The sequence below is a fragment of the Melitaea cinxia genome, chromosome 24, assembly GCF_905220565.1.
Source record: "Melitaea cinxia chromosome 24, ilMelCinx1.1, whole genome shotgun sequence".
Lineage (NCBI taxonomy): Eukaryota > Metazoa > Arthropoda > Insecta > Lepidoptera > Nymphalidae > Melitaea > Melitaea cinxia.
This window is the reverse complement of record NC_059417.1, coordinates 704,814-993,171: the sequence shown is the minus strand read 5'-3', so window position 1 is coordinate 993,171 and position 288,358 is coordinate 704,814. Positions and strand designations below refer to the sequence as shown.

Here is a 288,358-nt window from a genome sequence, read left to right as displayed (position 1 = left end):
GACCGCTCCGACAAGCTCATCCCGCAGGCGCTGCTGGTGCGCGGCCGGCGCCACAGCCCCAAGCACGCGCCCGAGCGCCGCGCGCCACAGCGACCGGACGCAGGTGAGACGCGACACGCGACACGCGACACGTGCACACATCGCGCGCCTGCCCTCCGGCGACCGCTCCGACAAGCTCATCCCGCAGGCGCTGCTGGTGCGCGGCCGGCGCCACAGCCCCAAGCACGCGCCCGAGCGCCGCGCGCCACAGCGACCGGACGCAGGTGAGACGCGACACGCGACACGCGACACGTGCACACATCGCGCGCCTGCCCTCCGGCGACCGCTCCGACAAGCTCATCCCGCAGGCGCTGCTGGTGCGCGGCCGGCGCCACAGCCCCAAGCACGCGCCCGAGCGCCGCGCGCCACAGCGACCGGACGCAGGTGAGACGCGACACGCGACACGCGACACGTGCACACATCGCGCGCCTGCCCTCCGGCGACCGCTCCGACAAGCTCATCCCGCAGGCGCTGCTGGTGCGCGGCCGGCGCCACAGCCCCAAGCACGCGCCCGAGCGCCGCGCGCCACAGCGACCGGACGCAGGTGAGACGCGACACGCGACACGCGACACGTGCACACATCGCGCGCCTGCCCTCCGGCGACCGCTCCGACAAGCTCATCCCGCAGGCGCTGCTGGTGCGCGGCCGGCGCCACAGCCCCAAGCACGCGCCCGAGCGCCGCGCGCCACAGCGACCGGACGCAGGTGAGACGCGACACGCGACACGCGACACGTGCACACATCGCGCGCCTGCCCTCCGGCGACCGCTCCGACAAGCTCATCCCGCAGGCGCTGCTGGTGCGCGGCCGGCGCCACAGCCCCAAGCACGCGCCCGAGCGCCGCGCGCCACAGCGACCGGACGCAGGTGAGACGCGACACGCGACACGCGACACGTGCACACATCGCGCGCCTGCCCTCCGGCGACCGCTCCGACAAGCTCATCCCGCAGGCGCTGCTGGTGCGCGGCCGGCGCCACAGCCCCAAGCACGCGCCCGAGCGCCGCGCGCCACAGCGACCGGACGCAGGTGAGACGCGACACGCGACACGCGACACGCGAAACGTGCGCGACATGTGCGCGACACGTGCGTGACATGTGCGCGACACGTGCTTACAAGGTGGATAGTCACGCCACCTAGCGACCATCGTGCGCTCTACGTTTACAAAATCGACACTTTAGTTCTAGGATATTGCTAAATCGTCTACTTTAAGGAAAGCATGACTATCTGTGTATGTTATACGTATTTTTTATAAATGCTTATTGAAACGTATACACGCGTCGCAGTACGGCCGGTACTGAACGCGCACGCTTACCCGCATTCTGAAGAGTGTACATTAGTACATATTTTTAGGCGTGCACATGTTATACTGCAATAACGTTAAGCCAAGCATATAGTTTAAAATAAGGAAATCTAAATATATTGCACCTTATTTTACCAGTTTCCAGTAAAATATAAAATATTAAAAATATTTCTAAAGAGCCATCTAGTGTCCAGGCGTGTCATAGCTTTTTACAATTTAGCGCCATCTATGATTTACAAGCACAACTGAGTTACCCGCAGTTGGGTTTCTATGGTAGACATTTAAGACACTCGACAAATAGCAGATAGCGCAAGGGTCAAAATTGCGTAAATATAAATTACATGCGATGGTATGTGGAGCTATTTGTTTATGAAAAAGCTACTGCCTGTGATCTTGTCTATGACCTTAGAACTAAGCTAAACAAGATTATTATTAAGAAGAAGGAATGGACCTCTTTTCTTGACATGCCTCTAATGCGGGATAGAAAATAACCATATCCAGTACTTTTATTCAATAATTGCTTTTCGTCCTTACATCCGCTACAGACGAGTAAAAGAATGAACGTATATTTGGAATTAGAAATTTCAGATCTGTCGATCCAAATTTAAACCTGAGACCGTGTAATACGTATCGCGCATCGTGCGTCTGAATTGACTAATTTTCTCTACTTTTATATATTAATTAATAAAACTTTTTATGTTTTCTAGTACAATATTTTTAAATATACATATACCGTATATATAATATATATTTGGTATGGAATATATACACAATTGAGTAATCCATATTACTAGGTACTCCAAACAAAACTTAATTGATATTAATTTTAAAAAGAATAAACAATGTCGTAAAAATAATGTTAACCCTCGCAAAACCCTTGTCAAGAGCATCGTAGCGATGTTTTTAACTTCCATCCATAAACGTACATGAAACTTCATGAATCCCATTACGGAATTCATTGTTTGATATTTAAAATTGTAAAACAACAAACGAACCTTATTTATTGAACAGTAGAGTACGATATTGTTTGTATGTACTGTTGTGTGGGTGTCTGTAAATAGTCTGAGTTATTTCGCGTTAGGTCGAGTCTCGTTCGAAGCGGCTCTTGTGATGTTTTGGTTCTGCGTCGGATATTACGAGAGGAAGTCGAGGATATCACAACATATTGGTGTTTCGTAGATTGGTCGCTTGTGGTCTAAAGTGTAAGCGGAGCGGGCGCCACTTTAATTTAAATTTAGAGCATAGTCTTGTCGTTGTTTTTCGCTTCGATTGTCCTGCCACATGGATCGGGAGTATAAATAGCTTACGACCAATTTCCGGACTTACTAAATATAGACAAAACATTTCACAAAAATTGTTCAAGTCGTTTCGGAGGAGTTCGATAACAAACACAAACACTGTGATATTAGTTTTGTCTATCTGTCGACTACGACACAGGTCTAAAGTTCTCTTAAAGATAAATTAGAAATAAAGATCATGTGTCTAGGATATCGAGTCTTTTCATTATACGAATATTTGTTTTATGTGACGTTCGTTTGTTGACAGTTAGGTCTTATCTAAATATTAATATTATAAAGTTGATGAGATTTTGGTGAAAAGCGTTAATTTTAGAATGTACTGGTTCGAATTGAAAGTCGATTTTGTATGTTTTAACAGTAAGTGACGAAAACGAATGGAGGAAACGAACATTAACGAAAATTATTAGAGTAATGCGACTTAAAAGTACACTCTTTATACAAGACCACGGATCAGTATTTGTTATTCGCTGTGGCAATAGCTAGTCGTCTATCGCGATTTCGCTCAATTTGAACCCCTTAATTCCCGTTATTAGCTCGTTCAAACAAATAAACTTTTCAACTTTATAATATTAGTAAAGATATTTATTTAAATGACAAAATATCCGCTATCAGGTTCTACCCTGTACCGTTCCCCAGCGGGACGCTGGCGTCACAGGCCTCCATATCAGAATTGATTCAGCTTACGATGAATTCCCATCCACTCTGTCAACGAACGTGATTTGGTTATCCAATTGTAACTATTTCAAATTTAGCCAATTTTCCTTGTCTAGTATATATTTCTGTTGTATTCTTTCGTAGTCATTTAATGTTGCTATTCTGCCGCTTCTTGGCACTTGGCAGTGATCCTACTTTTCTTTTCGGCGTTGTTGTTTCGATTTCCGCTCCGAATCTGGTTGTAATATTTATATTTGTATTGTGAATTGCCAGAATTGTATTTGTTTTTCACTTTTTGTCTTTATTCCTTTTGATCCTCGAATCACGCTGCAAGTATTAGCTAAATTTAAATGAACTTTGGTTAAGTTTAGTATGTATGTATACTACGAGGTAGGACACTGGACACTTTTCATTCCGAAATTCAGAATGGTTCTTCTGAGTGAAGGGGATAAAAGTTTTACGCTACAGCCTGTAATATCCCACTACTGGGCATAGGCCTCTTTCCCCATGTAGGAGAAGGATCCGAGCTTAATCCACCACGCTGCTCCAATGCGGGTTGGCGGATATATTCCTTACTATGGGTAACGATTGCTATCAGGTGTACATGATAACAACTGGGACCGACGGCTTAACGTGCTCTCCGAGGCACGGTGGGGATATGATGGGATAAAAGTTTAGCCAAATTAAAATCAAAATTTTCTTATATCAAGTAGACTGAACAAGTACATTTATTTAGTTAATAAGTTAAGTTATTATATATTTGAAGTGATTCTTAGTTTCACGTTCAAGATAATCTTTAAGGAACTCGCTGAATTTAATTAAGCCTTCCGCGGAACGGTCGGCGTTCGTAAGAGGGATATTTACATCGTACGACCTATCGTAGTAATTAGTTCATTATGTAACAATTATTTAACTGCAGTGATTGTTGTTTCACAAAATACAAATAAACATTTAAATTTATAACTAGAATTATAATTGTGTTTTTTATCAAATGTAATAAAATAAACTGACTTCAATTTACATTGATAAGTAATAGAATGAAAACATCATAAAACCTACGTTGTTCAAAAGAAAGTCAAATAAATACGCATTAATAGGGCAAACTCAAAAACTTGATCACAAAAAAAAAATAGTTGAATTGAGAACCACCTTCTCGAAGTCGGTTAAAAATAAGGGTGCAATTATCGTAAATAATAAGCAGTTTTCTCATATGACTTCGGATCCCTCGGTTACACGGCGACGTTAATCCAAACCGCAGGTTTCGTACATCTTCCTTAGAATATGTCGAGATCTTACTGATATGTTTCGTTATTGTGTCGAGAGCTTAAGCAATTTTGTCTTCAATTAAGAAAAATAATTTAAACTAAGTTTTTATTTGTTGGTGCGATTTCATCATCCTTCGTCGGATTTTTGAAAACCAGTTTTTGTTTATTTAATTTAGTAATATTGAGAATTTAATGCTGGTGTTTTTCTTCGGAGATAATCTTAGCATTAAGCTTACTAGGGGTGATGACCATTCTGGTGTGTAAGCGTGTGTGATCGCCTTAGCACCGGCAATTGCCGGCATTTTCTTCTCCTTTGATCGTATGGGCTTGTAGAGATATTAAATTTAATAAAATTGAAAATAATAATACGTGTCGTGTCGTATTTACAAATGGAACCGCTCTGGTTATTGCAAAGTTTGCAATAGCCGTATTTATATGTAGCCGTATTAAAAAAAAGTCAATCCTCGGACGCAGCTTGAAACCACAATATTCCATAGTAAAAAGAGAAATCTTCCGAGTAGCTCATTCAACGTTTTCAACCAAACAACTCGACTCTGTCGGGGTACTTTGTGTAAAGTTCGTAAGATAAAGTTGGGTTAATTCACGCGGTTCTGAGCGAGGCACGGTAGCGATAGGGAATCTAGAATATTATGTTCGTTGTTTTGGCGCCCGACGTGGGACTCGGGTGTTTGTCGTGAAACTTCGGGATTGTTCAAGTTTTTAATAAAAAAATCCTTATTCTAGAATGCTATTATTCAAACGTAATTATAAAATGGTAACTTTTCGCTCGCGGCTTCGGTCGCGTGTTTCAAGTGATTTTAGCTGTTCCTTTTTCAATCGTTAAAATATAGCTTATGTCACTCAGTGATAACGTAGCAGTCTCCTTGTTTAAATAATTAAAAAATCGACTCTAATTATACAAATCTGTTCTTTGTTATAATATTGGTGTGCTTAAAGCCAGTAATAGTTAAAAGATAAAATTATAAAATTTTGAGATACTATATGTCTACCGTGTAGAGCTATACGGATGTTTGTGTAAGGTTTAGACGTGAAACAAAGTACAAAATAGCCCTCTGAATGCAAAACGCTCTCACGTAGCCGGCGGGCGCGTTTGCTCAACCGTATCGCTAAAAGTCGGATTGTGACTGCCTCTAGTCGAGTACGCTGCGGCACAGTCTAGTGGTGTACTTAAATTTTATCGATATAGTAAGAAAAACCTGAAATCTTCTTTTTGCTTATAAATAAATAAAAAATAAATAAATAAATAAATAAATCTTAAACATTGTGAGGGATGCTCATTTTCGACTATTTTATTGATATATTGTTGTTGTAAAAGCATCGTTGTGTTCCTGAGGTGAGTAAAGTGACCAGAGTTCCTGGGAAGGGTCGGGAGTAGGGTCGGCAACACGCTTGTGATGTGTCTATAAGCTACGCTTATTGCTTACCATCAGGCGAGCCGTACGCTAGTTTACCAACCTAGTTGTATAAAAAAAACCGATATCGATAGTTCAGCTCAACAGCCGCCTCCCCAAAGCCACCCTTTGTTCCGACACGATAGGGCCCTAGTGCGATGTCGGCGATACCGCCTTATGCACCTTTTGTCTTTGTTTTGCTTTCACAGCGCTGCGTCCGATTTTATCCCTGCCAAGAGCCCCCAACAGACTTTTTGCTTTGCCTTTCATTCTGTGACATCGTTATTTTAACCCCTTGAAACTTGGATGTCGTCGGACAGGAGATGTTAGCGTGGTTGTAATTTGATATTATTTTTGTGAAATGTTTTTTGGTGGCAGTCAAGTTGTTTTGTTTATTGTTGTACTTATATTTATTCTGTTTAAATTTTTACATTCTGTTAATTTTTTTGATTTTGTCCTGACTAAACGTAAACCATTCTATAAATCTTATGAAATCAGCGTGAAGAAATATAGTCAATAAAGTTTTTTCAATTTGTTTATTGGAAACAATTACAAATCGCTTTTACACTATTTTGTCCATTATTTTTTCAAAACTATTAAACTTATTCATCAGCCTTGTTGTTGTTTGTTGTTGTTTTGCACGAGCTTTTTTCCGCAACTCGACGTTTTGGTGCGCCTTTTTGCGTGATTGGCTGGGGGGCACTATTCGTACCAGCCTAGCTCCTTGAGGAAGCCTAGCAAATCCTTCGCGTTGCCGACGACTTCCTGGAGCGACCTCGGTGTCCCGATTTGTAGTGCCCTGTAGTTCGCCACACTACCGCATTCCAGCAGGATACGTGAGGCAGTTTCTTCTACCTCCATGCACGTTCTGCATAGAGGGCTGTCTGTAACACCTAAATTGTTTAAGTGCTTGTTAAGCAAGGCATTCATCAGCCTTACTTTTTTCTAAAATTAGGTTTTTTATTTTATTTACCATTTTTTTCATATTTTATCGAACCCTTCGTGAACCGTAAACTAACTACGTCAACTATGCTTGTGTTTTGTGTATATATTTTTTGAGCCTTAGAATATAGATAAGAATTTTGTTGAATTTTCAACTAGTTTTGTTTGGTATCATCTGCAGCGCGGAATTGTTCTTTAAAATTGCACGCGAGCGCCGATCCAATCATTAGAATATTTGGTCAGCTTAACTGTTTACTAACTTTTTTTTCGTCAACTACAAATTTTATAACGTTTCCATATACGCTATGATGGAAAGTTGTTCTTGATTCTTGTAAGTTGTTACTATAGTCAAATCAATCAATCAAATCATTAGTATTCAATTCTTATAAAATTGTAATCGAAAGCTGTCCAGAAATGTCACTGTTTAACGTAGTCGTTGGATGAATCAAAATGAAAGTCCTCCTACTCAGTATGCTGATTTATGAATTTTATACTTAAACGAATCCAAGATATCCAAATCAGAAACTTGAGAGAAGGAGTAAACAGTTTTTCTGGTAATTTTTCCCTCCAGGAAGTCTACTGTTTTAAAGGGTAGTGTTAAATTGTCGTTCCTAATTTTGTTATTGTAAATAAGCAATCCAAACACATGACGGGACCTTTATTATCATAATCCTTGTGAAGGGATCCTGGGGTCAAGAGGATTAGACCGAATGGGTGAAAAGCGAATTGAATATTTGAAAAAGGGTAAAGGAGGTCCAAATATTCAAATTCATTTCATTCGTATATAGGTCGGTATCGACTAGCCCGTTGGCGCAGTTTGTACTGACCCTGCTTTCTACTCCGAGGATTGTGGGTTCGACTTCCACCCCGATTCTGGGTGTAAAATAAATGTATATTTATATATGTATAATTCATAAGTATGTTTATCGAAAAAAAAAGTAGCTATATACCAGTTGGCTGTTACCAAGTAACACAAGCATTAAGTTGCTTACTTTAGGAACAGACGACCGTGTGTGTAGATATTTATTTATTTATTTATAGTTATACGAAGATGTTATCGTGTATCATACAAGCTTTATTGTGTACATGTTTTTATTGGGTATTATTTTTTGGGATTATATGATTTTAGATATCTATTATTTATTGAGATATTTAAGCAAAAATAACACTATCGACGTTATTGAAAAATATCTATGATGTGCTTCTGTTTGACTGTTTTTTTTTTTTTTGTATATAGCTTTTAAAATTGGTATATTGTATATGTGATTTAATTTAATGTCTCTTAATTATATCCATCGATACGATGTTTTCTTTTTTCTACAAAAATAATAAATAGAATGTTTCCGTTAAACAATAAATAAGTTGTTCCAATTCAAAGCGCAGTCCGGAATTAAGCATATAAAATAGATATTGTAGGGCGTTCGATTCATAAATGAGTTCCTTAAAATGTGGACGTTTCTGTAGATGTTATAGAAAACGTTCCGCGTGAAAATAAAATCCAAACCTTTTTTTTTTAAATTTATCTTTGTCTTAATAATATACGAGCAAGTATAATATTCTGTAGTGTTCGAATTATCTATATAAATAAAAATCAATGTTGCTAAGCGGCTATTTTTCGCGGCTAGCGCCATTAGCGGCTAATTCGGCTATTTTTTTTTCTATATTCATTAAGGCCCACGGAAGGTTTTAATCCTAATAAAAAAAAAATACTATTAACTAAACGAACAACGTTTATTTTACCGACATTTATTTCAACATTCATTTATATTAACAGAACGAAGTCTGTCCGGGCAGCTAGTAACGAATAAAAATAGATTTAAACTGTTTAAAAGTTTTAATTATAATAAACTTGAAAATTATTCACTGTTTCCTTTTGTAATAATCACTGTCTGTGTAAATCGTTTGCTCCGACCGTTTACTCAGAGTTTGTTAGGTAGATGTGTTTATTCTGTAAGTTTGACCGTATAGACGCGTGTGTTGAAACTTATCTTTATTGGTGTACTAGCTGTGACCGGCGGCTTCACCCGCGTTGTTATAAACCTCATAGCGTACCTGGTGGAAATGGACTATTTAATACAAAAAGTGTTTTTCATTTCGAGCCAGTATTCTCTGAAATTATCACTTTAAAATAAACAAAAAAAAAAAAAATAGTGCGTGCGTACAAAGTACACATTTCAGAAGTGAAACTCTTTTGGCAAACTAATTTTTAAGTCTCCTTTATATTTATACAAATATAAAGCTTTAGATTTCCGTTCCAGCGCCATCGATAAAAACGTTGCCGTTTCATCAAAACGTTGCCGTTTCATTCGTAAAAATTTTAGCCTCATGCGCTTCAAGAAGTTTCACTTCAAAAACAAGCCTTTCCGTTTTCCGCTATTGACTGAACGGATACTTGTTGCGTCAACCATATGAGTTGCAGATTTGATAAATATAGCTTGTAGCGAATGCTTTAAAAAAAGTTCATGTAGATTATTTCGAAACGCCCAGAGTCGATAGCGAGTTGTGCTCCTGATGATACAGACACATAGACCAACATAACCGCTCACAAACGTTACATACATTTGCCATCGAAGTGGTATAAAAATAGAATGGTTATAGGCATTAAAACTTCGTGCAGTGACTCATCAGAACGGATTAAAAACTGAGTTATTTTTTTACTAATAATGATCTCGCTAATACTATTAATTTAGGTGTATTGAGCGTAAAATTCTGAAAAATACTGTTTTTCGCAAAACGAAACGAAATTTCGCACTTATTTGTTTCCGCTGTAGGTATACAGTGAATAACGTTTTTTGTAAATATCCAAACAAGATCCCATCTCGGCAATGTTGAGTTGAAATGCATTAGCCACTTGTTTACGACTCGACGTGTTCCGCTATCTGTACTAGAGCAAGTCATAAACTGAAGCGATTTGTGTAAAATTAGATGACCCGGCGAACTTCGTACTGCTATATAGATTTTTTTTTAATTTTCTCTAATTTAAACCTTATCTTGATAAATAACGACCATAAAAAAGAAAGAATTATCCAATGCAGCGCTGTCTTTAGGAATATAAACGCATATATATATATATATATATATATATATATATATATATATATATATATATATATATAGTATATTACCCGACAGCCGTTTTCCTGTCTTGTGAATTGTCAAACGCGTGTAATTCTAATACACACTTTGTTTACCTTTTTACCCGATTCTTAACCTTTGATTTTGTATTAACCGTCTACAAATGTATTAGAAAACTTAAAAATAAACACAAGTATGAAATCGCTCAATTCAGTTCTTCTCAAGTTATGTTTTAGGAATCCAAGGGTAACACAGATTCCTATATATATGTATATGGATTGTATTTTAATTTGAAGAGTTAAAGTCTCGTAGCAATCGAGTTTGTGTTCAATCGCTGTTATCGTCTGACTCGTTCCCTCGGTGATGGTTTCATTTTATGTCCCGGGTTGAATAATTCAGTCGGGTCGGGCTAATGGCGCCGGGTCTGTCTTTAACCCCACCGTTGCTTTTGCACCTTGTTTTGTGGACTAGCGAATGAAATTATGACGGTGTTCGGTCGGAGTTCTAAATTGGCGCCCGATGTGGAACAGATGGTGCCTGAAAGACGATTGATCGATGATTAAATTGTGACACGTTTTTACTGTTTGTAATTTTTTCTTTTCTATAACTATATATGTACTTGAGTTTATATAGGCTTAATAAATGGAAGAAGTTATATGTTAGATGCAAATATGAATCGCCAGTTCTATTATATATATATATATATATATATATATATACTAAATTATTCTCAAGCAAATCATCATAAAATACTTTATTCCATTACTCGACCGCACGTCTCTAAACAATGCTTAAAATAGCAGTCACGTCCGGAGTACTCGTGCCGGTACAGCGGCCATAAATTTTAACCACTACTTAAAAACACTCCCGAATACAGACCAAAGTCGCGTGATCTCACTGTGCAACGTCCCGTTGAACAAACACTATGAAGCCCCGAAGTCCTTACTAAATGGACACGTGTCATATAAAGTTGAAATATCACGCGGATCGCTACGAGGGATTAGCTCTCTAATTTATATGGGATTAGAGGTGATTATTGCATGTGTTTGAACGGCTTCAGTGGTATAAAGACATTATTGCCGCGGTACCCTCTTTTTACGAGCGTTTAATCTTCGGGTCGCAGAGGAAACGTTTTCGTTGTACGGAAAAATTGTCGGTACGATTATTTTGACGGGTCAGTGTAGATATATTGATAAGTAGGCATTAGTTTAACTGTCGACTAGTAATATCAAATTGAAGTAAAATATATTCAAAATCCTTCTACGTATAGTACTATAGACAACCTGCGTTAAAGATATTTGACTTTCTATCTAAAACGAAAATTTTAACTTAAGACAGAGTTTATAAAAGTAGGGCGGCAGTAATGTATGACGCTAATGCTTATAGTATGACGCTAATTGGAATTTGAAGTTAATTTTAGTTTAATTGGATTTTTTAATTTGTTTTTATCGATTCGTTAATTGATAAATTAGTAAGGAAGTACCTATCTACTTCATGATAATATCAATAATTATTCACTTCTGGGTGTAATATCCCACTGCTGGGAATAGACCTCTTTCCCCATGTAGGAGAAGGATTAGAGCTTAATCCACCACGCTGCTCCAATGCGGGTTGGCGGATATATTCCCTACTATGAGTAACGATCGCTATCAGAAAGAAAGGAAGAAAACTTTTTTATTGGCCTTTTTTTGGTTTATAATCTATCAGGTGTACATGATAAAAACCGGGACCGAAGGTTAAACGTGCTCTCCGAGGCACGGTGGGGAGACCCACAAGGACTGAACAAAGACCCAAACCATGGCGAACATCTGTATGGCCAATACAAATACTTGTCATGTGCGGTGATCGAACCCGTAACCACCAGCCTGAAACCAGTGCTGTGACCTTTGCGCCAACGCGTCGTTTAATAATCATTATTCACACCACAGTATATTTTTTAGTATATCGATTTCTGTTTTAATTTTCTTTTACGTACTCGATAAACCTCATCCGATAGAATGGACACAAAAAATAGTTATCGAATTTTGTACAGTTGTTCGAAAGTTATGCGCGTACCGACATTTCGGCGATTTATTGTTATTTATATCGTAAGTGGAAACGCGCGCTCTTACCGCGCATGCGCCGGTACACTGCGGGCAACAAGGGTTCCGTATCGGCGTCCTAATGACTTTGTACACTTCTCACCAGTATGGCGCGCCGGTTTGAAGCTACTGCATATATTGAAGGCATTATATTTATATTCTATATCTATAACAACCACTCTGGCTACTACAGACAGAGAAAAAGCTGTGTAGCTACGTTATTAAATAATATAGCCACCCCCTCTCTTTTCGTGGGTGTCGTAAGAGGTGACTAAGGGTACACAGTTCCACTACCACTTTGGAACTTAAAAAACCGACCGATGGCGGGATAACCATGCAACTACTGGCTTTGAAATACACAGGCCGAAGACGGGCATCAGCGTCTCTGGTGCGATAAAGCCAGCCCTGCGGTCACCAACCCGTCTGCCCAGCGTGATGACTATGGGCTACACACATGAGTTCACGCCATTTTTGGCGCGAACTTGAGGAGGTCTATGTCCAGCAGTGGACTCCAATAGGCTGAAATGATGATGAATTATACTACTATTAGGCTACTAGAGACCGGCGGTTTGCGGGTTAGATTCCCGTTCGGGATGAATATTTGTATTCACAAATATTTTTTTCCGGTTTGAACGCCTGTCCATGTGGTTCTCCCCACCGTACCTCGGAAAGCACGCTGAGATATCAGTCCCGGTTGTTATCATAAATACCTAATAGCGATTGTTACTCATAGTAGGGAATATATCCGCCATCCTGTAGTGGACCAGTGTGGTAGATTAAGCTCCATTCCTTATCCTACATGGAGAAAGAGGTCTGTGTCCAGCAGTAGGCTGAATCTCCGACATATTTATAAAGATGAAAATGTTGCTATATGCACGCCACTTTGTTCTCTTGAGTTTCAAAAGATCGTTAATTTTTTTTATATTTGCCAATTGTACAGGCATATATATGGGCCATATAATTATTATGTTAATTTAAGGCGTATCGTTGTAAATTTTAAGTGACGTTCTATATTTACATATTTCAATTTAATTATTATGTAATTTTCTGTTAGTAAAATATGTTTTACCGATACATTGAAAGCACATCACTAGTGGAGGGTGGTGGGGTCGCGAAGTTACCCCGTGATTAGAGACTAGAGTGCTTGCAACTCCATCGGTAGGTTGTCGACAAATTTGTACCCGATAGGGTTGGGTGCTATTGTTTATATCGATTAAAATTAATTTATTTTCGTGTTTTTTATGATGTCGAATATTTTTTTTGTTTATTTTATGGTGTATTTACTTTTTCTTTTTTAACGTCATATATACGTCATGCAAACACAAAAAAACAAGTGCTTGTTACATTTTGACAATAAAGACTTGTTATGATAGATATCTCAAACAACATACAAGCATACACAAATGTCATTCGATAATACGTCTATAAATCTATACATTTATACATCAATACATAAAATTGAACTGTCTGTTTGTCATATTAAAATAACCGCTTTTCACTAAATGCATATTAATGTGTACACGGTACATATACCAAACATTTTTTTACAATTTTTGTCTGTCTGTTTGTTTGTTCCGGCTAATCTCTGAAACGGCTGGACCTATTTTGACGGGACTTTCACTGGCAGATAGCTGATGAAATAAAAAGTAACTTGGCTACTTTTATTTTAGAAATTTATTTATTTTATAACTCTGAGAACTGAACAATATTTCTTTTTTAATTCCACGCGAACGAAGTCGCGGGTACAGCTAGTTAACACATAAAACATATCATTTAATAAATTATATAATAGTGATGTTTATCGATACCGATACGTAATATCGATAGTATAAAATACTATCGCATCAGTACACAGGGCGCGCGGTTAATTCTATGACACGCCGGCTGGGAGCAAGGTGAGGACTGAATACGAATAGAAATGCCTCTTATATTATATGTGTTTCAATAATGACTTTTTGTAATAAATATTTGTAACATACACACACGGTCGTCTGTCTCTAAGGTAAGTAACTTAACTACTTATTTTAATTTCTAAATAAACATATTTATAAAATTTTATATGTATACATAAATTATACCCAGACAATACAAGAATCGAAACCCCAACCAGCGAAGCAGAAGCACCGCCATCAAACCTTCGCCAACGGGCTATTATATAATTTCATCTGTGCTAATATTATAAAGTGCAAACATAATATTATTGGAGAATGTTTGTGATAGGTAGACTCAAAAAGTACTTAAACGATTTTAATATTCTTTTGACGGGAGAATATGATCTATGTCACAGATTAATATAGGCTATATTTTTCTAAGTAAAAAATAGACAGTGAATATCGTCTAATACTAATTACGAATTAAAACGATTTTGTTTCATGCATACAATTATTACATAATAAATAAATAATTATTACATACGATAATGAATAATAACTTAAAATATTTTTTTATTGTTACAGGTAAGCAGTCAATTAGTTGTATCAAAGTATTAGCGCAGGTAAGTACAGCTACGTTGTAGACGCCTCTATCCCGTAGCTAGGTCTACGGGCTGGCAGGACGCATGCGCTAACCGAAGTGTGTAAGTGTTAGTACGAATAACACGGCGTAGCTAACGACTACGAAGTGTGGACTAGTAATGTACTCGTGTCTGTCTGTAGATATTTTATCGATACTTATTTAAATTGAGACAATGTCAATCGATATTTGAGAAAAAAATATAGTATTGTTATATAGTTGGATTATAAAGTTGAAATTTACCATTTTTGTTGTCAGTTTCAATTGAAAAGTTACAAAATTTTAGGTTGTCAGACTATAAACATGTTCATAAATATTTTAAAATTAAAATTCGATTATACGTTAACCATTTCTTATGGTTTATGTCGTTTAATTTTTTTAATACCGGTATCAGTATGAAGTGAAATAAATTTAACAAAAAAAAAAAAAAAAAACAGTAATAGGCACTTAGGACAACAAAGTTTTTTAAATTTAAATTGATAATTATTATGTTTTTTTTTTGCATTATTTAATACTCGTTTCAACAAAATCGCCACTATCACTTTCAACACTACTTACCATCAACTCAATGTAATACGGTTAGCATCGTGACGCAATACTCTATGGACGCGTGTATTGTCTCTACAGCCACTCCGTCGTTCCATCTAGATTTAATATTAACTGTCTGTGATGTTAGTGATGTTGTCTTTTAGAGGTTTTATCGATACACATGATAATCAATGTTTTCATATTGAATCGAAAACTACAACTGAATTGTTTGTAATAATAGGGGGTAGTATCCTACTAATAAAATGAACGCGAAAGTTTGTGATTATGGAAGGATGGATGTTTGTTACTCTTTCACGTAAAACTACTGAACTGATTGTAATGCAACTTTGTACGTAGATAGCTAAGATCCAGAAAAAGTATATAATACTGTTAATCCCGATATTAAAAATCCCAGTATTCTCCAGTTGTCCGGAAACACTTACAATATACTAGCAGAAACGCCCAGACCATGGCAAAAGTTTGGCATATATGTACAAATGTATGCAATATTCGCACTTCATAGATATATACGTCAAAGATAGTTATTAAAATGATTTGTAAGAAAAGATCATTAAAAAAAAAAAAAAACATCAACTGATTGGAATATTGACATAAAACGCTTTTTTTTTAATTTAATAGTAAATCCGTATCTTTCATAGTAAATTAATATCTATAAAACAGTATCGATAACTCAGGCGCAGCACTAGCGCGCCCTCGACGCAACAGTCGGTGTCGTGTAAATAGCCTGCGTCGCGCCGACACTCAACCGTTCTGTTTAGCTCGCTGTCAATCTATTTACGTCACTTTGAAATTTTTACCTCGCGTCTTTTGAAACGTTTCAACGTTGTTTTGTTAAGATTGTATATATACAGATTGGACGCTTAGTTGTATATGTGATAAAAATTAATTTACTTTGTTGTCACAATCTTTAGGTTTATTGTGACAACCGGTTATAATCTAACCATTTCTTTATTTCTTATAATATTTAAATGTGTTATAAAGTGGCCGATGAGTTTTTGATGTACATATATCCAATAAGCTATCCTTTAACGGCCGAACCCAATATTCAGTCTATCTCTGGTTATGTCCTACTAGAGACAGAAAAATCTATCTATCATTCATTTTACTGACCCAATAAATTTGTCGACGATAGGCAATCTTATCCTTCAAACCTATCTATCGACGAGAGGGAGGATAGCTTACCAGGGATAACAGTTCGTATGAAAATGTCAGTTTAAGCGTCCCAATATTAATAGAGTTCTATCTGTCAGTAACGTTGGTTATCTTTAGTAACAACAACATCCGATCTATAGTTTTCGGGGGATAACTAAGATTTATTAATTGAAAAAGTATTTTCTTTGTTTAAAATAAAATTAATTTCGAGTGAAAAATAATGGCAGACTCAAGTTCAAGTAGCAGTTCAAGTGATATTGCTCTTTTGCAACAATTAATTGAATAAAAATAATAAGTTTCTTGTGAAATAATACTTACTTTACTCATCTTGTGAATAAAACAAACAATTTGGTGAATCATTGTATAATTTGCAACGACTTGTATAATTTGAATTTTGATTTGTAAAAAAATTATACAAATTCAAACGAAACGACGATTCAATAAAGCGTAATGGCCTCGTAGCGTCTTTTCGTGTCGTGTTAAAACGTTCCGTTACTAGATTTACCATGCACTCCATATTAAAATAATATCACTTATTATAAATTAAAAAGTCTGTGTAAAAATTAATTTGTCCATATTTTTATAAAACAAATTTACTTTAATATGAATAAAATTTGTATGACAAATTTAAATACTACAAAACATCTGTGTAACGTAACTGAGGCCGTCTGTGACGCTGCGTATACTGGAGTGTAAGGGAGAGCTCAGGTAGCCGGTCTATCTACAGCTAACTGGAGATAGTAGTCCCCTATGCGAATTATTGGGACAACTACAAAGGATAGATAGTTAGTTATTAGCAGTCGATGATAACTACCTATCTCTATCTTTAGATTGAATATTGGGTTCGGCCGTAAGTCGTAATTTTTCAAAAAAACTGACATTTTTAAGTTTTATTTTCAGTACATTCTCATGGAAAAACAAATACAGAAGAATCCGCTGAAAGGAAACTCAACAGTTAATATTTCAAAAATCATTGCGACCTACCTACCTACTCAACCATTATAAATAAACTCCGTCACATTTGCTGCATGAAATGTTATAAAGAGGTTATAACAATCAATCTTCTGAAAAAAATGTCTTTCATCGGTCTTGTCTAACTCAAAAAGTAGGGTTACTATTTTTAATAACATAAGTTAAAAAAAAAAAAATAATATAAAATTGATGGCTAAATAATTATCATATACAAAGCTTCAGCAGTCAATCTCAATCTAATTTGAATATATGATCCAATGTAATGTAAAATATGATTCATATATATACAAAATGTAAAATTACATTTCATACAATATGTATTAATCCGCTAATGTACAGATTAAAACTGAACAGCGGAAATTAATTTATTCATCGAATACGCCACGCACAAATGCACCCGAACATCGATATGGCGGGCTATTTATAAGCGACGCGGCGCGTGCCGACGTAATCTCCTCACCGGCGGGGCAAATCTCATTTTTATTAGGGAAGCAATGTGGGTAGAGTGGAAATGACACTGCACCGCGGACTTCCGACCCCTGCACACTTTTACAGGTGTCAGTTTTATTTTCATTGAAAAAAATACTCTGTTTTGAAAGCAGTAAGGTTCAATTTTGTGTGTAAGGTAATAAGTCGGGACGCGCAAGCGCGGGTCGCTCGACGCTCGTGTTTCAGTCGCAGACCGCGCGCCGTCGACTGCGGACGTGTGTGTCGCGTTCGCGTCTCGATAGTGATGTGATTTGTTATCGATAATTTAGATTTTTGAATTTGTGAATTTCTAGTGAATTTTTTTGGTGGTGAAAAATGTGATTCGTAAGCGAGCATGTGTTGTGTTTAGTATTCAGTTTATTTTTTGAAATTTTATTCGAATTGATCTGTAATCCTAATATGTGTAATATAGCCGTTATACATGTCAAAAAATTAATAGAACGAAAATAACACCACGAATGTACACATTCTATGATCAAATAGGTGTGTTTAAATGTTTGTTTAAAATCGCTCGTAGCGTTTGACTCGACACCTCGGCTCGGGTCGGCCGTGGAGTGCGGGAGTTTATGTTTTAATAATGGAGGTATTAGCCGCGTCGTCGCCGTCTGCGAGTGTCGAGGGCCGCGAACCGATCACCGCTACTTATAGTATCGATGATTTGTTTGCTTTTACTTATTTTATTAAACTTACATTATTAAATATACTTTTAAAATCGTTATAAGGGTAAAAGTACCTTAATGTGAAATTAATAATATATTCATTATTTCGGTTTACTTAATAAATAGAAAATTTAAAGTTTATAATTGATAATCATATTTGAAGTAGGAGTATAGCAAGATCCTAAACTTTTTTATATGTTTTCTAATATAGTCCTTAAGCAGAATCGAAATAAGACTATTTTCGTACATCCATTCAGTCCAATTAAATCAACTGAGCATCTTATTGTATCGACTATTATTTTTAATTCACTTATTCAACAAGAGATGGCGCCTTAAGTTACGATCTCCAACATTAAATCATAGTATGTTATCTGATATCATTCTCTCTGAAAATAAGACGACGTTAAGGTATTAAAAACCTCAGACCTCAAGTACCATGAACTTCGAGACAGATATTTAACATGAGAATCGAGTAAAAGTTAAAAGAGGGTACGAGTTGAATATAAAGTAACTGGGTTTACGAGATAAAATAGATGGATAGAACTCATTGGAACATGAGACATTATCTACAAAAGTTTTATGTATTTATTTCATGTATTTCTCTAAACAATCTTTTAAAAATGTAAAAATTTTATGTAATTTATTAACACACCGCGTAATATTTTTCTTAATATTTTCTCGGTTTTGTCATACGTATTCTGAGTCGAAAAATTATCTTCGATTGCTCTAAGACAACTGAATTTTATATTAAGTACATAAACATCTCACCTTGATAAAAAAATCTCGACAACACCGGCGTGGTTTTTTGCCTTATGTTAGCTCTACTGCGAGGTTTTTTTAACGTGTCCGTCTATTACGCTTTGGTAATCAGCTCATCGTAATTGTTCCACTTTAAAGTACCATTTTGATCGTCGTCAAAAACTTGTGTCGTTTCATTTATTTTAGTTTAAAATCGACACCACTGAGAAATACTACGTCAGTTCTATTTAACGTAGGTACGAAGGAGCATCAAATAAATAAGTGCTGGTAATTACTCATCATCATCATCTTTATTATCATCATCATCATTATCATCATTATCATCTTTTACACGTTTATTAAGCTTATCGTAGAAGTGTAACATTGAAACACGAGGGGATAGGAATACGTAAAAGTTTGTGTGGTTGAGTTTTAATTTTTTTTTGGATAGGCGTCTCTTGGGCAAAATAGTTTGGAAATGCCTGGTCTGAACATTGGCGACCCTATTTCTACTAACTCGAGCGGGATCGCTCGCAATGCTATATGAAGTCAAACACGTAGCCGGAAGACCGTAGTAATAACGAAATCAATAGCGTTCGACGTGTACCGCTTGTTATCCGATCACGTACAAGTTGAAGAGGGATGTGTAGTTGTCGCGTACAAGTTTCGAAGACGTTTGATTTTACACTTATACTTTTATATATATTATATTTTTTACAGTCAGTTTTCAAATGATTCACCGCTTATAATTCATACACATAATTATTTGTGACTCTTATGTTGATACTAATTAATTAGTTTTAAATTCCAGTGGCGTCAAAAGTACTCTTCAATCGTCATATTGCAAATTATAATTATATTAGCCTTTAAAACTTTCACTATGGTTAATGTGACGCTACCCTCGATTCGAAATACAGATTCTACAAAACGAATTGTCAAGAAACTCGGCAGTTCATTAATATATAAATTACTAGCTGACCCTGCAAACGTTGTTTTGCCATATATGTTATTAACTCCCCTAATCTCCCACCCCTTTTAAGTTAGGGATATGTAAAATAGATATTGGCTGATTCTCAGACCTACCCGATATGCACACAAAATTTCATAAAAATCGGTCCAGCCGTTTCGGAGGAGTATTGTAACGTAACATTGCGACACGAGAATTTTATATATAATATTAGTATCAAAATATGAGGAAATAAAACTTAAAATATAATACTAATAAAACTTGTAACAGTATAAATAATAAGTATAACTAGCTTAGTTATTTTCATGATCGTAAAATATTTATGAGGGCCATGCTGTATAATGATTCTTGCGAGAGTGAAGAATAATGCCTCGCGCCAGACGTCCGGGCTAAATCACGGGTGACAAAACAAAACGTCGATAAAACGCTGCACAAAGGAGCATCGATAATAATAAATAAATCGAAAAGTTTCACATCACTAGCGATCTAAATGAACAAGCGCCGTAGCTTTAATGTATTTGACAAATTTAAAAGAAATTAGCTTTGTAACAATCCTTTGGTACAAAAATTAATCGCCAAAATGTACCGCATGACTTGCAAACGACTGCATCATATTAGATTTTTAGACAGTGTTGTGATGAGAGTCTTGTATAAACAAAGTAAAATAAAAAAAGATATAATCACGAGAAAAACCATGGCGTTACTAATTTGGCCGGATCAGCCAGTACAGTTTAATATATAGCTAGGAAAGGCGTGTTAAAGTTAATATTTTGTGTAACATGAGCGTGGCTAAATAAAGGCTTGGTTTAGTATACGTTTTATATACGAGAAACACAATTTATACATAGTTCAATAAGCTCTACACATTTATCCCTAGCACTCGACGGACGGTGTACGCGATGTGTACAATAAAACAAAAAAATTCTCACAGGAAGTTGCTAGTGCTGTGAAAAAAAATGAACGTATCGACCTCGTCGGTCAGTAGTACAATAGTGATGTGTGTTGACGACAAGTGATGTGCGTATAAAAAGTGCGATATGGAATACCGGGCTCCCCACCCGATGATGAACGTCGGGGCCCCCTACTACCCGCACCCAGGTTAGTTTAAATAATAAATAAACTTCTCACACTCAATGCCTCCGGGAAACATTACAGCACACAAGCACAAACGCTTAGACCACGGAAAACTTCTTTATGGCCAATACAAAGGTATTATGTTATTGATTTGATGTATTATTAATAATTAAAAGACTCAATTACTTTATATATTATTCATTATTCAATCACGCAGTCCGGTTTTCATATTGTTTTAAAATATAAATTAAATCCAATTGGATTAAAACTAGGGCTAATTGATTTTTAATGAGATATGCATTGATGGGGGGAGTGGTTTTATTACACTAGGTTTTCCTTGTGGTTTCACTCGTTTTGAACGTAGGTTCCGGTCAGATTGGTGAATATTTTGCTTTGTAGTCCACTATTGAGGCCCAGATCATGTTTCATTGCCTTTGGTTTTAAAATAAGTAATTTATAAATTTTTGAAAGAGGATGTAATAACAGTGTCAGCAGTCTTTAGAGTTTGTTCGTCTCTTGGTTTTATCTGCGTCTTCATTGGCCTTAGTCCGTCTATCTCAGACGATTTAAACAGTGTCAGACAGACACTGTGTCGCCTAGGACACTCTTCAGGAAAACTCAGAGTTGCCTTAGCTCTGCGCCACCCTCTCGACCTCACTGGCTAGGCCCGCGTAACTGTTGATTTATTGCGAATGTTAGAATAAAAGTAGCTCAAGCCTAATTCTGGATTTCTCACTATATAATATGTATTTTTCCGAAGAGATCCTTGATATTGAAGTAGAAGAAATTATTGTGTCGCTCGAGCAGCTTAAAAATGGTAAGGCCCCGGTGGATGACGGAGTTACTACTGAATTTCGTCAGGCCGCAGGTTGACCTGCCCTAAAACCTCGAGGAGGCTCTTTAACGCCATCATCCACCGGGGTACCACGTCGGTTCAAAAGAGGTGATATTTCTCTATCGAAAAATTACACACCGATCTCGATTCTGAGCCACGTCTGTAAATTATTTTCGAGGGTCTATACGAATCGTTGCGCCACTAGACTTGACAAATTCCAACCACTGGAGCAGGCTGGATTTAGAAATAGTTACAACACCGTAGACCGCATCTATACTGTTCGGCGGATTATACAAAAGACTGAAGAGTATAATCAGCCGCTGTGTATGGCATTTGTGAACTACGAGAAAGTCTTTAACTGCCTGTTTTGACATACGGTCCCGAGACGTGGACACTGACGAAGGGACTAGTCCACATCTTCAAAATCGCTCAACGTTCTTAGAATGGGTTATGCTTGGGATCTCTCTTATAGACCTGATCAGAAATGAGATTATCCGCGAGAGAACAAAAGTAACCAACATAGCCTGTAGAATAAGCAAATTGAAGTGGCAGTGGGCTGGTCACCTCTGTCTCAAGACCGATTGGCCGTTGAAGTTTAATGTTTAATGTTCTTAAATACGCGTTATCAAAGATTACCCAAGAAGTTGTTATCAGATCTCGATGAAATTTAATTTCACCACATGATAAACATCAGCTTTGGATTTAATAAAAAATCATCAAAATCGGTTCACCCAGTCAAAAGTTCTGAAGTAACATACATAAAAAAATACAGTCGAATTGAGAACCTCACCCTTCTTTGGAAGTCGGTTAAAAATATAAAAAAATGTGAGTTATTTTTTAAATTTCTGTCATTAATTTCTTACATTCAAACAAGATATGAATCATTGTATTAAAGGAACTAACAAATATATACATGTAATTTCACCAAGAAAGTCCCACCGGATCGGAACCTTCGCGAGCCCAGAGTACACAGAAGTGTTTCATAAATTACTTGTAGCAAGTGTCTTCGAAGGGACCTGCGCGCATTCGATCGATCTCGCGTAAGTAGAGGCTGTCCTCGCAGTGTTATGTCTTGTATGCATATATGATGCATAACCAAGGTCGTAGTTGATGTCGAAATGAAAAAGACAGGATTTTTTGTATTTATTGGTCTTGCTGTTGTGTCAAGCGTCTTTTGTGATTCCTGTTTTTAATCTTAGTTGGGTATTATTTAATGTGATGTGAATTATTAATTAATATTATATATTTATAAATAAAAATTAATCGTCACAATGTACGTATGCGCATAGTTTTCCAATGTGGTCCGAAATAGATAATTATTTCTTTTTGTGTCCGTTATTTATTATAAGCTAATATATATTTATTATTTTTTTATAAAAAAAAAGATCGATATATTTACGAAATAAAATTAATATGATGCTATTGGCAGTACAAAGTTCGCAGGGTCCATCTAGTTATATATAGGAGTGTCTAGGGTTTTTCTTCATATGTCACTTTACCAACACAGTCAAGTCCTTAGGACCGTTTGAGAATTTAATTTAATCGTCACGTAAATAAAATTCAATGGACTTAAATTGTTTTAAATTATCGATAAGTAGTGGAACGTCGCTACGCGACCCGTGTGACGGGTTAATTGGCACGTCGTCGAGACGACAGAGCGGCCCGCGGTGATGGATGTCGCTCCACTAGCGTCCGGCGTCAGTACTACTTGTAAAGATGTGGCGCTTGCTTGTTATTATATTCGTCTATTAATTGTAAGAAAGAAAGGAAAGAAAGAAGGTTGTATTTGGGGCTATCACACAAGTCTTAGACATTAAAATTATCACACTAGTCAACAAAAATGCGACAAAAAAAAAAATACAAAAAGAATTACGAGAAAAGAAAAGAATGAAAAAAAGAAAGAAAAAAGCAGCGGTAATTATTATTTGATCGCAATTGGCCGGGTTGTTGAGTAAAATATGAGTAATAGGTGATCCTCGTGGTTTTTTGGTCGCGTTGAAGTTTGTAGTTACCCTTTTTCTGTGAGCAGTAACGTTTATAGCCTAAGTTATATTTGTTATATTTTGTTATGTAATGTTCAAAATAGTGTCTAAGTACTAGCTTGTGTGTCGCCTTAGGGGCTCTGGTTTTAATGCGGGATATACATACAGCTGACAATGAGTTTATAATGGTTGAGTAATGTGTTGACGGTTTTTAAAAGTAATTGTTGAGTTGGCTAATTTACGTATCACAGGAACACAACACTATTTCAAAACAGTACTATCTTTTGTAAGGTTGGGGTACTTCTCCAGTCGCGCTGCTCCAGGTTTTGAGCAAAATTTGTTATGCTGTGCCCGACCTAAATGAAATGTTACGACGTACCGATTCAATCTTTGCTCGCGGCAAACATTCTGGCTGATCTTAGTCTTTTTCATGAGTGGTTTCTTTTTTACTTGTGTTGTATTTCCGGATTTACTCCACGGGGTATTCAAGAGTGATTTGGTGTGTAGTGGTTATTATAGCAGCTCAACATGCATGAAAAAGCGAGGGTAGATGTGTGTATTAATAGAAATTTACTGACTACTTTATCACTAAGTGAAATAGGCTATATTTATAATGAGAAAAAATGGAATACATGGTCACAGCTAAATAACAATGTTCGCGAGTAAGTGAGGTAGAGAGTTCCTGGGGAGGGTAGGGGGTAGCTTCGGCAATGCGCTTGTGATGCTTCTGGTGTTGCAAAATTCCGTAGCTTACCCCCAGGTGGGCCGTTTACTACTTTTGGAGTATAAAACACAAAATCGTGTAATCCGAGCGAGTACAGCCGCGAGCGAAAACCTTGTATTGAAATAAAAATTTGTTATTTTTGCCACGAAATTCTGAATTTCATTATTCGTGAAGCTTAAGCCTGATGAAAGTATATTTAAACACGCAGACGATGAAATTGTTTCGCTTCATTATTTTCTTTATTTCTATTACAAGTTGTATTTCCTCCCGTTACAATGGAATAGGTTACAGGCCGTGTTGGAGTGGATTGATTCAATTTCCTGCGACGGTTTGTGAAACGATAAAAACTGCCATTGTTCTGTATAAATATGTACTGTCTGAAATTATCATTTGATTTTTTATAATAATATCATTTTTCACACTCTGTCCTCTGTTCCGGAGTAATGCTTGTGTTTTAGGTAAATAAAATTAATTTATAAATTTATGTATATATATAAAGAAATATATTAAAATATTTTTATGTGCTACAATCTATAAGTCACAGTTGTTCTCAATACTGAGTAAAGAAATCAAAATATAAATAAATAACAATTATGCAGTATATGGGGTAGGATAACAAAAATGGGGTAGGATAATAAATATATAATATATTACACCCAGTCTCTAGACGGGAATCTAAATTCATAATCCCTGAAGCAGAAGGCTCACTTCAAACTGCTCCAACGGGCTAATGAAAGGGTATTCAATTAAATTAAAACTAGCTTCTCAAAAATTTTCAGTATAAATAAAAAATTAATACGCCTTTAGTCGCCAGTCTGTAATCGTCCATGCGATATTTTAGCATCCACTCACCGGTACGTTTACTGTAAACAGACTGTCTACACGAGACCCCGGTAGTTGCTCACCCTAGCGTCCTGCGCGCGCACGCTTCTGTCCCGACGCCATATAGAGCGTGGTGTTTGTCATAAGCGAAGAGCGGATTGAACGTTTTAATTTATTGTTTGTTAAATCTTGTAAAAATAAGTGTTCATAGTGCCCGTGAAAGTTTAGAAATTTATATAATGATGATGATGTAGCTATCAAGACCCGGGAAGATGTTCGCTCCGCTCCGTTCCATTAGTTTGGGTTCGCACGTCGCCCTTTGTACTGGGGTCTGGGGGCCCTCATATATCGCGTCATGCCGGTCCCGGCCAATCGCGGGCGCGCTCTCGATTGGTCGAACGCCATACGTCGCGAGTTTGGACCTTAGTACAAAGGCCATTTTATACCATACCATTTTATAAGACTACTGATTAAGATAATAATAAATTGTACTGGTAATTTTCATGTCAAGTTTAAAAAAATGGCTGAGATTAACTATATGCACGTTGCCGGAACACTAGTAGATATATTTTGTTTAATTGTGTATCAAACGCATTAACGATTTTCTGAAAACGTCAAACAGCGTTACAGTTTATGTATTCCAGAAGTCCATAGACAACGGTAACCGCTTAGGTATTGTCAGGTTGGCCGTACGTTTACGTACCGCCTCAGTAGTAATTTAAAAAAAAAAACCGGAAAATACCTGATACGCTGAAACTCGATGAATCGTAAATTAAGGAAAAAATCGAAATTCATTAAAGAAATAATTGCTGTTAATATAAATCTGAACGCTCGTCGTCTGTTTTTTTTTTCGAGTACGCGCCGTGAATCAGAAGCCCGGGTGGGAATAAGGCGGGTGCGGGGTAGTAGGGGGCGTTGAGGGGGTAGGTTTGTAACACGATCCGGTCGGAAATGGCCGTCAGATTTGTCGCACTCGCCCCGCGCAGACAATTACCGAGTCGCGATTTATACCGCCCACCCGCAGGCGTTGTTTGTTCTCGATGATTATAACCGCCGTTATTCGATGGGATAATATGATGTATTAACTTTTAACGTTCGTATCGTTTTAACGAATTTAGCAGAAAATTTATTTCACGGCGTTTATTATAGCTCCTGGTAAAGCTTTAGATTAGGTAAAACCGAATTTCGGGACCGTGGGGGGATGGGGGGGAGAGGGTGGGGAACGCTACCCCTGGTACCACTGTCACACCTCGGAACCCCATGGTTATGGAGATATCCTAATTAAAGTTTTGAGGTTAGAAGAAGAATTTCGAAAGTTAGAGGAACGCTTGGCTCCGGCGCTGCGGGAAGTGCAGCCCTTCCGCCCTTGCGTGCGAAAGCACGCTCACTCATGCTCCGTTCCGCAGCGGAGGCTGGTCGCCGAAGGCGACCAGCCTCAGCCGCTCCTCTACGCATTCGTTCGCGCGCTTTCGCACGGCGGGCGAGGGCTGCCCTTCCTCCGCGCCTCCGCGGCACAAAAAAAACACTCTAGGGGTAGGACAGACCAAGACCACGTGGACAGTGGGGTGCTCCGATTCGGTTTTGGGTATTTTTCGAATTTCTAAACCTATATTCTAGCACGCAATGTTACTAATTTTATTAGAATATTATGTCTGACGCGTTATTTTGTTTAAAACTGTCGATTTGTCAGTCGTTAAGCGTCAGTTCGTATCGTTTGTTGATCTTGCAATCGAGATCGTTTTTACGTAAATTTGTTCGAAAATAAAATGTGAAAGTTGGTGAATGGAGCATATGAGTGCACTTCCCGCTGCACCGGAGTTAAGGTGGAGTCAGACACGGAGCTCTAAGGTATTGTAATATCTCTGAATCACGTAAAGTTAACCCCAAAACTTCAAACACGATATCTTCGAAACCACGGGGTTTACGCGAAACGCACACTACGGGGGGCTAAAAAACCCACCCTCCCCACCACCCTTTACCCTCCCACCCCCATTTCACCCCATAAATTGGAGGCCACTTAACTAACGTATGACCAATTCTTCTTCTAACCTCAAAACTTTAACCATCGATATCTCCATAACCATGGGGTTCCGAGGTGTGATAGTGGTACCAGGGGTAGTGTTCCCCACCTTCCCCTCCCCCATCCCCCCACGGTCCCGAAATTCGGTTTTACCTAATCTAGATCTTAGCCTAGCTCCTAAAGACATTTTCAGTCAAACATAAGTTTGTAATCATAGGTAAAATATGTAGTACGTAATCTTACAAATAGTTTAGTGATTTCACAAAAAAAAAAAAATATCATGGCTTATATTTTTTGACTATAGAGTTATGAAATTTTGAAATTTAATCAATTTTTGTTCTTAATATATATCATTTTATGGTGTAGCATATATTTTTATTAGCACGTAGTTTCGTTCCTGCTGATGTATAATAGCACAGTTATGCACTAGCGTTGCTATTTACTTTTTCTAGGCGACTGATTTAATTTTTTGGAATACCCTCGTATCGTATTACGTTGCGGTGCACCTTAGGGGGTAGTTGTGTCGCGACACACTGGGTTTGCTGTATATAAGGCTCAGGACGTGTGTTGCGGGCCTTTTTGCTCTTTTCTTTTTTGGGTTGGATTCTCTCGCCGTCTTAAGATCTGAGTGTGGGTGAGTCATTGTAGTTCTTATAGGTTTAAGCTTTGCTTTAGTGTAAGGTGATTTTGTGTGTTTTGAAAAAAAAATTAAGATTCTGTAGGATTTTTTTTTACTCTCTCTCTTGTGTCTCGTGTTAGGAGTTGTGGGTGACTCTCTAACCCAGCAAGCAATTTTTTAACACGTAGCACTGGCGCCCAACGTGGGGGTGAGTTTGTAAGTTAGTCTGAAAAAAAAATTGTAAAGTTACACGCTGTTTGAACTCCATAAGAATTAGTGTCATGAATATTTCTAGATAAGATTCTTTGGCTTTCTTATTTATAATATTTATAAGGATTTGTAGTATAAGATGGCAACGCCGAAGAGGGTAATAATAACGCTCGACATAATGGACCGGCTTAGGACGACACGGCCGAGAGTAAATTGAGCATCTCTACATAATGCGTGTCATCACTCACGCATTCGGATGACACCTGTGATCTTTCTCGAATCTTCCGAAAGATTTAAAATAGACTCAATCTCTGTTTATGATTAAATCTGTACTTAAATATAGAAAAGTTTGTTTGTTGTGCTATTACTTCTTTGTTTGGTCTGTATGTGGTCGTCCTTTCTTTGTTACACTGTAAACTGCTCGCACACAACATAACACAAGAAGGCGACGGGACACGACTCCGACTAATATGTGTACCTAGTTCGAGGTACTAATGTTTATTTGTATATTAATGTCATTTATTACTATAGTATTAAGGTTTTAAGTCCTTACGTCCCTAATTTTATGCATGAGCAAAATCCAAATTTGTTGGTATTGCGATATAATTACTATTCCTCACCTTCCGGTGACACCCCTGTTTCAGGGCTTTTGTTAAGCCCTCGTTCTCCGCTATTATCGCTTACACCTAATTATTTGCTAAGGTCAGCGTCCCTCCGTCTGAACATATCCGACTTAAACTTAATATTCATTTGTAACTTATACGAGTATGATAATCTCTCTCTATTACAATGTATCTATATTTAGATATATTTCTTACCCTAAATCTAAAACGCAACGTCACCCTATGCTCCGGATAAACGTATAAAATAGCACGGATGTCCTTATCCCGCGGATCGTCGGAGGCGATAAAAAAAAATATCACCCACACCCTTCCACCCCCTGACGGGTGCGTTGAACCGCTAAGCGGAGGATACGTCGTAAAGCGAAAGATTGTTATTTACATCGATAGTTGATGCTCTTTTAGGCTTCTTTATATTATATATCTTTACAGTACATAATATACTTTCTGATTTTATCTTTGTTCAATTCGAGGAAGCGATTTGTCTGATTATTGTGCGATTTATCTGATTTTGTTTATTTTTGTTCAGCGGTTATGTTACATCAATAACTGATTATTTTAGTTTTGATTATTCCTTTTCTACGCCAATTGTTTTGTTATAAATTTCTTAGTAACTATGTCATCTGGAAAATTAACAACGATAGAAAATTGCTTACAAATAATTTTTTGAAAGTACATCACTATCTTTCTATGTAGAGTCGAATCGAGTTTGTGACTTAAAAATAATATTAATATTAATGTTAAAGATTTTGCTCTTATTTTTATCGAAATGCGACAGTAACGAATGCCTCTAAATAAATCTACAAAGCGAAATCTCACCCTGTGAATGATGTCGTGAATCACGTATTAACCTAACAAGTCCGACGTAATATCTGAGTAAACAATTTCGAACAAAAACACTTCTTATTACGTCGCACTAAAGACCAATGAAAATGTACATCGAGGCTCCGGAATATAAATTGATTCGAAGCCAAGAATAACGTCGCTACACTAGCGACGACCAATTTCGTTCGATCTCTAAACATACGCGCCTACGTACAATTCGTTTAGGTGTTGTGTAATGGACGTGAGGTTGAGAGGTCTCGGTAAATTGGTACCGCCTTTATTATATAGATCGTGGTGGGTTCGAGAGGCTAGGGTAGCGATACTGACTGTAATCGACTTGATCCCGATGAAGTAGAACGGAGTACCTACAGACTAGTCGATGTGCAGATGTGGCTCATCTTTCTTTTATTGACAAGCCATTCGGAGCAGTACTCCGTGGCCCTGTTTCTTGCTCCAAGCGTTGTGGACTATTATACGTACGTTTATTGAGAAAAAATATATACTTATATCCGCCGTTTGTTTTTTAAAACACAAGTAGTCACCTAAATTAGGAACAGACAACCGTATTTGTGTGTAAATCATTTAATTATATTGAGTGTAGAATCTACACTCCGAGTCGATCGTAGGTACATTCCATATATTTATTTATTTAAATATTGTTGACTGAAATTTGATGATGATATACTGTGTGAAGTGTCGATTCAAAGCGTTTTTGAAACTTATTTTTATTTCATTTGGCGTGAGAAATAATTTAAGTGTTCCCCATGGTTTGGTAACCAACCATTTCTTTCAATATTTAAAAAAAAAATATCTATTTAATTTTATATGCGTTTTAAGTTTTGTTTCACTTTCAAAAAAAAAATTCGATAAAAAGTGCTTCAAATGTTTGGTTTCTTCTATGTTTTACAATTTTATAACGTTTTTTAGATTTTTTTTTACTCCAGTATAAATACGGATAGTGAAAAAAAAATAACGATAAAAAATAAATAAATCGTAGTTCTCAACGAATCGTCAAATCTAAAATTTATTATAATATTAACAGAAGCTATAAACACACTTCGAGCATTCAGGAAAATATCTTTCGATCACGCCCTCGATCAATCGTAGCTTCGATCGATTCTCTGAATTCAGTCGTTGAGAGGCACTCGCGGCGTAGGCAGCAAAGTGGTATATTTTTGTCGTTATTGTTTGACGAGGGGTGGCGCGGTGGCGCGGCGGTTTGTAATGGAAATACTTGGCGTGTGCCGTGAAATGAATGGATCGCTCGAGTGTTTGTTGTGCGGTTGAAACTGTACATAATCTTTCTATTAATAAAACACTGTGAAAGTTAAGTTTTTTTTACGTTTATAGGCGAATGGCCGTTGATCTCTGATATCAGAGTAATTGCAAACATATTATTATATTTATCTTAAAAGTATTTACATGTATCTGAGAGACGATATTTAATAACATGCCAAAATAGAAGACGTTGTGATTCTATTATGCAGGAAGATAGCCAGAGTAAATCAGATAAAGTAGTTAGCGAAGTGAAACGCAAGCAGAACCGTAAATGTCTATTTTAAAAATACACAGTTACATATTATTTATTTGGATAAATGAATACAAACTGTCGTAACACCTTGATGGTATCCATCTGAACGACCCTCTACTAATGCGAGGTCCACTTATATGTATGTCGCTAAAGTACGTGATCTACATGCTATTAAGCTATCAGGTATCAATCAACTTAATAATGACTTAAATAACATTTACAAATGGAGCAACTCGTTCGGGTTAAAAGTCAATCCTTCAAAGTCCCAGGTCATTATTGTGGGTAGTCCAAAGATGATTAGTTGTATAGACTGGTCACTTATACCACCTGTAGTATTTAACGATACAATTCTGAACTACAGCAAGAATGTCAAGAATTTGGGAGTAACTCTAGATCAGTTTCTCTCCTGGTCACCTCAACTAACTGAACTTAGTAGAAAGTTATTCGCAGCCGTCGGGTCACTTCGTCGTCTTCAGTTCTTTCTTCCTTTGCCTACTAAAATTGCACTAGCCCAATCACTCCTTTTACCGATTCTTGACTATGCAGATGCATGTTTCTTAGATCTTACAGAGGAGCAACTGAATAAGCTTGAGCGACTCCAGAATCTTTGTATAAGGTTCGTATTTGGGCTTCGCAAATACGACCACGTCTCCGATTTCCGCAAGAAACTCAAGTGGCTCCCGATTCGTTTTCGCAGGAATACTCATGTACTTTCCCTACTTTACTGTGTACTTTTCAATCCTGATGCCCCTCAATATCTTAAAGAACGGTTCACGTATCTTTGCAATTCCCATGAGCGATCCCTTAGATCTGATTCCAATTTACTTCTAAAAGTTCCTTCCCATAAATCCTCCTTCTACTCTAATTCCTTTACTGCTAAAGCTGTCCGCCTTTGGAATTCTCTTCCGCTTTCAATAAGACGTGCTTCTACTCCAGCCTGTTTTAAGCAACGTCTAAAGAAGTACTATATGTCCCTTAACATATAATAATATTCAGATTTTAACATGCATATTTTATATTATCAATATATATTTTACATTTATACACGTATATTAATACTATTTTGATTATTTATGTATGGATATTTGTACTTATATGTGTATTTGTATGAATTAATGAATCTATCATACACTATTTTTATTCATCCTTAAGAATATTGTACACTTCCTATCCGTCACTACTATATCATGTCCTGTGCCCAAAGGTTATCTGGAAGAAATCGCTCTTCAGCGATAAGATCGCCTTTGTACATCTTTTATTTTGTAATTACTACTGTTTGTTTATATTTTGGTGTACAATAAAGAATATATTATTATTATTATTATTATGCTATACAAAGGCTTAAAAAAAAAGAAACTAAAAAAAAACGCTGATCGCTTTTGACTTGTTCCGTAGCCGGTAGTTGTTCGCGGTGCGCATGCGCGTGAACATCTGTTATACATACACTTGTTGTGCTCGCACTCGAGTGGTAAATATGTGAGCACTTACCGCTACGGTTCGAGGGCAATGTATGGTGCGATTATGTTCGGGCGGCCCCGATGAGCGGTGGGAAATCCCTTTTGTGTTTTTGTAGTTATGAACTTTTTAAATTTGGAACCGTTTTTATTTTTTTTCTATTTTCTTACCGTTCATAAGAGGTTTATCACCTCTATTATATGGGTTGCAATTTTTTCTTTCAGTGGTCCTTCGAGCCGGATGTGTAACGTAATTTACTATTTTATTCTAACTTAGGAATGACTGCATCTAGATCTGTATATATATTTTAAATATATTAAAAAAATCTTTCAAATATATAGATCATCTGAAAATAAATAAATAAATAAATATTTAGAACATACACAGTCATTTGTTCCTAAAGTAAGCATTTTTTTTTTCGATAAACATACATATAAATAATACATATATAAATAAACATATATATATAACACCTAGACTCGGGGTGGGAATCGAACCCACGAACCCCGGAGCAGAAAGCAGAGTCACTATAAACTGAGCAACGGGCTAGCCATAGCAAAAAAATTGACGGTACGAAGCTCGTCATAACAGCTAATTTAAAAGTAAAAATTAAATTGAGATAGGTAAGCAAGTCTTATCTATGAATAGAGTAAAGCTGCGATTTTACGATAGACTAATAAACTCATTGTACTGTCATCCATCCGCGTCCCGACTGATCTTAATAAAAAACCGCGTTGGTCTATACTCTATTTATAATCAGCGACACATGTGACATAAACGTTTATTTCACTGCAAGTTTAAAACACGTGTAATTTACATAAAAGACACATCGTCGTACGTAGTGGAAATACACGTAGCTACAAATTAAGCTTATCAAAAATTTCGAGCTGCCAGATATGAATAGGACGGTAACAAGCAAGAGATTAAATTAAACCACACACTACGTAGAAATTCTGTGAACGTTGCACACACAATGACCCCTACTAAGATTCACTCCTGTGTCGGAGGTCCGGAAACACATACAAGACGCAAGCACAAACGTCGAGACCAAGGTAAACATCGTATGGGGCAATACAAATGTAGACCGCGTGTGGGGATCGAACCCGCAACCGCCAGCGCAACAGCTACAAGCCACTGCTGTGACCTTTGCGCTAGCTCGTTATCTAATAAGTTGTCTAACGTTGTCGTCGAATTCAATGCCACCACTACCCCTAGTTACCAGGTAGACGCCGCGTTGGCGCAACGATTACAGCCATGGATTGTACCTGTTGCGCTGGCGGTTGCGGGTTCGATCCCCGCACATGACAAACATTTGTATTGGCCATACAGGTGTTTGCCGTGATCTGGGTGATTGTGCAGTCCTTGTGGGTCTCCCCACCGTGCCTCGGAGAACACGTTAAGCAGTCGGTCCCGGTTGTTATCGTGTACACCTGATAGCGATCGCTACTCATAGTGGGGAATATATTCGCCAACCCGCATTGGAGCAGCGTGGTGGATTAAGCTCTGATCTTTCTCCTACATGGTGAAAGAGGTCTATGCCCAGTCACGGGATATTATAGGCTAAAGCGACTACCACTAGTTTTTCAAATAAATGTGTATTCCACCTGATGGTAAAAGGAAACCGTAGCCCGCAACGCTAATGCATTTTAGCGATGCCAGACTCTACCTTCGATCTCTCCACTTCGTATGCTTAAGCTTATGCGTTGGATCTCGACTTACTTCGTCAGATCGTATAAGCCTTAGTATCCACGTAAACGTTGCTCGTAGAGTTCCCATTTAAACATTACGACGTCAAAGTGGAAACGTTAGCAAGTCCCTTTATACACAGTCGTAATATTCACTCGCGTGCGGCAACCCTTTGGAGGGTCGTCAACGAAGCGGCGAGCGGTAATTAATTCAGTCTCGAGCGCTAATTTGAGAGGAGTCACCCGCCGCCCCCAGCGACTTAATCTATGTAGACGATTCGAACGGGTGGCACCCGTAACTTAGGATTTTGAGATGTTGAAGCCGTCGTGATATTCATCATCTCAGTTACTCTAGACGTTGATATTGATAATTATATTAACACTACGTTATACGTTGAACAAGCTGACAAAGTGAACTTTGTACCCTGTTTTTTTTTTTTTTTAATAACAGAATATAACAGTCTCTCAGTCAGTAATTGTTAGATCTCATTCAAATTTAAATGGGATCGCGTGATAAGCAATAGTTTTTGTATGCAAAAATAATCATTAAAATCGGTACACCGCGTATAAAGTTATAAGGTAACAGAAATGGATTAAAAAAAAAACCGTCAAATGAAATCTCCTCCTGTTTTGGAATTTGTTTATTAAGTTCTGGCCCTGTTTTTTTTAAAAAGGCTGTCAATAATATTTTTCCGGCGAGCGACACGGGGTACATCCCGTTGTTACTGTTGTCACCCCCCGGCCATATTCAATTTGCAATTGGGAGCCCTTGTCAAAGACCAAATATTGGAGATCCATCAACACAAGCGTACGAGTGATAAAGTAATTGTACACATACAATGTGCGTGTAACGTTAATGTATCTTCAATTAGTTAACATTGGCTTAAATTACTTTATAAAAAGGATTAATATTTTAATTTGTTAAATTACGATTCAGGAGTGCTTTTGAATCCTACTTGCATAAAATAATTTTTGATAATAATTTTGTTTGTTGGCATATGCGTGTGCGTGAGAGCTCATTTGTGTGTGCGTACGTGCGTGCGTATGTACGTGAGCAAAATCAAAATAAAAAACAACTTTATTCAAATAGGCTTAATTTTTTTTTAAGTAAGAATTCAGATTCAGAATGTAGATTCTGCAGAGAAAAATCGGCAAGAAACTCTTTTGAAAATAATATATAGATGCGTGTGTACGTGCGTGCGTGAGTCACAAAATTAAAAGTACGGGAAGAACTCACTCTTAATTTACATTTGAATTAAATTTTTCATACTTAGAACTTCTAAACTATATAAAATACACTACTATACTACTACTATACTATATACTATACTATAAAATACATATGCACCACTAGTAATTTTTTTCTCGCGTCAGTGATTGATAAAGTCGTTACATGCTTCTTATTGCTGTAAGCTACGTGATCTTTTAATAGCCTATATATGTAATAACTAAGTTATGCAGTTTTTCAGTATTATAATTTCTTATTGGTTTCATAATTTGAAGTTATTCATTCATACATCATCGCATTCTTATTTTATTTTTATTTAAATTTACACCTTTTGTAATGAGAAAATTCTTGTTGTTGCAGGTAAGGGCTGCTGCTCGTCTCGTGTGTGTGAGAGAGTGAGATATATAATTAAACAAAGTTTGATATAAAAGGCTACGTGATTTGGTACGTAACTGGTTAAAACTAAATAAACATCGCGAGTTTATTAGTGTAATTTCAATAAAATGTTAATCAGCTGTACGCTGCTTCGCTTTGAAATCAGCTGAAAGTTACATTATTTCGTATTCTCTATTGTTGTCATTGACAGACGATCTAGTTAGTGTATTGGTGACACTACTTCTTCTATTAATTTTTACTATGAAAATTAATCGCCAAAATTATACTTTATGAAGAAAAAAAAAAGATTGTTTCACAAAAATTTTGTCGTCCAATATTATTTAACACCTGAACCGCTTATCTTGAACGTAAAAGTGATTGGTATCCGAGAAGTATTGATTAAAATTATCAATTACCGTGCTCTATCTTGTTATCTTAAAGATTAAAAAAAAAGTCTTATAAAACAGTATTTTACCACCTGATCACGATCTTTATCCATAATTGGGAATGTATCCGCTAAACCGCAATGGAGTAGCTTCGATTTCTCCTCGAAAAGAGGCCTTTGTTCAACATTCGGACGCTTTCTGGCTGAATCAGTTCAATTAAATCTATCTTATCGATAAGATTACTTACTTATAAATAAGCTTAGTGGAAAGTCGTCCTTTGGTACATATCCATACACTTGTTTAACTGAAATATAATTAGCTTTCCCCGCCGGCTTATATAGGTCCATAGGCTATTATATATAACTAGGGCGATAAACAAGCCAACGGCCCACCTGATTGTAAGCGTTTACCGTAGCCTAGACGGCTAGCCTGTAACACCGAAGCATAGCTAGCGTTTTGCTGACCCTATCCCTGGCCCTCTTCAGGAGTTCTGGCCACCTTAGTCGCCAAAGGAAAATAACACTATTTAATTAGAATTTAACCGTGATCTTCTATAAGGTTGAGGTGTTTCCCTTCAGTCAAGCTGTTTCAGATTTTGACCAGGATAATTTCTACTTTGATGCACGTTAAGAACAAATAAAATATCAAATGTTCTCATAGCTAAATATAAAGATCTTCTGATTATGATGGTGATGATTCAGCTTCTAACCTTCCACTGCTGGGCATAGGTCTCTTTCTATATGTAGGAGAAGGTTCAGATCGTAATCTACTACGCTGCTTCACTGCGGGTTGGCGAAAATCGAACCCACAACCACCGGTGTTTAGGCGCATACACGGATATTATAAGACTACTGCATTGCTATTCTTTAAACAATATAAATAATTGGTCGTGGGAGGAATCACTCGATTCAATAGCGCGGGTCGGTTTAATACACGAACTCAATTGACGGGTTAACCGTTGTTAACCCTTATGCCTAGGGCTTGAGTATATAGTTTATTCCCGTTTATGAAAATAGTGACTAGTCACACTTCTTGACTAATTAAATAGTAGTAAATTAGAAAGCTGTGACCAAATTGACAAGTTGAAATAATCCATTCAAGAGGTTAAAATAAAGGTAATGCCGCTAAGTAATAAAGTAATATTATAACAATTTTAGTTTATTAGTCACAAACATTCAAAAATATAATTTTTTTCTTTATATATATAAATCTCGCGTCCCGATGTTTGTCCAGGCTAATCTTCGAAACGACTGCAACGATATTTAAATTATATTCTGCACAGATATGTAACGTTGTCTAATTTCAATATAGGCTATATTATATTTCGATTAATGACCTCGATATTTTTAAAATCTCGTCTCTCACAGGTTTCGTTATCTCACTCATCCGAAACGACTTGACCGATTTTCATAAAATAATACTTGTACGTTTTTTTTAGGTCTGAGAGTAGGTCGTGGGTTATTTATTATACCCCTAGGTGACAATGGTACTTTCCATATGACAGATTTAGTGGCAGATTTTTTTCTCAATTGCATTCACATTTAACAAAAAGCAAACTGCGCCAACGGGCTAGTCGTATTGTCATCATTTAGAGATGAACGGCTGTCGTAAATGTTAGTGAACGCGATGACGTAAACGAAAACAAACGAATGAGCGTGGTCGGACAATGAAGGGGGTCAATTGAGTGATTGACCAGCAGGCGACCCTTGCCCGCGCCCGTCCGCACTTTGCGTTTCTATCAATAGGCCTTGCCGCACATCTTTACGTGTGTTATTTTTGAAGTCAAACGTTATGATTTGAACTTTAACTGAGGTAGGGCACAGCAGGAATTTCCTGCTCAAAATATGAAGCAGCCCGACTGGGGTAGTACCTCGACCTTACAGAAGATCACAGCGAAATAATACTGCTTTCAAGCAGTATTGTGTTCCTGTTGATGAGTAAGGTGACCAGAGCTCCTGGGGGGGGATTGGAGATTGGGTCGGCAATGCGCTTGCGATGCTTCTGGTGTTCCAGGCGTCTATAAGCTACGGTAATCGCTTACCATCAGGTGAGCCGTACGCTTGTTTGCCGACCTAGTTATATAAAAAAAAAACTCGATGAAACGAAAATGACTTCGTCCGCGTGGAATTTAACAAAAAAGCTATTGTTCAGTTCGCAGAGGTTTAAAATAAATAAATTTCTAAAATAAAAGCAGCCTAAGTTACTCCTTATAACATCAGCTGTCTACCAGTAAAAATGCCATCAAAATCGGTCGAGCAGTTTCAGAGATTAACCGGAAAAAACAGATAGACTTGACGTCGGTTTACTGCTACAATATTATTTGAAATAATTACCCAACCAGCAACCAGTATCTTTATCCACATACTAAATATTATATACATGCTAACACATTATGTAATTAATAGTAATAGTAAAAATAGTAAATAAGATAACTAAATGAGACCATAAGAACATAAACTAAAAAACTTAGAAGTTGGTATTAACCCGATTTTAAAATTTTAAAGCTTACAATAAAAATATATTGATGTCGGTAAAATAGTCATTGTACGATTTCTTCAATATTCTCAGAGGACCCCGTTCGCCTGCATTTGTTCTATTACGTGTAATAACGAACAAAGTATATTTGTATGTGCTTCGAATTCGTAAGGAGCTATAATGGGTATAGGAACGTAAATATTGAAATAATTGTGACAAATCTTGTATAGAAATGATTGGTCGAGGAAGAGTCTACGAGATTTAAGTGCACTTAGAGAAAAAAAAAATCCAGTATTGATATATAAGCGTGTAAAGTACCTCAACATTAAAGATCACATCTATATAACACCGTTCTCAAGTATTATTATAAATAATATAAATATTTATGTATATATTTATATATGTATTATTTATATATGTATTATTTATAAGTATGTTTATCGAAAATAATTGTGTTTGCTCGCAAACGACGACTTCAATTACATCGACGAGTAATACAACGTAGATCGACGAAAAAATAGTCAAGTAACTACGCGTTATCAAAGATTACTCAAAAAGTAGTTATCAGATCTCAATAAAATTTATATGTGACCACATGACAGACATCAGCTTTCGATTAAATTAAAAATCATTATAATCGGTACACCCCGTACACTCGATTTCTCTGGGATCCCATCATCAGATCCTGGCTTCCTTATCATGGCACTAAACTAGGAATATCTTCTTTCCAACAAAAAAAGAATTATCAAAATCGGTACACCCAGTAAAAAGTTATTGCGGATTTTCAAGAGTTTCCCTCGATTTCTCTGGAATCCCATCATCAGATCCTGGTTTCCTTATCATGGTACTAAACTAGGGATATCTCCTTTCCAACAAAAAAAGAATTATGAAAATCGGTACATCCAGTAGAAAGATATGCGGTATAATACAACGTAGGTCGATGAAAAAAGCATCAAGTAAAAACGCATTATTAGATATAACTCGAAAAGTAGTTGTTAGATCTCAAATAAATTTAAATGGGACCAATTGACACACACCACCTTTCGATTAAAAAAAAATTGTCGAAATCGGTCCACACGGGCAAAAGTTCTGATGTAACATACATAAAAAAAATACAGTCGATTTGAGAACCTCCTCCTTTTTTGGAAGTCGGTTAAAAAAAAAAGTAGTTATATACCAGTCGGTTGTTACCTATAACACAAGCATTAAGTTGCTTACTTTAGGAACAGATGACCGTGTGTGTATTGTGTAAATATTAAAAAAGAAAAAAAAAATATTGTGATTAAGGTAGAGATCTCCTGTGGAAGTTCAGGGATAGGGTCGGCAACGCGCTTGCGATGCTTCTGGTGTTGTTACCGCTTACCATCAGGTGAGCCGCACGCTGGTTTGTTATATGTATGTATCACTACACTACAGACTTATATAAAAAAAACAGTATACGATACGATTCTGTCTGTACTCCCTTCCCACTTTTGGGCATACGCCTCTTTCTCCATGTAGGAGAAGGATTGGGCCTTAATGCACTACGCTGCTCTAGTTCAGATTGGTGGATATAGTCCCTACTATGATTAATGGTCGCTATCAGGTATTTATGGTGACAACTGGGACCGACGGCTTCATGACCGCTCCGGTTAAGAGGTGCGTGTAGTCGCCCAAAACACCTACGGTTTGTGGGTTCGAATGCCGCTCGGCGATTTAGATGTCTGTCCTTGTGGGTCTCCGCACTGTGCCTCGGGGGAAAAAAGTGCATATACATACATATTTATATAATATACTAGCGGACCCGGCAGGCGTTGTCCTGCCCGGAAAACAGCTACCAAATTTGATTGCTTACATACCGATAGCAGTGCCACCTTTCAGGTCCAATTGAGATAAAAACTACCCTATTTCCCAAGATGGACCAAATTACAGATGCTTACAAAATTTGATAAAAATTGGTTCAGTAGTTTCGGAGTTACATAGCGATAGCAGCGCCACCTACCGGTACATATTGACACGACATTTTTATAATAATAATATAATAATAATAATATTTATTTATTTCAAATATTTGGTACATAACAAAAACTATTTGTAACGATAATAACTACATTAGTATAAAACTGTGTCGCAGTCATTAACGCCCTCCTCGCAAAGCGTCGAATCACAAAGATGACCAAATGTTACAAAAAATAAACATAAACACAATGAAACCAGGAATAATAAAGATCAAACAACTATAAAATAACTATGATAAAACAAAGATAATAAAAAGGGATGCAATGATGTGGAATTTAGAAACGTGTGTAGTGTGTAAGTACGAAATGTTTGTGTGTGTGTGTGTGTTTGTGTGTGTATGTGTGTGCGTAGGTGTGTGCGTATGTGTTTGTTTGAATATGTGGATACGTTTCACCTCGTTCACCTATAAAACACCAAAAATGTCTAGCTAGGTTACAGTGACCAAAAGTTTTTCCGTCTGATTATAATTTAATTTCAGTAACCAGTTTGTCAATTTAGATTTACATACACGATAAGTTAGGGGGTAAATATTTAATTGCTTATTAATTTTATTGTACAGTATGGGACTCAAGTAATAATACTGACGAAATGAGGAGACTCTGTGACAAAATTGAACAGGACATACTCTATCACATCTCCGTTTTCCCGACAAAAATCGTTCATCAAATGGGGTGAATTTGTGTTTCCGGAGAACAGAGCAAAGGACAAATAACTGTCGAACTGTTAATACGCCACAAATCTCGTACAGTTCTGTTGTTGGGAAACGGATAGGTCTCGAAATCATAATCTTTAGGATACATCTCTGCACTCTTTCCAGTTGAAGCAAGGTTGTTTTGGTTGCACCACCCCAAACCGGTATGCAGTAAGCAAGTAACGATTGCACAAGGGCATAATAAACCATCTTCATAATTTGGAAACTAGCACTTGATCTTAATTGTCTAAAGATGTATGTAAGTTTACGCAACCGGGAGGCAATGGCTTGTATCTGATTCTTCCAAGTAAGATTTTCATCAACGAGTACACCTAGATATTTTACAACGGAAGAGCGAGTTATATTGCTACAGCTGCAAATACCATGTTCGGGATAGCATTTATGTGCGGTTATAGAGAAGGAATTGGAGGGTAAGGAGCGCTTGCAGCCAAATGTCATAAACACAGTCTTATCCAAATTTAAAGTCAGGATGTTGTTAGACAACCAACTCGTCACGACGGTAAGAGCCATTTCGCTATGCTTACGCGTCTCAGTCCAATTTTTACCATGGACGAGAAGAACAGTATCATCTGCATATGATACAATTTTGCAGTTTGGTATTTTAAGATTACAGAGGTCATTTACGTATATCAAGAAAAGAGTGGGACCCAATATACTACCCTGTGGTACTCCATACGTAAGATTCGCCTCATCACTGATGACACTGTTTATTTTAACTTTTTGCGTTCTTTCAGATAGGTAGCTTTTCAGGAGGTTTAGAGCAATTCCCCTGATGCCAATTTTTTCCAATTTAATAAGAAGAAAAGGAAGAGAAACTGTATCAAACGCTTTAGACAGGTCCAAGAATATACCCAGAGTCCTCCTTTTACCGTCAATATTTCCAATCACATCGTCCACCAAAGTCATAAGCGCATCCTCTGTAGATTTACCAGCTCTAAAACCATATTGGTTACAAGCAAGCAAGCTATATTTCTCTAAATAAGACACGATTCTTTTGTTAATAAGTTTTTCAAGAATCTTTGACAGAGAACTTAAAACAGAAATAGGTCTATAATTGGTAACAGATTCTTTACAACCTTTTTTAAATACTGGGTGAACAATGGCGGTTTTGAAGACCCTGGGGAATATTCCCTGAGACAAGCAGAGATTACAGACCCTAGTAATTGAAGGACAGAGAATGTCCACGGCGCTTTTAAGTAAAGATGTCGTTATACCGTCCCATCCAACAGCAGAATGGCTCTTAAGACCATTGATGATGGTTGTGACTTCTACGTCATCAGTCTCATTCAAAACCATCGAAGTTGACGCCAAATTTGAAGCAATGTAAGGTAGGTAAAGCTGAGGCTTATTCTCCAAGCTACCAGTGGCAGAAGCGAAATTTTTACCTATGCTTGCGAAGAATTCGTTAACCTTGTTAACTGACTCGATCGGGTCGCTAGATGATTTTATGAGAGGACTTGATGTGTTAGTATTTTCGTTGGATATATTGGTGACTTTTTTAATAACAGCCCAAGTTCTCTTAACATCTTTGCCAGCCTTCCGGAATTCGTTAGTTTCGAAGTCAGTCTTTATTTTCTTCAACAAATTATTGCAGAAGTTTCTGTAACGAGTATAGATTATTCTGGCAGTCATGTCATTTGGATTACTTTTAGTTTTTTTGTATAATTTATCGCGATGTCGTATGCAGCGTAGCAATCCAGGAGTAATCCAGGGTTTTATGATTCGCTTCCTGCCTGAGAGCGTTATAATACGGGTATGGTCCTGTATAGTTGAAGATATTGCCAGTACTAATCTCCTCGCCGCATCCTCTGGATCAGTGCTGTTTAAAATGTAGGAAAAATCTGTCTTTTTTAGTTTAGTCAGAGTTGCTGATTCATAAATATATAGATTTGCGTAAATATAGTCACTTAAGCCTAATACAGTCCACTGCCATGTCTATGTCCATATAGGACTCCACAAGTTCGCACCAAAAATGGCGTGAAGTAGTTGGATGTTTATCCCGCCATCGGTCGGCTTTTTAAGTTTCAAGGTGGTAGTGGAACTGTGTTATCCCTTAGTCGCCTCTTATGACACCAAAGGGAAGAGAGGAGGTGGCTATATTCTTACTGCTGTAACCACACAGCAGACGTAAACATAGTATTAAGTATTATTTAAAATGGTGACGTTGAAGATTTACAGTTTTATTAAAAATAAACGAGTACCGGTAACACTACCTCCCCGTCCTGATCGTATGACGCCCTAAAAGGTTTGGAGCGGAAACAATTTGTCGGTTCGTTGTTAGCGAGGGGCCCTTCGACTGTTGTATATTTTATTTACACGACGTACCCTGCAATCACATCCGCGTGATGTAACCTTTCACAGCCTAGTAACTGTACCGCGAAGTTTTATCCGGCTGACGATGCCGTTATATTTTCTACATAAAATTCAGCCTATTATTAATTTTGATCTCTATTTATCTACGTGTAAGTTTTATGGCTAACAATTACAGCGCAAACAATAGAATAGCCTGTTGGCACAATGTGCAGTGACTTTGCTTTCTGTCCTTGGGGTTGTGGGTTCTATTCCCGCTATAAACTCGGTGCTATACGAGTATATGGAGAATTTCATACCAAATCGAATTATTTAAAAATTAAAATATCTTGTTAAACGAATCAAATTATTGTTAAATTAAAATAATCTAATATATAAAATTCTCGTGTCGCGGTGTTTGTAGTTAAACTCCTCCGAAACGGCTTGACCGATTCTCATGAAATTTTGTGTGCATATTGGGTAGGTCTGAGAATCGAACAACATCTATTTTTCATCCCCCTAAGTTAGAGGGGAGGGTGGGGGTTAAGGCGGTTAATAACATATGTGGCAAAACACCGTTTGTGGGGTCAGCTAGTATAACTCTAAAATCAAAACATAAATTGTTGTTATCGTTACAGTAAATGCGGTTTTACTATTTAACCTATATCTTATATAAACAGCTTAAAGCGCTAAAGCAACGCTCTCAGCGTATAGTTTATCAATATATCGTATTTGAATATGATTTCCAAAAAAACAGGCTTAACAAAAAAAAAATCTGAGTTAAGCTCGGTCACCCTGGTACTATCGTTTATATGGAGTAAACTTCAAAATGCTGTGGGGCTACGGCATTAAAGAATATAGTCACACCCTCTCTTCCCTGGGTGTCGTAAGAGGCGACTAAGGGATAACACAGTTCCACCTTGGAACATAAAAAGCCGACCGATGACGGGATAACCATCCAACTGCTGGCTTTGAAATACACAGGCCGAAGACGAGCAGTAGCGTCTTCGGTGCGACAAAGCCAGCCCTGTGGTCACCCAGCGTGGTGATTATGGGCAAAACATATGAGTTCACGCCATTTTTGGCGTGAACTTGTGGAGGCCTATGTCCAGTAGTGGACTGCGAAAGGCTGATGTGTGTGCTGACATCAACGGGAAGAGATGGAGTGGCTATATTCTTACTGCTGCAACAACACCACATTTTGCACAATAATTTACATATACAATTAGGAATTTTTTTTTGAAATTTTTGTCAAATACCCGTGCGAAACCGGGGCGGGATGCTAGTAAAAAATTAAATAAGCTACCTCTTGCAGTTACTATTACGCTCGATTGTTTTCAACAAACGACGCAAACTCTCCCCAAACCGCGACCTGTCGATAGCAGACGGTCGCGCTCTGGTGCGTTTTTTAATGTTTAACAAAGTGAACACGATTTAACTAATTTTGTAAACGAGTCGATGGGATGCATCGATGTCGTACTAATGTATGTACATCTACGGATAGTTGTAATAAATAGTAATAAAACAAATTTTTTGAATTAACACACAACACACACTTAGTCAATTTTCCTCGACGTTTTTCCTTGATGGCCTCCTTCAATTTTTCTAATATCGTTGCGTAGTAGTCTCCGGTTATGGTCCTTCTCTTTTCTTTGTAATCAATCAGTAATATCCCATCACAATCCCAAAACACAAGAGCCATCAACTTTCCAGCCGACTCCGACACTTTGAATATCTTTGGCGGTGGTGTCCCCTTTTTATTTTTGCCATTGCATGGACTCTCGTTTGGACTCAGGCTCAAAGCGATGAACCCATCTGTCATCTCCGGTAACAATCCGCTCCAAAATCTGAGCAGGTTCGTCTCCACACAACTCCAAAAATTGTTTAGACGCATCGACGCGTTGCTGTTTCTGAAGCAGCGTAATCATTCTCGGTACCCATCTTGCACTGACTTTTGTCATACCCAGGTGGTCATGTAGGATTCGCAAAATGGTATTATCTGATACTCCAACTAATGCAGATAACTGTTTCTTCTTCGAACGGGTGTCCTCCAGTACAATTTTTCCACTTTTTCGATGATGTCTGATGTGGTGGCCTCAACGGGCCTTGTCGAGCGGGGATCGTCTTCAATCGACTCCCAACCATGTTTAAAAAGACCATGCCACATGTAAATCATTGATTTACTAGGGCACTGTTCCCCATAAACGGTTTCCATTTCATTCAAAATGGTCTGAGCGCTCTTTCTTTGCTTGGTAAGGAATTTTATCACAGCACGGTGTTCAATTTTCTCCATAATTTCAGTTTTCTTCCGGATTTACTTATTTAGCAGGCGAGTGTTCGTAAGCGAATGATGCAATAGGGCTGAAACTCATTTTGTATACTAATGATGAGTCCCCAATTAGTATGACACTAAGCGAGCTACCCTATCCCCACTCCATCCCTTCCATTCCACGAACTTTTGGACCTCCCCTCGTATAATTTAAAAAAATCATTGATCATGCCACGCGGACTCGATTGATGTCACAATTACATATCTGTTAATATTTTTCATTCTATTGGTCTCTATGTACATGTTACAAAGTGTAGTCAACATTTCATAAGTTATTATAAATTAGTACGGGACAAAAAGTCTACCCTATGTTGCTAGTATATGGTCAATACTCTGTTTTAGTGAATTTTGAAACGAAGAAGACAACATTGCTTACTAGATAGAGTTCTTTCCGATTTCGTCTTAAGCCGAGGATCTCGTAAGGAGAGAATTTAAGGATGGACCTCCGTTTTTGAGTCCTCCTAAAGAGCTTACTTATGGCTAGGCTTCTATGCCCGGTCTACCAAAGTGTTGAGGTGCGAGGACCGCCAGGTTTAACAGCAATGCCGAATAAAAATAAAGACAGAATTTTGGCACAAACTCCATACACATTTACATTCCGAATCGGTGGTAGCATCAATCAAAGTTAATCTTTGATCGATCGATTTCACACTTCAGCCTATCGCAGTCCATTGCTGGACATAGGTCTCCCCAAGTTCGCGCCTGACATTCCGGTCTTCCACAATCCTCATCAGCCTACACCGGCAATCTTACGTAGATCGATCAATTTAGCCTGTAACATCTATATGGACGGGACATTGCCTCTTTCTCAATGTAGGAGAAATCAACATTGACTATAAATAAATAGTTTATTAATAGCGAATGAAATTTTAATTTTTGAAACGACAATTTAGTGGTGCTTTTAAACACTAGAGAGTCAGAAAAGTACCGCTAGTAATCTAAATCATATTTACTGATACCAACACATGACGACATCTGAAGGAAACTCATAGACATTCTCTTCTTTTCAGGCGTGAGTGCGAACAAAATCGCCAAGCGGACGGACCTGGCCCCGAACAAGGGCGGGCCCTTTGCCGCGGCCCTTCGCACTCTGGCTAAGAACGCCGGCCCCGAGAAAGACGGTGAGTGACACGCTTACAACCCCTCCCCCCGCCCTCGGTAGCGATCGACTAATGAGATTTTAACGTCATAACTTCAAATGAAAATTAATTAAAATGTATTTCATATTATCGACTCTTCCAACCTATATGTGGTCAAATATCTCAATGTTATTAAATCAGATCAAAATTAATTTAATTCAAACATCATTCGTATAAAGTACTTGTATATTTGTTAAAATTTACATTACACAAACTATACAATCACATCATCATCATCATCTTCATCATCATCATCATCATCATCATCATCATCATCATCATCATCATCATCATCATCATCATCATCACCATCACCATCACCATCATCATCACCATCACCATCACCATCATCATCACCATCACCATCACCATCACCATCACCATCACCATCACCATCACCATCACCATCATCATCATCATCATCATCATCATCATCATCATCATCATCATCATCATCATCATCATCATCATCATCATCATCATCATCATCATCATCATCATCATCATCACCATCACTTCGCCTACCGCAGTCCACTGCTGGACATAGGCCTCCACAAGTTCGCGCCAAAAATAGCGTGAACTCATGTGTGGACAATTATACAATCACTGATACTTTTTCTTTGTTATTTATAGTTATTTTGAGGAAAAAAAAATCGGTAAAATCGTTCTCAAGCTACTACTACTCTGCTCTACAGTGATAAAGGGAAATAAATAATGATTCATAAATTTCCCACTTATAATAAGTGGAAAACTCGATAATATTTTAAGAGTATTAGAGAAAATTTAGATGAATAGAATGAACATATTTTATTTAATATTGATTATAATACTTGTATTGTTATCCGTTAGTCGAACGCTATTTATTATTATTATTTTTTTAAAATTTTAATTTAAATTTTCGAAATTAACGTGCGTCGCCAGCTTACCCTTGTTGGGTTGATGTGTCCATATTTATAAAAATACAAATTTAGATGTGAATGTAACTAAAGATGTAATTTAACTTAAAATTATCATATATAAGGCGTTGTTTAATGTTGTTATATTAGTTATTTACCGTAGAGAGTATGAGATGCGGCTAGTTAAGGCACTAACCGTTTCTTTCAGGTGATTCAAGTGTAAATTTTACTTTAAAAATTGTATAATATTTTGATGTGTTCGGATGTTTTGTACTGAGCGTGTTAATGGTTCATTGAAATAAACAGCCTCATTGAGATTTCGATCAGATAACATTAACTGTCTTCCGCTATGATCACTAGTAGCTTGAAATGTATTTTGATTTAAACTTTGCTTGTATGCGTGTTAAAAATTAAAAGCAATATATATATATATATATATATATATAAAGAAAACAAGCATTCATTTCAATGCGCTAATAAGAATGAAATAAACTTAACCTTAAAACTTTTACTATCAACACGTGACGTCAATACACAATTTATCTATAAATTTCGTGTCACGATGTATGTTCCAAATAAACTCCGAAACTACTGAACCAATTTTTATCAAATTTTGTAAGTATCTGTAATTTGGTCCAAGTTGGGAGATAGGGTAGAGTTTATCTCAATTGAACCCGGTAGGTGGCGCTGCTATCGGTATATAAGCAATCAAATTTGGTAGTTATTTTCCGGGCAGGACAACGTCTGGCGAGTCCGCTAGTATGATATAAAAGCTGGTTGCGAGATTTAAATATGAGTATTTAAAAAATAAAATTATTCCGATCAAAAAGAAAAAAACGAGTGTGCCTTAGACCACACGATTGAAGTAAAACTTACGTAACTCGCTCTTTCTATCTTCACTAACTTAAATATCTCTCTTAACTTCCGTTCGCTACGCCCGATCACACTTTTTGTAACGCTCTCTCTCGATAATGTTTTCTGATCGATTATACGACTAAGTATAAGTAACGGAGCTAGTCTCAGTACAAAACACCCGTGTTCCGCGTCGGCGCTGACATCGCGAGTGTACAGGCGCGGCGGGGAGTTCGGAGCGAGACGCGGCCAAGGACAAACCGCCGCCCGCGCCGGCCAAGCGGGCCTCCCCCCACCACCTGCCCGCGAGCGGCTTCCAACCCTACCGGCCCGATGACCGGTGAGTATAAATTATGATATATATTTTTTAATATATTGTTTTCTAATGTTTATGCGAATTTTCGGATTTCGGGAGATGACCGGATTATTATGTTTTTGACTCCTCTGAGTCCTCCCGTGACTCCGTGACATGGTTGCTGTAAAGTATCTGAAACATTAGGTATGTAAAAAAACTTAACAAACCGCGATAAAATCCGAAAAAGTTGTTTCATTACAATATTTATTTTAAATTTAAAATTTATAAATTTATTATGTTATTGATATCAGCTACGAAGGATTACTTCCTAGACAAATGAGCGACATTCCTTTTCGGGGACATTACACCGGCTTGTCGGGCAAGATAGCATTAAGACCCACTTCCATGCAGGCTAAATCTATTTCTAGATTTAATTTGACGTTAAAAGAAACTAGAGTTTGGTATGTGCCCCTTACCCCTAGAGCTCTGGCTACAATAGGAACGCAACTTGGAAGCATTATTATTTAGCTGTCATCTTTTGTAAGGTTGAGGTACTTCTCCAAACGTGCTGCACCAAATTTTGAATAAGATATTTCGTGCTATTTTTTACCTCAGTAAAACAAACGCATAATGTCCACTATTCTATACGGTTCTTTCCACAGTTGGGCAAATCTTGAATTTTTTGAAACATGACGTTTTGTCGGGGGGTATCTTGTATAAAAACCAATAGATTATAGATTTTTTTTTTTGAAAGTTTAGTCTATGTAAGCAAAATGTGCAGCGGAATTGGTCTTACAATTTTCCCGTGTTTTTAGCGTTTTGGGTCGATACTTAAGATTCAGTCGGCTCCCTCGTGTTATGTAGTCCAGGGCGAGTGACACCCCTTTAATCGGCGAGTGGTTTCCTCTTCATTATGATTCGAAGCATTTATTTTATCTTTCCTCCATAGTTTTTTCTTTTTGTCGATCACTCTTACGTATTTGTCCATGTCTCAATTCTTTATTTAGGGTTTAATTTTAGTAGTCAAGCATACGACTACTTTCATCTTATATGATGGCAGTCTCTTTTGTAAGACCAACGGCTTAAAATGTGCCCAAACGTTCTTTTCGTCAAGCAAAGTAGCTTGCAGTAAATTTACCAACATCATTACCATTTTTCTTGCAATGTTACAAAATAGTGTCGAATGTTAAGAAGTAGTCCTCGAGTGTTCGATGAATGTACATTTCTTTATATTTAATTACAGGAGAAATAAAAAAGTTTTTGGTCGAACAGAATTTCACTCGACTTAAGAGCGTTAGGAGTTCTAAAGTTCTAGCGAAAAAAAGATTTTTAATTCGATGAACATTACGTGCGTTTTAAGAAAACTGGTATAAAACGTAGACTTTAATAAATTGGGTCTTAAAATAGTTTCCGACTTAATGGTTTCTTCCTCGATTTTAATGATTTGTCTAAAAATATTCTTGAACAAAGACAAAATTTCTGAGGTTCATTAGTTTAGTTGACGGTAATATTATATAACCGGTATACACGTTACTAGCCACGTGCCATCTTCATCGGTCTTTTTCATATTTTATAAGATAAGTAGTTAAACAATATTTACGATTTGGTAGGTTATCACACCCCGCGGCCTCGTTCCCGCTGCTGGAACCGGCCGCGTATTCACCCTACGCACATCCGTCGCTATACTCCAGCGCCGCCCTGCAGTACAGGTAATTTAGTGTTACTATCAATGATGTAGAATTTAGGTGATATGCCATAAACTAGTTAACAGTACAACACAATACACAATAACAAACGCCCAGACTACGACAAACATCTATATGGCCAATATACAATAATACAAATGTTTGTCATGTGCGAGAATCGAACCCGCGACCGCAAGCGCAACGGTCAGTGCTGTGACGGCGACGCCAACTCGAAAGTCAGACAAAGAAGCATTACCAACCATGAAATTGATTTTTTTTTATATCACTAGGTCGGCAAACAAGCGTACGGCTCACCTGATGGTAAGAGATTACCGTAGCTTATAGACGCTTGCAACACCAGAAGCATCGCAAGCGCGTTGCCGACCCAATCTCCAATCCCCCCAGGAGCTCTGGTCACCTTACTCACCAACAGGAACATAATACTGCTTGAAAACAGTATTATTTAGCTGTGGTCTTCTGTAAGATCGAGGTACTACCCCAGTCGGGCTGCTCCATATTTTGAGCAGGAAATTCCTGCTGTGCCCTACCTCAGTTCAAACAAACATTCATTACAAAGCACCCATCTCTCAAAAGTATCTCGATTTTTAGCTTTACAGGCTCTGAATTTCGACACTTCAATAGAACTAGGATAAATCAATTGAATGACGATTACAAAATCTTCATAACCGCCGCTACTTTATCGTGTCCTATGCCGTAAGGATGACTGGAAGTAAATGCTTTTTTAGATAAGACCGCCCTTGCATATCTTCTATTGCATAGTCACTTGTTTGCAGACACTGAGGTGTACAATAAAGAATTGTATTATTATAGGCTAGCGGCTGAGGAACAAATGTACCTGGAGCGAGTGTTCCGAGGTGGAGTGGGCATGGGCGTAGGCGTGGGCTGGCTCCCGCCCTACGCGCTCTACCCACCGCTGGCACCGCCCTTGCCACTAGTGCCACACGCGCCACATGGGCCACACGGACCACATGGGCCACACGGGCCACACGGGCCACACGCGCCTCATGCGCCTCACCCGCCACACGCGCCGCATGCGCCACACCCCCCGCTGCACGAGGAGAGGGAGAAGGAGATCGCACTGCAGCGGGAGAGGGAAAGGGAGAGAGAGAGAGAAAGAGAAAGGGAGAGGTGAGTCCGAGAGGTCTGGTTATTTAAGCTGCCGTTGTAATCCGTAAACCTGATGTTGATGTAGTCAAAGGAGGAGATTATGATTTGTTTCTTCAGTTACGCGCTAGTCAGTGTAAATTACTTTTTTTTTGATCCCTTGGAATATTTTAGCTAATCCTTTAATACATAATTTAATGGTACCGATTTACAAAAATAACTGCACAATTTTTTTGACTTTTCAATTTGTTAAGGCGTCATCTGTTTAATATTGAATAAAAAAATAACTTAATTCAAATAGGCTTCTACACCTTCGAATTCAAGTTTTTTCAATTCAAATTCCAAATCGTCAATTCGATTCAGAATGTTAACTCAGCAGAGAAGGCAAAACCAGGCAAAAACTTCGAAGTTACTTTAAAAAAAACTGTTTTTTTTTTTTAAATATAAAATTGGATTTTGCATGAAATATAAACAAAAGTACACTAACCGAGTTCGTTGTTTTCGTTACAGAGAACGCGAACAACGCGAGAAGGAGCAGCGAGACCGCGCCGCGAGGGAGAAGGAGACGCGCGCGCGGGAGGCGCTGTCGGCCCTCCCGCACTCGACCCACCCGCACTCGGCGCACCCGCCGCACGCGACCCACCCGCCGCACGGGACCCACCCGCCGCACCACGCGCTGCCCTACGGCGTGCCGCGCGCGCTGCCGCCCCTACTGTACCGCCCCTACCGGCCCTACGCGTACGACGAGCCCGAAGACGGCGGTGAGCCCGCGCCCGCGGCCAACCCCCCCGCGCCGCTCGCCGCGCCCGCACCGTCCCCCGCCCCCGAGCCCGCCCCCGCGCCGCCCGCGCCCGTCTGACCCTCCGCGTACCCCTCGAGCTCTCCGCAGCCCTCTCGCAGCCCTCGACCGGTTAATGGCCAATGCTAGTCAATAAGTACGCATCGTCCGCGCCCGTCTGATCGCCCGCGTGACCACTCAAACCCTCCGCAGCTCCTCGCATCCCTCCATGGGCTAACGGCCAATACTAGTCAAAAAGTTTGCCGCGGCCCTCCCCGCTCCCCGTTAGATACGATTTCACACTAGTACAGTCTGTACTCATGTTGCAATGTCTTCATAATCCACGAATGCTTTATAATAAATCGTAATGGCCTAAGTGTATATAATGAGCTGCTTTTCCTCACCGCCGTTCGCTTCCATCGAAAGGCGACCTCGTGTGCAATAGACGAAAAGTTCCTACAGCGTTCTATGTGAACGCGTAGAATAAGCTAGACTCGAGCTTGACGCTCAGTAACTATATACTTCTATCCGTCGTCCTAGCGACGCCGTCCGCTCCTAATGATTATGTCGCTGGTATTTAAAAAAAAAAAAATCAGAAATCGAAATCTATTTATATGAGCGAACTAAAAACCTTTAGCAATCGCTATATACGTTCGCCTGCAAATCTCCTAGGGACCCGACAGACTGTCTGATAGAATGAGTTTTCTTACCAGGTTGGACTGGCGGGTATGCGAAAGGGTCGGGTGAAGGGGGATTGGGGGGTTGGTGTGGTGTCTGCGGGTCGCTGCACGGAGCGCCTTATTTTAATGTCGAAAGTTCAAAAATCGTTCGAAAATCGTCTCCGTATACGTACGGATGCCTTCCAGACTATTTTCGTTCGAAAAACTTTGACCGTAGAGATGATGTACGTCGGTCGCTCGGGAACGGTTTTATTGTTATTTTCGTTCGTAATAAGGTAGGCTTTAAATATCTGCTGCATTTCGTGATAAGACTTGACCGACCCCTCGCAGTATTCCCCGAGCGGCTGACGGAGCCCGAAATGTCGAATTTTATATAAATAAAATTATGAAAAAAAAAAAAAACTCTTTGTACGTCGTAACTTAGATAGTTATTATTAATTTTAGCTTTTAATAGGTGTTCAATATTTTTCACGGTTTACTTTGTAATGAGACAGAGCATTTAGGCGCCGAAGCGCGCCCTGTACATAATTTAGTTAGACATGGACAATACCTAACAAGTGAAAAAATATAATGACTTTATTGAAAAATACATTCAGTGAAATTAACATGTTGCATGCTGTTGCTTTTTATTTTTATTCCCTACCCTCGTCCCCGCTTTCAGGTAGAAGTAGTTGGCGTTTGTGATTTGTGCAGTTTCAGAGAAATGTTACTCATGTGAAGCAGACACACCTACACTGTTCGACATGGTGACATAACAGTGTACACTGTATACTGCGTGCGCTGTACATTATGCACTGCGTGCAGTGTACACTGAATACTGTGTGCGTTGTACATTATGCACTGCGTGCAATATACACTATATCCTGCGTGCGCTATACACCACTACGTGCGCTATACACCACTACGTGCGCTATACACCACTACGTGCGCTATACACCACTACGTGCGCTATACACTATAAACTGCCTGCGCTATACACAATACTGCGTGCGTCGTACATTGTGCACTGCGTGCAACGTAAACTTTATAGCGCGTGTGCTGTACACTGCGTGCGCTGTACAATGTTTACTGCGTGCGCTGTACACTGTACACCATACGTGCTGTATACCGTATACTACGTGCATTGTTTACTTTGTACATTGCAATGTTGAAATCTATTCGAGTCTACTGACTTCGTTCACAAAACACATTACATAAAAACTCAGTAAATTTAAAAAATTCTGTGTTAAGAAAATCTATTAAGAATCCATCATCATTACAGCTTATACAGTCCACTGCTGGACATAGGCCTCCACCAGTTTACGCCAAAAATAACGTGAACTCATGTATTTTGCCCATAGTCACCACGCTGGGCAGGCGGGTTGGTGACCGCAGTACTGGCTTTGTCGCACCAAAGACGCTGCCGCCCGTCTTCGGCCTGTGTATTTCAAAGCCAGCAGTTGGATGGTTATCCCGCCATCGGTCGGCTTCTTAAGTTCCAAGATGGTTGTGGAACCTTGTTATCCCTTAGTCGCCTCTTACGACACCCACGGGAAGAGAGGGGGTGGCTAAATTCTTTAGTGCCGTAGCCACACAGCACCATTAAGAATCCATGTTCAACGATAACGCTTACCAAAAGTTTTACTGATCTACTAATTACTGTAAAGTATTAAGCACATGACTGATATGTTGTAAAAGAAATAAGTTAAATAATAATTGATTGTTCGTTAGGTCTTCATTTTAACATTGAGTTCTTTTAAAATATTACCGCTTCAAGCTCTAGTACCAGAATGAGACCCGAGTCCTGTCAACGAATCATATCATGCCCAACTGGTGAGTCCCACATCGTACTAGATTCCGATTGGTTGTCGCCAACCAATATGCAAACGGGACTGCCGGAAATGAAATGAGTGACTAAATCCTGACAATATTTTGAAAAAAATGCTAAAATTAAAATCGATCATAAATTTAAGCGGAATGAATACAATATTTTTATCGTACATTACAATTATTGCTCCTGGGGGGATTGGGGATAGGGTCGGCAACGTGCTTGCGATGCTTCTGGTGTTGCAGGTGTCTATAAGCTACGGTAATCGCTTACCATCGGGTGAGCCGTACGCTTGTTTGCCGACCTAGTGACATTTAAAAAAATATTTGGATACCGTCATAGGTTAGATAGTTTTGAAAATTGTACTTTATCGTTTGATATTTGAGGTTTGATATTTCTGATTGCAACCTGCGAGTCCAACTTGTAGTTTATATGATTATGTTAAACAAGTTCTGAGGGTTTACTTATGTAGCTTAAGTAGCTTATGTGCTAAAAAACCACCAGCATTAAGAACAAAAAATGCTCCACCAGTAACCTATATTATATTGTACATTTTATCTAAAAAAATGGGTGGATTACTGTTCGTAATGGATGCATTGTAAACTAGTGATGTGAAAAATATTAAGCTGACATATACACGAAGGCACCTTTAAAGTGACACAGAAAATCATGTGTCAATTAAGTTTATAATTAGGTAAGATATTATTTGGATATTCTTAACTATGTTTCTAATAGGATTCTTTTTTGGTCTGGTCAGTTAAAAAACATTTCTAACTGCCTATATATCTACTGCAGAGCTGATTTTTCCAGTAAGGGACGAGAAATCCACTGAAAATTCATCTTCAGACCAAAAAGCACACATATTTTCATTTGGGTTAAGATTTACTTTTTAATTACCGACACCAACTTTTAAATCAAACGATTGTATTTACAACAATTTCTTTGGCATAAAATGCATGGACGTTTCTATGAGGACCTATGAGAACCCCTTTAGAACTATACCATTCACAAAACCATATTGAATTCTGTCGTGAATGGATAATACAAATTAAACTAATAATATCAGGCAATTTTTGTACCTTTTCATATGGAACCAACAGCGTTGAGTGTACACCTTTGACAGTTTAAACTAAATTAAAATTTGAGGGTCTCACATGTGACTTAATCAACGCCTAACATTATTACAAATACAAATATCCATCCCGAGCGGGAATTGAACCCGCAATCGCCTTTGTGTGAGCGTCTATACAGTGAGCGCACCACTGTCCCTTCCTAATAATGCTAATCGAATCGATAATCTATTCCTAGAATATCAACATCACTATCACTACACGAAAATAAGCCATGTTCTTTACTTATTGTATCGAAATACTTATTAAAGGTTTTGGTATCAAACAAGCGTGCGGTCCGTATGATGGTAAGCTATTACCGTGGCCTATAGACCTACTCACATTCCCCAGGATTATTTTTAAAATATAATTGGTGTGATCAACATAAGATTAAATAAACTTCTTTGCCTTTAGAAATAAGTTGTTGCTCTTAAACCAGACTTACACGTAATTAATAAATCAAACTAGTTTATTTCTGTAAGACTTAGGTACTATGTTCTCGCGAGTGCGTGGGTAACGAAAATACCTATCTGGATGAATTTTACATTCATTTCAGCCTGTAATATCCCACCACTGGGCTAGGCATCTTTGCCCCATGTAGGGGAAGGATCAGAGCTTAGTCCACCACGCTGCTCTACTGCGGATTTGCGGATATATTCCCTACTATGAGTAAAGATCGCTATCAGGTGTATAAGATAACAACCGGGGCCAACAGCTTAACGTGCTCTGCGAGGCACGGTTGGGAGACCCACAAGGACACACAACTAGACCCGAAATAAAAACTTGTATAAACATAAATATCTACTTCGAGCGAGAATCGAACCCGTGACCGTCGGTGTTTGGGCGTCGCTGATACAGCACGTCATCCATCTTAGCGCTCTGGTGTGATGGTGATTGTAAGATGGATAAATACAGTACGATTATATCGGTAAATTTTTGTCAGTTATCAATTTTCATATTTAATAATATAGTTTGCTCAAATTAACTTCAAAAAATATTCGTTACATCTCGATCAAATTTCAATGGGACCACATTAAATGCAGCATCTTTCAAATGAAAGAAGAATAATTAAAATCGATATACTCACTAAAAAGTTATGAGGTAAATTCATATAAAAAATACAGTCGAATTGAAAACACTCTTTGAAGTCTGATAAAACGTGTTTAACTTGGTATACGAACTATCAATAAAACAAAAAAAAAAGACGTGTTCTGAAATATTCTGTCACTAAAAAACTAATACGAGGCAATAAAAAGCTATGTTGTCATAATATCGATTAAAAATTGTTCTGTCAAATCTCACAAGTCCAATCTCAAATACATACATTATAAACAAGACGTTGCAATAATTTATAGAAAGGTATTGAATTAAAATGTTAATATATGGCTAAGCCGATACCGGACATCGATTTACGTAATATATCAAGACGAGACGAATTAAAAGAAAAAGAAGAAAAAACATTTTACGATGAAACAATTGAGAAATTATCTAAATTTAACAGTAAGGAGTTAATATTGGGAACGTTTGGGGGGTGGGTCGCCGGTTTGGGGGTCGCCAGGGTGGGTAAAGTGGCAGCATTTGGTCTCGGAGGGAGTGTAATACTGCTACATTTCGCAACAGAGCTAGGGTACATTAATGTAAACTGGGAACGAATCCGCGAAGGTTTGGGTAGGAGTCAGGACGTTATAGACAAGTTGCTTCGGTTCGTTAAGAAGAACAGTTCTTTCTCAGTTGGCTTCGTCGGCGGATTTTTCTTCGGAGTTGCGTCTGCGTGAAGATTGTGATTTATAAATATATGATAAATAAACGCTTATAAGTATAAATTATTATTTTTAATCCTAAGCTATCATAGAAAATGTTATCGTGAAAAATTACATTATTTATAAGTACCTACTAAGTAATTCATTCAACAAAGAATGCGTTGCTATTGAACTACTGCCCTATATTGACTTATTCTTTATTTTGTATTTAAAAATAAAACTATATGCATATCCACACAAAAAAAAATGGCAGTACAGTACAGAGTATAAGAAATACTATGACTTGTTTATATAACTATTAGATTATTATATTAACACTATAAATTTAACGATTGGCAACCTCAAAGATATCCTTTAAACTGTATGAGTAACAATTTCAAGAGTCGCTTATCGACTTGAACAGGATCCTTATTATCAAAGTATTTAAATGACTATTGTATTGTCTATGATCTGTTCTATGAGCTGATAATATTTTTGTATCGATACAAAGGATTTGTCGCTACATGAATGATTTATTAGCATAACTAGGTTTGTTCGCAAACGAAAAAATAGTGTGTGTGCCAGCTCCGATGCACGACTGGAGCTTACCCCTTCAGATCGATTGTCTAAAGGCACAAAAAGGCTTAACAGTCTAAGAAAAATATTAATGCCATATCAAACGAACAAAATAGCGCTATCTATCGTCGTTATTAGAAAATGTTACGCCATCTATCGGAACCCAATAGGGTAACGAGGGTATACGAGAAATATAACGAGGTCATTCGTTCATAAGATTTTACTCCTCATATTTTTTCATACCTGAGGCCCCTTATATGAAAATCGATTCTTAGGTAGTAGACTTAAAAAAAAAAAAAAAAAACTATTAACAAGAAATACGATCTAGGTAGTCAAAACAGTATTCAATGAAATACGCTTTATTAAACTCGTTAAAATTGAATTGAAACCACGAAAAATAAAAGCTTTCAAATGAAAAAAACAAGAAGTAATCAAAATCGGTGCACTTAGTACAAAGTTACCGGTAATAAACATAAAAATGCAATTGAATTGAGATCCTCTCCTAGATTGACTGGTAATATTCATTTTACAATATTTTGTTAAATAATATTTAAAAACGATTGTATCGAAGACATCAAAAATATTCTGCTCAAAAACTGAGATAAGGCACAATAGGAAATATGCTGCTCAAAATCTGGAGTAACATGATCGGGGAAACACCTCGATCTTAGAGAAAATAACAGCTAAGAAGTCTCTCAAGACGTATTGTGACCCTATGGTACGTAAGGTGACCAGTTACCTGGGGGGATAAGGGCTAGTGTAGGCAACATTTTTGCGATACTTCTGGTATTGCAGTTATCAACGCCTGAGTTTTTAACTAGCAAACAGGTCGACGCCGCGTTGGCGCAACGATAACAGCCATGGATTGTACCTGTTGCGCTGGCGGTTGTGGGTTCGATCCCCGCACATGACAAACATTGGTATTGGCTACACAGATGTTTTCCGTGGTCTGGGTGTTTGTGCAGTCCTTGTGAGTCTCTCCACCGTGCCTCGGAGAGCACGTTAAGAGGTCGGTCCTGGTTGTTATCATGTACACCTGATAGCGATCGTTACTCATAGCAGGGAATATATCTGCCAACCCGCATTTAAGCAGCGTGGTGGATTAAGTTCTGATCCTTCTCCTACATGGAGAAAGAGGTCTATGCCCAGTAGTGGGATATTAGAGGCTGAAGCGAAACAGGTCGATTGGGAAACTAGTCACTATTTAAAAATTGAACAACGTACCGTCATGAAGGTCCTCAAAATTTGAAAAATATGTTAGAGTTAAGAGTCATACTGAAAAATAAATGTAAAGGTTTTATTTATTTGAAGTTTTATTTTATACTTCGTTCCTGCCATTATAGACCAGTGCTTTTAGCTTTAGAAACCAAAAAAGTTATAGTGGGATGAAACCCATTGTAAAAGAAAGAGAATACAACGAAAATGAAAGAAAAAATAAATTACTTGCGACTTGAGGTCGGGAAGCGGTTGTTCTAGTAGTGGGTGTAAGGGTAAAAAACGGTTTATCTCGAGTTCCGGCTAAACTACAAATTCTGCGGAAAAAAGCTCAATGGCAAAGTTGTAGGCACTAAAAAGATCTAGGTACAGCTTTTGTATTTACACTTTTTCCACATAAACTCAAAATTCACGTGAAAAATTCAAAAAACCTAGTTTTTGGTTTTTTATTTTTGTCATTTACAAGAAAAAATTTTTTCGAAATTTTGTGAAAACTTATCTTTGTATGACCCATACACACTGTAATTTTTTTAATTTAAAATATTAATTTTTTTTTCACTTTATTTTGAGCTCAATATCGAAAAAGCACCTTAATTTTTAATTGAAAATTCTCACGTCAAAATATCAGCTTTTTCAAAAAAGTCGGTGGACTTTTTGTTCGTTGAAGTCTCTATTTTCTGATAGTAACAAAAATTACATTACTACGGTAAATAATTTAAGAAAATCTTTGATAAAAGAAGATATTACACAGAACAGCCCCTAAATATGATTCTTAACATTATTTTAAAGACATTTTATCTATAACCACCGGCAACAACATAAAGGTATTTATTAGATATATAGAAATCGAGCCATCTGTGAAAGGAAACTGGTAATAAATAAATCAAGTGAAAACTTTTCAAATGCCTTACTACTGTCGGTATAAATGGCATTTTTTTAAACAATTGACCCAATAATATTTTATAAAAAAATTACTAAGTTATTACAAGTCTACGTCGCAAAAATAAAAACATGCCATCAGATAAACATTTTTTAAATAATTTTGGTCTTTTGGACTCATTAAGACTTCAAAAACTTTACTTAGGGTGGGAGAATAGCTATGGGCCCTGTAGTTGTTTACAATGTATCTGGTATCTGATTTATGTATTAGACGTTAGCGGTTGCAGTTCGATCCCTGATATTTGTCGTCGTCTGGTTGTTTTTTCGGATCTGTATTTCTGAACCTCGTCACAGGAGACTGAGAGAAAGTTACTGGTTACCATCGAGTGTAACGTGTTAGTTTATTATTATCATCGAATAAAGTTCAAAACCTGATTTTATACATCTACGTCATAAAACAACCGTACAATTATTGTAATAGATTTTTATAATTTAAGTATAGGACTATTCACGAATAAAATGTTTAAATTTTGATGAGGATAAACGTGGATTAAACTGTGACCAGAACTTGATATAGGTAATTGACACAAAATCCAAGAAAGGAGGTACCTCTGCGTTATAGCTATAAGATTCTTTATAGAAACTACGATACATATTGTATTGTCTAAACTTTATATGTAATTATAATTGACCATGTTCCTTGATGTTACACTTTGCTAATTATGATCAGAACACGTCACTCCGCGAATAATTTCGAAAATGCCCCCTAAGTTCTGTTCTGTTTAGGAAATAACTAGCGGCCCGCTCCGGCTTCGCACGGGTATAAAATATATAGCCTATGTCATTCACTGAAAAAATGATTAAAATCGATTCAGTAGTTTTGATTTATTCATTACTGCCGCGGGCGCGCATATAATAAACGCCTCCGATCGCTGCTAAATTCAAAGTGCTACAGGGAGAACCGCGGAACCGCCGCAAATGCTACGTTCCGCAATTTTAAAATCTGTAATATCTTCGAAAATATTCATTTAAATCATATGCTGTAAGGGGCCATATAGATTTATATTAAATCAAAAATGTATTTAAGGTATTTAATTAGATAAGGATTAGGTAATGCTGTATTGGTCAAAATCGCTTCGAAAATTAGCCATTATTTGTCGTAAAAAGTAAATGACAAAAAAATGTTATTGTAGGATATCCATAAGAGTTAGACATATACCATAGGGGAGTTTTCTGTAGACCTTTTCAATGTGTACAATACTTAGTACATTATTTTGATAAATCTCGTAGGGTTCAGCCTGCGTTTGCAATGTAAGCGGAAAAAACGTAATTATTTACGACATCACATTAGAACCTTAAAGATAACAGTATTTCTCTACTATTTAATGGATGTTATTATACATATAAACCTTCGTCTTTAATCACTCTATCTATTAAAAAAAACCGCATCAAAATCCGTTGCGTAGTTTTAAAGATTTAAGCATACATAGGGACATAGGGACATAGAAAGCGACTTTGTTTTATACTATGTAGTGATATATTCAGTAAATTGCAATAAAATTTTTGCTTGTTTCTTAACGGATTACAGAAAAAGTTGTAAAGAAAAAGTGCACGTAAGCTTAAGAATGATTATCGTGATGTTAAAAAACTAAATTTTTTATTAACTAATTAAAATAACAAAATTATCCCTAAAATCAAATGCTTTTGGTATCGGAACAATATATACTGGTATACCACCAACAGCTAAAAACGTTGTAAATCGTCTTTCTCAGGGCATATCTCAGCGCCACTGCTGTTCAGTTGTTTCACACCATTTAAACCAATCCCATTTTTTTCCTACCGCGCCCCCTATATAGTTACTTAAGGAGTAAACTCGAAAAATAAGTGATTAAAAAGTAATTTTCGAACAAGTAAAATTATAGAAACGTAGTTTTTTATACAACAAGATCGGCAAACAAGCGTACAGCTCACCTGATGGTAAGTGATTACCGTAGCTTAAAGACGCTTGCAACACCAGAAGCATCGCAAGCGCGTTGCCGACCCTATCCCGAATTGGAGCTCTGGTAACCTTACTCACCAACAGCTGAATTAGATTACACTCAGCAGCTGGACAGAATACTGTTTGAAAACAGTATTATTTAGCTGTGACCTTCTGTAAGGCGAAGTAATACCCCAGTCGGGCTGTTTCATATTTTGAGCGGGAAATTTCCTACTACAACTTACTACAACGACGTAAAAAAGTATGGTTATTGATCACAGATTTGCAACGATTTCGATTTTTTTATAAATTAATATTTTTTTATAAATTTATAAAACCAATATGTATACTTTTTTTAACCGACTTCAAAAAAGGAGGGGGTTACTCAATTCGACCGTATATATATATATATATATATATACATATATATATATATATATATATACATATATATATATATATATACATATATATATATACTAGCTGTGCCCGCGGCTTCGCCCGCGTTGAAATCAGTGTGTCACAAAGTTTTCCCGGCAAACTTCCAGTGAAACTCTCATCAAAATCGTCTTAGCCGTTCCGTAAACCTTCCTCTTGAATCACATGAAAATCCGTTCAGTAGATTTTGGGGAAATCTATCAGATACACTTTTGGGGGCATTGTTTTATAATACACTAACTGTTGCCCGCGACTACATCCGCGTGGTTATGAAGATATGCATTACTATTAAGATATTTAACACATTTTTTTTATTTGAATCACTTGAAATGCTTATTACACTGAGTAACTTTTTTTACATCCATTCATACATTTTAAATTTCAAGTCTCTTACTTAAAAAACATAGGACTTTCATACAACCTTCCAATCCCCGTTTTACCCCTTCGAGGGTGGAGTTTCGTAAAATCAGTTCTTAGTAAATGTCCACGTCCTATAAAGAACCTACCTGCCAAATTTCAAGTTTGTAACTGTTATACTTTCGGAGATTTCATGATGGGTGAGTCAACCTACCATCCCCCGTTTTAACCCCAAAAGGGAGTTGATTTCTAAAGATACATTATTTGGACACCTCCTAACCATCTATAGAGCATACATTTTAAATTTCAAGTCTCTTACTTCAAAAATATAGGACTTTCATACAAACTTGCAACCCCCATTTCATCCCCTTAGGGGTCGAGTTTCGTAAAATCCGTTCTTAGCGGATGTTTACGCCCTATAAGAAACCTACCTGCCAAATTCCGAATTTGTAGTTGGTCTAGTTTCGGAGATTTCATGATGAGTGAGTTAACTTACCATCCCCCGTTTTAACCCCAAAAGGGAGTTTATTTCTAAAAATAGATTATCTGGACACCTTTTCACCATCTATAGAGTATACATTTTAAATTTCAAGTCTCTTACTTCAAAAACATAGGACTTTCCTACAAATTTGCAACCCCCGTTTTACCCCCTTAGGGGTAGAGTTTCGTAAAATCCGTTCTTAGCGGATGCCTACGTTCTATAAGGAGCCTACCTGCCAAATTTCAAGTTTGTAGGTGTTATAGTTTCGGAGATTTCGTGATGAGTGAGTGACCTTTCGCTTTTATATATATTATAGATTATAGATTATAGATATATATATTTATGTATGTTCGTGGATAACTCCGTCGTTTATGAACCGATTCTGACAATTCCTTTTTCGTTGGAAAGGAGATAAGGATGATAGGGAAACCAGGATCTGATGATAGGATCCCAGAGAAATGGAGGGAAACTCTCGAAAATCCGCATAACTTTTTACTGGGTGTACCGATTTTAATAATTTTTAATTTAATCGAAAGCCGATGTTTATCATGTCGTCTCATTGAAATTTCATCGATATCTGATAATAACTTTTGGAGTAATCTTTGATAATGCGTATTTTCTTGACTATTTTTTTGTCTACCTATGTTGTATTACTTATCCATATAATTGAAGTCGGTTTTTCTTCGTTTGCCTGCAAACACAATTATTTTATTTAAGTACAAACACAAAGAAATAATCACCTAAAGCTAAATATATATTTTTATAATTACTTCTTCTTTTATAATTATTTCTCCTATTTGTGGGAAAAGAATTGTATTTATCACCTTAGCTTTAGCCTGTAATATCCCACTGCTGGGCATAGGCCTCTTTCCCCATGTAAGAGAAGTATCTTAGTTTAATTTAAAACGCTACCCCAATGCGGGTTTGCGAATCGAATTTATCAAAACAATTTTAATTTATGAATTATTATTGGAAGATATATGTAATATATGTGACGTGGCTTCTTACAACGCTTTAATTCGCTACTGAAAATGAAAAAGAAATTAAAGACTTCATTAAAACCGCTTAAAAAGTACAATAGTTCCGCTTCATCCAGCTTTTAATTAATTAATTAATTTATCTATTTATTTATTCTCAGTGCAAACAAACAGTATATAATAAACATTTTTGAATATCATATCAATAATTGACCGCTCCAGTGGGGGTTCGAACCCGCGTCTCCGACTGACCGTGTCGGCGCTCTAGCCAATTAAGCTAAGGAACGATGTACCCGCTAGATCAAAATTTTTGATATGATGATTTTTATATTCGGTTTAAGCGAACTGTGGCGCCGTCTATAGTGAGCTCTTTACGGGTTTCTACCCGTAACTATTCAAAGTTTCATATTACAATGAAAATCTTTGACAGGAGACGACACCGTGCTATTTTTAATATCTACGTATATAATAATTTTTACAAATTAGCACATATTTGGAAAATCATCACCAGAACAGTTTCCAACGACTAATAACACATAACAAGTACGTGGCGTAGATGCGCCTCAAAACCAAGCAAACTTACACGAGTCAATGAGATTAAAGAGAGTGTGAAACTATCCAATTTACAGATTACATCAAAAACACCATAAATAAAACATTGTATCGATCAATAAGAATGTCAACAAATCTAAATTAAAAATGTTTAAAAGTGATAGTAAAAATTATATAATTATAATTTTAAATAATTTTAAATATTACCTTTAAACAAAATATCTAATATGAGAATAAAATATGGTCAATGAAAGATTAAATATATCACAGTCCAGAAACATGCACATAATAATAATAATATAATAATAATAATTTTATTTAATTAAGACTTACAGTCCACTTGTTAGTAACATTAGTAACTTACAACTACGTTAGTGTACTTAAATTAAAATTAACAATTTACCAATTCACTTGCTTAACCTTTCTTGCCTCACCACTACGCCAACAAAGTGCTGAAGCATAGGCTCAGCAAGCTTAGCACTGAAAATTTTCAGAATTTTGTTAGAACTGAGCCGCATTCTATTTAATAGAGAGGCGGTCCGTTTCGTCAAGATTGCGAAAAAGGAGTCAGTATTCGCTTCAGTAAACATTGCAGACGCACTACAGAAGCGTCTCAGTCTCAACAAGATCCTAAAACCATTGTTATATTGCACTCTAAGTGCGTCCAGCGATTTTTTTACTAAGCCTGGTCCACAGGGCACACGTATAAAAAGTTTGACAATATGCTTTAAACAAGGTTATTTTAGCATCGTTGCTACAGCGAGCAAACCTGTGGGCCAGCATATTACACCTGGCGGCAAGTGCCCTTCGTTCACGTTCTATGTCAGCATGATCCCTGAGATCCGCGGAAATGTAATGACCTAGATATTTAAAAAGTTTTACCCGTCTTAGTTGAACATCGTATCGTATAATGCTTTCACTTAAAACCATTTAAACTGAATTTTAAATACGCAGTGGAATAACATTGAGGTAGGACACAGCAGGAAGCATCCTGCTCAAAATCTGATGCAGTCCGACTGGGAAAATGTCTCAATTTTACAGAAGACCATATATATATATATATATTTTCATTCATTCATTACAGCCTATACAGTCCACTGCTGGACATAGGCCTCCACAAGTTGACGCCAAAAATAACGTGAACTCATGTGTTTTGCCCATAGTCACCACGCTGGGCAGGCGGGTTGGTGACCGCAGGGCTGACTTTGTCGCACCGAAGACGCTGCTGCCCGTCTTCGGCCTGTGTATTTCAAAGCCAGCAGTTGGATGGTTATCCCGCCATCGGTCGGCTTTTTAAGTTCCAAGGTGGTTGTGGAAACTTGTTATCCCTTAGTCGCCTCTTACGACACCCACAGAAAGAGAGGGGGTGGCTAAATTCTTTAGTGCCGTAGCCACACAGCACACACACACATATATATATATATATGAACAACTTAAGAACTAAGCCATAAATAAAATAAATATTTACAAATAGTTGTATGAGTCATGTTCGCGTTGAATGCTGTTAAGAATGCTGGCACCATTTTTCCGTTGAATCGCAATACCGATTCTCTGTGCCAGCCCTTTTGTCACCGGTGGAGGCAATAGGACAGAGAGTTAAATCTATTAAAAATATTGCACTACAAGGTACTAGTATTTCGACTGCAAGCACTTCGGTCACCGCTTACCGTCAGGCTGTACGCTTGTTTGCCAATCTAATCGTGTAAAAAGTAAATCCTAGCATAGGTAGTAAATATATCAATGTAACGGTTTTATACACAAACAGACACGCAATGAATTTTCGTATGGTATAAATCTTTGCAAATAATACTAACTATAATTACTGATCCTCAAATATACTTCAACTAACTAGTATGCATTTGTAAAATTTCTTTGAAACTGCACTTTTTTTCTGCTTTGTTTGCTTAATATTGTTTTTTTTTTCAAAAGGCGTAAAATGATTTTTAGCTCAGTTAAAAAAACCGAATTGTTTATTAGTGTTACGTTTTGCTTGTAATAAACAGTAAATGTTTTATTTTGTAATATTTAGCCTTTCTAACATCTTATTTTAAGATATATTTTATATTATATGGCATTTCCTTATAAAATCCAACAACTGTGACACTACATTGTAGCAGTAGCTATATAATTGAATTTTTTTGTGTCTACAGCTAGACCGGGGAAAATGAGTCAACTAGCAACGCCGATTGAAGAAGAGCATCCAAAAACGGCGACAGAACCGAATGCCGTACCGAGTGCAGCTGTAGTAATTAAACCTACTGAACCTTTAAAACCCGAAGATCAACAATTTCCCGAAAAGCAATGCCCTCCCACATTTATACCTCCAAAAATTATTTCGCATTCTCCTAAAATCTCACCTTCTTCAATACCTAATCCAAATCCGAGTGTGACAACTACAAAACAAGTCGAACCAGGGTATCCAAGTTATGGCGGTTATATGTACTCAGTCCCCGGATATTCCGCCTTTCAACCAGTATCGTATTCAGGACTTGTTCAACCTAGTTCAACAACTATACCTCCCGCTGTTAATACAGATAATAATAACACAGATTTCATCCCCTTTCCTGTCACATCGGCTAAAGATACTACTTTTGTTTCGAACGAAAATGAAAAAAAAGAAAACACAGTAGCGGAAACAACGCGGAACAGTTTACCTAAAATAGAGACAGATTTCGAAGAACAGTTTATGCCTGAAATTATTCCTGCCGTTTCTCTCAGTGAAGATAATAAAACTAAAACTTCGGAGGCAAAAATGAGTGTAACATCAATAACTCAAGGTTCTGGAGCTATCGTCACAATACCTCCACAGGTTGGGAGTAAAGACATTAAAAAGAAGGTTCCTGAAAGATTTAGTTTAAAAACCAGTATACCTATCAGTAAAATTGACATGAAATGTGTAAATAACCCGCCAGATTCATTATTTCAAAATAATTTACAAAAAAAAACTTTTAACCCAGCATTTCACACACCAAATGTAAAAGAAAGTGGACCGAAAATTGAAATACAAAGCAACATTATTATTAAAACTGCACCTAAAGAATCTGATATCAAAGACATATCAGCTATGGCACCTCCTAATAATAGCATTAGTACGTTAATTAATGCGGCAGAGGTGATTAATAAAACAGATAATCAATATAAAACATCCGAAGTAAAACCAGAAATATCCAATGACAGCAAAGAACCAATATTTAGTTCCTCATCTACAAATACGACAGCCTGTCCATTATTTAATCCGATTAATATAGAATCGAACAAATCTAATTTTCAAAGTAAATCACCCGATTCAGCATTTAATGAATCAAAAAATCAAATTGTCTTTATACCAAATAAAAATCCATCTAACGCTAAAATGCTCTTAGCGATCCAACAACAAAACCCACAAGTATTATTACAAAGAACAAATTTCGATTCAAAAAACCTGCAAGCTCCTTCACGACCATCAAGTCAGCTAAAAAAATGTAAAGATGAACTCGTCAATGAAAATAATACATCTTCAAAAGTTGTTTCATTAAAACGCATGCATCAAGATAACTGCGACGAGAATGACTTCGAAAATTTAATAACTGAAAATCAAATTTATGGTAATAAGATTGTCGTGAAGGAGAAATCACAAGGTACTTTACAAGAACAAGACTTAAAGATAAAACCTAAAATGGAAAAACCAAATCAAGCTGAAATGAAAAATGTTGCTTTGCAACCAAACTTTGTTTATCTTAGCAACGTACAATTTCCAGCAAATTTAATGATGATCAAAAATAATTCTAAAGTTAGTAACGAAAGTACTAAATTACGAGTAACAGCCAACGAAAACAAGCAAAATGACTCAATGGCGACTCCCAGTAATGATGTAAAAGTAGCAAATAAAAGTCAAAATATACCATCGGGAAAAGAAATACATGTTTTAAAATCAAATAATAACGTGTTGCAAACACTTCCCAGCAAAAATGGTAAGTCTGACTTACTTTTTCAAACTTTAAATCAAAAAGTTATAATGAATCCTCAAATTGTCTATCAAGTCCCCATGATAGTAGACACGGATAATAAATTGAACCAGACATTCATCAAAGGCGAATATCCGAAGATCGCAGGGCAAACTAAAAGGGATGTACAGAAAAATTTTGAACAAACAAAAACAAATGATAAGCTATACATTGCTTGTCCTTATCAAATGGACTCTAAGCTACAACCAAAGATAGTAATAACAAACATAAGGCCTAAGTTAACTAAATTAGATGAAATAAGTTCACTCGATATTTACGAACAGAGAAAAAGGTTACGCAGATTAAAGTATTTGTCAAATCGAGATCCAAAATTTAACCAAAATAATGAAAATCAAAAGACTGAAGCGAAAAAAAATCTGGACCATTTAAAAAATATAATAACACCAGAAAAAATGAAAGCTGAAATTTACAAGGAATTTTCAAGTACCAAAATTAATATAGAAGCAGATAGTACCGACAGCGATAGTGATTACGGAGAGGATGAATTAGAAACTTATAATTCTATAATAGAAGAGTACGGGGACGGTCCGGCGAAGAATGATACTAAGGCATATAATATCGGCAAACAAGCCGAATTTCTCTCTAATTTTAGGCTAGCGTCTAAAGATGAATTCAAAGGTATTTTTTTTGTTCTTAATAATGTATATTTAAAAGTATTATAGTAAGCTGTGTGGTTACGGCATTAAAGAATATAGTCACCCCATACATGTATCGTAAATGGCGACTAAGGTATAACACAGTTCCTCTACCAACTTGGAACTTAAAAAGCCGACCGGTGCGATGGCGGGATAACCATCTAACTACTGGCTTTGAAATACTAAGGTAAAGATGGACAACAGCGTCTTCGGTGCGACAAAGCCAGCCCTGAGGTCACCAACCCGCCTGCCCAGCGTGGTGACTATGGGCAACACACATGAGTTTACGTCATTTTTGGTGCGAGCTAGTGGAGCAACTATGTACAGCAGTGGACTGCGATAGGCTGAAGTGATGATGATGATGGAAAGTATTATTTCTAAATTTTAGTAGGTAAATATTTGAAGTAATTAATTTCTAAATAACTTTCAGAAAGAGAATTGGATCGTCAGGAAAGAACATTAAAACGCGATGCAGTGGCGTTGGCATACATAGCTGCCGGAAGAATAGATTGTCTAGTCAATGAAAAAACTGTTCCAGAACAGTCTAAAGGATGTAATTCGAGTTTTAAAAAATTAAATACAGTTTTAGTAGAAACAGAACAAGCTGTCGATCAAACAAGGAAACGGAAGTTTTTGTCAAATTTAAATTTGATTAAAGCATCTCCACAATACAAACAAGGTTATTTATACATTATATTATTTGGTTAAGGAAGAAGTTTACGGCTGTGTGGCTACGGTACTAAAGAATATAGCCAGCCCCTCTCTTTCCGTGGGTGTCGTAAGAGGCGACTAAGGGATAACACAGTTCCGCTACCACCTTGGAACTTAAAAACCCGACCGATGGCGGGATAACCATCCAACTGCTGGCTTTGAAATACACAGGCCGAAGACGGGCAGCAGCGTCTTCGGTGCGACAAGCCAGTACTGTGGTCACCAACCCGTCTGCCCAGCGTGGTGACTATGGGCAAAACACATGAGTTCGCGTTATTTTTGGCGTAACCTTGTGGAGGCCTATGTCCAGCAGTGGACTGTATAGGCTGTAATGATAATGATACGGCTGTGTAATAAGTCTTTTTTGTACTTAATTTTTTTTCAACATTTGTAAAGAAATTTGTACTAACGTATATTAAGAGTAGTAAAAAAAATCATGACTTTCTTAATTCGCGTAGACATTTAAAGTATTTAAACCATCATTATATACTAGATCGTTCAATAAGTCCCGAGACTAACCTGGAAATGGCGCATATATTAAAAACTCTTTTGATTTTTAAAAGTACTGGCTATCAATACAAGAATATGTGTCAAATTTTTAAAAATGGAATAATAAAATTATTGATTTTGAAACATTTAAGTGACGCTACGGTTGTAATTTCGATACAATGGAAAAAAACGAGTTTCGCGTGTTGATAAAACATTGTTTTTTAATGGGAAAAAATACCGTTGAAGCACAGCAATGGCTTATAAAATGTTATGCAGGATCAGCTTCCTCTAAAGCAACCATTTGTCGGTGGTATGCCGACTTCAAACGCGGTCGCATGGACACCAATGATGGGGAACGCTCAGGTCGTCCAAATGAAGCAGTGACTCAACAAAATATTAACCAAGTCCTCAAAATCGTATTGGAAGATCGGAAGGTAAAAGTGCGAGAGATAGCCGAGATAGTGAAGATTTCAGCTGGTAGTGTTTTCACTATTTTACATAAAAATTTGGCCATGAAAAAGCTTTTTTCTAAGTGGGTGCCGCGTTTGCTTACAACTAATCAAAAGGAACAACGTATCAATGATTCACAGCGATGTTTGGCGCTGATGAATCATAATAAAAAGGATTTTTTACGTCGGTATGTAACAATGGATGAAACCTGGATATACTATTTCACTCCGGAATCCAATCGGCAGGCAGCGGAGTGGAGAGCGGCTGGTAAAAGCCTCCCGAAGCGTCCAAAGACTCAGAAATCGGCCGGTAAGGTTATGGCGTCTATATTTTGGAATGCGCATGGAATACTTTTCATCGACTACCTTGAAAAGGGGCAAAATATAAATAGTGACTATTACATGTGCTTATTGGAGCGAGTGAAGTACGAAATTGCGGATAAACGGCCTCACATGAACAAAAAGAAAGTGGTGTTTCACCAGGACAACGCGCCTTGTCACAAGTCCGTGAGAACGATGGCCAAAATTAGCGAATTGGGCTTCGAATTGCTTCCTCATCCCCCTTATTCGCCAGACTTGGCCCCCAGCGATTACTGGCTGTTTGTAGACCTCAAAAAAATGCTTCAGGGTAAGAAATTTGACTCAAATAGTGAAGTTATCGCAGCAACGGAGGCTTATTTTGAAGCCAAAGACAAATCGTTCTACACACATGGGATAGAAAAGTTAGAAAAGCGTTGGAGGGACTGTATCGCTCTTGGAGGAGACTATGTTGATGAATAAAAATTAATTTTATAAAAAAGACCTTTTTTTAGTACTTAGTCTCGGGACTTATTAAGCTTTAACTAGTAGCCTTTAAGTGTTTATTATCAATATAATCTTGAGTCTAATACTCGTAATATGCTCTAGCTCTTTAAGTTAATTATTTTTAATAGCAGCATTAAATTTATTTTCTGGAAAATATAAAATTTAATTGTGTTTATGCAAATGTCTATCAAGGGATTTTAATTTCTTTGTATAAATATTTTAAACGACTTTTAAAAGGGAGGAGGTTACTCAATTCGACCGTATATATATGTTTTTTTTTAATGTATGTTCGGGGATAACTTCGTCGTTTATGAACCGATTTTGATAACTCTTTTTTTGTTGAAACGGAAATATTTCAAATGTGGTACCATGATAAGGAAACCAGGTTCTGATGATGGAATCCAATAGAAATCAAGGGAAACCCTCGAAAATCGTAGTGACGACTAGTGCGTTTGTTATTTTTTTTCGTCTACTAACGTTGTAGGTATTACTTGTCGATGGATTGAAGTCGGCTTTTTTCGTTTGCGAGCAAACACATATATTTATTAATAATTATGTACTTTTTCAGATTACGAAAAAGTTTGGCAAGAGATAATAAAAGAGAGAAAACGTAGAGATGGTTCTGATGGGTCGGGAATACTTAAACAACCCAGACTTCAAAAAGAAATTGTCGAGCTAGATACAAAGGGTCAGTTGCAAATTTTAACGGAAATAAAGAAACATGTTAACGAAAATAACAATCTAATCAAAAAAAGGTTGGATTCTTTCTGCGAAGATGGGGACAGTATAAAAGTGCTTGCAGAAAAGAACTTTTCAGAATTAAATAGACTATCGAAAATGGCGGACAGAAGCGTTAAACACTTTAGTGGTCAGGACACCCGGAAAAGAGATCTTAATCCCGGTTTCGACAGTGAAAACATCCAGAAACGAACGAACCTAGGAAAGTATTACCCCAATATAAATATTCCAAGTATTTCTAAGATAATTTCGTTAAAGACAACACAAACTGTCGCCATTGCAACTACAACTCCAGCGACCTCAATGGACGAACCACAAAACTCGGCGGCTGGTGTCAACGAAATGTTCGTTGATGATTCTGAAAAAGTTCACGATTTTAGCTGCCAAGTTGAAAGATCATTTTCTTGGACAGGGGTCGATGCTATTACGAAAGCGTATAAAGAATACGAAATAGGTACGTACTTTACTTAATGTAGAAAAAGAGGTTCACCTTTATTAATTGTATTGATTTCATACGACATTACACTTTAAATTTTATCGGCATAAATGTAAATGTAATGTGTTTCAGCTCGCAAAAAGGAAATAACTGATCTCCACAAGCTAAACACGTCGTTACGCGTGGAATCTGCTCACATAACCCGTGCCGCGTCGCGCGACTCAGACCAAGCTAGAGCCCTCCTGGCTGAGAGACGAAACCTGGCTAACGAAGAACGAATTGTTCGTAATTCCATACAGTGGCTATATTCAGTTGTTGACATTATCAGAAACTATGAAGAAAAAAATTGTTAAAATTTTTTTATTTCATAAAATGTTTACATTAATTACCTACATTCAATCACAAATATAGCTTTTCGAAATAAAATTGTGGAATATTTAGATCTAATAGCATCATCAGCTCTTCATTAGCCATGGGTCCAAATCGCTCACGCTTTTTGTCCAAAGAAGACGCATATCAGCGTGAACATGATTCGTTTAAGTTCTCGTATAGTGATAAAGTATTAATTTACTTATAATTATTGTATATTGTAATTATATTTTAAAATTTGTAAATTAAGCAATATCATGGTTGTTACAGTATTAAGTGAATTATGAAATATGTGTGAATTTATTTTGTTCAGGTTAAATTTGCGGACAATGAGTTCCATTTCGCTGCTGATACGTTCTATGGACTCTTCGTATATGATAATTTATGAAACTTTTATCAATATACTGATAATTGGTGACCCAAATGATTTTACAATAGTCGCACTCGACTGAAAAAGTTGCCCGAAAATTACAATACTTCAAATAGACATTGCAAAGGCTTCGAGTCCGCATTTTGTTAATCTGAACACTGAGTGTATTGCAAATTAATACATTAAAATAAATATAAAATTCTGTGTATATTACTCATTGATACGTGACCAAATCTATTGTAACTAAGCAACATATGGTTTTGTATATTTAAGAATTCGAATGCTCCAATATGAGGAACAGCTCAAAGGCAAAGTTGTATTCGGCTCGAACTAAAGTAACTAACTAGAGCTGCTATATAAAGATATATATATAGCTTATATACAGGTGTAGCCAGACTGTCGAGTGCGAGATCCGTAATATAATCTAAGGCAGAGGATTGTGACATTATCATTTTCTTCAGGTTTTTCGTTTCAAACTGTACAAAGATTAGACCTCGAAAATGGAAGTTTTTTCCTATTTATAAAATCATATTTCACTTAAAAAGTGAACGCTAGTATCTACGCTAATAGTATAAAAAGTGTTATTATATGTTGCGACGTGCTTGTCATTCTAGTGCCTATTATTTTTGTATGGACGTTAACTTTAGTGCAATATTTACAAGAAAAATTAAATTTATAGAAACGTAAGTAAAGTATTGACGAGAAAAACTGTTTTTTATTTATTGTTTCGATTCCTGACGTAAGCTAGTACGAAACTAAAATGACTTCAGATGGATAATTCCAAATAATAACAAGTCAACATGCTGTGATCTTCCGTAAGGTTGAGGTACTGTCCCAATTGGGCCGTATTAGATTTTGAGGAAAACATTGTACGCCTCTAGACTGTGCTTTACTCTCACAAAACGTAACCCCTGTATATTTTCTAACAATGCATTAATATGTTATAAAATACACACTTATACAGAATACATATCAGACTATAAATTAAATATCATCTGAAGTCTTTAGTCGTTAAAACGACTCGTTTAATCCACATTAAAACCAAAATCAAAATCAAAAACAGCTTTATTCAAATAGGCTCCAAGAGCACCTTCGAATCGTCATTTTACAAATTAAAACTTTTAAAATCAATTATTATATTTGTAGAAGTAAAGCTACCACCGATTCGGAATGTAGATTCTGTAGAGAAGAATCGGCAAGAAACTCCGCAGTTACTCTTTTGAAAAATAATATATAAACTGTGTTTTAGTACAAAAGTAGTAACATGTTGCATCAAATACAGCGTCACTAAGTCCATTTTTATCAACTATGTAATCCTGCACCGAGTAATATTATCTATTTTTTTTTTTTAAACTTTAAATTTATGTTGGGACAATTCCAAAATCGTTTGTGCCTTACACACCAATAGCAAATACTCTATCTACTACAACTTCCAAATTTCGACTGTTTCCAAAAATAACATATGCCTTTCTATATCTAAAGAGTTAAAACTCGACCTCAGCTATGTTTTATTACTTATTGATTAAAATGATCGATGTTTCCAGAACTGAGATGCTAGATGTCTGATAGTTTTAATCATATCAATAGTAATGAGCTAGCCCACAAGTCTATTTAGTTTTATCGCTGCCTTTAGGTTGTGTGTGTGTGTGAAATTACTAGAACTGAGACAGTTTGATGATAAAATCAAGCCCTTTTTCTTTTCCAGAGGATTTATAGCAAAAATATGTTTATATTTACAGTTGTATAAACAACTCAAGCAGGACAATACTTACATAACGAACTAGGAGCCATGTATGTGTTACTCGAAGAAAATACATTCCACATGCTGACGACATAATCTTAGGACTTGGCCAATGTGATAATAACACTGCTTTCAAGAAGCGTTGTGTTTCTGAGGTGATTAAGGTAGCCGGAGCTCCTAGGGAGGGTTGGAGAGAGGTTCGGCAACGCGCTGGCAATGCTCCTGGAGTTATTGACGTCTTACGGTATCCACTTACCATCAGGCGTACCGTACGCTTTGTAATAAAAAAGGTTGAACGCAAGTGGCGCAGCTGTCACAGCATTGGTTGTTACGCTATTGGTCGCAGTTTCGGTCTCCGCTCACGACAGACGTTTGTATTAGTCGTACGAGGTGATTGACGTTGTCCAGCGCTTTGATTGTGTGTGTTTCCGAACACGGAAGAAATCTTACTAGGGGTCTATGAGGGTGAAAAGTTTATTTGTTTAACATTTATAAGCTGTATAATAATACGTGTGTATAACGTCTGTCTTAAAAGAAACTTACATTTTTTTATTTATATAGTAGCAGCGGTTAGAAGTGTGCACACATTAAGGAGAAAAAAATCAATAATAAAAAACGCTAAATAAACGTGTTTAAAAGGGTAGGGCGGGGTAAATAAAACAATAGAATCGAACAATTTTTTATAAAACAACATTTCAACATAAAAACAATGTATCCACTGAGCATTTAAAAATACATATTTCATATGTAACTATATAATGAATTAATAATATTTATAATAATGGTATTTAACTTCACATTTATATTTAACATTAATATCATAAACAACATTAAGATTCTTTGCAATATAATGCAAATTATGAAGAGCCCTATATGTTAATATTTAGTATGATAGATAGTTTCATGCAAGATATTACTAATTTTGTATTTTTAAAACAGATTATCTGTGGATTTGCTAGTCGATTCTTCTCTGCAGAATCTACATTCCGATTCGGCGGTTGCTTCACTTATAACAATAATAAAAATTTAAATTTTTAAAATAATGATTCGAAGGTGCGTTGGAAGCCTATTTGAATAAAGCGATTTCAATTTTGATTTTATCGTTTATCGTTCAATATTAAATTCAGATGGCATATTTTCATTCGCATTATCTGAATAGTTATTTATGTCGATTTCGCTAACTTAATGTTGTATGAAAAAGACGAAAATTTGTGAAAAAGAAGAAGATGTTTAAACAAAAGTAAATAAATTCTATTAAATCTCATAATCTTCTAAGTCTTAGTCTATCAACCGATATTTAAGTCGACTTTTAGTTCAGAGTTACTAAGCAATAGGTTGCTAGTTGGCGGCTCTTAACTTAGTAACTAAAAAAGTCAATTAGTCACATTACTTGTAAGGGATTATGTGCTATAATAGTTAGGGCTGTTTGGTACAAAAAAATCCTGCGTTTTCTTCTATCGACGATGAATCACCGTCTTGTAAAAAGGCCATAAGCGCCATGTTAAACGCGTAGCTTACGCGTTTTGAGCATCCTTAGTTTCTTGTGATTACAAGGATTCTAAAGTTTCGCTTCAAAAATTAGAATAAAAGGTAATACATTTAAAGATCTGTTTGAGTGACTTTTTCGTTTCTAAAGTAGTCACCATTTTAATAAATTACTATAATAGGAATGGCTACAAATTAGTAATAGCCGTAGCCAAGGAGAAATAAATATTTGCAATGAGCAACTGGTTGCTATGTCCACGAGTAATAGTTAATATTACTTGGTTTTAGCAACTAGCGTAATCTGGAACGCTGACTTATCAAAGTTAGCCGATGCATTAGTCTGTAAAAAATTAACAGATGTAATTTGCTTCGGTTGTAACATAATTATAATATATTTACTTATTATAATATCATTTACAAAAAATACTAAATCTTGCGGTCGATAGTAAATTTAGAATAACATAATGATCTTTATTTATTAATTAAAAAGTCCCGTTTTTTGTGTGATTGAAATTATACTTAATGAAAAACTATATACAGTAAAGGTGGATTTATATTTGGCTGTCGTGTCGTGTCGTGTCATGACGTGATGGCTAGCGTTTACATTATTATGTCGTGTTCTGACGCATCAGAACGATATTTTGAATCAATACAGCCGCAGCTTTAGAAAAGGTCAAACGTTTAAAATGTTCTTCTATGAGCTATCGGATTCTGATTCTGATTTTTTAAGAACATATTCAATTTTTAACACTTGCAACTCTTTTAAAAAAAGAAAGTAAGAGAACGAGAGTTTGGATTAATCCAAACAATAGACAAATATATTATATTGTTTAAGTTTTATACTATAAATAACATTATAATTCCAATTAAGTCATACATTTTTAAGAGCCAAATAAACTATTATTTTACAAATTAAGTAAATAAACAAGTGATGCTGATGCGTCATAACACAACGCTGTTCACATTAATCTGACATGTCGTGATGGCGCCGTTTCAGCACCCCAGAAGCCATCACGACATGACACAACACATCAATGTAAACGTTGTCATATAAAATGTATGATACCGATTCTGTTCTGATGCGACACGACACAATACGTCAGACATATATAAATCCGCCTTTAATTATTTTATGGATGAGACTAGGCGCTTGGTTACATAATATCACTAAACAATAACGATTAGCAAAGAATGACGACAAGATAGAAGAAAAAAGGTTATATACACTTATCATTTAAGCTTTCTGTATTAACTTGTTTCTTTTTTATTTTATTAATATATTTTTTATCACTAGTAACATTGATATTTCAAAAATTAGTTTCTCTTATGATTTATTTACACTAGCAACATTTTTTTTATTGTTCTATGATTTATATTTGTATATATATATTCAGTTTCGAAAAAGTTTGTCAGAGAAAACTATTATTATATTGATACCATTTATAATTTCGATTTTAAGTTTTGTGTAAGAAAATAACTTAGAAAAAGAAGCTACAAGAAGTTAATTTTAAGAAAAAAATTAAAAAATACTAATTATAAAAAAAGTTATGAAGAGTCTTTGTATGAATTAGTCTCTATAATAGTTGCGCTTTCATTTAAATTTAAATTAATATAATTGTGTTGTTATTAAAAGTAACCTGGCAAAGGGTAAAAAAAATCGATAAAAGTGAAGATTAGATCATAAAGCTAACTAAACCAGAAACATATCAACTACTCTCAATGCCATGTTTTTTGCGCTTAAAACAAAACACATCTTCTCAAAACACCAATTTTATCACTGAGGATCATACTTGTACAGATGTAAAAAAAAATTAAAATTATATAATTAAATTGATACAGAGTAAAAATTATCGTAGGAGAAACTTACTAAACTTCAACTGTAAACAAAAAATAATGACTAATATATAAATATATATTATAATATTTTATTTTCTCTGACAAACTCGAGCGACACTGACTTCAGAAATACTCTGACTATTAACACATGCTTTTCTGACAACAACTTCTAAAATACACACATATTAAAGCTACATTTCAGAAGCACCCTGTAAACGATCAAACTAAATTGTACGATTGAAATACGTCATGTCAATGTTTGTCAACAATTTTAAGTTCCATGTCAACGTTTGCGAAACAGAAAAACGAATCTAAAGGAATTTACACATTTGTTTGATCATCGATTTGACAAATATTAACTATAATGTAAGTTTTGATTGAATATTTGTTGTTAAATTTGGATCGTTTACAAGATTCTTTACAGTGACATTGAAAGCGACATAGAAATATAGATGAAGTAACATTTACACTAAAATATAGATTTTTTCCATTCCTTATAATATAATCATAAGATAATTTCACTGGAGATCCTATTGACGGATTGTGAACAATTTTGCACAGCGGGACAGTTTTTAAAGTAGTTCGCGGACTCGGAACGAAACTAAATTAGTTTTTAATCTTTAAAATGCTGTGTAAAAATACATTTTTCTGTTTTAAATTTTTTTAACAATAATTACTAAACAACATGATGACTAAAACGTAGTAACGTAAACGAGTAACGTAATCTAGATAAATATACTTTCAATTACTAATTAAAGTAGAGAGATTAGGTATAAAAAAAGTTGCCAGTATAAAAAAAAGATTAGATGAAGTGTCATGTGTTCATTATAACACAATTGTAAGAAAAAATATTAGCGGCACTACTTTAATTCAATTGTTCACAACCTATCTAAAACACATTTATTATACACATCTATTAATACATCAAGTTTTAAGGGAGACGTATATTTTTTTATACATTTCTTCTAACTCCATCTACTTATAATAATACTTATTTTCGTATTTAGGCTAAAATAACGAATCACTTCAATGAATTCATTTTAATAATGCACCATACAATTTAAATAATCTACCTCATTGGTATTAATGGAATATACTGTGTATTTTTTTTTGGTGCAATGACATTTCTAGCTTTGTTTATTACTTTTTTAATAATGCAAAATGTGAAAAGAAACATGTGTTAGTGGCAGTCCTTTATCGATGTTATTATTATTTTTTTTAATAGTAGATATTTTAATTACACATAAAAGAGATTTTTTTTTAAATCAGTATTAATCAAAATGAGTTTATCATTATTTTTTTATTTTTCGTTTATTTAAGTTACCGAATATCATACTCAAATATTGAGTAATATAATTTAGAATTTAAGTTGTCATACATTTCATAATCACCTCTTATGTGACGCAATTGAAAAAGACTATCTTTCAAGTTACTGCAATGCTGTTTTTGCATTTCAATGTCATTTCGATTGCCTTCTTTATTTCAATTGTTAAAAAGGGCTTTTACATTGAACATTATTCTGAAATCATTTTCGAATGGTTTCAGCTTTAACTAGATATTCCCTATAGGAGTCTCCCTTCTCCTATTAGTCTCGAAAAGGGAAGAGTCCGCCCACTCCGCCCGTATCCCAGTCAGCTAGCTCGACCGGTCCAAAGCACTCGTCGAAGAATTGTTCCATTGTTTTGTGGACGTGAAGCGATGAACGCTCAAAGTCGTGACCTTCGTCGGGATATACCTTTAAGAAAACAATGTTATTACATTTTTTTTATTAAAAAACAATTACATCCACGGGCTAAAATGCCCATGCCTTTTGTTAAACATGCATTATAATTATATTAATACCACAGGCGATTTGTCATACAAACTACAGATCGACAGTCCTGTGACTGCCTAGTAAAACTAGGTCGTGGTCTGACGTTGACGGTTTTTTTTTTGCGGCGCGCCGCCACATCGCCAGCGCCAGCAGCAGTAGCGCTCCATCCAGTACGAGTCTGTGTAGTGTGCACTAGCAAGTGACCTGGTGCGCGTAGAGCGCCTGCGCGCGCACGAGCGCCCGCGCGAGCGCCAGCGCGTGCAGCGGCGGCGCGCGCAGGTCGGCGGTGGCGTGCGCCAGCAGCAGTAGCGCTCCGTCCAGTACGAGTCTGTGTAGTGTGCACTAGCAAGTGACCTGGTGCGCGTAGAGCGCCTGCGCGCGCACGAGCGCCCGCGCGAGCGCCAGCGCGTGCAGCGGCGGCGCGCGCAGGTCGGCGGTGGCGTGCGCCAGCAGCAGTAGCGCTCCGTCCAGTACGAGTCTGTGTAGTGTGCACTAGCAAGTGACCTGGTGCGCGTAGAGCGCCTGCGCGCGCACGAGCGCCCGCGCGAGCGCCAGCGCGTGCAGCGGCGGCGCGCGCAGGTCGGCGGTGGCGTGCGCCAGCAGCAGTAGCGCTCCGTCCAGTACGAGTCTGTGTAGTGTGCACTAGCAAGTGACCTGGTGCGCGTAGAGCGCCTGCGCGCGCACGAGCGCCCGCGCGAGCGCCAGCGCGTGCAGCGGCGGCGCGCGCAGGTCGGCGGTGGCGTGCGCCAGCAGCAGTAGCGCTCCGTCCAGTACGAGTCTGTGTAGTGTGCACTAGCAAGTGACCTGGTGCGCGTAGAGCGCCTGCGCGCGCACGAGCGCCCGCGCGAGCGCCAGCGCGTGCAGCGGCGGCGCGCGCAGGTCGGCGGTGGCGTGCGCCAGCAGCAGTAGCGCTCCGTCCAGTACGAGTCTGTGTAGTGTGCACTAGCAAGTGACCTGGTGCGCGTAGAGCGCCTGCGCGCGCACGAGCGCCCGCGCGAGCGCCAGCGCGTGCAGCGGCGGCGCGCGCAGGTCGGCGGTGGCGTGCGCCAGCAGCAGTAGCGCTCCGTCCAGTACGAGTCTGTGTAGTGTGCACTAGCAAGTGACCTGGTGCGCGTAGAGCGCCTGCGCGCGCACGAGCGCCCGCGCGAGCGCCAGCGCGTGCAGCGGCGGCGCGCGCAGGTCGGCGGTGGCGTGCGCCAGCAGCAGTAGCGCTCCGTCCAGTACGAGTCTGTGTAGTGTGCACTAGCAAGTGACCTGGTGCGCGTAGAGCGCCTGCGCGCGCACGAGCGCCCGCGCGAGCGCCAGCGCGTGCAGCGGCGGCGCGCGCAGGTCGGCGGTGGCGTGCGCCAGCAGCAGTAGCGCTCCGTCCAGTACGAGTCTGTGTAGTGTGCACTAGCAAGTGACCTGGTGCGCGTAGAGCGCCTGCGCGCGCACGAGCGCCCGCGCGAGCGCCAGCGCGTGCAGCGGCGGCGCGCGCAGGTCGGCGGTGGCGTGCGCCAGCAGCAGTAGCGCTCCGTCCAGTACGAGTCTGTGTAGTGTGCACTAGCAAGTGACCTGGTGCGCGTAGAGCGCCTGCGCGCGCACGAGCGCCCGCGCGAGCGCCAGCGCGTGCAGCGGCGGCGCGCGCATGTCGGCGGTGGCGTGCGCCAGCAGCAGTAGCGCTCCGTCCAGTACGAGTCTGTGTAGTGTGCACTAGCAAGTGACCTGGTGCGCGTAGAGCGCCTGCGCGCGCACGAGCGCCCGCGCGAGCGCCAGCGCGTGCAGCGGCGGCGCGCGCAGGTCGGCGGTGGCGTGCGCCAGCAGCAGTAGCGCTCCGTCCAGTACGAGTCTGTGTAGTGTGCACTAGCAAGTGACCTGGTGCGCGTAGAGCGCCTGCGCGCGCACGAGCGCCCGCGCGAGCGCCAGCGCGTGCAGCGGCGGCGCGCGCAGGTCGGCGGTGGCGTGCGCCAGCAGCAGTAGCGCTCCGTCCAGTACGAGTCTGTGTAGTGTGCACTAGCAAGTGACCTGGTGCGCGTAGAGCGCCTGCGCGCGCACGAGCGCCCGCGCGAGCGCCAGCGCGTGCAGCGGCGGCGCGCGCAGGTCGGCGGTGGCGTGCGCCAGCAGCAGTAGCGCTCCGTCCAGTACGAGTCTGTGTAGTGTGCACTAGCAAGTGACCTGGTGCGCGTAGAGCGCCTGCGCGCGCACGAGCGCCCGCGCGAGCGCCAGCGCGTGCAGCGGCGGCGCGCGCAGGTCGGCGGTGGCGTGCGCCAGCAGCAGTAGCGCTCCGTCCAGTACGAGTCTGTGTAGTGTGCACTAGCAAGTGACCTGGTGCGCGTAGAGCGCCTGCGCGCGCACGAGCGCCCGCGCGAGCGCCAGCGCGTGCAGCGGCGGCGCGCGCAGGTCGGCGGTGGCGTGCGCCAGCAGCAGTAGCGCTCCGTCCAGTACGAGTCTGTGTAGTGTGCACTAGCAAGTGACCTGGTGCGCGTAGAGCGCCTGCGCGCGCACGAGCGCCCGCGCGAGCGCCAGCGCGTGCAGCGGCGGCGCGCGCAGGTCGGCGGTGGCGTGCGCCAGCAGCAGTAGCGCTCCGTCCAGTACGAGTCTGTGTAGTGTGCACTAGCAAGTGACCTGGTGCGCGTAGAGCGCCTGCGCGCGCACGAGCGCCCGCGCGAGCGCCAGCGCGTGCAGCGGCGGCGCGCGCAGGTCGGCGGTGGCGTGCGCCAGCAGCAGTAGCGCTCCGTCCAGTACGAGTCTGTGTAGTGTGCACTAGCAAGTGACCTGGTGCGCGTAGAGCGCCTGCGCGCGCACGAGCGCCCGCGCGAGCGCCAGCGCGTGCAGCGGCGGCGCGCGCAGGTCGGCGGTGGCGTGCGCCAGCAGCAGTAGCGCTCCGTCCAGTACGAGTCTGTGTAGTGTGCACTAGCAAGTGACCTGGTGCGCGTAGAGCGCCTGCGCGCGCACGAACGCCCGCGCGAGCGCCAGCGCGTGCAGCGGCGGCGCGCGCAGGTCGGCGGTGGCGTGCGCCAGCAGCAGTAGCGCTCCGTCCAGTACGAGTCTGTGTAGTGTGCACTAGCAAGTGACCTGGTGCGCGTAGAGCGCCTGCGCGCGCACGAGCGCCCGCGCGAGCGCCAGCGCGTGCAGCGGCGGCGCGCGCAGGTCGGCGGTGGCGTGCGCCAGCAGCAGTAGCGCTCCGTCCAGTACGAGTCTGTGTAGTGTGCACTAGCAAGTGACCTGGTGCGCGTAGAGCGCCTGCGCGCGCACGAGCGCCCGCGCGAGCGCCAGCGCGTGCAGCGGCGGCGCGCGCAGGTCGGCGGTGGCGTGCGCCAGCAGCAGTAGCGCTCCGTCCAGTACGAGTCTGTGTAGTGTGCACTAGCAAGTGACCTGGTGCGCGTAGAGCGCCTGCGCGCGCACGAGCGCCCGCGCGAGCGCCAGCGCGTGCAGCGGCGGCGCGCGCAGGTCGGCGGTGGCGTGCGCCAGCAGCAGTAGCGCTCCGTCCAGTACGAGTCTGTGTAGTGTGCACTAGCAAGTGACCTGGTGCGCGTAGAGCGCCTGCGCGCGCACGAGCGCCCGCGCGAGCGCCAGCGCGTGCAGCGGCGGCGCGCGCAGGTCGGCGGTGGCGTGCGCCAGCAGCAGTAGCGCTCCGTCCAGTACGAGTCTGTGTAGTGTGCACTAGCAAGTGACCTGGTGCGCGTAGAGCGCCTGCGCGCGCACGAGCGCCCGCGCGAGCGCCAGCGCGTGCAGCGGCGGCGCGCGCAGGTCGGCGGTGGCGTGCGCCAGCAGCAGTAGCGCTCCGTCCAGTACGAGTCTGTGTAGTGTGCACTAGCAAGTGACCTGGTGCGCGTAGAGCGCCTGCGCGCGCACGAGCGCCCGCGCGAGCGCCAGCGCGTGCAGCGGCGGCGCGCGCAGGTCGGCGGTGGCGTGCGCCAGCAGCAGTAGCGCTCCGTCCAGTACGAGTCTGTGTAGTGTGCACTAGCAAGTGACCTGGTGCGCGTAGAGCGCCTGCGCGCGCACGAGCGCCCGCGCGAGCGCCAGCGCGTGCAGCGGCGGCGCGCGCAGGTCGGCGGTGGCGTGCGCCAGCAGCAGTAGCGCTCCGTCCAGTACGAGTCTGTGTAGTGTGCACTAGCAAGTGACCTGGTGCGCGTAGAGCGCCTGCGCGCGCACGAGCGCCCGCGCGAGCGCCAGCGCGTGCAGCGGCGGCGCGCGCAGGTCGGCGGTGGCGTGCGCCAGCAGCAGTAGCGCTCCGTCCAGTACGAGTCTGTGTAGTGTGCACTAGCAAGTGACCTGGTGCGCGTAGAGCGCCTGCGCGCGCACGAGCGCCCGCGCGAGCGCCAGCGCGTGCAGCGGCGGCGCGCGCAGGTCGGCGGTGGCGTGCGCCAGCAGCAGTAGCGCTCCGTCCAGTACGAGTCTGTGTAGTGTGCACTAGCAAGTGACCTGGTGCGCGTAGAGCGCCTGCGCGCGCACGAGCGCCCGCGCGAGCGCCAGCGCGTGCAGCGGCGGCGCGCGCAGGTCGGCGGTGGCGTGCGCCAGCAGCAGTAGCGCTCCGTCCAGTACGAGTCTGTGTAGTGTGCACTAGCAAGTGACCTGGTGCGCGTAGAGCGCCTGCGCGCGCACGAGCGCCCGCGCGAGCGCCAGCGCGTGCAGCGGCGGCGCGCGCAGGTCGGCGGTGGCGTGCGCCAGCAGCAGTAGCGCTCCGTCCAGTACGAGTCTGTGTAGTGTGCACTAGCAAGTGACCTGGTGCGCGTAGAGCGCCTGCGCGCGCACGAGCGCCCGCGCGAGCGCCAGCGCGTGCAGCGGCGGCGCGCGCAGGTCGGCGGTGGCGTGCGCCAGCAGCAGTAGCGCTCCGTCCAGTACGAGTCTGTGTAGTGTGCACTAGCAAGTGACCTGGTGCGCGTAGAGCGCCTGCGCGCGCACGAGCGCCCGCGCGAGCGCCAGCGCGTGCAGCGGCGGCGCGCGCAGGTCGGCGGTGGCGTGCGCCAGCAGCAGTAGCGCTCCGTCCAGTACGAGTCTGTGTAGTGTGCACTAGCAAGTGACCTGGTGCGCGTAGAGCGCCTGCGCGCGCACGAGCGCCCGCGCGAGCGCCAGCGCGTGCAGCGGCGGCGCGCGCAGGTCGGCGGTGGCGTGCGCCAGCAGCAGGCGGCGCGGCGGCAGGTTGCCGGCGCGCCGCCACAGCGCCGGCGCCGCGCCCCGCCCGCTGTAGCGCTCCGTCCAGTACGAGTCTGGAGAGGTACCGCTCTCAATTAATATAACTTCATTCAAGTAAGCTTCATCTTCATCTTTTTCAATCTACATTAATCTAGTCGAATCGACGTCCATAGCTAATCAAATAATGCGTATGAAAATATTCCATCTGAATTGATGATTGAATGACATAAAAATTAAATTAAAAATTAAAAAAAAACCCGACACAATAACCTGATTTGCCTTTAAAAAGTATAAAATAGTTACAGAAATTCAATCTTAAAGTATAAAAGTATGTACGAGTATTAATAATTCTAAAAAAAATACATCGCGTTGGGGGACCGCTCATACTATACATTTCCACTGAGGTAGGGCACAGCAGGAATTTCCTGCCCAAAATATGGAGCAGCCGACTGGGGTAGTACCTCGACCTTACAGAAGATCACAGCAAAATAATACTGTTTTCAAGCAGTATTGTGTTCCTGTTAGTGAGTAAGGTGACCAGAGCTCCTGGGAGGATTGGGGATTGGGTCGGCAACGCGCTTGCGATGCTTCTGGTGTTGCAGCCGTCTATAAGCTACGGTAATCGCTTACCATCAGGTGAGTCGTACGCTTGTTTGCCGACCTAGTGACATAAAAAAAAAAAATACTTTTATACTTTAAGATTGAGTTTCTTTCATTATTTTTTACTTTTTAAAGGCAACTTAGGTTATTGTGTCGGGGATCTTTTTTTAGTTTTATTTTTATTTTATATTTTTTTATAGGTATTTATAATATAGATTTTGTTGTTATCGATTAGATAGTTTTGTTAGAACCTGATGAGACTTTGCAAAACAATAGGTGATTCTGTATTTTGTGACGACATTCTGATGAATTCTGTTTTCCATTCCCACTTTTAGCCCCCATTAACTTCAAACGGCTCAACCGATTTTTTTTTATTTTTACAAAATGTGCATATGATGCTATTTCATTTGGTACTTGGGTAAATTTACTGACATTCGGATTTCCATCTTCATTTTCTCCTCACCACACATTATATACGCAATATATAATACCCAATATATTTGCAGATATTGGGTATTTTCCCCACTTTTACCCCCAGAGTTTTTTCAGGGTTCAACCGATTTTCATTGAACACATTATTTTGTAATGTGCACGTGATGCACTTTCATTTGAGATCCCAATAGATTATAGTTGCAGACATTCGGTTATTCTTCCTCACTTTCAATCCTTTCATCAAACATATCTAAAAGCACTCGCCCGTAACTCACCATTCATACAAAAAAAAAAAAAAACTAAATTGAAATCGCTTCATCCGTTCGCGAGCTACGGAGCCACAGACAGACAGACACGTCAAACTTATAACACCCCTCCTTTTCCGTCGGGGGTTAAAAATGAAAATCAAAATAGCTTGATTCAAATAGGCTTCAAAGCACGAACGTCAATTTACAAATTAAAATTTTAATTATTGTCAACATGAAGCTATCACCGATTCGGAATGTAGATTCTGCAGAAAAGACTCGGCAACAAAACTCCGCCGTCTTTGAAAAAGAGATGTGTTTTTGTACAAAATTGGTAACATCACGTATGAAAAACAGTCACTAAATCCAAACTTCTCTTCATTCATCATCATGATCATTAACTAGCTGACCCCGCAAACGTTGTTTTGCCATATATTATATTAATACATCTTAACCCCCCCCCCCCCCCATTATAACAGCTGTATAAAAAAAGTGATGTTGACTGATTTTCAGACCTACCTGATATGCGCACAAAATTTCATAAAATTCAGTTCAGCCGTTTCGGAGGAGTACTGTAACTGACTTTGTGAATCGAGAAATTTATATATTAGATTTTTGACTCAATTTTCTATAATATAGCCTATGTCAGTTCTAAATAGTGTAGCTTTCTATTAGTGAAAGAATTTTCGTGATCGCATCAGTATTTGCGAAGATTATCCCCTACAAACAAACAAAGTTAGAAACTTATTATAATATTTAGTATAGATTATACCTATTATTATATAAAGATATTACCTTTTTATAATATTAGTATAGATATAATCCTTTACCGCATAAACTTTATCTATTAATTTCGTTTAATACAAATTTGAAATTAATTTTCAGATTCATTTCAATAAATAACAAAGGGTTAGGGGATATAGTTAGCAACGCGTTTGCGATGCTTCTGATATTGCAGGCGTCTATAGGCTCTGGTAATCGCTTACCATCAGGTGAGCAATACCTTTGTTTACTTTGTTTGTATAAAAAAAAACAATGCATGCATGCATGACACGCGCGAAAAGTATAACCATTCTTGGCAATCGGTGAAAACAATGCTTTCATTCCAATTTTAATGTTTGGTACATAGAATTAGGTTTGAATTTTATTGTATTATTTTAATAAGCGCAAGCGCTCTTGTCGACCGCTCTGGTGTAATGCCGTGTCGGCGGCGCCTAAACACCGACAGTCGCGGGTTCGATTCCCGCTCGGAGTGGATAAATGTGTTTATACAAATATTTATTTCCGGTCTGTTAGTCCTTGTGGATCTCCCTTCCGTGCCCCGGGGAGCACGTAAAGCCATCTGTTCCGGTTGTTATCATAAAATATCTGATAGCGATCGTTGATCATAGTAAGGAACGTATCCACCAACCTGCAGAGTAGCGGCGTGGTGGATTAAGCTCATCAGAAACCTATGGCCAGCAGTGGGATGGGTTAATTTATAGATAATCGGTCTCTAATTTATAGAGTTTGGGAAGGGAGAGAGGGGGTGTGTTTTACCCTCTGGTACCACTATTATCGTGTGAACCCCGTAGTTAGGGAGCTATCGTAATTAAAGTTTTGAGGTTAGGTTTTTGTTATTTATAGTTATTACAATACCTTTGAGCTCGGCGTCTGATTCCACCTTAGCTTTGGTGCTGCGGGAAGTGCACTCATGCTCCGTTTCGTAACTTTCACACGTTATTTTCGAACAGGAGTACGTAAAAACGATCTCGACAGCAAGATTAACAAACGATACGGACTGACGTTTAACGACATAGACCACATAGACCGAGACAGACTTTTAAACAAAATGTTTATAGTGTATTTCATTTTATTTCATGTTGTGTTTTTTTCATGTTGTGTTTCGGGGTCCACATGATGATAGTGGTACCAGAGGATAACTCACTCCTCCCTCTTCTCCCCCACCTAGCCCCCAAATCCAAAACCCCATAAATTAGAGACCGACTGTATATAGTCTAGCCGTGGGTTTTCCAGGCGGAATGGCTCACTGTGGTGGCGCAGGTCGGCCAGCGGCGCCAGCAGCGCCAGGCAGCGCGTGAGGTTGCGCGCGTCGCCCGCCGCCAGCGCCAGCGCCGCGCCCGCGCCCAGCCCGCGCCCCCACGCGCCCACGCGCGCGCCGTCCACCATCTTGAGGTTGTCGCGCAGGTAGCTGCGGCGCGGGCGTCCGTGATAACAGTGTAGTAACAGGGACGTCTCGATAGACTAACGATCTATTGTCAGTCTTACACACTAGTTATGACAGATGGCGCTAGTAGTTACATATTTATGTTTTGTTATTCTATGATTAAATGTTATTTTATTTATTTTTGTTTTGTAGTATTAACAATACAGCGACGTATGCACAAAGTTAAAGAAAACTTAATATTGTATTTTAATTTAAAGGTTTCTCATTAAAAACAACATTAATTTAAATACAAAGGGTCCAGTAATCCACAGATACATTGAAATTGTTTTGTATATTATATTGTACTTATAATAATATTTTTAAAACCACACATTTTTCATACAAAATTAATGTATGTAAATGGTGATGAAACCACATATAAAAATTACTGTAAAGTGATGCAGTTTCTATTATATTAAACACTAGCGACCCGCCCCGGCTTTGCACGGGTGCAATGCTGATCCTAAATATACTACAGAATGTCTTTATTTATAGTGTAAAGCTAGCTTATGACATGGTTATTAACATAATAACAACATTCAAATATGCGTCGTTAGATTAAACGTTGTTACAGAATGCGTTGAATAAATAAGGGTTGGCTCGATCCCCGTAGGTGATAGCGTGATAATATGTAGCTTATATGTTGACCCGACTTTTCAATAATATTCGTGCTAAATTTGAAGTAAATCCATGCAGTAATTTTTGAGTTTATCCCGGACATACATACAGACAAACAGACAAAAATTCTAAAAACTATATTTTTGGCTTCGGTATCGATTGTAGATCGCACCTCAAGTATTCTTTTAAAAAAAATATTCAATGTACAATTTTGACTTTCCTACCATTTTATTATATGTATAAGATATAGATATCATTAGATGTCATGGTTATCCGTAACGTATTTACCTATTTTTAGGTGTACTGTAAAACACTGTTTTTTTTTTTAAATATATATTCAGTAGAGAATCAACTTTCGTTATATTTTTTCATCTCCCGATGCCAAATATCTGGAACTTTTGTTGGATGGCTTTACATAGTAGACGCAAGTAGAGTAGGTAGCTTAGAATTAATTTATAGCAAGAAATTAATTTTACCCATAATCTAGCTAATTTTGCTTATATCTAATATTTCTCGTCGATAGTTCGTAACCGATGTAACTAACCACTGGTGGTCCCTGGAAGTACCAAAAGTAGTGAAAGAATAAGAACCATCAAGCCAGATCCTTTGACGGACGGTATATAAATTTGAAGGAAGGTATATAGAAGCTATCCCAAATATCATAATTCTCGTATTTAAATAAATTCTATTACTGCCAGAAATATGCCTTATATACTCACGAAAGAACAGCTATTTGGTCTTCGACGTCGACTGACAGCAATCTTTGATATATTTCAGTTCTGAGCTCTTCGCCCTGAAATGGTTAGTTAGGTAATTTTATTTATAAATCCTTGTAAGATCAACTAGGTAAGGTATAACGTCTAAAATACATATGTTTTGTACAAAAAAAAAAATTAGCAAAGTCAAATATAAAGTTATAATATTAATTAAAACGTTTCGGCGTTTCAGACGTCATGCTCATGATTCTTGTCACCCGTATATCACCAATTTCATAATGGTATTCGCGATAAGTCACTTTAAAACTAATATTATCACCCAGCTCTTTAGCACAATCCTAGACGTTAAACATTCAGTCTCGTAATGCTTCTGGTGTTGTTGATGTCCATAAACTACGGTATTTGCTTACCATCAGGCACAACCGTATGCTTTTTTGCCACATTTTTAGTAATAACAGTAATTGTTTGAGTTACCTGTCCCCCAGATCCCCTCGCGTCAATCTCAGCGACTATGAAGTTCCTAGCCGTCGCCAGATACCAGCTCCAGTCTGGTCGCCATCTCTCAGTCACCAACTGTCCGCCCGGCTCTGCCGACCTGAATTAAAGGTAATAAAAATTTGATCTAGAAGACATAAAAATTAACTGCACAATAATTGAGAGATATAAAATCCACCACACCCACCACATTGGACTGAACTTCGAAAATTGTACTGAATGCTAACTCTTAGTCTATCAGAGTCAGATATACTCGTAGTATAGCCGAAGACTCGCTCTACAGATTATAGACGTCAGAACGCTTCAGATAAAAACACATTAAAAAAAACATTATGTTTATTGTATGTGTAATACAACCTCTACAGATTTGAGAACGAATAGCAAGAAGTCCGGGGGATAGGGTTGTGGCGACATCTATCGCGCGAAATACGAACGACTACAAACTACGTAATTAGAGAAAAACTGACGTATGCTACATCGCGCTATCAGAGTTTTCAAATTGATTAAGTATATATACAAGATCCCGACAACAACCGTCGGGGCGTTAGCCCGCCAGACATAACACCCGTCTGGTCGGAGGATCCTCCCTTTTCTTCACACTTCCAAACTGGTGACCCCGACGTGATCCTAAAGTGCAGTCTATAGGGTTTAGAAGTGCAAGGGGTTTTAAGGGTTAGAGTCGGCAACGCGTTTGTAATACTGCTGGTGTTGCACGCGTCCCTAGGCTACTGCAGCCTTTCCCAAAGTGGGCGATAACGCCCCCTTGTAGGCGCTGCAGGCATAAAGGGTAAGGTAAGAGACTCAGAAAAAAATGGCGGCGTTGTGTAGAGGCTTGGTGGGCGATTTAAATCATCCTTCACATTAGTTTTTATATTAGAATCGATTATGTTTGTTTTATTTTGAATAAAAGATACTCTGTCTAAATACTATAAAGTTGCGTTTCAATAATCATTCTCATTTGCAGGTGTAGCCCGTAAGAGTTAACTTGAGACCTGAGCGCCGCTGTGAACTAACTACCTACTGCGCTTAGGTCTCAATTTAACTCTTGCGGGTTATAGTAAAGTTTCGTTTAGAATTAATGTTTATTCTTCGTTAATATAGCTCGCAATAATTAATTTAATTTGAAGTTATAATGGTTTTTAAGTTGGCGAAATAATGGGGGACACTTAAAATAATTTATTCTCAAAGTGGGCAGTACATAAAATAAGTTTGGGAACCTCTGGGCTACTGTATCAGCTTACCATTAGCATGCGCTTGTTTGCCACCTTTTTGGTGTGAAAAAAACGCGTCTGATTAAAATCCATTAAACTAGGAAATGTGTTTATTTTTAAAGGACTTAAAAAAATGAGATGGTTCCTCATTTCGACTGAATTTTTTACGTGTTACTAATTTCGATGATCTTTTTTTAACAGAAAGCTAATGTTTGTATATGAAGAGTGTTCATTTGAGGAAGATCTGATGAGTACTTTTTTGATGCCTAATAATAGTACAAAAATATATAATAAGGCCACTTACACGTGTAAAACTAATGGCAGTGGAAGGTCATCTGTGTCCCGGAGGCCGGGCGGCAGTAGGAGACGAACGCGCGCCTCTCTGTGCGCTTGCACCTATAATTTGGTACATATTTAGAATTACTACGCTGTGTGGCTACGGCAGTAAAGAATATAGCTACCCTCTATTTGAATTCGATTTATCGGGATTTATACCATGTACCTTTTTATCTTTGAGCTTTCGATATTTCGGCGCAGTTGCATGCGCCATGGTCACGGAAGAACTTCCAGTTCTTCCGTGACCATGGCAAACTGGAAGTTCTTCCGTGACCATGGCGCATGCAACTGCGCCGAAATATCGGAGGCTCAAAGATAAAAAGGTACATGGTATAAATCCCGATAAATCGAATTCAAATAATGTTAACCATGGAAATTTAAAACAATATATAGCTACCCTCTATCCTGTGGGTGTTGGTGGTTAAGGGATAACACAGTTCCACTACCACCTAGGAACTTAAAGGCCGATCGATGGCGGGATAACCACCCAACTGCTGGCTTTGAAATACACAGGTCGAAGATGGACAGCAGCCCAGCGTGGTGACTATGGGCAAAGCACATGAGTTCACGCCGTTTTGGCGCGAAGTGTGAGTGTGATTTTAGAATAAATAAGAAGTTTTTAGTGTCTTTCATATTTATAATCTAGAGCAGAGTAACTGGGGTAAGTATTTCAACCTTAAAAATATCACAGGTAAATGTAAGTAAGTAATATTGCTTTACTCATAAAACTTTAATAATACTGCTTTCCGTAGTACAGCGTGAGAGTGTTATCTGTATATTGTTATGATTTTTTTATATATCACCTGTTGGCGATCCCTTAAATATATAATTGACTACTACTACGACTGACTGACTGACTGACTACTGACTGACTAGCCTGTTGGCGCAGTTTGCAGTGACCATGCTTTCTGCTTCGTTTGTGACTTTGATTCCCATCTCTAGTCTGGGTTTGATATATCTATTTATTTATATATGAAAATGTAATTACATCAGCCAGCTGTTACCTACAACACAAACGTTAAGTTGTTTACAGCAGGAACAGAGGCGTGTGTATGTTATGAAAAAGAAGCTAATCTCACGCTTGCCGGCTGTTTAATACAGATTTAAGTAGCTAGTTCTCACATTAAATTTTATCAATAAATTATTAAAATAGTGTTAAATTTTATAATTGAGGATCCCATCCTTGATGGGTGACAAATTGATTTAAATATTAAAGTTCCTAAATATGTCAATAGATGTCACTAAACATAATTAAGTTACAGTCATAAGCTAGTTTCATTTTGACGTCAATAGATGTCACTACAATGCAATTAGATCACGCAAACGTTTTCTTTAAAATGTAATATATAGTATGTACGATTTTATTTTTATGTTACCCACACATTAGGAATTCTAAACATTTTTGAATATCATATCAAAAATTGACCGCTCCAGCGGGATTCGAACCCGCGTCTCCGACTGACCGTGTCGGCGCTCTAGCCAATTAAGCTATGGAACGATGTACCCGCTCGAGCGAAATTTTTGATATGATGATTTTTATTTTTCAATTTTTGATATGATATTCAAAAATGTTTATGTAATATATATAGGTCGAATTTAATTTCAATAAAACAGTTCCAACAGCAGAGGTGTATTATTTAAAGTGAGTGAGTGAAGTGAAGTATTGAGTGGCGCGCGTACCTCGACCCGGAAGACTTTGGCCTGCGGCGCGGCGAGCGCGGCGAACTTGGCCCGCAGCGGCGCGCCGTCCCACAGCACGGCGCGCCGCCCGCCCGCCGCCGCGCGCACGAACGTGGCGGGCGGCGCGGGGCCCAGGCACTCCTGCGACCGCGCCGGCCATTGAGTACTTATCGATGGCTCCTAAGTATACTGAGTCAACTCTACATTTAATACCTTTATTTTTTTGTTACATAGGTAGATAGGAAATGAAGTAAATGTTATTAATATCTTAAAAAATGAAATTATCAAAAGTTGTTAGTTGACTCAGTATACTTAGGAGCCATCGTTATGTAACGAGCATTTGCATTGGCACCGAAATATCAGCGGATTCACGTTTCAGTTTTAACGTTTGAACACCTGATTCTATGGGATTTTCCGCAATAAAAGTGAAAATTCGAGAAAAAAATCTTTGATAAAAAATAATATAATTATGTTTGCTGGCACACGAAAAAAACCGACTTCAATTACATCGACAAGTAATACAACTTAGGTAGACGAATGAATAGTCAAGTAAATACGCGTTATCAAAGATTACTTCAAAAGTTGTAGTCAGATCTCGACGATTCATTAAATTTTTTTGATTCTTCGATTACATTTAAAAATCATCAAAATCGGTACACCCAGTAAAAAGTTACGCGGGTTTTCGAGTTTCCTTCGATTTCTCTGGGATCTCATCATTGGATCCTGGTTTTCGTATTATGGTACCACACTTAGGAAATTTCCTTTCCAACAAAAATGAATTTCCAAAATCAGCCCATAAACGACGAAGTTATCCCCGAGCATAAGAAAAAATTTTTTTTTCTGTTCTAAAGTCGGTTAAAAATTATTAATTTGTTTTATCAAATTTTAAATTTAGATTATTAAGTTTGAGATCTCTTCAATAGAGGAAGAGATATTAGAAAGTAACTACACATTCTAATTAAACAACTTTTTCGGATTTTATCGATATATATATATTTTACTTATACATTATTTTCTCGATGGCGACGTCCTCCCGTGACCAAGGCTGTTGTATCCGAAGCGTCTTGCATTTAAAAAACTTAATAAACCGCGATAAAATACAAAAAAGTTGTTTTATTATAGCGAGTGTAATTCGCGTAACCAATACATATTATTTAAATAGTACATAATAGTATTTAAATAATTTACCTGAACGAAATAGGAGAAGTTTTTACTAAACATAACGCGATTGTACAAACAGACGGTTGGTAGAGAGTCGTTTTCATCAGCAACATGTGGCAGGACCGTTGACGTCGGCCACGCGGGTAGTGAGGATGTCACATTGTCATATACCTTCAAAATAATAATAAAAATAATAATATAATACCTTACACTCAACTGCCCCTAGAGTTTACTCTTGTAGTAGAAACTTCCTTTTTTAAATTTGCTTTAAGTGACAAAAAACACAAATCTATAAATAAAACAATATATTAATTGGCTAGAGCACCGACTGGGTCAATCGGAGATGTAGGTTCGCTCCCCGCTGGAACGGTCGATTTTTGATATGATATTAAAAAATGTTTAAAACAAATAAAGTTTTTTTTAATATAAAAAAGATATATCAGTTATTTGGCAATATTTGAGAAACCCTATTAATGACGTATTAATTTAAAAATTAAGAAATAGAATAAATATTTCTAAGGCAACACTCCATAAAAATTGGAATAATAAAAGCAAGCGTATAATTTAAAAAGGAAAAAAAAATGTTAAAGTTGATTCAATAGCTTCTTGAAACTCACCGTTTCCTCAGTACTGGGTTCGACAGTGGTGTCGAGCTCGGCCCCCGGGCACGTGAGGCAGACCGGCGGCGGCGGCCAGCCGTCCGCTGGGACTGACACTCGGTACACGTGCCTCTCGCCAGCTTTGTCTGGTGCCGTTCCGATTACATACCTAGAAGGAACAATATTTTTAAATATATTTGGTTTATATGGTACTTGCATTGTACTACGCTCTGTGGTTACGGCAGTAAGAATATAACCACCCCCTCTCTTCCCGTAGGTGTCGTAAGAGGCGACTAATGGATAACACAGTTCCACTACCACCTTGGAACTTAAAAAGCCGACCGATGGCGGGATAACCATCCAACAGCTGCCTTTGAAATACATAGGCCGAAGACGGGCAGCAGCGTCTTTCCAGCGTGGCGACTATGGGCAAAACACATGAGTTCATGCCATTTTTGGCGCGAACTTGTGGAGGCCTATGTCCAGCAGTGGACTGCATTAGACTGAAATGATGGTGATGATGATATGGTACTTTAACATTCTATTGAGTTAGGGCACAGCAGGATCGGTATATACAGCATACAACATAAAATCTGGATAAGCCCATCTGTGAAAGTACCTCAACCTTATAGAAGATCACAGTTAATATCACTGCATTCAAGTAGTGTTGTGTTCCTGTGGTGAGTAAGGTGACCAGAGCTCCTGGGGAGGGTTGGAGGAGGAACGGCAACGCGCTAGCGATGCTTTTGGTGTTGCATGCGCCTATAGGCTACTGTAACTGCTTACCATCAGGTGGGCTGCGTGCTTTTTCGCGCCCTAAGTCGTAAAAAATATATAAGTTTGCCTATTTTTTTTGTAACTTGTACACCTATGCTGACGCTAGACCATTTCCTTTGCCCTAAGGTTGCCTGGAAGAGATCGCTTTTTAGCGATAAGGCCGCCCTTTGTACCTAATGAATATATTGTCAATATTTTCTTTCTTTCTTTGATATGTATTATTTCTGTTTTTGGTGTAAAATAAAGTGTATTATTATTATTATTTTTTTTTCTTATTCAAATATATCTAAATCAATTCAAAAGTAACCACTTTTCAGGTTTGATTTTGACGCATATAATATTAATAATACGTAAAATATAACATTAAAAACAGGCAATAACGTTTAATAAATAAAAAATTAACTCACAAAAATCTTCGTCTTTCATCCCATCCAACCAACTGCGTAATCTCGAAATTTCCTTGAGTGATAGTTGTCCTGGTATCCTGGGTCAGGTGGACTGCATGCCTCCATATACCTCCCTGGTCTGTAATGGGCGCGGTGGTAAACACACCACTCTTTCCTCCAACGAGGGCACCCCCTCCGCACCACCCACAATCCTCCTCCACTGGATCTGATCCAAGACCAGACCAGCGCGTGCCATCTGTTTCATCTCTATAAATCTGAAAATATTATTTTTATTAAATAATAGTCAAAAAATCAATAGTACATTTGAAATAAAATTATATTTGTTTTTAATAAATTAATTATTAGTCAGTGAAAATACCATCGATTCAGAATGTAGATTCTGCAGAAAAGAATTGGTAAGAAGCTCCGCAGCTTCCCTTTTTTTTAAACTGCCTTTTGTCATAAAATTTATATCTGTCTTGCATTACATATAATGCTACTAAACACATCAATGCTTTATGTTCTTTTGTTATCTAATATATAAAATTCTCGTATCGCGGTGTTTGTAGTTAAACTCTTCCGAAACGGCTTGACCGATTCTCATGAAATTTTGTGTGCATATTGGGTAGGTCTGAGAATTGAACGACATCTATTTTTCATCCCCCTAAATGTTAAGGGCAGTCCACTCCTAAATATTTTTTTATTTTTTAGATATATTATTTATTTATATTTTATTATGATTTGGCGTTGAAAAATACAACCCTATTTCCAACTCCTATTTTTAAATAGCGTTTAGCGGCAAGACAACGTTTGCCGAGTCAGCTAGTTTTCTCTGTATATATGTATAATCTTGAAAAAGAATTTTAAATTTAATTTCTAAAGCCGTTTGTTGACTTATTTATAGTTATAATTTGGTGGTACAGTATCTTTAATGAGTTGGTTGGAACCTACAAATTAATAATTTAGATCAAAATTTATCTTGTATCTGTACCAAGTAGCAATTAAACTTTGATGTTAAATGTAGCTTTAGTTACCAATATGTCAAAATTATTGTTACATACATTATCCTCAAAATTTCAGTAGATAATGCTCGAGAAGTCCAACGTTTCTTCTATTTAAGTTAAATAAGAAAAATTCCTTTGTCCAACAGTAATATTTATACTTTATTGTAACCTGTTTAGTACTGAGCGAAATATTTTGCATAAAATATTGACAAATTTGATAATAAATGAAGCGTATCATCGATGGTCTAAAAATAATAATCAGAAAAGCGAAATAAGTAGCCGGTGGAGTGTAAAATAAAACAAGGCAACCGCGACCTCGCCTCTGCGCTTGATTTATTTTCGTAGCTACAAGGGGGTCTATTCATTTTGTCTTGTTTTTCTAAATTTTATTAATATTATTCGTTCTGACGTATTTTATGCTTGATGTTTTAGCATTAATTTGTCTGAATGGGGCTTACGTTAAAGTAAGTAAGTAATAACCGCTCTGGTGCAGTTGTGCGAGTAGGCTTTTAAAACACCGATCTGCGGATTCGATTCCCACTTAGGACATATATTTGTACTTCTACAAATACTTCTTTCAGGTTGGGATGTCTGCCCTTGTGGGTCTTCCTAGCGTACCTCGGAGAGTACGTTAAGATGTCGGTCCCGGTTGCTATCATACCTTATAGCGATAGTTACTCATAGTAGAGAATATATCCTAATCCTTTTCGTACACGGTGAAAGACTCCCCAGCCCAGTAGTGAGATGTGGCTGAACCGTTTCCGAATCGTACAATAGGTTCACAAAAGCTAAATTATATTTTCTCTGAGAATTTAACATTAATATAGTAAATAAGGAAGCTTTAAGGTCAATTTCCATTTCTAATTTTTACTTTCGTGACTTACTATATTAGTAATTTTTCTTGGACTGTAAATAGTTACAGGTTAATCTTCTGTACATCGAGTTGTCCATTTTATCATTGGCTGAAATATAAAGAAAAAATTACAAAAAGACAAAGCTTTTACTTACATCCTGACAATTATATTGAACCGCATTACAAATGCTGATGATTGAAACATTCTGCGGCCTATTAAGCAGCAGAACAGCTATCTGCCGTTCTGATATCCAACTCGACCAGCGCACGTACCAACCTGGAGGACAATTTAATTATACAATTGTAAAAGAAAACTCATACCGCTATAGATATAGAAGATCGACTATTTACAAAATAGCTAAGATATGAGTTATTATCTGTACTTAGCCTAAACAAAAAAAAAAGATGCTGGAACGAAATCCTTACTGAAATACAAGACTTTATCAAGAATCAAGAATTTTAATCTCAACTTTAGCATAGTAAAAATAAGAGTGGAACACATTATGTAGACATAACTTTTACATTTTATATATATATATATATATATATATATATATATATATATATATATATATATATATATATATATATATATATATTACAACTACATCGGCAAATAAGCGTACGACTCACCTGATGGTAAGTGTTTACCGTAGCTTTTAGACGCTTGTAACGCAGAAACATCGCAAGCGCGTTATCGACCCTACCCTGGAACACCCTCTTCCAGGAGCTCTAGCCACCTAACTCACTGCACTGCTTGAAACACACATCACTGTTTGGAAGCAGTATTATTATTCAGCTGTGATCTTCTGCAACGTCCTCGACTAGTCCAGTCGGGCTGCTCCAGATTTTGAATAGTTTAGTGGTACGATGGTATAGGTTGTGAAGTTCTTGTCCGCCATCGCAAAGGGAGGATCCTCCGACCAGACGGGTGTTGTGTCTGGTGGGCTACCGCCCCGACGATTGTTGTCGGATTCTTGTATATATACTCAATCACTTTGAAAACTCTGATAGCGCGATGTAGCATACGTCAGTTTTCTCTAATTACGTAGTTAGTATGTTGCGCGATAGATGTCGCCACAACAGGATATTTTTTGCTGTATCCTACCGCAGTTAAAGCTAGAAATGTATTATTATTTGTAAAGTAAATAATTAGTGAAATACTTACTGTCGTCAACTGGAGGATTGAACTGTATCGCGTGCGGAAATAGAAACTTAGGTGTTTTGATGCTGACGACGTAGATCGTCGCTACGGGGTTATTTGTGTTCATCTGGGAAAAAAATTATATCTGTGAATGATCATCTGAGATTGAAATAATATAATGTATATACATATAATATATAATAAATTACATAAAATTATTGTGTCTCTTCCTCCTCTCTTCCCGTGGGTGTCGTAAGAGGCGACTAAGGGATAACACAGTTCCACTACCACCTTGGAACTTAAAAAGCCGACCGATGGCGGGATAACCATCCAACTACTGGCTTTGAAATACACAGGCCGAAGACGGGCAGCAGCGTTTTTGGTGCGACAAAGTCAGCCCTGCGGTCACCAACCCGCTTGCTCAGCGTGGTGACTATGGGCAAAACACATGAGTTCACGCTATTTTTGTCGTAAACTTGTGGAGGCCTATGTCCAGTAGTGGACTGTATAGGCTGTAATGATATACATATAATAAATAAATAACAAACGACAAAATATCAAACGACCACCTGATGAAACTTTGTAAAGAGACCCTAATCGGCCACCAGATGAAGCGGCGTAAATGGGTATGGATCGGTCACACCCTCCGAAGGGATTCCTCTCACATATCGAGACAGGCCTTAGAATGGATTCCTTAAGGGAAAAGGAAACGTGGACGCCCCAAGCAAACGTGGCGTCGCTCCGTCACCGCGGAGATGAAGAATGTCGGGCTTTCCTGGCCCGAGATGAAGATGATAGCCCAAGAACGAGCGAGATCGCAGCGCACTATGGACGCCCTCTGCCCCATCCAGGGGACATAGGACTTGATGATAGTATACATATAATAATTAAAATTCGTTTAAATAAATAAAAGTCGTTTTAGTTACACTATTTATAACTCAAGAACGGCAGAACCGATTTGGCTGAAAAGTAGGTAGCTTAGAACCAAAAGACCAGAAAGATATAGGATACTTTTTATCCCGCTAAATTACGTTTTTTCTTTCGGAATAATCATTACATGGTATAAACAAAGTCATTTCCCTATATTTAAATCTATGCAACGGATTTTGTTGCAGTTTTCTTTAGTAAATAGAACGATTCCAGAGGAACACTGATAGTTTTAGAGGTTTCTAATGTGATGACGTAAATAAACACACTTTTTTTGCGCTTACATTGCAAATATTTATTTTAAATTTTATATTTAGTATCACCATTGCACCAGTGCGAAGCCGGGGCGGGTCGCTAGTGATAGATAAATACACATCTTATAACATAGACACACGATCGTCAGTAAATATGGTCAGCAACTTAACGCTTTTGTTATCTATATAAATAAATAAAATTGGAGTGTCTGTTTGTAATATTAAAATAACCGCTTACTAAATGCATATGGATGTATACACTGTACATATACCAAAATTACATTTTTTTTTACAATTGTTGTCTGTCTTTTTGCCCCGGCTAATCTCTGAAACAGCTGAACCGATTTTGACGGGACTTTCACTGGCAAATATAATAATGAGTAACTTTGGCTTCCTTTATTTTAGAAATATCTTTATTTTGTAACTCTGCGAGCTGACCAATATTTTTTTTTTAAATTCCACGCGGACGAAGCCGCGGGCACGCTAGTAAGTAATAATAGTGTATCTCACGTGTTACATATTCGATTGTATATTGTATAGGCAGCTTTTTAGTTGTCGATTCAGTATAAGATATAGTTATTATATAAGCTGTGACCCAGCCAAATAAAAAAAAAAATAGTAAATAGTAATAATCACTTTAATCATAATAATAATAATCACTTTAAATTAGCAAACTAAGGAGAAAAAAACCTTTTTTTAAGATTCATACATTATCTAGATCCACTTTAACATATTCGATGCACGTGTTTCGAACACAAAAACACGACATTTTTATTTGAGAAACAAGTATGATACAATTAGGTGACATAAATATACTTTTGGTAAATATTTTACAGCGATGTTTTTCTCAGAATATTTCGAGAGCAGATTATTAAGGTGGTTCCTTGTCAAATTCTTATTCTTTTCATGTAGACAATGTCCCATAAATAAAAGAATGTAACGCCTTCAAGCTTTAGTACCACTATATCTTAGAAATGAAACGTAAAGTTATAGTTATCGAGAAATATCCAAAAAAAGCGAAAATTTTAACCTTTGAGCTTTAATAACTTTTTTAGCACAAATGGGATCCTAGGGGACCTTTGGCACTGTATTTCTACTGGTTCACACAGAGTCTTTAGCAAAACCCTGTCGGAGTTCCTTTTTATTTTGAAATATTTATTTTAACCGGACTATAAGTCGTAATCAAAGAGTTTGCTCAACCTGTACTTAGTGAGGAATGATATAAGCTATAAAATATCACGTGAGATTAGATTATAAATGCGGATAAAATTTGGGAATTTCTTAGTAAACATTAAAAAGGCCTATTCCAACAAATGCAACTTAATTACTTAATTTCCATTTATTGTTTTCATTTGTATTGGTGTTAAATAAACGTTTAGATAAATAAAAAATAAATAATAAATAAATAGAACGACGCGTTGGCGTAACAGTTACAGCCCTGGTTAGAGGTTGTTACGCTGGCGGTTGCGGGTTCAATCCCCTGCACACGACAAACATTTTTATTGGCCATACAGATGTTGGCCGTGGTCTGGGTGTTTGTGCAGTCCTTGTGGGTCTACCCGCCGTGCAAGCTCTGATCCTTCTCCTAAATGGGGAAACAAGCCTATGCCAGCAGTGGGATATTACAAGCTGAAGCGTGAGCGCGCGAGCGAAATAGAAGTCTATATATTCATGATCCTAAAACCCATAATAATAATGCAGTGCAACAAGTACCCATAACAATATAAGAACCCATAATGATAATGCAGTATATTTTAATTATAATACTTAATAACTTTATACGTATAACGCAAGCTAATTACTTTTTTCTCTTAAGTAAACCTCTTAGCTAACGTATAACGGTAGCTTAATTAAGCTACAAAGTTAAGCAAGATAGGCGGACTAAACAATATTTGGCCGCATATTGTTTCGGAAGCCGTGCCAAAAGGCGCTTAGGGCCTGTTTCCACGGATGTAATTAAAGTTTATCCTGCAGATTTAATTAATTAATTAATTTATTTATTTACATAAAATTAATCAGTACGGATTTACCACTTACAATAATTAACATTTCAAATAAGTCACATTAATTAACATTTAAAAAAAAACCAAAATAACAAGTTACACTAATTGATCATAATAATAAGCATAAAAACAAATCAAAGAATAAACAAAAAAAAAAAAAAATAAATAATAATAGTAGAATTAAGATTCAGTCAAAATGAGACAAAAATATAAACAATACAAAAATAAAAAATAAAAAAATGAAATAAAATAAAAACAATAAAAAACAATAAAACAATAAATTACATGTCAGTTTATAAGTATAAATGATTTTTAAAAAGAAGTAAAATAATAATTCAAATACACTTATATTTTAAGACACACGCATCTCGCATTCACTTCACAGTACCTCAGGCACTACGACAAAATCATCTTCCATCCATCAGCAAACAGGTCACAGTGCGGATCAGCGTCCAGGAGAGCGATGAGCGCGTGTACACAGTGAAGTACAAAGGGCGGACTTATGGCTAACTAGCCATTTCTTCCAGATAACCCAGACATTAAAAGGAAACTTATTATCTACTAGCGACCCACCCCGGCTTTGTACGAGTGAAATGCTGACACTAATAAGATACTACAGGATGTCTTTATATTCAACGTTTACATTATTTTTATCATTAGACAATACAAACATATTTTCCTTAGGGGTTACTCTTGAATTGATAAATATGGTTTTAGTCTAATCCTATCCAACCTACTTACTATAAATGCGGATTAATAATTAACCTCAATACCGACTAAAATACGAAGATAGAATTTCGAAAAAATTGCTAGGCAAAGTAAATGTTCTAAAATCATTTTTTTTATCCGTTTTCACCTGAATGATAAATAAATGCTATAAAGAGGAAAGAATTGATTATTTGTTTGCATTGAATAGACTGCGAAACTACTGAACCCATTTGAAATTTTTTTTCACTATTGGGAACATACGCTATCCGCAGGTGACATAGGCTATATTATATTTTCAAAAAAATTGTTAAATACCCGTGCAAAGCCGGGGCTGCATGCTAGTCATTAATATTTTGTATGTTTATCTTATTCTTCTGTAAGTGTATGTATGTATTTTTTTATGTATTTATAATTCTATTTATATTTATCTACTTTTGCACAATCCCGCACTTTGTATCTCCTTTTACCTGGGGTTGTCTGGAAGAGATTGCTTATAGCAATAAGACCGCCTTTACATGCTGTCATTGTAACTACTTTTTGTTTAATTTTATTTCTGTTCTGTTGTTTTTTTTTTTCTTCTTTTTTTTACTACGTAAAAGTGTTTGATTATATGTATGCAAGAAGTAATAAAAAAATAAAAAAATAAATGAAATACTTTACTACATTAACGAGTATAAAAGACACAAAAACAAGCATAATAGTTACTCTTAGAAGCGTGGTGAAAGTAAACGATAAGTCATAAACTCATCTGACTGAGGACTGAAAGGTCGCTTAAGTTTTTTCTCATCAATGTTTAGCCCATTAGTGCATTTTGGAGTGACACCGCTTTCAAGCTGGGTGTAGCATTAAATTAATTGGATATTTATTATACAAAATAGTGTATGATGGCAGATGGCTGTCACAGAAAGCAGACATTATTATGAAATCCTTAGAAACACTTCCCTATGTATGTTGTTAATACATACCTTGGGATACCTCAATGTTCTGATCGTTGGATAAGCTGCCCTATGTGTGTGTTGTTAATACATACCTTGGGATACCTCAATGTTCTGATCGTCGGATAAGCTGGCGGTTCCTGCTGGTCCAGCCCGTACCACGGGTACTTGTGTTGTTGAACCTCGGAGTCGTTGTATGTCACGTACATTAGAGTCTGGCCGTCAGGGCTGAACCAAAGCGCTCGGTCTAGTCTTAGCACTTCCGTTTCGTATAAGAAATCTGGGACACCGTTAAAGATGACTCCTGGGATACCTGGAATTATTTTATTCTATATTAATGTAATTTTTTATACGAAAAGCGTGCAGCCCACCTGATAGTAAGCGATTACTGTAGACTATAGACGCCTCCAATACCAAAAGCTTCAAATCACGTTGCCGACCCTACCCCCAAACCTGCCTAGGAGCTCTGGCCATCTCCCTCACATACTTTAATTACAACAAAGAATTGACATTGAAATCGCTGGGTTAGCTACTTAGCTAGTGTGTATGTAATTGTTTTCGGCTTGACGTAGCCCGATGAATAAACGTACATATCAAAAACTTCTTCTAACTGTTAGTAAGACAGTACAATTGATATTATATAACACCTAACTATATAACTATATATATTTTAACGTGTCTTTTTATTCTGTTTTAAAATTAGAAAGAACCCACTGAAATTCTATTTCGTTAGCCAACTGTGGGTATAACAAATTCTTTACAAAGTCTTTTACAAAAAAGGGCTCGATTTCCATCAATTTATTTGCAAGTACGAGGTACGCAATTTTCACGGAAAACGTAAGAATTGGCATCCCGATAAAATCAGCTACGTAGCTTTTCAAGGACTTTTATTGTCGTAATACAATGTTTAGAAAGATGAATGTGTATGAGCTCATTACACTGTGGCGTATCCACATATATAGACTTTTTATATCGAAATAATAATGAAACCTCATTTCTTGTTTTTATTTAATCTATAAAAATATTTTTTGATAGATGTCAAGGATTTGTATTTTGAATCCTTTATAATTTTTGTTTTACAACTTATTAATTCTATTTTATATTTTACTGCGTGCACGTTGTTTTGGGATTATATTGTATATTTTGGTATGTGAACGTTGTTTTTTTTTATATAATTATTTTTTAATAAAGAGTCGGTGGAGATAGCGAAGATCTTATTATTATTTAAACCATTAATAGCTCATTCACTATTTACTAATGGCAGTAAACGCACCATTGTAGAACTGTGTTAGATGTGTATTTGTTACCAAATTAAAAATAAATGATTTTAATTTAATCAAAGTGGAAAAAAAATATCAATGAATTTCGCATGATTAGGGATAATCCAAAAAGTACTCGTCAGGGACATGACAAGCAACAGCTTGTTATATAAGCTACCTATACCTATTGCTATAATATGTAATGTATAATATAAACTAATCTTTTAATGTTACTTACCCTCATATCATGTATTGTCTCTGTAACCTTTAGTCTTTAGTTAGTGATAAGCAATATTTACTAATTACTTCTATTAGCATGTAATCAGTTAATCACTATTAGACTGTGAAAAATATTTATTATTTACTTTAATATTATATGTACTTTAAACCCTTAATTATGTGAGAGCGGATTTCTTATGTAGAGTGGTTAGTAAGTAATTATCCCCTCCTATTCCATCCTATTCCGTCCTATTCCAAGCCCCATAAATACTCCAGGACTCCCGCAATCACGCATTCTATTTCCAACTCCTAACTATATCAGTACTCTGTTTCTTTGATTGTTGTTACTATTGCTATTGATTAAGTTTCTTTATATTAAAAGTTATTATTAAAAGTGTTAATAAATAAATTAGTTTTAAAAAGACTATTTTTGCTCTCGCCACATAACAAGCTTTTGTATAGTAAAATAACCACCAAAATCGGTACACTGTAAATATTTATGAGGTAACATTCATAAACAAAAAATGTGAGTTCATTGTTTTTGACGTCTCCTAAAAGCGTCTCTAGTCGCTACGCGTTTGATGTAATTATTAATTAATGGCATTATTTATACAAGTCCGTGAATGCATTAACTGCGTCGTACGGTGTGAATAGCTCTTTATGTAACCCGGATCTAACGCAAGATTACCTTTGTGAGGCACGGGAGCGAAATGCAAACAGACGCTTGATAACTGTGTAGCTATTTCAATATGTATAATTAAAACGCCAGGTGTTCGAGCATATATTTATTACTCACTAGCTGTAACCAGCAAGCGTTGCTACACTTTAAAATTTTTTTTTTGGTCGTACCAATTCAAAAACCTTTGTGGGCTCATGCACAACACTGCTGAAAATCATGACATACAGACAAACATTCAATACAATACAATACAAATATACTTTATTGTACAACCAAAAACAATACATGTAACATAATAGAAAAGAAACAAGCAAGAAAAAATAATAATAACAAAAATAAGGAATTTACAAAAGAACATTCATTTTTATATAGATTAAGCAAATACGTTATACGTTTGATACTCAACGGCCTTCAATAGGAGTTTTACCTGTATTGGTGGTCCCGAAACATACACAACACAAGCACAAACGCATACACAAGCAGAAAGGCACAGACTACGGCGAACATCTGTATGGCCTACAAAAATGATTTCTTCTTCGAAACCAAAGTAACCGAATTATTTTTAAACGCATCAAAAGATTCAAGACCAATCAAGCGTAAAATGGTCTGAATATTTCATTTTCTAATGAATTTTCCTTAAAAAAATTAACAAACTTTTTCCCCTAAAGATTAATTAAAGGGCTTTAATTTCCCGGCAAAAATTCAAGTCTCAATCATTAGATTTCAATGAAACTTCGATTTTCATTAGCCATTCAAAAAAAGAAGGAGGTTCAAAATTCGAATGTTTTTTTTTTTTTTTTTAAATGTTACCTAATTAAATTTTACTGGGTGTATCGATTGGAATAATTCTTTTGTTCGAAATTTGGTGCTTATAGTGTAGTCTCACTTAAATATTTTGATATCTGACAATTACTTTTTGGGTTATCCATAATGTTGACTGTTTTTCGATTAACTACATTGACGATTTTCTCTTTTTTTTCACCTTTTGAATTTTTTCTTAACACTAATCTATGAACCCCGGCTGCATACACGAAAAAGGATGACTCATTGTGCCGTTACGCGCATTGTACGCTTTACCACATCTATCTCTCTTCCACTCGATTGGCCTATGCGTCCGAGGAGATATTTTGTTATGACGTTGTCACGTTAAACTATCGTTCGTAAACCGACTTTACAGACAACCAATTTCTTTTTTCGTTTGATAATAAACATTTTACCGTCGCTGTTTAGACGCCGCGTTGGCGCAACGGTCACAGCTATGGATTGTACCTGTTGCGCTGGCGGTTGCGGGTTCGATCCCCGCACATGACAAACATTTGTGTTGGCCATACAGGTGTTTGCCGTGGTCTGGGTGTTTGTGCAGTCCCTGTGGGTCTCCCCACCGTGCCTCGGAGAGCACGTTAAGCCGTCGGTCTCGGTTGTTATCATCTACACCTGATAGCGCTCGTTACTCATAGTGGGGAATATATCCGCCAACCCACATTGGAGCAGCGTGGTGGATTAAGCTCTGATCCTTCCCCTACATGGGAAAGAGGCCTATGCCCAGTAGTGGGATATTACAGGCTGAAGCGTAATTTTACCGTCATTTTACTTAATTTTATCTCATCCAACTCATCTGTATAATCACTCTGATTTTCATTTTCGATGCCTTTAATGAAATTATTATTTCGGGATGTGGATGTGTCAATTAAAATTTAATATATCACATTAAATTTATGTTGTGGTAAAAGGTAGATGACATTATTTTTGCGAGGAGATCATTTTATTATTTCAAAGCGTGTGCAATAGTGTATGTATATTTGTGTGTGTGTGTGTGTGTGTGCGCGCTTGAATTATTCTCTCTGATCTTACCATTGCTTGTGATCCTGCAGACCAGAGCCTTCAGCACCTTGGGCTTGTAATAGATGTCGTTGTCATACACGTAGACCAGACCCGAACCAGTCGGCGTCCACTCGGCGTACTGCAGCAGCGGAGCCGATCTGTCATCTTCTATCGGAGATATTGGGATTTTGTTCCTGGTGAGAAAAATTGTTGCTATTAATGCGTATATATTTTTATTGTATCATGATACCATATTGTTTAAAGAGTGGTTATTTTTGTCGGTTTCTCTGCCGAATATACATCCCAAATAGGTGGTAGCGATTTACTAAAAAAAATACCTATAATTTCAATTTGATAAATGACGTTTTCAAGTGTGTTGAAGCTGACTTGAGTCGAGTAAGTTTTGATTTTCATTTATTATTTATGTTAAATCTTTTTATATTAGTAATTATGTCTGTTTTTATACTATTAATTGATAAACTGGTGGTTACCGTAGTCTCATGGTCCCTATGGACACTGGTAAAATCAACGTGTTGCCCATCTTAATCCCGCTGTCAACACAGCATACCTTTAATATGTCTATGTTTATTATACTTTTGATTCTTAAGTGTTATTTTATTCTCCAAATTATCAATAAATTGAAGAAAAAACGTTTAAATCATTAGACTTCTACGGTTCACGACATCGAATAGAATATTACTTTGAAAAGCAATTACTAACCGCTGTCACTACAGTGGTGACCAAATCACTTCAAATCTAAAGCCTGCGGTTTCAGTCCTTATTTATGTTTAATATATATATTGAAATATAACGTAAAGCTATCAACATATGAGTGTAAGTTTTGATATTTCACACTCAATCTTTTCGTTATTAACTTGTTATCGAATACTTAGGGTGTGAGCGATCTCAAATATGAGGCATAAGATTGCGTAGAGGTATAATATATATATATATTATACCTGTCTATATATCGAATTGAGTTACCTCCTCCTTTTTTGTAAGTCGGTTTAGAAGGATTCAAATTTAATTATTTCATTATCGTTCGTTGTCGACATTTGTACCCATTATGAAGACCGCAAGCGATACAAAGGCCTTTATTAAGGTATGAAATATTAAATTAAAAATTTGTGAGGATGGAGTCTAACGTACTGGAGATTTCTGTAATATATTTAACACAGATTTTTTTTTCAAAATTGTTATAAACTACACAGATGTTTGCTATGTTCTGTTTACTTGTGTATTGTATATGTTTCCTAGACCCTAGTGGGGGACTTTGAGTGTTATTTATTACGGGTGTATTATTATTGATTATACAATCAAGCGGAACCAACGGTTTAAAATAAAGGAAAGACAAAATATTTTTAAGTAACATCGAACCTGCACCACCGGTTCTGACACTCGCACCACCACACTAAAATACTTTGTGTACAACTTAAAATATACAAAAAAAAAAATCCATACATATTGGGATATATCGTCGTAATACGAAAAATTGAAGATTGATTTGAATTGAAAATGAAGAAAGATATAATTGAGAGAAAATAACTGAAGGCACCAAAGACCCTTTCAATTATTTACATTACTTAAGGGAGAACCTTCGTAAGATTTGATTAACACTGTTGGTACACCTGTAATACTAATGAGGCCATAATATTATTCATTTATAAGTTACAATTGATTGTATAATTAGAACAAGGTTATGATGGGACCCACATTTACTTGTATATCATCGTCCCTAAATAATATATATATATATATATATACATATATGTATATACCACCTGTAATATACATTACTCTTATACTAGGGTCTTTTTTGTAACGCTTCATACTCAACAGCCCCCACGGATTTACTTCTGTGTCGGGAGTCCAATAAAATACACAATACACAAGCACAAACGCCCAGACCATGGCAAATATCTGTATGCGCAGTACAATGCGTGTTATTTGGGGATCAGCCCAGCGCAGCATCCAAAAGACTGTTTTGGAGGCGTCGTTTTTCTTATTAAAGAAATATTTTTAAAACTATACTTTATCGTATCTGTAATAAATACAACACCATCCTCCTATCTTATATTATACTAGCTTCTGCGCGCGACTTCGTCCGCGAACAGAGGCGCGCGCAATACTTGATCAGTATTTTGCTGCGATGTTATTTTAAAATTACGATATCTCCTGAGATACTCATTGAAATCGAATTGTGTAAAAGGCTATTTTATTTTAAATTAAATACTTGTGATGAATAACGTATTTATTTAGATAAGAATTAATATCATGTGTATAAAAATATCTTCGGAAATAATGCATTATTTTAGAACAACCTTGGTTAGCAAAAAAAAAAAGGTTATAGTGAGCCAACCTTAAAAGATAGATATATGCTGTCGCGGACTTTATTTTAGAACTTTTAAAGAGGATAAATTCTTTGCTACATGATTTTTGTGAAACTTGAACTGTTTTCACAGCGCACGTAGCGGAAGCTATCAAAAGGATAAAAGAACCCCCGATTTTGAAACATTCTTCATTGGTATACCGCTCCTTTTGGTCTTAGCGTAATATGACCGTGTATATAGCCCATAACCTTCCTCAATAAATGATCTATCTAACTGTAAAAGAATCTTTCAAATCGGACCAGTAGTTTTTGAGATTAGTGCGTTCAAACAAACAAACAAATTCTTCAGCTTTATAATATTAGTACAATCCGACCCTCAAACCAAATAACCTTTCAAAGTACACAATCTAATTTACAAAGTCAGATGATAATTTGAAGACTTGAGCGAAATTCAAAAACCACACAATCACATTATCTTGTTACTGTAGCACGTGTTAGGTTACAAGTGTGATTACGTGACAGCGGTTGCCATAGCGACAGACAAAGGCTCTGAAAGTACCCGATGCTTAATCTACTTAAGAGCGTTCTTCCATTCATCGATACTATATCGGATTTGAGCTTAGAGATTAACAGATCATTTTCACGTTATTTTGATAATTCTCTTAAATGTTTTGCTACTTTTTTGTTGTTGGTTTTTTTTTTTGAAAATGTAAATATCTTTTTAGCGTTTATTAAGTATGTGTATACGTCATGGCGAAATAAATATATTCATTTCATTTCTTAATTTCATATTTTGATATGCTACTCTTTTGGATTTGGACAGCTCAATTAAATTGACTAAATAAATAAATTTTTTTCAATACTTTTTAAAAATAAATTTCAAGAATGTTACCTTGTAATAACATCGTACACATGGTATCTCGCGAGGCGAGCATGCCTCCAGCCTGGCCTCACGTCGGAGATAAGGAGGACGAACTTCAAATCTGCTGACACTTTGAAGTCAACTGCGTTTAATTCCCTCTGTAACAAAAATAAGACCAAAACTTATTTTTTGATTAGTAAACATAGCTAACATCACTCTAATAGTAGCTAACATGACTCTTAATCTCAGTGTTGGCTTCTTTTATCACCACAGAAACACAACAATACTTGAAACCTTGAAAGCAATGTTATTTAGCTTTGATCATCTGTAAGGTTGAGTACTTCGCCGGTCGCGGTGCTCTAAATTTTGAATAAGATATGTCCTGCTACGGTTCCTCGATAAAATCACTAAGCTCGTTTCGGGGAGTTCAATGTTAAACACCATGACACGAGAATTTTATGTATTAGAAAAGAAGATTTATTGTACACGAAAATTTAAAAAAAGAAAAGAAAAATAAGAGAAAAAACTTACAAAAGCCAACATTATCAATAAAAAAGCGACCACGTCTAGAGAAATATCAGAAAAAAAGTAAGATAAAGGACGTGAGTAGAATAAAGTAGGAAAAAGGTAAAACCAAAGAACCTAATATTAAATGTTCGTTACAATTAAGTGTTTTGGCATATACTAAAGAGAAATATCGAAATTGCCAAAAGATTTTGAAACAGCAAACTGTGGTAGGACACAGCGGGAAATTTCCCGTTCAAAATATGGAGCAGCCCGACTGGGGAAGTACCTCAGCCTTACAAAAGATCACGGGTAAATAATACTGTTTTCAAGCAGTGTTGTGTTCCTGTGAGTAAGGTGACCAAAGCTCTCGGTGGAATTGAAGATAGGGTCGGCAACGCGGTTGCAATGCTTCTCGTGAGAGATGAGTCAGATGAGTGTGATGTCTGTAAGCTACGGTAATCGTTTATCATCAGGTAAGCTAGTCGTATAAAAATAGGTGAATTATTAATATTTACTAAGTTCAAATAAACAACAAACCGAAGCCGTTAAAACCGAATTATTTTGTCTTTGCCTGAGTTTTGTTTTTCTCTTAGATCGAGATAATAGATATCAGCATAATTGGCAGTATGGTTTGCTCTAATTTTGGCGAGGGTCTATATATATATATATATATATATATATATATATATATATATATATATATATAATAATTATAATTAATATATATATTAATGTATGTTCGGGGATAACTTCGTCGTTTATGAACCGATTTTGATAATTCTTTTTTTTTGTTAGAAAGGAGATATCCCTAATTTGGTACCATGATAAGGAAGCCAGGATTTGATGATGGGAGCCTAGAGAAATCGAGGGAAACTCCTAAAAATCCGCATAGCCATTTACTGGATGTACCGATTTTAATGATTTTTAATTTAATCGAAAGCCGATGTTTATCTTGTGGTCACATTTAAATTTCATCGAGATCTGATTACAACTTTTGGAGTAATCTTTGATAATGCGTATTTACTTGACTATTTTTTCGTCTACCTACGTTGTATTACTCGTCGATATAATTGAAGTCGGTTTTTCTTCGTTTGCCTGCAAACACAATTATATGTCACGTAGACGTCCTTTAAGGTTCAACCAGTGATTTGTATGGAGATATTTTTGTACATTTCTAGAATATGAGAAATACGAAACTTTGTGAGATTATTGTTACTCTTTCAAGCAAAAACTGTAGAACTGATTTTAATAAAACTTCGTACGTAGGTAGCTTGATATCCAGAATATTCTATAGGTTTCTTTTTATCTCGACATTCCCACGGGATCAGATAATATGCAGATGAAGTTATGAGACGCAGCTTGTACAGGATAAATATTTGAGGAAGGATCGACACCAACTATATACAAAGAAAAAACGTCTCGAGTTCGAAAAAGAGTAATAAATCAACGCCAATGTCGTAGACGGGAATATATTGACACGATTTATTCAAATTCTTAGGGACGTTTTGTATAGACTTTGAAAGAAAAATTTTTTGTTCAGTTTTTTTCAATCACTAAAGGAAAAGTTTTGATGGTAACGTTTTTTTTTTCTACAACTTAGTTGGCATGCAATTTAACGGTTAGCCTAATGGTAAGCGATCACCGTAGACGACTGCAAACTACAAGCATCGCAAGCACGTTGCTGACCCTACCCCCTCCCAATCCCCTCCAGGTGCTCTGGTCTGTGATCCTCGAGGTACTTCCCCAGTCGGGCTGCTCCAGATTTTAAGCAGGGTATTTCCCGATTTGCCCTAATTCAGTTGAAATAAAATATAAGGTAAGATATAAAACGTTCAGTTAATATATTCGAAACAATCACGAAAAAAAAAAAAACTATATGATGCTACGAAGTTCGTTAAGGTCGGTGGTATGTATTTAAAAGATGTATTGACAATCTGCCCTACCTCAGTTGAAATTTATGTACATAAGGTAAAATATAAGACGTTTAGTTAATATATTCGAAGCAATCACGAAAAAACACTATATAATGGTATGAAGTTCGTTAAGGTCAGATGGTAAATATATGTATTTAAAATATGTATTGACAATCTTCAAGAATATAGCCGTCTAGCTCCTCAGCGGTTCTTAACTAACTTTAAAATGTGAAAATGCTCTTAAAAATCTCTCAAATATAAAGAATTTTCACTTTGATTGACGGCTTCAAATTTTAAAGTTTCCGCTGAATCTAAAATTATACAGGAATTACGAAATATAGCTATTTAATAGAACGTAAGTGCCGGGTCAACACGTAGCACTTAATCTCGGTTTGGGAAAGGTTAACCTTTCTCAGACATAATCCATGGAAAGGTTACTCTGTACACAAATATATTAGGAGGTAAGCTAATGTAGCTCTTACGATAGTTACCTTCATAAATAAATTAACTGTCTCGTATTATTTTAAAAGAAAACTGTTATTTCTCAAAAAAAAAAACTAACTTCAAATTAAGTCGACTAATAATGAAATGAGAACACTATCAACGAAGGTAGTCGAAAAATAGTCAATTAAATACGCATTATTAGGAATAACTCAAAAACTTCTTGGCAGATCTCGTTCAATCGAAAGACCACACGACCAGCACCAACTTACAAATAAAACAAGAATAATTAAAATCAGTATGTACAGAAAAAAGTTTTTCTTTTCATTTTTTTTCTATTTTGATTTGCATTTTCCCCTTGCATTTTGCTGTGACTTTGCTTTGTGCTGCTTGTCTGGGAGTTTGTACTTGTTTACGGGTATTGTGTGTCTTGCCGAAATTTCGATCCAGGATTCATATGCTAGTGATGGCCGGTAGGCGTTTATTTATTTAGATTTATATTTCGTTAGCACTATCGTCTTTTTTTTTTTATATCACTACTTCGGCAAACAAGCGTACGGCTCACCTGATGGTAAGAGATTACCGTAGCTTATCCCACCCAATCCCCAATCCCCCCCAGGAGCTCTGGTCACCTTATCACAGTCAACAGGAACACAATACTGCTTGAAAGCAGTAATATTTAGCTGTGATCTTCTGTAAGGTCGAGGTATTTCCCCAGTCGGGCTGCTCCATATTTTGAGCAAGAAATTTCTGCTGCTGCTTTTATACAAAGAAATAATAATAAGTATTACATTTACCTTGCTAGGCGTACATTATGCACTCACTGAATTGACTCTAAATAATTCCTCAATCAATAGTGGCCTGTAAAAGGCTTTTATTTAAACGCTTACGCGTTTTGGGCGGGAATATATTCTATCTGATTCTTTCCTATACGTTTATGTGTTTCTTTCTTTACAATGTCGCATTTTCGTTTTATCGATTTTCAAATCACAGCCATTCTACAGAAATTTCATTTCAATACAATAAAATGTAGTATAAAAGAAAATGGACACAAACATATGACACAACAAAAATGTTTCCAACTAAAGCTCATTTCTAAACAGATTTACACAATAGTTTGAAAGCAACGATCTAAATTCGGTAACTAATTACTATTCAACACACAACAGAGCTGTGATCACAGCACTCTCGTGTTTATATTACAAGCATCCGTGATTAACGAGTCCGTGCTAATTTTAACTAATTTCATTTGACTTTGATTTAGAAACCAATTTTATTTCGCTTAACACCCATGACCGCGGGTACGATTACCACCCGGAGTGGATATTTGTGTGTACACAAATATTCATTTTCGATCTCGTTGTCAGCCCTTGTGGGTTTCCCCACCGTGTCTCGGAGAGCACTTTAAGCTGTCGGTTTTGGTTGTTATCACACATGCCTGATAGCGATCGTTACTCATAGTGGATTAAGCTCTGAACCTCCTCCTACACGGTGATAGAGGTCTATACCCAGCAGTGAGATATTGCACAGTGAATATTGTTATTAGTTTTATGGTTAGCAAATTTAACAAAAGCTTAAACATTATTTTAGTAATAAATCTTTTGGTGCTTTAGTAGAAATACAAATCTTATAAGATAACACCCAGCTTTATTGCTCGCGTTTGTCCACCGAATAGCTTATTTTCACTGAAAGAATGAGAATTCCTTTTAAATGAGAAAATGCATGCACCACTCTACGAGGTCAAGATTTGCGGTGATAACATTGTGTTTAAACTTTTTCTAAAGGACAGTACAATACAATAAAATACAATAGAATACAAATATACTTTATTGTGCCCTAAGAGAGTCAGTAAAGTAAATCAAGTAGTTGTATATAATTGTTAGTATGTAGTTGAAGGATTAGTAGAAGAGAGAGTTAAAATTATTTGGTGCCGGTGTGGATGAAGACTTCTTTAATAATGCCACGAAATAACGCACGATATGTAACAAAGGCAATATAAAATATAAAAATAAAAATTGACGGTAAATTATAAATTGACAAGCGCATACATAATTACAAGATTGAGAGTAATTGCTTCTCAAAACCTGATAGGCGCTCTAACAGTATAATTGTATAGTGTTGATCCCACTGTGTTTTGTAAGTGCTGTTAATTGTATACACACAATGGACGAATAAAAATTGCATTCATTTTTAGACCATAATAACCGACTTCAAATACGCATAATTATGGAGTATCTAAACGAAAAAAAAAAAATGTCCTAATATATTATATAGCCTATAGCCTTTTTCGGAAAATGGGCTATCCAACGCAAAAATAATCTTCAATTCGAACCAGTAGTTCCTGAGATTAGCACGCGCAAACAAATAAACAAACTTTTCAGCTTTATAATATTAGTATAGATAATTGAAAAAACTACTTGACAGAACTCACTTAAATTTAAATAGGACCATATAACAAGTAAAAGCTTTAGAATAATAAAGGGATCATCAAAATCATCCACACGAACAAGTTTGCAAAATATAAAAAAATTAGGAACGATTTTGTTGTCACAATAGACGAAAATATTCTGTTTTTGCAACAAAAGTAATAATTCCATTTAAACTTTCCAATTCCTGAACAACTGTAAGCTGTTATCATCTATCTTTCTACAACAGAATGAGAAGAATAAAACATTTCCGTTGCGAATGGAAATAATAGCACTGAACGTAACTCAAGGGATTTTAAACCATTCAATGGATTACACAAAGATAGATAAAAGAACTCATTAAAGATAAAATGTTACATAACATGTTCGAACGTGTAGGTCTCGATAGTGCACTTCATTATGTTTCGTGATATCTGTGACACCGCTCGATGAAACAAATATATTTTAAATGCGTTTCGTTTCTGCTTTCCAAGAATATGTGTTTCCAATAATATCTTTTGTTTGGGTACGAGTATATACATTCGCTGTGTGGCTACGGTAGTAAAGAATATAGCCGCCACCTCTCTTTCCGTGAGTGTCGTAAGAGGCGACTAAGGGATAACACAGTTCCACTACCACCTTGGAACTTAAAAAAACGACCGATGGCGGGATAACCATCCAACTGCTGGCTTTGAAATACACAGGCCGAAGACTGAATAGCAGCGTCTTCGGTGCGACAAAGCCAGCCCTGGCGTCACCAACTCGCCTGCCCAGCGTGGTGACTATGGGCAAAACACATGAGTTTACGCCATCTTTGGCATGAATTTGTGGAGGCCTATGTCCAACAGTCAGTCAGTCAGTCAGCAGGCTTTGTCGCACCGAAGACGCTACTGCCCGTCTTCGGCCTGTGTATTTTAAAACCAGCAGTTGGATGGTTATCCCGCCACCGGTCGGCTTGTTTAAGTTCCAAGTTAGTACCATAGCCACACAGTACTTGAAGCAATTTAGCTTTAGCCGTAGGAAATTTCCTGTTGCGCCCTAATTCAGGGATAGCGTCGGGCATCTACAAAACTTAATAAACCGCAATAAAATCCGAAACAACTCATTATAATGACCTCCTCCTTTTTTAGAAATTGTTCAAAACGGGGAATAAACGAATTTAGTAGAGCTCATTAACAATTTGTACGCATGGTGGTATATATATAGTTATTTTCATCCATAACAAATAGGTAGTTTAAGCATTAGTTTATATGTGGTGAAACGGCAAATTTAGTCTGAATATTTAAAAATATTGGTTGTCTGTAAAGTTGGTTTACGGACGATAGTTTAACGTGACAACGTCATAACAAGGCCAATCGAGTGAAAGAGATATATGCGGTGCAAGCGTACAATGAGCGTAACGGGACAATGAGTCATCCTTTTTCGTGTGTGCAGCCGGCGTTCATCGATTTATTAGACGTTGTCATGTCAAATGATGATGATGATGATGATGATGATGTCATGTCAAAAAAATTAATTGGAAAAATCGTTTAATTTTTTAATGAGATTTTGTGTACGGTGTAAGAAGCAGTCGTTTACGTAATCATTTCAAATATTCATCGTTTGTTTGTTTCTTTCGATAACGGAAGAGTTGACTGTAGGGACGCTGGCAACAGAATAAAAATGCTTTGATGGGGTTAAAAATCTTAATGGATTATTTGGCACAGATGCTGTATTGTACCTATTTGATAATTTTCGAGATATTTTTTTTACACAAATACAGAAGACGTAAAATTTGAATGAGTTTTACGAATGATTTTATCATTTTATCGTCACAAATAGATATAATAAAAATATAAGTGTAATATGTTTCTGCACACTAATCTCACTTTTTTTCTCGGTTTTCACTAATATATTGGGATAAGCTTCACTTAACATTTAGTGTATGTTTCATGTCAATCGGTTCATAAATAAAAAAGTTATGCTAATTTAAAGAATCAAAAAATGCAGTCCAGAGTCATTATTAAACGCGGGCGAAGTCGTGGGCACAGCTAGTACAGAATAAATTACGTTGTAGGCAACAAATTTAGACATCAAAATCAAAAATTACTTTATTCAAACAGGCTTCAAAAGCACAATGGAATCGCTATTTTACAAATCAAATTATTAATTGTGTCTCGTGAAGCTACCACCAATTCGGAATGTAGATTGTGTAGAAAGGAATTATTCTTTAAAAAAAAACTCCTATTTTAATATAAAATTAGTATTATCTGGTATGGAATACAGCGTTACTAAATCCACACTCACATCTTCATTATTAATATAATCTTGTAAAAAATAATAAGCTTTAGCTATTATTTTATTTATTTTATTTTATACTTTATTGTACACCACAAATATATTACAAACAAAGCATAAAGATAGTTACAGACAGTGAAGTACAATGGGAGGACTTATGGCTAATTAGCCATTTCTTCCAGACAACCCATACCATATTATATTATACCCATATTATTTTCTTTTTAATACAAAATTTAAATTATTTTCAGGCAATTGCTAATCGTTTGTAGTATTTTCATTAATCAATTATTATGTATTTTTATTAATCAGTTCGTTTAATAGCTTTGATTTAGATTTGTTTATGATTAGACAGACATACAAATACACGTCCACACGCACATATATAGTCATACTTTCCAAAGATTTTCTTTAAAATTGGAGTATCTGTTTGTCATATTGAAATAAACAATGTTTACTAAATGCACATGGATGTATACACGGTACATATACCAAAATAATATTTTTTTATAATTTTGTCTGTCTGTTTGGCTAATCTCTGAAACGGCTGGAACGATTTTGACGGGACTTACACTGGCAGATAGCTGATGTAATAAGGAGTAACTACTTTTATTTTAAAAAAATATTATTTTATAACTCTGCGAGCTGAAAAATAACTTTTTTTGTTAAATTCCACGTGGACGAAGTCGCAGGCACAGCTAGTGTACAATAAAATCTGGATTAGACGCTAAGCAGTAGAATTCTATCTGCAATATTTGGAATTTTGTTTTGATATTTTATTCCTCGGACAGTTTCAGCTAAAGCCAAATCGACTCATAATTTTTATATCTCGTATATTTTCTTCATAATAGTGTACGAGGAAGTTTTATGGTTGTGCTTACTTGGCTGATAAAGCAACAGTTGCGGCTGTGTATACACCTCTGACGAGTGTTCATATATGGCCCAAAAGAAGTGAGATATATTTTTTGAGTTAGGGCACATTATAATAAGTAGCAGCAACTGGATCAGCCTGACCGAGGAAGTATTTCAACGTTACAGAAGATCACAGTTAAATAGTACTGCTTCGAGTATTGTCTTTTTCCTGTGGTGTTTCCTGAAGGCAACTAGACCAGGAGTAGAGTGTATAACGCGTTTTGCTCTTAATTTTTCAAAAGAACTACGGTACCAAGCGCGCGTACCCTTTTTCTACCACCGCGATGGAATAAATAATGGAAATAGTTTTTGTAATTTATTCAATTAATAACATTTAAATTTGAAAAAAAATCATTGCGAGTAAAAACACATCAAGAAGTTAGTCTTATAAAAAGCATACAAGTTTCTTTCGAGTTTATTAATACTTATCATATAAAAATATTCGTAAAGTAACGACACATCCATCACGCCCCTCGAGGGAAAGTCGCAGAAACAATGTTCATTCCATCCTGTTATTTATCAGCAATATTTGTCACGTCTTGACTTGAATTTATATTTATATTTCCTTGTATTGCAAATATGAAAAGCTATTTTTACAACGCAAAAGTGGCAAGCAAGCGTACGGTCCGCCAGACGGTAAGTCAATACCGTAGCTTATGGACGCCTGTAATTTTAGTAGCATTGCCATTTCATAGTCACACTACCCTCGACCCTCTCCAGGAGTTCTGGGTATCTTACTCATTTGTTGAGTATGTACGCAACTCATTCTTATTATTTTTCTCACATTATTTTTATCTGTAATATGAAATAAAGTTGCAACCAAATAATACCGCTCCTAATAAGTGTTGTATTAACCTGGTGAGTAAGCCACAATTGACAGTGGAGGTAGAATCGGGACGCCAGATGCTTTTGGGCAGGCGTCTAAAAGTGTTGCCTGCCACCAACTCACCAGCAGGTCGCTTTGTTACGTTTGTCTTCATATGCTGGTCAGTCAGCTTATATCTAACTATCCAACTTATCAAAAGGAGTACTTACAAATGTAGAATTATTCATAAGCAGCCTAGTTGTGAAGTTTTTGACATTAAAGAGGGTCAATCCCCCCCATCTGTCTCTGAACACCAGTTCCTCATCTGCAACAAAGAAATAAAGATATTAGAGAGTTTCCAAGCTCCTTTCCAAAATCCACGTGGAAATCAGAATGAAAAGTAGCATATGAATCGATCAACAGCCCGTTGACGCAGTTTGTAGTGACCCTGCTTTCAGTTCCGGGGGTTGTGGGTTCGATTCCCACCCCGAGTCTGGGTGTAATATATATATATATATATATATATATATATATATATATATATATATATATATATATATTTATTAGTATTATTTATAAGTATATTTATCGAAAATAAAAAAAATATCTAGCTATACCAGTCTGCTGTTACCTATAACACAAGCATTAAGTTGTTTACTTTAGGAACAGGTGACCGTGCGTGTATGTTGTAAATATTTATTTATTTATTATTATCTCTGATTACCAAGTCAAGTACCATTAAAATTGGGTCAGTGGTTCTATCATGTACGAGTATCAACCATCCATCCATACATCTATCTTCTTAGACTGTCACATTTGACGCCACTAAATAAATTTCGCTCCAATCCTCGCATCCATTCTGTAGAAATTATATTTAAGTTTTTAAAATTTATAAATAAATCATACATATATATATATTACAGATAGGCTCGAGGCGGAAATCGAATCCACAACCCTGGAGTGCTAACTAGTTTCATTTCACAAATGGACTAGTCAAAGTTCAATATTTTACTGCATAAGTAATATCATCATTAAATGAAACATAGCTAGGTAAATTAAATAGTAGTAAAATATCATCAATCGCTCATAACATTATCTAACTTGTAACGGTATCCGACAGATAAAAGTTGCCGATACATTTATCTGTTTTTTCATCAAATGGCCGATGAGCCGAGTGAGTGGCAATTAATGGCAACCTGTAAATCCATAATTTGTGGTAGTTAAATCTGAGGGTCTAAGAGTCTTTTATTTCTCCTGCTGACAAAACCTATCAGTAACTTATGTCAATGATAAAATTTATCAGCAATTTATGAAAAACTTATACACCTAAACGTATATCCTCGATCACTACATCTTCATTTACCATGAACATCGTTTGTAACTTTTAGTAAACTTTAGCGAGACGAGATTAATAATAAAGAAGTTTTGGAAGACGTGTCTGTACGTTGCTCGGGTGAGGTCGTAATCAATCACCCCTACGCGACTCCGCTTTCACAGAGGACACATGGTACAAAAGTTTCGCAAGCACGTGTAGACGAAAAATTTTAAGCAATCTCACATTTTATACAAGAACATCCCTTCTAGATAAAGTCTTTGTAGCTTCACAACTAATAACTTGGAGGAAGAATGTGTAACAAAAAAGAATTGATACTTAAAAAAGTAATAATTTACGTACATTAATATTACAAAGTAACACATGAGTTCGCGCTATTTTTGGCGTGAACTTTTTGAGACCTATGTCCAGCAGTGGACTGTATAGGCTGTAATGATGAATATCACAAAGAGAAAATATGGTTATTTATCATGTTATATATCGATTTTAAAGAAGTTTGGAGTTTGCTCCCTTAGAATCGATTTTTATATATTTTTTTGTGAATGTGTAATTTGTATTTTTGTCACATGTTTGTATGGTAATATATATATATATATATATATATATATATATATATATATATATATATATTGTTTTCTAATGTTTACCGCAATTTTACTCATTTAATGAAACAACTTTTTTCGGATTTTATCGCGGTTTATTATTAACTTTTGATTCCCGACGTTTCGGATACTTTACAGCAACCATGGTCACGGGAGGACATCATTCATATATCAAAAATTGACCGCTCCAGCGGGGTTCGTACCCGCGTCTCCGACTGACCGTGTCGGCGCTCTAGCCAATTAAGCTATGGAACGATGTACCCGCTAGAGCAAAATTTTTGATATGATGATTTTTATTTTCGGTTTAAGCGAACCGTGGCGCCGTCTATAGTGAGTTCTTTACAGAGACCCGTAACTATTCAAAGTTTCATATTACAATGAAAATCTTTGACAGGAAACAACACCATGCTATTTTTAATATGTACGATTTTATTTTTGTGTTACCCTCACATTAGGAATTCTAAATATTTTTGAATATCATATCAAAAATTGACCGCTCCAGCGGGGTTCGAACCCGCGTCTCCAACTGACCGTGTCGGCGCTCTAGCCAATTAAGCTATCGAACGATGTATGACATATCCAGGTAAAAGAAAAATCTGGATAATAATTATGTTAAAATAAATATAAAAAAATATACACCTCACACTCAAAGACCCTTAATAGAATTTTATTTATGTCGGGGGTCCGGAAACAAAATGCATAAGCATAAACACCCAGGCCACGGTAAACACCTTTATGACGAATAAAAACGTAGTGCTGTGACCGTTGAGATGACGCATCGTCAAATTTGTATATAAACTGAATAAATATTTATATATAAATATACAGTAACAAAAGCTACTAAGTCTGAAGTCTAGACTGATGAAGTCCTGTCGTAAATTTCGTTCTAAACAAGCTTAGCTCACGTAAGTCGTAAAGCTGAACTTGATAGGAAATTTCGTTCATTTGTTGCAAAAGTAAGAAATGTGTTGTCATAAAATAAGTAAGTCTTTTTATTTATTAATTAGGTTAGCCATCAGTTGTTTACTCTGATTCATAAATATTTGAGGAATAATATGTCATAAACAAATGCATCACTTATAACAACAAAATTATGCTTAAATCATTATTAACACTTATTAAAAACAACTAGTGGTCGCTTAGTGGTCGAGATTTGACCATAATTTAACCACAGACTTGCATAATAAACAAAAGAGTATATATGCGTATGTGTGTCAAATACATAGTTGTGTGTAGTGTTTTTTTATTGATTTAACTAGCTGACCCGGCGAACTTCGTATCGCCTAACACAAACTTTATCGTATGGTATTAAAGTTCAAATTGACTTTTAAGTATCATCACAAATCTTTTGTATGGGAGTATAGAAAGTGTTGTTTTTAGACTTTTTCAGGAAATTTTAAATTTTTTTTTTTTAGAATTTTTCTCTCCGTAAGAACCATCCTCGTACTTCAAGGAATATTTTAAAAAAAGAATTAGCGAAATCGGTCCAACCGTTCTCGAGTTTTGCGCTTAGCAACACATTCAGCGACTCATTTTTATATTATAGAAGATATATTTTTTATGTAAAGTTGAAATTTTGTATTCTGTACTCCTTCTCTATATAAGCTATAAGTGTGCGAAATTTCATACTCTGTCCGCGCAAATTTCGTAAAAAGAAGTACAAAGTTTTTGTTTCACGTATTAATATATAGATAATGTAAAGTTAAAAAAAAAACAAAAATGACAATATTTAAAACAAATAAAAGAATATAATATTTAAAAAATACAAATATTTTACATCGAAGACATACACACACATATATATACATATATATATTATGCGTGTATGTATATTTACGTATTATATGTATATATTATGTATGTACACCTCCATGCCGTCTAATTCTTTTGTCATGTCCTTTTCACGCTAGAGGTTGTCTGGAAGAGTTCGCTCTTTTAGCGATAAGACCGCCTTTTGTACATGTCTATATTTTCTTTTACGGTGTAAAATTTTTCTCTGATAGTGTACAATAAAGAGTATTTGTATTGTATTGTATTGTATCGAAGGAAGATGGTGGAAAAATAATACCCAATAATGAAATTTGAATATTGTTTTAAGTTCCGAAAATAGCTTCGGTACGAAGTTCGCTAGGTTCGCTATAATGCAGTAACCAAAATACAGTAAATATATTTATAACAAAAAAATTGAATGTAACTTTAATTTACTGTATGTCCGGTATCCACAAGCGACGGAGTGACGCAGGAGTGATGGAGTCTTAATTAAGATTTAACAAACTTTCGACCGACGTCTAATGAAAAAACATTGCCTCGATCGGGTCGTCGGAGAACGCTGTCCCGATTCCGCTAGTAGGTCATCAATTTCAGTAAACGATTTTTATAAATGAATCTCTTTATCATTTGTTTATTTATTTTTAACCGACTTCCAAAAAAGGAGGAGGTTCTCAATTCGACTGTATTTTTTTTATGTATGTTACATCAGAACTTTTGACCGTGGGGACCGATTTCGACAAAAAATTTTTTAATTGAAAGGTAGTGTGTGCCAATTGGTCCCATTTAAATTTATTTGAGATCTAACAACTACTTTTCGAGTTATATCTAATAATGCGTTTTTACTTGACGCTTTTTTCGTCGACCTACGTTGTATTATACCGCATAACTTTCTACTGGATGTACCGATTTTGATAATTTTTTTTTGTTGGAAAGGGGATATCCCTAGTTTGGTACCATGATAACGAAACTAGGATCTGATGATGGGATCCTAGAGAAATCGAGGGAAACTCTCGAAAATTCGCAATAACTTTCTACTGGATGTACCGATTTTGATAATTCTTTTTTTGTTGGAAAGGGAATATCCGTAGTTTGGTACCATGATAAAGAAACTAGGCACTGATGATGGGATCCCAGAGAAATCGAGGGAAACTCTCGAAAATCCGCAATAACTTTTTACTGGGTGTACCGATTTTGATAACTTTTAATTTAATCAAAAGCTGATATTTATCATGTGGTCACATATAAATTTTATCGAGATCTGATAACGACTTTTTGAGTAATCTTTGACAACGCGTAGTTACTTGACAATTTTTTCGTCGATCTACGTTGTATTACTCGTCGATCTAATTGAAGTCGGTTTTTTTTTCGTTTGCGAGCAAACACAATTATTTATACAAATAAGTCGGCAAAGAAGCGTATAGCTCACTATTAAGCAATTATCGTAGCCTATAGACTCCCGCAGCATCAGAAGCATCTCCAAATTTTTCTCAGGAGCCCTGGTCACCTTACTCACCACAGAAACACATACATGGAAGCAATATTGTTTAGCTGTGATCTTCTGTAAGGTCGAGGTACTAATGCAATCGGGCTGCTTCATATTTTGAGCAGCTGCCGTGTTATTTACTTATGCAAGTCAAACGAATCTTAATTATATCGATATATTATAATGTTATGAATATTATCAACTAGAAGCCAGCCATGGCTTCCAGCAAATCATAACTCGTGGAGCGGTGCCAAGAATGCTAGTGGCATTTCCTCGTTGAATCGCACTACCGCCTATTTAGCAAAAAATGTACCAGCTCTTTTATCACTAACTAGACCCGTGCCCACTTCGTTGGGCGTTATTTATTATTGTGATGCAAATAAATAGAAGTCTTTATCTCGCTCGCATTTAGACTTGATTTTTTATTTATTTATTTACACATTCGCACACCAATGCAAGGTTATAACAGCACTACAAATGATATATAAAAATATAATTTGCATCAGTTGCAACAGGCGACCTTATCGCTAATACAGCGATCTCTTCTAGGCAACCTTTGGGCATTTGATTACAGTTTGATTTACACATACTATTTTTTTTTCAACAACAATAAAATATAGCCTATATCACTCCTAAGTTCCTTTCTGTTAGTGAAAGAATTTTCATGATCGGATCAGTATTTGCGAAGATTACCCCCTACAAACAAACAAAGTTATAAACTTTACCTCTTTATAATCTTAATATATATAAATCTCGTGTCACAATGTTTGTCCTCAATGGACTCCTAAACCACTTAACCGATTATAATAAAATTCGCACACCATGTGCAGTTCGATCCAACTTGAGAGATAGGATAGTTTAAATCTCAAATTATAGTCGCAATTTTAATTTATTGCTAATTATTTGTCTGTTATTATTTGACAGTCACAATTATCTGTTAACTCCAAATGATTCTAACAGATGTCGATACCTTTCGACTGGGTTGAGTAAGTAATCAATAGATGGCGCTGCTATGGTAAATCTACGAACGTGTCATATAAGCTACATTTTAACAGCATAATTACCACGTGTTGTTGACGCTATAAAATTAAATTGAAATTGAAAGTATTTATAATTCAAAAAAATAGATATTAACGTTTAAAAGTTTGAGACTGTCTGCCTTGCCTACCTCATTCATGAGTTTAAGCGTCACATGTTATTTACTGTATTATACTGTAATATACTTATATTTGTTATAAAATTAAATGGAAATAATAAATCTGATAAATGTTTATTTTGTACCTATTGATTTCTGCTTAATATCAAGTGTAAGAACATTTTAATTAATTGTGTTCAACGTACTTCCCCTTCAAATCTCAATCCAGTGAATTTGTATACCAACATCAACATTTTCGTCTTTGTTCGTAAATAATTTCATTGTACTAGGGTTATAGTAGTAGAAAGTCAAATAAGGAGATCACCATATTTTTTTACAAATACCATCTGTGTGAAAAAGCATAGTGGACTCCGTGACTGATGTTCTCTTATTGTTCCTCTTAGATTGTTTACTATAATGTAATATAACAAAAACTTTAGCCACAGCAACGCGTGGCCGGGTCAGCTAGTATTAGTATAGATAGATAAAATACAGTGTTCTTATAAACGATTAAACAATAATTCACGATAAATGAGAAAATACTGAAATGCACATGGCTAAAACTCCAATCCATTCTAAATTTACAATAAACGGACAAAAGCAATATAAACTTAACCTAAACACGGTCAAATTGACTTTACTCTACACCCGCACGCTGCCCGGAAACGCCGCCATATTGTAGCGTGAGTAATCCTGTTTACACTATGTATTTACTATGCTCATTATTCTCAATACACGCATCACTAAGAATATGACTTATGTACTTATTCTCTTGCCAATAGCTTAATGTTGCTTATGATTACTGGAAAGTTATATAATAAAATAAAATAAAAAAAATAATAAAAAAACGGAGACTAAATACAATCCTTGTAGTTTAAAATCCTCTGACAGACGCCATCCTGTTTTGTGTACTTTGAAACACATGGAGTGAAAATAATTGTTACATATTCTGATATTTACCAATTTTCTAGTATTAGAACATCCGAACTAGAAACGAACTTCACCCATCTGCTAAATGGATGAAATTTATTTTATATATATTTTATTATATTAAAAAATAATCACGAGTGTCGAAAAATTCTTAGCCAGGCTATATTTGATTCAAAATTGTAAATCTATGCTCATTTAAAAATGTACATGAGTTTAAGGAACAAAATTAAGACCTACCGAAGGTATGAAGGCTGTACAAGATACAAACGCTAGATTGTCTATTACTATCCTGGCATAACTACTTAGTTCGCAGATATAAAGATACATTCACCCACATGTTTAATGAATAAATCTTACAATAAAATTAGTACTGTTTCATTGCGAATACAATGGCATACGATTGCCTGTTAAATGTGTGGTTTGAATGTCAATTTTCCCAGGCCAGGAATTTTCTAGCCAACTCTTTCGCAATTGATCTCTGACATACCGAGGAAGATAATTATTTAATTTTTATCCATTAAGCCGGGGGTCCCCCATCTTTTACAGCTCGCGGCGCTCTCACAAATTTAGAATTTTGTCACAGCGCCTTACCCTAGTTAGCTATTTGAAACACATATAGTAGAAAAAAATAGGCCTACAATGACCTATAATGATAGTAGTTAGGTTGAGTGGGAAAAAAAGAGTGTCTAGTTCGAATCTAAGACAATGGGCAAATTATTTTAATTTTTAATTCTATTAGAACCTTCTTAAAGTAATGGAAAATCTAATAGAATAAAATTGGTCCAACCGTTCTTGAGTTTGCGCTTAGCAATATTGTATTTCACTCACTCACTCACTCACTCACTTCAGCCTATCGCAGTCCACTGCTGGACATAGGCCTCCCCAAGTTCACGCCAGACATCCCGGTCTTCCGCAATCCTCATCCAGCCTACACCGGCAATCTTAGATCGTCGGTCCAACGGGCCGGAGGACGTCCCACACTGCGTTTGCCAAGACGTATTTAGCGATATTGTATTTAGCGATTAATTTTTATTTAATCTGTGCTGATAATATAAAGCTAAAAAGTTTATAAGTTAGTTTGTTTAAACGCGCTAATTTCAGGAACTACTGGTTGTAATTGAATCTTTTTTTGTGTGTTGGATAGCCCATTTACCAAGCAAGGCTACCTTTTTTCTCAATATCATTACATCATCATCATCATTACAGTCTATACAGTCCACTGCTGGACATAGGCCTCCACAAGCTTACGCCAAAAATAACGTGAACTCATGTGTTTTGCCCATAGTCACCACGCTGGGCAGGCGGGTTGGTGACCGCAGGGCTAGCTTTGTCGCACCGAAGACGCTGCTGTCCGTCTTCGGCCTGTGTATTTCAAAGCCAGCAGTTGGATGGTTATCCCGCCACCGGTCGGCTTTTAAGTTCCAAGGTGGTAGCGGAACTGTGTTATCCCTTAGTCGCCTCTTACGACACCCACGGGAAGAGAGGGGGTGGCTATATTCTTTAGTACCGTAACCACACAGTACTTCCCTTTTCCTCAATATAATGCGGGTGAACTGCGGGGTACAGCTATTTTATATGTATGACTGCAAAGTACAATTTAAATATACGTTTCCGACCCTGTAACTCAAACTTTTAATCTGCAGGTACACAGATTACTTTCAAACAACGCTAATAAAGCGATAAAAAGAGCAGGTGGTCCTCATTAAAAGAAAATTTAAAAAGAATAAAAGAGAACGTTGAAATATAAAAGACTTTCATTATAAATACTTTTCTAAATTTCCTGCACGTGTAGGTCGAGCGTTCACAAGTATTGTTCGGTTTTTCAGTGAAATTCAATTACCAGACCACAATAGAAGTTTTTAGCAGATTTCACTGGCTCACGTTTAAATCTTGGACTTTTATTGATAATGCCTATTTGAGAGAGAAAAAAAAATGTGCTTGCGTATAAAGTATACGTGTCAGAAGTGAAACTTCTTTGGCAAACTAATTTTTAAGTCTCGTTTATATTTATACAAATCTAAAGCTTTAGATTTCCGTTTCATCATCATCGACAAAAACGTTGCCGTTTCATCAAAACGTTGCCGTTTCATCAAAACGTTGCCGTTTCATCAAAACGTTGCCGTTTCATCCATAAAAATGTTACCCTCATGTGCCTAAAGAAATTTCACTTCAAAAGAATAAATGTTGACTTCCTTATTAATTCATCTCGGAAGTATTTTTATCCAATGTGTCGTATTAGATTCTCAGTTTAAGACCGAGAATTATCGTATTTAATATTTCAAACATTTTTCTGTTAGAATATCTGTTCGGTTTTTAACCAAGTTCAAAAAAAAACCACGTTCGCTTTTCTATCTGTGTTACCTCATAAGATCAGTAAGATTCATCTTCATCATCATCATTTCAGCCTATCGCAGTCCACTGCTGGACATAGGCCTTCACAAGTTCACCACGCTGGGCAGGCGGGTTGGTGACCGCAGGTCTGGCTTTGTCGCACTGAAGATGCTACTGCCCGTCTTCGGTCTGTGCATTTCAAAGCCAGCAGTTGGATGGTTATCCCGCCATCGGTCGGCTTTTTAAGTTCCAAGGTGGAATGATAGATGACATGTTATCCCTTAGTCGCCTCTTACGACAGCCACTGAAAGAGAGGGGTGACTATATTTTTTGCAGCCGTAACCACACAGCAGTAAGATTCATAAAATAATAATAATTAAATTAACTCTTGAATTAAGTAAACTTGATGGAAGAGTATGAATACCATTGGTTTTAAATCGACTACCGATTGTAGACTACGAGACAAAGGGTTTTAAGTTCTATAGAATCATATTCATCATAAATTTGTAATAATCGAAATTGTGGTTGAACAAAATTAACTCACGATTTTAATAACCAAATTCAATAAACATCGGCAAGTAATAATTAGTGTTGCCCAAATGCAAGAACAAGACGAGACTTAGCCAGTCTTGGTCTTGCGCCAATACACCTGGTCTTGGTCTTGGTCTTGGTCTTGCGCTCCCAGTCTTGGTCTTGGTCTTGGTCTTGCAGCAAGAGTCTTGCAAGTCTTGCAATTACCTATTAGTCTATTACTATTTATTAAAGTTTACTTTAAATCTTAGAAAAACGTATTAGAATTGGAACATTGTGAGCTTGAATTAACATAGCCATAGTAAAGATCAAGCAGATTAATAAATAACTGAAGATTTGATAAGAAATTCGAAAAATCAACTGACCTATATGTCGTTTTCCATGGAAGTAACTGTTTCTTAATAAACATTTATGATTTATAAGCTTACATTTGCTAAAACATGTAAAAAAACAAATTAATTACAATAACTTGACTGTATTTTAAAGAACAATACTTATCTGTCTAGAAAGAGATTGAACCCTCAACTTATAAGAAATTTAATAAAAGAGTTTTACGATTTATCATTTATTTGAATAAAAAATAAAATACAACACAAATCAACAGCTTTATCATTAGGTTATGATACTTTATATCAATTTTTTTGACCAAGAATTAATACAAAGTAACCATCTGGCTGACTCATCACTTAACCTATTTCTATGTTTTATAATTACTAATGATGCTTTAGAAAATAACCTCTCAGCAGGTACTGAAGTTGCAGGTATTGAGAGAAAATCACGGGCCATTTTCGATAAAATCGGATACTCTGTCTCATGCGTCCTCCACCAATCTAAAATGTCTTCCGAACTGGCAGTTCTTGGTTTTCTCAGGTACTCCTCCAACTCGTCTATCACTAAGCCTTGAAGACAAGATCCAGATGACGTCGAGGGACATTCATAGAGTTTATCAAAGTCTATTACGTCTTCATCTTCATCACATACTTTATTTTCTTTTTCTGGTAATTCCAGAGATTTGTTCAGTGAGTGTAGAATTCCTAAGCGTATCTACCTATACACCGAACTGTTACACCTAACTACTCAGTGAAATAGCGCTAAGTCCTAGCTGCAAGACGCAAGAGTCTTGCAGGCTATGTCTTGTTCTTGCTCAAGTCTTGCACGGTCAGTCTTGGTCTTGGTCTTGCTAAAAATACGCGGTCTTGTTTTTGGTCTTGGTCTTGCAAAAACGCAAGAACAAGACCAAGACTGCAAGACCAAGACTGAATTTGGGCAACACTAGTAATAATATAATCGGTAAGAATTATCGCTGAAATTTAAATGGGATTAGATAATTGGAATCGGTTTTTGAGTCCAAAAAGATCATCAAAATCGGTACATTAAGTAAAAAGCTATGATGTAAAATACATTATAAAAATCAATAAAATTGAGAGCCTCTGCCTTTTTTTGAAGTCAATTAAAAATCATTTATCAACTTTTACCATTTTATAGTTTTTTTCAGAGTCTGAACATAAGCTGACACCGTAATAACTCCTCAAAGCTGAACAGCCCGGTGAATCCCTAACGGTTTTGTTGTAAAGTACAAAGGTACCCATTAAACGCCATGCCATAAATCAGGCCACTCGTGCCACCACAAATATTCTCGTCCTTCATTTTCTGAATTTCAAAATAGGTTAGAACACGATTAGGCAGGTTAAGCCAGTTAACGTTTTGCGGCCATCAATTTGCCCGGGCTCGTTTTCCAAGCCATAAATCGCTGGCCCAGGTCGGGTTTGGGCAGAAACGTGAATTTCGCACCGTTTATAGGAGCGTGGTGTAACAGATTAATTGGAATATTTTTTTTTATCTCTCTTGGGGCACTTTTTGTTAAAAATATTAATAAATATTCAGTGGATCGTTTTGCATGGAATATTTTTGTGCAGAATTTATGTACCAAAACAGCGAGAATCTGTTGAAACGTGCAGATACAGCAGTCTGAACGTAGGCTTGCGTCTCACGAGTTTGTATTTCATCTACGTAGTTGTTCTCGGTGGATTAAACCGCTTTAATTTGAAGTAAAAACGTACTAAAATCTTTTATAGCCTATCCTCAGTAAATGGCCTATCCAATACAAAAAAAATCTTAAATTAGAACCAGTAGTTCTTGATATTAGCGCGATCAAACAAACTCTTTATATTTTTATTACTATAGGTTCGTGAATATCTTTACAGCGCCTTAATGCGAAATAGTGAAAGAAAGAACTGTTATTACTTTTGCCTAATGAACATCCACGCTTAATGTAAATAAGATTCTTATTTTTCAATGTTTACGCCAATTTCACTTATTATAATAAAACAACTTTTTCGGATTTTATCGTGGTTTATTAAGTTTTTTAGACACCCGACGTTTCGGATGCTTTAGAGCAATAATGGTCACGGAGGACGTAACGATAAAATCCATAAAAGTTGTTTCATCATAAAGATTCTTATTCATCCTTGTACTGGATTTTTTATTTTGTTTGATTAAACATCGTAAGCGACCAAATGTGCAATTGTTATTAGACCGCTGTACACAATGACATAACTTTGTCAATGTTTTTTAAAACAAAAGAAACATAAATAATGGACTGCTTCTACCAAATGGTACCAAAAATAAAATGCCATATCTTAGATCATAATATACGTATTTCATAAACTGATATTGAATTTGCGACTACCCTTAAAGTTGTCGTGACCACTGTGCCAACTGTCTATTAACTTTAGTTTGAAGTTAGTTTAGCTGTCGAAATTATAATGCTAAAGCATTAGTTGGACAAAGTTTACTTCGATGTATTGTACAAGCTGACGATTCTCGTGATGTAATGGTTATGTTGAAATTAATTGAAATTGAAACTATTACAATTGGTAAATGTTTATAAAACATATTAATAAATGATCACATAATAAATACAATTATTTTTTATTTTAGTATAGATATTTATTTTTTAATAGTCTCCAACGGAAGGCATACCATATTTTTTTGAAAATGATTAACTTATAAAGTTTTAAGTACCTACCCAATCAGTATAGACAGTTAAACTAAATATTGAATAATTGGCTTCAATTATATTATATTATATTATTTCTCTGGGATCCCATCATCAAATCCTGGTTTCCTTATCATGGTACCAAACCAGGGATATCCCCTTTCCAACAATAAAAGAATTATCAAAATCGGTTCATAAACGACAAAGTTGTCCGCGACATGCATAATATATATATATAGAAATTTATATTCTATATTTAAATTTCTATTATATATATATATAGAATATAAATTTCTTTAGATTCAAATAAAAAGTATAGATTAAAAAAAATAAAATAAATTAAGTCAGTTTCTACTTAAGTCAATTTCTCCATATAATTTGTATACTAAAGTTTAATTGATTAATAATATTTAATTCGGGAATTCATAGTAAAATAAAAAAATGTATGAACATTGTGCAATCCAAAAAAGTAATAATAATAATAATATAGTGTATTGAATATTCAAAAATAATTTATTTATTTGAACCGATTTCAAGGAAAGAAGGAGATTCTTATTTTTACTGTAAATGTAATTATTACTTTTTTGCCATACGACATGCTATATTACATATCACAAAAGATAACATCATACTTGTGTCCAATCGTTAAAAATTAACCCTTCTTCATAGAAGACGCTTATGCCCAGCAGTGGGCGCCATTTATACATTTGCTCTAAAATCAAACAATTCATTGGGTATATGTGACAAACTTTGAATGGCGTATTTGACGTACGTTTTAAATGGAATCCATTCGTTAATAGTGATGTACTATGTTATATCGATAAATTGTGTACAATATTTAGATGTCATGTGTAGGTATCGTTCACTATATGAGCTATGACACGACGTAATAAAGTACATAAACGTGTGCACATATCTACACATGTATAAATTTATATATAAATTCATTGCAGTCAACTTTTATACGTATAGGTAATCATCATAGATGAAGTAAAAAAAAGTAGATAATGCGCGGCCTTAGTTGTTAGTGAAGCCACAAAACTCGGCTCCTTCAAGTAAACACACGCGCTCACGCACACATATGCATCAAACTACGCTCATTTTCGTTAGTATCTCACGAGGCCTCGTACAGTAACTTTGCCTATAAAATGCCGTTCTTTTGTAATTAAATGGTGCAAAAACAATACCAAAGTGAACAAAAAGTCTGAAGAAATATCGTTTCACACGTAAATACATACAAAACTTTATATTTTTTGTTATTCCAAAATAATATTGAGGTTATTCGGAACTTATAATTTCTATGCCCCAAAATGACGTACCGAGGGAGTGTTACCAGTAATTTTTATTTCCATTAGCCCAAAATGCGGGTAACTAAATTGTAGGCAATCATAGAAAAATAATTAACTAGAAAGTGGACATCATTATTGTTTTTTTTTATCGTGTGATTTTATGTTTTACCTAAATTGAAGTCAATATGAATTTTTAACTCGTTTTTGTCTGTTTAAATTTGTGAATTAACTACTCATATTTACTACTAAATATCATGATTTTAGGTTCCCAACGAATATTTTAATAGGAGATAGATAGAATAGGTAGCTGCTGTGCGACTGAGCTGAAATGAACTACAACGACAGCCATCCTCATCTAGTGTGGTTTGTTCAAACCATTTTGATAAAGCTGACATGTACGGTACAAAACGTGGACTTCGCAGAGTACCATCACGTATATACTACTACTTACTACTAGGTATTTTAATGTTGAATTTTTTGTTCTAGGACCGGATGAGTCTTAAATTAGTCGTTAACCAAGATTCAGTCTTTGATACACCTAGAAAACATAAACTAAGAGAAAAGTTAAAAAAACAGGAACTTTATTTTAAAAAAAAATTTAAAAAAATTAAATCATTACAGCAAAGAGTTAGACGTCTTTAAAACAGGAACTTGCCCTTCAGAGGAATCATCAATTACTTAAAAACGCAATTTTCATTGACACAGATTTATATAATTCATTAAATCAAAACATGGCTGCAATAGATTTATTTAACAATTTGAAGCAAAAGAGGAGTAAATATATTTAAAACTATAAACAGATTTTTATTTTCGCATACCCATTTTACCTATATTAAATTAATTGTGTTTAATCCCATTTAATAAAATTTTCAGGGACTTTTTTTAAAAAGTGTCAACACTTCACTCACTCACACATATTTAAAAAAGTGGCTTCACTTTTTTGTTCTAAGTGCGTTATCTATTCTTTTTACTTGATCTATGGTAATCATCACGTCAATCAGCCTTTCGCAGTCCACTACTGGACATAGGCCTCCACAAGTTCACGCCAAAAATGGCGTGAACTCATGTGTTTAACTAAGGGATAACAGAGTTCCACTACTACTTTGGAACTTAAAAAGGCGACCGATGGTGGGATAGCCATCCAACTGCTGGCTTTGAAATACACAGGCCGAAGACGGGCAGCAGCGTCTTCGGTGCGATAAAGCCAGCTGCGGTCGCCAACTCGCCTGTTCAGCGAGGTGACTATGAGCAAAACACATGAGTATACGTAATGATATACGTTTATCGTAAACTGACGCTTGTTGTTCTTATCTGTATGGTAAATACTCAATATTGTTATAGCTTTATCTCGCTACAGCTAAAAGCGCTGTAAAGCGTTATTCTCGGTGTTGCTGCTGTTTCGTTGTTTTACACGATTTCAATTATATTGTTTCTTAAGGTGTCAAGTCCAAACTTAACTTATTTATTTATACTGACTTTACTTAAAACGACACAAAACCGATTACATTAATTAAAGAGAAACTTTTCATACTTCGAGCTCAGATAACTTCTGATAGACTGACAATTTAGCCTTCCGTTTATCCGCAAACAGATCACATTCAGGTTATACTTTTTTATACTGTACATTTTTTAGCAGCAGTGGCAATTGATAATCGGTAAAGTTTAAAAATCGTTAAAAATTGTAAGTTACAAAATGGACAAACCGAATCGGTTAGTCCGAATTATGAAATTGGAATGTTTATAACATTTATTTCAATTGATTTTGTTTGATTTTTGCTTTTATATTATTATTCACTAGATATAAGATTGCTTTGTCATACTAACATATAATGAAGTTATTGACGAATCTGAGACATTTTTTTTAATATGTAACTAGGTCGGCAAACAAGCGTACGGCTCATCTCATAGTAAGCGATCACTGTAGCTTATAGACGTCTGCAACACTAGAAACAGCTCAAGCGCGTTGCCGACCCTATCCCTGTTTCTCTCAGGAGCTCTAGTCACCTTACTCACCAACAGGAACACAATACTGCTTAAAAGCAGTATTATTTAGTTATGATCTTCTGTATTTTGAGTAGGAAATTTCCTGCTGTGCTCAATAACTATAAGTACTCAGTTAAAATACATATATATCGATAAATTAAAGTACATCACTAAACCACTTTGCATATGCAATCATTATAATGAGACCAATCCACCACGACGTCAATAGTACATTGATATCTGATGTTGTAATAAATCTGTACTGCGGAAACGTGCATTATGTACCTATGTATTAATTTACTTATTTTGGTTTATGTCTGCTTACGTTCCATATAAAAAATATATTGTGTCATAAGATATTTATTAATTTATTAATATCGGTTAAGACCTTCACCAACATGTAGAGCTATGCTCAGCAATGGGATGACACGGGCTGAATTCCATTCCGTACTTTTGGCATGACATGTCGTGACACAAACAGACAAAGAAATAGATATAGAGGAATATAGAGTTTATATAGAGGAATATATTTTATAATCCCTGTTACCGACTTCAAAAAAGGAGGATTTTAATTGGACTTCGAGAAAGAATTAACATTTAGCTGTGATCTTCAGTAAGGTCGAGGTACTGCCCCAGTCGAGCTGCTCCAGATTATAAGCAGAATAGTTCTTGCTGTGACCTACGTCAATAAGTGAGGGATGGATAGTTAAATGGGTCCAATTGGTACCTTACTACACTTACGTTGTATTACTTGTCGATGAAAATTGAAGTCAGTTTGCGGGTAAAGCCGCGGGTAAATATGATATAAGTTTAACGAAATTACGTATTTTATTCAAGTTTAAATTCAAACATTATGAAAATTTAATCGTAATTCGTAAAACAAGAGCGTAAAGCTCGTATTAACGAGAGACCGGTGTTTTAAAAACGTTTAAAGGATTACATTCACGATATTTTTTTTTTGAAAATAAATACAGTATATAAAGCGAACAAATTTAACTTTTAGCTCTCAATGCCTTTTATTTAATTTGTGTTGAATGAAATCTGTGGAAAGAACGTGTAGCGTATTGTTGTAACTTTTTTATGTTCGTATGCAAAAGGTTCCAATTTCATTAGTGAGAATCTGTGTGTTACGGAACTATTTGGAACCTAGAATTTTGGGAATTTTATCGATAAACCCATGAAAATAGACGCTAACCCGCGGTGGAACAGCGTGATGGATTGAGCTTCGATTCTTCTCCTACATGGAAAAGAAGACTGAATTGATCAATCAATCATTTTTTTTATGTCACTTGGTCGGCAAACAAGCGTACGGCTCACCTGATGGTAAGCGATTACCGTACCTTATAGACACCTGCAACACCAGAAGCATCGCAAGCGCGTTGCCGACCCAATCCCCAATCCCCCCAGGAGCATCAGAGGAATCATTAAAATAATAGCGGTAAAGCCATGACAGCCAGTTAGAGATAAAATATAACCATTATTGGAGGTCTCAGGGAAGTGGACATAAGGTGCCAATCAAAATACCAATTGTAAATTCCTCTATTTAGCTTTACATGTAGCGTTCAATTGACATCTTTTTTAAAGATGCACGAAGAAGATCTAATATAAGATTTAAACGTCGCATGAATTTACAATTGGTATTTTGATTGGCACTTTATGTCCACTTCCCTGAGAACTCTAATAATAATAATAACGAATGGACGCAATAGCAAATAATAAAATATAACAATCATAACATACAAATACACTTTATTGTACACCAATACATAAATAATACATATCAGATTGATTTTAACAAAGTATTATAAGGTACAAAGGGCGGCCTTATCGCTGAAAAGCGATCTCTTCCAGGCAATCTAGGTGGTATTGTGGCGGGGTAGGTATACAAATTGTGATATAACATTTAAAGTAAGACATAAAAATAATTTTTAACAAAAAAAAAAAAACCGACTTCAAAAAGGAAACTAAAAAGTGAAAAATAAATTTACTTAGTACAAAGTAATTCGTATTTTGATTTAGTTAATCAGAAATGATTAAATAAATATTTTATAATTTTGAAGTCGGTGCCAAGTAAAACAATAACTATATCTTGTTTTTTTGGAAGAGTCCTAATTGGTAAACAAACCGCTGTCAATCGTAATTCACGTTTTTTCCGCATTTATCACTCACTTTCACAACATATTAGCTTACGGACATTTGTAAAACTCCATTTACTATTTATTTCACTAAAAACAAATATCAATTTATCATTTTAAACACATAAAAACTACAAAATACGAATTCCGAGAGTACAGATAACTAATATTTTCGAATATGACATTTCAATATCTTTTTTTTATAAGGCAAATAGGGATGTGGTCATAATATTTTTAGAAGTGAATGAGTATAAGTGAATGAACAGCATGAGCGATAAAATAGGCCATATTCTTTAACTATATTTTAAAATTTCACGAATTATAACTTGTTAAATAATATTACAGTAAAGCGATTTGTTATTTATTTGTATTTTGTTATTAATTGTTTTTTTTTTTTTTCTTCTTTTTTTTATGTTAAGCGCACAAAAAAAAATGCTTACAAAATATTGCAAATGTCAATCATTTATGGTAAAGTGTTCATTGTAAAGGTTTTATTTTATATTATGAATATTTCTGAATATCAATTTCATCCTGAACATTTTTAATGCTATCCCATATAATATTAAAGTATACCACATAGCAACGGCATGAACGTTTACTGTAGTTCACAGGAAAAAATTTTGAGACTTTAGGATGAGACTTAAGATTACCCAATGAGAGCTTCGTGGAGTACAATGTTATTAGTCCTTTTTTTAGATGTTAGAGAGAGTGTGCCGCCGGCGCAAGGTTTTTTATTCATAGTAAATACAAATAATGTGACAATAATATTAATAGGGTCGACTTTTTTTAGACACAGGCGGCCCCTTTATTTTGTTGTAAATTTTATTTTTGGCTTTTTTTACCGACCATATCACATAAACGAAATATATAGGGGACTGTCCACTTTGTATGGGGGTTTCGACCCCGAGTGGACAGTCACTAAGAATAATAATTATATATTAAGTTAGTAGTACTAACAAGTATGAATTAGAAAAATGATATAGTTTTGTATCCAGGTGTTTCATTTTTTGTTTTTTTGTGGATAATTACAAGAAGGTTTCTGAAATAAAAAATCATTGTTTTGTTATTTTTGTTTTACTAATCGGATTCGTACGTTAACAGAATGTTATCTAAAAACTAGGCAGGTAGATTTATAAAATCTTGAAACCTTTTTCAGCCCAAAAACCAAATAATTTCATGACATGGCCACAACAACCTACTGTCCGTCGACCAACCATGCAGTTGCAATAATATTTTTTTATGGCTTCTCTGCCTGACCTTTATTGTTTACATATAAAATAAATACAAAATATATTTTCCTACTTATGAATATGCCTACTGTGTATTTTACGTCGCAGTAGTGATGAATTCTCGGTTGACGGAAAACCTTACAGTAGGTTGCTATATCACCATGAAAGCAACATCGAAGTCAAATGAATGTATGAAACAAAAGTCTGTAGTTTAGGGTTGCCATAATAAATAACATTATCAATAAACAAATAAATTGATTAAATCGATAATCGAATGTAATATAATTAATTGCTTGCTTTTTATTTAGTCAATAACAATGTTTCTAAAATAGTTTATTTTTCACCAAAGTTAAATTTTTTTTACTAAATACACTATATTATAGACTTTTTTAGACTTTTTTCTTATTAATTCGATTTAACAATACTTTTAATCGATTTTAACAAATAATTGATTTAAAAATATTTTAAAATCAATTGTTCGTTAATAATAATTGTTTGTTTAAGACTGGCAACGTGTTGTAATCAAATCACCAACCGAAAATAAACTAGAAGTATATAATTAATGAATTAAAATACTTATTAAATAAACTTTTCATCAGTTTATATTGATAAAACTGCAATTCACGAATAAACATGATTTAATTTATGAAAATTATTGGTATATTTGTTTTTTTGTATGAATTCTGTTCACCTTGGGCCAAAATGGACAGTCCCCTTTGTTGCCTTTTATGCTCGATGCTCGATTAATATTTTTTTTCGTAATTCTGTACCTTTACTAATTATTAACAAAATTATTTAATATATTATTAGTTTTTGAAATAATTTCAGCAACATGGTATCATTAAATATTTCGATGTAAAATTAATTTTACTTTGTCTATGGCTTATTGATATTGTTCATTCATTTGCTCTTTGTGTCACTTCACTAAGCTACACTATACTCTAATTGTCTGTGGTCATAAGTACGCCATATTTGTTTACCAATTAGGACAATTCCAAAAAAACAGACCTTACTCTAGTATCTACTCGTAAGTTGTATTCAGTTTTCTTTCATAATTTGTTTCATTGACTATTAGGTTGAATACTGTTATTATTCTGTTATTGTTTTGACATATGTTACGAAACGCTCTATGTCGGGATTTGCTGACCGGAGTTTTCTTCGAAACATTCCCACGTCTCGCATCGGTAGCCGGAGGTTGTTACAAAACTTTCCCACCGTGGCATCGCACCTGAGCATCGCACCTGGGCACCGTGTGTGGCGACCCAACACGAAGAAACCAAAACAACCCGATGCTCCGACTGAGCGATCTTTAATTTTAAGTCACTCTTGTTTCTAACATTGAACAACTGTCACGTGTAATTAATTAATTATAATTTAGTAGTAATAAATTTAATTTTAAATAAATCTTTGCTTTTTTTTGCAACCTTCGGCTGTCGCTTTTATAATTGGCGCAGTCGGTAGGATCGCTGTAAAGTAGAGTCAGTGAATCGATCACGTTCTAACGGCGGTCCAGAATCTACGGAAGCTGCAGTCCGGAGGAGATCAAGAAATCGATCTACGCAAAGAAACCAAAGATGCATATGTGAGTACCTAGATCTTACTAGAGTTGCTCTCCTTTCTTATTCCTAGTGTTTCCACAATTACTTACCAAGATTTTCCATTCACGGCAATCTCGGTCACCTAGGTTAAAAAATACGAATAGGTTTTTAGTATTAGATTTGCATAGAGGTTTAGATACGATCATGGAGTCGCAAACACCCGAAAATATTCACAGTGCTAGAGTGTCCGACACCCACGTAGAACAAATCTATAAGGTTCTCAGACTCATTCCCGACTTCGACGGGAATTCCGCCGTGCTTACGCGATTTATTAATCTTTGCGATGCAATAGTAGCGCAGTATATGAAAGCTGAACCCGGATACGAGCTCGGTAATATAGCTATAATTAACGGTATTTTAAATAAAATAATAGGCCCCGCGGCCCGTACAATAAACTCCAATGGAGTTCCGGTAAACTGGTCAGGAATACGAAGTGCTCTTGTGAATAATTTTGCAGACCAGCGCGATGAGGCTTCGCTTTATAACGACCTGTCACTTCTTACACAAGGTTCAGCAACACCTCAAGAGTTTTACGAACAATGCCAAAATCTTTTTAGTGTTATAATGACTTACGTTAGCTTACACGAAACCATACCAACTACTATTGAAGCAAAACGAACCTTGTATAAAAAGTTAACCCTTAGATCGTACCTTCGCGGTCTCCGCGACCCTCTAGGAGCTCGCATAAGATGTATGCGACCTGAAACTATCGAAGATGCCCTTGAATACGTCAACGACGAGATGAATACGTTGTATTTACAGCAGCGCAACGATCACCTTCCTAAGAGAAAGTTGCAGTCTACGTCTTCATTTAATCATCAACCAAAATTTTCTAATAGCTTTCTACCGCAAATGCCTATAGCACCCCCGCGCAGTTTCGGTTTTAATCCTTCAAAGCCTTTTAGTATGCCCGGTCCGTCAAGGCAATTTAATACCCCCGCTGGACCCTCTCGAACTTTTAACGTACAACAGCCACCGAGGCCAATGCCGAGTTGGAAGCCCCAACCGCCTCATTTCAGTGGTCCTACGCGCACTCAACAAATTTTCGCTGCACCCCCGCCTAACTATAGACCACAAAGTAACGTATTTAGATTACCACCTAAAAATCCAGGGTATAACTATAATAACGCGAACACCAAGGCTACTCCTATGAGTGGCGTTAGCCACTACGTATCTAAGCCGTTCCCCTCACAGACACCTTACAACTGGACTAGAAACGGAAATCCACCCCCATCTAACTATTTTAAGTCTCGCGAGGTAAATTTCAATGAATTTTACGATCAGGCTGAACAATACCAACCTTACTATGACTGCTACGACTATTATCAATACGAACCAGACTTTTATGATCAACCTGAATTTACCGACAGTTCTTACTATCCTTGCTACCCCGAAGAGCTACCCCCGCAAGACGAATCTAATGACGAAAACGCTACAAACAATAATGAGGATTTTCAGATTATTACAAAATCAGAAAAACCAAAATAGAAATTAATCTACATACGCAACGTCAATTACCCTACATTCAAATAGCTAATCCACCCCTTAAATTTCTTATCGATACCGGTGCCAACCAGTCTTTTATCAGTCCGCTAGCCGTAGAAAAGTATTTTTCTCATTTACCGTGTAACTACGATCCTTTCGAAGTAACTAATATTCATGCCACTACGCGAAATGATTATTCAATAACTGTACCTTGTTTTACGGAATTTAACGAAAGCAACGATATTACTTTATTCATTTATAAATTCCATGATTATTTTGACGGATTAATTGGTTATGATTTATTAGAGAAATTAGAATCTAGTATTGATTTAAAAAATAAAATGCTCGTTACAAGACAGTCTAAAATTCCGTTACTTATGTACGACTCACGTAATTGTAATCTATACGAGGAAATAATACCCGCAAACTCGTCTAAGCTAATTAGAATACCGGTAAATTTTCAAGATGGTGATGCGTATATTCCGGAGCAAATTATTTCTAATTGTCATATTAATTATTGTGTAACCACGGTTACTAATAATCGTTGCTTTGTAGAAGTTAGTAACCCGACTAAACATGACGTAATTTTTTCAATGGACAAGCCCGTCAGTGCGGAAATATTTAATATCAAGTGCACGCGCACCGAACAATCACGCGATCGCGTATCGGAAGTTTTATCTCGCCTTCGTACCGACCATTTAAATCCTGAAGAACGCGTAAATTTAGAGTCCCTTTGCGCTCGTTATGCAGATGTTTTCTATATCGAAGGTGAACCCTTGACTTTCACTAACAAAATTAAACATAGTATACGTACAACCGATGAGGTTCCGGTTTACACTAAATCTTATCGATATCCATTCATTCATAGACAAGAGGTACAAGATCAAATAACTAAGATGCTAGATCAGGGTATAATACGACCGTCACAATCAGCTTGGAGCTCACCTATCTGGGTGGTTCCTAAGAAGGCCGATGCGTCGGGAAAAACTAAATGGCGCATAGTCGTAGACTTTAGAAAAATCAACGAAAAAACCATTGACGATAAATACCCTATTCCTAATATATCCGATGTCCTTGATAAGCTTGGTAACTGTCATTACTTTACCACTTTAGATCTTGCTAGCGGCTTTTACCAAGTCGAGATGAACCCTGACGACATTCCGAAAACGGCATTTAACGTAGAACATGGGCATTTTGAATTTTTAAGAATGCCTATGGGACTTAAAAATTCTCCGTCCACATTCCAACGAGTTATGGATAATGTCCTTAGAGATCTCCAAAACGTAATATGTCTTGTTTATCTTGACGATATCATAGTATTTAGCGTTTCATTGCAAGAGCATATGGTGAATTTGGAAAAGGTTTTTAAAAGGTTACGAGAATCTAACTTCAAGATTCAATTAGATAAGTCGGAATTTTTAAAACTAGAAACTGCATATTTAGGCCATATAATCAGTAAAGATGGAATTAAACCAAACCCTGACAAGATCGCGGCTATCAAAAAGTTTCCCTTGCCAAAAACAGCCACTGAAATAAAACGATTTCTAGGATTATTAGGCTATTATAGAAAATTTATTCCTGATTTCGCCAAAATAACAAAGCCTATGACTCAATGCTTAAAGAAAGGCTCAAAGATAACACCTAATGATATAAATTATGTAGACTGTTTCGAGACTTGTAAAAAACTCTTGACAAATGACCCTATATTGCAATACCCCGACTTTGACAAAGACTTCATACTGACTACAGATGCCTCGAATTTTGCGATGGGTGCTGTACTTTCCCAGGGCACTATAGGCAGTGATAAGCCAATCGCCTATGCGTCACGTACCTTAAACTCTAGTGAAATTAACTACAGTACCATTGAAAAAGAACTTTTAGCAATAGTATGGGCTACGAAATATTTTCGGCCTTACTTATTCGGAAGAAAATTTAAGATAGTTACAGATCATAAGCCATTGCAATGGGTTATGAATTTAAAAGAACCAAATTCTAGATTAACGCGTTGGAGGCTAAAATTAAGCGAATATAATTTCACTACAGTTTATAAGCAAGGCAAGTATAACGTTAACGCCGATGCTTTATCCCGTATCGAAATTAACAACGAAGATACCAGTTCTATTATGGTTAATCCTTCCGAGAGACCACCATCATTAAGTGGATCTAGTACAGCAACAGCCCACACTAGTAATGAAAACCCAATACTCGAGATCCCCATCTCAGACGACCCACTGAATAAATTTAATAGACGGATATGTTTTATTTTAGTAGGAGACATTAAAAAGCGACCGACGGTGACAAAACCTTTTGAGACACACACAAAAACGACTATTCAACTATCAGAGTCAAACCTTGAGGAAGATGTTGTCAATGCCATTAAGGAATATGTAAACCCGAAAGTCCAGACTGGTTTGATCATTCATCCTCCTTTAGCTATGTATAAAATAATTCCTATCATTCAAAGTAAATTCAAAAGCTCCGCTATGAAACTAGTATTAACTAAAGTTGAATTAGAAAATATCAAAGATTATTTAAACCAACAAGAAATCATACAAAAATATCACGAAGGTAAAACTAACCATCGTGGCATTAATGAATGTTTCTTAGCTCTATCGTCCAAGTTCTACTGGCCTAAGATGAAAGAACATATTACAAAATATATTAATGAATGCAATGTCTGCGGATGTGCAAAATACGATCGTCACCCTATTAAGCAAAGATTTTCCATAGTACCCCCTCCTAGTAAACCATTCGAGATACTTCATCTCGATCTCTTTACTGTTCAAAATGAAAAATACCTTTCTCTATTTGATGCTTTTTTCGAAATATGCTCAAGCGTACTATCTTAGAGATAGCACAGCCTTAAGTGTAGTTCAGTCGTTACTTAAGTTTTGTACCCATCATGGCGTCCCCTTAACAATAGTTACGGATCAAGGTCCAGAATTCTCAAACCAGCTATTTTCCGAATTCACACGTCTCCATAAAATCCAGCATCACAAAATTCTTGCTCACACTCCGAATGATAATGGAATAGTAGAAAGATTCCACTCAACCATTCTGGAGCATCTTAGGATTCTGAAAATTGAGAAAACTAATGAACCGATTATAAATCTAATGCCCTACGCAATACTTGCATACAATAGCTCCATTCACAGCTTCACTAAATGTAGACCTATAGACTTAATAACAGGACATTTTGACCCACGTGACCCACTAGACATCGACTTGACAGAACACCTCCTACAACAATACTTGTTAGAACATAGAAAACGAATGACTAATGTATACGAAATAATTAATGAAACAGCCTTACATAATAGGACCGAATTAACTGAGAATAGAAACAAAGACCGCGAGCCTGAAAAAGAGTATCACCCCGACCAACAAGTTTTTATTCGAAACCCATTAGCTAACCGACAAAAACTGGCACCACGCTATACTCAGGACACTGTTCTTGCCGACCTTCCCATCCATATTTTTACTAAAAAGAAACGTGGCGCCGTCGCTAAATCTCGCCTGAAAAGAAGTCCTAAAGACTCGAAATTGTTACAGGACACTATTTCTACCGATCCTGCTTCAACTGACCAAAGGACAAGACATAACGATTGACTCCTTGGACGACGGACCTGGAATCCTTCCTTTTAGATTAGGATCCACGAAAATCGTAGCTCATTATCACTCCTTCTTAAACAATATTGATCTGAATAATATTTCCATACAAATTAAGTTAGTTAAAATTCAATTACTTGAAATTAGGCCTCAATTAAATAATATAACGCAATCTTTATATGATCCACATATTGATCATTTACACACTAAATTAAATGAGATATACGAGCAATTATTAAGCTTTAAGCCAAATCGTAATAAAAGAGGTCTCATCGATGGACTCGGATCTGTAATTAAATCGATTTCCGGCAATCTCGATTATACTGACGCTATTAAATATAATAATGCAATTAAAGTACTACAAAATAACGAACAAAAATTAGAATCTGAAATCAATAACCATATAACACTTGATAAGGATTGGATCCTTCATAGTTCCAAGGCAATTGATAATTTAGCGAAAAATCAAGAGAAAATAAATTTGGTTCTTAAGGACATTATGACTAAATATACGAATAGGGACAACAACTCAATTAAATACGCTCATTTGGCGCAACATCTTATTATTTTAGGAGATAACGTCGATGATTTATCTCAAGAATTATATAGGTTAGAAAATATATTAGCTTTTATTCGTACATCGGGTACGCCACATTCCGTATTGAATGTTAGAGAAGTAAAAAGTATATTAAGTAAGTTGAAGGCCTTGTATCCTAAAGATGAGGTCATTAACGTAGATTTTAGAGATTTCTATGATATAATTAAATTAGGTTATTTTTACGCAGATAATCAGATAATTATAGTTATTAAGGTGCCGATTACCTACCCATCCAATTTTGATCTATACAAATTAGCTATTATCCCTAATAAAAATAATAAAGTCCTTGTACCACCCTTACCTTACATAGCAACTTCTGGAACAGATTATATGTACATGGAGGCTGAATGCCCGAAGGTAAACTCATGGTTTCTCTGTGAAGCACAATCAAAGTATAAAATCAAAAGTGATCCCGACTGTATCCAGCATCTGATCAACGAACAGCAACTGCACGAATTCTGCAATCCAACTTCAGTATCATTGAAGAAAGAAGCCCTTGAACAACTAGACGACAAACACTATACACTATGTTTCCCGAAGCCAACCAAAGTCAAAATAACCTGCGGCCAAGAATTGTACAGGACGCTACAAGGAAGTTACTTAGCTACCATCCCATTTAACTGTTATCTAAAAACACCAGAATTTACTATAGCTAACACTAACGAGCACATCGAAGGACATCCTGTGAAGATCATGGAAATGCCTCAGTATAAAGAGCCGAAGAATCAAGAATACCCACGTTTCATCTTAAACTCCGTTGATCTGAAAAATCTTCATGCAATCCACACGAAGATCTCCACACAGACTCCAATTCATCTGGAACAAGCCATTGACCCATCACTATATCATACTACGATTCCAGTCTACATAATACTACTATTGAGTATCGTAGCACTCTTCGCCGTCGTAGCAAGCCGACGACTACGAATACGAAATGTCAATACCAGAAGTAATTCCAAAAGAAGTAAGGGTAATGTTCCTGATGCAGCATATGCGATGTCGGACCTAAGATCCGTAGACCAACGAGTAGTAAAAGTGGATCCTAGAACCATCTCAGCGACCATCTCAACCGAAGGTTTTCAATAGTCACTGAACTACGGGGGGAGGTGTTACGAAACGCTCTATGTCGGGATTTGCTGACCGGAGTTTTCTTCGAAACATTCCCACGTCTCGCATCGGTAGCCGGAGGTTGTTACAAAACTTTCCCACCGTGGCATCGCACCTGAGCATCGCACCTGGGCACCGTGTGTGGCGACCCAACACGAAGAAACCAAAACAACCCGATGCTCCGACTGAGCGATCTTTAATTTTAAGTCACTCTTGTTTCTAACATTGAACAACTGTCACGTGTAATTAATTAATTATAATTTAGTAGTAATAAATTTAATTTTAAATAAATCTTTGCTTTTTTTTGCAACCTTCGGCTGTCGCTTTTATAATTCATATCTAATAATATTTTTTGTACTTGTTTGTTGTGTGTGTGTTGTTTGTATTTGTTATTGTAGCCAGGTTGTTGTAGTATTTACTTGGCACCAACTTCAAAATTATAAAATATTTATTTAATGATTTCTGATTAACTAAATCCAAATACGAATTACTTTGTACTAAGTAAATTTATTTTTCACTTTTTTTCCTTTTTGAAGTCGGTTTTTTTTGTTAAAAATTATTTTATTTTACAATTTTTAGTGATGGGTAGACCTAACAAGGATGCTTTTTCTCTTATGTCGGGGGTTCGGAAACATACACAATACACAAGCACAAACACCCAGATCATGACAAACATCTATATGGCCAATACAAATGTCTGTCGTACGCGGGGATTGAACCCACTAACGCCAGCGCAACAGCCGGTGCTGTGACCGCTGCGCTAACGCGTCGACATACTATGAGTAAAGTTCGCTATCAGGTGTACGTAATAACAACCGAGACTGGCAGCCTAGCGTGTTCTCCGAGGCTAGGTTGGGAGAACCACAAGGATTAACAACTAGACCGAAAATAAATATTTGTATAAACATAAATATCCACTCCGAGCGGGAATAGAACCCGCGACCGTCGGTGTTTAGGCGCCGCCGACATGGCACATGCACCATTCTATCAAAGTGGTCGTCAAACAGCAAAAGGTAACTGCTGTAAATTGTTGAGAAATTCCCTCGAGTGTTTATGGGCTCCATCATCAAACTTGGTCCTGCGACACAGATGATCACACAGCGGGTAATTGCTATAAATCGTTGAAAAGTTCCTTCGACTATCTTTCGTCTCCATCATCAGACTTTAATGGCACTTGTAACTCATATAGGTGCAAAGTTCTCATCAATAGAAACGAATTAAGTTTAAACAGCAGGTAATTGCTATAAGTCGTTGAAGAGTGCCCTCGACTATCTTTCGTCTCCATCATCAGACTGAAATGGCACTTATAACTCATATATATGCAAAGTTCTCATCAATAAAAACGAATTAAGTTCAAACAGCAGGTAATTGCTATAAATCGTTAAAGAGTTCCCTCGACTATCTTTCGTCTCCATCATCAGACTGTAATGGCATTTGTAACTCATATAGGTGCAAAGTTCTCATCAATAGAAATGAATTAAGTTCAAACAGCAGGTAATTGCTATAAGTCGTTGAAGAGTACCCTCGACTATCTTTCGTCTCCATCATCAGACTGAAATGGCACTTATAACTCATATATATGCAAAGTTCTCATCAATAGAAACGAATTAAGTTCAAACAGCAGGTAATTGCTATAAATCGTTAAAGAGTTCCCTCGACTAACTTTTGTCTCCATCATCAGACTGTAATGGCACTTATAACTCATACAGGTGCAAAGTTCTCATCAATAAAAACGAATTAAGTTCAAAAAGCAGGTAATTGCTATAAATTGTTGAAGAGTTCCCTCGACTATCTTTCTTCTCCATCATCAGATCGACTCCAGACCTTTATTAAATAGTAGTGCTTTATAGTACTTAATGAAAACATGATTAAATTTACTAGTCACTCTTACGATTTTTGAAAGTTTCCCTCGATTTCTCTGGGATCCCATGATCAGATCCTGGTTTCCTTATCATGGTACCAAACTATGAATATCTCCTTTCCAACAAAAAAAGAATTATCCAAATCGGTTCATAAACGAAGAAGTTATCTCCGAACATACATAAAAAAATATATATATACGGTCGAATTGAGTAACCTCCTCCTTTTTTTGAAGTCGGTTAAAAATAGCAATCCTTCGGCAGCTTGTGGAAAATGTTACACGATATTATGACGTGAAGAGATTTAAGTTGCCTGTATGCCAACATTGAGATTAACCGGACACCTGTGACGGGCTTACGTTGATTTATTATGATGTCACGTAAATCTTTGTATATGTACTTGTATCGCGCCGCTGATGGTGGGTTGTTTTTCGAACAGTTTTTTAATAAATATGTCGGCAAACAAGCGTACGGCTCACCTGGTGATAAGCGATTACTTTACTTCACTACTATTAGACTTTTGTAACACAACACAATACAAGCGAGTTGCCCACCCTATCCCCAATTCCCCTAGAAGCTCTGGTCACCTTACTCACCAGCAGGAACACAAAACTGCTTTAAAAACAGTATTTTTTAGGTGTGATCTCCTGTATGCTGTGTGGTTACGGCATCAAAGAATATAACCACCCTCTCTCTTCCCGTGGGTTTCGTAAGAGGCGACTAAGGGATAATACACAGTTCCACTGCTATCTTGGAACTTAAAAAGCCGACTGATCAGCAGCGTCTTCGGTGCGACAAAGCCAGCCCTGCGGTCACCAACCCGCCTGCCCAGCGTGGTGGCTATGGGCAAAACACATGAGTTTACGCCATTTTTGCCGTGAACTTGTGGAGGCCTATGTGCAGCAGTGGACTGCGAAAGGCTTCTGTGATGATCTCCTGTAAGGTCGAGGTACTAACCCAGTCGGGCTGCTCCATATGTTGAGTAGGAAACCTGCTGTGCCCTACCTCAGTTTTTTTAAGATTTGCTAAAGTTTATAAAACGTATTATCATTTTATAAACGTATCATTTATAAAAGAATTCAAATCGCTCTTGGCCGTTTGAAAAGTAAAAGGCAAATAAAATTTTAAAAACACTGTCAAACTTATCTGTCAAACTGACAGATAAATAACAAAATTAAACGAATAAAATCGAACTTTACAACTAGTATTACATAAGAGAATGTAACAGAAGCAATTTTAAAATAAAACGCTTTACAAAAAGCCATATATAATTCACATGTCAACTTTTTTCCCGGGGTATCAGTTGGCTGCCACAGCGGGACACGGCGATAGCTGACTGGAATACTAATTTGTTAGAACGTTTCTATGTAAATCGCGTTTTATTTTCATTGTAATTTTTGTGACTAAACGGCTCAAATATGCGTCACTAATTCCAAAATTACACCTTTGTGCCGTTTGCAGCCGAAACACGGACCTTGGAGTAAGAGTGCTATTTTTTTTAAATAGAAAACTCCTCGCCTTATTGCTTCAATACTGATAACAAGAGGGCTGGTGCATTTTTTGCCCAGAGAATCGGTATAGCGATTCAACGGGGAAATGCTGCCAGCATTCTTGGCACCATTTCAAATGTATCCGTACAATTCCAAAAACAACTCGCAAATACCAAAAAAACAAAAGTCATGGTTGCAAACGACTATCAATATAAAAAATTGCTACATCTTACTTATGTGACGCCGCGTTGGCGCAGCATAGCCATGGATTGTACCCGTTGCGCTGGCGGTTGCGGGTTCGATCCCCGCACATGACAAACATTTGTAATGGCCATACAGGTGTTTGCCGTGGTCTGGGTGTTTATGCAGTCCTAGTGGGTCTCCCCACCGTGGATCGGAGAGCACGTTAAGCCGTTGGTCCCGGTTGTTATCATGTACACCTGATAGCGATCGTTACTCGTAGTAGGGAATATATCCGCCAACCGGAATTGGAGCAGCGTGGTGGATTAAGATCTGGTCCTTCTACTACGTGGGGAAAGAGGCCTATGCCCAGTAGTGGGATATTACAGACTGAAGCTACATCTTAACACTAAAGTAAAGTAGTAAAGTAACAAAGTTTGTAATGTACCTAGTGCTATCCAGCTACCTTGGCTTAGTCTAACAGACGATTTTAAGGCCACTCGTACCACTAAACCCGGTTTGTCGTCATTTAGTAATGCTTCACACTGATTCCAATACTCTTAAGCTTAAGATATGATATTATGATTAAGATGGGATAACCATTCAACTGCTGGTTTTGAAATACACAGGCCGAAGACGGGCAGCAGCGTCTTCGGTGCGACAAAGCCAGTACTGCGGTCACCAACCCGCCTGCCCAGCGTGGTGACTATGGGCAAAACACATGAGTTCACGTTATTTTTGGCGTAAACTTGTGGAGGCCTATGTCCAGCAGTGGACTCTATAGGCTGTAATGATAAGCTTAAGAAATATACATCTGAAAACATAATACGTTACTTAGATTAAGTGAATAAGCTACCATCATGAAGCGGGATTACGCTTTCTAAACGCAATTGACAGTTTTACGCTCTATAACGTAAGTTGAGTAAAAATGTCATCATTCTAATGTCATCATTTCTAAGATAAGTGTGTGGGCTTCTGTTATGAAGGGGGTTAATCTTCCTAACCCCCAAAGTAATCCATGTCAGTAAATATGGCTTTATTGTCAATTTCCTGAGGAAATTAATTTATTTTTAATGTTAATGTCTAATGATATTGGATACTAGATGGCACTCGTGCTTGTTATTACTTTTATGGCTTTTTATGGTAGACTTTACTAAGGAATTAAATTGCAGAATTTCTTACTTAGAAGAGAGTTTAGTGAAGATGGTATCAAAATCCTTATAAAGTAATTTATCGGATAACGTTTCAAGTTTTTTGTTTTTACGGAAAAAGTATCAGCTCATTTGCTATGAAACTTTGCATATTTTAGGTGAAAATTACTTTAGTTAAAGTAATAGAAAAAAGTGTCAAGAATTGGTCATCACTGTTATGAGCTACCTTTTAGGAATTAATATTCGATAACAACAACAAAAAAAAAAAAAGATAAAAAAAAAGTTGTAAATAATTATCTTAATTATTAACTTATACATGAATATATAATATGTATATATAGGTATATATATATATATATCTCTCACGGTCAGTTTTGGACTCACCATTGAATTAGAGAAAATAAGCTTTAGTTCGCAATTTTAAGCATGCAGTGTTGAAAATAATACGCCTCAACGCTATGAAAATTAAAATGTAAATAAAAAAGGTATGGGCACTTAAGAGCCCATGGATGTTAATATAAATTTATATATTCGATAACATCGACTCGTTTTAGTGACCCATCGACTAATACCGGTCTCGGTATGATTTGTTGGTTAAACATAACTTCCGTATATTCATACCTTTGTTTCTGTCATTTCAAACATCTCTTTCAAAGGCAAACATGATAAAATTGGTAGAGAAAATTTTATACATTAATATCTTAAGACTTAAAACAAAAGTTTACTTATACAATTTCCAACGACCTCTGTTCTGTGTCCGGTAATGAGAAAACCGTAAGTATGTGAAGTACCATATTACTGCAAGCGGTATTAGAATGAACTTTTGATTAAATTCCTACGCCCGTGAAATCTTTATTTTCATTTAACACAAGCTTGTCAATATTAATTCATTTGTGATAGTTTTGACTATTCAACATAACAATTTCTTAAATAATTTCTTATATAAAACCACAGTGCTTTATATATTTTTTTGTCTTAAGCTTTTGTATAAACAATACATACATAAAAACAGGTTTTTTTTTAGTTATTTAATGCATAAATATAGAATGAAAACATATTATGACTGTCACATAAATTTTCGTAATAAACAATTACACGCACACATTCACATTTGTCAAGAGTTGAATGAACTTTATCTACAAGTCCCAAAGATACTGAAACTTTGACATGAGGGATAATAAGTTGAGAAACTTGTTCGAGTCTTTGTTCTGTCATTTCAAACATCTCTTTCAAAGGCAAATACGACAAAATTGGTCGAAAGTTAGTACATGAATATCTCTAGACAAAAATTGAAGTTTTTGAAGATTTTTGGGATTTTATGAACCTTGGCTATTACTTATTGTGGTAAGCTACAGCAGGACTATCAGAAATTTGAAGCAGCCTGACTGGGGAATAACTTCGTACTTACAAAAGATCACAGCAAAGTAATACTGCTTTTGTTCCTTTTCCTTTTGTTCTTGTGGCAAAGAAGGTTCCAGAACTCTCGGGTCGGTTGAGTTTACGGTCAGCAAGAGGCTTGTGATAGCAAAAAGGCGTCCATAGACTATGGCAACCGCTTTCCATCAGGTGGTTCGCATGCTTGTTTGACACCCAAGCTCGAGTCAAAGATCCCTGTGGGCTTAAACTTGGTCAAGTGTTTGACCAATCTTTTGAAATTCTCTTAATTTAAAAGATTGTTTGGAATGAGATTGATTCATTATACAAATGGAAAAAAAGGCATCGCGTTTCACGTGAAACACGACTTAGGTAATTTATAATGATTGCCATTTTTTAAGGAAGCTGCGGGTTTCTTTGCCGGTTCTTCTCTTCATAATCCACATTATTCGCGCGCTTGTTAACCATAATGAATTTATAAAAGGTTAATGTAATTACGATTTGTAATATTACAATTCGAAAGTCCTTTAATACTGCTTTATTTTTTATTCAATAATGATTATAACTAAATAAAGACTTAAAAGAGCTAGCTATCGCTCATCATTTCCTTTATTTCAATCACAGTTAACTAAGAAAATTTCATTTCATTAAGAAAATGCATAAAAATTCAGTTATTTTACCTGTTGGATTTAGATGTTAGACAATACAAAAAAAAAACCAGCAAAGTTTCCCGCTTATATTATACCATGATTATACTAACATTACTCGATTAAATTGTACTTTCCGAAAATTTACCAACTTTTGCCGAACTTTTGAACCAGATGTTCAGTTTCAGTCAGGATAAATATATATACACATTCCATTAATATATGTACTGCTTATTTTATTGTTACCCGATTTTTTTTAGAAAGGAAGTAATTATTTCTATGAATATCTCTATTCAAAGAACCTTATTTGTAATGTTACGAAACACACACACACACACAGTACAGTTTTAAAAGTAAAACTTTCTACGATATATTTGACGTTCATAGACAAAATATTTTTATCATCAAGGTGACCGTACCTTAATTGCCACATACTATAAAGTATGATGTGGTCAAATAACGAAGCGAGTGCAATAATACTGAAAATCTATTAGAAGGCTTAGTTGGTTGAGGAAACCGCAGAGCCTTAACCGATAATGAGAAAACGGCTTAATGGCTTCCGAGGGCTTTAAAATAAGCTCTTATACAAGTAAATAGTGAAGTTTAATTAATACTTTTGCTTAATCTTGTACCTGGTAATTGTTACATTTTATGCGGCTACCGCTCCGGTGTAGTTGTGCGTGTAGGCACCAAACTACACCACTACACTAGTTTGGTACCTACACGCACCATTACAGCTGTGTTGGCGCATTCAATACCCGTTCGGGATGGATATTTGTATTTACATAAATATTTTTTTCGGGTCTGGTCTGGTGTGGGTTGTCTGTTTTGTCTGTCTCCCCACCGTGCCTCGTAGAGCACGTTAAAATGTCGGTCCTAATTGTCATCATAGGCACTTGACAGCAAACGTTACTCATAGTGATCTTGCAATCTACGAGCGCGCGTCGTCCTTAGTTGTGTGAGTGACCAATCTGTATACGCGTCAGCTGTCTGTATTTTTCTCGCTCGGGTAAACTCGGCGGTGCCGAATTCACCCGATCGAGCCTTTCACCTCAGAGCGTGTCTGATCAGCCTAACTTACTAAGTTACTAACTACCTACGTAAAAGTTTTCACTTCCAAAATAATATTCCAATTATCAATCTCATAAACAAATTAGGATTTTTATATACATTCATTACATAAATATTCTCAGAACGCAGGACGTTTGATTTCGTTTGAATGTGTCATGTAATTAAATTTAGTGCTTAATATTTCAGAGAAGCGATGCGATGGTAACTTTGAACAACCAAACAAAGTTCTAACTCTGTTATGTACGGTCGGCCAAGAAAGTGGTGTACCAGTTTTGATTTAATTTCCTGGTCATCGAAAATTAATTAACAAGGTTCGTTATTAAAAGATATCACTGAAAGAGACGTATAATAATGACGTAAACCTAATTGATAAGTATTCATACGTCAATATTATACACGATATTTTAAACTCTATTAGGTATAAATAAGAGCGTTATCAATAATCAGATAAAGACGGCAATAGAAGTTGTCAGATCGATATACAAGCGAAACTAATCTTTATTACCTATGAATCTGCAAGCGGCATTTAACCTTAGGATGGTACAACACTTTCTTGGCCGACGGTACATGAGCGCGCATATTATGCAAGATGGAAGGAGTGGTATCTCAGTTGCTATTTGAGTGTTTAACGCTATGTCACTATCAAATCATATTACAGAAGACCACAGCTAAATAATACTACTTTATACGGGCATATCTCCGATGCTTCTGATGTTGCAGGCGTCTATATACTACGGTAATCGCTTACCATCAGGTGAGCCGTACGCTTGTTTGCCGACGTAGTTATAAAAAAAATTAGAATGCTCTAGAGCAAACGACTGTAGTAATACTTCTTTAGCAATATGCCTGCAAAATAGTCCTGTACTGTGTCTTAGATACGTAATAATACGAAACGTAACTAGCTAGGAAAGAGAGACAGAAAAGTGTGCTCATCCATATCTTTCTCTTACGCCGTTCGTCTCACCGTCTCTCTTACCACGCTGATCCACTGCGGATTGATGGATATGTACTATGAGCAACGATCATCGATTTTATGATAACATCCGGGGCTTTACGTGCTCTCCGAGGCACGGTGGGGAGACCCACAGGACGATTTTCTACAAAACAAACAGCCAGTAAAGTGTGATATCACTAACAATAAGAATCGTTATTTATTTCTAATTTATGATTCGGATGCTTAACATTGGGCGACCCAAACACAACGTACTCGTACTTGGTTTTCATAGCATTAAAATCAAGTCGTTTGTGGTTGTAGCTATATCAGTCTGCTGTTACATATAACAAAAGTATGAAGTTGATTTACTTAGGAACAGAGAACCGTGTGTGAATACTTAAGATATTTATTAGTATGATTTTCCAATAGCCTAAAAGTTCCTCATATCAGAAGTTCCGTAAGTTTATCGTAATACCCATATATCGGTAACAGTTCGTTAAGTCAGTGATTTTGCTCACGTCTGTGACGTTAGCCCTTAATTGGAAACCGACGTCAATCTAGCTTTAACGATTCACGAAATTCGACGCACGGAGTTATAACTTCTTATATTTTCTTTAAGGCAAGTAAACATTTACTTATATACAACATATATAAAATATAATAGAAGAAGAATAAAAAAATAAAAGAGAGAATAATATAAAAGTAGGAGCGTGCCACAACATCGCAGAAGATTTCAAGAAGAATCCGGTACTAAATATCTTTTTGTATAAATACAGTAAACATAATACGAGTATTAACGTAATCATCATGGCTTGAGATCCACATTTACTTACAGAACTTCCGGCTGCATCAATTTATATAATTGTTTATTTTGTGTTCGTTTATTGTTTTCTAATGTTCACGCGAATTTCGCTCATTATAATGAAACAAATGTTTCGGATTTCAATGCGGTTTATTACGTTCCTTAGATGCCTGACGTTTCGGATACTTTACAGCAACCATGGCAACGGGAGCACTCACACTTTGCATTAATTTTTTTATACATATAACTAGATCGGCAAATAAGCGTACTGTTCACCTAATAGGAAATGGTCACCGTAGCCTATAGATGTCTGCAACACCAGAAGTATCGCAAGCGCGGTGCCGACCCCCCAGGAGCTCTGACCACCTTAATCACCAACAGGAACACATGCTTGTAAGCAGTATTATTTAGATCTGATCTTTTGTAAGGTCGAGGTACTCGTTTTCAAGACAGGCTATAAAAAATATATTAACATATTCAACAACCGATTATGGCGGTGCAAAGTTTGCAGAGTTACCTAATTTGTATTATTTCAATTTAAGCCCGTTGCTAAATTTACCACAAAGGTTTCTACTAAGCAAAAAATTTTTATCACAAAAAAACGAACAAAAAAAACCCAAGAAAATAAGCACCAGTTATATGGCTTCAGTTTCAAAATTCAGAAGAAACAGAGAGCTGGCTATTGTAGCTAATATAAATAACGTGTTAAGGAGAAATGAAATGAAATGAAAATATTTATTATTTATTTATTAAGATACATGAAAGAATATAGATTGTAATCACTTTTGAAATACACAGGCCGAAGACGGACAGCAGCGTCTTCGGTGCGACAAAGCCAGCCCTGCGGTCACCAACCCGCCTGCCCAGCGTGGTGACTATGGCAAAACACATCAGTTCACGTAATTTTTGGCGTAAACTTGTGGAGGCCTATGTCCAGCAGTGGACTGTATAGGCTGTAATGATGATGAATGATGTAATCACTAATAATAAGATGCCACATAAACTCATTCGAGTCTTACCGGACATCAGTATTATCGACATTATCACTAGGTAGGTACATAATATATTCCACTTAATGCTGAGTACATTATTCTACTATCACAGCATTTATTAATTACACTAACCTGTGCCCGCAAATTCGTCTGCGTTGAATTAAAAAAATATTGTTCAGTTCGCAGTTACAAAATAAATACATTTCTAAAATAAAAGTACCTGGCCTAAGTTACTCTTATTACATTCGCTATCTGCCAGTGAAAGTCCCGTCAAAATCAGTCCAGTCGTTTCAGAGGTTAGCCGGAACAAACAGACAGACAGACAGACAAAAGTAGTAAAAAATGTAATTTTGGTATATGTACCGTGTATACATCCATATGCATTTAGTAAAAAGAGGTTATTTTAATATTAAAAACAGACACTGCAATTTTATTTATTTATATACATAATATAATCGTCACACATCAATCGGTTAAACGCTGTCTGCCAATAGGCCGACCAACCGGTTTAATTTTATTTAGTTATATTTTTTGAATTTATGGTTTACTCGACTAGAAAAAAAGTCAGGCTCAACCAGATCATATATCTGGACCGGATCAGGATAGAATGAGGTATGCCAGATCCGGCAAGCTCTATCAGGACCAGGTCTGGTCCAGATAAGGATAGCCTGATGTAAAATATAATCAAGTATGGTAAGGCATACTGGATCAGGACCCGGTCCGGTCCAGATAAGGATAGCCTAATGTCAAATGTAATCAAGTGTGGTAAGGTATAACTACATCAGGACCAGGTCTGGTCCAGATCAGGATAGCCTGAAAGAAATTACGCGAGCTGAGCCTGAATCGCGCTACAGTTATCAGGAAAGTTTAGCAGGGAGTCGATTTCTACACAGTGGAGTAATCGTAAGTAGTAGGAAGTAGTTAATTAGTAGTTAATTAATAGGTGTTACTAAAAAAATAATTAATAATAATAATTAATTAACAATATAAAAATAAATAAAAATAATTGATATTTAAAGTAAAAACAAAAATAAATAATACATTGGAAAAAATAAACGGAAAAAAATATAATAATAATTATGATAAGTAACATATTTATAATATTAATTCACTTTTTTTTTTTATTAAACAGTCAAGAATATACATTCGTGTTTTTTAAGAGGACCGGACCGGGCATACCCGACCCGGACCAGGCAAGGTATGTTACGTATATGATTGATTTGGACCCGATCAAGAAATCTCATCTCATCCTGATCAGGTCCAGACAAATCTTCTGCGTTACATACCTTATCCGGTCCAGATCGAGCATGCCGGGTCCGGTCCTTCTAAGGAACACGGAAAAACGTCTACTCGGGTAGTGTTAGTCTATATTATTAATAAAATATTTATTTTTGTATCTTTTTATGTTTTTTATTTCGCCATATTGTGGTTATACATAAAATCAAACTCACAGAAACATAAAAAAAAAACGTCAAGGTAGCAAAACACCAATCGATTAAAATTTGCTACAACTTAGGTAATGTACTCAGTGTGAAGTGAAAGAAAAGAACTTAATTCTTTGCTCTCTCTGACTACTCTTATAAAAAATTTAGGAACTGTCCCGAGAAATCCATAACGAATATATTCCTATGCAAAGTTTTCATTTACATATAAAATTAAACCATGTTAGAACTTAAATATTAATCTAGTACGGAAGAACGGGTTTTATGCAGTGGATCCCTTACAATTGTAATCTGAGCTACCAACGATAACAGCAAAATTGTTCCTTAGAGACAAATAAAAATGGAATGAAGTGACTGGAAATAATTGTCAGTCCAAATATAATGAACTCATCACAATTTCAACATTTACACTAACTGTATCCTATCCTTACAGCCTATACAGTCCACTGCTGGACATAGGCCTCCACAAGTTTACGCCAAAAATAACGTGAACTCATGTGTTTTGCCCATAGTCACCACGCTGGGCAGGCGGGTTAGGTTAGGTTAGGTTAGTTAGTGACTAACTGTAGCCCGGGGTTTAATTCGAGAAAAATAAAACGTACTAAAATATTTTTGAACCATCACTGTACAACTCTGCGAGTTTCAAATATTCTGATTTTTGATATAAGAGAATTTTCTTATTCTTGCTGAAATCTTTAACAATTATAATTGATATTTAGAGGAGCGGAAGAGAGAACAGAGAAGATGGTGAGACAATTATTACTCTGACAAAAATCCCAAGTTTTTCCAAACAATAATTTTCTGCACCGGTATCAACATACGACGTAATTAAATGCACAAGGGAGCGAGAGACTAAGCAATTTAAATCTGTAACTTGGCAACGAATCAGCAAGACTTTTTGCAATGTAAAGGTCTTTGGGCAGCGGTGACCATTTTTTGTCAAATTGTAAGCTGATCATTTGTTCAACGGAAGCGGGTTTGAAAATGCAGAAAGTTATTGAAGTTGAATAACAATTAATAAAGTGAAAAAATAAATTGAACGAAATTTTTAGTTTTTAGTTTTTGTAGAACATTGTTGTCAGCTTGAGGCGATGTACAATTATCTATATAAAATTTGGAAGAAAGAGAAGGAAAGAAAGTGGTATAGGCCACCCAGAAACGGAATCTTACATATCGCATTCGCATTCAGCCTGTAACATTCCACTGATGGGCACAGGCCTGTTTCTCCATCTAGGGGAATGATTGGAGCCTTAACCCACCACGCTGCTCTACTACAAGATAGCGGATATGTTCCCCACTACAAGTAACGATCGCTATCAGGTATTTATAATAACAAACGGGACCGACGGCTTAACGTGCTCTCCGAAGTAAGGTGGATACCCACAAGGGCAAGATATTCAAACCGGAAAGAAATATTATTACAAATACAAATACCAATCCTGAGCGGGAATCAAATCCTCAAAACCTCAGTGTTTTAGGCGCACTCGCATCGCAACACCAGAACAGTTTCTGTAGTAACAAACGTACATGATACATTTCCGAGGGCAGCCCGTCGTGCCGATGTTCAGGCAAAACGTGCGCGAGGCGCACAGAGTGGTTGTTGACCGTTACACAATCAATCAATATTATAAGATTATGAAAGCATGACTTACAATCATGAAGTTATCAGAAAAAGTTCAAGTGAATGAAATTAAGTCATCAATCATAGTCGAAATATCCAATCAAATCAACAGCAGTCAAACATCTGCCGCGGACAGGCGTGTCGATATTGGCGTTTTGCCAGAACTCAACGAATTTTCAACAATCCTCTCTCTCGGAATCAAAAGATATTTTACTATTGGACTACTAAGATTGAAATGGTTAGTTTGCACTTACAGACTTTTAAGACGTCATCTATTCTCACTCTAACTTGTGATGTTGTAATCAATAATTTCAATGCATATTAAAGAAAATTGCCTTATTCAAGTAAAATTAAAAGCGCTTTGAGTCACTTTACAAATAATGACCTCAAACTTAAATTTTTGGTGACGACACGGTGGATCATTGATAATACCGACTTGCTGATGACCTAGAAGATGTATGATCATTTCTCGCACATGACAAATATTTGTATTAAAAATATAACTACGTGTGCGCTTGTGGGTTTTGTCTGTTTCCGAATACTCGACAAATGGCTTCCAAACTTATGGGGACCATTGACTGTGAGATGTTTATTAATTTTATTTATATATTTGTAATATGCTAAGCTTCAGCCTGTAACATCCTACTGCAGGGTATAGGCCTTTTTCCCCATGTAGGAGAAGGATTGGAGCTTAATCCATCACGCTGGCCCACTATGGGTTGGCGGATATATTCCCTACTATGAGTAACGCTCGCTATCAAGTGTAAATGATAACGACTGGGACCGAAAGCTTAACGTACTCTCCGAGGTACGGTGGGGAGACCCACAAAGACTAACAACCAACAGGAAATAATTATTTGTATAAACAATATCAACTCCGAGAGGGGATCGAGTCGGTGTTCAGGCGCCACTGACACGGCACACGCACCATTACACTTGAGCGGTCGTTAATGTATGTAATAATATAAATATAAATAAATATAAATATCACACATATATATAACATACACACACGGTCGTCTGTTCCTGTTGTAAGCAACCTTATGCTTGTGTTATAGGTAATAGACGACTGTTATAACTATATTTTTTTATAAACATACATAGAAATAATACATATATAAATAGAAATATTATATTGCACCAAGACTGAGACGGTAATCGAACCCGTAACCCGCAGAACAGAAAGCGGGGCCACTACAAACTCCGCCAACGGGCTAGTCAAAATAATATCTTACATACATATATTATCAGCATTAGATTACTTAACGTTCTATAGTTACGCTAAATAAAGAGTTATTGTACTGTTTTAGTTATTGTAAAGTTATCGATTAGGAATATTGACTCTGCGGGGGACCGTTAAGGAATGTGACAACAGTCGATCTCAGCAGTGGACTAGTTACAAACTGTCATAATATAGAACAATTTGTTATGGGATAATACTATAGTTAGTCGAATCCCCGACCCAGCAATAGCTACAAAAATTCAAGGTTAAGTTACAGTAAGCCTACAATTCGTTCAAAACAAATACCTGTAAGCCCTTTATCTCGCTCGCCCTGAACAGACGAGGACGTCGTAATCAGAAAATACGGACGTGTCAAACGCGTCGAACTCAAATGTTAAATGGTTCTGAACATTTTTGATTATACGTAGTTTAAACGGCGACCGTCATAAAAGGAAGGTTGTTACCTCAGTTTGCTGTGCCCTACCTCACTTATTATATATATATTTAGCGATTCGTTTTTATTCATATAATTATATCATATTATATTAAAACATAAGCACATATGTACAAATAAATAAAATTGGAGCGTCTGTTTGTAATATTAAAATAACCTCTTTTTACTAAATGTATATGGATATATACACGGTACATACACCAAAATTACATTTTTTACTATTTTTGTCTGTCTGTCTGTCTGTCTGTTTGTTCCGGCTAATCTCTGAAACGACAGGACCGATTTTGACGGGACTTTCACTGGCAGATAGCTGATGTAGTAAGGAGTAACTTAGGCTACTTTTATTTTAGAAATTTATTTATTTTATAACTCTGTGAACTGAACAATAACCTTTTGTTAAATTCCACGCGGAAGAAGTCGCGGGCACAGCTAGTACAACATAAACATTATGTAAAATTCCTTTGACTGTTCAAATGATTATTCAAAAGTCACGTAGATAAAGAATACATACACGTGACGCAGAATTTTTATTAAGGTTTCTCACTTGAAACGACGGACTCCTAAAAATATTACCTTCCTCGCCGCGAACCTCATAATAATGTCACTAACGAGAAGTAATCGAAATTTTATGCCGAAAGTATGTCTATATTATATTCTTATGACACATTTTATAAAACTCTTGTAAAAAAGGGTTTTTGTAGAAAGATGCCCATTTATTGATCGACTACAAATAGAAGGCGGTTCAATTCGACTAAACTTTTTTGCATGTTTGATATCTTTTAAATGTTTATTGCGTGTACCGTTTTAATAATATTTTTATATTAGAAAACTGGTGCTTATCATATGATCCTATTGAAGTTTACCCCTTAAGAATCGATTTTCATATAAGGTCTCCGGTATAAAATATATGAAGAGTCTACTGAGATGAGATCTACTGAACGAATGAGCTCATTACGTTTTTATTAACGCCATCTATGGGAACCCAATAGTTTTCCGATAGATGGCGTTACAACGTTTTCAAATAACGTTGGCGTTATTTGATTCGTTTATTTACCATTTGATATGTTATTAATCTCTGTCTTAGACTAGTAAGCCTTTTTGTGCTTATTTAAACAGTCGATCTGAAGGAGTAAACCCCAGTCGTGCGTCGGAGCTGAGACATACACTTTTTTTTTAGTCTGATCTGTTGAGTATTTTTCGAGCTGACCCGATAAGTATCTAATCTATGTAAATATCTTTCGACTACTTTCATTAATGATCTTCTCATGTTTTTATGTGTCGTTATAAATTAAAGTCGGTTTTGTGTTTCTTAACAAACACTTCGCTTCAGCCTGTAATATCCCACTACTGGGTATAGGCCTCTTTTCCCATGTAGGAGAAGGATCAGAGCTTAATCCACCACGCTGCTCCAATGCGGGTTGGCGCATATATTCCCTACTATGAGTAACGATCGCTATCAGGTGTACATGATAACAACCGGGACCGACGCCTTAACGTGCTCTCCGAGGCACGGTGGGGAGACCCACAAGGACTGCACAAACACGCAACAACAAACACAATTATTCTAAAAGATAATTCGATAGTCTAACATAATCTCTAAACGTAATCAAATGAGCAACAATCTTCTCGAAGTCCGAGTCAATCGCGCTGATCGAATATTTATGAATAAAGGATATCCAAGTACTTAGTTTGAGACTCTAAAGAGATATACTCCTTAATTACTGAACTTAATTATTCCTAATGAAGTATTTCAGACATTTTATAAATTAAAGACTTTCCTGCAGTGACTACTTTTTCAGTTTTTCTTTTTTTATTTATTTTTTGTCTCGAGGTAATAATTGGTACAATTTACCAATTTAGATTTTTCTTGAGTTAGTGTCATTAAATAAGTTTTTTGTGACAAATAAATTAGTAAATATTATTATAGAATCCTTAATTATATTAAGGCAGATACCGAGATAGTACACTTCTATGATGACAGAAGTAGTCAGTTAGTAATGGTAATGAAGTAGTTTGATCTGAATGTGTAAACTGAACCGTTTGTGTACATGACGGTGACCACTATTTTATTTTTTAATACCATTTTAGTAGCAAACAAGTATGTTAAATCAATCTCAGATATGAAGTTGCTTACTTTAGGAATATTATAATCATAAGAGGGGGGATTTCTTGAGGTTAAAAGTAGGGCAAGTTACAGCGTCCATAAATTACGTTAAAAACTTGCTCCCAGACAGATTGTATGCAAGTTAGCCACCATAGTAAAAAATAAGAGTAATATTTTTGGCTTTAGTACTGATTTTACAGTATCGCGCTGTAAAAATAATCATAGGTATCTGAAGTCAGATATTTTTACTGCCTGATTACACACTTATTAAAGTCCTCTCGCATCCGCCATATTATGGATTCTGTGTACAATATGTCCAAAGTTACCAAAAGGTTCCTATAATAAATAATAATATCTCTATATCCTGACAATATGATTATAGCTGAGGTCCCATCTTTTTGTGAAAAACGCTGTTTATTGTTTATTTTTTATTTTTGTCAAATATTGTGTTAGGTTTTAAGACTTTGAATGTAATGTCTGTCTCGGATGGTATATGTATATAATGTTTTATTTTATAATTATTCTTGTATATTATGGTGAACAGTAAAACAATTGTGTTGCTCTGAAAAGAGTGGATTTTTTTATTTTAGCATATAAACTAATTTTACAAAATATTATTTATTATTAAATTATTTACAAACTTACCTGAAAAGAGAAACAACATTTAAAGCTATTGCTTCATCAGTTCTTAATAATAACTATTATTTAAATATTTAAAATTACAATATAATTCTCACAATCGTTTAATATGAAAAAAACAGCTCCATAGCAACCAATTCGCAGATCAAATATCCATCAAAGAACAATTAAAAATTATACTAATAACTTAAATGAAGTGTCACGCACTTTGTTTACATGTATATGTATATTTTGTGTGTGTTTGGATCAGTGTGCTTAATAAATAAAGTTATTATTATTATTATAAAAGTATATATTTGAAATCATCGGTAGAGCACATGTAAGCCCAGTTTCCACTAGCAAATAATAATTTTTTTTCAAATCTAGTAACATAATACAATTATTTACAAAGATCTGGTAAAACGAAATTGAAATAAAACATTCGTAAGAAATACCGACCGAGACAAAAATATCCTCTTATCCTCTAAAAGAATCCTTTATAACCGAATACTTCTTACAAGATTCCAGAACATCATCCCGATGTCGACATTGTATTTTCATATGTATTTTTATCTACGTAAATAAAAACGAATAAGAAAAATGTTTGTTCGCGTATAGCTTTCAAACGACTGCAACAAATTGAACGATTCCTTGTTGTGTTCAATGTTGTCAAAGTAAATAAATTAAAAAAAAAAAAACGGTGTAAATATCATCATATCATTATTTTTTTCTACGTGACATTGGTGAAATCATCTGTGCTAGTTTGGCACTGCTGGAAGCCATTAAGCTGAATGAATGAATGAATATTATTTTCTAATGTTTACGTCAATTTGACTCATTATAATGAACCAACTTTTTCGGATTTTATCGCGGTTTATTAAGTTTTTTAAATGCTCAACGTTTCGGAGACTACAGGAACCATGGAAACGTGAGGATTGTTTGCTGTGATATATTTTCGATGTAATATCATTTTAATAAAATCAATGTCAGATAGTTTACGCTTCAAAAAGCAATAACGTTCATTCTTCTCAAGAAACTAATTGAAATAAGTTGGGAAATTTCCATTGCAGAGTAAAAGCCTTATCTAGATAAGGAAGGGTTGTAGCTTTATTCAGTTCACGGATATTTTTCCTCTCATCCTATCGCTATCACGTGTCTGTGATAACAACCAGGACCGATAGTGTTTCGTTCTCTGTTTTCAAGATGGCGACTCTCCATATAGGAAAAGATTTGTACCTTATTTAAAAAATTTATTAATATAAAAGCCTTTTATTTATAACGAAACTTTACAATAAAAGATAATTTACACAAAAACAAATATAACATAATGCATACAGAACACTTTATTTGTTTAATTTCTTTCGCAATTTCAAGTAAAAATATATTTTGAGTAAATACAACATTAACTTGGAACAGGTGTTCTAAGCGTGTTTCGTTTTGCTCGCCGTCTCAAACTAAATTAAAATTTTAATATTTTCGCCAGACTTATACTCGTACAATGTTATGAATCTAATTGCTGGCACATGGACGGGACATCGGTATTAAGTACAAATTACGAAAATATATGTCAAGTTTTTAAGCAATTTGGAAAAGTTATTACAGTTTAATTTTTGTTTTATAACGTTATCTAATGAATAAAATTGTATAATATTTTTTGCTTTTTAGCCATGAAACCCCTGGTACTAATTATATACATTTTTTAACGAAATCGAGGTGTTAACATCTGTATCCGTAAAAATGGCCGTAAACATATTTAGACAGAGTCAATTCTGACATACAAAATGGGAGCAAATCTGCAAATTTTTAACTATCGCAAATTTAAATACAAGCCATATCTGTTAAATAAATTTCATTCGATATACATTAGTAAAATAAATGATAAATAAATATCTAGACGTCCGTTGCTAAGGTAAACAAATTAATGCTTGTGTTATAGGTAACAACCGGCTGATATAGCTATATTTTTTTCGACAAATACATATTAATAATACTGATATAAAATAACACTTATCATTACCAGATACGAACCCACAGCTCCTGGAGCAGAAAGCAGGTCACTGCAAACTGCGCCTAATGTCTAGTCAAATCAATATTCAGACAACAAAAAAAAAGCTACCTTTATATCTACCTTCTAAAAAACGTAAGTCTACAGTCTTCATGACAGGAATAGCGGAAAAAGGTCACTTTCCTTGGCATACATCCAAATGTTGTCCATTTGATAACGAACCCGCTGCCAAATGGACAAACAGACAGCTGATGTGACGAAAAGATAGTGATGTAGCCCTTATCTAATGGCAATTTTACCCAGCCTCACTTGGGTAGGATAATACTACCTCCGACCTTTTTGGGGTAACGTTATCTCTTCAATTTCTCTACATAAATAAAATGTTTTGATATTTAAATAGCAACTTTTTACTAAATGCACGCGACAAAATACATGATTTGGTCTTAACATATACGGCATTTATATCTACTGAATATTTTATTTAATCCAACTAATATAACACGTAAGTTGGTGAGAGTGAGTTGGTGATTTGGTAAATATTTTTATTATTTGGTTTCGATTAGCCTGTTGGCGCAGTTTGTAGTAACCCTGCTTTCTGCTCCGGGGTTGTGGATTCGATTGCCACCCCGAGTCTGGATGTAGTATATATATTTATTAATATATGTATTATATATATGTGTGTTTATCGAAAAAAAAAAAAGTAGCTATACCAGTCGGCTGTTACCTATAACATACGCATTAAGTTGCTTACTTTAGGAACAGATGACCGTTTGTGTATGTTGTAAATATTTATATTAAAAAAAAAAATAGATAGCTTGAGATCTAGAATAACATTTATTTTTATTAATTTTATTAATAAGCCGCGTGGTGCAGCTTATTAATAAAAATGTCTTTTTTGCCACGGAAATAATATGTGTAGGTAAAATCTGAAATTCTTGATTTCTTTGCATAACCATACATAATTTTGTAGGTTTTAGTAATCGAGGATATTTGCCTTTCTTATCGAAATTTCAAAAAAAAAAAAAAAAAACAAAATCGAACAGAATGAAAGCCACGCTTTTGGATATGTGTCTTCGAGTGTCTCCAGGGAATACCAGTGGTCCGTGGACCATCGTTTAAGAACCACTGGGCTAGATCAATCTCCAAGTCCTCCAATAAAAAGAAATTTAAACAAACTTGCAGATAGCCAAAGTTATATCGCTTCAGCCTGTAAATATCCCACTACTGAGCATAGGCCTCTTTCCCCACGTAGAAGAAGGATCAGAGCTTAATCCACCACGCTGCTCCAATGCGGGTGGGCGGATATATTATAGCCAAATTTATAAGGAATATTTTAAATTAATTTTATTATATATTCACTATATTTATGAGATATTTCTATTAGCAAGTGTAAATCTATAAGTGGTAAGGTCTATTCTACCTCTTGCTGTTAATTTATTCGTAACTTATGTGCAGGATTAACCAAATCCATAACCGTTAAAACCGGCCCCATGACGTAGAATCAAGGTACAGATTATTTGACCTCAATGTTCAACTACATCTTTCTAGATATAAATAGTATCTTCTGAGTTACCTGTCAGCTTTTACGGAATCTTCATTCAAGCCGGTCTCGGCTTCGCGTGGAACTGACATCGCAGACTTGTGAAGTATTCAAAAGTGTTTTTGAAAGCTTGCTTAAGTGAAATATATTTTGAGGTTGAGAATCACTTTTATTATTTAATATAATATGATATTTTATATATAACACCATTCCACGTGGACATGATTTTGTACCATAACTATCTGTAAATATTTAGTACTAAATTGTGAATTGTGTTTAAAACATACAAATTGATATTAAAAGAGAAGAAAATGTTTGAACTCATTGATATACAAAGTCATGATTTTTTTTTTAGTTATTAAAGCTGTCAATAGTTTTTGTAGAAGCACGTCACAAGAATAATAAAAATAATTGTGTTTGTGTGTAAGCTTTTGCGTGTAAGCTGTGTGGCTACGGCATTAAAGAATATAGCCACTCCCTCTCTTCCCGTGGGTGTCGTAAGAGGCGCCTAAGGAATAGCACAGTTCCACTACCAACTTGGAACTTATGAAGCCGACCGATGGCGGGATAACCATCCAACTGCTGGCTTTGAAATACACAGGCCGAAGACGGGCAGCAGCGTCTTTGGTGCGACAAAGCCAGCCCTGCGGTCACCAACCCGCCTGCCCAGCGTTGTGACTATGGGCAACACACATGAGTTCGCGCCAATTTTGGCGCAAACTTGTGGAGGCCTATGTCTGGCAGTGGACTGCAATAGGCTGAAATGATGAATTGTGTTTGCTAGCAAACGAAAAAAAAACCGACTCCAATTACATCGACATGTAATACAACGAAAGTAGACGAAAAAATTAACAAACGCACTACGATTTTTGAGGGTTCCCCTCGATTTCTTTGGGATTCCATCATCAGATTCTGGTTTTCTTATCATTGTACCACCCTTAGGATATCTCATCTCCAACAAAAAAAAAAATATTATCAAAATCGGTTCATAAACGATTAAGTTATCCCCCAACATAGATATATGTATATACGACGGTCGAATTTAGTAACCTCCTCCTTTTTTGTCGGTTAAATAACTATTATAATAATTTTACAAGACACAAATTATCTTAGAGCTCCAAACATTTAAATAAATTTTATATAAGTATAAGCCGGCTATAAAGTTAGCTAAGTTAATTAGGAAGCCAACCGATAGGATTAGCAAATTTAACCAGTTAACTTAATTAGCCCAGCTAATTAGCCAACGGCTTTCATCAGCTTGTAAATCAGAGCATATGCTTGTTAATGTACGTTTTAAGACCAAATTATGTGATGAATATGGCGAATACAACCTGTAAACTAATATTAGATCTTCGACGATTCAAATCAAAGCTAACATATCAGAATCCGATTTTGAATAAAACTGTTAGGAAAATTTAATTTTTATGAAAATTTCAGTTTATGAATCCAGAGCTCTAATTTATGCTCCAAACTAGAAAATATTCCAAGTAGTGGGCGGTATCGATCCTCAACTGTGGGCGGTATCATAAAATAGCTTGTAGTCCTACATAAAGTTATATTACAAAACAGAAGCTGAATTTTAACTCATTATATAAGCGAACTTGATACCAAAACCTAGGAGTTATCAGGAACGTATCAAACGCTGTTACTGGTAACAGTAACATGCTTAAAAGTTAGTCAAAATCAAAATCAAAATTAACGTTATTCAAATAAGGCCCCAAGAGCACTTTCGAATCGTCATTTTACAAAAATTAATTTAAACTGATTAATTAGTATTTAAAAGTAAAGCTACCACCAATTCGGAATGTAGATTCTTAGAGAAGTGGCAGGAAACTTCGCAGTTACAGCAGTTACTTAGTTAATAAAATAATAATTAACAATAAACAAAAAACCCGCCTGCGTGAAGAACAACTAATAGATAATCAACTGAAAAAGCTGGAACAAGATAAAAATTCAATATGCACACAAAGTCAGCGAAATAAATAGAAACAATATCAAACATTTTGTGCTGTACATTTAAAATATATTAATGCGGTAGTCCTTCGAAACTTTATGCAACGTCGTACATAAAATGCAGTCGGAGACATGCACAAAGAGAGAATGATTTGACTTATCCTTCAATTTCATGCCTCCGACTGCATATTATCTACGACGTTGCATAAAGTTTCGAAGAACTACCGTATTAATATATTTTAAATGAACAGCACAAAATGTTTGATATTGTTTCTATTTATTTCGCTGACTTTGTGTGCATATTGAATTTTTATCTTGTTCCAGCTTTTTCAGTTGATTTTCTATTAGTTGTTCTTCACGCAGGCGGGTTTTTTGTTTATTTTTAATTATTATTTTATTTATGTCTTTTTAGTCAGACAAATTACGTAATCGGTTCAATTCATTAAAACAGTTTACATCATGTGGTTGATTAAGTAATTATTTAGGGTCAAGAGAACTGATAGCAAGCCCGGAGAAAGATCTCACTCTGCTCAAAGCAACGTAAGCCTGACCTTTAGCAAATAGGTGACTGCTTAAGTCAACAACTATTAGTTTTAATATAATGAAATTATTATTAAAATTATTTGTTTGTATTTGGTATTATGTATTTGTTATTGATTTTATTAATGTAATTGTAAATTGATGTGACATTTATTAATTTTTATTTGTAATTTTAATTGTATGTTTTTTTTAACCATTGTATTTTATTAGAAAGGCTACACCCCGAAGTTGATCGTCGCCTAGGAGGCGAGTTTGTCATGGTATAGGCGTGGGAAAGAGCAAAGTCCACATTTTTTAAACTTTAATATTGTATTTCTTTATTAGTATTACGGTAATAATAATCATGATATACCTTTTTAAAATCCTTGTATTGTGCCCTTCAATTTGATATCCATATTGTAGTATTCGAGAAAAAAAATTTTTTTTCATTAACTACAATGGCTTCGCGCAGCCGCCATGTTTGATTTTTTTTTAATGCCACCTATCTAAGAACACTTGGGCAGCTAAGACTAACCTAACGATACCTCAATTATGTAAAACCGTTCAGTGGTTCTGGAAATATGAGGTAGTAAAGAATATTACATACAAATATACATACATACAAGATACGCGCGAAAAACATAACCCTTCCTTGGCAGTCGGGTAATAAAAGAATAACGGTATTTTTCTTTCGTTTTACCTAAAATATACCTCTTGTTGTTTTATACGCGTGGCCTTTTATAGTTATACCTCATTTACCGTAGTTCGCAGTGCGCACAGTCCCGTTAATAGCGTTCCAGCTGATTCAGAAATTACCCGGAACGCTCGCTTCAGCTTGTAATATTTCACTGCTGGGCATAGGCCTCTTTTCCCATGTAGGGGAAGGATCAGAGCTTAATCCACCACGCTGCTCCAATGCGGGTAGGCGATATATTCCCTACTATGAGTAACGATCGCTATTAGGTGTGCATTAATTTAAGGCACGGTGGGTAGACCCACAAGGACTGCCCAAATACCCAGACCACGGCAAACATCTATATGGTCAATACAAAGCCACAAACCAGTGCTGTGACTGTTTCGCCAACGTATGAATTAGGTATGAGTTAGCAGTCGCCGCTTACTTTGATAACATGTATAATTTCAATAGCATAGGTTCAAATCAAGGTAATATATCATCAAAGGTAATATATTTCATTTAGTAGTTTTTGCGTAAAACGTAAGGCTTTATTTCAAAATAAAGGTAATACATAGAATTATTTAACTTTGTTTTCATTTCGACAAATACTTTGTACAAGTTTATATTAACAAAGTTTTGTAGTTCTTCCCCTAATTAGCGGTATTTGACCATTGTTGTAGTGCCTTCGTCGCTTTGAAACACTGAGTGACGAAAATATTCTGAGACAACTTAATAATTTCCTTAATGAAAAACTTCGCTCCTTTTTTGTGTACTGTGATTTATTTATTCAAAGATACGAGTGTAGTGATTATAGTATCTGGCTAATGCGCTTGACAGTCATCATCATCATCATCATTCCAGCCTATTGCAGTCCACTGCTGGACATAGGCCTCCACAAGTTCGCGCCAAAAATGCGTAAACTCATGTGTGCTGCCCATAGTCACCACGCTGGGCAGGCGGGTTGGTGACCGCAGGGCTGGCTTTGTCGCACCTAAGACGCTGCTGCCCGTATTAGGCCTGTGTGTTTCAAAGCCAGGGGTTAAATGGTTATCCCGCCATCGGTCGGCTTCTTATGTTCCAAGGTGGTAGTGGAACCTGGTTATCCCTTAGTCGCCTCTTACGACACCCACGGGAAAAGAGGGGGTGGCTGTATTCTTTGGTGCCGTAGCCACACAGCACGGTTAGCAGCTTAACAATCACGGCTTAGAATCCCTCACTTACAAAAAAATTGTCATGAAAATTTCCTGAGTTTTTTTTATTTTCAAATATCGTGAGTATTTTCGTTGTTAGTTATTTTTATAGTAATTAAAATATGCGGAAAAAAGTACAATAGTCGCTGCCCTACTGTTAAATATATATCAACTACGTCACACGATTTCTTATAAACATTTTCTGGAAAATGTATTAAATTAAACAACCGAACCGCGGCGAAAAAGTATGACGACTTTGAAGAACTAATTTTAATAAATATAATTTAATTTTACTTAATTCTTTTTAGTACATCCCTAATTCCCTACTAATATTATAAATGTGAATGTAAGTTTGTTTGTTACGCTTTCACGCGAAAACTGTTAAACAGATTGTTATGAAACTTTATACACATATTCTTGGAGGTATTACAATACTTTTTATTAAGAAAAAATGTAATATATATTTTTTACCAAAGACACAATCTCTACTTAATTAATGGTTTCAATGCGAGCGAAGTCGCGGGTAAAAGCTAGTAATGTTATAAAAGCAAAATTTAATTATAATTTTTTGAAGTCACTTCGGCGACGCAAGTGGGCGTACCCGAGATGAGATAACTAGTAAATATCTTAAACGTTTATTACTAAGACATGTGTAACAAGAATGCGTTTGTACACCATAGCGACAATGTTGAAACATTGTACGTTTATCTTGAAATACCTATGGAATAATTCTGTTGGACGTGCTGAAATTAAGCGATTTGCGAAATGTTCACTAAAATCACGCAATCAATTGCTTTATCGCTTTATGTCAATTGCGAATCGCTCTGTGATTTACAAATGCCTTTCACGCATAAACCCAGCGCTTAGATTATTTAGTGTCAATAAATGTACCTAATTATTGCTGTAGCGTTGTGGCTTGTCTATTGCTATTAAATGACAATTTAACAATAAGCGATTATTGCACAATCTCTGCTGTCATTCGTCTAATGAAAATTAAGTTTACGGGGCCGATTGATGTTATAAATAAATTCCTAGATAAAGAAAAACGCAAGAACAGCTAAAGAAAAATGACAATCTGATGGGAATGTAATTTAAAAAATTTTAATTTTCTCAAATTTTTATTATTTTAAACATTTTATTTTTATCAAATTTTGAAACAATATAATTTTTCCTTCGAATATCAATACGCAATTTTTATTCACTGTGCCATTGTCTTAGAACATGTATAATAAGGTCCATTCACACCATCTCCGCAACTGGGTTCAAATTACTCCGGGTCGAGTAGAAACTCGCAGTTTCAACAACTTTTCAAGCAGCCGTTTTTCTTTTTGTGCTGAATATTCAGTTCGCTTTGATTCGTATTCGAAATTTCTATTATTATTTTATTGGGGTGATATTTCAAAAGACTTTCATTGTATTTGCTTTGACTTGAATGTTTTGTGTGATTTAGAATGGTTTGAGGAGTTCCGTTTGTAATGAGATTGATAATAAGAGATGATAATTTTTTCAAGATATTTTAATATGTTATAATTTAGGAAACAAACAGTATAGTAACACGATGAAATAAAAATTAATACAAAAGATACAATAACCAATGAAGTTTATGTCAATACAGAGCCAAAGAAGCTAAATTGACGGTTTTTTAAATGCGCTAATTTTAGAAACTACTCGTTCGAATTGAAACCTCTTTTTTAACCGACTTCCAAAAAAGGAGGAGGTTCTCAATTCGACTGTATTTTTTTTTTTTTTTTTTTTTTTTTTTTTTTTTTTTTTTTTATGTATGTTACATCAGAACTTTTGACCAGGTAGACCGATTTCGACAAATTTTGTTTTAATCGAAAGGTGGTGTGTGCCGATTGGTCCCATTTAAATTTATTTGAGATCTAACAACTACTTTTCGAATTATATCTAATAATGCGTTTTTACTTGACGCTTTTTTCGTCGACCTACGTTGTATTATACCACATAACTTTCTACTGGGTGTACCGATTTTGATAATTCTTTTTTTGTTGGAAAGGGGATATTCCTAGTTTGGTACCATGATAAGGAAACCAGGATCTGATGATGGAATCCCAGAGAAATCGAGAGAAACTCTTGAAAATCCGCAATAACTTTTTACTGGGTGTATCGATTTTGATAATTTTTACTTTAATCGAAAGCTGATGTTTATCATGTGGTCACATATAAATTTTATCGAGATCTGATAACTACTTTTTGATTAATCTTTGATAACGCGTATTTACTTGACATTATTTTCGTCACCTTACGTTGTATTATACCTCATAACTTTTTACTGGGTGCACCGATTTTGACGTTTCTCATATAAATTAAAAGCTACTATTCGTCACGTGGTCCCATTCAAATTTAATTGAGATTTGATTCGTAATTTGTGAGTTATATCTAATATTGCGTATTTACTTGACGGTTTTTTCGTCACCCTACGTTGTATTATACGTTATATCTTTTTACTGGGTGCACTGATTTTGATCTTTTTTGTATAAATCAAAAGCTAATACTTGTCATGTCGTCCGTTTTAAATATGATTGAGATATAATGAGCAATTTTTGAGTAATCTTTGATGACACGTATTTACATGACGATGTTAAGACGACTGTGGTCATGTTCAATACTTTGCCACAACGCCATCTATCAAAATGTTATGAAATTACTTCGTTCACTATCGATCAAATTACAATATTCCACTAGAGTAGAGAGTAGCAGTTTATTCGTTATAAATATATTTGGGCTTTTAATTTTTGAGTTATCGCTAATACTGGGTATTTACTTGGCTATTTTACGTCGACCAACGTTATATTAACCTCATTACTATTTTACTGGGTGGACCGATATCGATGATTCTTTTTTTAATCGATAGGTGGTGCTTGTCATGTGGTCCCATTTAAATATAATTGAGATTTGACTCGAACTTTTTGAGCTATATCTGATATGGCGTATTTACTTGACTGTTTTTGGAGTTTTCTCCTTAAGAATCGATTTTCATTTAAGGCCCCGGAATGAAAAAATTGAACAGTAAAATCTACTGAACGAATGACCTTGTTAGAGATGGCGTTCAGACGTTTTCTAATAACGCAATTAGGTTCCGATAGATGGCGTTATTGCATTCATTTATTTACAATTTGATGTAGTAATAATATATTTCTTAGACTAGTAAGCCTTTTTGTGCCTATTTAGACAGTTGATCTGAAAGGGTAAACTCCAGTCGTGCATCGGAGCTGTGTGAAAACATGAACATTACATATTTTTAATAAAAAAGACATAAACCGTAATTCAATATAAATCCGCTTCAACTAAAAAACCCGCCGTAATAAGCGATGTCAGCGCTTCGCGCGAATCGACGACGGGCCTTTTATGAAATTTCTGCCTACAATCGCTAACAAAATGTTAGAAATAACAGTAGAACATTATATAATTCTACAATTTTATAATGTCGCGTTATATGGAATACGAACAAAGTATTACTATTTTTTCGTCGATCTACGTTGTATTACTCTTCGATGTAATTGAAGTCGGTTTTTTTTTCGTTTGCGAGCAAACACAATTATGTTTTGGATAGTCCATTTATTGAGGAAGGCTATAGGCTTTTCCCCCTCAAATTAACGCATATGAAACCGCAGAGCACAATTAGTAACTTATTAAGGAGCTAAGAAGCAAATATAAAAAAAATCCACCATTATATATTGTGCTTATATGAATGTATTTTACGAGTCTTTGGCGTAGCGAGCATTGGCTTCTGGCCTGAGACTAGGGGACTATCGGATCCATAGCCCTCGGAGCAGAAAGCAGGGTAAACGGCGCCAATAGGCTAGTCAAACACTGATCGTGGCTTTTGGTTGAGGCATCCGCCAAATACATAGTGGAAAATCGTAAATGTTTAAGCCCCAATTCTTTGACACGTATAGAAAGCTTATCGAAAGATTTAATTTAGTTAAGTACTTGACAAAAAATTTACAAAAAAATTAACGATTTGAAATTTAATTCAAATTCAGAACTCCCAAACGAAACGCTTTAATTCATTTCACGCAAGAATACAATTTAGGATTCTGAATATTTTCAGTCGAATATCCAGAAAAGAACTTTTTCGTCATCATTGTTGATAGTTACGAGGTATGGCGAAAAAAATTGAGAAATCGTTTTAGTTCTTTCTCTATTAATGTTAGGGCACAGCAGGAATTTCCTGCTCAAAATATGGAGCAGCCCGACTGGGGTAGTACCTCGACCTTACAGAAGATCACAGCTAAATAATACTGTTTTCAAGCAGTATTGTGTTCCTGTTAGTGAGTAAGGTGACCAGAGCTCCTGGGGGGGATTGGGGATTGGGTCGGCAACGCGCTTGCGATGCTTCTGGTGTTGCAGGCGTCTATAAGCTACGGTAATCTCTTACCATTAGGTGAACCGTACGCTTGTTTGCCGACCCAGTGATATATAAAAAAAAAATTGTAGCATTCGTTCTATTATAGCTCCCAAAACCTTGAGACACTAAATTTAAGTTATCTATACAAATAAATAAAATAGGAGTGTCTATTTGTAATATTAAAATAACCGATTTTTACTCAATGCATATGGATGCATATATACGGTACACATACCAAAATTTTTGTCTGTCTATCTGTCTGTCTGTTTGATCCGGCTGATCTCTGAAACGACTGGACCGATTTTGACGGCACTTTCACTAGCAGATAGCTGATGTGATAAGGAATAACTTAGGCTACTTTTATTTTAGAAATTTATTTACTTTATAACTCTCCGAACTGAACGATAACTTTTTTGTTAAATTCCACGCGGAGGAAGTCGCGGGCACAGCTAGTTCAAAATATATTTAGCTAGCAGTATTTCATTTGTATTTGCATATATTTTATCAAAAAAAAATTTTATACTTCTCAAAAATAATAAATTATCTATACTCATTCTACTTCTTTTGTTATTTTATAAAAATAAATAATAAATTAGCGGCCAATATTAATGAGCTTTATTATATCGAACAAGAACACTAGAATTGATTATATCTGCGGTACAGTAACCACGTGACAAATCGTGACCACTCTCTAGGCTTAACCAAAGTAATTTAGAAAAATAATCAAGTCGTCCCTTATACATATTCAACCATTCAATTTACTGGTAAATTCTTACAAATGAATAGCACATAATTATTTATATATACATTTTAACCCTGTAAAAGTTCTAATATAAGCAACACGTAGCTGCAAATGGAGGAAATATGAATTTACTTTTACGATTTTCTTTCCTAAGCGTTTGGGATGTCATAAATAATTTTTGGGTCCATTTGATTTCTTTCTCAGCGGAAATTTTTGCGGCCCTAAATTAGGATTCTTTTGGTTCATTCAAATATGATACTTAATTTATATTCCTTAAAGACCTTTTGGTGTTAACGTGTATTTTGCGTCGTTGTATTTTAATTTATTTTAAAAAAAATATGATGTATTGAATAGGTATGTGTAGGCTTTAAAGTAAATGGTACGTATGAATAAAAAATCAATTAAGAAACACTTCCCATAACAGCCTCTTGAAGAATGTCCTGCGTCTGGGGTCTAAAACACTGTGCTTAAATAAATAAAAATAAAATAATTTTGTACAGATTAAAACGAAGTTTCAATATCTGTATATTGAAATTCAGTTTACAATATTTAATAAGAACTTAATTGCAAATACGTACCATATTGTAAAACTTCGAAATAAAACGTACCTGACACGCTCTTTAAAAAAGTCTCTCTGCAAGTACAATAAAAATGTCCTATATACAATATCATCATCGTCATCAACCTTTTACAGTCCACTGCTGGAGGCAAGCCTCCCCTGGGTCCGCTACAAGACCCAATCATCCGCTTTAATCAAAGGTAAATAAGAGAGTACTTCTCAAATGCGTATTTCATTTATTTATTTAATAATAAATTATACGTACAAAACTATTCATAATATATTTGTCAAGATTGTATAAGATATTTCTTCCAGAACACCCAAATTTAACGGTTACAGACAGAAATTAAAGGATGTCATCATCATCTACATATTATTAATACATGAAATAAAAACTTTGAACCCCTTTTTACGTAAATTGCGCGGACGGAGGAGTGTGAAATTTCGTACACTTATAGTTTATATAGAGAAGGAGTGCAGAATGCTAATATTAAATTTTAAAATTATTCATAAAAATATATTAAATCAATAAAAAAGACATTACACACACTGCCATGTATTTTACAAGCATATTATAGTCTTTTGTTGATTGTCAGTATGTAATCAAAGTGAAAATTTTAAAATAAGGTTCATTATTTAGATTATTTTTTTTTTATTTAAATTTTTAATAATGATCGAATTTCGACCACAAGCCGACCTACTAGTACAAATAAATAAAAGTAAAAATATATTTTTTTGCTTTATTACGTATTTATTGACTTAGTCTACAAGCATTAATTTGCTTACCATAGGAACAGACGACCGTGTGTGTATGTTACGTGACATGTGTTATTTATTTATTCTGCTATCCCTACTTATTATAAATGTGATATAAGTTTGTTTGTTACGCTTTCACGCGAAAACGACTTAACCGTTCACCATGAAACTTTGTACATATATTCTTGGAGGTATTAGAAGTAACATAGGGTACTTTTTACTTAAAAAAATTCGATACGAGCGAAGTTGCGGGTAAAAGCTAGTCTTTCTATAAAACTTTTATTCACAAAAAAGTAAAAGAAAATACATACTAATATTCATCCAAATGTCGTTTGATCTCTAACTCTGCCCCCAATAACGATGAAACGTGTAACTCCTGGGAGTAAATTATTTGTAACGTGGTTTTCTTTTGGAATAAAGATAAAAGGGGTTTTATGACGCAATTTCCCTTGAAGCGTAAAATAAATTTAATTTACCTACTTTTTATCGATAATGATAAAAAAAGGAAAATCGAAGAGGGTCGTTTAATACGTTAATGATTTTGAATAGGGGTGTGCTAGGATTTGTGGACTTATATACTTATGAATAGCCCGTTAGTGCAGTCTGTAGCGGCCCTGCTTTCTGTCCCGCGGGTTGTGGATTCGATTCCCGCCTGAGTGTAGGTGTTATATGTGTATTTATACATTTATATATGTATTACTTGAATGAACTATACCAGTCGGCTGTTACCTCTAACAAGTATTAAGTTGCTTATCATAGGAACAGACGACCGTGTGTGTATGTTATAAGATATTAAAAAAAAATTAAATAAATATATTTAGTAAGTGTGTCCCTTTTCCGTAATAATAAATATCTAACACCAAAATAATTTTTCAATTCGAGTAAGTAGTTCCTGAGATAAGCGCACTTAAACAAACAAACAAACTTTTCAGCTTTATAATATTAGTATACATTAAAATTAACTAAAATAAGTTCCAAATGAAGTTGGTTTCAAGGGAGAAAACTCATTTAGTTGGTAGTTTAAGCTGAGTACAGGTTTTTTTTTTTGCGTCAATAAAATACCGGAAAGACACCAAAATTCATATTGTAAATGGAATTTATTATTTTATCTGTGATATGAAATTATTTAATAATATAAACACCGGTTATGAACTTTGAATATAACTGACTTATATTTGAAATAAAGAATCATACATAGCACAGATAACACAGTGTATAGCATATAACTACAGCCACAGATTAAATATTAATATAATTATAATAATCTTATTTTGATATAATGACGACAAAAAAAAGCAACAAAACATGTGAGAAAAATCTAAACAAAATATCAATAAAAAGTAATGCAAAAGAATTTTTGGCGAAAACTATACAAACGAAAATTCTTCATGATTTTGCAACATAAAAGTGTAATTAAAATTACTCTTTGGCACTTGCGCTATCATCAGCGTATATCACATTACGGCTTTGTTGATCCAAACTTCAAAGTGACTTCGTGAGTGACAAGCCTTTTTGCGGATATTTGTGTCAAATTATTTAGCGGTATTTCATATTGCCGCATCGTCGGATTCACCTGTAATACCCCACTGCTGGGCAAACGTTTCTTTCTCCATGCAGGACAAGGGTTGGAGCTTAATCCATTACCCCACTGCGTGTTAGCGGATTGATGGATTTTGTATATATATAATTTTAGAGCGTAATTTAATCAATTTGGGTGTTTTGTACATTAATCACAAAATAACTAAAAGATTAAAATAAAAAGGTGTGTGTGTCAGCACCGACGCACGACTGGAGTTTACTCCTTCAGATCGACTGTCTAAATAGGCACAAAAAAGGTTTACTAGTCTAAGAATAAGATTAATACCATATCAAATGGTAAATAAACGAATCAAATAACGCCAATAGAGATCCGATAGATGGCGTTACGAGAAATTTAACGAGGTCATTCGTTCAGTAAATTTTACTCCTCATATTTTTTTCATACCGGGGGCCTTATAGAAGAATTGATTCTTAAGGTGCAAACTTCAATAAATAGTTAAAAAAAAATACCAAAAATTCTTTCAAATGCTTTTATATAAGGCGCACAATAAACACGTTTACGCAAAATATGTTAATATAACACGTCACAATCAAGTTGCATTGTACACAACGACAGATGGCGTTAATTTACATACGATTTTAAGATTGCGCCATTTACCATTCTATTTTTTGAAACATGGCTGACATACACATGTAGTTATAACAAATTAGGACCATTATCCCCTTTTCCTCAAATTATTTTTGTTAGGACTTAATATAAATATAATTTTCCGTATTCAGAAATAATCCGCTTATGGTGTTTTATCAGATTAAAAGAAATGTGTATATATTTGTGATCCCTTTCAGTTAATTTTTTTACTTAATTTATTTATTTATTAGTAAATACTTAATACAGAAAAATGTTATAAATATAACAAAATGTAACATAATTATGTAACATAAATAATACTGTGTGGCTACGGTACTAAAGAATATAGCCACCCTCTCTCTTCCCGTGGGTGTCGTAAGAGGCGACTAAGGGATAACACAGTTCCACTACCACCTTGGAACTTAAAAAGCCGACCGGTGGCGGGATAACCATCCAACTGCTGGCTTTGAAATACACAGGCCGAAGACGGGCAGCAGCGTCTTCGGTACGACAAAGCCAGCCCTACGGCACCAACCCTTGCCCAGCGTGGTGACTATGGGTAAATCACATGAGTTCACGTTATTTTTGGCGTAAACTTGTGGAGGCCTATGTCCAGCAGTGGACTGTATAGGCTGTAATGATGAACATAATTATGAAGGCCAATTATTACCATCCAATTTAAATTAAATTGAGTAGAAAAAACGTGCAAATAGAAAAAGTAAAAATAATAAAACGAATTCTGTAAGGGCTATACAAACATTTTTCATATCGAGGACTTAACCTCAATCGCTAGCGTAATAATAAGTTTCTGCTAACTCGCCAATAATAACTCATGATATCAATACATTACTAATATTAGTATTATTATGTATATATTATGTATGTATACCTCCATGCCGTCTAATTCTTTTGTCATGTCCTTTTCATGCTTGAGGTTGTCTGGAAGAGATCGCTCTTTTAGCGATAAGACCACCTTTTGTACATGTCTATAGTTTCTTTTTTGGTGTAAAATTTTTTCTCTTATAGTGTACAATATAGAATATTTGTATTGTATTGTATTGTATATTAGAAGAAAAATCAATTAGAAATTGTTGACACAAAGAATCATCTAATGCTGTACAGGAACAAAATTAGCGAACATAGATTCAAGTGTTTAATTTGGTAAATAATTGAAACAAAAAGGAGCAAATCTGGATACGTCGTGATAAATCCTAATTCGCTTCAGCCTGTAATATCGCACTACTGGGCATAGGCCTCTTTTCCCATGTAGGAGAAGGACCAGAGCTTAATCCACCACGCTGCTCAAATGCGGGTAGGCGGATAGATTCCCTACTATGAGTAACGATCGCTATTAGGCGTACATGATAACAACCGGGACCGACGGCTTAACGTGCTCTCCGGGGCACGGTGGGGAGACCCAAAAGGACTGCACAAACACCCAGACCACGGCAAACACCTGTATGGACAATACAAATGTTTGTCATGTGCAGGGATCGAACCCGCAACCGCCATATAAATCCTAATACCGAACCGAATTTGCTGGTAAGATTCGGCTACGGAATCTCAAAAAAAAAATCTTTAAAGTACTGTATATCCAAAGTGATTTTTAAGATTCACATCTGTATGTCAAGAAATTCTCTAAGGCTTTCGACATTGAAATGTTTTAAGACATTCTAAGAGTATTTTCCTTAAAAAAATAAAAAATAATGCCTCAATTGGTCTTAGAAGAAACGATTTGAAACCCTTTGACGGCTTGGTTGACGTTTTCCAATCACACGCTTAATCTGGCAATTTTCGTAAATTGAAGGTAATAATTTTGGTGATATTTTGTATTATATTATAAACTAAACGCTAGACTCTTTTAGCAACTACTGTAAACGTTGCATTCTTCAAAATGACCTTAGCTTATACTGTGGCTACTGTCCTTTTTCTTTTCGAAAAGTTTTGACCGTAATATTTTTAAAAGAATTCGCAGCCTTTAGTGTTCTAAATTAAGCATACTTTCTTGCTTATTACTCATACATATTATTACATAAGTTTTTAAATTTCTATCTGTACATGAATTTAGTTTACTTAGAGATAAAATTTGAAATCAGAGATAGATAAAGATTGGCCTTAAGAGAGTCAAAATCTAAGATAACCATTATCTCCCATACCTATCACTAAGTGTTTCGCTAACCGAACTTTTGCACGGTATTAAAAAGTAAATTAAAAAGTTGAATATACCTTTGGTTCAGGAAATTTCAGAATTTATTTATTTATTCACAAAAGTATTCTTAGACATACCCATAATAATACACTCATAGTTAAATAATTTATAATAATGTCAACTACAAGTGTAAATAACATTTGAGAGTCATGTTTAAATATATTGGTGACTTTTTTAGATCCTATGGTCAATTATAACAAAGTATCCTTACCTGTAAGCCATGTACCATTAAAGGGTTTATAATGTTCTGCCAGGACGTCAGCAAGAGTCGGTCGTCTGCCACGCCCCCTGCCATCGTCCCCCGCTGGGGTAAGCAACGCTATGCTGAAGACGATCAGACCCAGAACTGCTGCGATGACCAGGAGCGCTATGAGGATTCCACGCCAATTCCTCTCTGTCGGTGTAGCGGCTGCTAGTTCCTGGAGACAAGGAGATATATAATTACCAAGACGTACAGTAAAATATTGAACTATCATATAAAAATTGATGTAGGGCACAGCAGATATATCCTGGTCAAAATATAGAGCAGCTTAACTATAAAAGTATCTCAGAAGATCATGGCTAAATAGCTCTTAAGCAGTATAGCAAGCGACACAATGCATCCCGCTGCTCCACGTAGTACGACTGTAGCTCTACAGAGTCTTCAAAGATTTGGCTATCAGTTCGGGAAAGACGCCGGGCGACGACGTTGATATGGAAAAGCTTTTGGATAAAATTTACTTATTTTTAAACCAATAATTAATCTAGTAGGTCATAAAATGGTTAAAAATGGGCAATGTAATAAAAATAATGCACACTTTTCTTTAGAACAGTTGTTCTTAACCAGTGGTCCATGCTGGAAACCGAAGTATATTGTGTTCCTGTGGTGAGTGAGGTGGACTGAGTTGCTGGGTGCAATAATCGCTTACTATTAGGCTACAAAAGATTTTTCCGACCTAGATGTATAGAAAAATATATATATAATGTATTTGCACTATTTCCATAAAAAGTGGTCTTATAATGAAATATGTACGGTATAGCTTTAGGAGTTTTGATATTTTTTTAAAAATATAATTATTCAGCGGATTGTGATAAAAATTAGAAAATAGTGTGTAGTTATTATCTGACGTTTTAGCACCTTAACGAAATTTACTTATTGACAAGTCAATATATCTTATATATAAAATTCTCATGTCACTATGTTAATTAACATACTCTTCCAAAACGGCTGGACCGATTTTTTCATACCCCTAAGTTATAAGGGGAGGGGATTAAGGGGGTTTATAACATATATGACTAAACAAACGTTTGCGAGGTCAGCTAGTATATTTATAAAATTAGTCCTGTAATTGTGGTACTTCACACGTTTTTTAATCGATTTTGAACATTGTAATATTGTATTAAATATCTCATATTTTAATAAATAGCCAGACAAATATCAAAGTTGTCGAGTGCAGTACAATATCACTTTTTGCGACGTCAGCTGTTCGCGATGGGAAACGGCTTGTTTCGTTACGGTTTTATATTTTACTATGAAACTCGATAATATAGTTATTTTTTATATATTATGATTTTGTAATCCGTATTAATATTATAAAGAAGAATTTTTTTATTTTATTTGTGTAATGGATAAAGTCAAAAACTAATACTAAGTTACATGCAAATAATTAACGCTATGTTATTTGAATAAATATAATAAACGTAGTAATATAAGAATAATAGAGTTTTATTTATATTGATTGAATACCCAAACTGCCACTGCAAAGGATAATTTTATTCAAGGCCAACCAAAGGCTGAGGATTTATGCGTTTGAATTCCTTATGTGAGTTTGATCTGCATCATTTAGGACTCTTATTGCGTGACTGTCAACCCGGGCGGCAAAACGCTTAACCCTTAACTGGTATCGTGGGGGCCGTGCGGCCCCCACGCATGACGTTTTCTTGGCTTTCTAATAAACTAAGCATTGCGAGCAGCTGCCACTTTAAGTATTCTCTTTTCGTCACTATTCGCGGTGGTATAGATTAAGTTAAATAATGTTAATTTTGATTTTAGCTTTTAAAACTAAGATTTTCATTAATATTTGTAATGTAGAAAAAAATATTATCAAAATGTTGATGCTATTTTGTAATTTCTTCTAGTATTGAAGTAAGAAAATTTATAGTAATTAAAACTATTTGATTATATAACACAAGCTTATTATTTATTATTTTTGACCATTTATTCAAGTACATAGTTAAAACTTACTTACTAGAAGCAAACATACTATGGGGGCCGCACGGCCCCCACGATACCAGTTACATATGTCAAATTAAATTTGACATAATTTACGATACCAGTTAAGGGTTAAACCAATTTTGTGCTACTTTTACTAATACTTCATCAGTTCATTAAACGTCACAATGTTTTCAGCGGTTTGAGCTGCATGTTTCCCTTTTTTAAAGTACTTACTTTAGAATGTACCGTATTTCTTCGTTGGATCAACCATTTCGGCGTACAAAAAAACAAATTGAATATGGCGGGAAACTTTTTAAACATTTTTAAATTCATTTTTAAAATATCACCTTTTCATGGTATCGAAACCAGCCAGTTACAAACAATACAACCAATCTTGTTGAATGTTCGTCATTAAAACTCTTGGTATTAAATTGTCTGTGAGGTGTGTTGTGAGGTGTGGGTGTTGAATGAGCCCTCAGAAAGACTTATCCTCCATGATTGTAGTTTAAATGACACAGTTGTTTCGTGGATGTGGATTTGAATCTCGTTAGGTGTATTTAAATTATATTATTATGTTACCAGTTGACGTAGTTTGCAGTGACAGCGCTTTCTGCTTATGTTGTGTGCGATTTTTTTATCCTAGTCTAGGTGTCATATATCTATATATTAAAACGTGAAGCGAAAACTTTGTACCCCCTTTTTACGAAAATTGCGCGGACGGAGGAGTATGAATATTCGCACACTTATAGTTTATATAGAGAAGGAGTGCAGAGTACTGATATTATTTTTTAAATTATGCATAAAAATATATTAAATCAATAACAAAAAAATTACACACACTACCGTGTATTTGACACACACAAATGTATACATTCTTTTGCTTATTATTATGGGAGTAGAGTTTTTAACAACAGAATCTTAATAATGTTCAAACTTATAATTTAAATTAATTATGAACGAATTTTGACTACTAGGCGATCGCTAGTATTTATTAATATGAAAATTTATTAATAAAGGACAATGCTCATGAAGTATGAGAATAAAACCCAGGCCCGGCGCAAAAGAAATGTAACTCAAAATATAGGTAAAAATATGTAATTAAATATTACATGGGGGGGGGCGGGGAGGCATCATCGAAATCAGTGGCTATATGTGTGAAATTGCTATTCGAATTTTAATATCTGCGCCACATTGCTAGTCGAGATTTTAGAGGTAACATAATGTATTAGTAAAAGGAACAGTAAACAGATACAGTTGTGGTTTAAGAGTGTATATAATGACATTTTTATGGCAACTTCTCTACTATCCCAACTACTTTTACAAGATAATAGGATGATAGAACTAAAAACACGATATGAATGTACTTGTCATTTTAATAATTACGCTTAAAAGTCATCGATTCTCTATGTCTAACACGATATGATCCAAAAATGATGCGGGATGCGCGAACTGCTCCTCATGTCAATCGGTTTAAAATAACAGGAAAGAACGCACAGATCGCAACGAATGCTGTCGATGGACTGCGCGGGCGACGCAGCACTCGCGCACGAAGTGAGAAGCCTGTAACTGGCTCCGACAACGTGTGAATGAGACAGAGAAGTCGCGCTTTCAACCGACGACCGATGGTTACTTGGTTACTTGTTTGTTTTTTCAGATAGCACTTTAATTAAACTATAAGTCCCAGCTGCTCATGTTACCCCTGTAAAAATTCAAATGGCAATTTCATACATATAGCCATTGATTTCGATGATGCCTCCTATGCAGTATTTCATTACTTATTATTACCTATAATTTGAGTTACTTTTCTTTTGCGCCGGGCCTGGGTTTTTTTTAAGCATTGTCTTTTGTATCTACATCAGCCGGGTTTTATCTAACATGGATTCATTAATTTGGCTACCTAAAGTACTACCTAGGTAGTACTTTATCACGCCACGTACGCAATCAGCCTGTAACATCTGGCATAGGCCCCTTTCCCCATGCATATGAAGAAAGCCTATGCCCCGCACGCTGTTCCACTGCGGGTTGGTGAATATTTTACACACATTATGTACTATGAGTAACGTTTGCTATCAAGAATTTTTGATAACAACCGGGAACGACCGCTTAACGTTTTCTCCGAGGCACAGTGGGGAGACCTACAAGGACAGAAATCCAAACCGGAAAGAAATATTTGTGAAAATCAAATATCAATCCCGAGCGGAGATCGAATCCGCAAACCGGTGTTTTAGGTGTCTACTAGCACCACTGCACAAGAACGGTTGTTACAACCTGAAACACAGCCATTACTAACCTTAGGAACAGAATTCATTGTGTGTATGTCAAAGATATTTGTAAAAATATAAAATTATGGCGTATTACAATTTAATACAGCTGAAACAATGAGATTTTTCTTACCAATACAATATAATTACAATACAATTTCTTGTGATTGTTATAGATTTAAATGGACCGACAAAAACAGATACCATTGTAATAGAGTGAATTATTCGTTAATAAGACTTATTGTAAATAAGTCTGTTTCTATCTTTAAAACTAAAGGCAAGACGTACCGGTCGATGACCTCTACCTTTGTACAAACTCAACTTTACAAATTCTCGTTATTTTAATGCCTTCAAAAGGGTCATTCACGTAAGGACGACGCAGAAACTGAGGTCGTTGTAACTTTCTGTATGTGTAGGATGATACGAACAAATTCAAAATTATATTTGTGTAGTGGGTGTTGCCCTTTCAAAATCATAATTATGCTGTGGGGCTTTATCATCTGTTTTAACTATTTTGAAGCGCTACGTAGCTCTTCTGATAATGAAAAAAAAGTTTGCTGTGTTGACATGATCTATCTACATTGGCTCAGACTATTATACAACTTTAAGCGGAGGTGTATTTGTACTGGGAGACAACTTAGAATATCAGACTTAAGTATTTTTGTGAACCTATTTTCAAAACCTAATTTTGCTGAGCAACCATGGAAAGAACAGGGACATCAAAAAAAAAATAAAAAATAATAAACTGTAATAAGTAAAATTAGCGAATATATTAGAAAACAATACATTATTCAGTTCTCTATAATTAATCACATCATCATCATCACAATAGCCTATCGCAGTCCACTACTGGACATAGGCTCCACAAGTCGAGCTAAAAATGGCGTGAACTCATGTGTTCTGCCCATAGTCACCACGCTGGGCAGGCGGGTTGGTGACTGCAGGGTTTTGTCGCACTGAAGACGCTACTGCCCGTCTTCGAATTGTATTTTAAAGCCAGTAGTTGGATTGTTATCCCGCCATCGGTAGGCTTTTTAAGTTCCAAGGTGGTAATGGAACTGTGTTATCCCTTAGTCGCCTCTTACGACACTCACGGGAAGAGAGGGGTTGGCTATATTCTTTAATGCCGTGGCCACACAGCAATACCGCTAATACCGCGTAACTATAAAAAATATGTTGGTTCTACACGCAACTTGTTATTTTGCGCTATATCCCATTGTTGGGCATATACCTCTTTCCCCATGTAGGAGAAGGATCAGAGCTTAATCCACCACGCTACTCCAATGCGGGTTAGCGGATATATTCCCTACTATGAGTAACGATCGCTATCAGGTGTATATGATAACAACCGGGACCGACGCTGACGGCTTAACGTACTCTCCGAGGCACGGTGGGGAGACCCACAAGGACTGCACTAACACCCAGACCACGGCAAACACCTGTATGGCCAATACAAATGTTCGTTAATTAATATTTATCCACCTTAAGTAATGCACGTTCAGTGATAATTCACAAAAAAAATTAATAGGAATATATTAAGAAGTTTTTAATCCAAATACGTAACAACAATATATAATCCAAATTAAATAGCCTGGAATAATGGAATGTTATGTAACGTTAATGTATATACGAAAGTGCTAATCCTCGTATACTTTACATAGAAGACTAGTAAATGCTTAGTACGTTGTGTATTTAGCTATTTACTTAATGTAATGTATGTACATAAGAGCTGAATTTGTGTTAGATTTCCATTTACATTATTGTTTTCTTTGCTTACATGCTAAATTATAAATATGATACAACATTTTTGCTTCTGACGACAGTAGATGATTTAATATTATGTTATCATTACAGCCTATACAGTCCACTGCTGGACATAGGCCTCCACAAGTTCACGCCAAAAATAACGTGAACTCATGTGTTTTGCCCATAGCCACCACGCTGGGCAGACGGGTTGGTGACCTGTGTATTTCAAAGCCAGCAGTTGGATGGTTATCCCGCCATCGGTCGGCTTCTTAAGTTCCAAGGTGGTTGTGGAACCTTGTTATCCCTTAGTCGCCTCTTACGACACCCACGGGAAGAGAGGGGGTGGCTAAATTCTTTAGTGCCGTAGCCACACAGCACATTATTATGTTAACGATACAAATATCTAGAAGATTAATATCGTTAACAGTTATGAAGGACTGTATTTCCAGTTTGACCCGCACACATTCCATAAGTGTGTGATGAATTTCATCAACTTGGTTGCACTCGGCACATTTTGCAGACACTTTCCCTACAAGGTTTGCAAAGCTATTCAAACGAATGTGGCTGGACCGAAGTCGAAAACCACCTTTCCACAATTTATGAAGTAAAACTTCTTTACGCACGCTTGACTTGGGGAGTAAGCTGAATGCGTGACGAGAGCGTTACGAAATGTGTGATCGGGTAAGGCGAACGGAAGTTGAGAGGGAGATATAAGATGAAGATAGAAAGAAAGAGAGAAAGCATACTCGTTTTTTTAAAGTAAATTATTAGTGATTTCGTTTTAATATCGATTAATCATGCAAATTATAAAAAAAAAGAAACTTGCGAATTGAGTGTGTATGCTTTGGTGCATTTTTGGATCGGTTACGCGGTAAGGCGAACGGAAGTTGAGAGGGATATATAAGTTAGTGAAGGTAGAAAGAGAAGAAGTTACGTTTCGTAAGTTTTACTTCAGTCGTGTGGTCTAAAGCGCGCTCGTTTTTATTTTTGATTTAGAAAACAAAAATACATTACAACAATAAATAAAAAAATAAAATATATAAAAAAAACAGCGAGATGGCACATCAAAGAAATATTTTTGAGGCAAACTGAAATAAAAAATTTCAAGTCAAACTAAATTGAATAAATAAATATTTAAGAAATATAATGGAATCGAATCACCAGATTTAATACAAAAATAACTACTAAGTGAAAAACCTCTTGTTATAATGGATATAATGGAAATTTCCGATACAATGTCAAAGTGAAAATTTCAGCTCTTGGAACACTTGAGCGGCTGAGTGGACGATCCGAGTGATCAAGTGATTTTGTACGCTGTCAACTTTTGGTGAAAGGGAAAACCAATATCTATATAAATAAAAATGACTGCAGCAATATGAATACCTACTTCTTTTTTTGTTATTTTCAGGACAAAGATTGTATAAAAAATAGAAAGTCTAATTTTTCTTACGTTTCATTCGACGTTTGCCGGGTCAGATAGAATTTTTTTTTAAGAAAAACTTCTTAACGCAAGTTATGTTAGTGACGATAGAAAGAGAAATACTTACGTTTCCTAAGTTTGATCTCAGTCGTGTGGTCACACTCGTTTTTTTTTTTCTTACGCGTTACAAAGTTCGTCGGATCAGATAGTATATATAATTTTGTAATTTTTTTAAGTAATCATTATTCAAGGGAACATTCTGACTATCATAGCAACGTCCAGACTAAATCACCAATGATGAAAGTTTTAAAATTACATTTAAGGAATGATTTCTTGAATTGTATCTCTCAAAGGAGTAAAAAGGTTAAAAGTTTATATGGAAAATTATTTGTTCAACTAATATATAAAATTCTCGTGTCATGGTGTTAAACATTGAACTCCTCCGAACTCCTTGGCTCGACCGATTTTAATAAAATTTTGTGGGCATATCGGGTAGGTCTGAGAATCGACCAACATCTATTTTTCATACCCCTAAGTTTTAGGGGGGGGGGATTAAGCGGGTTAATAACATATATGGCAAAGACCACTATACCAGAGCGGTTGTTAAACGGACCGTCATACGTAGTAACATCAAATATCTACGAAATCCACTCAAATAAACTAATCAGGCTGGAATAAGATGGGCTCATCTTCATATTTCTTACATTTTTTAAATTAGAAACATATTACATCACAAACAGATATAAATAAATAAAATTTCGATTTCCTCATCATTAATTTTATACGTATAAGAATTACCGGCTTTCATTAACAGATAAAAGGTTCAGCGTCAGAAAGGTGATTAGTCAAAAAAATCATCTCTACTCTCCTTTCATTGAAGTTTTGTAAAAATCTTTTGAAGTTTTCTTTTTTACCACAATTACTTTCAAATTCCCACATTTAATTTATCTAAGAAGTGACTTTCAAGGGATTTCTAATGAGGTTTGAATAAGACTGGACGCTGACTGGCGTTGCGGGAAAGAAGCGCTTTAAGTGCTTTCTTTAAAGCAGTATTTTGTATTAAAATCAGCGCGGTAATTGTAGGAAAAAATTTTACGTCGCTTATTTAATGTCAGCTGTCATTGTTTTTTTTTTATATTAATAAATTAAAGACAGTCATCTAAGAAGTATCTAATCACAACATATTTATTAAAATTATTATGTACATTCACAAGAATACCTATTATTTTGATATGATAGTAATAACACGAGAACCAGTAGTTCCTGAGATTGGCGCGTTTAAATAAAACAAACTAACTCATCTTCATAATATTATTATAGATTAAATAAAGGTACTAACAATATTATAACAAATGTGAAGAAGTCAAAGACTTTTCGATGACCAACTTCATTATTTATTCCAGTAAATAATTACAAATATAATTACTGAGTAGAATTCTGTAGGGTTCTTGATCCGGTAATCGAATAGAACACTCCCCACCGCACTCGATAAGGATTGGTTGTCACCAGTAAACAGGAAAGCGATACGTTAGAATTAGAACCGGTCGGTGGACTCACGTCTCTGTTAGAGACATTAAGATAGTCTAAGTTCAACAATGATGTTGTTGAATAACGCCTACCTTTATAAAAAAAAAATAGCATGTTTTAGGAATAAAAAAGGACATGGGTTTCAAAAGTCCGTGGATGTATCTTAATTGTATTTAAAAAAACAGAAAATAAATTAAATTACTAATAAATTTATACACTTAAAATAAATAAATTAATCATAGATTTGAACTGGAATAATACAATACATTTTTTCACATAAACAAAAATAAAGATAGTTTTCTAAGCACTACAATTTAAATTTTAAACATAAACAGTTAATAATAAGCTTAGTAGCTAAGCCTAGCTTATCTTAACAGTGTAAAACGACACCCTAATCGTCTCAAAACCCCAAAATTGAAGAGGAAATATGGCGTCATTCAGGAAATCCTTCTCAATGAATATTTAAAATCTATTTTTTGCTTATATAATATTAAATCGGCTTCGGAATCCGTATTGACTTAGTAGAATGTGGTGATTAAATTTTTAATAATTGAGTTTACTTGAAAACGAAAAAAAAAACCGAGTTGAATTTACATCCACAAGTAATACAACGTGGTTAGTCAAAAAAATGTTCAATGCTAAAACGTATTAGTGGGGGTAGCTCAAAAATTCTTGTCAGATCTCGATCAACTTGACATGGGATCACGCGTCCACCAACAGTTTTCGATTAAAGAAAGAATAATGTAATAATATCTATACTAATATTATAAAGCTGAGGAGTTCGTTTGTTTGAACGCGTTAATCTCAGGAACTACTAGTCTGATTTGAAATAAAAATTCTTTCAGTGTTAAATAGCCAATTAAGGCTATAAGCTATATATCATCACGCTAAGACCAATAAAAGCGGAGAACCAATGAAAAATGTTTCGAAATCGGGTTTTTTTATTTTAGAGAGCTTCCCCAGTTAGCCAAAAGAACTGTTCCACGTGGACGAAGTCGTGGGCAGAAGCTAGTAGTAAATAAACAAAAAATACGGGTGAATTCAGAACCTATTCATTTAAGCCTGTAATATCCCACTGCTGGGCATAGGCCATGTAGGAGAAGGATCAGAGCGTAATCCAGCACGTTGCTCTAATGCGGTTTGGCGTCGACTCCTACTATGAGTAGAGATCGCTATCAGGTGTACATGATAACAACCGGGACCGACGGCTAAGCGTGATAACAACAAATTATATGTAGACGTTAGTATAATCTGTACTCAATATTATAAAGCTGATAATTTTGTTTGCTTAAACATGCCAAACTCGGAAACAACTGGTTCGAATTGAAAAATTCTTTTTTTTACCAAGAAAGGCTATATAACATCACGCTACGACTAATAGGAGCTGAGCATTGAAAAGAAGTGTTACGAATATATGGCTGTCGACAATTTTTTTACTTAAATTAACGACTCGGGGTACAGTATACCTATTTACACAATAAATTTATACATCTAATAGAGTTTTACATATGACTATAAGCAAAATAACAATAAAACCATTGCCTTTTGAATATAAATATCTTTATAGTAAATACGTTGTTTCTAGAATGTAAGATGAATATGTTTCGAAGGCTTTCAAAGGCTTTCGTAACATTCACGTTTAACTTGCCACTTCAAATATTGATAAACGCTTTTCTGCTTCGTCTGTCGCATCTTATTAACCGACTTCAAGCAAGGCTGGCGTTTCGAATATACTTTCTGTGTATATTATATTGAAAATTTCTCCGTTTATAGAGTGATTATAATTATTTCTACTTTTTAACCGACTTCCAAAAAAGTAGGAGGTTCTCAATTCGACCATATATACATATTTTTAAACGACTTCAAAAAAAGGAGGAGGTTACTCAATTCGACCGTATGTATATATATATTTTATGTATGTTCGGAGATAACTTCTTCGTTTATGAACCGATTTTGATAAATTTTTTTTGTTGGAATGGAGATATCCATAGTTTGGTATGGAAATGATGAATGATGATGATAAGGAAACCAGGATCTGATGATGGGATCCCAGAGAAATCGAGGGAAACTTTCAAAAATCGTAAGGGTAAATTTAATCATGTTTTCATTAAGTACTATAAAGTACTACTATTTAATAAAGGTCTGGAGTCGATCTGATGATGGAGAAGAAAGATAGTCGAGGGAACTCTTCAACAATTTATAGCAATTACCTGGTTTTTGAACTTAATTCATTTCTATTGATGAGAACTCTGCACCTGTATGAGTTATAAGTGCCATTACAGTCTGATGATGGAGACAAAAGATAGTCGAGGGAACTCTTTAACGATTTATAGCAATTACCTGCTGTTTGAACTTAATTCGTTTATATTGATGAGAACTTTGTATATGTATGAGTTATAAGTGCCATTTCAGTCTGATGATGGAGACGAAAGATAGTCGAGGATACTCTTCAACGACTTATAGCAATTACCTGCTGTTTGAACTTAATTCGTTTCTATTGATGAGAACTTTGCATCTATATGAGTTACAAGTGCCATTAAAGTCTGATGATGGAGACGAAAGATAGTCGAGGGAACTTTTCAACGATTTATAGCAATTACCCGCTGTGTGATCATCTGTGTCGCAGGACCAAGTTTGATGATGGAGCTCATAAACACTCGAGGGAATTTCTCAACAATTTACAGCAGTTACCTTTTGCTGTTTGACGACCACTTTGATAGAATGGTGCATGTGCCGTGTCGGCGGCGCCTAAACACCGACGGTCGCGGGTTCTATTCCCGCTCGGAGTGGATATTTATGTTTATACAAATATTTATTTTCTGTCTAGTTGTTAATCCTTGTGGTTCTCCCAACCTAGCCTCGGAGAACACGCTAGGCTGCCAGTCTCGGTTGTTATTACGTACACCTGATAGCGAACTTTACTCATAGTATGTCGACGCGTTAGCGCAGCGGTCACAGCACCGGCTGTTGCGCTGGCGTTAGTGGGTTCAATCCCCGCGTACGACAGACATTTGTATTGGCCATATAGATGTTTGTCATGATCTGGGTGTTTGTGCTTGTGTATTGTGTATGTTTCCGAACCCCCGACATAAGAGAAAAAGCATCCTTGTTAGGTCTACCCATCACTAAAAATTGTAAAATAAAATAATTTTTAACAAAAAAAAACCGACTTCAAAAAGGAAAAAAAAGTGAAAAATAAATTTACTTAGTACAAAGTAATTCGTATTTGGATTTAGTTAATCAGAAATCATTAAATAAATATTTTATAATTTTGAAGTTGGTGCCAAGTAAATACTACAACAACCTGGCTACAATAACAAATACAAACAACACACACACAACAAACAAGTACAAAAAATATTATTAGATATGTCAAAACAATAACAGAATAATAACAGTATTCAACCTAATAGTCAATGAAACAAATTATGAAAGAAAACTGAATACGAGTAGTTATTGTTTTGGGAGGGAAATTATTTAATTAATTAATTACGTACAGGTAAAAAATTAAATTAAAAGGTGGGAAAGCAGTGTGGAGAATAAAGCACTAACCCTTCTCCAACATGGAGAAGAAGCTCCCAGCAGTGAGACTTTGTAGGCTGTTCTAGTTCAGTTCACTTCAATAACCTTAATTGTTCCCGCAGACTATAGACATACGAAAGTTCAGACGGACAAAACGGTTCGTTCCCTTGTGGAGACATATGGGGACATAAAAGATTAAACAAATATATTATAGGCCTCTACAAGTTCGCGCCAAAAAATGGCGAGAACTCATGTGTGTAGCCTATAGTCGCTACGCTGGGTAGGCGAGTTGGTAATCTATACAAATAAATAAAATTGGGGTGTCTGTTTGTAATATTAAAATAACCGCTTTTTACTAAATTCATTACAATTATACCAAAATGACATTTTTATAATTTTTGTTTGTATGTCTGTCTGTATGTCTGTCTGTCTGTATGTCTGTCTGTCTGTTTGTTCTGGCTAATCTCTGAAACGGCTGGACCGATTATGACGGAACTTTCAGTGGCAGATAGCTTATGTAATAACGAGTAACTTAGGCACACTCTTAAGAACACACACACACACACACACACTTCAGCCTATCGCAGTCCACTGCTGGACATAGGCCTCACGCTAACTCAATAAATGAACCATAAATAAAAAATTAAAGAAAAAAAAATATTTTACTCTAGTAATTACTCTAGTTCTAGTAATATTCAAAATAACTTTTGAAACCTCATTTTACAAATGCATATTACATTTAAACATATATAATTAAATGAATTATAGTAAATATGAAACTACCCTCATTCGGAATTAAGATTCTACAGAGATGAATCCGCAGGAAACTGCCCAGTTAAGTTTGATCGTCGTTTTAGTTTGATAAATATAGGAAAAAATAAGACAGTCTATAGTCTGCGGGAAGTTTAGCGTGTCCGTAAGAACTGAGATCTCTGTTTATTTAAAAGCATCGTATCGATCGTGTCGGGCTCGTCTAATAATATCGTGCCATATACGTCCTCGCTCGGACCCTTACAGACAACGAGTGATGAAATCCATAACGCCGCGTTTCGCGTTTTCTGTTTTGCGTGTAATGATTTTTTTTTCTAAACATTACACATATTTACAATTCACAACTTAAGAACTAAATATTTACAGATAGTTTTGGTACAAATCATGTCAATCGTGGAATTGTGCCAAGAATGCTGGCAGCGTTTCCCCGTTGAATCGCTATGCCGATTCTCTGGGCGAAAAATGCACCAGCCCTCTTGTCACCAGTGAAGGCAATAAGGCGAGGAGTTATCTCATTTAAAAAATGTTTAGCACTGCTACTCCAAGTTTTTTTCTTAAATAATGAAGGTAGCACACAAGAGTACGAACTGTATGACGGTAAGCGGATGCCATAGCCAATGGATGCCAGGAACTTTGGCTATTTAGACCACCAAAGAAGCAGTGTTGTCACTGCTGAAAGCCGTGACCTTCTGTAATGTTGGTGTTCTCAGTCGGGCTGTTCTAAATTTTAAGCAAGATATTCCTGATGCAAATTTCGTACTAAATGTTCTATTTCATAACATTATAAAATATTAGTTTACAATAACAGACTTCAGTGCGCTGCGCTACGGTAATAGAGTTCTCTCTCAACATACGTTCAACCTGCTTCAGTTTGAATTTCCTCTAATGAAAATATTTATTTTACTAAAGCGATTGTATTTATTGTTTTAATCCATACATATATTTCATTTTCAATATAATATTTTTAATTTTATATGATATGATATAAATTTAATTTTATACGATATTTAATTGAGGCAAGACATAGCACGAAATTTCTTGCTTAAAATATGGAGCAGTCCGTTTGGGGTAGTAACTCGACCTTACAAGTGATCATAGCTAAATAATACTGTTTTCAAGCAGCGCTGTATTGGTAAGTATGGTGACCAGAGTTCCTGGGAGGAATCGGGGATAGGGTCGTCAACGCGCTTGCTATAATTCTGGTGTTGCAGGCGTCTAAAAGCTACGGTAATCGCTTACAATCAGGTGAGCCGCTTGTTTGCCGACCTAGTTATATATAAAAATGCCAAAACACTTGATGCCTATAAAGTTTACGTAACACGAAATTCACTTTTAATAAGTATTTTATTTTGAATGTAACGTTGTTATTTTAACTGAAAGTCATGTGAGTAGACAATTCAATTTAAACTGCTGCTGTTTGTAACAATAAAACAAAATAAATTCATTTCAACTAACTATTTAATTGTGGTTGGGAACACGGAGGGCAAAAGATCGCGCGATCGTTCACTAACGAGATGGGCAGACCAAGTCAAAAGCTCATCTGCCACTAAGTTTCACGTAAGAGACGCCATGGACAGAGACCGATGGAGGCAAATCATTCGCTCCAGATGCAACCCTGATGCTGATCACGATGGTGACTCAGACATGAGGGACCAACAAGAGTTAGAGAGAGAATTATTTAAGACTTATAATTTTACTTTATACACTCGCTTACGTGCCTAAAAACCAGCGGTTTACGGGTTCAGTTTTGGTTTGGCTCGGGATAGATATTTGTATTTTTCTAAAATTTTCTTTCCACTTTGGATGTCAATCCTTGTAGGTCTCCCCACCGTGCCTCTTAGATCACGTTAAGCTGTTGGTCCCGGTTGTTATACACATACACCTGGTAACGATCGTTACTTTTAGCAGGGCATATATCCACCGACCCACAGCGTAGCAGCGCGGTGGATTAAGCTCCGATCCTTCTTTAAAATGGAGAAAGAGGTTTATGCCCAGTTGTCGGATGTCACTGGCTGAATCGTGGTCGTGTCACATTTATAGTATTTATTCATTTACTTACATGGCGTATATCTTTTCGGAACCAATATTAATGATTATTTTTCTGTTAGATAAGAAATCCCCTCGAGTATACGAGTGTCGTCCAATTCAATTTTGATTGGGATCCGACGAAAGCTATTAGAGCTAGGAGCATTAAAGAACGGAATGGAAGAACGGACGATAAATGGCTTATGATTAGGACGTAAGAGCCACTTTTCTAGTATATATGTTTGTGCTGTACGATATAAGAGTTAAAATATTTGAGGTTATCAAGGAAGTGGAAGGTTCTTCGAATTCTGAATAAAGGTGAATTTATAAGTCATTGTTTTCTACTTCCTTTTTTTTTAGATTCAAGAATATTTTATTTAACAAATTTTTTTTTATCTATATGTATATACATATATACATCCTTATATCCTTCTGCGCCCTATTTCAGTTTATCATGCATCTACATCATACTATTCCTACATACTGTTCCTCATAAACCTATACACACTCCATTTGAGGAAATTCCTACCAATCAGTCCAGCTTTCTCTAACGGAACTATCAGTCGATATCTGTACTATCTGTCTGTGTTGTACAGCCGTTACCCACCATTACTATGTGTATGAAAGATCACTGACCTGCCATTCTGCCAAGAGTTTTAAGGCAGAACTCGCGCCCTTGACGTTTCCGGTTTCCGTCACGATACCGGATGACTTGACGTACGATAAATGGGAGTTTCAGTTTGATGTTTTCCTAAGTTTTAACGTTGGCGGTAATTACAAAGTACTTTTACTGAACTAGGGCGGGGTTGAAAATACTTGAAAATTAGACAGCGCTACGTGCTACGCTCCAGCCTGTAATATCCCACTGCTGGACATAGGTCCCTTTCCTCATGTAGGAAAAGGATAAGAGCTTAATCCACCACGCTATTCCATTGCGGGTAGGCGGATATATTCCCTACTATGAGTAACGATCGCTATTAGGTGTACATGATAACGACCGGAACCGACGGCTTAACGTGCTCTCCGAGGCACGGTGGGGAGACCCACAAGGACTGTATAAACACATAGACCACGGCAAACATCTGTATGGTCAACAGAAATGTTTGTAATGTGTGGAAATGTGTGTAAACGCGCAACCGCCAGGTCAACAGCCACAAACCAGTGTTGTGACCGTTGCGCCAACGTGTCAAATGAGATGTAAAATATATTTTATCAAATACTTCTACCAGACGTGTACTTCTTAGTTATGTAAATAATTATATGCTCATGAATGAACAAAAAATTGAGATCGATTTACAACAACAAATAATACAACGTAGGTAGGAGAAAAAATAATAAATTAATTATGCTCTATTAGGGATACCTCAAAAGTAATCGTCAGATTACGATCAAATTGAAATGTAATCACTTGACAAATATCAGCGTTCGATTAAAAAAAGAAACATAAGTTTCAGGATACCCAGTAATAAATTATGAGTAATACACATAAAAAAAAATAGTTTCCTTTTTCAAATGTACATATTTGAAGGTAAACGATCAGCAAAGGATAACACGTCACTCCCGTAAGGTAATGTGTCACTGCTTAGCATTACCGCTTCACACGATTTCTCCCACTATATTTTTAACAGATATCAAAAAGGAAGACGAAAGTCGACTCAATTCGACTCCATTTTTTCAATGTAATACCTCATAACTAATTTTTGGGTGGACAGAATACTAAGTTTCGTTAATCGAAAGATGGCGTTTGTCATGTGGTGCCATTTAATTTTTTTTTGTGATCTGACAAGTACTTTTAAAATTAAATGTATCGATGTGTATTTACTTGACTGTTTTCTCGTCTACCTACGTTGTATTACTTGACGATATGATTGAATTTGTTTTCTTTTTTCGTTTGCAAGCAAATAATTATTCGTACTACGGACCTCATATGGTAATGATACAAACCCGAATCCATATTAAAAATAAACAAAAATCCTTTATACTTTCAACTGAGGTAGGGCACAGCAGGAATATCCTGCTCAAAATCTGGAGCAGCCCGAGTGGGGTAGTACCTCGACCTTACAGAAGATCACAGCTAAATAATACTGTTTTCAAGCAGTGTTGTGTTCCTGTTGGTGAGTAAAGGTGACCAGAGCTCCTAGGAGGGATTGGGGATTGGGTCGGCAACGCGCTTGCGATGTTTCTGGTGTTGCTGGCGTCTATAAGCTACGGTATGCTTTTACCATCAGGTGAGCCGTACGCTTGTTGTGACTTAGTGATATAAAAAAAAAAACAAAAAAAAAATCCATTAATAATAACAAAATCACGACGTAAAACTCAAAACGGTCGTAATGATGTCTACAAGTGAAAAAAAAATACATTTTAAATTGTATCACAGCTGCGTTTAAGGTGTACTTCTAAACATTTTTGAATATCATATCAAAAATTGACCGCTCCAGCGGGGTTCGAACCCGCGTCTCCGACTTGCCGTGTCGGCGCTCTAGCCAATTAAGCTATGGAACGATGCACCCGCTCGAGCGAAATTTTCGATATGATAATTTTTAATTTTCGGTTTAAGCGAACCGTGGCGCCGTCTATAGTGAGCTCTTTACAGAAACCCGTAACTATTCAAAGTTTCATATTACAATGAAAATCTTTGACAGGAGACGACACCGTGCTATTTTTAATATCTAAGATTTTTATTTTTGTGTTACCCACATTAGGAATTCTAAACATTTTTGAATATCATATCAAAAATTGACCGCTCCAGCGGGGTTCGAACCCGCGTCTCCGACTTGCCGTGTCGGCGCTCTAGCCAATTAAGCTATGGAACGATGCACCCGCTCGAGCGAAATTTTCGATATGATAATTTTTAATTTTCGGTTTAAGCGAACCGTGGCGCCGTCTATAGTGAGCTCTTTACAGAAACCCGTAACTATTCAAAGTTTCATATTACAATGAAAATCTTTGACAGGAGACGACACCGTGCTATTTTTAATATCTAAGATTTTTATTTTTGTGTTACCCACATTAGGAATTCTAAACATTTTTGAATATCATATCAAAAATTGACCGCTCCAGCGGGGTTCGAACCCGCGTCTCCGACTTGCCGTGTCGGCGCTCTAGCCAATTAAGCTATGGAACGATGCACCCGCTCGAGCGAAATTTTCGATATGATAATTTTTAATTTTCGGTTTAAGCGAACCGTGGCGCCGTCTATAGTGAGCTCTTTACAGAAACCCGTAACTATTCAAAGTTTCATATTACAATGAAAATCTTTGACAGGAGACGACACCGTGCTATTTTTAATATCTAAGATTTTTATTTTTGTGTTACCCACATTAGGAATTCTAAACATTTTTGAATATCATATCAAAAATTGACCGCTCCAGCGGTGGGTAACACAAAAATAAAAATCTTAGATATTAAAAATAGCACGGTGTCGTCTCCTGTCAAAGATTTTCATTGTAATATGAAACTTTGAATAGTTACGGGTTTCTGTAAAGAGCTCACTATAGACGGCGCCACGGTTCGCTTAAACCGAAAATTAAAAATTATCATATCGAAAATTTCGCTCGAGCGGGTGCATCGTTCCATAGCTTAATTGGCTAGAGCGCCGACACGGCAAGTCGGAGACGCGGGTTCGAACCCCGCTGGAGCGGTCAATTTTTGATATGATATTCAAAAATGTTTAGAATTCCTAATGTGGGTAACACAAAAATAAAAATCTTAGATATTAAAAATAGCACGGTGTCGTCTCCTGTCAAAGATTTTCATTGTAATATGAAACTTTGAATAGTTACGGGTTTCTGTAAAGAGCTCACTATAGACGGCGCCACGGTTCGCTTAAACCGAAAATTAAAAATTATCATATCGAAAATTTCGCTCGAGCGGGTGCATCGTTCCATAGCTTAATTGGCTAGAGCGCCGACACGGCAAGTCGGAGACGCGGGTTCGAACCCCGCTGGAGCGGTCAATTTTTGATATGATATTCAAAAATGTTTAGAATTCCTAATGTGGGTAACACAAAAATAAAAATCTTAGATATTAAAAATAGCACGGTGTCGTCTCCTGTCAAAGATTTTCATTGTAATATGAAACTTTGAATAGTTACGGGTTTCTGTAAAGAGCTCACTATAGACGGCGCCACGGTTCGCTTAAACCGAAAATTAAAAATTATCATATCGAAAATTTCGCTCGAGCGGGTGCATCGTTCCATAGCTTAATTGGCTAGAGCGCCGACACGGCAAGTCGGAGACGCGGGTTCGAACCCCGCTGGAGCGGTCAATTTTTGATATGATATTCAAAAATGTTTAGAATTCCTAATGTGGGTAACACAAAAATAAAAATCTTAGATATTAAGGTGTACTTGTTAAATAATGTAATTTTTACATAATAACTTATATTAGCGAAACGAGCTGAATGTAAACGAGTGGACGCTTGTTGCAAACTGTTTTTAAAACACAAGTTTTATTAAAAAAATATAAAATGGTGAGAGCAATTTAACTGTAATTTTGTGGAAATCGTTCTGATTTCCGTTATTTTATGCAGCTCTGAAGGCAGGTGAACTTACACCTACCTAACCTAAATATAACCTACGTTACTCATAATAACATTGTTAAATTTTGAAAAATAAAGTTATTTAAATAATTTTGAGGGTACTCTACCTATAATCGACACTGGAGGACTTAACACATTTAATATACACACGTATACGCGTAGGTATACATACATTAACAAGCTGACAAAATTATGATCAAAGATTATTTTTTTCAATTTAGATGCAAAAGCGTTTTTTAATCGTTATTTTAATATTATTATTCAAAGTGAGTGACAAAAATTATAATAATAAATAATAATTGTGATATGTAGGTAGTTCGTTGCTTATTCATTTGTAAGTTTTTCCTACCGACAAAAGTCAGTTGTTAATAAATAACCAGCTGCGTAGCATTGTCGTTTTACTTATCCCGGTTATCCTTAAAATAGTTAAGGATATTACACTGGCGACGAGTTATTGTATTAATAATCGATTAACTAACGATATACGGACCTAGTGACGATGTCGGTTTTAGGCACGGTGCCTGTTTTCGACTGTAAAAGTGACGAGTGGCCTGTGCACGTTGCACAATTGAATAGTTTCTTTGTTGCGAATGACATTACCGATACATCAGATAAGGATGGTGGTAAAAGACGTGCTATCCTGTTAAATTGCATGTCACAAGATTCCTATCGATTGACACGCGATTTATTGCATCCAGAGAAGCCTGAAAACGTGTCGTATAAGACTATAGTAGACACCTTAAACGCGCATTTCGAACCAAAAAAGTGCGTGTACGCGGAACGTGAGAAGTTTTATGACGCTAAAAAGGAGTCAGGCGAGTCGCTCATGGATTACGCAGCTCGACTCCGTGGTTTGGCGTCAACTTGTAAGTTCGGCACATCCCTAGAAATGAGCCTCACCGATCGGTTCGTAATGGGTGTCGATTCATCCGCGGTTCGTGAAAAGCTGTACCGTGAGGACCCGGCCAACATGAAACTTAGTAAGGCTCTGGAGATTAGTATAGCAGCTGAAAGTGCACATAAGATAGTACGTGGCGCAGGCGCTTCGGAAGTGGTGGTCAAACAGGAACCATTGCTGTATGCGGCCGCTAGCGCTGGCCGGTCACGGTGCAGCAAGGGGCGCGCGCGGGGCCGCGCGGCGCCGCGAGCGGTTGGCAGCGGCGGGACCGGTGGCAGCGGCGGCACGCGTTGTGGTGTGTGCGGCGCCAAGTCGCATGCTTCGGCCGAGTGCGGATTTCGTCATCTCGCGTGTGATATATGTGGCGTTAAAGGGCACTTGAAAAGAATGTGCACGGCTAAAAAAAGTGAAAGTTCGTCTAGTGGTAACCACAAGGGGTGGCGTAGTCATTATATTTGTGATGACAGTGATAGTGATGAGTATGAAGAATCAGTAGCGGTGAATAATTTAAAGTGTACGGATGAAAAGCCCCTCACGGTTGAGGTGAGCGCGCACGGTTGTGCAATTGGCATGGAGGTGGACTCGGGCAGCGGCGTGTCCGCGCTGCCGGCGGCTCTGTGGCGCAGGTACTTTGCTACTCATTCGGCGCTCGGTGAGTCTAATAAAACCTTACGTACATATGGTGGGTCTATAATAAAACCTATTGGCGTGTGTGAGTTGCCAATAACTTACAACGGTACTACAAAAAATATTAGGTTTTTTGTGGTTGAAGATGGCCCTGTTCCCTTGCTCGGTCGAGATTTTATGTCAAAATTTAATTTTGCATTTGTACCCTTGAACTATAGTTCCGAAAATAAAAACGAGCAAATATTAAATAAATATTCATCACTATTTTCTGGCAAACTCGGCACATTTAATAAATACAAGCTTTCACTACATTTAAGGGAGGGAGCAACCCCACGATTTTTCAAAGCCTGACCGGTGCCATTCGCCCTTAAGGATAAGGTAGGCGCAGAGCTAGATAGGATGGTGCGCGTAGGTATATTGAAACCGGTTTCTTACTCCAAGTACGCGTCTCCGATAGTCGCAGTTTTGAAGAAAAACAATGGAGTGCGTATTTGTGGCGATTACTCAGTATCGATAAACAAGGACTTAAAAATTGATTCGTATCCGTTGCCTAAGATCAATGAACTGTGCGCGTCATTGCATAACTGCCGGTATTTCAGTAAAATTGATCTCTCAAATTCATATAATCAATTTCTTTTGGATGACCAGTCCCAGGAGTATACGTGCATAAATACGCACAAAGGATTGTTTGTTTACACACGACTCGTATTCGGTTTGGCCAACGCGCCGGCTCTGTTCCAACGCGCCATGGTGCAGCTACTGCACGGCATTGAAGGCGTCCAATGTTTCCTTGATGACGTGTTGATAAGCGCCCCAACACGGGAAGCTCATTGGGAGCGCGTGGACGCAGTCATGAGCAGACTCAGCGACGCGGGACTCATGCTACAGCGCTCTAAGTGCTCGTTTTTCCAAGATAAAGTCGAGTACTTGGGGTACGTGATAGATCGCGACGGAGTTCATAAGTGTCCGGAAAAAGTCAAGGCAATCGTCGAGGCGAAAGTACCAGAAAATTCAAAACAGTTGAAGTCTTTTCTGGGACTTGTAAACTTTTACCGAAGTTTTATACCGCAAGCGGCGACTATCTTGGAACCCTTGCACGGTCTGTTAAGGAAAGACGTACCGTGGAACTGGGCCGAGGAGCATCAAAAATCGTTTGATGCTGTCAAGAAGGAGTTGTCTTCGCGCCGCGTGTTGGCACATTGGGACCCTCAAAAGGAGCTGGTTCTGACAGTGGATGCTGGACCTGCCGGGCTGGGTGCTGTGCTAGCCATACGTTACCCGAACGGAGCCGAGCGTCCGCTTTGCTACGCTTCTCGAGCCCTCAGCAAAAGCGAACGCGCCTATAGCCAGATAATGAAGGAGGCCACGGCTATCGTTTATGGTATAAAAAAATATCATCAATACCTTTACGGCCGGGAACGTCCCTTCATACTGAGGACAGATCATAAGCCCCTGCTGTCGATATTCTCGCCAGACAAGGGCGTGCCTCAGATGACAGAGGCTAGACTACAGCGCTACGCATTGTTTTTAGGCGCTTACAACTATAAAATAGAATAAAACCGAACTAAGGGCGGCACTGGCTAACGATAAACTTCTATCAGAGGTTAGCCGGTACGTGGCCAATGGATGGCCAAGGAAGGTACGGGATGATGGACTGCTACCGTACCATCGGTGTCGACATGAATTGCATGTCGATAATGGGAGCTTGTTAAGAGGGCACCGTATCGTAATACCTACCGTTTATAGACCCGCGGTGCTACAGGAGTTACACGCGGCTCACCTAGGTATTGTCAAAATGAAGTTGTTGGCAAGGGAGCGTTGTTGGTACCCGGGTATCGATCGCGATATTGAGAAGGTTGCGGCTGACTGTGACAGGTGTATTTCAATGCGAACGGCTCCGGCTAGGGCTAATATGGAGTCTTGGGAATGGCCCAGGTCGGTTTTTGAAAGAATACATTTGGATTTTCTTGGTCCTTTTCACGGGAAAATTTATATGGTTTTAATTGACGCGCATAGTAAGTGGTTAGAATGTGTCGAGATGCCATCATTAACTACGCAAATGTTGATAAACAAACTGCAAAAAATCTTCTCTCACTTCGGTTTGCCGAAGTCGATTGTGACAGATAATGCAAAAACATTTGTTTCTACAGACTTTAGTACTTATTGCGTAAATTCAGGAATAACCCACATCTTGTCGCCTACTTACTCACCACAGAGTAATGGACTCGCCGAGAATGCCGTCAAGATTTGTAAACGTTTTATTACTAACGCCAGAAAAGATGGTCCGCTGAAGGACTTGAAGGAAAAATTAGATGAGTACCTGTTCCACTACCGCATCACGCCTCATTGTACTACCGGCGTGTCCCCTGCCACTCTTATGTTCGGTAGGAACATTCGTTGTAAATTAGATTTACTTAATGTGCCTGTGCAATCGCCTTCTGCTGACAAAAGACTGTTAGAGGTGCCAGACCGCGTCCGTTTGAACCAAGCTAGACAAAAAATTAATTTTGGTGGCAGAGACAGGACCTTTAAAGTAAACGATCAGGTTTGGGTCAAAGATTATAGGTCTAACCCCAAAAAGCCGACATGGATACTTGGAAAAGTAGATAGTCGCGTTGGTAAGGTTCTTTATGATGTAAGCGTGCTCGGGACCGACATTGTTTGGAGGCGTCACGTAAATCAGTTACTGAACGCTAACTCATACGATGGTCATAATGTTGAGCCAACGTGGACGTATGACGAGTCGCGATCGCAGCCCACGGCCGGTGCCAACGGTGGCGGCGGCGGCGGTGCGGATGCGTCCTCCCCGCGCCCGCGCTCGCGCCCTGCGGCACCGAACGCGCGCGCGGACGGCGCACTCCCTCACCCCCGCCGCACGCCACCTTCAGCTGCGCGTAGCACGTCATCGTCGTCGGCCTTCCCGCACGATGTTGATGACGATGACACGTTTGAAACGCCTCCCAGCAATGGTGGTGCTAAGCCTGCGGCCCCTTCGCCGCTAGTTGAAAATGATGAAAAATCTCCGAAACGAACTCGGTCTGGACGCCCGGTTAATCCACCGAAAAGGTTGTTTTATTAAGACCTAGAGTAAAATATTATTTGTTTTAAGAGTAAAAGTTTATTTTTTTTACATGTCATTGTTTCTAGGATAGATTTTAGTACCACTTCTCTCGTTATTGGAGTAGGTAAATTAAAGTCTAAGTACTTGTAAATTAGCCGTCTAGGCAACTTTACTGCTAACGACTAGGTTATTAAAACATGGTGGAGGGAAATAGATATAATAGATGAAATACTCAAGTAATTCAGTACCTTAATATAAATTTAGGAACGCTTATTTGAACTGTTTATTATTTTATATGCTTAAAATAGTAATTCAGTTACTTATTATAAATTAGGAACGCTTATTTGAACTGTTTATTATTTTATATGCTTAAAATAGTAATTCAGTTACTTATTATAAATTTTGGAACGCTTATTTACTTGTTGTAAGGGTGTTTCCCTGAATAACAATAATGTATTTACTATCTAAATAAGTAAATGTTCTCTTGTGTACTTTTTGAAATACGGTGGAGGAATGTGATATGTAGGTAGTTCGTTGCTTATTCATTTGTAAGTTTTTCCTACCGACAAAAGTCAGTTGTTAATAAATAACCAGCTGCGTAGCATTGTCGTTTTACTTATCCCGGTTATCCTTAAAATAGTTAAGGATATTACAATAATAATAAATAAATATCTACACAATACGCACACGGTCGTCTGTTCCTAAAGTAAGCAACTTAATGCTTGTGTTATAGGTAACAGCCGACTGGTATAGCCACATATTTTCTTTTTTTTTTCAATCAACATACTTATAAATAATATGTAATATATGGGGATTATGAAAATACTTTAAAACTTATTAAAGATTTTCTTAGTTTCAAAATAAATATACAGTTACCTAAGAATATCCGCCAACCCGCATTGGAGAAGCGTGGTGGATTAAGCTCTGATCTCCTACATGGGGAAAGAGTCATAATTATGCCCAGCAGTGGGATATTACAGGCCGAAGCGTAAGGATATCTAAATTTCGAGTGGAATTACTAAAATTTAGCTGTAAATGGAAATTTAAGCTTTGATATTCAAAGGCTTCAAACAACGCTAGGAACATTCGACATATTTAGTATTTGTACACACTCGGGCGGCCACGCGAGATGAAAGCTATTATTACATGGTGGGTGCGGTTAGGGGGAAGAGGGGTAGTGGGTGATAGTCTCCCTTAATGGAACATTCGCTTTTTAAGACAACGAAATGAAATCAATTTTTTTTTATGTCACTAGGTTGGCAAACAAGCGTACGGCTCACCTGATGGTAAGCGATTACCGTAGCTTATAGACACCTGCAACACCAGAAGCATCGCAAGCGCGTTGCCGACCCAATCCCCAATCCCCCCAGGAGCTCTGGTCACCTTACTCACCAACAGAAATACAATACTGCTTGAAAACAGAATTATTTTGCTGTGATCTTCTGTAAGATCGAGGTAATACCCCAGTCGGGCTGCTCCATAAAATCTATATCTAAAATATAAAAATCGCATTTCGTGGTTGTTCTGGCCGAAATGTTCGACCGATTTTTATAATTTTTTTCGTGTATTTGCTAGGTATGAGAATAGGTCGTAAAATATATTTCTGATTGGTGATAAGAATGGTCAAACCCAGAATTTTTTAAGGGCTTTTATATTTTGAAAAAGGAAAATCTATTACTATACTATTTCAAACGTAAATATCACGGAACACTAAACCTTATGTAGGACAAATCACTTTTCAAAAGGGATGATCGCCTTTTAAAAGGGATCGTGAGTCCGATCCTTTGTTGTACTTTAGTCTCGAAAATACTTTGGAACTGAGCAGGAAATAACAAGATTAACATGGATTTTTGACTTTTCTTTTCCCTCATGAAAAAACATATTTGTGTCCTTGAAATTACTTCTCTATGATAAATAAGACTATTTTTTTTTCATTGTTATGATTAATGGGTCACGCTTAATAGTATATGATAGATACATAAAAACGATTTGTAAATGAAACAAAAATCAAATACTATAAATTAGGAAACAATTGTTCTTATGATTATTGCCATGATCTTGTGAATATTACATTGCTATTATATAGCCTATGTAACATTCTGAATTACTGTCAGTAATCATCATCATCATCATGACTTTAGCCTATCGCATTCCACTGCTGGACAGAGGCCTCCACAAGCCTAGCAATCGGATGGTTATTCCACCATCAGTCGGCTTTAAAGTTTCAAGGTAGCAGTGGAACTGTGTTTTCCCTTAGTCGCCTCACGTATTTAAGTGTTTTTTGTTACTATCAGAATTATATGAATATATAAACAATATTCGAACGCATTATTAATCTACCAGGGTAGCAGAAGATCACAGCTTAATAATACTGTTTTGAAGCAGTGTTATGTTGGTGAGTAAGGCGGCTAAAGCTCCTGGGGAGAATCGGGGATAGGGTCGGCAACGCGCTTGCAATGCTTCTGGTGTTGCAGACGTCAATAAACTACGGTGATCGCTTACGATACGAGCCGTACACTTGTTTGCCGACCTAATTGTAAAAAAAATTATAATAATAGCAGAACCTTTGAGGAGTTGAGTGTAAATTAAGTGTTTTTTTTTTCATTTAAGTGTTTTAGGGTATTATCAGAACCATGTAATATATAAAATTCTCGTATCGCGGTGCTTGTAGTTAAACTCCTCCGAAACGGCTTGATCGATTTCCATGAAATTTCGTGTACATATTGGGTAGGTCTGAGAATCGAACAACATCTATTTTTCATCCCCCTGAATTTTAAGGGTAGTCCACCCCAAAAATTTATATTTTTTATTTTTAGATAAATTATTTATTTTTTATTTTATTATGATGATTTGGCGTTGAAAAATACACACAACCCCTATATTTAAATAGCGTTTAGCGGCAAGACAACGTTTGCCGTGTCCAGCTAGTATGATAAACAATACTCAGACGCATTATTAATGTACCAGGCTAGCAGTACCTTTGAGGAGTTTCATTCGGTAATCAAAGCGATACCACTATTCGGTCCCTTTGCCGCGACGTCCTTTGGAGAGGTCTTTAATAAAATATACTGGAAATTATACTCGCTATCCACTGAATAATATAGATGCTTCTTATTTGCTTTATTTTATAGAAAATTTATTAACTTATTTATAAATTATATAAAAAGTAAAACTATGGTAAAGATATTGGAATGTTTGAGATGGTGTAACATTATTATTTCGGTAAGTACTATTTATGTTACTGTATTATTTAGCTGTGATCTTCTGTAAGGTCGAGGTACTTCCCCAGTCGCGCTGCTCCATATTTTGAACAGGAAATTTCCTGCTATGCTCTACATCAGTTCATCCTCCTCCTCCATCTTAGTAGCAAGTTTTATTATTACCATTTCAGTAGTTTTTGCATGAAGGAGTAACGCACATCTATCGTCACAAACTTTCACATTTATAGTATTAATAGGACAGGCATGGGTGTCGTAAACGTTGAGTTTGAGACAGGGTTTTTAATCTACAAACATGGATCTCCGACAGCCATAAATAAGCTCATATACTAGAACATGACACGTAACCATTAAAGTTAATCTATTTATATTTTAATTGTCCCAGGCAGGTATTAGAAATTGCAAAATACATAATTCTAGCACATAACCTTACGTACGAGTAAATGGCTAGAGTTCCCGTGGAAGGTCTTGGGTAAGTTCGGCAACGCGCTTGCAATACTCATAACGTTTATGGCTTTCATAGGCTATGGTATCTGATTACCACCAGGCTGATTGTATACTTGTCTGTCACCCTAATGATATAAAAAAAAACCGGTATATAGTATCCGATGCCATAGATCGCTAAACATAGCACGTCATAGCTTCACGTGGGCAAGTAACGTTACTACTGATGCATGTTTAATATCTTTACAGCGGCGATCCGTGATTGAACAAGTATGATTTAATACGGCTTGATTTGTTTTTCAGAATGGATTGGTGAATTTACTTGGAAATTTAGCTTTTTTATTGTCAACGACTTCGTTTTAAATTGTGATTATACCTTATTAGTTATTCTAAGGGTTTCAAAAGGAACAAAGTAAAGTGTGAGTGCAACACGCCGAGAGAAAAAACGTAGGTAGACAACAAAATATTCAAGTAAATACGCGTTATCAAAGATAACTTAAAAAGTAGTAATCAGATCTTAATTAAATTTAAACGGACTATAAAATAAGTATCAATCAGCTTTTGATTAAAACAAGAATCATCAAAATCGATATGCTCAGTGAAAAGTTAGGCGGCTTAATACGACGTTGTTGTCGAAAAAGTAGTCAAGTAAATACGCATTATTGGATATAACTTGAAAAGTACTGGTCATATTAAATATCGATAATTGTGTTTGCTCGCAAACGAAAAAAAAACCGACTTCAATTACATCGACAAGTAATACAACGTAGATCGACGAAAAAATTGTCAAGCAACTACGCGTTATCAAAGATTACTCAAAAAGTAGTTATCAGATCTCGATAAAATTTATATGTGACCACATGATAAACATCAGCTTTCGATTAAATTAAAAATTATCAAAATCGGTACACCCAGTAAAAAGTTATTGCGGATGTTGTTATGCCGATTTTTGAGAGTTTCCCTCGATTTCTCTAGGATCCCACCATCAGATCCTGGTTTCCTTAGCATGATACCAAACTAGGGATATCCCCTTTCCAACAAAAAAAGAATTATCAAAATCAGTACATCCAGTAGAAAGTTATGCGGTATAATACAACGTAGGCCGACGAAAAAAGCGTCAAGTAAAAACGCATTATTAGATATAACTCGAAAATTAGTTGTTAGATCTCAAATAAATTTAAATGGGACCAATTGACACACATCACCTTTCCATTAAAATAAAATTTGTCGAAATCGATCTACCCGGTCAAAAGTTCTGATGTAACATACATAAAAAAATATAAAAAATTAAAAAAAAAAAAAAAATACAGTCGAATTGAGAACCTCCTCCTTTTTTGGAAGTCGGTTAAAAAGGACCACATGACACGCATCACCTTTCGATTTAAAAAAAAAAGATCAGAATCGATTCACCTCTAAAAAAAAAATCACTCAAATTGAGAACCTCCACTTTTTTAACAATTAATCGAAAATAGAAATAGAAACACGCAGTTAATAATATAAAAAAAAAATACAATTGAATTGAGAACCTCCTTTTTTGAAGTCGGTTAAGAATAAAAATATTATTCGGATTTTTGCTTAGAGTTTCAGAGTTATTAAATTTTTTTTCACTAAAAGATCGAAATAATAATGTAAGCTCAATTTTTTCCTACCTTTGTATGTATCATCTACTTTAGCGCATACAACTTCCCAGAAATAGTTCGTAACGTATAACGCTTTTATTAATTTTGTAATTATATCATCATACATAGTACAACAAAAAAGGTTACCGACTGTTTGCAATTTAAAAAAAAAACCATTTGAAGCCGTAAAAATGTAACAACGATTAGCCATTATCAAGCAATCGGTGCAAATGGAGTAAGGCGCCATTTTGCCTCGAAAATTCGATTCCAGTTCGCGACGTCAGACATTATTTAATGATTTTGAGAAAATGTGTTTTTAATTTACGTTATAGTTACATATTACAATTTAGTTATAGATTTTTATTGCTGTTTTATAATTAACTAGCTGACCCGGCGAACTTCGTATCGCCTAACACAAACTTTATCGTATGGTATTAAAGTTCAAATTGACTTTTAAGTATTATCACAAATCTTTTGTATGGGAGTATAGAAAAGTGTTGTTTTTAGACTTTTTCAGGATTTTTTTTTTTTTTAGAATTTTTCTCTCCGTAAGAACTATCCTCGTACTTCAAGAAATATTTAAAAAAAGAATTAGCGAAATCGGTCCAACCGTTCTCGAGTTTTGCGCTTAGCAACACATTCAGCGACTCATTTTTATATTATAGAAGACTAGCCCTGTGCGCGTTGCTACGCTTTTTTTTGGTTGTACCTAATCAGAAAACTTTGTGGGCTCATGCACAACACTTTTCTAAAGATCATGACATGATCAAATGCTTAGTTTATATTATATCACAGCAGGAAATATGACGCATAAAACCTGAGAAGCCTGTTTAGGGAATCTCAATTTTACAGAATAATAATTAATTAATAAATAACCCTTCCTTGGCAGTCGGGTAATAAGCGCTTCACACTTAACGGCCCCCAGTAGGATTTTCTCCTGTGTCGGGGTCCGGAAACACACATAATACACAAGCAAAACGCCAAGACCACGACAAACATCTATATGGCCGATACAAATGTCTGTCGTGGGCGGGAATCGAACCCGCGTCCGCCAGCGCAACAGCCAGTGCTATGACCGCTGCGCCAACGCGTCGTCACACTGAGATGTTCTAGGAGGATATTTTTTTTTGTATATTTAAAAGAAATCCTAAACCTAAACCTATTTTTTTTATTTAAGACTGGTTAAGACTAGTATTTGGGATTTTTGATGATATAGCACGGAATCACTACAAAATTACGGCTAAAGAATATTGTTCTCATCTAGTGTTACCAGGAATATATAGGCAGGCAAAGTTGTCTGAGAGACATTGCTTCTAGCAAAAAAGAAAGAAAGAAAGGAATAGGAGCAGAGATATTATATCTATTTCATTTTACTTGAGATCAGCTCGTCGCAGTTAACTACTTGAAATAGTCCTCCATAAGGTCGCAACAAATGTCTCCCATTTCCGCAATCATTATCCAACTCCCAACGACAATTTTGCGCAAAGCGGTCCAGTCTCTTAAGCCTGATTTTATTCTTTAAATACAATATTCAAATTTTAGTAGAACTGCACAGCAAGTTATATAATTGTATTTGCAGGCAAACGAAGAAAAACCGACTTCAATTATATCGACAAGTAATACAACGTAGGTAGACGAAAAAATAATCAAGTAAATACGCATTATCAAAGATTACTCCAAAAGTTGTAATCAGATCTCGATGAAATTTAAATGTGACTACAGGATAAACATCGGCTTTCGATTAAATTGAAAATCATCAAAATTGGTACACCCAGTAAAAAGTTATGCGGATTTTCGAGAGTTTCCCTCGATTTCTCTGGGATCCCATCATCAGATCCTGGTTTCCTTATCGTGGTACCAAACTAGGGATATCTCCTTTTCAAAAAAAAAAGAATTATCAAAATTGGTTCATAAACGACGGAGTTATCCCCGAACATACATAAAAAAAATGTATATATACGGTCGAATTGAGTAACCTCCATCTTTTTTTGAAGTCGGTTAAAAATACTTTAAATACTTAACTTTAAAATAGAGCACTAGAATAAACTCGCTTGCCAAATTTAAAGGTATTTTGGCAAGCAGAAACAGATTTGAAACATTCACAAAAGAAAAGTTAACGACCAATTATCCGCATTGAGGTGGATCGATACAATTACATAAGACTACGAGATTTCACTAATAGGAGTATTGTTTTCACATATTATGATTGTAGTGTATTGTATTTTTTACTAGAATGAATTTAAATTCTCTGTAAATATATTGTTTTCTTTTTTTCTTTTCTTGTTTTTTCATTTTTTTTATACAATTTCTTTTTAATTATTATTATTGTTTTTATGTTGGTATTTACCTATTATTATTTTTTTTTTTGTAAAATTATTGTGTTTTATTTTGATTGCGTAGTATGTACATTGTTTCCAAATTAACTAATTGTAACTACACGGTTTTGTTTAATGGAGCACTTATCTTGTAATTTTGATTTTTTTTTGTCTAGTCTTTAAGTTGTTTGTGAATCGATGTATGTATGTCAGTGTGAATAAACGATTATTATTATTGTTATTATTATTTGAATATAAGCTTCTGTATCACACAAACAAGAGTTCAAGTCACTGAGGGAGAAAAAAATAAGAAAGATTGAATAAGAGAAAGAAACAAAGAAAGAAAGTGATTACAATATCTTACATTTCGATTTGGCAGATAATTTCCCTAACAAGAACAAATTTTCTTATCACGTTCTTATGGTAACAATCAGCAAAAGGTTTTACGTACTCCAGAAATCGATAAATTCCATCTCGTCGTCCTTAATTGATCTCATGATCAAACCGGATGATATCCAACTAACTAATTGACGTAGAAATTGTGCTAACTCGCTAACTTGATTGATGAAAGTAAGGTAACCGTTTCCTTGGTAATCCCCAAGGTAATCCAATATTCATTTAGATTAGAATATAATTCTTTACCAAGAGTAACGGTCATCATTTAGTATTTTAGATAAAATAACAGCTAAACGCTCTTACAGAGGTATGTGGGTTATTTATGAAGACAAATAGTCAGAAAAAAATTGGCTAAAGGGGAATTGCACAAGCTATCCCTACTAACCCGTTGGCACAGTTTGTAGTGACCCTGCTTTCTGCTCCGAGGGTTGTGGATTCGATTCTCACCCTGGAGTCTGGGTGTAATATAATTATTTATTTAAATATTTATAATTATATGTATTTTTTTTGTATGTTTATCGAAAAAAAAATGTAGCTATACCAGTCGGCTATTAGCTATAACACTAGCATTAACTTGCTTACTTTGATAGATGACCGTGTGTGTAAATATTTATTTATATTTGTATATTTATTTGTACTGTGGCAACACACATGATTTCAAAATTTTTGGTGTGAACTTGTAGAGGCCTATGTCCAGCAGTGGACTGCGATAGGTTGAAGTGATGATGATGAGTGATTTATTTATACATTTATTTATCCTGTATATTTGTGGAATACTTGGAACCACAGAACATTGCTCAACTAACACAACTAACAATCATAACAAGTATTCTCAAAATTATGAAGAATTGTAAACAAATGGTTTTACTACTCGCTATGATCTACTACGCTAACTACTTGCTCAACTGAGGTAGGGCACAGCAGAAATTTCCTGCTCAACATATGGAGCAGCCCGACTGGGGTAGTACCTCGACATTACAGAAGACCACAGCTAAATAATACTGTTTTCAAGCAGTATTTTGTTCCTGTTGGTGAGTAAGGTGACCTCCTGAGGGGGATTGGGTATAGGGTCGGCAACGCGCTTGCGATGCTTCTGGTGTTGCAGGCGTCTATAAGCTACGGTAATCTCTTACCATCAGGTGAGCCGTACGCTTGTTTGCCGAACTAGTGAAAAAAAAAATAAGAGTATTCATTTGCATAACGAGTGGTAAAGAGAAAATATGTTCTAGATTGTGCTCATGTTAAATTAGTCTGAGTTTTGTTTGTACTCGTCTGGCTAGCAACAGAACCCTAGCTTCTGCGTCAAAGGTTCTTTGACCGGGGGTCATTGTCGAATGAATTTGTGATCGAGACAATAATATATAAAAAAGTTGGATAAAGTTTTAATCTGTTATGATGTTATACAAAAAAAAAACTCAATGTTTCGTTTAGTAGTTAGTTCATTTACCAATATGAATGAAAGTTCTACACATCCATTTACCAGAAGTAACCTGAATGAAAATGATGTTATCATTAATTTTTTTTTATTTTTTTGACATTGACTTGGAATATTGATTCTGATACATTTAAAATTTATCTATGTACTTTTGAATTATTTTTTTTATAAAATAACTAGCTGACCTCGCAAACGTTGTTTTGCCATATATGTTATTAACCCCTTTAATCCCCCCCCCCCCTATAGCCTAGGTGAAAAAAAGATGTTGGGCGATTCTCAAACCTACCCGATATGTGAACAAAATTTCATTAAAATCGGTCCAGCCGTTTCGGAGGTGTATATTTAATAAGATTGTGACATAAGAATTTTATATATAAGACTAGCTGACCCCGCAAACGTTGTTTTGCCATATATGTTATTAACCCCCTTAAACCCCGTCCACCCTTATAACTTAGGGGGATGAAAAATAGATGTTGTTCGACTCTCAGACCTACCCAATATGCACACAAAATTTCATGAGAATCGGTCAAGCCGTTTCGGAAGAGTTTAACTACAAACACCGCGACACGAGAATTTTATATATTAGATTAAATACCATTTATAGTAAAGAGTATAATACTTATTTCCATCATTTATGAATGTAACGACTATAATATCTATTCTTATATTAAAAAAAAATGTACAAAGTTTGTTTGTTTGTATGCTTCAACGCGCTAATCTCAGGAACTACTGGTTCAAATCGAAAACTTTTTTATGCCTTGGTGGATAGCTCATTTACCGAGGATCGCCTATTTTTCTACTCAAATCACGCGCGTAAAATTGCAGGGCACTAGTAAAAAAATAAGCTGACAATTCCCTTCCTTACATAGTCATTAAAAATCAATACAAGAGAGAGTGTATGAATATAATTCCAAGTATATTTACTTCAAAATACGTGTATCTGATCAAGTTCGTATCCCTTCGTACTCGCGAAGTTCTGGGACCGATCCAATATCCGATAAGGGTATCTTTTGTTAGACGTACAAAGGATCGGTTGGTTCAGAAGTTTTCGAATATTTTATTATTCATTATGTGTATACACAAGTATTATTTCCTGTAATTGGATAGGTTGGTTGCGTTTATTTTGTTATGTGTGAGTTTGTCTGTCTGTGTTTGTATGTGTGCAAAAAGAGATCCTATTTCTTCAGATACTGTTAATGTTTATCATTATCTTTTGTTACTTTATGAACAGGTTTAAAAAATAATTTAAATGGATATTTAGTTCGTAAGCCAAATATATACTAATATTATTAAGCTGGAAAGTTTGTTTGCTTAAACGCGCTAATCGCAAGAAGTGGTAGTTCGAATTGAAAGATTTTCTTTGTGTTGGATAGCCCATTTATCGAGAAAAAATATAGGTTTTTTTGGGTTTTTTTTTTGGGATCGATTTCTGCCTCGAGCTTAATTCTGTTATTTATTTATGAATATTAAAAATAGCTAACCAGGTGGACTGACGACTTTAATAGTTGTGTTTGCTGTCAAACGAAAAAAAAACTGACTTCATTTACATCGACAAGTAATACAACGTAGGTAGACGAAAAAATATTCAAGTAAAAAGATGAAAGATTACTCAAAAAGTAGTTATCAGATCTCGATAAAATTGAAATGTGACAACATGATAAACATCAGCTTTCGATTAAATTAAAAATTATTAAAATTATACACCCAGTAAAAAGTAGTCCGGATTTTCGAGAGTTTCCCTCGATTTCTCTAAGATTCCATCATTAGATCCTGATTTCCTTATCATGATATCAAACTAGGCATATCTCCTTTACAACAAAAAAAAAATTATCAAAATCGGTACATCCAGTAAAAAGTTATGCGGTATAATACAAGGTAGGTCGACGAAAAAAGCGTCAAGTAAAAACGCATTATTAGATATAGCTCGAAAAGTAGTTGTTAGATCTCAAATAAATTTAAATGGGACCAATTGACACACACCACCTTTCGATTAAACCTCCTCCTTTTTTGGAAGTCGGTTAAAAAGACAGCGGGAAGCCGCTGGATTCAGAGTGCGCAGGACTGGCGAACTATAGGGGAGGCCTGTGTCCAGCAGTGGACTGTTATAAGTGCTTATTGACGGATGATTAAAAATAAAACATATCATTAAAACATAGTCATAAAGCCTACCTTAGGAACATACGATGTTGTCCCTTTGTATTTTAAACCTAGAAAACAACAATGGTTTTTTATTATGTAAGAAAAACAAACAATACCACTTTCCTTGTGAAGTTTGAGTGTACATTTAAAAGGTATTAGGTAATAAAGAGACGAAAACGATGCTATGCAGCTAATAGTGTAGGTCAGTGGGTTATGAGTACTTAAACCTAATTCGCTTTTGTAGATGACTTTCCGTTCTTCTAAGTGGAAAACGTTTTCACTATACCGCCCCTTTTTAGGATTTCATACCCTAAATTGGCTAATGAAACGTTTATACTAAGAATTTGTCGACCGTCTTGTCTTTCTTATCCTTGAAATACTAATAAGTAACCTACTTTGCAAGCATTGGAGCAGCGTGGTGGATTAAGCTCTGATCCTTCTCCTACATGGGGAACCAGGCCTATGCCCAGTAGTGGGATATCACAGGCTGAAGCGAACCTACTTGATCCTACTAACATTAAAAATGCTAAAATTTGGGAGGGCTTGTAAATCCCTTACTAAAAATTTGTGAAGCAATTGTAATGACATTTTGTAGGTGTTGTTAGAGCTCCCGATCCAATTCGATTAATTTTCACTTCGGAATTTTCGTGATACTGGTGTATAACTGGGGTTCAAAGCAGTTTTTGAATATATTTACCATCGTATAGATTGATAATGATTATAAGTAAAGGATAAATAGATAAAAGGGTCCAAAAATGGTATCTTCGACAAATTTCTGCTCAGTATAAAAAAAATGATTTTTTTAAGCATTGTTGAATGATTACTTCCTCATTGAAATAGTATTTCTAATATAAAATTAAATGTAATTCAAAGTTTAATAACAATATATCTCACAAATTTGTCAAAATCCCCCAAATATTAAACGTTTAAACTAGTTTTTAAATAGTGCAGCTCCTGAGGGAAGCGAGATAAAACCTTCCTGTGGCAAACTGCAGTCCTCGCTGAAAGGAAGCCAGTTTTATCTGTAAAAATATACCAACTTTTCCGAGGATTTAAGAATTTATCTCAAGATATTTTCAGCTGAATGCAATCTTTTATAGGACGAGGCATCTATTCAATCTAAAGATCACCCGGCTATCTTGTACATCGAGGTATTTTAAGATACTTATATAAGACTAGTTGAACATAACACTATATTTTTTTCGTGAAAATATAGATAATTAGATATATTAAAATTTTCTTTTGTACAAACCTTGTTCTAAAAATATAGAATACAAAAAAGAAATTATCCAATTTAGTCCTATTCGGAAGCTATGTACATATATTACTTACAGAGCATTAGATATATACATTTCAGCGATTTTTCGAAATTGCTAGTGTGACAATGAAACGTATTCGTGTTTGAAATTTTATAAACCATGAACGCTAAATGGAATTATTCGGTGAATAGAGTTAGAAGACAGACCATAAAAGAAATATATAAATTCAAATTTGGAATAGTAGTGCCATATTTATTTGAATGTTTAATTTCAGTAACATGATGTTAAAACCATTGCAGAGCTGTGTACGAGTGGGTTAAGCACAAACCATAAAAAATAACAAAAACCTTTACTAGTATTTTTTGGACTACTAAGGCTTAGTCTAAAAATACGTAAACCGTCCAACATAACCAATGACCAGACTAAAAGATCACACAGAACCATACAGAAGACCATAGAACCATAACCGAGTCAGGTTCCATTTTTAATAAAAATTTTATCTGATTACTTAAAATTCAGCCTCATATTGGTCTCATATTAATTACGTATGAAATATGCATTTAATATTCACTTAAGAAAATGTACCTGTTCCCACATTGTTCCTTGATGTTCAGGCAGTTTTCTTTCATCCTCCGCTCCAAAAACTTTAAAATGCCTTTCAAGACTTCCATTGTAGAGCGCTTGTTCATTTATAATTCTTATTGCATTAGCTTTAAAGTTTATATTCGTGTGTGTTATGGGAACCACAATACAGGCAGGTTAACGTCGTTCGTCGAGGTTAATAATGCCACTTGAAACGTTAAAATTAACCGCTATTATTTCTCGCTTAGACCCGTTCGCAACATTTGGTTATTTTGTGTTAAAATTTTGTATAGTACCTACTTTCCAAATTTTTTTCTTGACGTAATTAAAAATATATATATCAGGTCCAATTCAGTAAATATAAGATATTGTGATGATGATGATGTGTGAGCGTTATATATATTGATACGAGTATTATCGATCTCAAATTCTTTTTTAATTTATTTGTCTATCTATTTTCCAGGTGCTGAGGTCATCTTACTCACTCACACTCACTGGAACACAACAATAATTGGCAGAGCACTATTTGCCTATGATTTTTTACGAGGTACTTAACATGTCGGGTTGATATAAAATTTTCAATAAAATATTTAGTTCCTTGCTTGGGCAGTTTCGGATTCCATTTGTTTTACTAACACCTCACAATCCTAATGTACAATTACTGAAATTACGTTTCATCCAAGACGGATATATTGAATGAAAGATAATTAAGGCAATATACGAGTATCTCTATAAATGTTATCATTTCATTTTTATAAACTTCATTATTATAAAGATGACAGATTGACACTCTGAAATAAATGTTTGAAGTTTGATTGCTAACGTATTTCTGAGTCGTAACTAGGAAACAATATCTAGTTCTAGCTGGATTTTAAAACCAACGAAGTTCTCGTGAAATCTTTTACGATATTGAGTCTTGTGGTAATAGTCTACAGAACGATTTAGACATGATCTTCACCCATCTTCATTTTCATCTGCTTAGTGATGGATAAAAATTATTTTATATCTATTTTAGTGTTTCATCATCATCATTGGCCTTAGTCCGTTTATTGTAAATGATTTAGATAGTGTCAGATAGATACTGTGTCGCCTAGGACACTTCAAAAAAACGCAGAGTTGCCTAAGCTCTGCGCCACCCTCTCGACCTCACTGGCTAGGCCCACAGGAACGACGAATCGATACGTGTGGAGCCAGTTCGGCTGCAGGAGTCTTTCGCATTTTAGAGCTATGCCACGAATGCTTGACGGAATCCTCATTCCAGGTTTCAAATGAAGTTTTCCTCCTCCAGGGCCCCGATGATTTTGAGCCAGGTATATCCCTCGGGTGTCTTTTACGACCCCCACGGGAAAAAAGGGGGTGGTGATATTCTACTCGGCCGATACCACACGGCAGTTTAGTGTCTAGTAATCTAAATGGTGTAAACACATGAGTTCACGCCATTTTTGACGTGAACTTGTGGATGCCTATGTCCAACAGTGGACTGTATTAGGCTGAAGTGAAGTGGCTGAAGTGAAGTAGTCTAAATAAATGACGAAAGAGTTGGTTCCAACCAACTCTTTCGAAAATTCCTGGCTAGGCTATATTATATTCATCAACCGCCATCCAAACTAGATTTTTAGCAGACAACCCCATGTCACCATTGTATTTGCAATAAAAAAGGGAACTCAATTCTATGTAAGACTAGCTGTCCCCGCGACTTAGTCCGCGTGGAATTTAACAAAAAAATATATTTTTCATTTCGCAGAGTTATAAAATAAATAAATTTCTAAAATAAAAGTGGCCTAAGTTACTCTTTCTTACATCCGGTCCGGTCGGTCCGGTCCGGTCGTTTCAGAGATTAGCCGTAACAAACAGACAGACAGACAGACTGAAAGACAAAAAATGTCTTGTAGAAAATGTTATTTTTGTATATGTACCGTGTAAGTAACATGCAATTTTTTAAATCTAATATATAAAATTCTCGTGTCGCGGTGTTTGTAGTTAAACTCCTCCGAATGAAATTTTTTGTGCATTTTGGGTAGGTCTGAGAATCGAACATCTATTTTTCATTCCCCTAAATGTTAAGGGTAGGCCTCCCTACTTTTTGTTTAATTTTTAGATTAATTATTTATTCTGTTATGATTTGGCGTTGAAAAATATACAATCCTAAATTTTCACCTTTCTAACACCAACCTAACTCCTATTTTTAAATAGCATTTAGCGGCAAGACAGCGTTTGAGGAGTCAGCTAATATAATTATAATATACGTAAATAAATTGTTAGTTTCCGACACTGAGTCGAGGCGTTGGGCTCCAATGATTGCACTTTAAAAGTTATAATTATTCATATTATTACCATTGTTACTATTACACATAATACTTCAAATAAAACGAGGGTACCTACAAAAAAAAAGTATTTACCATTCACTCTGACCATCTGTCTATCCGCCATGAAAGAGAAATGAATAGCTATAAAATAACCATTTCATTTTCAGAAGCTTTATATGCGTTTCGTTCGGCGTTCCGGCGTTCCTTAAAATTACTTACTTACGTAATCCTTTGCATTTAAAGAAGAAAATAAATTTAAATTTGAGTTTAGCTACCGCAGTTTTTTATTACTACATTTTTTATTTAAAGCAGGAGATCCGAACTAGAACAGACCAAAATGCACACAAAATTTCATGAGAATCGGTCAAGCCGTTTCGGAGGAGTTTGACTACAAACACCGCGACACGAGAATTTTATATATTAGATGCATTACACGTATATCATTATTAATTTTTTAAATACCGATACCCGTAGTATACGGCGGATTTAGATGCCGATACGAAATATCTTCAATAGAACATAAGCTATTGAAGATTATTATGGAATATGGATTTAATTTTATTTTCTATTTATTCCAACATAATTTTTTCAAAAATAAAACGATTCTAATTCTTCAAGGTCCATTCAAATGAATTATTTTGCATCAATACATATTATAAAACAAAGTCGCTTCCCGCTGTCTGTCTGTCCCTATGTATGCTTAGATCTTTAAAAGTATGCAACGGAATTTGATGCGGTTTTTTTAGTAGATAGAGTGATTCAAGAGAAAGGTTAATATGTATAATACATGCATACTATAGTAGAGAAACACTGAGTTTAAGAGGTTTCTAATGTGATGTAGTCAATAAACACATTTTTTGCGCTTACATTGCAAGCGCTGGCTGAACCCTACGAGGTAAATCAAAATAATGTACTATAGTATTGTAAAACTTAAAAAGTCTACAAAAAAGTCCGCGATGATACATGTCTATCTCTTAAGGGTAACAACACAATAACCATTTTTTATCCTTTACCTTTAACGAGAAATAATGGCTTACTTAAGAAGCGATTTCAAACAATACAGTATTAATCGTTATCCAATTAAGTATCTCAAATACATTGTGCTTTTAATATAAATAAATGTGGTCCTTTATAGCATGTAATTTAAATGAATATTTTCGAAGATATTACAGATTTAAAATGCAGGGTCATAGCGGTTTCAGCGGTACCGCTAAAAATAACGTGAACTCATGTGTTTTTGCCCATAGTCACCACGCTAGGCAGGCGGGTTGGTGACCGCAGGGCTCGCTTTGTCGCACCGAAGACGCTGCTGCCCGTCTTCGGCCTGTGTATTTCAAAGCGAGCGGTTGGATGGTTATTCCGCCATCGGTCTGCTTTATAAGTTCCAAGGTGGTAGTGGAACACCCACGGGAAGAGATGGGGTGGCTATATGCTTTAATGCCGTAACCGATTATTATTATATCATTCGATAAATTATTACATATTTTTTATAAATCGTTATAAAATAAAGGTGTTAAAATAATTTTGTAAAGTAGTTTTTTTATTTTTATTTTTATCTATTCAAAAAATCACAATAAAAAATGTATACCCGAATAATAATTTTTTTTTATACCTCGAATAGAACTTGAAATTAATAGTTTATAATAAGGAACTTCGTTCCTATCTGGTGTCCCACGACACCAAACGGTTTTTTTTTGTTTTGTATAACTGACCTGCGAAAATTTATACGCCTTTTATAAACAATTCTATTTCGACATTTCCAACGTACATTTTTAATTTGTTTGACGTAGAGTTCGATGTGAAAGATACAAAAGATGAAAATAGATAAGCGTTATCTTGTTCCGGACTCATTAATTTAACGAGCGGACTATTTTGATAACAACCTTAATTAAAATTATTAAAATTATATCCATGAATATTTATACAAAAATAGATTTCTAATTTGTTGGTAACTGTTGTTAACTAAACTAAACTAACTAACTAACTAACTGTTGGTAACTAAATAGGTTCATTTTTCAATGCAATCATTTGATTTCGTTCTAACTTTTTTTAATATTCACTCACCACTCATTTCAGCCTATCGCAGTCCACTGTTGGACATATCCCTCCACAAGTACGAGCCAAAAATGGCGTAAACTCATGTGTGTTGCCCATAGTCACAACGCTGGGCAGGCGGGTTGGTGATCGCAAGGCTGGCTTTGTCGCACTGAAGACGCTGCTGCCCGTCTTCGGCCTGTGTATTTCAGCATTTGGATGGTTATCCCGCTATCGGTCGGCTTTATAAGTTCCTAGGTGGTAGTGGAACTATGTCATCCCTTAGTCGCCTCATACGAAACCCACGGGAAGAAAAGAGGTGGCTATATCCTTTAGTGCCGTAGCCATACAGCATAACATGGCCTGTTTTTTTAAAACAAGGAAGGAGGTAGAGGTTATAATAAATGACACTTCTCATTTTATTGACTACACAAAATCTGGTATTATTTTTCATGGTTTTGGGAAAAAAGTTACGAATGATAAACTTTTACCAATGCTACCGTAAAATTTTCTACGTGTTTTCTGAAAAATTCCAAGTCATTTGTATAAGTTCTCTTGAACTAGACCTTTGCACAATTTAAGCTCAATTTCTTCACCAAAAACAAGACGATTCAAGCTTTATAGCTTCGAGCTTCGAAGCTTTGACTTAGAATGAAATTGATAATTAAAACTTATAACTAGATGGCGCTGGAACGGAAATCTAAAGCTTTAGATTTTTTTAAATTTAGTTTGCCAAAGAAGTTTCAATTTTGACATGTGTACTTTGTACGCACGATATTTTTTATTTTCTGGTGTACTTTCCTCTCTACAATTCATAACAATAATAATTACAACAGGAAATCTTAAGATGACTGAATTTATAACAAGAGATTTATCAGAATCATATAACTTTTATCGATTACAGCTTATCTAGAAACAAATTTATCAGTCGTTGTACGGATATAAGTCCGCAGATTTTACGGGCCATATAACATTTCTCTGGTTGACATTTCGATATTTATGGCCACGTGCTGTCTGACTGCAATTTATTTGACGTTGTGTTTGAACGCTATTAATTTGGAATTATTTTTGAGTTTTTCAACTTTTTTGATTAATGTTATTTTGACTCATTGGAGTTGTTTGCAGTGAACCTTCTATCTTCACCAGGGGTTGTGGATTCGGTTCTCGCCCTAAGTCGATTACTAACATATTTATTAAATCACATAGACGTCACAACCCGCCTGCCCAGCGTGGTGATTATGGGTAACACACATGAGTTCAGGCCATTTTTGGCGCGAACTTGTGGAGGCCTATGTCCAGCAGTGGACTGTGATAGTCTGAAGTGATGATGATGATGATGATGATGATGACGATGAACAGACGATCTTTGCGTTTGTTACAGACTTTATTTGTATTAGTTATTTGTGTTGCAAACACGCATAGAAGATTACACTCTAATCCTTCTTCTAATTTGGAAAAAAGGGATTCACTCAACACTGGGACGTTGTGTACGCTGATTCAGTGCCATTAATTGCAATAATCATTAAAATTATTGCTGTTACTACTTATAATCTGTGAATATTTCAGTGTTGAGTAAAAGCATCTTCTCATATTAATAGTTCGTGGTTAAGTATGTCATATCAATTTATGAAACTATTTTATCGAGTACAGCTCCTTCACTAGCTGAAGTTGGTGACGAAGTGCGAAGTGATGCATTGATGTTGAAACAAGATAGAAAATTAATGACAATCATACTAAACCTCTTCTCCTACACGGGGAAAGAGGCCTATGCCCAGTAGTGGGATATTACAGGCTGAAGCGTTTATACTAAACTTGGAGTAGAGTACATTTGTTTTACGATTTATTTTCTTTGCTGATTACACTACAACTTTATGAAAGACTTTACTAAAACCGAATTACAATATTCTAAGCATTAAATAATATTGTTTTCGTTACGATAGTGTATATTTTTAATTTTTTTGACGAAGTAGTACTCGTACATGTATACTTGAGTTTAATATGTCGAATAGTGCATGGACAAAAATACTCTGAGGTAGGGCACAGCAGGAATTTCCTGCTCAAAATATGGAGCAGCCCGACTGGGGAAGTACCTCGACCTTACAGGAGATCACAGCAAAGTAATACTGTTTTCAAACAGTATTGCGTTCCTGTTGGTGAGTAAGGTGACCAGAGCTCCTGGGGGGATTGGGGATTGGGTCGGCAACGCGCTTGCGATGCTTCTGGTGTTGCACGTGTCTATAAGCTACGGTATAATCGCTTATCATCAGGTGAGCCGTACGCTTGTTTGCCGACCTAGTGACATAAAAAAAAAACTCTGAACTTTCAAAAAGGGAAATATCATTACAATTTCAATGAATGCAAATTAAAATTGAAATTGAATTTATTTTATTATTCATAAGTTTGTTAATTTAATTTCGAATCAAATTAATAACCAATCACTTTCCGATTCACATTTACATTGTAAAAGTTTAAAATAAGTACGTAATTACAGACAACGACGCAGATCGCAATCGCGCGGAGATCAATATGACTTTCTTTTTTCCAAACGAAACTTTTCCCCGCAACGGCCTGGATGTTATAAAAACTCGTTATTAGTCAAGATAAGACTTTTCTGAAAAGACTGAAAAGTTCCTTTTGTTAAATGTAAAAATTTCTCTTTGTGACTGTCTGCTTTGGGTTGTATGGTTTTGGTTAAGGATCAGATGACACCAATTAAATATAACTTACGTTATAAACATTTTACTGGCGCTGGATTGACGATCTACGTAATATTGCCAGAAGAGGTTGGTTGAGGATTGTGGGAAACCGGGATGTTTGCCGTAAATGCGGTGAGCCCTATGTCCGGTAGTGGACTGGTGCGGTAGTCTGAAGACAGAGAGAGCTAGAGAAACAACAATTAATACATCTTTTTTTGTTTCCAAATTTATTAAACGATCTTTTGGAGATACACTATGTTGATAGACAGGGTAGGGTCAGCTTTGACACTAGAAGTACACACACATACACACACAATAATCCCGTGACCATGGTTGCTGTAAAGAATCCGAAATTTCGGGCATTTAAAAAACTTAATAAACCGCGATAAAATCCGAAAAAGTTTTTTCATTGTAACTAGTATTGCAGGTATAATCTACGGTAACCAATTACCATCAGTTAAACCGAACGCTTGTTTGCCAACGTTGAGCAATAAAAAAAATCCCCTGTGTATATCGTAAGTATGTGTACACTGATTTGAGGAACGTGTTTGGTTAAAATTAATCTAACACAATATGTACGATTTTATTTTGTGTTACCCACACATTAGGAATTCTAAACATTTTTGAAAAATAAAATCGTACATATTAAAAATAGCATGGTGTCGTCTCCTGTCAAAGATTTTCATTGTAATATGAAACTTTGAATAGTTACGGGTTTCTGTAAAGAACTCACTATAAAATCATCATATCAAAAATTTCGATCTAACGGGTACATCGTTCCATAGCTTAATTGGCTAGAGCGCCGACACGGTCAGTCGGAGACGCAGGTTCAATCCCCGCTGGAACAGTCAATTTTTGATATGATATTCAAAAATGTTTACAATGTTATAAAATAAATGGACGTGAAAAAACAAAATGTATCCAGTACAAACCACTCTCAATCAGCAGTATTTCATATATATAAAATATACTCTTCCATTATCTCGATGAAATCAAAACCTTAACATTATTTTTTCTGATGAAAATAACAACGTTAGCGTAAAATCTCTAGGAATAAGCGACTGGATAATCCAAATTCGAGATCATTTAGGAAAACATTTTAACGATTTTCTCTCTAAGCTATGTTTAAAATGCGAAATTTTGTGAATATGGATGGATCTTTGTTACTCTTCCAAGGAAAAATTATAGAACTTCTTGTTATGCATCTCAGTATGTTAAAAGTTATGTCTATACCTTTACTTGAAAAATGTACAATTAAAATAATATCAATAAAAAAGTTCCTAAAACGATATAATCTCAAAGAAATTATCGACAAAACTTAATCCCCCGAAGCCTTAGTCCTTATTCTATATTTTCGACAATTTAATTTTAATTTATTTTATTTATTCATAGCTAATTTAATTTATTATAACGTAATATCTTATTAAAAATCATTTTTATCTCAAGATTTTCATAATTTTTATCATTTTACGACAAATTACCATTATTGTGCAATTATTATTCGTCATACTACATTCACAGCGAAGGTGCAGATAGGAATAAGCTTGTGATATTCCTAGTGTAGCAGGTATCTATAGACGGTTGTATTTTACAGGCGAACGGTTGAAAAAATTACATATAATTATGCCCTAATCAAAACTTGATTTGCATTATAAAATAGGAAAGTTGCAACATAAACAATTTCTTCTTTTAAGTAATTGAAAAATAGTATATATTTAATACTCCTGACTCTAAACTTGTTTAAAGAAATAAAATGTCAGTGTCGCTTTCTTTAACTATCAAGTTTACTGGTCTGTTCACGAACTGCATACTCGCTAACTTCGCTAAGAGTTCACAAAATACTAGTTGGGACATTTCAACATTTGCTTTCTAGAAAACTCACCAAATAAAAAAGTTTATATGACTTTAAGGACACCGTGTTTAAAAGTTATGTATTTCTTATGTTCACATTTAATGTCTAAAGTAATTGTTAAAAATTATTTTAAATAGATTTGAAGCCGTGATCGACTGTTTGTATATAATAACAAATAATAATTCTGTATTTAACTTGAAACTATTTGAGATTTTTTGGACTCTTCTGTTTTTATATATATATATATATATATATATATATATATATATATATATATATATATATATATATATATATATATATATATATATATATACAACTAGGTCGGCAAACAAGCGTACGGCTCACCTGATGGAAAGCGATTACCATAGCTTATAGACGCCTGCAACACCAGAAGCATTGCAAGCGAGTTGTCGACCCTACTCCCAATCCCCCGCAGGAACTCTGGTCACCTTACTCACCAACAGGGACACAACCCTGTTTGAAAACAGTATTATTTATCTGTGGTCTCCTGTGAGGTCGAGGTACTTCCCCAATTGGGCTGTTCCATATTTTGAGCAGGAAATTTCCTGTGCCCTACCTCATATTAGATTGTGCATTTCCTCATTTAGATTTACCTCAGTTTTTTGTACATATATTTTAATTGTTTTGTATCTCGATCCAACTTCTTATTTCGAAAAACAGACTTTTTAAGTATGCACATTTATAAATATAAATAAATATCTTTAAAATACACAAAAGATTGTTTGTTTCCAAAGTTAGCAACTTAATGCTTATGTTAGAGGTAACAGCCGACTGATATAGCTACATTTTTTTTTCCGATAAATATACGTAGAAATAATACTCATCGAATCAAACCCACAATCAGCTGAACAGAAAGCAGCACGATAAACTGCTTCATTGCACATTGGGCCATCTTATATATAAAATTCTCGTGTCACAATGTTAGTTAACATACTCCTCCGAAACGACTGGACCGATTTTTATGAAATTTTGTGAGCATATCGGGTAGATCTGAAAATCGGCCAATATCTATTTTTCATACCCTTAAATGATAGGTGTGACCCACCCCTAAATTTTGCGGCAAAACAACGTTTGCCGAGTCAGCTAGTCTAATATATAAAATTCTCGTGTCGCGGTGTTTGTAATTAAACTCCTCCGAAACGGCTTGACCGATTCTCATGAAATTTTGTGTACATATTGGGTAGGATGAACAACATCTATTTTTCATCCCCCTTAGTTATAAGAGGGGGGGAATTAGGGGGTTAATCACATATATGGCAAAACAACGTTTGCGGGGTAAGGTAGTATTATATGAAATTTTGAATCGGTATAATTTACTCTTTACCGATTAACCACACAACCGATTATATCAAAATCCAGTGTTATAGGCTAATTTATGTCCCAACTTTCTTCATGTGAACGAAAGCTATGTAGATATAATCGTGACGCACAGCTAGCGTATTATTAGCGTATTCATTTAAATTCAAATAGAAATTAAGAATAAATGAACTTACAATAAGAATTGAAATACCTCCGAAGACCGCAATTTGTTGAAACTTACCTGAAAAACAAAAATAATAATTCATTACAAAATACTCATTTGTTTCACTCAATAAGAATGTTACAATATTACTTATTTCCACAAAAAGGCAATTATTAAATTCAGCTTAAAGTTATAAAAAAAATTAAAATTTATAAAGTAGGCTTCACAAAATCACTCTTGACTCGTTTTTATTTTTTATTTTATTTTACAAAGTATAATTCTGTACGTCTTAAATTATATTTTACGTTATATTGTAATCATCTTCCTCCCCTTATCCCACTTATGTAGGGTCGGCACAACATGTTTTCCTCTTCCATTCCTCTCTATTATTAGTCACTTCAGCGCTTACTCCTTTCTTTCTCATATCCTCACTCACACAATCCATCCATCGCTTTTTTGGTCTGTCAATCGCTCTTCGTCCTTCGACATTCATCCCTAACATTCTTTTACCAACATAGCGTTCATCCCTCCTCATTACATGCCCATACCACGCTAACCTATTGCTCCTCATTTTTACGTTTTATTGTAAATTCTACTTAATTTGGAATGTAGGTTCTGTTGAGAAGAATCGGTAAGAAACTTTAGAATTACGCTTCAGCCTGTAATATCCCACTACTGGGCATAGGCCTCTTTCCCCATGCAGGAGAAGGATCAGAGCTTAATCCACCACGATGCTCCGATGCGGGTTGGCGGATACAGAATAGAATATACATAGAATTACAACATACATAAAATAATAACTGAGGTTGGGTGCAGTAGGAGATATCCTGCTCAAAATCTGCAGCCCGTCTGGGGACGAACCTCAATATTACAACAGATCACGGCTAAATAATACTGTTTTCATGTAGTTTTGTGTTCCTGTCGTGAATAAGGTGACCAGAACATCTGGGGAGGGTCGAGGGTAGGGTAGGTGACGCGCTTGCGATGCTTCTGGTGTTTCTGGCGTCTATACGAAGAATTGTAAACAAAACAGAATATTTAATGATTAAGACAGGCATAAACTAGACAGTAGAATACAAATTAAATAGACATTTTTAAATTTAAATTCAATAAAAGTTTAAACAATAATTGGTTAGGTTAGTTTAGTACATATTATTTTTACTGCTTTCATTTTAGTTTCAAATCTGTACTCGCTTATCATCAGGTGAGCCGTATGCTTGTTTGCCGATCTAGTTGTATAAAAAAGAAGTTACGATCTAATCTACTATGTTATCAAATAAAATGTAAATATCTTGGTCTTCATCGGCAGCCGATTTACATAAGCTACGGTAATCGCTTACCGTCAGGTGAGCCGTAAGCTTGTTTGACGACCTAGCTGTATAAAAAAAAAACAAAGCGCTACTAATCCCACATACTAAAGAGATATACACACAAAATACACACACATAAATCTTAATAAAAACCATACTTTATTTCTGCAAGTTCACCTTTTATATTTCCGTCACAACTAACCGTATTATCTCGAGAATCATTATTAATTGTTCTGGCTTCATAACGCAAGTCGTTTAGTTTCTGTCATAGTGTAATCCCTACTAATGCCATGGAGAAAAATACTATTTGTCATACAATATATCTAATGGCTAGATTTTCTGTAATACTTGTGTCGGAACAAAATCATATTATGTGTGACGTGGAGGTTTAGGAAAGGTGGTACTTTCTAATTTATTTTCCGGAGAATTTTTTTATAATAATTTATATGGTATTATGGATTGTCATTATGTTTATGAAATGCGTGGTGGATTAAGCTCTGATCCTTCTCCTACATGGGGAAAAAGGCCTTTGTCCAGTAGTGGGATATTACAGGCTGAAGCGTAACCATGAAATGCGTGACTTTGATTTGGTTCTCAAGGAGGTTCTCAACTCAACTGTATTTTTGTGTTTCTTATCTATACTAATATTATAAACCTGAAGAGTTTGTTTGTTTGTTTATTAACGCGCCAATCTCAGGAACTACTGGTCTGATTTGAAAATTTTTTTCAGTGTTAGATAGCCCATTTGTCAATCAAGGCTATAGGCTATACATCATCACGCTATGACCAATAGGGGCGGAGGACCAGTGAAGAATGTTTCATAATCGTGTTTTTTCGTTTTGAGTTTCCGCTGCGTGCGCTGCGGCGGATGAAGTCTCGGGCAGAAGCTGGTAACCTTATAACAAGGACGCCAATTAGATGATTCTTTTTTATTCAATAGATAGCGTTGGTGGTGTTCTACCACTTATTCATATATTTTATCGGGATCTAGTGAGTAATTTTTGAGCTATTTCAAATAATCTGTATTGTACTATGTATTCTTCCGGTGTAGGCTGGATGAGGATTGCGGAAAACCGGGATGTCTGGCGCGAACTTGGGGAGGCCTATTTCCAGCAGTGGACTACCATAGGCTGAAGTGAGTGAGTGAGTTAGTATTGTACTATACTCGTCAATGTTAATTGAAATATTTTTTTTCTATTTGCGAAATATATATTATGTAAACATTTTGAATATCATATCAAAAATTGACCGCTCCAGCGAGGATCGAACCCGCGTCTCCGATGATGTACCCGCTAGATCGAAAATTTTGACATGATGATTTTTATTTTCGATTTAAGCGAACTGTGGCTATATTATGTAGTGATTTTATCAAAATAATACGTGTCATTTTGGTTTAAAAGATTTATGAAAATACGAGTACAATATTTAACTGTCGTCTCTTCAAAGCTTCTTAAGTGGTCTCCTAAAAACGTCGAGGTACTTTAAAAGTAACGAAGTTGTATCCAATTTGTGTCGCACATCTCTTAACCGAAGTACTCTTATTTATTTTACGTATTAAAAGTATAAACCCTATACCGAATTTTTTATACAACTTGAACGCAAGTTGTGAAAATTATTTATATATTATCTCTTTTTAACTTCAAAACAGAAGGTTAACATAGGCTATAAAATGTCTCACTGTAGCTAATATCAATGGAATAGTAGTCGTAAATGTTAAAATGGATGTAGTTTACAAAGAAGGTCTAAGTCGTAATAAAAGCAGTTAAAGATTGAATATAAATATTGAACGATTCTTTAGAATAATTCGGCTTCTTCGCCAAAATAATTTGGAGAACATCTAAGTCTAGTTTTCTTTAACTACCCTCAGTTTGCCAAAAATTCAATTTTCCGATACATTTATTAAAATTTTAAGACATGTATTAAGCTCAACTGCCATTCTTTTGAATGTATGAGTTCCAAGTATTTGATGTTGTATTTTGAAAATGATTTTAATATAATGCATGATATTATTTCATTTTGATAAATAAAACTATTTTACTAGATATTCTATTTTGATATTTCTTATGCTTTCGTTTAAGTCTATTTCAGATTAAAAAATTAAGGTCTGATTGAATCTATATATTAATACGTGAAGCAAAAACTTTGTATCCCTTTTTACGAAAATTGGCGAGGACGGATCAATATAAAATTTCGCACGCTTATAGTCTATATAGAGAAAGAGTGCAGAATATCAATATTTTGTTTAAATTATGCTTAAAAATACATTAAATCAGTAAAAGACAACATTACACACACTACCATGTATTTGACACACACGCGTATGTACGCTTTTGTTTATTATTATAGAAGTATAGTCTTTGACGACAGAACCTTAATCATGTTCAAACTGATAATTTAAATTAATTATCGTCGAATTTCGACCACTCGGTGACCATTATAGGTGATACTATAGGTATTATTGTGGATAGTTATGTACTTCACACACTTCTGTTGTTGCAGGCAATGGTAACCGCTTACCATCAGGTGGGTTGTAGACTTATTTACCACTATATAAATAAATATAAATAATAGCTAAGAAATACAACCAAAAGTGTCCACAAACCAACTGAATTCAAAAGTCTTTTTGATAAAAGCGTAGTGATAGGCCCATACTGACAAAGGCTTGGTCCTATTTCTGTTGACAACAAATATTCGTTTAGAACATACGGGAATACGGGTATTGTATGCCTTTCGAGAATTCCTTGTCCATTCTTTGGAAACATATTGTCTGTTGCTTATTTTCTTTCACCTAAATTTTATATTGATTTACTTTACAGTTCAACAACTGCTTTGGTGTAGTGGTGTGTGTATTCGCCTAAAACACCGACGGCTTGTGGGTTCTAATCCGTTCGGGATGAATAAATAAATAAATAAATATCATATAACATACACACACGGTCGTCTGTTCCTATGGTAAGCAACTTAATGCTTGTGTTACAGGTAACAGCCGACTGTTATAACTTTTTTTTTATTTGATATAGTTGCTTACTTTAGGAACAGACGACCGTGTGTGTATTGTGTAGATATTGGTACTTTGTACACACTTCTCAGAACTGCATTACACTGCGCTGGACACTCATATATTTGCAAATATCCCGCTGCTAATAACGAAAGTTGCTTTTGCTACGTCAAATGTCTAGCCTGAAGAGAATATTACATATATCTATAAATTAACATCATATTTCCGTAAATGACTAATATTGAATACACTTCATCACATAATTACACAGTAAATTAATTTACGATGTTAATAGATCTCAGTGAATCATTGGACGTTGTCATAATTCAAGAATGTATTATGACCATCAGGTCAGAGATATACCTACTTAGAAATTTAATCTGTAACAGACTAACTTCCCACTGTTGGGCACAGATTAGAATAATATTTCTAACTTCTCATCAAAAAGTAACACATAATTTTTCCTTCTAAATTTTCTCGTCATCTAATATATAAAATTATCGTGTCGCGTTGTTTGTAGTTAAACTCCTCCAAAACGGCTTGACCGATTCTCATGAAATTTTGTCTGCATATCGGGTAGGTCTGGGAATCGAACAACATCTATTTTTCATACCCCTAAGTTATAGGGGGGGGGGGATTAAGCTGGTTAGTAAAATATATGGCAAAACAACGTTTGCGGGGTCAGTTAGTATTTTTATAAAATCCAACCAAAAATCATTAAAACCACCAACGTAAGGGTCAGTTGAACAAATACTCATGTTAAGTGTCCATTAGCTGAGTTCTCAAATTGCCCTATGTAACCACTTAGCGGCATAGATGATTTACGAGAAATATCTGACTTAGAGTATCCTCTGAGGAATACTTTTAATAAGGTTGTTTGATCTTTCGTTATGGATTATTTAGATAACAAAGGCGGATAGAGAGATGATTTTTGGGAATTTCCTTGAACGCTGGCCTTATTTTTCTTATTTATACAGCGTGTTGATATAAAATCGCTGAGATTTTATCGGGAAATAATGTTATTTTAGTGATATGTTACACACTTTGTTGTTGACCAGACAGAGATTTCTACATATTCATGATAAATACTGGACGAAATATTTCTGCTTTCACGAAACTTAAACAGATACCCGAATGAGAAAAGTGTGTGTAATAACATTCCTTGTTCAAATTTTATCAACTTTCGATTAAAGAAATACCCCAGCGTATAGTACCGAGTGGAAATAAATATTTATTGTATATATGTCCACTCCGAGCGGGAATCGAAACAGCGACCTATCTGACACACTTCAGAGTGGCCGTCATTACCTATTAACTGTTAAAGATCATAAATGTATATGTTCTATGCCCTGTCCTTTACCCAAAGGTTGTTTGGAAAAATCGCTGTTTTTAAGATTGCCTTTGTACATCTTCCTCTAATTATACTACTTCTGTTTGTATCTTATTATTATTATTATTCTAAAAAAATGTGCGTGCGTACAAAGTGCACATGTCAGAAGTTTGCGCGTTTACCGCAAAAAAATCACCCTTCGTCGTTCCTCTCGAATTTGAAGGCACTCCCCTAACAGCCTCAGCCAGTATTGGGATACTAGGCGTCGACATATCGAGCAATGTGCAATTTCGTGGTCATCTGGAAGGAAAGGCTAAACTAGCCTCGAAAAAACTTGGTGTGCTCAGTAGGGCGAAGCAGTGTTTCATGCCCTGCCACCGCCTACAATTATATAAGGCACAGATCCGGCCCCACATGGAATACTGCTCTCACCTATGGGCTGGGGCGCCCCAGTACCAGCTCCTTCCATTTGACCGTGTTCAACGCCGAGCGGCTCGAATCGTTGGCGACAAGATTCTCTCCGATCGGCTCGATTCTTTGGCGCTGCGTAGAGATGTCGGGTCACTGTGCATCTTCTACCGTATTTACCACGGGGAGTGTTCTGAGGAATTGTTCGGACTAATACCTACAGCAGAATTCCACCACCGGACATCGCGTCAAAATTCAAAATTTCATCCACATCACCTCGATGTCTGGAAGTCTACGACAGCTCGATTTTTGCGCCATTTTCTGCCACGCACGATCCCTCTTTGGAACCAGCTACCACCTACGGTATTTCCGAACAAATACGACCTAGGGACCTTCAAAAGAAGAGCATATTCCTTTTTGAAAGGCCGGCAACGCGCCTGCTAATCCTTTGATGTAGCGGGTGTTTGTGGATGTTGTTTTCACTTACCATCAGGTGAGCCAACTGTCCGTTTGCCCCCTCTTCTATAAAAAAAAAAAAAAAAAAAAAAAAAAAGTAAAACTTCCTTGAAAAACTAATTTTTAAGTTTTGTTTACATTTATACAAATCTAAAGCTTTAGATTTCCGATCCAGCGCCATCTAGTTAGTTTGCAATGTAACACTATCGATCGATATTAATAGAACGACCTTTGTACTTTCTATAGTACACACTAGGTGGCTCTGTTGTTCGACAAAAACGTTGCACATCTTCGTGATGATAATATTATTATTATTGCGTCTTATCCGTAAAAACTTAACCCTCATGCGTCTAAAAAAGTTTCACTTCGAAAAAAAAAAAAACTATTAGAATATTATAAAGAAAAAATAATAATGTAATAGAAAAATTCAAAATCCATTTGACTATTAAAACCTCTGTCACCACGAACTTATCAGTGACATCAGCTACATTAAAGAAAATAGAATAGTCAATATCGGGTAATCGACCTAGAAAAACCGCGGTCGGCTGATTACATTCTAAGAATTCTCGCCGTCGATATGTAAAATGTAGTTTATAACGCATTGACAGTTCCTTTGGTGTATTTTACGAAGCAATAAACCTAACCGCAGGTGCCGTGTACTACTTTGATGGGTATTTTACAGCCGGGAATCGAATCGACGAACAAATAAATATCACGTTTTTATATTCGGTTTATGTGACGTCTGTACGTTGACGGAGGTCACATGCCGTTTTTCTGTTCCATCTACATAATGTTGAAAAAATATCGTATGACTTTTCTGACGTAATTTTATTTATTTAAACTGTTTACTAGCTGCCCGGACAGACTTCGTTCTGTCCAAAGTTAAATTTTTAATTTTTTTTTTGCCTTAAAACCTTGCCATGGGTTTGGGATGCCACAGATTGGATCAATCAAACAAATATCCGTTTATGATAATATCAAACCAGCAACCGTTAGCGTCCGTGAAACTATCGTCACCATTACACCACAACGGTTTTATTGCATACACATGCTATTTTAAGAATTGTACTTGTTTATAGTAGTCAGGGGCCGCATTCGTTAACTTCTACATTTTTCTGTCAATTGAATATAAGCCATTTTTACGTTTTACTATTCGTAACTTGTAACCGTTTGGCGAAGTTTGTAGATCAACTTGCTTTCTATTCCGGGTATTTAAGTTCGATTCAAATTTCAGCTCAGAGACTTGGTGTATCATTTTTCTAAGTTGACTACCGATTGCCTAAAAATATTTGCAACACCTGAAGTATACCGCGCTACCAACCATACCCTTAATCACAACAAGAATACAACACTGCTTGAAAGTTGAAAGCAGTATTATTTAGCTGTGATCTTCTCTAAGGTCGAGGTAGTTCCCCAGTCGACCAGCTCCAGATTTTGATCAGGATATTTACTTTAAAAACTCTTATGAAAGGTAATGAAAGTGAAGTGCAAAATTGTCTCGAAGAGAGACATTCACGCGCTGTGCTAGTCACTCAGCGTAGTACAGACAATAAAACTACTCTAGCAGAAACAAAGCAAACTATTGGCAAGTACGCGTTAAGATAAATTTATTATATTTATTCCCATGAACGTTCCTCTCTATCGACTAACCGACTGTAAACCTTTTGTAAATATATTATCCGCTAAATATATACTATGATGGTCATAGAATTGATTTATTCAGAAGTGGCATATACATACATGCACTAGTCAAATGTTTGAAAATCAAAAAAAAAAATTTATTTAAGTAGTCTTCAAAAATGCTTTTGTTTTATTTTTGAAAATAAAATACGATTCTTAGTAAATTAATTATGGTTAGTGTGAAACTTTCACGGACTTGGAAAGTAGATTTTGCTGCAAATAACCGGAATAATAACTCTACCTGTTTCATTGAACAACAAACCGGATTTTGTGATTCATCCTGTGTGTTATATTCGGTACTTGTTTAGGTTGCGTTTCTGTTTGACAAATATTTAATTTTATTTTTACCATGTTACGGATATAGTAAATTAAAAAAAATGGACTGCATATTGAACCAGTCAGCTGAATGTCGTCCAGCTTTCTACTGAATGTTTTGTTTAGTCATACGGATACTATCACACTATTATGTAATAAATAATTTTATAACATCATAAAGGACCTTTTTGCCTGTTTGGTCGTAAAGACACAGTTGTATGTATGTATCAATAAATCTAAAAATGAAACGAAAATACTATGAATATGTGTTTGGCACTTCTATTAGTCTAAATTCTAAGTTCGATCCATAAAGATATTTCTATGAAATATTTTACGACGCGCAGTTAAAAGCGAGACTTAAACAATGCAACAAGACTTGTAATATAACGCTTACAACAATAGATGGAAATAATCGTACTGACGGTGTTAGTCGTAGCTTAGCCGTATGGCGCAGTCCGTCCTTTTTAACCGACTCCCAAAAAGGAGGAGGTTCTCAATTCGACTGTATTTTTTTCGACAAATTTTCTTTTGATCGAAAGGTGGTGTGTGTCATTTGGTCCCATTTAAATTTATTTGAGATCTAACAACTACTTTTCGAGCTATATCTAATAATGCGTTTTTACTTGACGCTTTTTTCATCGACTTACGTTGTATTATACCACATAACTTTTTACTGGATGTACCGATTTTGATAATTCTTTTTTTTGTTGAAAAGAAGATATCCCTAGTTTAGTACCACGATAAGGAAACCAGGATTTGATGATGACATTCTAGAGAAATCGAAGGAAACTCTCGAAAATCTGCATAACTTTTTACTGGGTGTATCGATTTTGATAATTTTTAATTTAATCGAAAGCTGATGATGTTTATCATGTGGTCACATATAATTTTGTTGAGATCTGATAACTACTTTTTGAGTAATCTTTGATAACGCGACAATTGACAATTTTTTTCGTCGATCTACGTTGTTATTAATCGTCGATTTAATTGAAGTCGGTTTTTTTCGTTTGCGAGCAAACACAATTATATGATTAGCACACAATTGTAGGTTCGATTTCTCGAGTGGATGTTATGTTTGTAGTACAATTTGTATATTCTAGCATTGTCAATACTCGAAGGGAATGGTGCTGATAGCCTTAATAACTTACAACCCTCGGAGCTGAGAGCAGGCCAATTTTTGCCACATTACCATTGTAAAATAGTATTGAATTTGTCATATATACATTTATATTTTGTTTTTAATATGTAAAGTTACGTCGCGACATTAATTTATATTCTAGTATAATATTTATTAATGTTTTATACTTATTTATATGCATTCGTTCTGCTCTAGTACAGCTACTAAATTCTTATCTTTCAATTTCCATCCAAAGGCTGCTTTGAAGAAATTGGTTTAAGCGATAAGACCGCCTTTTGTATTATTTCTTGTTTAGTAATTTATTTTAATTATTTTTTCTGTTGTCAATAATACATTGTTATTAATATTTATATTTTGGCTTAGTCGTTCGCAAAAATAGAAGTATTAATAGTTTTTTTGTCTACCTTAAGAATAGATGTCCTTGTGTGTATTTCGAGCATATTTAAAAAACAAAAGGATAACAGCTAAATAGCAGCCCTCAAGTAGAGTTATGTTTCTATGGTGAGTAAGGTGACCAGAGCTCCTAAGGGCTTTTATAGGCTTTTTTTTATATATCACTAGGTCGACAAACAAGCGTACGGCTCACCTGATGGTAAGAGATTACCGTAGCTTATAGACGCCTACAATACCAGAAGCATCGAAAGCGCGTTGCCAACCCAATCCCCCCCAGGAGCTCTGGTCACCTTACTCACCAACAGGAACACAATACTGCTTGAAAACACTATTATTTTGCTGTGATCTTCTGTAAGGTCGAGGTACTACCCCAGTCGGGCTGCTCCATATTTTGAGCAGGAAATTCCTGCTGTGCCCTAACTCAGTTCCTACGGAGGGCTACGGTAATCTCTTGCCATCAGTTGAGCCGTACGCTTGTTTGCCGACCTAGTTGTATAAAAAAAGAACTAAAAATTCCACCGAACAGTATTGCAATCAAGTACAATACTTCATACATATCAGAGGATGAACAAATGTTCCATCAGAATTTCTCTCAAAATGTATAAGTTGAAAATTTTAAAGTTATTCAGATCAAGGAACTTTTGAGGTGTTGGAACTCGTGAAAATTTCAGTTGCGCTGTACTTGATTTGAAAATATGATCTTCAGGTTAAAATTTACATATACATACCATATTAAACGTAATATTTAACTGTGTAACTTTTGGAGCACAAATTTAAAATAAAAGAATTAAAAAAAAAACAGACTTCAATTACATCGACCAGTAATAAAATGTAGATAAACGAAAAAAAAAAAATAGTCAAGTAAACACGCATTTATTTATTTATTTATTTATTTATTTATTCATTATTACAGATAACTCAATAAGAACTCATCAGATGTCGATCAAATTTGAAAGGGACACGATAAGCACCAGGATTCCATTTAAAAAAAATAATTATTAAAATTGGGGTACCTTATAAAAAGTTATGTATAATACAATTAATGTTGAAAAAAACAAATAGTCAACTAAATACGCATTATTAGAGACCTAAAAAGCACTCGTCAGACCTCGATAATATTGAAACTTGACCACATGATAAACATCAACTTTCAACTTAAAAAAGAATCATCAAAATCGTTCCACTCAATAAAAAGTTCTAAGGCATCACACGTAACAAAAAAAAAAAAACTGTAAAATTGAGAACCTTCTCCTTTTTGAAGTCGGTTAAAAATACCCTTGCAGCTTCACTTCACACATTTGAGTTTGCAGACTTTTATAGATATTGTTTAGAATTTTTAATTGAAAATAGGTCAAATATCTTAACTGTTCTAAATTAAATGATACCTTTCTCCATACATTAGGCATTAAATTATTTATACAAATAAATAAAATTGGAGTGTCTGTTTGTAATATAGAAATAACCGCTTTTTACTAAATGTGTATGGATGTATATCAAGGTACATATACCAAAATAACATTTTTTTACAATTTTTGTCTGTCTGTCTGTCTGTTTGTTTGTTCCGGCTAATCTCTGAAACGGCTGGACCGATTTTAATGGGACTTTCACTGGTAGATAGCTGCTGTAGTAAAAAGTGACTTAGGCTACTTTTATTTTGGACATTTATTTATTTCATAACTCTGCAAACAGAAAAATAACTTTTTTGTTAAATTTCACGCGGACGAAGTCGCGAGCACAGCTAGTCTACTATAAAAAGATATAAAATAAATTTTAATACCGACCTAGCTCCGTCTGAAATCAGACTTTTCAGACACAAAACTTAAAACTTCATAAATCAGTAATAATGGTGTACTTGTAAAATATATACATGACAAAGGTGAGCTAAATCTGTTTGTCACGTATTCACAGTTAATCCTTTAAGGGGGATTTTAATGTAGAACGAAGGTGAGTCGCATGGCAGTTAAGAATCTGCCTAAGGTGAAATTCCGAACAGTGCCTCGAGGGTACAGGCGTACCATTTAAAAGTACAAGACTTTACAAGCTTTACAAGTTTATAGAAGCATAATGTGTTTCGAAGAATTTAAAAATTGTTAATTTTTTTATACTATTTATCGTAAATACATTAAAACAATGATGATGAGAAATTTGAATTTATTATTTTTTTTGAGCGATTTTTTTCTCTTCTCATTCTTAGCTTAAACTTTGTTTAGTAGACCCTATGGAAAAAATCTCATGAAACATGGACAAATGCAGTGTCTATGAGATCTGATTCTCATAACTCTGTATGAGAATTTGATCTGCATTTGTCAATGTTTTATGAGATATTTTCCATAGGGAAGTTTTTTGTTTTTTTTAGTTTTCTTTTGTTTTTTACTTTTTTTTTATAATAAGAATGGGGGCAAACGAGCAGACGAAGCCATCTGATGTTAAACGGCTACCGTCGCCCATGGACATCTGCAACATAAGAGGAGTTGCAGGTGCGTTGCCGGCCTTTAGTAAAAATATGCCTATACACTCGACGCTTAAAAACCCCCAAATTATAGCGCTCAGGGAAAACCTCAGGAGGAAGGTCATTCCACAGTTTGCATGTACGCGGAAAGAATGCGCGTGAAGCTCGCAAATTGGTCGCAAACCATGCATCCAAATGGTGTGAATGGAACCTAGTCCTTCGGCGAAGGGTACGATGGTAAAATCGTGACGGCGGTACCATATCAAATAGTTCGTCACTCACCGTTGTACAGACGGTAAAAACACACAGAGAGCCAACGTCTCTCCTTATGCTTAAAGGAAATTACTTATATTCTAGTTAATTGTAAGGAGTTTTTATAGAAACTGATTTAATATTGATTGCCTTTTAAGCCATAAATAGTTAACATCAATAACGAGACGCTTGACTCAAGTTTGGAGAGGCATATGTCTAGCAATATCTGTGTGGCTACTGATACCGTGCGATAGGCTGAAGTGATGCTGTTTGTGATATTTGATTTAAATCAAGCACATAAAACACATTTTTCTGTTATTTGAACTTGTAATCTTTCGATAAAACGTGCCGTATCCACTGAGTAGCCTCAACCAAATCTCAATGTAATATTCTGATAGAATTTCGGTAATGCCGTAAGGGACAAACACCGAGTAAAGTAAACTGGTGCTCAGCATACAATGTCGATTCAATCCCCCGAACACAAACCCAGCCTAAATAAACATTTGCATGGTCATTAAAAATACTTGTTACAAAACTTATTTGACCTTTTCCGTCAGACGTAACCTCAAATGAAAATAATGAAACAATTTGGAAATTTCAATATATTGTACCTTTGCGTCTTTTATTTTTATTGGCGACTGTTCTAGTGTAATATTGACTGAAGTTCCATCAAAGTTTGTGCGAATATTTGTGTTTGTACGAATATTTGTTTTAGGTCTGGTATGCTTTGTGAGCCTCTACATTGGAGTGGAAAGTACATAGAGTTGTCGCTCCTAGCTGTAATTTAAACGTTTAACAACGATTATATTCTTGATATAGCAATTATTTGCGAGATTATTCCATTGTGTACAGGATGGTCAAATCTTCAAGTATACCTATAAATAAAAAATAATAAATAAATACCTACACAATACACACACGGTCGTCTGTTCCTAAAGTAAGCAACTTAATGATTGTGTTATAGGTAACAGCAGACTGGTATAGCTGCATTTTTTTTTGATAAACATAGGCATAAATCATATATATAAATATTACTTACAGATTCGGGGTGGGAATCGAACCCACAACCCTCGGAGCAGAAATCAGGGTCACTAAAAACTGCGCTAAATGGCTAGTCATATATGGAATGAAAGTTTGTCTAATTGTGCAATATCAGCAGATTCTTTTAGTTCGGTTCAGTACCTCTTATATTTTGTACGTGGAACTCTAATCTGGAAGCCGCTTGGACGACAAAAATTGCTACAAAAATATTGGGCAGCCTATTAAGTCCCACTACAGATACCTCTCTCATTTGTGCTGCTGGAGAAAGCTCCAATTCTCGCATTGGAAATGGAAGCATACAAAGGACAGGTTTGCGGATTATTTTCTGAGTAGTAGCGATTGTTATTATTAGCGAGAGAATGAAAGTAACCGACATAGCCAACAGAATTAGCAAGTTGAAGTGGCAGTGGGCTGGTCATCTGTGTCGCAGGACCGATGGCCGTTGGAGTAGACGGGTCCTAGAGTGGAGACCGCGTCTTGGCAAACGCAGTGTGGGACGTCCTCCGGCCCGTTGGACCGACGATCTACGTAAGATTGCCGGTGTAGGCTGTATGAGGATTGCGAAAGACCGGGATGTGTGGTGTGAACTTGGGGAGGCCTATGTCCAGCAGTGGACTGCGATAGGCTGAAGTGTGTGTGTGTGGTGTGTAGCGATTGTTATCTGGTGTTTATAATTACATGTTCGCTCGAAAACTTAACGCGCTCCTCGAGGTATGCAGACCCTCAACACAGAATTTTCATTCATGTTATGGTCGTCGAGTGTTAGGCGTTTTATGTGAAATAAAAGTACTTTCTTCTTTCTTTTTTTATCATAAGACATGCCTTATATCACACAATATTGTAGTGATCGTTCGTGATAGTCAAACATTTTATCATACAGTTACAATATACTAATAAAATTTCATATGTATATAAAATGAATATGAACAACGGTACGCTTTGAAATACCGCTTGAAACATTTTCTTTTCAGGGTTCCGTAGCGAAAAGAAACTGAATGTTGCAAATGATAATTTCAAGGGCTTATCTTTTTGGAGTTAACTCCTTAAGTATCGATCTTCATATAAGGCTCCCGGTATGAAAAAAATATGAGAAGTAAAACCTACGGAACGAAGGTCCTCATAACGTTTCACATAACGCTCGGGGTGTTACGTGAAACGTTTGTAATAACACATAGATGGCGTTATTTGATTCGTTTTTTCTTAGACCAGTAAGCCTTTTTGTACCTATTTAGTCGATCTGAAGGAGTAAACTCCAGTCGTGTGTCGGAGTTAACACACACTTTTTTATGTTTATATTTTTTTGAAGCGCTACCTCAGTGAAATCTAATAAAAGATATGAAGTCAGCTATTTAATAATAATTGATGAACAATACTGTGTTACAGAACTCTTCATGCGTAAGGTCGGTTCACCCATATTTTCTTTTTAGTCTTCATAATAAAAGTAATGGTGTGTTTGCGTGACGAGTATAACTTTGAACTTATGTCACGGTTTTACTATCCGTCTGAACCTTGTCCCTTACAATCTCCGTGTGATATTTATATAAACAATGGCTTATATTGTAAGTATGTATATGTCCTATTTTTGAGAAAAAGCCTTTTCCCTTCTAAAGAACTAATTGAAGCTTATCCTCTTTTCTTCTCCTTTGTTAACCGACTTCGAAAAGGAGGAGCTTACTCAATTCGACCGTATATATAAATATATATATTTTTTTCTTATGTATGTTTGGGAATAACTTCGTTGTTTATGAACCGATTTTGATAATTCTTTTTTTTGTTGGAAAAAAATATCCTTAGTACCGTGATAAGGAAACCAAGATCTAATGATGTTATCATAGAGAAATCGAGGGAAACCCTCGAAAATCGTAGTGACGATTCGTGCGTTTGTTAATTTTTTTCGTCTCCTTACGTTGTATTACTTGTCGACGTAATTGAAGTCGTTTTTTTTTCTTCGTTTGCGAGCAAAAACAATTATAAACTAAAAACATTTATTCTATCGTCCCAAAAATTTTCGTTCATTTATCGCATGTCGCATTTCGCAAGTGTTCCGCGTTATTTGTGTGTTTTGATCTAACTACAGTTTTACATGCATCGTGATTTCATAAAACCACACCATTCTTTTTTTTTTCTTTTCTCTTATCTGAACCTTTAACTGAGGTAGGGCACAGCAGGAATTTCTTGCTCAAAATATGGAGCAGCCCGACTGGGGTAGTACCTAGACGTTACAGAAGATCACAGCTAAATAATACTGTGTTCAAGCAGTAATGTGTTCCTGTTGGTGAGTAAGGTGACCAGAGCTCCTGGGGGGGATTGGGGATTGGGTCGGCAACGCACTTGCGATGCTTCTGGTATTGTAGGCGTCTATAAGCTACGGTAATCGCTTACCATCAGGTGAGTCGTACGCTTGTTTGCCGACCTAGTGACATAAAAAAAAAACCTGTATTTATAATCAATCATCATTCAATCGTCGATAATACTAAACTCTATTGAGAAAAAATGTAAAGGGATCTTTAATGTTCGCTTAGAAATTTTCGTGAAAACCGAATTTTTATAACACATAAAAGTTACTCTTAAAAATTGATTATTATTCATTTTGTCATTCGTTTAAAAAGGTTACATTCACGAAAATATATGTACATTTATATGATGGTGCAAAGTAGACAAGGTCCGCTCTTAGTAAGTTATCAAATAAATGTAAAGCTTTATCAAAAAACTGTAAAGCTGTTGGGTGAAAAATTGCGGAAAACATATTTAAATATTTTTAAATATCATATCAAAAATTGACTGTTCCAGCGGGGATCGTACCCGCGTCTCCGACTGACCGTGTCGGCGCTCTAGCCAATTAGACTATGGAACGATGTACCCGCTAGATCGAAATTTTTGATATGATGATTTTATTTTAGGCTTAAGCGAACCGTGGCGCCTTACGCGTAATTACTATTCTCCCAACCCTTCAATAAATACGACTAGCTCCATCTCGCGATTTTATTCACACTAGTTGTCGCCCAGCTATCCAAATTTGACCATAATTAATTTAAATTATAAGTTTGACATTATTAAGGTTCTTTTGTCAAAGAATATACTTCCATAATAATAAACAAAAGGTATACACGCCTACGATGCGCGCGCACACCGCCATAAAAAACCGACACCCTGAAGTTAGCTATTCAACGAAGAAGAAGTTAGCAACGTGGAGTTAGCTAGCCAACGAAGTAGAACTTCTTACAGTACTTCTTAGCGTACATAAGTTCACACACATACACACACACTTTTGTTATTGATTTAATTATATTTATTTATTTATTTATTTATTTATTTATTTATTTATTTATTTATTTATTTATTTATTTATTTATTTATTTATTTATTTATTTATTTATTTATTTATTTATTTATTTATTTATTTATTTATTAAAAAAAATACTTAGAACTAACATTCAGTAACCCAATGCGTTAGTTAAGTTGATCACAACAAATAACATTAAATTTAACAAACATTTTAAACAATTCAATAAAAACAAAATAATCAAAAAATATAAAATAATCAATAAATACTCAATAAATATAAAATAATCAATAAATAATCACACTTAAAAATTCATAAAATTCATAAAAAACAAACATAATTAAAATTATATATATATATTATACATGTATGTTAGAATTCTGCACTTCTTATCTTCATATCATCATCATCATTATTGGCCTTAGTATGTCTATTGCAGACGATTTAGACGATTTAGACAGACGGAGACCCCATTCCGGATTTCAGATGAAGTTTTCCTTCTCCAGGACCCTGATGATTTTGAGCCAGGTTTATCCCTCGGTCACCTTTTACGACCCCCACGGGAAGAAAGGGGATGGTGCTATTCTACTCAGTGTAATTAGTCGGTAATTATAAGTGTGCAAAATTTCATACTCCTCCGTCCGCGCAATTTTCGTAAAAGGACGTACAAAGTTTTTGCTTCGCGTATTAAGTAATATATAGATTAATATGATGAGATGATGATGAGAAATATTGGAATAAAAATAGTCTGTATATTTTTATAGATTTCTATATTTTTATAGATTCAATAAGTTCTTGTGTGAAAAGCAATACAAATCTGTCCGACTTACGTTTTTTTTTTATAGAAGTCAAATACGCAAGGGAAATAAAAGATAGGGGAGGGATTTGGTCGTATCAAGGCCGATATCATCAATGTACTATGTAGCGAATATTTCACGCACATTAACTTTATATGTAGGTTACGTATCGCCAAGATCTAAAAGATGACAACTAAGGTAGGGCACAGCAGGAATTTCCTGCTCAAAATCTAGAGCAGCCCGACTGGGGTAGTACCTCGACCTTACAGAAAATCACAGCTAAATAATACTGTTTTCAAGCAATATTGTGTTCCTGTTGATGAGTAAGGTGACCAGAGCTCCCGGGGAATTGGGGATTGGGTCGGCAACGCGCTTGCGATGCTTCTGGTGTTGCAGGCGTCTATAAGCTACGGTAATCTCTTACTATCAGGTGAGCCGTATGCTTGTTTGCCGACCTAGTGATATATATAAAAAAAAAGATATTTAATACAGTTAATTAATATTGCTTAGCCCGTCGACGCAACGTGCAGGAAGGTTTTTTTGTTGGAAAAGAGATATTCCTGGTGTGGTACCATAATAAGGAAACCAAGATCTGATGATGGGATTCCAGAGAAATCGAGGGAAACTAGAAAATCCGCATAGCTTTTTACTGGGTTTACCGATTTTGATAATTTTTAATTTAATCGAAAGCCGATGTTTATCACGTGGCCAAATTTAAATTTTTTTCGTCTACCTACGTTGTATTGCTACGCGTATAACTTGTCGATATAATTGAAGTCGGTTTTTTTTCGTTTGCCTGCAAACACAATTATATTGTTATGTTTTTCCTGTTCTTAAGTTTATAAGATAAAAATATCTATAGGTATATTTAGTGAAATAACTGGTTTACTAACAGTTACATAATTATAATGATATTATTTACAATGTACAAAAATATCTAAGGCGATTGACAGTTCTTAAAAGATATTACTATTAATAAATAAGTTACTAGCTGGTTTTACTCGTCAGAATTTATATTCAAAACACGGCGGTAGTTTTACATTATTGATGACATATTATTCTACTCTATGTTAAACAGAGATTTGAAGAAATATTAAAGCTGCGAAAAAAGTAAAAATTCGTTGTCTTTAAAGTCGGTTAACGGACGATAGTTTTACGTGATAACGTCATATAGAAACATAGATGAAAAATTGCATACCTTTATGAATTGAATTGAATTATAATAACTGAATTATTTCGAACGACTAGGTCTGACGTCATGCGAGAAGAGATAACAACATAACAATACACTTTATTGTACACCAATACAGAAATAATACATATCAGATTGATTTTAACAGAGTATCATTAGGTACAACGGGTGGCCTTATCGCTGAAAAGCGATCTCTTCCAGGCAACCTAGGGGCAGATGAGATGATATTGTGTCGGTGTAGGTGTACAAATTGAGACATAATCCGAGGGCCGATCAAGCTTTTATATCGCTTATTCCGCGCTCTCGCTTGCACTCTCAGGCTGAGGCGGAACGTGACACTTTTGCGTGCGTGCAGCCGGTGATCATCGATTACTAAGACGTTATCACGTCAAAATTAATTATCATTTCCACCAGAAATCACAAACATCAATCATTATGCGAGATACCGAATTTAGGTAATAACTATTTAGAGACCTTTTGTCGAGTTAATAAAACTTTAATTTACAATAAAAATGTTTGTTTGTTTTTTTTTTTTTATACAATGATAGGCTTGCGTTTGACCACTATTTCACCTGATGATAAGTGAAAATGCGGTCTGAGATGGAGCACGCTTACCTAGAAGTAACCTATTCACTCGCGACTTAAAGATCCCCAGGTTATAATTTTCTGGAAACACAGACGCTGGTAGAGAGTTCCATTCCTTGGCTGTACGGATCAAGAATGTACTAGCGATGTATAATATTTTTCTTATTGAAGTCAAACTTCTTTATGCACTCTTGACTTGGGGAGTAAGCTGGTGAGTGCATGACGACAGCGTTACAAAAAGTGTAATCGGGCGAGGCGAACGGAAGTTGAGAGGGAGATGTCAGTGTAAGTCGTGTGGTCCAACGCACAGTCGTTCAACCTCAGGAGCGTAACACTACTTGAAAACAGTGTCACATAAAGGTTGTCTGTAAGATTGATAAATAAATAAATCTGTTTTAATACTGTAAACGTCATTGTAGTGCGTCATATATCACATGCGACGTGTGCTACTCAGATAATGACTTAGGTTGACTGTTCATTGAGCAGCGCGTTGTAAGCGCGATATTTTGCGTATGTTTATTATTTTCCATGACTAAATATACATAGTTTTACTAATCTGTTGAACATGTTATTTATTATTTATTTATTTATTTATTAAAAGATAAATTCTTTACACTATATATTAGAGAAGGCTTAGAAAATAGAAATAATAAAGAAGAATTATGCGTTCTTATAATAGTTGGACGACGCGTTAGCGCAGCGGTCATAGCACTGGCTGTTGCGATGGCGACAAAAATTTGTATTGGCTATTTATACGTTTATCGTGGTCTGGGCGTTTGTGCTTGTGCATTGTGTGTGTTTCCGGACCCCCGACAGAAAATCCAACTAGGGTAGTTGAGTATGAAGCGTTTATTTATTGATTTATTAAATGGTCTTGGTTATATTTAACTTAGCTTACGTTTACGATTACCTTGTTGTTTTACATAGAAATATATTTTATTTAATCTTGTTATTAATACGAGGTTGTGTGAATTTATATAAAGATTTATCTCAGAAAATACTGCTACAAATTGAAAGATTCGCTTTATGTTAGACAGTAAATTTACCGAAGAAGGCTCTATATAATATTTTTGTAAGATTTTCCCAACCGCAATTCACCAGCCTGTATTGGAGCAACGTGGTGAATTAAGCTCTAATCCTTCTCCTACACGGGGAAAGAGGCATATGCCCAGCACTGGGATATTACAGGTTAAAGCGAGCGGCGAAGTATTCCCTCAAATTTACGCGGGTGATATATATACGTCCTCAAGGGGCACAGCTAGTTAATAGATAACAATAATATTATTAGTTAACTTAAGGTTAAAAAAATATAGGATTCTATAAAAATGTCTATTAAAATAATACGTAGCATTTTTATAGCAACACTGTTTGATTCATGCGCATGTCTAGCTTGTAAAAACTATCTCCCACTATAAGTACAGGTCATAAATTTTATTATTATTTTTATCATCCTCTAAAACCGACTTTTATGTAGAACATAACTTATGCTCATAAAAACGTATCAAAAAATTTGTATGCTCGTATTATTATGGTACAAACTCTGTACTATGAAAATCCTACGTGCTATAACAAGCTATATTATTAATAAAATCATATCAAACGTTATCCTTATACTGACACATACATTGAACGATTTGCTTTAATCCATTTTGTACATTACACAGCTAGCATGAGTAGTAGCTACAATTGCTATCGCTGTAGTTCCTAAGTGCAATATCAAAGATTACATCTCTGTACGATATTGTCAGACTGTTTACTGATTCCGGTCACGTAATCCCCACGCCGTGACAGTATGAGCGAGTAGTACATAATCCTTTTTCATGTCACGAAACAACATTCTGATATTTTGCTGGTGACATTAGTAACATTGTTGCCTAGCCCGTTGGCGCAGTTTTTAGTGACCCTGTTTTCTGCTCCGGGTTTTGCAGGTTCGATTCCCACCGCGAGTCTGGGTGTAATATATATATTTATTAATATACGTATTATTTATATAGACGCTTCACACTCAACGGCCCCCAGAAGGATTATCTCCTGTGTCGGGGCTCTGGAAACACACAATACACAAGCACAAACGCCCAGACGACGACAAACGTATGTATGACCAATACAAATGATTGTCATGTGTGGGGATCGAACCCGCGACTTCTAGCGCAACAACCAGCGACGTGACCGCTGCGCCAACGCGTCATTAATTAAAAAAAAAAATAATTAAAAGAAAAAAAATTGCTATACCAGTCAGCTGTTACCTTTAATATGAGAGTAAGGTGGCCAGAATTCCTGGGTAGGTTTAGTCTATAGGCTGCATACGCATATCATCATCGGGCTATCCGTTTATTTACCATCTTTGTATTGAAAAAAAGGAAATAAAACCAGCTTCAAACAGTATTCTTGTTTGGGGATGCTTGAGAAACATGGTATAGAGTCAGTCGTCCGCCATTGAAAAGGGAGGATCCTCCGACCAGACGGTGTTGTGTCTGGTGGGCTACCGCCCCCAACGGTTGTTGTCAGGATCTTGTATATATACTCAATCACTTTGATAACTTTGATAGCGCGATGTAGGATACGTCAGTTTTCTCTTGTTTGTATGCCGTTAGACAGATGTCGCCACACTTGCAAACATTCATCACCACCACTCTCTTGTGTTGTCAAAATGAATGTCACCTTATCTCATATACTTTTTAGAAGACATACTTCATGACGGTACTATATGTATTAATCTTACATAAAATCAAGTTATTGTTATTCGACAATGGGTTAAGATTTTTATGCGATTTTTATGACCGCGTCGTAAGAATTATGTCTCCATTTATGCAGATCGACCGTAAACGTGTCGTTTCTTTTAATATCTATATTTATATAATGCACTTGTGCTAGCATATTTTTATGTACTTATTTGGATATCCTATATGAAAGCAAAAATTGTTAGAATATAGCCTTTTCAAGTGCAGAGGTTATTCAATATCTGTTACCAAAGACTTTCGTTTGTGGTAATGGAAAACTGATATACATATTCGATCTGGTCATATAGAACAGTCTTGGAACTGTCCTCCCTTATGACCACCCCAGACTATTTTAGGTAACTATACTGTACTATTTTTAGGTAATTCCACATTTGACCATTCAGACTTCACAAACGCTGGAATACTTATTTACTTAATATGTTATCCTGAAAGAAATTTTGTGATAGAATCACTTCCAAAATAACGGGCAAACAAGAATTTTTGGGGCGTAGAAATTCCATTAAGATTTGAATATTTATTTTAATTAAAAAATTACAGTTTCTTTGATGTTGCGAGAGATAGGTTGTGAAGTTCTTCGTCCGCCATTGAAAAGGGAGGATCCTCCGACCAGACGGGTGTTGTGTCTGGTGGGCTACCGCCCCCAACGGTTGCTGACGGGATCTCGTATCTATACTCGTACTCAAACACGTAGATAACTTTGATAGCGCGATGTAGGATACGTCAGTTTTTCTGTAGTTTGTATGTTGCGCGATAGATGTCGCTACAGTTCTATGATAAGACCTAATTGAATCCGTAATCCTGAAGCCAAAAGCAAGATCACATTCAAATGTGCCAACTAACCAGTCAGTATATAAATGTATTTGCAGGCAAACGAAGGAAAACCGACTTCAATTATATCGACAAATAATACAACGTAGGTAGACGAAAAAATAGTCAAGTAAATATGCATTATCAAAGATTACTCCAAAAGTTGTAATCAGATCTCGATTAAATGTGACCACATGATAAACATCGGCATTCGATTAAATTAAAAATCATCAAAATCAGTACACCCAATAAAAAGTTATGAGGATTTTCGAGAGTTTCCCTCGATTTCCTTATCATGGTACCAAACTAGGGATATCTCCTTTCTAACAAAAAAAAAGTTATCAAAATCGGTTCATAAACGACGGAGCTATCCCGAACATACACATATATATATATATATATATATATATATATATATATATATATATGTGTATTTGCGGGGATAACTCTTTCTCGATTTTCGACTATTTCGTTTTAGTATCTGGCCGCGTTGAAAAGTGTAATATGTACGATACCTCTACGTACAATACAGTTGTAACCAAAACTTTCTTGTGTTTATTCTGTAATTTTTATACAACATATTTTTGTACGACACATTTGTGTAGAACATATTTGTGTATAACATATTTTAAACCTCCTCCTTTTTTGAAGTCGGTTAAAAATAGCACGTGTAATGACTCAGTTGCATATGTTGATATTCACACAGTTTTAATAAAATCAATAACAATAAGAAACACTTGTATTATCTCACATCTGTTGTAAAATATGTTCACGTTGTTGCACATTAAAATGCAATTTATAATTTGAAACAACTTTTTCGGATTTTATCGAGTTTTTGGATGTCCGACGTTTCGGACGCTTTACAGGAACCGTATTTCGTATAATTTTCGTATACTTTACAGGGAGGTCGTCCCGTGACTATGGTGGACCGGATAAAATCCATCCGACGCTGCTGCTCGTCTTCCGTCTATGTATTTCAAAGCCAGCAGTTGGATGGTTATCCCGCCATCTGTCGGTTCTTTAAGTTCCAAGGTGATAGTGGAACTGTGATATTCCTTATTCGTCTCTTACGACACCCAAGGGAAGAGAGGGGCTATATTCTTTGCTGCCGTAACCACACAACCTACAAGTGTTTAGTAAAGATAAAATTTTGGCTTTTTTAAGTCTAAAACCTCACCACATATCACCAGAGGAGGGGTCTAGATGTTGCTTAAGAACATCTCGTGATTAAAGAACGGCACCAAACGAATTTATCTTGAATTATTATCTCTTTAAAAAAATCTTGTTATATCAACTAAATTATAAGTGTAATTAAAGAGAAGTTACAGATGTAGCTACAAAGAAGTTCAAACTAATGATTTGTCGTTATTTTATAAAACTTGGAACCGTCTTGAATAAAGGTTGAGTTTATCTTATTCTCTTGCAGAGCCATTGAACGAAGTTTATGTAAAAAGTATGCTATCATAGTTTTTTATTATAAATTATGGAAAAGTTTGTCCGTTTGTTCGAAGTGTATTTAAATAGTTTTTCTTATATAACACTAGACCCGGCAAACTTTGTATCGCCATGTGACTATTATATACACGGATCTATTTTTGTTACTTGAAACTTGCTACATAGACAGCTAGAGATTCCGAGTACATAGGTAATTTTTTATCCCGACATTCCCGCGGGATTGGTAATTACGCGCGTGTAATCACGTGGCGCGGCTAGTATCATCTAAAGAATATACTTTATTTTTATATATTAAACAATTTAATAAATTTTTAATTATCTCATTACCTAATCTAATGCTTGAAATATTTAACATTAAGAACGGTACGAAATTAGCTTTAAACGAATTGGTTTCGTTTAGGGTACCTTTGTGAACCAACTGTGCGTGAAATTGAATAAAAGTCTTAATACATTTTGCTTACAAATAAAGCTTGAATAAATCTGAGTAAGAAAATATAATTGACAAAGTTTTATAAATATTTCGATTTCAAGACTTAATGTAGAATCAATATTAATACGTATGCTAAGTTAATTACTGCGTATTGAAAGTAATTATACATTTTACATACATGTATGGCAAACAAGCTGATAGTAAGTGAGTGTCCCACAACGACAGACATCGAAAGCGGAAATAAATATTTATACAAAAGCAAATATCGCAAACCGGTGTTTAAACGCGTACATGGCACACGCGCCCCTACACCAGAACAGTTTTTAAAATTTTAATTTGTAAGACAACGATGATTTTGAAGCCTACGTTAATTTTAAGCCTAAGTTATTTTTGATCTTAATTTTGACTTTTCGAATGGTTAGAGCGTATCGTATGATTCAAAATTATGTTAATGAGAAAGATATTGTGTGGCCTTTGTGTCACTGTTAATAAAAAAAAGTGCCTAACTACTGATAGTTTTCTTATGGTCTCTGGTGTAATGATGCGAGTAGTCGCTAAAAACACCGACGGCTTGCGGATACGATTCCCGTTCGGGATTGATATTTGTATTTATACAAATATTTCTTTCCAGTTTGGATGTCTGTTCGTGGGTCTCCCCACTGTGTCTCGGAGAGCACTTTAAGTCGTCGTTCCCGGTTGTTATCATGAATACCTAATAGCGATCGTTACTCATAGTAGGGAACATATCCGCCACCTGCAGTGGAGCGGTTGGTGGATTAAGCTCCAATCCTTCTCCTACATGGAGAAAGAGGCCGATGCCCAACAGTGGGATGTTACAGGCTGAATGTTTTTTTGTTTGACAGTTCGCAAGATTAAACAACGTCTGCCTGGTCAACTAGTTTATATGTTATCATCATCTTCCTGCCCTTATCCCACTTATGTAGGGTCGGCACAACAAAATCAAAATCAAAAACAGCTTTATTCAAATAGGCTCCAAGAGCACTTTCGAATCGTCATTTTACAAATTAAAACTTTAAAAATAAATTATTATATTTGTAGAAGTAAGGCTACCACCGATTCGGAATGTAGATTCTGCATAGAAGAATCGACAAGAAACGCCGCAGTTGGTCTTTTGAAAAATAATATATAAATTGTGTTTTAGTACAAAATTAGTAACATGTTGCATAAAATACAGCGTCACTAAGTCCACACATCTTTATCAACTATTAATCCTGCACTGTGCGGCTACGGTACTAAAGAATTTAGCCACCCCCTCTCTTCCCGTGGGTGTCGTAAGAGGCGACTAAGGGATATCACAGTTTCACTACCACCTTGGAACTTAAAAAGCCGACCGGTGGCGGGATAACCATCCAACTGCTGGCTTTGAAATCATCATCATCATTACAGCCTATACAGTCCACTGCTGGACATAGGCCTCCACAAGTTCACGCCAAAAATAACGTGAACTCATGTGTTTTGCCCATAGTCACCACGCTGGGCAGGCGGGTTGGTGGCTTTGAAATACACAGGCCGAAAACGGGCAGCAGCGTCTTCGGTGCGACAAAGCCAGTACTGCGGTCACCAACCCGCCTGCCCAGCGTGGTGACTATGGGCAAAACACATGAGTTCACGTTATTTTAGGCGTAAACTTGTGGAGGCCTATGTCCAGCAGTGGACTGTATAGGCTGTAATGATGAATCCTGCACTGAGTAATAAGCTTTATCTATTATTTTCTTTTAATAAGAACTTTAAATTTTTTCCTCTCCCATTCCTCTCTATTATTCGTCACATCAGCGCTTACTCCTTTCTATCTCATATCCTCACTCACACAACCAGTTTATATGTTATATGTTATATATATAATTCATATGTTATATTTAAGTTCACTGTATCAATTTCACGGTCGCTCGCTCCGCCCCGTGCTTCCTGACATTTTAGAATGTACTGTTTTGTCTGTGTAATCGTTTTAACTGACGAAAACGGCGGGATGGTAATGATTTTACAATGTCTACGTTCAGGATCCACTGGATTGTGATTAAGACACGTCTTATAAATGAAAATTTATAGCAAAAATAGCTTTATAATGAAAGAACTTTTTCGGATTTTATCGCGCTTTATTAAGTTATTTAGACGCCCGATGTACAAACCTTGCGTTCCCAGGAACTGGTTCCCTCCGGTAGTAAGGAGCCAGTATGGCTTGTTCACCACGATTTTAAATTTTTTTTTTTCGAAGTGTTGAGTAGTTGGCCCTAGTCGCCTTTACAGCGTCACCGGTGAGAGGGGCCGGGTACAAAAGACACCGGCCGCGAAGGAAGAAGGGGAGCCCTCTGGGAGGGCTCGGGGGGAAAACGCACGCCCTAAGGAAGGTGCGATCTCGCTCCTAGCGAGATCGCACCCCGGCTTAGGGCGTCGTCGGAGTTTTAATTTTGACTTCAACAATACTAATATACATAGTTCAAAACAATGATAGCGCGATTTAATCGACATCCAACGCCATCTATTGCCAGATAACAAATTAAATAATTGTAGGTTGCATCGTTAACACCCAACGTTTCAGATACTTTACAACAACCATGGTCACGGGAGGATGTCAGAAAAAGTTGTTTCATTATAATGAGTGAAACCGTGTAAACATTAGAAAAAAAAAAATATTTCATTGTGAGCGGTGAAAGACAGTTAAATGTGCTAAAATATTTATATTCACTCATCATCATCATCATCACTTCAGCCTATCGCAGTCTACTGCTGGACATAGGCCTCCCCAAGTTCGCGCCACACATCCCGGTCTTCCGCAATCCTCATCCAACCTACACCGGCAATCTTACGTAGATCGTCGGTCCAACGGGCCGGAGGACGTCCCACACTGCGTTTGCCAAGTCGCGGTCTCCACTCTAGGACCCGTCTACTCCAACGGCCATCGGTCCTACGACACAGATGACCAGCCCACTGCCACTTCAACTTGCTAATTCTGTGGGCTATGTCGGTTACTTTCGTTCTCTCGCGGATAGTCTTATTTCTAATCCTGTCCTTGAGAGAGACCCCAAGCATAGCCCGTTCCATTGCACGTTGAGCGACTTTAAATTTGTGGACCAGTCCCTTCGTCAGTGTCCACGTCTCGGCTCCGTATGTTAACACAGGCAGGACGCATTGCTCGAAAACTTTTGTCTTCAAGCATTGCGGAATCTTCGAAGTGAAGACTCGACGGAGTCTGCCAAACGCCGCCCAGCCCAACCGAATCCTCCTATCGGCCTCCTTCTCGAAGTTGTTGCGGCCTAGTTGGATAGTATGGCCTAGGTAAATATAATCCTGAACAACTTCGAGAAGGGTACCATCGACCGATACCGGTATCGGTATGACTTGGTTGTTAAACATAACTTTCGTTTTATTCAAGTTCATACAGAGACCGACACGTCGGGAGGACTCGTTTAGGCCGGCCAGCATTTGGCCTAACTCATCCAGCGTCTCCGCAAAGATGACAATATCGTCGGCGAAACGAAGGTGAGAGATGAATTCACCGTTGACGTTGATGCCTCGTTCCCCCCAATCCAAGGTCTTAAAAACATCCTCTAGCGCAGTGGTAAACAGTTTCGGTGATATTACATCCCCCTGTCTTACCCCACGCCGGAGGGAAATAGGTCTTGTTCTTTGGTCATTGACATGAACGGTCATCGTCGCTGCGTCGTACATAGATTTTAGTACCTCGATATATCGCCAGTCGATATGACATCTCTGCAGAGAGTCCAGGACAGCCCAGGTCTCGACAGAGTCGAAGGCTTTCTCGTAGTTCACAAATGCCATACACAGCGGTTGATTATATTCTTCCGTCTTTTGGATAATCTGCCGAACAGTATGGATGTGGTCCACGGTGCTGAAGCCATTTCGAAACCCAGCCTGCTCTGGTGGTTGGAATTCGTCGAGTCTTCTAGCGAGACGACTCGTAACAACCCTCGAAAACAGCTTATAGACGTGGCTCAGAAGTGAGACCGGTCTGTAATTCTTTAACAGAGACTTATCGCCTCTCTTAAAGAACAGCACCACCACACTCCTGGACCACGCCTCCGGCGTGGTACCTCGGTGGATGACGGCGTTAAATAGTCTTGCCAAGGCTTTCAGGACTGGTCGCCCTGCGGCTTTAAGGAGTTCAGTGGTAACTCCGTCATCCCCCGGGGCCCTCCCGTTTTTAAGCTGCGCTGCGAGACGAGAAAAAAATCGTATAAGCTGAGATTACCGACTCGATGAGGGTAGTAAGAGATTTACAAAAAAATGAAAGTACGCTACGTACGTATGCTACGTTCTACGAAAGAGAGAAAGATGATAAAAATATCACCCTTCTTTTTCGCACTCCCAATTCTGTTCGCTTCTCTAGATAAGTGATAGACGATCAACAAATACGAAACATTTGCTCGTTTGATATTTCTATAGAAAACCCATAAAAATTATTCCGTCAATAAATGCTTAGATTTGTCTGGATCGGTTTATGTGTACAATTAAATTGATTTTGTTGAAAGCTCGAACCGCACGTTTTTACGATCCATTTGTATTTTCGTCGTTCCAATAACACAGGAATTGATGTCAGCGTTGTTATCGATTCATTTTTAAGTTTTCGTAAATAGAGGAAAATATTTGGAATATTTTTTTTTTAAATCAAGGAAATAAAATTTTTTTAAAACTATTCGACCAACTTCACTTGATTAATTACTTTTTTGTAAATTTATGGTAACAGCGTACGGTCTGCCTGGTGGATCACGAGTGGTTGTCAGTATACCAAAGCCTATGAACGCCTGAATCACCTGAAGCAGTAGAGTCAGGTGAGGTTGTGTGAGGTTGTGTTGTCAAAAATTGACCGCTCCAGCGGGGATCGAACCCGCGTCTCCACTCCTCGCGTCCTCACTATAGACGGCGCCACGGTTCGCTTAAACCGAAAATAAAAATCATCATATCAAAAATTTCGATCTAGCGGGTATATCGTTCCATGGCTTAATTGGATAGAGCGCCGACACGGTCAGTCGGAGACGCGGATTCGATCCCCGCTGGAGCGGTCAATATTTGATATGATATTCAAAAATGTTTAGAATTCCTAATGTGTGGGTAACACAAAAATAAAATCGTACATATTAAAAATAGCATGGTGTCGTCTCCTGTCAAAAATTTTCACTGTAATATGAAACTTTGAATAGTTACGGGTCTCTGTAAAGAACTCACTATAGACGGCGCCACGGTTGGCTTAAGCCGAAAATAAAAATTATCATATCAAAAATTTCGATCTAGCGGGTACATCGTTCCATGGCTTAATTGGCTAGAGCGCCGACACGGTCAGTCGGAGACGCGGGTTCAATCCCCGCTGGAGCGGTCAATTTTTGATATGATATTCAAAAATGTTTGGTATTACATTTCCCCAACTCATTAATAAAAGGACATGTATCTCTGATGTCCTTATTCCGCATACATTCCATCAATATGTGGTAAAAGTCATCAACAACATTACAGACGGAGCAATTCGGAGATGTAACTTTCCGCATAAGAAATGAGAATTTATTGCATGGAATGTGTCCGGAACGAAGCCTCAGTGCTGTCACAGTTTCTGTTCTACTCAAACATGATTTTTCAATCCATGGGGGTCATGCAGGATGTGGTTGGATCGTGCGATACCATATACCTGTCTCCTTAGATCTTTGGTTAAAATATTCTTTAAATAGGTCATGACATTGAATTCTAAGCGTATATATAGGTGGTAAAAGAAGGTAAAAGGTTAATGGGGATATCCTCAGTGGAAGCTTCTTTAGCTAAAGTATCGACTAACGCGTTGCCCGCAAGGCCAATGTGAGATGGGATCCACTGTAAAATAACAGTTTTCCCACTCTCTTTGATTTGTGTAATTGTGTCTAGAACGGAGTAGCCTATCGTTGTACCTCGAGCCTGTACCTTGTAACTTGTGTTGTGTGGTTCTGTGATAAAGTGTATGTGTGTGTGTGTGTGTTTGTGTGTGTGTGTGTTTGTGTGTCTGTACCTGGTCGCGCAAGTCGTTGAGCGTCTTTACTGCGTCCTGAGCACGCTCGTGCTGTGTAGGTCGGTGTGTGTGTGTGTGTTATTGTGTGCGAGTACTAAAAGACTCGACCCCGACCCTGCCTAGGAGCTATTTTAATGATCTTTTATAGTCTCTAAGTATTAGGTATATAATTAGTTGGGGTGAAATTTTAAGCAAGATATTTTCTGCAGTGTGTCGTGGTATTGTCGCCAATCTCCAAACCTTTGAGTTCTACAGCTTCAGTCAATAAAACAAAAAAATATACGTAGAAACACCTCCCTTTTAAGACTGTTAGGTATTCATTTACAATTTTAGATTAACTGGAAAGATAAAACATGTTTAATCTGCATTCGATTTCCGGACTTCAATAAAATATTGTTTGAAATTCGCCTCATGCGCGGAGTCAAAAGAAAAACAGTATTTTAATGAAATACATAATCTAGTAGCGTGATAAGATAGGCTCCAATCCTCTTAATTGATTTTAACCATTAGAACAACACAACACAGCCTATAATCGAAACATTCAAAAATTCATATCAAACAATTAGGATATTATGCTAAAAAAATAAAAAAGAATTATGCAAATAGATCCAAAGCCTCGGAGAAATCATTCATCACTTAAAAGATTTCCCACTGATGAGATAGCGTAGCAGCTGCTATCTAAATGTCTAAAAATGTAAATAAGTAAACAAAAACTTATTTCATTTTTAAGGCAATTGCTTTTTTTTTTGTTGTTTATATTTCAGTTTGAAGAAATAAAAGCATACTTCAGTGAAATAGCTTCTTCTAATATAAATAATACTTATTTGAAAATAAGTGATAACATTTTTATGGGGTGTTATATACAAGATAATGTAATGGTGTAGATGATCGAGCTTAGCTCGGTATTTTTTTTTTGGAAAATACTGAGTTTGGGAAATTATATTTAAATACGAATTACATACTGATGAAATATGAATTTTATTTTTCGATCTTACCGACATATTAAAATTATGAACTTTCTTGTAAAAATATTCTTAGATACGAATTAGGTGCTTTGATAAAGGGCTCCCAATAACAGTTTTTATTACAAAAGATGGGACTTGAAAAAATAAGGAAAAAATAAATAAGCGGACTGAAGACATCTGGTTTCGAACCGAGGTCTTCTGGTTTTAGGACCAACCGATTTCCCACATGAGCTATTGTAGATGGTAGCGAAATTTACTTTTGTATTCTAATGGTGATGTAGTAAATTTTCATTGCATATAAACACGGATCAAACGACATTATCTAAAAATGAACGCTAGCTATATCGATTTATCGCCCCCGAAAACCCTTAAATGTCATTAAAATCTATAGAGCCGTTTCTGAGATTTAGATTATATACATACAAGAATTGCTTGTTTAAAGGTATTAGAGGACCCGATGATCGAGCTTAGCTTGGTATTTTTAGTAAATCGGTTTTTTTTTTGGAAATTATATTTGAACAAGAGTCACATATTGATAAAATTTTAATAATATTTTCCGATTTTACCGACATAATAATAAAAAATATGAACTGGTTATTTAAATAAAAAATCATGAGTGTAATTAGAAAAAAAAAAAAACAAAAAAATATAATCGATCTGGAGACATGGGGATTTGAACCGTGGTCTTCTCGGTCGACTCCGATTTCCCACCTGAGCTATTACAACTTTATTGGCAATTGCGAAACTAACCTTCGTATTCTAACGATATTGTGGCCATTTTTTTTCATTTCCTAAAACAGGGATAAAATAACATTTTCTAAAAATGAATCCTAGCTATATCGATTTATCGCCCCCAAAATCCCTACTACTACTAGCATACTAAATTTCATGAAAATCGTTGGAGCCGTCTCTGAGATTCAGATTATACACATCTATATATATACGACGCCGGGTTGGCGCAACCGTCACAGCCATGGATTGTACCTGTTGCGCTGGCGGTTGCGGGTTCGATTCCCGCACATGACAAACATTTGTATTGGCCATACAGATGTTTGCTGTGGTCGGGATGTTTGTGCAGTCCTTGTGGGTCTCCCCACCGTGCCTCGGAGAGCACGTTAAGCAGTCGGTCCCGGTTGTTATCATGTACACCTGATAGCGATCGTTACTCATAGTAGGGAATATATCCGCCAACCCGCATTGGAGCCGCGTGGTGGATTAAGCTCTGATCCTTCTCCTACATGGGGAAAGAGGCCTATGCCCAGTAGTGGGATATTACAGGCTGAAGCAATACATCTATATATATGCAAGAATTGCTCGTTTAATAGAATTAGATAATAATTATGTGTACATTTAAAAAAATATGCTATCTGTATAAATATATAGTTTTTGTTTACAGTAGCTATTTATATGTACATAATTATCTGCAAAATAATAATTAAAAAAAAAAAACAGTAAAACATTACTATTATTCCAACTAAATATATTTCTAATAACATAACATACCTCAGGATTGATCGTTGGAGGCATGACGATTTTCTTCTGAGGCGGTGAACGTAACACCACATTCTCATCCCTAATAATTATTTGTGGCTCCATAGCGAGAAGCTTCTTCTTACACTCCTGCATTTGCAGACATTCCTTGTCTTTCTTCGACAGAACTGATTCTGACGATGCATGTTTTGATGTATTCTTATTTGATAACTTCAAACTGTCTATCGAGGCAGTTATTTTACCACTTTCTTTACCGTTAGACGACGCCATGGTTGTTTTAACCTTGGAGTCTCACAGGGTACTGATTTGGGTCATATCATATTCGTTTTTTCTACAAATGACGTTGTTTCACTTTTAAATATTTTCTTATTTTGTTTATTTATTTTTTAATTAATATAACTTATATATTATTATTGCTTGGGTAAGAGTAGTCATCGTTCTATTGTAAACATAATGTTTTTGTTTAAATATACCATACTTAAAAGTAACAGAAATTTTGTAAACAATTCTGTTTAACAATGTATATATCTGTTAAATAAGGTAAGCTATTATGTGAGATCGTGTTTATATTAGTAGACATACAACAAAACTTTATTAAAGATACGAGTACGTATACTGAAAACTTTCCGGTACGTGATAATTGTTCAATAAATCAATATTATCAACACACGGTATTCTACGTGTTAACAAAAGTTAAATGTACAGCGAAATTTATAACGTTTGTATGACGAAGTTTTACATAAGAGTTGCAAGCAAAAATGCCGGAAAAACTCAAATCCTTAAACAATCTACTCTTATTTAACGTGATTGAAATTGATTCTTTGTCTTAAATATAAAATAATAATATTTCTTAATCTTTAACAAAACAGCCACGTATACTGCGCTGAGGCTTTGTCAGTGAGTAATCCGTTTTTATTTTAAACTGTCTCTTCTCATTAATAAACTAATAATTATGCATACTATTTTAATTTTCTAGTGTTTTGGTTCATACTAAAAAAGAAACTATTTCATTGCTCAACTACTTTCCGTAGCTTTTCGTACAGCTAACTCAACAGATTCACAAATTTAAAAGTGACGATTCAAAGGCGTTGTAAATTTTAGCTTAGGAACTATATTTTGAAGTAAATTTTCAAAATCTGAACACTTAAAACTTTTAACAATCTTTACCACAATTCAATTTCAACTAAAACACTTTTTTATAGGAATCATTTTTGATATCTTATCTTCATAATGATAGCACATTTAAGTAACAAATTAGCAGGCAATATTCTGCTAATAATATGGACCAGCTTGACGGGGTAGTACCTCTACCTTACATGAGATCACAGCTAAATAATACTGCTTCCAAGCAATGTTGTACTTCTGTTGGTGTAAGGTGACCAGAGCCCCTGGGGAGGATCGGGGTAGGGTCAAAAAAACACTTGCAATGCTTCTGGTGTTGCAGGCGTCTATAAGCCGAGCCGTACGCTTGTTTACCGATTTAGTTATATAAAAAACCAGATTTTTTGTGGCATTCGAATTTCCTAATGATAGTATATTTAAATAATTGATTTTATTGTAATTTCATACTCCAACATGTCTTATTTTCTATAGTGCCAATTCATTTGTGATTAGATCTTGTTGTGAACAATAAACAATTTCAGCTGAATATAATAGAGAATATCCAATTTGATTCAAATAATTTATTGTTGTATGGATTTAATTTGTAATTTGTATTGTAATTGAATGTTAATTAACATAAATAGCCATCGCTTTCGAATGTTTGTACGTAATACTTATTAGTAAAAACTTTTCTGGATATTGTAGTGTTCATTATTATAAACGTATTTTTATGTATATCTGTTTTTACCAAAAATATAAGTAAGATGGAATAAAAAAAGTATGTGTATCAGCTCCGACGCACGACTGGAGGTTTACTCCTTCAGATTCAGAAAAAGTCTTACTAGTCTAAGGAAAAAATTAGGTAACTACCATATCAAATGGTAAATAAACGAATCAAATTATTAAAAACCCAATAGAGTTCCGATAGACGACGACGACCCAAAAGGTTCCGATAGTTGGCGTTACGAGAAACGTAACGAGGTCATTCGTTCAGTAGATTTTACTCTCATATTTTTATATATATATTTAAAATATATATTTAAATCTTTTATATAAAGTTTTAAAGTAATTTCGATTTACCTCTTACTGTAAATATTCTAATGTATAAACAAATTATTGTATACAACATAAACACATCTCTCTACCAGTTTATCGTAGTTGTAAATGATACTTATTTAGTAAGAAAATAAAATGAAGAATCATGTGCTTCAAAAGGCTTTAAGATATTCTTTAATGCCTCTTTTGTATGTTATATTTTTATTTGTGTGTATTATATAAACGTTGTTTGTATTGTATCGCTTCAGCCTGTAATATCAGACTAATGGGCATAGGCTTCTTTCGCCATGTAGGAGAAGGATCAGAGCTTAATCCACCACGCTGCTCCAATGCGGGTTGGCGGATATATTCCCTACTATGAGTAACGATCGCTATCAGGTATACACGACAACAGCCGGGACCGACAGCTTAACGTGCTCTCCGAGGCATGGTGGGGAGACCCACAAGGACTGCACAAACACCCAGACCACGGCAAACACCTGTATGGCCAATACAAATGTTTGTCATGTGCGGGGATCGAACCCGCAACCGCCAGCGCAACAGGCAAATTCCATGGCTGTGACCGTAGCGCCAGCGTGGCCATGTATATCTATTTTTAACTGACTTCAAAAAAGGAGGAGGTGTTATCTCATTCCTTTTTACTGTGTGTACCGGTTTTGATGTTTCTTTCTTTATTCGAAAAATGGTGCTTGTCATGTGGTGTGTATTTACACGATTTTTAACTGTATGTTCGGGGATAACTTCGTCGTTTATGAACCGATTTTGATAATTCTTTTTTTGTTAGAATGGAAATATCCCTGGTGTGGTACCATGATAAGGAAACCAGGATCTGATGATGGGATCCCAGAGAAATCGAGGGAAACTCGAAAATCCGCATAACTTTTTACTAGGTATAGCGATTTCGATAATTTTTAATTTATTCGAAAGCCGATGTTTAACATGTGGTCACATTTAAATTCCATCGAGATCTGATTACAACTTTTGAAGTAATCTTTGATAATGCGTATTTACTTGACGAATTTTTCGTCTACCTACGTTGTATTACTTGTCGATATAATTGAAGTCGCTTTTTCTTCGTTTGCCTGAAAACACAATTATTAGTAATAGTGTTGTAGTGTAAAATTTCACTGATGGTACACATATTTGGTTTGCGCAAATATGATCACGTCTCCGAATTTCGTTCAAGGCTCAAATGGTTACCTATTCGTCTTCGCCGGAATCTGCATGTTCTCTCGCTATTGTACTGTGTGTTATTCCACAAAAATGCACCTATCTACCTCAAAGATAAATTTGAATTTCTTGGAACTCACAATAAAACTCTTCGTTCAGCAGAGAACCTGACACTAAGGGTTCCTGTGCACAACACCAAATTTTACAAATTGTCTTTTTCTGTACAGGCAGTCCAGTTATGGAATGCGTTGCCACTCAACATCAAAAAAGCACAATCACTTATCTCCTTTAAAAAGTTAGTTAAAGACTACTATCTCACTATGATTAATTAATCAGTTTAGCTTTTTCCAATTTGCATCACTTTTACTTATTTTATCTTCTATTTCTATTAACTTTGTTAAATTGTGACGACATGTTATGTATGTATGTATGTATGTATGTATGTATTTATGTATGTATGTATTTATGTATGTATGTATGTATGTATGTATATATGTATATGTGTTTGCATGTAAGTACGTATGCTTTGTATGTATGTAGATATTTTATGTATATATGTCTATGTATGAAGTATTTTTTTTTTCTATATTTTTTGAGTAGGGAACGAAAATGCATCATGTTTGCATGCATAATGTTGAATTTACAAATTATACAGATAATTGCGCTGCTACCTTTTCAATGCATATTATCCTATATCTAAAGGTTGTCTGGAAGAGATCGCTACTAAGCGATAAGACCGCCTTTGTACATTACTATCTCTATGTGTAAATAACTGTTTTATGTAATGTTTTTTTTCCGAGTGGTGTGCAATAAAGTATATTCTATCTATCTGATGTCGTAATAGCGTTAAAGACAAAAGTTTATATCAAATATATATTTTAAATGTTATATATGAAATAAATTTATATTTTATATGTAATATTAATTATTTTTGTATATGTTGTAATAAGTTTAGTTCGTTTATTGACGTCAAAATGTAAACAATTTACTATCCATTGATGATGAATGGATTCAGCGGCCGTGAAATTTTTTCGATGAAACATAATAAGCAGACGCGATATTTTGCTTAGCTAAAGATGTTATAATTTTATAACAGACTAGGCGTCACGAATGGTTTTGCTTTATTTATAATTTTTGCGTTATTTCGAGCGTCATAATACAGCCTGGGTGAATTATGAGATACCTATGTAGTTTAGTAATAAGTTCAGCGTCAATTATGAAATACCTTTGTAGTTTAGTAATAGGTTCAAGATTGGTCGTTTTAAAATAATTAAAAATATTATAATACTAGCTGTGCGCGCAACTTCGTCTGCGCGGAATAGTGACTTTACATGTTTCTTATAATCATCATGATTCTTTAAGTTGGCATAACTTTTTTGTTTATGAACCGATTGACATGAAACAAACACTAAATTTTAAGTGAAGCTTGCAAAAATATATTAGCAAAAATAACATGTAAATCGGATAAGCCTAAAATTAGTGTACACAAGCGCACTGACAAACAGAAAAACAGAAAAAAATTCTGGCAATCATTCTTTTGGGTGCTATCTGCGTTGATAAAGGTCTCAATAGTATTTTTTCTTATATATCTTAAATGTACAGACAGCGAACCGTTACATTTTTATTATTATATGTATTGATTACTATGAATTGTTTTTAACCATCTCCTAAACAGTAAACTTTTAATTTAGACGTTGAAAATAGGAAATGTCTAAAATAAATTAAAATTTGATGATGAAAGAAAAAATTATGCCAAAACTTTTATTTATTGGTTACAATATACGTCAGTTAAGTGTATCAGAAACTAGTAAAATCGAATCTATTTTTTTATATTACTAATAAAAAATATATTAACATAATAGTTAACAAGTGTGAACTAGTCTTAGTTCTAGTCTAATTTAATTTGAAAATAATGATTTTATGCACATCTTAATATATATAAATCTCGTGTCACAATGTTTGTCCTCAATGGACTCCTAAACTACTTAACCGATTTTAGTCAAATTTGCACACTGTGTGCAGTTTGATCCAACTTAAAAGATAGGCTATATTTTATTTTGATATATTATGTTATTATTATATTTCAGAAAAAAATAAGGTGATACGAAGTTCGCCAGGTCAGCTAGTATTATTATATAAACATGCGTTATATTTTTGTCTGGCACATTATCATCCTACAAGAAATGGGATATATTATAATTGAAAGTCATATAAAAGCGGCCTTTGCCTAATATGATTTTGTTCAGAAGAAGGCTGTAGATTTCTATTCAAGTAATAATTACAAAACTTTTCTAATTATTTACGTGTAATTTTATAACGATTAGTCACAGATAACGCATTAAAATTTAATTTAATAAATTTATTGTATCGATGTATATTTGGAAATATAAAACATAAAAAATATTCAAATAAATTTACATATAATATATTCCATAATAAAATTAATATTTTAATTCGATGTAATCACAAACATCTTAACAATATTGTTTATTTCAAAAACAAATCAAGATCCTTTCACAAATCGAAAGGATATCTACGACGCTTTGAAACTCGCGAATCAATTAAATCTTAAACAATAATAGAACGATGACCGATCCTTACCACTTTTTAATTAATCAACCAATAAAAAAAAAATCACCACAAATCACTTTTAATAAAACGTTTCATATTATAATACACGACAATTTTTATTTAAAAAAATAATAATAAAAGAAAAAATAATATGCGCGTAAATTATGTTCATAGAACGCACACATCCGACCCGAACGGAGGCCGGCGTCAGACTGACGGAGTGTTCAACCCTGGGAGACGCCCTGGGGTGGTAAAATCCTGAATTATTTTACTATATACGAAAAGAACAAGGGAATTATTTGTTTTCACTGTGGTTGAATAGTACCGTTGTGTGTTTGAGTTGTTTCGAGTCTTTCGGGATTTTAGATGAAGTCAATATTAACTATTATTGTTTTATTTAAATACTAGCTATGCTCGCAACTTCGTCCGCGTGGAATAGTGACTTTACACGTTCAACGTGATTCTTTAAATTGCCATAACTTTTTTATTTATGAACCGATTTATATGAAACAAACACTAAATACTAAGTTAAGGTTGTCACAATATATTAGTAAAAACTACATCGAAATCGGATAAGCAGTTTCTAAGATAAGCGTACGCAAACGCACAGACAAACAGACAAAAATTCTAACAATAACTGTTTTGAGTGCTATTTGCGTTGTAAAGGTCCCAATAATGTTTTTTCTTATATGTCTTACATGTAAAGACAGCGACTCGTTGCATTTTTATCATATGTATTACGATAACCAACTCTAAATATATAAAATTTACTTCGTACGTCACTTGAAATATTTTGATTTTTTACATAAAAATAGATTGACAATTACATTATATTATTTGTTGAACGCGAACGAATGACAACGCGTTATAGCAATGGTTACAGCATTGACTGTTGTGTTATCGGTTGTGGGTTCGATCGCACATGGCATAAATTCGTATTGAACATACAGATGTTTGCCGTGGTCTGGGCATTTGTTTGTGTGTTTTGTGTGTGTTTTCGGACCCGCGATATAGGAGTAAATCCATTGAGTTTGAGGCGTTTCAATACACACACATATATATATATATATATATTGTTGAAAAAAAAGCGATAACACGAGCTTATCATCACGCAAAAGGGATCAGCGTGCTTAAGATATAATAATAAACACAAATAAAAGATACAAAAATATACAATATACAATATCATCCCCTCTGAGCTTAGGTTGCCTGGAAGAGATCGCTTTTCAGCGACAAGGCCGCCCTTTGTACCTTATAATACTTTGTTAAGATCTGATATGTATTATTTCTGTTTTGGTGTACAATAAAGTGGATTATTATTTTATATTATATACCTATTATAATAAATATCTAATAACGTTATGATTTTACATTAGAAGATACGTTTGTATAACATCAGAATATAAAAATTATCAGGCTTAAGGTAATATACAGGTTATAAAACATCACCATTCCTATCACTAAAGCAATACTTAAATACGCCTATCGATCATATGAAACAAGGGTCCATGTTGTATATGTAACGCAAAAGTATTTATTTTTATATGAATCGATTACGATGTGCTATTTTCACGTCGCTCGCTCAGTTTTAAATGCCAGTGGTTTCTATACGTGTCCTACATAAACATTACAATAATTTAGGTACTAGGTCGCACCGATGGCCACTGGAGCAGACTCGTCCTGGAGTGAAGACCGCGTGTTAACAGTGTGGGACGTCCATTGGCCCGCTGGAATGACGATTTACGAAAGATTACCGGTGGGCAGTTGTGTGAGTACTCGAGGAGGCCTACGTCCAGCAGTTGACTGCGTTATGCTGACGCGAGTGAGCCAAGTAGCATTTTCAAGATGGCATTGAAATGGCGGTATGCTGGTCACATGTGAGCAGGCGTGTCCTGGATTAGACACCACCAGTTGACGAACACAGTGTGGGATATCCCGCTGGATCAAAGATCTACGTACGATTGCCAGGGTGTCTGATACAAGCTTGGCGAGGCATAAGGCCACGTCCTGCAGTAGACTGCGATAGGCTGTATTAAAGCGATCCGTGGTGAGCCGGACAGTCCCTATGGAGGAGAAGTCTGGCCTTTTCGCCGAGGCCAGCCGGTCACTGGAGGGATTCTGTTGCCTGCAGATCTGGGACCCTCCAATTAAAGCGGCTGAAGGCTCCCGCAGTGCTTTGGTCGGTATTGCACCCCCACTCGGGCGTCCTGGATATCACCTGTAAATGGGTTCCCCTGCGTAAAAAAACCGATCCGTACTGAACTGTAAACGTCTCCAAGCACTCCAATGCTGGGTTAACCCGATGAATGCAGGTTCGATAATAGTCACTGTAACTAGTTGATTCACCAGCAGTCACATGATCCCGGCACATGGTTCACAATCTATTAGGGGGTCAGTCAGTGTAGGATATTTATTTACTTTAATCGCTTCTTTCTTAAAAGGAAATACGAGCAAGTAAATAATTATAAGAATTTGCGTGAGAAGTGTTATCCACCAATTTAAAGTAGTATATAATAATGGATCAAGTTCTAATCCTATGTACATGAGACATTACAGTACAAATGTTATATGTTTTCACATCAAATAATACTTATCAACGAGACAGGTTTCCAAGTTGTTATTTTAAACAGACATCGTTCGATCGCTTCGCCTCAATATCCCACTGCTGGGCATAGGCCCCTTTCCCCATGTAGGAGAAAGATCAGAGCTTAATCGCGCTGCTCCAATGCGAGTTGCCGGATATATTCCCTACTATGAGTAATGACCGCTATCAGGTGTACATGATAACAACCGGGACAGACGGCTTAACATGCTCTCCGAAGCACTGTGGGGAGACTCACAAGGACTACCCAAGCACCTAGACCACCGTAAACATCTGTATGGATAATACAAATGTTTGTCATATGCGGAGACTGAACCCGCAACCGCCAGCGCAACAGCCACAAACCAGTGCTGTGACCGTTGCGCCAACGCGTCGACAGTCAAACATAGTTAAGAGAAAATATATGCCTTTATTATTACATTTATATGTCTATATAAAAAAGTCAACTTATGAAAACAACCTAATTAATAATATTAATAATCTAATAAAGTCTTATGAAAAAGCCAATTTCAAACTCCATTCAGAGCCTACAGTAAGTAAAAGGAAAACTTTTGAATAGGGCAAAGCTTCTGATCTCGCAGCCTTTTCATAAATTTTCAATATGATATGATATTAGCAGCCATCGACGTTTTATATCGCCTTTCAAGTCACAATTGTATACAATCATGGTGAAATTCAATCATGGCATTATTCAATATTGATACTAAAATTATAACTTACTACCGAAACGAGTTTATTATGAGTAACGGGTGCACAAATATGCTGTACAGAAATAAGTTGTCTTAAAAATATGTATACAAATATGTTGTACAAAAACGTGTTGTACACAAATATATTGTACAGTAATTGTGTTTGCTCGCAAACGAAAAAGAACCGACTTCAATTACATAATTAGTAAGTAATACGACGTAAGTAGACGAAAAAAGATTAACAAACGCACTAGTCATCACTACGATTTTCGAGGGTTTCCCAGCGATTTCTCTAGGATTCCATCATCAGATCCTGGTTTCCTTGGTATCATAGTACCACACTTGGGATATCTCCTATCCAACGAAAAAATATATATATATAAATCGGTATATATATACGGTCGAACTGAGTAGCCTCCTCCTTTTTTAAAGTCGGTTAAAATGTGTTGTACACAAATATGTTCTACACAAATGTGTTGTACAAAAATACGTTGTATAAAAATTACAGAATAAACACAAGAAATTTTTGGTTACAACTGTATTGTACGTAGAGGTGTCGTACATATTACACTTTTCAACGCGTTCAGATACTAAAACGAAATAGCCGAAAATCGAAAGCAATTCATGCAAAGCGCCATTTATAACCGTCTCCGGATGAGAGTGATTTCGCTGAAATCGTTTTCGAGGTATTTCGGACCGCGATCAAATACATTTACAGGGTCCGGCGTTATTAGACGTTTCCCTATAAGACCTTGGATTAAATCGTGCGTTTGTCTTTGACATCAAAGTCAATTTGCCTTTGAATAGATAATATTATTCTACAAGACAAGATAATAGACGCGGTGGTAGCGGTACCTACAATTACGATTAGTCTTTGATGAACGTTCCTATGTTAAATATTAATGTTATTCTATAAAAATAAATAAAATTGGAGTGTCTGTTTGTTAAAATAACCGCTTTTTACTAAATGCCTATGGATGTACGAGTATACACGGTACATATAATAAAATAACATTTTTTACAATTTTAGTCCGTCTGTCTGTTTGTGTTCCAATCTCTGAAACGGCTGGACCGATTTCTTCAGGAGTTTTACTGGAATATAACTGATGTAATAAGAAGTAACTTAGGCTACTTTTATTTCAGTTTTTTTTTTTATAACTGCTACTCGCTTCGGCCTGTAATATCCCACTACAGGGCATAGGCCTCTTTCTCCATGTAGGAGAAGGATCAGAGCTTAATTCACCACGCTGCTCCAATGCGGGTTGGCGGATATATTCCCTACTATGAGTAACGATCGCTATCAGGTGTACATGATAACAACCGGGACCGCCGGCTTATTGAATCAATTTAGTCTTAACGTGCTCTCCGAAGCACGGTGGGGAGAACTACAAGAATATACATCCAGACCGGAAAGAAATATTCGTACAATAACAAATATCCATCCCAAGCAGGAACCAAATCCAATACCGCCGATGTTTAGGCACTTACACAGTACGCGCACCTCTACACCAGATTGGTGTCACCACCAGAATTGCAGTCATCACACATCATCATATCAGCCTTTCGCAGTCCACTACTCGACATAGGCCTCCACAAGTTCACGCCATTTTTAGCGTGAACCATGTATTTTGTCCATAGTCACCACACTGGGCAGGCGGGTTAGTGACCGCAGGGCGGGCTTTGTCGCACCTAGGACGCTGCTGCCCGTCTTCGGCCTGTGTATTTCAAAGCCAGCAGTTGGATGGTTACCCCGCCATCGGTCGGCTTTTTAAGTTCCAAGGTAGTAGCGGAACTGTGTTATCCCTTAGTGGCCTCTTACGACACCCACGGAAAGAGAGGGGGTGGCTATATTCTTTAATGCCGTAACCACACAGCATAAGCATAGAATTGCAGGTACGATTTCAAATCGTATTTTTCTAAGTACATATACACATTGCTTGTATAATATACGAGCAAACACAATATGTAAATAAGTTTAGAAAATTATCGTAGATGAAACTTGGTGAATATTTTAGTGATAACGTAATGGAGAAATATCAATCATTACCCTATTTACTTTAACTATGTATGTTATATGTATGTACTTATGTAACTAATACCTATTAGCTGAGAGATTGAAAATCAAGTACACATTTAAGTTTTCCTACACACACATATATATATATATATATATATATAAAATTGGATTGCCTGTTTGTAATATTGAAATAACCGATTTGTACTAAATGTCTTACATTATAAAATTATATAACGTTAATCGAAAACCAATGGTTGAAACGATTTGCAGAATTTACCTCATATATTGACATTCCACGTAACCAAATCATCTATGGGGAATATGCGATTTGAAATGCCATTACGCAAATCATCTGCGTAACTATGATTTGATGGACGAGGTATTAGTTTTTTTTTTTTTTTTTTATGTCACTAGGTCGGCAAACAAGCGTACGGCTCACCTGATGGTAAGCGACTACCGCAGCCTATAGACACTTGCAACACCAGAAGCATCGCAAGCGCGTTGCCGACCCAATCCCCAATCCCCCAGGAGCTCTGGTCACCTTAATCACCAACAGGAACACAATACTGCTTGAAAACAGTATTATTTTGCTGTGATCTTCTGTAAGGTCGAGGTACTACCCCAGTCGGGCTGCTCCATATTTTGAGCAGGAAATTCCTGCTGTGCCCTACCTCAGTTTATTACGTACAGTTAGTTTTATTACTTGGTACCTAAAAACTATGAAAGTATAATATTGATAACCTATAATACCAATCACAAATTAGCCTGTAACATTCCACTGCTGGGCGTAGGACTCTTCTCCATGTTGGAGACGGGTCGAAGCTACACCACGCTGCTACACTGCGGGTTATATCTCTTATATATTTTTCGCTTAAACGGTTGAGAAATGTGTTATTGATTTAATGATTATATAATGTCCTACTGTCATTGCTAACATTTTGTTAGCGATTGTAGGCAGAAGTTTCATAAAAGACCCGGCGTCGATTCACGCGAAGCGCTGATATCGCATATATGACGGTCGGTTTTTCAATTGGAGCGGATTTAAATTGAATTATGGTTTATGTCTTTTTCAAAAATTTGTAATGTTAATGTTTTATATATAATTTTTAGTAACATGACAAGGCAGGCAGTGCCTTTCTGCCTATATGGAATGCACGCTACGGACTATGAGTAACTATCGCTATCAGATCTCTATGATAACATCACGGACCGACTGCTCAACGCGCTCTCAGAGCCACAGTGAGAAGACCCACAAGGACTGACCATCAGACCGGAACGAAATATTGGTGTGAATACTATCCATGTCGAGCGGGTATCGAGCCCGCAATAGTCAGCGCGTGAGCGCCCACGCGGTGCACGTGCCACAACACTAGAGCGATGTCTATAACAATATGTACAATATATATATATTGCGTCATACCCTGTCGGTCGGCGATAATGTCCTAATCATAAGCATTTCTTGATATTAGTTGTATGTTAGTTTATTGTTGTATTGTTGTTGGACAATTGATCTTCCAACTGACGTGAATACAACTGTAATAACTTATGAAGGCATTGCACAGAGCCGGGTAGCAGAGATAGCGCTTTGGACAGAAGTTTGACCACAGTCCCCAAGAGATGGCGCTGAGAGCGGAACTTAAGAAAATAAAATAAAAATATATCTGAATGTAGATGATAATTGTCAAAATATGTAGAGGAATGAGTATTCGCATAGTTAAACCACAAAATATTGTCAGTATGCACTGTTTATATAATCTGTTAGTTATAAATAAATACTGGAAAAATAAAATATCCATAATACTTTGCCAATAGACCTATAACGGATTCTTATCAATAGGGTTATCACTTTTTCTGATATGCTCTTCAATCCAATTTCTAACATAACTTTCATGGCTGTGTATAAGAGACTCGCGTCTGACGCACAGTGCCGTCCCCTTTTGTTTACTCAGTTGTGTGTGTCTCTATCAAACACATATTATCTTTCCTTTTATCTTCAATTATAATATATTTAAGACTAGCTGTGCCTGCGACTTCGTCTGCGTGAAATTTAAAACAAAACAGTTATTGTTCAGATGGCAGAGTAAAAAAATTCTAAAATAAAAGTAGCATAAGTTACTCCTTATTACACCGGTTATTTGCCAGCGAAATTTCCGTCAAAATCGGTCCAGCCGTTTCAGAGGTTAGTCGGAACAAACAAACAGACAGACAAAAATTTAAAAAAAACCTTATTTTAGTATATGTACCGTGTATACATATATATGAATATAGTAAAAAGCGGTTATTTTAATATTAAAAATAGACTCCAATTTTATTTATTTGTATGAATAACCGGCACCAGTACAATAATTAAGATTAACTACTAATAATTGTGTTTACACGAAACAAAAAGCCCGACTTTCATTAAACCGACAAGTAATACGACGTAGGTAGTCGATAAAACAGTCAATTTAATGCATCTCAGCTCTAACTCTCGATTACAAAATTTAATTCTTAATATACTTTGGGACACCGGTAAAAAGTTATGAAGTAAAACACATTAACAGTATACGGAACCAGTTGTCATCTACGGTATTTCCGAACCGTTACGACTTAGGGACCTTCAAAAAAAGAGCATACTCTAATTTTAAAGGCCGGCATCGCGCCCGCTCTGATATAGCGAACGTCTATGGATGTTGCACTTACCATCAGGTGAGCCAACTGTACTTTTGTCACCACTTCTATAAAATAAAAAATAAAAAATAATAATAATAAAAAAATACAATTGAGAATCTCCTCTATTTTTAAACTACGTAAAAAAAAGAAATAGTTTTAAAATATTAATGGCATATTGACGCCGTTATGATATAAGTCGATCCGTATCTATATTCCGGTATTTCTGTCACGTAGTTGTCACGTGTCACATGATTTTGTCCCTTCCATCAATCAGTACCGACTACCAGATTAATTAGACATGTTACGAGCGATCTACACGAATTAATACCGTTCGTGGAATTGTTACGGAATTATCGACGTCACAATATTGTCAGTTAGCGCTTACATTGCGGAAATTCTATTGAATTAATTTGAAATATTGTGTGATGGTTTGTATGATGCTTTATGATTTATTCGAGCTTTAAATAATACTAGTGGTCGCCCAGTTGTCGAAATTCGTTCATAATTAATTTAAATTATGTTTGAACATTATTAAGGTTTGTTGTCAAAGACTATACTTCTATAATAATAAGTAAAAGAGTATATGCTTGTGTATTGTGTGTAATGTTTTTTTTTTTATTGATTTAATGTATTTTTTACGCATAATTTAGAAAATAAATATTTTCATACTCCTCTGTCCGCCCAATTTTCGTAAAAAACGATAAATGTAAAATAGTACCAGCTCGCTGCTTTGGATTCTGTGGATCGACGCGCCAGAAGACTCATCGGTGAATCGCTGAAATCGCTGGTTCGCTCTAGACTTCAAAGTCTCGAACATCGGCGCAAGGTTGCCTGTTTTTCGGTATTTTACAGGTTATATTTCGGAGAGTGTGCTCTAGAACTATACAATTTGGTTCCACCATCACCTTTCTACCACCGAACCGCAAGGCATCGCATGAATCTGCACCGCTATGTGGTTGAAATCCCACGATCTCGCACTAAACGGTTTGCTTCCTCGTTCCTAATACGCACCGCAAAAATTTGGAATGCCCTTCCGGCTTCCGTTTTTCCAACGAATCTATAACTTGGGTATCTTTAAATCAAGAGTGAATAGGCATCTTCTAGGCAAGCGCGCACCACCTTAGACTGCATCTTCACTTGCCATCAGGTGAGATCGCAGTCAAGCGCTAGTCTATATATTTAAAAAAAAATGTACATTCTCGTATTAATATATAGATAATTAAACTTTAAATAACGCAGTAATCGTTTATTTGTCAATGACCTAAACAAAGTACTTACAGTTAAAGTTTCAATTGCAGCCTCTAAGTTTCGGATAATTTAACACGAGAGCTCGCTAAAAGCTTAGATTGATAAAGTTCGATTAATTTAAGTTTCGTCTTTAATAAATGTTCTCATCAAACATGCTTTATAAATTTATAAACAATCCAAATGTTTTGTATTTAAATGAGAATGAGAAAATAATAATTTGAAAAGTTCTAATTTGAAATCGTAAAATATATGTTTTAGTTATTTTAATCAAACTTTTGTCATTCAATTTGATGCAGCTCTCAGTGAGTCGGTGACTGCTTTTAACTTTAGAGTTGTTTTTTTATTTATAATTTTAGTAAATGTTAATATTATATGTATTCGGAGACAAAAAAAAAATTGAAAGAAAAAATAATTTGGCGCGATATCTGGCTGCATATAAGGCTGGCTGCACTTTGCCCAACAATTCGGTCAAAATGACAAGACGTCGACGCTACGTACATTTGAGAAGACATTTATGAAAAATAATAAAACGAAAATTATGGCATTATGACGTCGTTTCTTTGCTCGATTATACCAATATTCGCCCACATGACGTCTGACGATAGTTAGAATAAGGCTGTCTTCAACACAATGGCTCTCGGCCTCCAAAACACATTAACGGCCATTTTCAACAATCAATCTATCTTTAGTTTTGCCTACTAGCAATAGGTTTTTGAATTTTGACACAATTTGTATGGAAGCTCCATGTCAAAATTCTAACTCTAGTAAGCAATTCAGAGACAGTAGCTTGGAATATTGAAACTGACCTTAAGTTGCCTAAATGTTCAAAAAATATGTAATCGCTTCAGCCTATAATATCCCACTGCTGGGCATAGGCCCCTTTCTCCATGTAGGAGAAGCAATCAGAGCTTAATCCACCATGCTGCTCCAATGCGGGTTTGCGGAAATATTCCATACTATGAGTAACGATCGCTATCAGGTGTAATGATAATAACCGGGAACGACGGTTTAACGTGCTCTCCGAAACACGGTGGGGGGACCCACAAGGACTGCACAAATACTCAGACCACGGCAAACATCTGTATGGCCAATGCAAATGTTTGTCATGTATGGGGATTGAACCCGCAACCGCCAGCGCAACAGCTACCAACAAGTAAAATAAAATATAATAATAAAAATACGCAGTTAATTATGCGATTGTCCATTACCTATAAATACAACAAATTGCTCAGAAACAGATGACCGTGTGTGTATAAAATACGAGTATTTTCATCATTAATTAAAAATTAAATGCAAAAGCAAAATGAAAAATTTTCGCAAAACTCAAAGCCAAAGGGAATCAAAGTTTGAAGAGTCTGACATTATTTCGTTTTTAAATCATTCGTTTTAAAAATAAATTAGAAGAGTCAATTAGAGTTGTGGTACTTTTTCATAATTTGTAAAAAATCACGTTTTTCTATTATGTATTTCCTATAATAATATTAAAAACAGGAAAAAAGTTGTTATATAATTATTATTTTTCTTCTAATGCATAAAGTAACTGAGGTGGGGCACAGCAGGAAATTTTCTGCTCAAAATCTGGAGCAGGCCCGACTGGGGAAGTACTTCACCGCTACAGAAGATCACAGCTAAATAATACTGTTTTCAAGCAGTATTGTGTCCCTGTCGGTGAGTAAGGTGACCAGAGCTCCTGGGGGTATTAGGGGTAGGGTAGGCAACGCGCTTGCTATGCTTCTGGTGTTGCAGGCGTCTATGGGCTACGGTAACCGCTTACCATCAGATGAGCCGTACGCTTGTTTGCCGACCTAATTGTATAAAAAAAACCCTTGACGTTTCAAGGGAAAATTCCTACTCCCGTAGAATGTAACTTTATCATTGAGTAGCAAAGGCTATATTTGAACGAGAGGAAACGAGACGTCTCAATCGTGTCATCCACGCGGGTGATATCACGGGCTACAAGAAAACAATAAGACCTTATCTAATAATTAGGCTATATCTTAAAGTATATGCCGAAAAAGGCGAGTTTAGATTTTAATTTCGAGTGTAGTGAGCATAAACGTATTTTTCTTACATTGATTTTGTGATTCAAATGTTTACATATTTGACTGATTAGAAAGGAGGAAGGTTCTTAATTGGAGTGTTTTTTTTTAAGTGTGTTATCTCATGACTTTTTACTGGGATGAGGATTTAATCAAGAAATGACGAGTATTTATTTAGTTATCACTAATAATGCGTATTTAATTGAATACTTTTTCATTTCCCTGCGTTGTATTACTTGTTGATGTAATTGATTTCGGTTTTTTTTTCATTTATTTTTATACAACTAGGTCGGCAAACAAGCGTGCGGTTCGATGGTAAGCGATTACCTTAGCTTATAGACGTCTGCAACACCAGAAGAACCTTATCCTCAAATTCCCCTAGAGCTTTGGTCACCTTACTCACCAATAGGAATACAACACTGCTTGAAAACCGTATTTTTTTATATATATAGACTAGCGCTTGACTGCGGTCTCACCCGATGGTAAGTGAAGATGCAGCCTAAGATAGTGCGCGCTTGCCTAGAAGATGCTTATTCACTCTTGATTTGAAGATACCCAAGTTGTAATTATTTGGAAAAACGGAAGCCGGCAGGGCATTCCAAATTTTTGCGGTGCGTATTAAGAAAGAGGAAGCAAAACGCTTAGTGCGAGATCGTGGGATTTCAACCACGTAGCGGTGCACACTCAAGCGATGCCCTGCGGTTCGGTGGCAGAATGGTGATGGTGGAACCAAATTTTGCAGCTCTTGGGCACACTCTCCGAAATATATTCTGTAAAATACAGACAGACAGGCAACCTTGCGCCGATGTTCATTATTTAGCTGAGATCTTATGTAAGGTCGAGGTACTACCCCAGTCGGTGGCTCCAGATTTCGTAGTACGTGTGTACAAAACCTAATAGTCATCACTTTGTCTCGAATCTCGGAAAATACTTTTAAGCTAAATTAGAACTTCGAGGAAATGTCCGTTTTGCAGATGCAACTCTGTCAAAGTCACAGCTCCGGTTGCACTTCGAAAGTACGGCAATTTGTCACTGTAATTAGGGTTGACGAAATTTTTCCTTACTTTAAAATGGTTCCAAAGTTTTTGAAGTCATTTTTCTTCCGTAATATAAAATTTTAAAACTAAAGTTAAAGATTACTCGTACAACCTATTCTTAGCTTATTTTTTTGTTTTTTAAATTTAATTAAAATGTCTCAAGAAAGACAAATAGTTGGTTCATAATATCTTTTTTATGATTTAGCCTTTAACATCCCACTGCTGGGCATAGTACTATTTCTCCATGTAGGAGAAGAATTGGAGCTTAATCTGCCACGCTGCTCCATTGCAGGTTGGTGGATATTTTCCCTGCTATGAGCTATCAGGTATTTATGGAACCAGGACCGACGGCTTAACGTGTCCTCTGAGGCACGATGAGGAGACTCACAAGGACAGACATCCAAACCAGAGACAAATACGACACGACAGGACACGGTCAGTCGGAGTTGCGGGTTCGAACCCCGCTGGAGCGGTCAATTTTTGATATGATATTCAAAAATGTTCGGAAACAAATATTTATACAAATACAAACATCCACCCCGAACGGCAATCGAACATGCACCGTCGGTGTTTAAGGTCACACGCACCACTGCACCAGGGCGGTTGTTAGTATCGTAGTATAGTATCTATACATCATAATGAATACAAATAGTTAAGTTCATAGTTTTAATTTTGATAAATTAATTGTCTTTTCCTTGGCACACTATCTATAAATAATTCAATCTGTTAATCGATTGATGCTTGCAACAGCATCAACCCACTCTTGGATTTATAACCACATAGCAAAAGGCTTGAAGGCCAATCCAAAATGCTGCTTTTCGTTAGGTTTGCGGGTAACTGCGTAACATGACTAACGATTACTATCTGTGATAACTGCCGAGGCTGAAACAAAATTTGTACCAGTACGAATATCTGCCTC

The 288,358-nt window shown here is 36.4% G+C and overlaps 2 protein-coding genes across 2 annotated transcripts; one reads left to right on the top strand and one right to left on the bottom strand.

Annotated features, from left to right (window-relative positions):
- The first annotated feature begins 52,918 nt into the window (after nt 1-52,918).
- Nucleotides 52,919-74,472, top strand: LOC123665737. The gene is made up of 5 exons (XM_045599998.1): nt 52,919-53,048; nt 68,004-70,475; nt 70,923-71,171; nt 73,514-74,137; nt 74,252-74,472. Exons 2-5 carry the CDS (start codon nt 68,018-68,020, stop codon nt 74,470-74,472), a joined length of 3,552 nt encoding a protein of 1,183 aa, XP_045455954.1. The 5' UTR covers nt 52,919-53,048; nt 68,004-68,017.
- Nucleotides 74,473-81,161: 6,689 nt separating this feature from the next.
- LOC123665602 (inactive dipeptidyl peptidase 10) lies at nt 81,162-269,527 on the bottom strand. The gene is made up of 18 exons (XM_045599882.1): nt 269,270-269,527; nt 187,574-187,781; nt 122,798-122,892; nt 113,338-113,465; nt 110,147-110,310; nt 106,234-106,451; nt 101,336-101,438; nt 100,323-100,444; nt 98,332-98,585; nt 97,166-97,316; nt 96,576-96,719; nt 95,388-95,528; nt 93,676-93,767; nt 92,140-92,260; nt 91,669-91,742; nt 90,156-90,316; nt 86,738-86,922; nt 81,162-81,655 (listed from the first exon to the last, which is right to left on the bottom strand). The coding sequence occupies exons 1-18, from the start codon at nt 269,525-269,527 to the stop codon at nt 81,506-81,508; spliced, it is 2,769 nt and encodes a 922-aa protein (XP_045455838.1). The 3' UTR covers nt 81,162-81,505.
- Nucleotides 269,528-288,358: the final 18,831 nt, after the last annotated feature.

Coding starts and splice junctions, on each gene's coding strand:
- LOC123665737 (XM_045599998.1), top strand. CDS start 68,018: ATGAGTCAACTAGCAACGCCGATTGAAGAAGAGCATCCAAAAACGGCG. Junction 70,476..70,922: donor GTCTAAAGATGAATTCAAAG/GTATTTTTTTTG, acceptor AATAACTTTCAG/AAAGAGAATTGGATCGTCAG. Junction 74,138..74,251: donor GTATAAAGAATACGAAATAG/GTACGTACTTTA, acceptor AATGTGTTTCAG/CTCGCAAAAAGGAAATAACT.
- LOC123665602 (XM_045599882.1), bottom strand. CDS start 269,527: ATGGCGTCGTCTAACGGTAAAGAAAGTGGTAAAATAACTGCCTCGATA. Junction 100,445..101,335: donor CAATCCTCCAGTTGACGACA/GTAAGTATTTCA, acceptor ATTGTCCTCCAG/GTTGGTACGTGCGCTGGTCG. Junction 86,923..90,155: donor GGCCGACCTGCGCCACCACA/GTGAGCCATTCC, acceptor GTACCTCTCCAG/ACTCGTACTGGACGGAGCGC.